The sequence below is a fragment of the Mauremys mutica genome, chromosome 6 (genome assembly GCF_020497125.1).
Source record: "Mauremys mutica isolate MM-2020 ecotype Southern chromosome 6, ASM2049712v1, whole genome shotgun sequence".
Lineage (NCBI taxonomy): Eukaryota > Metazoa > Chordata > Testudines > Geoemydidae > Mauremys > Mauremys mutica.
This window is the reverse complement of record NC_059077.1, coordinates 71,400,162-71,669,482: the sequence shown is the minus strand read 5'-3', so window position 1 is coordinate 71,669,482 and position 269,321 is coordinate 71,400,162. Positions and strand designations below refer to the sequence as shown.

At 42.2% G+C, this 269,321-nt stretch overlaps 2 protein-coding genes and 1 long non-coding RNA gene across 9 annotated transcripts; 1 reads left to right on the top strand and 2 right to left on the bottom strand.

The window, feature by feature from the left end:
- Positions 1 to 30,527: 30,527 nt before the first annotated feature.
- TNFAIP8 (TNF alpha induced protein 8) lies at positions 30,528 to 110,238 on the bottom strand. Of its 5 annotated transcripts, XM_045021750.1 has the most exons (3): positions 109,411 to 109,468; positions 48,390 to 48,454; positions 30,528 to 32,372 (listed from the first exon to the last, which is right to left on the bottom strand). In XM_045021750.1, exon 3 carries the CDS (start codon positions 32,305 to 32,307, stop codon positions 31,807 to 31,809), a length of 501 nt encoding a protein of 166 aa, XP_044877685.1. In that variant the 5' UTR covers positions 32,308 to 32,372; positions 48,390 to 48,454; positions 109,411 to 109,468; the 3' UTR covers positions 30,528 to 31,806. The 5 variants fall into 5 exon arrangements, with proteins under 5 accessions (XP_044877685.1, XP_044877683.1, XP_044877682.1 ...); XM_045021748.1 differs by lacking the exons at positions 48,390 to 48,454; positions 109,411 to 109,468 and adding an exon at positions 110,013 to 110,238; XM_045021747.1 differs by lacking the exon at positions 48,390 to 48,454 and having other exon boundaries at positions 109,411 to 109,612.
- Positions 110,230 to 120,491, top strand: LOC123373014. Of its 2 annotated transcripts, none has more exons than XR_006580518.1 (3): positions 110,230 to 110,520; positions 112,988 to 113,054; positions 120,363 to 120,491. It is a non-coding gene; the product is annotated as an uncharacterized LOC123373014 (long non-coding RNA). The 2 variants fall into 2 exon arrangements; XR_006580517.1 differs by lacking the exon at positions 110,230 to 110,520 and adding an exon at positions 112,680 to 112,730.
- DMXL1 (Dmx like 1) lies at positions 117,864 to 264,202 on the bottom strand. Of its 2 annotated transcripts, XM_045021744.1 has the most exons (45): positions 263,907 to 264,202; positions 246,697 to 246,822; positions 239,730 to 239,807; positions 238,174 to 238,252; positions 237,187 to 237,319; positions 231,241 to 231,307; positions 222,646 to 222,821; positions 218,252 to 218,441; positions 212,682 to 212,850; positions 209,548 to 209,760; positions 205,159 to 205,412; positions 204,373 to 205,057; positions 203,602 to 203,723; positions 202,749 to 202,838; positions 202,325 to 202,427; positions 200,617 to 200,733; positions 198,014 to 198,241; positions 195,373 to 197,073; positions 194,154 to 194,264; positions 192,057 to 192,226; positions 188,678 to 188,775; positions 179,545 to 179,710; positions 178,228 to 178,480; positions 174,971 to 176,067; positions 174,474 to 174,665; positions 168,455 to 168,531; positions 168,149 to 168,276; positions 166,990 to 167,238; positions 166,429 to 166,542; positions 152,655 to 152,833; positions 148,665 to 148,792; positions 147,801 to 147,886; positions 143,656 to 143,857; positions 139,494 to 139,611; positions 137,085 to 137,147; positions 134,221 to 134,307; positions 130,553 to 130,674; positions 130,276 to 130,417; positions 128,288 to 128,348; positions 127,704 to 127,831; positions 126,462 to 126,554; positions 125,925 to 126,016; positions 124,764 to 124,816; positions 120,878 to 121,095; positions 117,864 to 120,498 (listed from the first exon to the last, which is right to left on the bottom strand). In XM_045021744.1, the coding sequence occupies exons 1-45, from the start codon at positions 263,991 to 263,993 to the stop codon at positions 120,274 to 120,276; spliced, it is 9,270 nt and encodes a 3,089-aa protein (XP_044877679.1). In that variant the 5' UTR covers positions 263,994 to 264,202; the 3' UTR covers positions 117,864 to 120,273. The 2 variants fall into 2 exon arrangements, with proteins under 2 accessions (XP_044877679.1, XP_044877680.1); XM_045021745.1 differs by lacking the exon at positions 166,429 to 166,542.
- Positions 264,203 to 269,321: the final 5,119 nt, after the last annotated feature.

Here is a 269,321-nt window from a genome sequence, read left to right as displayed (position 1 = left end):
GTTCCAGTTACTGAACAGGTGTCACTGGCAATGCACTGGAGGAGGCGGAGAGGAGCGGGGCGGGGGCACCTCGGCGGAAGAGGCGGAGTGGGGACACGGGTGGGGCTTTAGGGGGAGGAGGCTCAGCAGGGGCTGGGGTCGGAGGGATTTGGAACTACGGTCTGGGTGCTGGTGCCCCCCCCGCCGCCCCCTTCTAGGGAGCTTCCAGCGCTCCAGCCCAGGGCTGCCCTAAACACAAGAGTCATGCGCCATCTATGACTGGCTTACGGGTGTGGAGCACCCCCCTCCCCCGCTTTTTTTTTTATTCAGTGGGTGCTTGAGCTCCAGCACAGCCTTTCTGGTTACAGTATCAATGTGTCTAGGGGTCACAGGACTCAGACACCTTTATCAGCTGTGGCAGAGTTTTGGGCATTACTCCTAGCACCAGTGTCTCACTCATTACTCATCCTTTTCTTCCTTGGTAAGATGGTAAAATAGCTTTATCTTCATTTTCTCATCTTTATACACTAGCTCAGCTGTATTTACAGATACAGTTCTTTTTTCCACTGCTTCCATCCTGTGCAGTGGGCCACGGACCACCTCCCGTCCCTGGGCGGTGGCAGCAGGGCCCCCGGCCTCCCTCCGCCTGGAGCAGCAGCAGTGGTGGTGGCGGGACCCTGGGATGTCCCCCGCCCAGGAGCAGCAGCAGCGCCTCAGGCTGCCCCCCACCCCCAGGAACCGCAGCAGCAGCAGCATCCTCTGGAGCACACACACCCGCCCTCATCACCTAAGATTTAGTTAGGAGTATTTTTAGTAAAAGTCACGGACGAGTCACTGGCCATGACTTTTAGGTTATTGCCCGTGACCCATCCATGACTTTTACTAAAAATACCCGTGACTAAATCATAGCCTTACTTCTAATATACTGGTCATTAATATCAATGTGAAATGTATGTATCAACACAATAAGAGGAATTAGGAATACTTACTGATCTTATGCTTTAAGATCAGTAACCGGTTTTTCTCTCTGTTTGGTTTTTCTCCAGACAGGACAGGAGGTACTTATCTCCATGTCTGCTACTATAAATTAAGCGGGGTTTGCCAAAGACAATAGGGACTATCTTTGTGTAGTGAGGCAACAGGAAAAGCAAATTAACAGAGTATCAACATGGACCACATGGTATCTGCACCCAGAAGAACACACAACAGGGGAGTGGAACTTTGTCAGGTGTGTGCTTCGAAGAGTATATTGCAAAGGAATGTACTGGACTGTAAGAAAGATGGGGAAAAGAGATGATTATCTATTTACGGAGGAACCCTCTTCTGGGGCATAGGGGAAACATGAACATGTGAATCCTGGTATAACTGAATACTAGTAAGGACTACAGAAAAGTTATAGATAATATTATGATAGAGTTAAGTTTTAGTCTTGTAGAAGTGCTTTTTGTTGTTTTTCATTTGTAACTATGTCTGTTTCTATTATCTTTGCTTAGTGTCACTTTAATCTGCTCTTTATTAATAAACTTATTCTTGGTTTTATTATTAATTCTTCCCTCAACTGAGCTAGCAGGGTAGTCTGTATACTGTCTCCTTGGAGACAGCAGACTTGGTATTTTCTGTGAGTGTCCAGTGACAGGAGGTGGGATACTGCAGAGGAATGCTCTTCCAGGGGAGCTTGGGGTCTAGGGTGGATAAAATGTTACCTGCAAGGCAAAGTAAAAGCTGGCAGAGCTTCTGAGGAGATTGGTTGGCTAACAGACTGGGGTGATAGGGAGCTGTTACCTAGTTTAGCTCAAGCAATGGAGAGGAGTAACAAAGTCACCCATAGTCTGGGCTCCTGAGAAAGCATTAGAGGACCATTGGACTCTATATATTTTGTTGAACTCTTACCTTGGAAGAGAGCAATTGGTGACCCAGCTTGAGGTTTGCATCACTACCTACTGAAAGATGGACTGTCATAGTGCTGGAGTGATTGACAGAGAGGGACCCAAAGAAGGAGGACTAATAATTTTGTTGCCCTTTTCTTAACCTTTTCCAAGTCCAATATATTTTTTTGAGATGGGGCGACCACATCTGCACACAGTATTCAAGATGTGAGCGTACCATGGGTTTATATAAAGGCAACATGATATTTTCTGTCCTGTTATCTATCCCTTTCTTAATTATTCCCAGCATTCTGTTTGCTTTTTTGACTGCCACTGCACATTGAGTGGATGTTTTCAGAGAACTATCCACAATGACTCCAAGATCTCTTTCTTGAGTGGTAACAGCCAAGTTAGACCCCGTCATTTTATATGTATAGTTGGGATTATGTTTTCCAATGTGCATTACTTTGCATTTATCAACATTAAATTTCATCTGCCATTTTGTTGCCCAGTCACCCAGTCCTGAGAGATCCTTTTGTAGCTCTTCGCAGTCTGCCTGGGTCTTAACTATCTTCAGTAATTTTGTATCATCTGCAAATTTTGCCATCTCACTGTTTACCTCGTTTTCCAGATCATTTTTGAATACGTTGAATAGGACTGGTCCCAGAACCGACCCCTGGGGACACCACTATTTACCTCTCTCCATTCTGAAAACTGACCATTTATACCTACCTTTTGTTTCCTATCTTTCCTATCCGTTACCAATCCATGAGAGCACCTTTCCATTTTACCCCTTCTCAGGTGTTGTCAGTTTCATCCAGAACAATTTACTAACTGGGAACCTAATCCTCTAAACCCTTAATCATTTGATCAATTCCATTGAAGACAATGGGACTATTTGCATGACTAGGGACCCCTTTTGTGGACTGGTGAGAGTTTCAGGAGTCTGTTCCTATAAAGGAAGTTGAATCCCCCGTTGAAATGCAGTGTTTGGGTATAATACCATAATGCAATTTAGGATACAGTTCTACTTAAAAATTGTCTTTTAATAAGTCCTACATATGCTGAAATGGCTCCTCACCCAACTCCCATATTCCATATAAACAGACTGAATATTACATATTTGGGAGGAAAGTGAGTAGTTAAGCATGTTGATGTTTGTATATACAAAGGGCGGTGTCGGAGGGAGGAGGCCCCAGGTTTGGGGTGGGGCAGGAAGAAGTCACATGGAGGCAGGGGTGAGCTGGAGCCGGTTCGCACCGGTTCGCGCGAACCCGTTGTTAAATTTAGAAGCGGTTTTAGAACCGCTTGTTAACTAGCTTCCCTGCGAGGGAAGCTTTGATGGGCTCTGCCTGGGAAGCCTGTAATTCCTCCTCCCGGCCGCCGGGGGCGCTGTGCTGTGCTGCGAGAGCCATGTGAGCTGCCTCCTGGCCCTGTTGCTGCTGCTGCTCTTTGGACCTCTGGCCCTGGGGCTCCGGCTGTTGCCTGGTGAGTCCCCGGCTGCGTCCGGCTGCTCCCAGCCCCCCCCCCCCGTGTGAGTATCTGCGCCCCTCCCCCGCCTTCCCTGCCTGCAGCCAGCCCCAGCCCCTGCCCCCCCCTGCCCCCAGCCAGCCCCCTGCCTGCAGCCGCCCCCTGCCAGCCCCTGCCTCCTGCCAGCCCCTGCCCACAGCCGCCCCCTGCCCGCAGCCAGCCCCTGCCCCCAGCCAGCCCCTGCCCCCAGCCACCCTCTGCCCGCAGCCAGCCTCTGCCTGCAGCCCCTGCCACAGCCACCCCCTGCCTGCAGCCAGCCTCTGCCCACAGCCGCCCGCAGCCACCCCCTGCCCACAGCCACCCGCTGCCCACAGCCACCCGCAGCCCGCCCGTCTGCATCACCTGCCCACAGCCAGCCCGTGTCACTCCCTGCCTCCAGCTAGCCCTGCCCCACGCCCCTATCTGCAGCCAGCCCCACATCCACTGGTGCCCTGCAGTTCCCAGGGCAGTAACCCTGCACACCTGCTTTAATGGGGGGGGGGGGCAGGGAGCAGCTGGGACCCACACATGTGCACACCCTAGAGTGACCAGACAGCAAGTGTGAAAAATCGGGACGGGGGTGAGGGGTAATAGGAGCCTATATAAGAAAAAGACCCAAAAATTGAGACTGTCCCTGATCACCACCCACACATTTGAAACGGAGCTCATTTCTAGTTCAGCCCCATCTTTTTAAAAAAGAACTTTAGGTAGGGTTAAAATACATCTGTATTTCCCTGGACATGTCAGGCTTTTCGGTTCTTAATCACCTCCTGGGAAAATATGGACGTATGGTAACCCTATTGGTACAAAAAATACATGCTGTCGCACATCCCTTAAATCAGAACTTTTTATAGGGAACCCGTTGTTAAATCAGAACTTTTTATAGGGAACCCGTTGTTAAGATTTTGGCAGCTCATCACTGCATGGAGGGTCACGTGAACCCCCTTGTGTCCCTCCCATGAGTGCATTACCGGCAAGAAAGGATTTCTGTTGGCATCACTGTGCACAGCCACCAACAACGTGTGGCCCAGCAGCAGAACTAGCAGTGCCAACAAATGGCCAGCCAGCAACAACAGCAAGCAGTGCATTTGAGAGTTGGCAGTGCAGCAGCAAGAACAGCAACAGTGCCTGGTCCAGCAAATGGTAACCCTCTCTACAATCCCAGGTGGCAAACACAAACCCTGCAGCAGGGCTTCTCAGTGCCACTCCAGGCCCAATTCTTCTGATAAAACTCAAAGTTGAGGCCTGAAGCTGACCCGGAAGCATCATCTTTGAGCAGACGACTACTACAGCTTGGCTAGCCAAGCACTGGGCTATTTTGTTGGCACCCTCCCTGACTGGGCCGGCTCAAGCTGCATATCAGGGCCTTTATGCCATGGCCATACAAGATTATGCTATGAATCTTGTCAGAATGCTTGGTACTGGAGGTCCAGAGGCCTGAGGTGAAAGCACAGTGAGTGGTTTTTGGCTGTGATGTAGAAGACCCATGCATAGCCTTGAGCAGCTATGGCATCAAGGCTCAGATACACAGCTTCAGCCAAGCCCACTCTGATAGGATGCCATCAAAATAGCCCAGTACTCAGGTGGCCACCATGCTGCAGTGGTGATCCACTCAAAGCTGATGAGGAAGATCCGGGTCATCTTCAAGCCCAATCATGGCCAAAATCCATTGAGAGAGATGCTGGACCTTGAGCAGTGGCCCAGAGCCTTAAGGAACATTGTTGGCAATGGCTCCAACCCAAAAGTGAACTGGGGAGCAGCTGGCTGAGCAGATAATACCGGAACAGTTTATGCAGATCTACCTGGCTGGAGGACAGGAGTGGGTGTTGCGACATAAATCAGAGATGTTGGTTGATGACATGAACCTGACAGAGAATTATATGGCAGCATCAGGCCCAGCCTTTAGAACTCTGAGGCATGAAGCCACTCGTCCCAGGGGACTGCTGCCTATGGATCTACAAGCCAGATGAGGACAGTGGCCTCTTGGAAACTATATACCTAGCTCAGCTCTGCAGATGACCAGTAGCTATGGCAAGACCACAGAGACCTGGCCTCACATGGCCAGGGAAAAGCCCAGTTCCAAAGGTGAGCTCTCCTCAGATGCACAACAGCCCCCTGGGAAGCTGTTCTGCATATGGAGAATGGGGTCATTTCCACTGCGACTTCACCTTCATGGATTGCAAATATGGGCAGGCTTAAACATCTGACACTAGGGCATGGGCAGCAGGTATCAAAGGCTGGGGGAGACAGTGCCCCCCGTCCGTCCCCCCCCCGCTTCCTCTTGCCGTGGCTCCAGGCTCCCGGGCTTGGGCTGTGCCGCATGCTCTCCCCGCACTAGGAGGGCCTGCACCGCCCACTCTGGGCCTGCACTGCCCTCTCTGGGCCTGGCGGGGGGAGGCTGGGGGCATTAGCCTAGGGCGGAGGGCCGGCCTCTCTGGTGGGGAGGGCCTCTGGGCTCCAGCAGCAGTGCAGAAGGGGTAGGGTTGGAGGCTAGCCTCCCCCAGCTGGTGGTTCATACGCTGCCCATGCACTAGGGCTCAGAAAAGAGGCCCAGTAAAGATGTTAGTCTGAGTATGAATTAACAGGGTAGAATTGCCAGGTCAAGTAGACTCAGACTGCGGCCAAATGTTGATTAGAGAACAGCTATCAGGCCTTCAGGACATTCATGGGGACATCATCTATCTTCGATGCATACCCAGGGATATACCCCTGTATCCCACAAGGGAGACAGCTAAGAGTGGGAAATTGCACAGAAATGATGATAGAAGGTTTGGCTCCCACTTTACCTTACCTAGTAATTCTGGGCTGTTATTGGAAGTATTTCAGGGATGTCATAAAAGCATGGGGTGATGGCCCCCTTGAAGGACCTTCCCTTCTGCCAGTGGGCCCAGTGCTATGATGCCATTGTAAACCTGGTACTGGAAAGTATCCTTTATGATCCTCTAGCTTGTCCTCCTGCATAGAATTTCATCCAGTAATTCCCACAAAACGTGACTGAATTGAGTCTGACATACTGTGCTATGAAAGGAGATATAGATTTAGATGGAGACAGTTTTCAGCAGAAGTTTGTCCATTAATATTGGCTGTCATACCACACTTTTTTTTTTTACTAAATATTGTCAGCTTAGCAGCTATATTGCTCTATTACAAAACAGTGAAATAAAATTATTAAAATCCCCTGTTGAAATTCAAAGAGCTCAAGGGTGCACAGGATACTTTATAGTAGAAAAACAGTATTGTACAGGACTGTGATGCATTTCTTTCAATAACAGTTTAGTGAGAAATACAGTGTGGTCATTGCATCATTGTTTCATTACATACACCACTGTAAATTGCCTCTGATGATGCTACTTTGTGTGTCAAGTCTGTGTAGGTGGCAGCACCTCTGACTTATTTTTAATATAGTATTACAAAAAACAGTGACCCTGGGTTGTTAGTCCTGCACTAAGGAGAGGCTAGACAATTGTACATGTCAGATGCATTCCACTATACTTTGACAAGTAACCATTTTGATATAATCTTTAAAGTTTATTTGGGCCGTGTTTTTAAAAATCCTATTTCTACTAGACAAGTTGACCACCAGCTTATACAGGTCCTTCAGTGGCTTTTGTAGAGAGGTTTCACTGTTTTTCTATGCCATTAGGTTTGTATTAAAAAAATACCACCACAATTTTGGTTAACGGGCATTTACATATCCATTTAACAATGTGTGTCTGTCTATACAAGCATGCCCCCAAACCGTCTCATCCCAACTCCTGCGTGTGGTAATTGCATGTATAAAGTGGAAACAATTGGTTTTGACTTTTTAAAAATCTGCCCCAAATTTATTCCCATCTTATTTGATCAGTCTATAAGCACCACCATGGGGAACAAAAATTTAATACAGTAGATGGTCTGACATATGCAATATCTTAGATAAACCTGACTTAATTAAGTTTAATACTGCGGGGTCCATTCTATTAAAATGCAAGTGTTTGTTTTATGAGATTGTATGTAACTTCTCCTGAAGGAGGGGTTATGCTAATGTAATTCTTCAGGTTATCAACCCTTTGAAACTTTGCCCTGGAGAGGGGACCTACTCTCTGACTGATCACCTTTTCTTCAGAGATTCAGACTGGATTTGCTAGAAACCATCAGACAAAGAAAGGATGTTGAGATAAATAGCCTGGTGGTGAGCTGACTTAGGGTGGGCACCAATCCTTAGGAAAGAATTGAAAGGACTTTGATCTACCCAGCTCCCTGAAAGACGGGGTTCTCATTCTGAGCAAAGGGTGTGATGAACTCAAGACCACAAGAAAATGCTGGTTGGGGTTTTGAAGGACTATTTCTGCCAGAGACTATGGAGGAGATGGATCTCTGGTAAGTTTATTGGTATTCATGTAGGTTTTTAAAGTTGTTTTCTCTGTAATCCGTCTCCTATTATTTAGGAATAAAATAGGCTTGCTTAGAACAAACTGCAGGGTGACCTATAACTGGGGCAATTATACAGTGCTCTGAGGACAGAAGCAAAGCAGGCCTGCTTAGGCAGACTGTGCTTTCTGGGGAATAACACAGTGAAGGCAGGGAACTGTTTTGATAGCAGCCTTCAACTACCTGAAGTGGGGCTCCTAAGAGGATGGAGCTCGGCTGTTCTCAGTGGTGGCAGATGACAGAACAAGAAGCAGTGGTCTCAAGTTGCCGTGGGGGAGGTCTAGGTTGGATATTAGGAAACTCTATTTCACTTGGAGGGTGGTGAAGCACTGGAATGGGTTACCTAGGCAGGTGGTGGAATCTCCACCCTTAAAGGTTTTTACGGCCTGGCTTGACAAAGCACTAGCTGGGATGATTTAGTTGGGGTTTGTCCTGCTTTGAGCAAGGGATTGGACTAGATGACTGCCTGAGGTCTCTTCCAACCTGGCAATGCCCTGGTCAGAAGGGAGAGAGAGATGAGTCTTCACCCAAGAGAGGTGACAGCTGGGGAGCTGGAAGCTTGACAGTTGGTGCCGTTGCTGGACCACTGAGGGGAAAGAAAGGTGCAATTATCCTGAACTGTAACAAATAGCTCTTCAATCTAGGAGAAAACAGAACATTATCCAATCGCTGGAAGTTAAATCTAAGAGAATGCAGTCTAGAAATAGTGAATTTTTTTAAAGTGAGTAATTAATCACTAGAACAATTTATCAAGGACTGTGGTGGATTCTCCATTGCTGGACATTTTAAAATCAAGATTGGATGCTTTTCTAAAAGATATGTTGTAAGTCAGCCACAGCTATTGGACTTGAAAGAGGAATCAATTCAGGGATATCTTATGGCCTGTGTTCTGCAGGAGGTCAAAGGTCCTTTTGGTCAGTCTATTAATTTATGAGTCTGCTTCACAACAGATATTGTCTATTTTGGTCTTTTTCAAGATAAAAATCAAAACTGATATTTTCCCCATTCCAACACAAAAACTGATACATAATCATGATTATTTTTATTGACTTGCCAATGCCTCTTCAACATACACACACATCCTCCTCCTCCTCCTCTATTTCCTTTATAGTGCTCTCCCGGGTTTTTTTTCTAGAATGGATGCCGCACAAAAGTAGAAAGGCGATACTATATTTGCAAGAAATCCAGTCCTTGTCTATTAGTGCTTTACTGTCTACAGCTAGCAAAGTGATGTTTTACATGAGAGTCAGAATCTTCAAAACTGGCACTTATCGGGACTATACCATGTAGTCTGGCTGAAAGGCTCCTTTAGAAGGTGCAAACTGTGCTGTATCACCTTATTTATTAGCAGTAGGATTTTATCTTAAAGGATTACTGTATTTTAAATATTGTAAATGCAACATGCCATTTTGCCAGTAGAGGGAGCACTGGCTTATGGAAAAAGTGCCAGTTAACATTTCTGGGATACAAAGCAGCCTCGATTAAAATTCATTCTGCGCCTATGCACTGGTTAAGTAAAAGGGACACTTGTTTTAAGACCTGCTGCATTTTTTTAGGTTTTATACTGTGGCATTCCTGTAGCTACATAGACATGTTATATGCATTTACTGGAAGCTGTAGCGAAGTGTGCCCTTGAGCACATATAATAGTAAGGCAGGAGAACGTTGAGTAATAGATCTATTTAAAGTGTCATGAATATAAGCCTAAAGGTCAATATCTGAATCTGTAAAGAAAGAACACACCATATTATATATCATGTGAAAGTGTATTTAGATTAGTCAGTATGTTTTAAGAAATGGTGCTTTCAAGTTGTAGTAAAATGAGGCCCTGAAACAAACTTTTGTGTCAGAGGCCTGGCCTGAGGCCTGAAGCCTGAACCAAAGTACTTCCAGGCATTGCTAAGCAAAAGCTGGGCTGTGAGACAGAGGCAGACCCCACTCACAGAAGTAGTGAGAAGAGGAACTTGTGCCAAGATGACATCAGGACACTCCACAGACATAACAAGGAATAGGCAGATGCATCTTAAAGACAGGACAGCATGATGGATAGAACTGTTTGTTTGGAACAACATAATCAAAGGGGAGACAGCACCCTAATGAGCCAAGGGGCTGTACCTCAATATGTCATTAGGGATGAATAATCTGTCCTGTAACTGTATAAAAGTAAGTTCTGGAGTGCACATCTTTGTCCAGCCTAGGGGGCAGTGGAAAGTCCCACCACTGACTGAGTTGTGTCCATTGCCAGGGGGCACACATTCGTAGTATGTCCTGTAGCGTCTATAGAAAACTATTACTGTGCTTCATTTGACAATAAACCTGGCTCGGCTTCCTTCGTACCTTACTAGAGTCTGTGGTCTTTGGGGGTTCTCTCGGGCTTTGCTGTGTCAGCTATCTGCGCAGAGCCAAGGCAGCACACAGAGGGAACACGCACACAGCCGACTGTCATCATCATCGAACAAGAGCAGAGCACCATACCTGTAGCTACTGACAACACAAGTATAGGCCATTTCAGGTGACAGACAACTCAACAAAAGAGAGAAACTTCCTAAAAGGCAAGGGACAGTTAAGTAGTTGTATATAAAGGGGAAATGTTTCTGGCTCTGCTCTGTTCTGTTCATACTGCATCTTAAAATATAAAGAGTCTACTTCCTGCTTGTTGAGGGGCAGAGCTGTGAGTCAGTTCACAATGGCCGGTACTGAGAAATTAACAGACTGCGTTCTCAGTATTACATGTGTAATCTCTGGTGCTGTTTGTACCATCCCATCCTGGACACTAGTTATTTTCTTTATTATTTGTGTCCTCAAGAAGTAAAACACACACTACTCTGTCAGGGTGATTGAAAGAAGGCTCCATGTATGCTATTCATTCTGGAAAAAGGGGCCTGACTTGACTGACAGCCCTCCCCCACAGCAAACAGGCACATCTAAAGGTACAGCCTCCAGAAAAGAGAATCATACCATAGACCCAGTGATGAGCTGCCAAAATATTAACAACCGGTTCCCTCCTCCCCCCCCGGGGGGGGGGTCGTGCCCGCCCCCCCTAGGGGGGGTCGTGCCCCATCCAACCCCTCATGTTCCTTGACACACACACCCGGGGACCCCTGACCCATCCCCCCCTTCCAGGGGCGGCTCTACAAATTTGGCCGCCCCAAGCAGTCATGCCCGGGAGGCGCCCCCGAGCCGCGGGAGCAGCGGACCTCCCGCGGGCATGACTGCGGAGGGTCCACTGGTCGCGCGGCTCGGCTGGACCTCCCGCAGCTGCGGGCGGTTCGCTGGTCCGGCAGCTCCGGTTGAGCTGCCGCAGGCATGCCTGCGGGAGGTCCACTGGAGCCGCTGGCCGAGCGTCCCCTCCGCAGTCATGCCTGCGGCAGGTCCGCTGCTCCCGGGGCTCCGGTGGACCTCCCGCAGGCAAGGCTGCGGCAGGTCCGCCGGCCCAGCCTGCCGCCCCCCCGGGAAAGGGCCGCCCCAGGCGGGTGCTTGCCCCGCTGGGCTCTGGAGCCGGCCCTGCCCCCTTCCCTGTCCCCTGACTGCCCCTTGCCGCCCCACCCAACCCCTCCTCTCATTCTCGATGGCCCCCCAGGACCCCTACCCCATCCAACCACCCCCTTCTCTCTGTCCCTGAGTGCCCCCACCACCTCATCCAACCCTGCTCTTTTCTGAGTGCTCCCCGGGACCCTTGCCTCCATTCATTCACCCTGTTCCCTGCCCTCTGACCGCCCTGACCCCTATCCAACCCCCCACAACCCACCCCCTCCCTGCCCCCTTACCACACTGCCTGGGGCCGGGACCGGGTCCACTCCGCCAGGACCACGACCGGCGCCGCAGGGCCCAACTCCCTGAGGCCGGCCGGACCAGAGCAGGCGCCACTCGGCCGGAACCGCAGGGCCCGACTCCCCGGGCCGGCACCGGGGCTGAGCCGCTCAGCTGGAACCGTGGGGCCCGACTCCCTGGGCCGGCACCGGGGCTGAGCCGCTCGGCCGGAACCGCGGGGCCCGACTCCCCGGGCCGGCACCGGGGCGGGCTGGGCTGGAGCTGCTCGGCTGGCACCGGGGCCGGAGACGCGGGGCCCGACTCCCCAGGCCAGGCTGGGTCGGGCTGGAGCCGCTCGGCCGGCACCGGGGCCGGAGCCGTGGGGCCCGACTCCCCGGGCCGGGTCGAGCTGGGGCCGCTCAGCCGGCACCGGAGCCGCGGGGCCCGACTCCCCGGGCCGGGCCGGAGCTGCGAGTCCCAAGCTGGGCCGGGTCCAAGCCGCTCAGCCGAGACCAGCCCGAGCTGGTGGTGCTTGGCTGGGGCGCTCGGCCGGAGCCAGGGGGAGCCGGACTGGGCCAGGCACACACCACACCACACCGTCCCATCCCGCCCCCCGGCGCGCCCGGCTTATCTGGCTGCTGCATTTTTCAGGCTTCCCGCGTACATTTGATTCGCGGGAAGCAGGGGAAGGGGAGGAGAAGGAGGGTGGAGCATTCAGGGGAGAGGTGGAGGTGAGCTGGGGCCGGGGCCGGGCAGACAGCTGCCGGAGCCTGTTAAATTTAAAAGCTTTTTAGAACCGGTTGTCCTGGAACAACCGGTTCTAAAAAGGCTTCTAAATTTAACAACCGGTTCGCGCGAACTGCTGCGAACCGGCTGCAGCTCACCACTGCATAGACCCTGTGTTTACATACCTACATTTGCCAAATGGGTAGGTAAGTGCTATGTAGGTTCTTTCATTCTTTTATCTCACACCGCCTTGTCCTCTGGTTTTGTTTTGTTTGCCGACTGTGTCTGTAACGTCTGGTAAGTATTTAGGATATACACCGTTTGGAGAGAAGGCACAAATGTTATTAATTGCATAAACACTCAGTGTAGTCAGACCTGCATAGGCTTCTGGAAACACTTAGTTCATGCTAGAAATACTAGTATAGTCATCCCTACAATAACATTACATAAATTTATTTGCATAATCCCTCCCATATTCATAACATGGTATGTATAATTGAGACAGCGCAGTCCACTGGATGTGGCAGTGGGCTAGGACTCAGGATACCTGGGTTCTGTTCTTGGCTCTGTCACAGATCTTGTAAGCTAACTAGGGCATGCTTCACCTCTCTGTTCCTCCCCCCTCACCCAAACATACTCCTTTGTTGGTCCTGTCTATTTGGACTGTAAATTCTCTGGAGCAGGGACCTTCTCTCACTATGTGTTTATAGAGTGCCCAGCACCATGGGGCCCTGATCTTGGTTGGAGACTCCACATGCTTCTCTAATATGTAGAGTATTTCACCTAATAATTGAATACACCACTCAAAATATCTTATACCTTCACCATTTTGGCATACACTATTTCAAGATTAGCAGGGAGGATAACTCACATCTTTTTGCCCATTCCTCAGTGAGGTCAGAGATTCCTGGATGTTTCTCTAGGAAACATAGGAGAAAAAATGCTCAGGTGGAAGTGTGCCACTTCATATTTTATGCCTGGCTCTGTTAAAAAAAAGTGCACGCTTAAAGCACCATTCAAAGAAATAGACCACAGTGGGATCTGTTAACAGAGTTAAAAACTATTAATCTCAAAGGTCATAGAACCAGTGGAAAGTAACTTCATTGATCTGAAACTGGCTAGTGAGGAAAAAACAAACATTAACCACAATAGAGATGATGTGAACTGGAAAATTGGATGGGAGAGATGTCAAGCCACAGATCAGCAGCAGGTGCCAAAGTGACCTTTCCATAAATGATTCATACAGGAAGAATAATGGCAGGATTTCCAGGTTCGGCACTCAATTAAAAAAAAGCATAAGGAATTATAAATGGCTGAAGCAGATAATGAAATGAACTGTGTCAAAAAGAGTATCAGAGGGGTAGCCGTGTTTGTTACTTTTTACAGATCCAAACTAAGAGTCCAGTGGCACCTTATAGACTAACAGAAGTATTGGAGCATAAGCTTTCATGGGTGAATACCCACTTCGTCAGTCTGAAGTAGGTGTTTGCCCACGAAAGCTTATGCTCCAATACTTCTGTTAGTCTATAAGGTGCCACAGGACTCTTTGTCGCTTGTGTCAAAGAGGGAGATTGAGTACCTCTTACTGAGCTTCACCAGCTCTTGGAGAGGCCTGAAAGCATTGTTTGTCAGAATGAGTCTGTGTGCATCCATCATTAAGCCCTTTGTTAGTATAATACTCTCTTTTGTCTAGAAAAAACTTTGCACACAAACAGATATCCAAACCCTGCCCCTAGAAAGTAGAAAAACAATTTTTGGAAGTTGTGCATCCAAGTAATTTCATTCAGTGCCTAGGCACAGGTGATAGACACCTTAGAAATACCCAAAATAGCATAGCTTTTAGAAAAAATAGTTTTCATATTGTGCTCCAAAGGAAGCATACCTTGGCATGCCTTCTAAAATCAATATATCAATAAGGAAACATATTAATTACAAAATTATGTTTTTATTAAGGGTGAGTTACATCACGCTGAAAATCCTACAATCTCTCTCAAAGTATCTCTTAACCCTATCCAAAATGTCTTCAAGTGTCCTCAAGCTCCCATAAGCTCCTAAACATTTCTTTATACTAGGGAAAATGAGTGGATTTACTTGCTTTTCCTCAGGAATTTTTAAAATGCTACTAAAATGTTTGTTTTGGTCATAGGGCCTAGCCTCATGAATGTTCAATTTTCTTTAGTTAAAATAATTTAAACTATTAAATTATTCTTGTCAGAGAGGTCAATTGTAAGAGTCATTAGACAGTAACTTAACTGTGTTTTTCTAGCATCAGGAGGAAAAGGGACATCCACATTTTGCCCAAGCAAGGGTAAGTTGCCCATATGGCCAGGAACCTGAAGATTTAATCCAGTCTGGATACAGTAAAGATTATACCACTCTTACTTTTAATAGTACAAAGGTGTGACCTATGCAGAGAGCATGTGATGATCTATCTTGATCTGTGACACAGCATTATAGAACTCTGTGGCTTGTATTGTGGCTACCTGTAGCAGGCCCATCATCTGCCTCAGTTTCTCCTCTCAGTAGTCATCCACCGCTCTAAAGCCTAGTTAGACTGCTGAGGTGACTTAGCCCTCCAGTTAAGTCTCAAAGTCTACCCCCTTCCAGAGTTAATCAAAGGCCAAAAGTAAACACAACCCAATCTTCTGCCTCAGATTCTTGCTGGGCGTAGCCACCTCCGTGGGTCTGTCCTCTACCATGAGGGTCTTTAGCCCTTCTCTGGGATCAGCTCCCAGCCCTCCAATACTGATTCATCCCCCCTGTTGTGAGCAGGCATACCATCTCAACAGGTGGCAGCACAGGGAGAACCCACACTCACCTGCTACCAGGGTTTCCAACCCTGGGGCCTTAACAATTGAACTATCTGTTCCATAATGGAAATTGTCCAGTCTTTCCTTCCTGGAGCTTCTTTCAATGTACAGAGCCTATCCTCCTCATCGATCCTTTACTGCTCCTCAATGGAACATCCTCTCTCAGGTCCATTTTAACTAGAGTTTTTCCCTTTACTGAGCATAGGCTGCTTTGATATCTCCCAGCTGGCCTCTTCTATAGTCACAAGCTACCCTTGTAACATGACCCCAACACTCATTCCCTTTACCTGGAGAAGTGTTAAATAGCCCAAGTGTGCTGAGTCCCACCTCCCACTCCCCCTTTAATGAGCCAGCTCTACCCTGACACTATCCCAGGAAGAGAAAGTTATTTACCTTATAGTAACTGGAGTTTCTTTGAGATATGTGGTCCCTATCTGTATTCCACTGTGGGTGAGCATGTGCTCCATGTGCCCAGAGTGAGAGAATTTTGAAAGCAATATCTGCTGGTCCAAATGTATGCCCTGGCTCACCTCGTGCCTCTGATCAAGGAGATAAAGTGCAGGGAGGTCTGACTGCCTCTCCAGTGCGAATCCTTCTCCAGTTCCTTCTCCAGTGCAAATCAAAGAAGAACTGAAGCAGAGGGGAAAGATGGCAGGTAGTGGAATGACATCTCAAAGAACCTTCAGTTACTACAAGTTAAGTAACTGTCTTCAAATACTGGTTCCTATGTGTATTCCACTATGGATGATTGACCAGCAGAACTCAAATAGGAGGAGGGTGCAAAGTCGTAGATGGCAGAGCTGAATGAAGGATGATTGTTCCAAAAGATGCATCAGCAGAGGAATCCTATACCAAGGCATGATGTCTAGCCAATGTGTGGACTGAGCTCCATGTAGTTACCTTAAAAATTGCAAGTAGAGGAACCTCTTGAAGTGATGCCATAGATGTTACTTGCACTCTTGTGGAATGAGCTTTTACTCTATGAGGAGGGAGAAGATTAGCCAGCTGACAGCAGAGCAAAATACAGCCGGAGATCCATTTAGAGATTCTTTGAGATAATATAGCCTGACCCCTGACCTTTTCTACTGTGGCGACAAATAGTCTAGGGAATTTCCAGGTTGTTTTTATTCTCTGCAGGTAAAAGGTTGTGGCTCTCTAGAACCTTTTTTCTTTTACTGGGGTATTGGTTTTCATAATCATTCATCCCCATAAGGAGTGGCGCTGATGGTGATACTGGAAAACTGGAGTGTCTGAATGAATTGCTTGTATGACTTCTGGTTAGCCAGTGGGGCGAGACCGAAGTCCTCTCTGTTTGGCTGGTTTGGTGTTAGTAAAGGAAACCCACCTTGGGCTGTAACTGCCCTGCTCTAAGCAATTTGTCCTGAATTGATACTCTCAGTTGTGTCCCACCAGAGGCCACATCGTTACAACAGGTAAGTGGATAAACTGTTTCAGGTAAAACTCTGAGACTACTTTGAGGGTGAATTACAGTGTAAACTTAATGAAGCCTTATGGAATATAGTGTAAGGAGGCTCCACCATCCATGCCCCAAACTCACTAACCCTTCTGGCTGAGGTGATGGTTACCAGGAAAGTGACCTTCATGGATACAAAAGACATGGAGCAAGAAGCTAATGGTTCAAAAGGAGGTGTATTGAGTACAGAGAGAACAAGAGTCAAGTCCCATTGAGGAGTAGGCCTTTTTTTTTTTTTTTTTTTTTTTTTAAACACACACACGGGTGGGAAGGTTCTAATCAGGCCTTTCCAGAATCTGCTAATCAGAGGGTGAGGGAAGATTGAGTAGCCCTGTGAAGGCAGAGAGTATGAACTGATTGCTGCCAAGCAGATCCTTAAGAAACTGACAGATAAAGCTGCTGTCTTCAAGGAAAAAATATAGTCCAGAATGAGAGGAATATCTGTAGCCTTTGGAGAAATAAGTCTTTGGTTCTCCTTGTTAGAAAAATGCTTTCCCTTGGCTAGGTTACTCTTTCTATTAGAACAGTGGTTCCCAAACTGGGGTTTGTGAACCCCTGGGGGTTTGTAAAATGTTACCGGGGGTTCTCGGGAAAAGATTCCCTAATGGTGGACAGAGCTGTCCTTAGGGACCCCGGGCAGCATGGGACCAGCAGCCCGGAGCCCCTGGACTTCCAAGAGCTAAGCAGATCAAAGCACGCATATCTATCACACTGAGGAGATTTAAACTTCAAGACTCCTTATAAGAAATGGAAAGGGAGGTGGGTATTTTTTGCTGTTTTTAAAATTAAATAGGCATCTTGTATTGTTTTTGAAATTATTATGAAGAACAAGTTTAAACTTTGTTGTGACGTGTGTTTGCTTGAACTGCTCAAGACCTGAATGCTTGTATAAGAGGAACTTCATGCTGTTTCACATCTGATACTTCTTGATGAAACAGGAGCCTTGTCTTATAACAAGCTTATTCAAAGTGATACAAGCTATGAAAGTGAGATCTTGGAAGAGTGTTGCCATTTTCATAATGTAATAAAAATACTGTAATGATAAATAATAATTAATCATGTGTAATAAGCATGTCATAAAAACAAATTTTATATTTCCAAGATCACTGCTTTTATAATTTATACTCAGGTAAAGGAGAAAATCCCTGGAAATATATTTTTTTAGGAGGTGGTTCGCGAGACTTGACATTTAGGTGAAAGGGGTTCACAGGTTGTTAAAGTTTTGGAACCACTGTATTAGAAGGATGTTCTGTACAGCTTCAGAACATGATTGCTCTAAGGATGATACCCATGCAAAAACCAGGCTCTGAGTTGAAGCCACTGTTGGTTGGGATGCCTGATCTTGCTGTTTTCATGAGTCAGGAGATTGGAAAACATAGGACTAATGATTTGTGCCCAAGATAACATGCGTAGGTGGTTCAGGAACCAAAACTGTCTGGGCCAGTTGGGGGTAATGAGAATAACTTATGCCCTGTCCTGCCAAATCTTGCACAAAACTTGAGGCAAGAGTGGTAGTGGAGGAAGGCATAATTCAGATGATCTGAATATGGAAGGAGTAGAGCATCTCATTGTGAGTGGCAATCCAGAGAGTCCTTGGGACAACACATGTACTTCCTGTTTGTTTGGGAGGCAAACAGGTCCCTGGTGAGGGTCTTCTGTAGAGCAAAAATACTGTTTACCACACAGTTGTGAAGCTTCCACACGTGATTGACTGCAAAGTGTCTGCAGAGAGAGCCTGTTAGCAAATTCTGGTTTCCTGGGAGGCAGACTGCCAACAGGGTGATCTGATTGACAATGCACCAGATCCACATACTGATTGTTTCTGTACACAGAGGGGTGGATCTTGCTCCTTCCTGTTTGTTGATGTAAAAGACAGTTGTGATGTTGTCTGACATTACAAGGGCATGGTGACCTTGAATTAACAGGAGAAAGGTTTTACAAGCCCTTCAAACTGCACGCAGCTAAAGAGCATTGAGGTGCATTCTGGACTCTTGAGATGTGCCTTGCACTGTAGGGATGCCCATGTGAGTCCCCAGCCCAATAGGGACATACAGTGATGAGCTGCCAAAATATTAACAACAGGTTCCCTCCTCCTCACCCCATGAGGGGGTTGTGACCGCCCCCCCCGGGCCTCCTACCCTATCCAACTCCCCGTGTTCTTTGATGCCCCCCTGGGACCTCTGCCCCATCCACCTCCCTTCCCTGACCCCTGACTACCCCCTGCTGCCCCATCCAACCCCTCCTCTCATTCCTGATTGCCCCCCGAGACCCCTGCCCCATCCAACCACCCCTTCTCCCTGTCCCTGACTGCCCCCCTGCCACCCTATCCAACCCCTGCTCCTTCCTGACTGCCTCCCCAGGACCCTTGCCCCCATTCAATCCCCCTGTTCCCTGCCCTCTGACACCCCACCCCTATCCACCCCCCCACGACCCTCTAAACTCCCCTGCCCTCTTCCAACACCCCCTCCCTGCTCTCTTACAGCGCTGCGTGGGGCCCGGGCTGGGCTTGAGCTGCGGTGCCAGGACCAGCACTGGCACTGGTGCTGCGGGGCCCGAGCCGGGCCGGAGTCGCAATCGTGGGGGCTGGCCGAGACCGGCCGGGCCGGAGCCAGCACCGGTGTCAGCGCCGCGGGGGCCAGGCTGGAGCTGCAACCGCGGGGGCTGGGCTGGAGCCGCGGGGCACAGGCCCAGCACCAGCACCCGGGACCGGCCGGAGCCAGCACCGGTGCCCGGGACCGGCCGGAGCCCCAGGACCAGCGCCGGTGCCACGGGGCCCGAGCCGGGCTGGAGCCACAACCATGGGGGCCGGAACCAGCACCGGCACCGCGAGGGCCGGGCTGGAGCTGTGGAGCCGAAGCTGGGGGCGCTCGGTGGGGGCCGGGACCGGGCTGGGGGCGCTCGGCCGGGGGGTGCCAGGCTGGAGGGAGCCGCTGAGCCAGCTGCACCTCCCCTCCCCAGCTTACCTGCCTGCCTGCTGCTTGTTCAGGCTTCCTGCAAACATCTGATTCGCGGGAAGCAGGGGAGGGGGAGGAGAAGGGGGGCGGAGCAGGAGAGAAGGGGGAAGTGAGCTTGGGCCGGAGCTTTTGTTAAATAAAGCCCTTATAGAACTGGGTGTCCTGGAACAACCAGTTCTAAAAGGGCTGCTAAATTTAACAACCGGTTCGTGTGAACTGGCGCGAACCAGCTCAAGCTCACCACTGGGGACATACTGGTAATGATCATCCTATCTGGTACAGAGATGAGGAGGGGAACGCCAATGAAAACCTGATGGGTATTCTTCCACCATGAGAGGGACGATATCGCTTTGGTGGGAACAGTCTCTATTGTGTTTATTGACTGTTGATTTGGCGAGTGCACAGTTTGAAGCCATGCTTGTAGGCAACAAAGGTAGAGTCTTGCAAAAGGCATGATGTAAGTGCATCAGGTCTTATAGTTTAGGAGAGAGAGATTGGTCTTGACAGGCACTCTGGGGTTGGTTTTGATCTGGTCTATAATATCATAGCCTGAAACCTGTCTCTTGGCAAGTAAGCCCTTGCTATAATGGAATTTAAGAACACCCTAACAAAGTCTGAAGTCCGTGCAGGGGTAAGAACAGATTTTTCAGCATTTACGCTGACCCTGGAGAGGAATTGTAGCATTGTCAAAGTCAACACCTGGGCCTCTTGGTGTGACTTAGTGACAAGGTGCTAATCAGTGAGGTAGGGGAAGACTGTGAAATTATGGATGCTAACGTGACCATAGGAAACTTAAGTTTGCAAATAAAGCTGTTGATATGGCAGAGGTTGAGAATGGGTGTCCAATGACCTTTGGGGGGGGGCACCTAGGAAATATATCAAGTAAAACCGCCTCCTTTGATACCAAAGAGGAATCCACCTTATCGTTCCTCGCTGTAGGAGATTTTTCTTGTTTGATAATGTTCTCATGAGAGTGGCCACCAAGAGGGATGGGGAAGAGGGTTTGGAAGGGGCAGGGATGCAGAGTCTATAGTGTAGTCAGAATGGATGATGCTGAGCATTGCATCCATTTGTCCATTGTAATTGCACTCCAGTGTTGAAAAAAAGAGTGCCAGACAACCCCCAAAGGACCCGTGGGAGTCAAGAGGTGTTGGACACAGTGGTTTGCAGCTCTTCAGCTCTGGCCAAAAATAATGTTTGGAACAGGGCTGGCATTGGAATGAGGAACCCACAGCAGATGATGTGGGGAAGTGGGTCTTTTGAGCTCTCTGCCTTTTCTGGGGTGGCACATAAGGTCTCTGGTGGAAGAACTGTTGAGCCATCGGTCTAGGTTAGTGTTTTCCGTAGAATTTTCTTTTGGGGGCAGGCGTATATATTCCCATGGAGAGAGGGTGGCCCTAGAGTCCTTTAAAATGTGTAAGGTTATCCATCTTCTGATTAAACAGATGAGTCTCATCAAAGAAAAGGTCCTCAATGGTATTCTAGACCTCCCTGGGAAATCCAGAAGCATGGAGTCACAACTTCTGGCTCATCATGATGGCAGTAGCCATTACCCTGGAAGATGCATCAGCTGCATCCATTGCTGATTGGAGATGGTCCTGGCAACCATTTTGCCTTCCTATATGAGAGCCTGGAAACAAGCTCTGTCCTGCTATGGGAGACTGTCAAAGTCCGCAAATTTCAAATAGTTCAGGAAGTCATACTTAGCCATTAGCGGTTGGTAATTGGCTATCCTGAACCGGAGGCTAGAAGAAGAAAAAACTTTCTTTCACAATAAGTTGAGACCATTGCCCTCCTTTATCAGTTAAGGTAAACTGGGGTTGTTGCTGCTTAGACCTCTCTGTAGCAACTTGGATCACTAAATAATTAGGAGCAGGGTGAAAGAACAGAAATTCCGCCCCATTGGCTGTGACATAGTACCATTCCTCTGCCCTCTTAAGGGCAGTGGCACAGGTAGCTGGGGTAAGCCAGGCCACTCTAGCTGGCTCCAGAATGGCTTTGTTAACAGGGAGTGCCATTCTACTGGAGCTGGAGGACTGAAGAATGTCCAGGAGCTTGTATCGAGGATCCTGTACCTCCCCAAGAGGAATCTGCAGCTTCCTTGCAATTCTGCAACCAAGTTCCTGGAGTTGCTTATAGTCATCAGGGGGATGGAGACATCAGAGTCACTGCCTGATCTGGTGATGAAGACGGCAGTCTCACTGGATCCAGTGGAACGACTGGATCTGGCATGTACTCATCCTCAGTCAGATGCAGGGCAGCTCCAATTGTCCCCTCAAAGGGAAGGGAAAAGGTGACTCCTTAACAGACTGGACAGACTCTGTGGGATGGAACTGGTCCCATGGCCCCCAGTATGGCCAGTGGGATGGGTCAAATGGGGGGTTGTCCCCAAAGCATGAGGTATAAGTGTTTCACAGTGGATGATGAGGTGGAAGTTGGTCCCAGGCTGGCCCAGGTCTTCTGATCAGGAAGGTGTCTCCTGAAGGAGAAGGGCATAATGGTTCATTGGGTAGTTCAGAATCTCCCCATAAGAAAACTGCTTCTGCTTCCTACAGTGTACCAACAGTGCTGCTGGGGGCAAATCTAGCCTGAAGATGGAATGGGAGACAAACTCCTTCCAAAAGCCAGCTCTCTTGGTGGAGTCATGACCTCCCTCAAAAGGAAAGGACCTGAAGGAGTGGAGACTCAGGGTCTGTGAGAGTGAATATGTCCTCAGGAAGAGCATAGGTCTTGGCCCTTCCTGGTGCAAGAGGGGTCCTGGCTACCCAAACCACCAGAGACAGTCTGTGCCACAATCTATGTCTGTGAAACTGCAGGTGACTGATTCTCTTGGCAAGTGGTCTTCATCAGTGCTGGCAGATCCCAGGATTAGTGCTTGGGAGGTCCCAGAGGCACTGTGGCTGCCAGGTCGCAACTGGTGCCGATGGAGCCCTAGACTTGTGAGCTTTCTTATCATGCCTCTGAGACTTAGGATCTATTAAGTGCTCTTGGGCTAAGCTATTTCTTGGTTTAGGCCAGGCTGGATCTAACTTCTTTTAAGTGGATTTAGAGGAAGACAGCCTCAGGCTTATGACAATGCTCCCTGCACTCCCAACAAGACTCTGCTGAGGGATATGTGGGGATAGATTCCCTCACTCCTGATTTGGACCTCATGGCAGGAGGTGTACTTCTTGCTGAGTCAGGCTGATGTATGGGGGGTTCCCCAGCCTGGGTCCAATTGTGGCCTCGTGGCTTTGTCATTAGGTGCTGCCTAAGGTGAAGTTCCCACCCTTTCCGGGTTCGACTGGGGAACAAATGGAAGATACTGCATCTTGCCACAATGTGGGCTTCCCCAAGGATGTACAAGCAGCGTTGGTGGTCGTTGTTGACCGAAAAGGATCACAGGCAGGAAGCACAAATTTTCAATTTGTGCTTCCTGGGCATAAGCTGGTACATGTGTGCAGCAGGGAGATGCTCCCCAGGTCAGGGAGACTAACTATAAAACACAAAGTATCAGATAAAAACTTCTAAACTCTAGAATATAGAACTATTTACAGATATCTAAATATATATTCACAGATGAAGAAAGCTGAAGCTTTCGAAGTTGGAGGTTCTGACCTGAGCCATGCAGCGATCAGAAGGAATTGGAGAGGCAGTTGGGTGTGCTAACATTGGTTAAATTATCACCACCAGAGAATCTCTCAAATATATAATGCAATGTCCTTGGTGATGTCAAGGAAATACCTTTCCTTCAGACAGGTGAGAATAGAGAATCATTTCAGTATTACTGTCCCTGCTTTTATTTTTAAACCTACGAGCCTATTGTGGTCACTGAGCAGGACTTTTGTCAGCTCTTGAATCCTCAGTTTGTCACCAAGAGAACCTGAAAACAGCTTCCTGAATGTAATAGTAAGGGACAGCATATTGTGCAACACACAATGTGTACACTGTTCTAACCAATTGCAAAAGCAAACACTTAAAAAACATTTAGCGCCAATCCACATTCATAGGTGGTCTCTCTAATCTCCTCCGTTTGGCAAGAAACATATTTGGCATTAGTTGCACATACCACTCAATTAACTGAAAAAGTCACGCTGAGGGAATCAGCAGAGCCGTGAGGTAGCACACAATTCCATTACGTGGGAGACCCACCTTTTACAGTAGACTCAAGCGTAGGGTCACATCTGGGGCTTAGAGAATGGCTGAGCTGGCATGTTACAATGAATTAGTAGAACAAATCTATTAAGCAGAAACTCTGTGTGTGGTTCTCCTTTTCAATTCTGAAAATATACCCCATGGAGAAAAGATAGGAAAGTGGGAAGAAAGGATAGCTCTTCTGCTCTCAGAACACAGCTATTCCACTCCATCCATGGAAGATGTTGGTTTTTCTCCTACACATTCCCTTCATAATAAAATAAAGAGGTAAAAAGATTAGAAAATAAGCACTAAACTGATTTCCATAGAATACAGTATGTATTGGCATTGACACCAAGCTATGGCAAATAAAAACTCCACACAATTTGTGGTTTAAACTAACAGCTGCAACCTTAATAAATACATGGAAAATTAAAAATCCCAACAACTCCTGGCTGTCAGTGCTAGTTCAGTGCAATTACCGCCTCAAAACTATGGCCACAAGCAACTCCAAAACCAACAAGAGCCCTGGCTGGGTACAGCCAAACAGCTGCCTCCTTAAGATAGCCATGAAATACTGGTACTTTTAATCTGTGAATAATATAAACACCCTCCACCCATTCTACCACTCATTACATCCCAGTGCCCTCTCACTCCTGGCCCTGTACTAGAGTTTGGCATAAGCCTCAATATGATCAATTACTGCAAAGAATTCCTGTGTACACAACATAGTACTGTACACACAATTACCCCCAAAATGCATGGCAGACCTCTGACTGTTTCTCAGGAACCCCCTATATGCCAATTACTTACCACATGTTCAAGGAAAGGCAAAAACTCCAAGCTGCAGCAAGTCAATTCTGTACTGCAGGAAAAATTCCTTCCCAACCCCAAATGGTGATCAGCTGCAGCCCAGAGTACATAGGGAAACAGACTGTACCGCTGTCCTGGTGGTGGCCCATATATTCCTCTAACTGGGAAGGGAGGAAAGAAAGAGAGGAACAGCCACTTAACTAATCTGCACAAGGTAACCTCCCCATCCCCAACCAGAAAGTATTCTCCCACTTCCCCACACCAGGCCAATGAAGGGCATGCAGTGGGCAAAAAGAACTGCCTTTCATTGGTATTTGGTGTAAAGAACTATCCCTTCATTGTCACTGTGTGTTTATCTCAGTCTCAACCCAATACTGTGTTTGGGATCAGCTGTGGTCCCGATATGCAGAGGATTCCTCCCACAGAGAATGAGCACCACAAGCTTGAACATGCCCCTCACCTAGCCATGTAATTAAAAACTGTTCCATCTGAAGTCTCACATCAGTAAGAAACACGTCAGTCCTTATAGCCAACAGATCAGCTCAGTCACCCTGCACGTCAGAGCACCCTTATGAAATACCCGGGTCTGATCAAAGCACCTGCTCTTTCTCCCTGAAATGTACTAGTCTCTCCCTATTTGCTCCTCCTCTTATCTACTCAGTCTCAGGTTGCCTTGTGGTACTGCAACATACCTGCCTTCAGGGCAAATTCAGACAACTGAGAGCAAGATAAAATGCTGTGCTGCAGAGATGGCTTTTGACTTGAACAAAGAGACCCATTCTAGTCCCACCAGTGAGATCATCTTTCCTCAGGTGAACGTTTATCAATATCTTTGGGTGAGCCAACCATTCTTCCTTAGAGCTGAGTACAGATCAAGACTCTTGGTGTTGGGCCGCTGCAATTGTTCGTGCTCCATCTGGAAGTCCAGTTGCAATCCACTCACCTGTTGCAAGCTGGTACGGGCACTCTGGATAACACATGACTGTAGATCTGGATTTTCCACAGAAGAACAGTGTCTCACAATCTTACCAGTAAAGTAAACAGAAGATATTGGAAGCACAGAACAAAGCATCAGTAAAACACCATGCCAGTGCCACACTGGGGGAAGGCAGTGTAGAAGAGTTCATACAGCTGAGATTAGCAGTTGAATCAGCAACAGCCAATGGATTCCTTCTACTTAGGATCCAAGTCTAGCACAACCAGTGAAATAGCATCTCCAAATGAAGGTAGACCAAATTCTCCAGAAGACCCCCAACCCATTTTTCAACACCATTCCAAACTGAAACATGAGCAGTACACTGCCATCCCCAGGCAGGAACAGAAGGCCTGGTGCAGCTGGTCAGAAAGGGAGATAAAAGATTGTTGAGCATACACATACATCATGTTCCCTGAGTACTCTGGAAAAGGCCCTATGTGCTTGATCTATTTTGGAAAAATGCTATCTGAACACAACAGCACCCCACATCCACTGGGAGTTGTCCAGCCTTGTGCCTAGCCAGAGTAATCACATGACAAATGAGGCATTAGATTGCCAATTCAAAATGTTCCACAAAGGCTACTACCATCGAAGTATAAGAACCACTGAGGTGGATGTTCTGAAGAGCTACCAGCAGAGATCAGATCTTCTGAGTGGTGACAGACTGATATAATTCCTCTCCTCAGAAGTTCAGTTAATTCAAAGCCTCTAAGATTATGCACACCAAGAAACTTCTTCACACCTAAGCAAAGTCTGCTGAATGAAGGAAAATACCCAAGAGATGATATGGTAGACTGGGCCAGCCCTAGCTAGTTTTAAGCTCTCCGCAGTTCACTCCTTCCCCTCATTTCTGTATTCCCTCCTTTGTAACCCCCATCTCCACACTCTGTATCCTGTCCTCATTGTTTCATGCCCTCCTCCCTTTGGACTCCCCTTCTCTTTTCCAAGTTCTAGCCCATACTTGTTTCCATTCATGCCATCTACACTCATTCTAATCTCTCTTCCCCCTCTTAATTTCAGAGTCCCACCTTAACCTCACAGCCACCCATGCCTTTTCCCTCCAACCTCCATGATATCTGCTCCTTCCATTCTCAAGTACCCCATTAAAAGACAAAATGATCGGAACTTAACCACTTTCTTCCAAAAATGTTTGTGCACAGAGAGCCACCTCTGAATGAGTTCCTTAAGGTTTTCCTCTTAGTGAATAGATGTTTATTTGGAAACCTGTATTAACTAATAATTTTGCTTCAGATATCTATCATCATTTTGTTCCACATGACTTATCAATTTCATACTTGCAAGTGAGGTAAATCTGAATGCATAATATGAAAAATAATCAGTATAGTAGCATCATATACAGCTGACCTTGATTCTGAATGTTCTACCAATAAATATTGGTTTTAAAAATAGAAAGCAGAAGCTCTAATTATTAAAACTTGAAGTACTAAGAGTGGAGAGATCACCTTGGCACTTTGTGGTCATTAGATATTAGGAAATTTTGCCTTGTGGTATGAACATATTGATATAGTAATGGATTTAGCTCCTACTATCATCATATGATTTATAAGGAGATACTATTCCTATATTCTACTTTGGAGGAAAATAAACCACATAAGAGTGATTTGTATGATTTTTTGGTTACTCTGGATATTTATGTTGAGGCTGCAATAGAATTTCTTCTGTTGTGTACATACATTAGATGTATTAGAATATAATTTATTATAGCTTAGTACATTAGGGAAAAGAGGAGATTCTTAAAGGAAGCAATGCAACACAGACAATTTTTCCTCAAGCAATTGTACATATCAACTGTTCTGTAGCCACAACGAACTCTCCAGGTAATGGCTATAGTATATATAATTTATTATAGAAATTTATTTCTCCCCTCCCACAAGGGACCAAAAAGGAGTTGTGTCTACTTGTAAAGCATGCAAATGAGATCACATGAAAACTTTGTGGTTAAAACAGTGTAATCCTTTTTCATAGTTAAGACCATTTTATCCAACACACAAATGTTTTCCTCTTAACTGTGAAAGTTGGCTGACCTGTCAAAATGTTCCTATGAAAATTTATACAAGTATTACATGTTCTTTGTAAAAGGGTCGCAGATATACAGATTAAGTTCATGGTAAATGCCAAATATACTGATATGTGGATATAGATTATATATAAAACTATTAGGAGCTATATCAAGATGTAGGTCATCCCATCTGATTTCTAATTACATAGACACAAACAGGAAACAGATATTTGAGGTTGTTTCTTTTACAGTGAGTGAAGATAGTAATGTGTTCCTCCTAATTCTGTTACTCTCTCCATAACTCAAAATGGCTATTTTCTCTCTTACACAGGTTTGTCAATGTGGCTCTGATATAATTGGTTCCTATACCCTTTAGGCAGTTTAGCTACTGTCATATAGAAATCACCCTAGTAATTCCATGTGGAATTCCAGTATATCTTTAGACAGCATTGTTATGTAAGCTGGTTTCAGCAAAATGCTGGAAGACAACTAAGGGCTGACTGGAGCCAAAAATTTTTATCTTTTCCCTCAGGTTGGTGATTAAACTCCGAAGGATTTTTATTGGAGTCAGGTAAGGGAGGCAAATGGCAATCTGCTCATTCCCATATTTCCCTGTCATCTTAGTTTTAGAAGAGAGGAGGAATACTCCCTGCAGAAGACCTGATTTGGTTGTCTGCTGATAGAGGTGATAGCAGCCACAGGAAACAACAGGGTTGTCATCCATCTTTATACCTTTTAAGTGTAGGACAATCTGAAGGGAGTTTAAGTTGGTTAAAGAAGGCAGTGATAGGGGTAAAAATGCTTGCTGATTATTTGATTTTGTTTTCTCTGTGACTATATATCTACACACATACACCCACACACTTGATGGGGATAGCTAAGATCATCAAATAAATATTGACGAGTAGGATACAAGCTGATCCAATACAAGCAGAAACTGCACCACCTGTCTGTACCTTTGTGCAACTAAGATGAATAATGTTTGATAAATATTTCATTACATTATATACAAGGCCTCATTTATCACTTGTCAACTTCTCCAAAAGCCAATATAGCACATCACAGGTTACACGAGTTTTGATGACACCAAGTGTTATGGTCAATCAACTAAACAATAGTAAATAGATTATGCATCCAGATGATTGAGCACTCAAGTGTACAAAACAAACATAAAATACCATGGATTTAACAGAGACACAGGTTTTATGTCTCATTACAAAATTTGTATCACACCCTGCTGCCTAACACTTGGTTGCCCACTTAATTTCAAGTGGTCTCCTACAGCCCGTATGAGCCCCTTATGCTTAATCTGTTCCACCTTGTATTTAGCTGGGCACTCTGGTTACCTTCTCCAGACCTGAGAAGGAGCTCTGTGTAGCCTGAAAGCTTGTCCTTTCTACCAACAGAAGTTGGTCCAATAAAAGATACTCTCTCATCTACCTTGTCTTTCTCATAAAATACTGAAGGTTTTTTTTTTTTAATTCCACAGTAAAATCCACCAATTTTGTTAACTGAGAAGCTGAATTTTACTGTACCAGCAATTTGTTCTCTGTTTCTCCTATTAAAATCATAATGTGTCAGGGTTCAGTGCATAATGTGTCAGGTTCAGTGGATCCTCAGTGAATAATGAACATTATATTTTATCAGTAATTTAGGACAACTATACAGCTTCAACTTACTTTAATTTTCAAACTGAGATAGGCACAGAACGCTAATTTGAGATAACACTTAAATATTTAATATATTATATATTGATATTTTTATTATGTTTAATGGCTATGAATAAAAAAAATCACAGGCAAAAGCCATTCTCTTGACATGGCAGAGGAATTAAAAGCCAATTTAATTTCAAACTTATGATGATTAAAAGGCACTGAATTAGATTTTATACAGTGAAAAATGACACTGTAGAATTATATAGCTCACTTTAACTACCATTTCACTTTACCGATAAAACTACATCTTTGAAAATCTATAATCGAAGTGTCTTCCATCACTGTCATAAAATTGACTTCTTTGTAGTCAAACAAGAATGCTGGGTGACAGCTATTCATACTACGCTCTAGAAGAGTGTGTCAAAGTTACAGACTAGAGAGGATTTCTGATATCTGGCAAGTTTCTAGTGGTTAGTTTTATAATCAGTTTAACCTATTTTAAGATGCAAGTATATGGCTAGATGATTCAATGGGTTACTGGACTTCACCTCTGGAAATTTGGTTAATAAATTTTGAGTATATTATAGTTGCCTAGATAGTGGACATTTGTCCACAGTGTAATACTACATTTTTAAGCACAATTGCCAATTCATGGTCAGGGGAAACCTAGAATTTGACTAGCCAAAATGTTTCAGGTCTTGACTGAAGCGCAGATGTGGAAGCTTATGCAGCAAATGTACAGACTATAGGCTTGGTTCTAAACAGTGCTATATCACATCTTCCTTTCAAAAAGAGTTCAAATTCACTCACTGATGCTGTTTTATACAGGAAGAGTGGATGACTCAGTGGATTAGTAGTGCAATATGGAGTCCATCTGTGATATTGAACCATATTTCTAGCCCTCAGGAACCTTCCCTCTCTCATCAGTTAGAGAGAAAGTGGAGGGAAAGAGAAGAAATATCCTTCCCTTCCCACCCGAGCAGTCTGATGTGGAGAAATTAAAAAGATGGAGCTGCAAAGTCACAAAATAATCAGGGTTTCCTCATGACATTCCATCACCAATAAGCCACTGATTATGGACAAAATGCAATATGAAGATGGTTATTTTTTGGCTTTCTGAGACACTATCTGATGACAAAGTAGTTCTCCAGCTCTTAGAAACTGAGAATTATTAATGTATCAGTTTCTAATTGCCCCAAGCTGGTACTGACCTTAACCCTTCACCATCTGCTGGATGTTGGTGGCCTGTATAAAATAATTTGGTATTCTTACCTATGCGTCCCTGTCACAAAGTCACATTGGGCACCCTTCTTGGCATACTGTGAGTGAATGGGCATGAAGACTGAACTATCCTTCCATTTTAGAAAGGAAATAATTAAATCGTAATGGTGAGGCACATACCAGAGATTGCATTCCGCTTCCCTAGTTTACTTTTTCTAATTTAATAGGAAAACAGAAAAAAAAATGCAAAGTGTGGAGTGCAAACATTCTTTGGTTTACTCATAAAATAGACATATCAAAACAGCAAAAAAACTTGGCAAGTAAATACATTGCAAAGTTCTTTATAAGCTTCCGCACAAAAATTCCTCAGGTGTTTGAAATGTTTTAGCACATTACAGTGTTTGAAGAGTCACATTTTTTGTACCAGTGAAAAAAACTAGATAACATTTTCTGATTTAATCTGTGGTATTGTAAATGCCTGTTCTTTATTTGTTAAATAGTTGTTACTATATGTAACCCAACAACATAAGCTCACTATATACAAAGCAAACTGCTGTGGAATTTATTTAGCCTTCAGATGCTTATGTTATTTAAATTCACATATACGTTATCTTAATGTGCAGAAATACATCGACCCTTACATTTTCAGAAGAGGATGGATATAATAGCAGGACTCCCATGTTAATTAATGAGTGTTCTTGGCTCACTCACTGCATTTTATCTTTTAATTGCACATGGGAGTTTTAAAATTCTGAAACAGAATTCTATATCACAGGTGCTTTCCTCTACCACACACTATTCAGCCTGTAGTATGCATTTTCCAAGCCAGGCTGAATTATTGTAGTTTACTGTTCCTGAAATAATCAAACTTAACAGGCATCAGAGTTGATCTGCAAGGGTCCCTGGGTAGGTTTTCAAACATAACTGATTTTCATTACTGGACTGCAGATTAACAATGCAGTTCAAATGCTGCACAAAAGTATCAGGGATATGACAACTGTAAAACTGAACTGTTCATAAAGGCAGCACAAGGAAGCTGTTATCTGCACATATACAGAGAGCACATGTGAATATAAATGCATCAAATATATATTCTTTCTTTTTAACATGTGAGTTAAAGAAATTACAGAATGTACCATCACCATGTTAGTCTGATACAAAAAATAGCTTTTTGATGATTTATAAATATTACTCTAAATGTAGAATTACATGGCTGGATTGTTTGACTACATATAATTTCATTTTATCATCTACTTCACAAGAGTCTTCCTCTACTTGAGCAGCTTCATTTCACAACCTTTATCTAGCCGTTTCCTTGGGCAAAGCACACTAAAGCAGTATTGTTCGAAGTCTTTGTTCCAGGTGGACTGGGAATAGCAATAGATGGCTCATAATACTCAGTTTGGTAAAGATTTTTCTGAAGCATCTGTTATATTCAAAAAAACTACTTTTGTATGGTCCCTTATTCCTTCATAAATCAGCAATGTTCCTTCTACAAATTATACACGAGCAGTCAACCTTAAAGCAAGTTCTTATATGTTTCCCTCATCTAGCATTTTGTTGACACCATCACAGAGTTTCTGCAAGTGGGGCTTATAAGGTCCGAAGGGATTGTATAAGGCAGCCAAAAATTCACAATCAGAGAAATGATCAAACACGTTGTTGACACGTCCATGTGATTTTGCAGTTAGGTGGCGTTGGATGATTTGATGAAGTATCTCTCTACAATCATTCAACAATTTGGACAAAAAAATCCTGTCAAAGGTATAATCCACCTGATGGAAACTGACCACGGTTTTAGCCAGCTGATGAACCTTCTTCTTAAACTTCTCCATCAGTGCTATTTCTTCCTGATTAAACTGGTTATTCCTGTAAAGGATTGCCAATTTGATGACGGTTTTGATGAGATTTTTAATGATCTTTTCTGCTTCTTTCTTGTTTTGAGTGAATTCTCTTGTCACTCTGTAGAGCTCATCTAAAACATCACTGCTGGTGTCGTCTATCAAGGTAGTCGCTATTGATTTGGATACCATTTTGCCAAGGATTTTCTTCTGGGCCTGAATGGCCAAGTTTTTGGAATTGAAGATATCCGTGGCCACTGGAAAAAAACAGAATACAATCACTAGATCATTACAGGCACATTACTGACAGCGTGTTAAATAATATTTTCCTGCCCATATCCATTTATTTTACATTTGGCATACCATATTCCTTCAAAAGTAATGGAATTAATTATCAATAATGTGTGAAAACTGCAGTTTTGGTTCACAGACTTGCTGTGGCTCTTGGTATGATGTGTGTAGGTTTGCATTTACTGAGTTTGTTTTGGGTTTGAATGAACACAAAAAACTAAGTGAAACTCAACCAAAATGGATGAACATAAAGGCCTAGATAAAGCAAATAAACACGTGTGAACACAACAATACAGATTTTGCTGGGACACAAATTGGCTTCTGGCTGCACCCCCCAGTAGTTTTAGGCTGTCTGAAAGGAAACGCTTCATCTGTTTACATTCATTTCACATATGGAAGGTTTTCTTTGCAAACACAGGACTAGATTTTTTTTTTTTAATAAGATGAAAGCATATTCTGCAGATGCCCATGGGCCAAGCTCTGCATTTGGAAGAGAAAGTTTCCTACTAGCCACGTGTATATGTTCAGATACTCAGTTGCCAGCACATATAAAGGGTATTTGTTCAAAGGGGCAGTTGTTAAACTATAAAACTATATTTCCTCCTTCATGGCATCTTTGAAAAACCTCACAACAGAATCCCATTCTAGGATTTGGAAAGCTTCCAGCCCACTTAATGAAAAAGTAACCACATTCTGCACAGTTAATTAATTAAAAATCTTAGATCATTTGAGTATATCTTTTTAAAGAGCTAGTTCTTAACAGATGAGGATACTGAAGTACCAAAGAACTCATTGTTAGCTATTTTGGGAGCAGTAATCAAGCTCAGAAGAGAAGCAGGCTTTTCTAAACCATGTGGGTCTGAGAAGCAGCTAAGGATCATAACTAGCCAATCAGAAAAGTGAAAAATACTTGTCTCAACAGTTTTTGTATTTTTAAAATTTAATAATAAATCTGTGTTACTATTTAAATAAAAACAATCAACAGATTTTAAAAATCATCAAGTATGAAAAGCCATTAACCAGTGCTTAGGATAGAAGAGATCTATTTTTATCAAGTAAAGATGAGCTTCCTTTGAATTATGATTGCCACTTTACTATAACAAAAATAATTAAAACCACATCCCCTATGTTTCCTAAATGCTCCTTGATCTCCTTCTCACCAAACCAGGAATATTGTCCTACCTTGGCTTTATTTGTTAAGGCCACAGATCTCAATGATTTCTGATGTTCCACAAATTTATACAGATTTCTTCTGCTTTGATAGGAGCACTATGATGGCTTACAAAGTACCTTTCCAACTCTTCAGGAATGCAAAAGCAAAACCAAAAATGTATTTCATTATTTACCTCTTTGGATTTATACAAATGCTAAAAAGGGCATTTATCCAGATGCTATAGCCACCCTTGCCTTAACTTCAAACTACATCACAACTAATACCTCAATATAACTTACAGAACTTGCTACTAGCAAGCACCCCTCCTCAAATCAGCCTCTAACTATTTCCTACCCTACAAACCCAGCCATAATGGTTTTGACACTCCAAAACCCCACAAAGAGAGCTTTTCTAAAACAAAGTCATCAGTCATAATTGAACATTTGACTTTTTCTTAAAAAACAAAAAGACCCAGACTTAAACATATGATTATGGTGGTGTTAGCAAATAAAGAGTTCTCGCCTGCATATGAATGTCAGATTCTGAATGGTTGCCCTATATGTTATTAAAATGCTGGGGCTATGTCACTTGTACTACTTTCTGTACATCTACGTTAGTGCTGTTAGAGCACAAGTCAACTTTCATTTCTTTAATTTGTCATCATTCCACAAGTTTTGATCCGGCTGTCAAATATAAACTCTGTATCTTAAAAAAAAAAAAAGTTATTCTAAAACCCAGTTGGACTATATTATGAACATTTATTTCTGTTTCTCTCTTCTGTTATCAATACCAGAAAAAGAACTGAAGAATTAAAATGCAATTTATTTACAAAGCAAGAACTTAAATAAAACTGAATTTAAGCACTGAGAGGAATCAGTCTTCAAAGTAAAGAAAAAATTTCCCTTGAGAAAGTTAAAATTTTACTTACTGTTCATCAACAAGTAGAATTACAGCTTTTACTGAGATGGTGATGCCAAAGTCACGTTTCAGGTATATGTGTATGAGGTGAAGACTGGACTTGTGGCTTGTTAATTAAATTTAACACCAATACTTTATTACAGTAACCTAATATATTCCCCTCAAATAGCATCAGAATCTGATACAGATTTAAAGTTTTTTCATCCTCTCTCTGTGACAAGCTCATAAAAGCATTTTCTTCTGAACTACCTTTCTTTTCAGCATGAATTGCTCCATTTCACTTTGGCAACTCAAAGTGCAAAAATTACAGTGAAGTAGTTTCACTTCCTTGAAAGGAAAGCTTAAAGGAAATTGCATTGCTGAGCAAGCAATGTAACATTAATAGCCGTTATTGGTAACTGACATCTGGGACAATGAACAAAAATATAGAAAGAACAAAGGTAAAGTAACTTAGAAAGAGCATGCTTGGTTCTTTGGAAGGGACCCCTTTCTCCTGTAGTTAAGTTCTTATTTCCTGATTTCCTATATATGAGCTATCCATTCAAACTAAAAATGAACTTATTTGAAGAAAATATGTTTTAAACTAATAAGGCCCAAACTAAAATCAGAATTTTGATTCCAAAACTAGGCCTCCAATATATTAACAGAGAAGTTATTAAGTATTTTTCCTATAGGTTTGCATTAACGATGCATAGGAAGCAAACCTCTAGATCTCAACCTCTGAACTTTCTGGGGAAGATTTGAAATCTGAAGTTTAACTTTTTTAGCTGGGGCCACATCTCTAGTTAATGCATATTCTAATACACTGGTTTAATTATCTTTTGCCCTCGGCTATAAAACGTATTTGACCTTCAATCCATTAGCAAAAGATGGCTTCCAAAACATTCAATCATTAGGAATCCAATAAGATAATAACACGGAATTTTTTTTTTATTGTAGTAAATATATTTGTAGAGGGAATACAGGATATGTCCATTAGCACCTCAAGACCATTCATGAAACTTTTCAAAAAGCCAGATTCCAAAAGCAAATAGGTTTTCCACTCTACCCTGCAGAGTATAAAAGATTAACAAAAAAAAGAGTAATCGCTGGCTGAACATTGCATGCTGAAAGAACACATTTCGAGAAATGTGGCAACCGATTTCCTGCCTGTCTTCCTGCATGGACAAGTGCATTTGCCGCAGTATTGCTGTAGGTTTGAATCATGTTACAATCTTTGCACAAGATTAGGATCTTACATTCTTAGTAAGACAGACTCCTAGAGTGAGGGGCACTGTCTTACACCTGAGGGGCGTCTACTTGAAAACAAGTGGGAGGAGCAGTACTGTTAGTGCCAAGTGTTCAAATATCACAAGTGGCTTGAATTCATGAAACTTAAAACCAATAACTTTTTTATTTATTATTTTCTTACTTATTATCTGCTGGCTTTTGAGCCTTTAAGGTTTATGTTTTCAAGCAATAATAAGTGCTAGAAATTAAAAAAAAATACTGAGGTCATCATCTTATCACATGACTCCAGCAAAATAAAAACCACCAAATATATTCAACTTGTGATAAAATTGCAGAAGTTGACAACACTGCAGGAGCAGCTTCTGACAGATGAGTGGATAAAATCTGCAGCAGGCAAAAGTAGACAATCCTGTGTGTATTCCCATCTCTGCCAGATATTTTACTGTGCACTGATCATAAAAATAAAAATATAAAAAAGAAGCAACCTGATGTTTTGAACTCTGCCATCATAAGGTATTGCTTCCTCCTAATTAGTGTCACATTTTCTAAGGCTTCTGACGTTATCTTTGTAACGAAAGACTTGATGCTTAGATTCTAATGTGCAATAAATACTACAGATTATATCTTGGGTGAAAGCATATTAAATTTAGCTTTTAAAAAAAAAAAAAGCTCAAAACATTCCTTAATGTACTGCAGCAGTTCCCAGACTGTGGTTCTCAGAACACATGCCAGTGTTCTGCAGCAAGCTGGCTGGCACTAGTGCTCCTTGATTTCAGGTGCTTCTATGGGTGTTCAAAAGTAACTGAAAACAAGAAGCCACCCTAGCTGCTTTTACAAAGAACTGATACTACAGAGGAGAGGAAACAGGAGTCAGCCGCATGGAACAGAGCCAGCAATGGGACTGGAGCTGCCAAACAACAGTAGGAGTGGAGAAAAAACGGCCGAACAGACTATCCAGTGGAACAGAGGGAGGAGAGGACCAGATAGCTTGGACAGTCAGTCCAGGGGAGAAGGAAACTAAAGAACAGAAGTAATAGCAAGGAGAGAGAAAGGAATACAATAGATATGAGGGGACTATCAAATGAAGAGCAAAAAAGAGCAACTAACATTTAAAAAAATGATAAAGCAACACACTTCATTAAATGCCTTCCAAATATCAAATGTCTCCATATAGGGAATTATTATGGTAGGCACAAGGAAGTTACATGATAGTTATAAGAGATGAGGCAGATCCACAAGGTAATCACTCTGAAAAGATGATTTATACTTAGAATATATTTTAAGGTGAGAAGGCACCAGCGTGACTACCTAATCTGATCTCCTGTAAGTGTTAAAACAACCCACAGGATTACTGGCCAGTGGATGGGGAGAAGCAGTCCACGTAATACATCTTGATTGTAGTAAAGATTCTGACAGAGTCCAAACATGACAATTTCTGAGGAAACGAGCAAAATGTAGTCTAGGTGGAATTACTAGAAAGTGGGTAAACCACTGTTAGAAAGATTGTACTCAGAGTAGTTATCAATGGTTCACTGGCAAACTGGGAGGGCATATCTAGTGGGGTCCTGCAGGTCTTGGGTCAAGTACTAGTCAATATTTCCACTTATGGCTTTGATAATGGAGTGAAGCGTATGCTTATAAAATTTGCGGATGACATCAACCTGGGAGGCACTGCAAGTACTTTGGAGAACAAGATTATAATTCTAAATGACCTTAATAAATCGGAGAATTGGTCCAAAAATCAACAAGATGAAATTCAGTAAAGACAAGTGCAGATTGTTACACGTAGGAAGGAAAAATCAAATGCACAAATACAAAATGGAGCCTAACTGGTTGGCCAGTAGTACTGCTAAAAGGATCTAGGTGTTATATGATTCTATGATAGTGAATCACAAACTGATATGAGCCAACAATGCGATGCAGCTGCAAAAAAGGCTAATATTACTCTGGGGTGTATTAAAAACAGTATTATGTGTAAGACATATGAGGAAATTTTTCCACTCTACTTGGCACTGGGGAGGTCTCAGTTGGAGAACTGTGTCCAATTCTGGGTGCCACATTTTAGGAAACACGTGGACAAATTGGAGAGAGTCCAGAGAAGAACAACAGAAATAATAAAAGATTTAGAAAATCTAACCTATGAGGAAAAGTTAAAAACCGGGCACATTTAGTGTTGAGACAAGAACTGAGGGGGAAACTTACTAACAGTCTTCAAATAGGGAAAGGGCTTTTATAAAGAGAATGGTGATCAAATCTCCATATCCACTGAAAGGACAAGGAGCAATGGGCTTAATCTGCAGCAAGGGAGATTTAGGTTACATATTAAGGAAAACTTTCTAAATAGAACGATAGCTAAGTAAATATAATGATAGCTAAGTTATTCCAGAAGACTGGAAAAGGGCAAATATAGTGCCCATCTATAAAAAAAGAGAAATAAGGACAACCCAGGGAATTGCAGACCAGTCAGCTTAACTTCTGTACCCGGAAAGATAATGGAGCAAATAATTAAGCAATCAATTTGCAAACACCTAGAAGATAATAAGGTGATAAATAACAGCATGGATTTGTCAAGAATAAATCATGTCAAACCAATCTGATAGTTTTCTTAGACAAAGTAACAAGCCTTGTGGATGGGGGGGGGGGGGAAGCGGTAGATGTGGTATATCTTGACTTTAGGAAGGTTTTTTATACAGTCTCACATGACCTTCTCATAAACAAACTAGGGAAATCCAACCTAGAGGGAGGTAATTTAAGTTGGGTGCATAACTGGTTGAAAAATCATTCCCAGAGAGTAGTTATCAGTGGTTCACAGTCATGCTGGAAGGGCAGAACGAGTGGGGTCCTGCAGGGATTGGTTCCGGATCCAGTTCTATTCAATATCTTAATCAATTATTTAGATAATGGCACAGAGAGTGCACTTAATAAGTCCCATCCTCCTACCTCCAACTTCGCTGGGACTAGCAGTTGATCCCAGCTCAGGGTAGGAGCCACTGGCTGGGGTGTCCCCAGCCCTGTGGTGATTTACCTCTCTGCTGACTGCCTGAAACAATGTACCTGTGCAGCTAGGGAGTGGTGCATGACTGCTCTTGCAGCTTCCCTTTGCTTCCCTGTAAGAAAGTCATTTTTCTGTGGAGAAGCAAAGAAATCTGCGCAGGTGCAGTGGTGCAGAATTCCCACAGGAGTAACAGAGTTCATGTTCAGTTGATTATCTACTGTGATCCTAAGTCTTTTTCAAAGTCACTGCTTTCCAGAATACTGTTCTCAATCCTGTAAAGATAGCCTACCTCTTTATTCCTACATGTATAAACTTACATTTTGTCCTATTGAAATGCATAGTTTGATTGAGCTCCATTTACAAAGTGATCCCCATCGCTTGGTATCTGACATGTCCTCTTTGTTATTTACCACTCCCACAATCTGTGTGTCATCTGCAAGTCTCATCAGTAACGATTTTATATTTTCTTCTATGTCACTGAAAATGTATTAAGTACTGTAGGGCCAAGAACTGATCCCAGCGGGACCCCACTAGAAAAACAACCATTCAATGATGATTACCCATTTCCAATTACATTTTGAGACTAAGTTAGCCAGTTTTTAATCCATTTAACATGTACCGTGCTGATTTTGTATTGTTCTAGTTTCTTAATCAAGACGTTGTGTGGTATCAAGTCAAATGCTTTATAGACGTCTATGTATATTACAGGGGTCGGCAACCTCTGGCACGCGGCTCACCAGGGTAAGCCCCCTGGCGGGCTGGGCCAGTTTGTTTATCTGCTGCGTCAGCAGGTTCGGCCGATTGCGGCTCCCACTGGCCGCGGTTCGCTGTCCCAGGCCAATGGGGGTGGCGGGAAGCCGCGGCCAGCACATCCCTCGCCGCTTTCCACCGCCCCATTGGCCTGGGACGGTGAACCGCCTCCATTGGCCTGGGACGCTGGGACGGCCAGCGGGAGCCGTGATCGTCTGAACCTACCGACGTGGCAGATAAACAAACTGGCCCGGCCCGCCAGGGTGCTTATCCTGGCAAGCCGTGTGCTGCAGGTTGCCCACCCCTGGTATATTACATCAACATCAGCAGCTGAAAGCCTATGCTATCACACCAGTGTGATTCATAAATCTGAAAATGGCTGAGAATTCGAAAACTGGGTGGTAACAGATCACACATCCAGTGATGACTGAACTTAGTGATATTCTAAACAAAAATAACTCTCCACCATGCTTGTAGCTGTTTCCATCACTTCGAACTGATTCCACAGACATTATAAGCTTCAGAGTGACGCACAAATCAAGTCACAATCTTGGAATCTTCATTTCTGTCCCAAAGAGGACACAGTTCTCACTCGCAATGGACCAGATTAATTGAGGAGCTGGTACATACCCTTATGAGACCCCCAGAGATGGAAGGTCTACTGGGAGAAGTGGTTGCAGCTGTGCAAATCTTCCACAACTCCAGCTGCACTGGAGAGGTTGTCTTACAGTATTAGCACAACCCAAAAAATGGGCAGAGTTGGCTGGAAAAGTTATGACACCACGGATACACTGAATCAAAAGTCTCAAACTCCTGCTGTAAACTAGAGCTTCCCTTCTCCCCAACATCAACCCTGAGAGAGGGCACTGGCAGTTAACACCTCTTCCCTTCCCCAAGGTTTAATCCATTCTGAGTTACACTTCAATTTCTAGGCCCTCTGTAACTCACAACTCTCCAAGCCAGCACCTTGGGCCCAAGTCCCTAAAAATAAAGAGCTGTAGATCAAACTCATCTCTATAGAAAAATTTTCAATTCCACTCATCTCTCTCCTATGCACCTTGCCACTCACACCTTTATTAAGAGGAAGGGTTTTACTTAGGACTTTTTTCCTAGGAAAATATTCACATTTCTATGTGAATGTCAGTTTTAGTTAGAAAAAAATGTTTAAACCAAGTTTTTTAAATGCATGAAATGTGCATGTTTCTGGCCCCTGACCTGGAGTTTATCATTATGTACCTTAGACAAGTCTTAAAAGATTCTTGCTACAACTTTTCCCCATCTAATGCTATAAAAATGCTGATTAGTCAAGCAATTTATAATCATTTTAATATTTAAACTGAAAGACCTGGAACAAGAAACTAATCTGAGGCCCTAAAGCCTAGGATAAATAGTAAACAATAGGTGTTGCATGGACATAGTTTGCAGAGTATAGAAGTGGGTTATCCCACTCGTGGAGCATACAGGCTGCTAGCTAATTCATGGCTGGAGTGGTTCCAACAGTGCTGCCTCAGGAGGATTATCAGGATCAGCTGGGAAGACCGACGCACTAACATCAGCGCTCGCTCTGCAGCCAACATCAGCAGTACAGAAGCGCAGGTCATGAAACACCAACTCCGCTGGGCTGGGCACTGTGTACATATGCCTGACACTCGCCTCCTGAAGCAAGTACTCTTTTCTCAGTTAAGTCAGGGAAGAAGGGCTTGCGGAGGGCTGCGGAAGCACTTCAAAGACATACTGAAAGTACACTTTAAAAAGGGAGGCATCAACCCAACAAACCGGAAGGACTCGGCACGGAACAGAACACAGTGGCGCCACACCATACACTGAGGCACAGCTCACTTTGAGGAAAACAGACGTGCTCATGAGACAGAAGCGACAAAGAAGGAAAGAAAGGGCACAACAGTCCAGCCAACAACTATGTCTCCTCCAAGATTACACCTGTCACTTCTGTGGGAAAATCTGCAGGGCATGAATTGGGCTCCTCAGCCACTTAAAAACCCATCAATGAACCCCTTTGGCAGACATCATCCTCGCATTGAGGGATAGCCGAAGAAGACTGGATAAGGCCATGAAGTCAGCTATGTCAGCTGCAGGAGGGGAACAAAAGAAAGTAAGTCTGGCAGAGTCCCGTCAGAACAGAGAGTTGTGGAGGGATAGAAACAAAAAGTCTCCAGAACCATGATAGTGTTTCTCAAATGCGACCACCATGGCTGCATCGCTTGTGGCCACCATGGGCTTTTCTTGCGGCCACAGCCTCCTGGTCTGTGATTGGGAGGCCGGGGGAGGGAAAAGCAGCAGTCCCTCCCACTCTCTGTTGCTCCTGGATGCACTGCCTTGGTGTTTGCTGTTAGGGCTGCAAGCAGGGATTGGGCCCTGCCCCCTCTGGAGACAGCTGGGACAAAATGCTGGAGCAGCCACCTGGTGAGTTCCCCACCTTCCCAGGAGCGGTGGGGCTCAGGGTTTGGGCTTCAGCCCTGAGGTGGTGGGTCAACAGGCTCTGGCTACAGGGCTTCAGACTCTGGCCCCTGACTGTCTCCTCCAAACCCCTATCCAGGGCTTACTTTGTCCCCAGTTTGCCGGGGCTGAGTAAGTATGCTGTGAAAAGTGATATTTGTATGTTTGTTAATACCACTTTTAACAACAAACTTTCTAGCTAGCAATAAATAAATTACAATGATTTGGACGTGTATATGTGCAGATTTATTGTTTTGGGGAAAAGTGTGAGAGTGACCGCACTCTGAGGCCACCAAAAAATTTGTCCTGCGAACCTCTGCCCTATATTCTCTTTTTCATAGGATGCTAGAAGGGAAAGTGTATCTCTTTGCCAATGGGTTCACAAAGTCATATGCAACTAGGGTGACCAGATAGCAAGTGTGAAAAATCGGGACGGGGTGGGGGGTAATAGGTATCTATGTAAGAAAAAGCCCCGAATATCGGGACTGTCCCTATAAAATCGGGACATCTGGTCACCCTATATGCAACATATGGTTGTTGCAACAGAAAATGCCTTGGCTTGGCTAAGCTAGCTGGACACAAATGATCTCTGACTAAAAGGTGGGAGGAGTCAGTTGCCAGGCAAACAAAAAGCTCCAAGACGAGTATGTGTGGTGAGGAGGAGTGGACAGGGTGAATGATGCTATTCCGAACAAGAATGTGTGTATAGGGTTTTGCTGCCCCATGAGAGCAATCTGTACCAACAAGTTATTCTGGTTTTACATGCCTGAGTTTTCCACAGCCACCCCCTGTATCACATGATATATACTATAGCTAGTTAGGAGATTCACAAAGCTTTTTTAAAAGGCTTGCCCCCTCTTCCCACTAGATGCCATGGATGTTTTTATTTACACTGCCTTGACAAGAAGAAAAAACAGTTCAGATGTAGCACTTTTTATATACATAGGGTTGCTGTTATAGAGCCACATTCTAAAATATACGGTGTACTTGAAAAACAAAGAAGGCCGACCCAGTCACACAGAATAGGGTGACGAACGTAGTCTGGCATTTTACTCCTTAGCCACCATTTGTCTCCTTTCTTGGAATGCAGCAACAGGTGCTGTGACATTAAATATAGATCCAATATATTTCAGCTGTTGGATTGGTCTAAGTAGGCAAACGACAGGTGCTTCTCTGCACCTATATCTGCATGTGCAGATCTGTGTTTGCCAGGTGCACACAAGTATGCCACAGTCCACAATGACACTACAAAGATGTTTGGAAAGATAAAAATGTGTATCAGTCATTTCTGTAGAACAAACAGAATACAATCGAGATACTGTAATCATTTATGCAGCCTCTTAAATGCATACCAAACTATAATAGGTCACCGCTGTCAGAGTAAAGGGTCCCTACCTCGAAGGGCATAATAAACAAGCAAACAGGACAGGACAAGATAGAACATACTCCAAGTGGAGTTTGGCCATTACAGCTAGAATGCTTGATCGAATGGAGTTATTTAAAGAATATTTAAGGAGGAGAGGTCTTGTTATATATTAATAGGAAGGTAGTCATGGTGTACGGACTTTCATGCACAAAAGGGAACTAGGTATGGGGATAGGAGAAAAGGCGATGACAAGAGACAAGGTTGAGCAGAGCATAAGGAGCAAGTGAGTTCAGGAGTCTTGGACAGAGATGGAGACAAGCAGTGCGAAGGAGAAACTTACACTTGATACAGAAAATAAGTTGGAGGCAAGGGAAAGGCCAAACTCTTATCAGATACAAGGCCCCTGTGGCAAGAATATAAATCAACTGACAGCTAAAATTTGAACCGACTGGAGATAGTGGGGATAAAGATGACATGAGGCACAACAGAGAGAAGGTGGCTGCAGTAATCTATTACAAGAACAGACTAGTAAATTGGAAATCAGAAAGGAGAAGGGAGATATTTTGGAAATAATGTAGAGATAGCTGCAGCAGGATCTGACAAATGGATGTAAGGAAAGTGGGAAAGAGGAGTTAACAAATGACAACAAGATTGTGAGACTAGAAAACAGCTGTTAAATCAACAAGAACATTTGATCTTAAGGCAAATTTTAAAATGTCTAATTTTATTTTCCCTCAGTTGCCTTCTTGTTTCTGTGACTTCCTCCATGTCAGACTGTACAATTGCAAGAGTTTGTTTCTCTATTACTGTACCAACCTCACTTCCTTCATTCTCCTCCTCCTTCAAAAAACCCCACACTTATTTCGTAAAGCACTCAAGCTGTAGTCACCATGCCTTGCCCAGTGTGTTCTGTCTTGTCCTCTGCATTGCAACTGCCAAGAAATTAGTCCAAATTCCCAATCATCTCTTCAGTGACTGCAACCATTTCCTCTCCCCAATTCCCTCACTCCCATCTGTCAATACAAAAACATACACCACTGCACAGTCCACCTCTCCCATCTCACTCACCCTCTGCATTGCTGCTCACCTTCTCCTTTGGCTTGGCTTATCCCTTAGACCATTGATTCAAAGCCAATGGTCAAAACAGCTGTTTAATTGACCAAAACATTTAAAATATTGTAATTTTTTAAACACCGTTTTAAGTGTTTGATTCCGAGTAGTTTAAAATGAAAGTTGAATTTTCTCAGTCCTAATGGCTGTTAAGACGGTCAAACTAGTGATTTCCTCTGTTTTTTAACATTATATTTTACTTCCTTAGGGTTTGATTTTGCTCCTCCTAATTTACACTAGCATAAATGAGAGATCTAACAAAAGTTAGAAACTTGGGTAAAAGGAAAATTAGGCTCTTAATATTTTTAGAGACTCATGCTTCTGTGAAATTAGATTCTGTGGTTGAATATCTTTTATGTTATAGTCAAAAAGCAGTATTACAACAGAATCTTTATTGAATAGTAATAGCACTAAAATATCCTATTTAAATTGTAAGCTTAGCAAATGTGTTTACTATTTAAAATTTGGACCTGCCCTATGGTTAAGTACTTTGTGCTGATGCCTGAGAGATCAACTCTCATTACATAGGCTGGTATCGATGGTGAGCACTGTAGAGGTCAAATGTCTAGCCCTTGTGCTTTGCATTGTTCCATAGTAATACATATGGCCAAGCCGTATTGATGAACTATGAAGGGAGTCCCATACAGCCTTTAGTCAAGGATGGTTGCGGCAGCTTGTGATCCTGGGGGTTATGATGCAAAAAGGTGACTTAGAAGAAAACACTTGAACACTGGAGAAGGATAAGTCCTCTACTGATGACAAAAAAACCCTATTGATCTAAAACTTAAATTAGTGAAATTACATTTTTGCAGTGACTAATCAAACCATATAAATTAACCCCCCCAACCAAACAAACCTGGCAGAGAGCCATCCTACGTAAAATAATGTCTAGGAGAAGAGATACAACTTTTAGATAAACTACTCAAATAACACAATCATATTGTGTCTAATTGATTGTGATCCTAAGAGCTGCTGCCAATCAACAGTTCATGTTTATTCCACTGGGACCTCGGGCATCTTGCTAACAGTCACATATGCATCATTTCTCATCACACAGTTTACTCCATCCAACAGACAGTGTTAAAATGTTTCCATCACAGAAAGTTACAGAAACCCCAAAGCTGTACCCTCTTTAAAAAAGCCCAACAATTTGCATAAGCAAAAGAGAAATAGATCTAAATCTTCCGCATTAAAAGATCTGAATAAAATACAACTCTGTCATGTGTCATTTGAGTTGATGTAAAAATTTTCCTTCTATTTTCACAAATGGAAAACAGTCATATCAAACACTGAAATTTCATATACAGCCATACATGGCAACGACTGCTACTATAGTTTTGTAGGTGACTGGCTTTGTGAAACGATTAGTCTCAGTTCCATCATCCATAAAACAGCAAAGACGAACAAATGAACAATGCATCTTGGAAAAAGAAACTAGACTTAAATATAACCTATTTCATAACCGTTTAACCTTCACATTTCTCCCTCTGAGACTGATGTAGGCTAAGAGAAGAAAGAAAGCCGCTTAATAAAGAGCTGTATACAAAAACAACTGAATTTTCTCATATTACAACACAACTATAAACTTACACTTAATAGATGGAACTTTATATCTATTTACTTTCATAATCCATGACATGCCATTCACTACAGTAATCACCTTCTTTTTCAAATAATGTATAGGTGGATTGTCAAAATTAAATTTGACATTAAACTTGGAATATGTCTTTTTAAAATTATTTATTACTATACTGATTTAAAGGTTCTGGGCCTTTTGTGGTTATAGCACTGGAAAAGAAACGATGACAAACATCACTACAGTACATAAGTGAATTTGTCAGAACAGTATTGACACTCTGATTAAAAGACTTACACAGGCCTTTGCATCATAACCTTAACTGATTGTTAGCTTCCCAGTCTTACCTTCTACATACTTTGCTCCAGCCAGGCCTCACACAATAGTCATGAATTTTATGAGGCCATTGCTTTTATCTGCTTAGATTGTGAGCAGGCTGAGAGCAGACACCATCTTTGAGGGTCTGAAAAAGGGCGTAGGACACGGTGAGCAATCCCGTAAATAAAACAAAATAGTAGTAAGAAGAATAAAGAAAACCTAAGCCACTAATATAAAGTGTTGCCCTAAATGGAAAGTTTGACATAAATCAAAATACTGTAGTGTCATCATGTTGTTATGCATGGGCCAACATCCAAGCAGTTAGCAATGTATAGTTTCGCATGTGGTGCAATACCTGGGTACAGTGCAGTGAGTTAAGGGGTTGGATCCTGCTCATAATTAATGACAGAGTTCTGTCACTTCTTCTTGGGGGAGGACTGAGCCCAAAAAGGTTTCAACCTCAATTATAAGTTGTTTTGCCGCATGGATTGAAGTCAGACCCTGAGGAGCAGATTGTGAAACATGGGCACAATATGTCATCTTCTGTCCTGATTTGCATCCTGCGCTCCCCATAGACTTCAGTTGTGTAGGACAGTGCATAAAACAGGGCAGAGTGGATTAACTCACCCAAAGCCATGCATGCTCCCCTTTGGTGCCCACCAAACCACACATTTGAATGCACAAATGAGCCCATAGACACAAAAATGCCCATTCGTGAACACAAATATAGGTGTTTGCAAGCACATTCTTTGCATCCAAAGTTAAAAAGCTACTTTTATTAAACAACAAAAGAGGAACATTTGTGTAACAAGTATTTTGTTTTAAAACAATATGTATACACTAAAAGAGTGAAAAATAATACAGGCTAAAGGTAAAAAGTGTCAACATGATGATGTGGAAGGAGGATGGAGAGTTTGCTTGACTCTCCTGATTGTCAATCCCAAAACATGATTTCAGAATCACAACAAATTACAGACTATGGAATGGTTTAGGCAGAAAGGATGCATGAGACTGAAAGATGCATGATAAGATGCCTTACACATACACCCCAGCATTTTCAAGTACATGTGGTTGGACACTAATTCATGTTTGGAGTTTGAAAACTGGGCATAAAAAGATTCTTCACTTTTATTCAAAAGAAAATCAATTAGTGCAAGTTATGTTGTTGTTAATCCACATTAACAACAACATAAATTGATTCAAGTCTGAAATTATACTAATGTAAAGTTGATTCTATGATTAGAGTTCTAATCATTCTGTCAACCTAGGGAAACCAAAGGCTACAGTCACCTGTCTTTGCAATGCTCTCTCTGTGACCTCAGACAATTCACTTGACCTCTGGCTTCATTTACTTCAACTGTACAAGGATCTTACCTAACTAAATAAGGGGTGGCATGAAGACTAGCGCTTGCAAATGGCTCAGTAGTACTTCACAGGAATGGTATATGGCTAAGATCTCTGATTCAACACAGCATTATCCTTTGCTTTCCAGAATAGCCAACTCCTGGAAAATCAGATATACTAGCTCTGTGACATCCAGTGTGTTAATGGAAAAAGTTCTCCCAGGGCAGAAGACAAGATAAGGAAAAATATAAATTAAAACTGTCATTCTTCCCTTGCTGCTCTGGACTGAGATACAGAACTACTTGGGAAAGTGGATTCCCAGCCTCGTGTGGTTTTCTAGCCTTGATTCTCAGGAGAAAATATCATCTCAAGGAGATGAAAAAGGCCTATGGGAGTTAAATTAGTACTACCACCTGAATCATGCCATGTTCTCTAGTCACATCATTCCGCTCAAATCCCTTCACTGATTTCGGGCATTTTACCACATCAGATTTATGCTCCTTCAACTCATTTTCAAGACCGTAATAATTTTGCCTTGTCTAGATCTCTCATCTTATTTCCTCCAACTTCCCCAGAGCACCTTCCACATTACTGTACTCTTTCCTCCTTTCACACTCTTCTGCAACTTCTATCATGTTCCCCTTGGGCCTCCTTTATTGGCCTACAAAAGCCTCCTATTAATGACCTCTTCCATCTCCTTCATACCCACTTCTTTTCCATCTTCTAGCTCTCTTTCTGCAACCTTCCCTTTCTTGAACTAGTGCCCCACCTCTTGCCTTCAGTGTGTCCTATGTAGCTTGGACTGTAGCATCTTCAGGGCAGGACTGCAGCAATCTGTTTGTGTAAAAACAATATAAACATATGGCATGACGTAAATGATATCAAAGTAATAAAACCCACACCATGTCATCATTCTTTTCCTCTGCAGTCTGAAGTAGGGAGAGTTATCTGTGAAAAAACACCCCCTGAGCAATGCAAGTATCAGCGCTGTAAAGTGGCAGTGTAGATAGTGCTACAGTGCTGGTAGCTATTCCCCTCACAGAGGTGGTTTTATTTCAGTGCATGGAGAGCTCTCTCCCAGCGCTGGAGCAGTGACTACACAGCCAGCAGCACTTTAACGTTGGTTGTGTAGACATACCCTAAATCATGAGCACATTTGGGGCTAGTGGGTCTTTCCTACTCCTAATAATTAAAATTGGCTAGAAAATATTCAGTGGCACGAGACATGCTGAAATACGGTGTTTCGTCAATGCAAAAAAGTTTCAGGGAGATGTATCTATTTCAAAGTTTTGTCAGGAAAAGGGGAGAGACACAATCTACAGCCTGGTGGCTAGGAAAGAGACCTGGGGAGACCCAGGTTCAAGTCCCTGTTCTGCATGAATCGAGTAATTGGTGAAGAAAATCTTTGCTCTGAATCAGGAAGAGCAGAGACTACGGGCTTGTCTATATTACCCGCTGAATCGACGGGCAGCGATCGATCCAGCGGGGGTCGATTTATCGCGTCTAGTGTAGACGCGATAAATCAACCGCCGAGTGCTCTCCTGTCGACTCCAGTACTCCACCAGAATGAGAAGCTCAAGTGGAGTCAATGGGAGACATCAGCCGTCGACTTACCGCAGTGAAGACACTGTGGTAAGTAGATCTTAGTACACTGACTTTAGCTACATTATTCACGTAGCAAAAATTGCGTAACTTAGATTGATTCCTTCCCCCTAGGGTAGACCAGGCCTGGAACCTGGGTCTTCTGACTCCTCAGGCCTGTGCCCTAATCACCATGTTACCTACACCAGCATCCACAATCGCCTTGAAATGCTCACACGTCATTCCAAAAAAATGGATATTTTGGCATAATTCAATTTTTGCTAAAATGTTAGAAAGGTTTTGTTTTCACTCAAATGAAGAATGAAAAATTATGAAACCTTAAAAGCTGCTGGTAAACAGAATTATTGTCCTTTGTTCAGCTCTATACCTAATAGCTCAAATACTAAGGAAGCTTCTACCTCCATCACTTGTACACTATGAATGTCCTTCCTCACTTTGATGAAGAGTCCAGCAGTAAAGAGTTCCATCACAAAGGCCAGTATGGGAGGTAGCAAGAGGAAGAATCTTCTGCAGATACACCCTAGATTGTCCTTGGTGGTGGATGCTTGGGATTGAACAAACTGTGAGAGCCCAATAGCAGCTCCTTAAAAATGCTTTCCCAGTTGATAACATTGGTCAAATAGGGAACATTCCACTGCAGTATTAGGATGCCGGGGGACTCCCTGACTATTCACAAGAGCTCATCTGCCTGCTTAGGAAAAAGGTAGTTGCAAAATGTCAAAATATGATCCATAATCATGAGAGGGGGTGAGTATTTACCTCTCAAAATAGGGAGTACCATGGGACCTCACAAACTCTACATAGAGCAGCTAATTTTGCTTATCCTGAGACCTAAAAGGAATAAAACATGTGAGTTCATTCCTCCATAATCTCATTTACATTTTAAAAATGCTAGCATGGCTACTCAAAACTCTCGATGTTTTTCAGGAATGCACAGATTTCACACTGATGAACTGCAGAACTTAGAACTGACTGTAATAAAGATACAGTAGACACTCTGGTTTTAAATGATTTTACTTGTGAATTCTACTAAACAACGGATGATGTAGTGCATTTCAAAATCTTTCATAGCAAATATCATTCCATTGTACTTTAGGGGCAGCAGAGTTTATCTCATGCTATGTTTGGAGTCGAAAGTTCTATTAGAAAACAAGATTATGCATTTGGTAAATATACAACAGAAAACCTCTAGAATGAATATCTCCGCTACAGTATTCTAAAGTTTTACACATATTAACATTTTATCCTAGCAGAGAGATGTGCAAAAATAATTTATACAGTGACAACTTATACTGTGTTATCTCCTTTTTAATTTTACTGCACTAAAAGCATTTAGCCTCAGGTCACTGCAAGCAATGAAGTCAGAACCTAAACCAGTGCAATTTTTATAGCACTTACAGCTTTTTTGTTGTTGTTGCTCTGTGTGCCTAAAATAGGACACGACTAGACCAGAAGTAGTAGTACATTACAGGATTTTTTTCCTTAATTTTACCATGCTGTATGTTTTGGCCTGTACAAAGGTATCTATATATAGATGTTTGTGGGTTTTTTTATATCAGAGTTAGACTCTAAAAAGATAAATACACTAATGGAAAAATGTATGAAACAATGTTAGTATAGACCAGAGAGTAATGACACCTTGGCTTCAAGATCAATCAACAAATACCTGTGTAACTGTTACTTAGCAATATTAACAACACAGCATATTTTGGCATAAGTGAACAGAAAGTTCACTGTTTCCCTTTAAGAATTCTCCTCTGGACCATGTAGTAAACAGTGATCAAGGACAGAAGCTGCAAAGCCACACAAGAGTTACTGCATAACCCAAATCCTCAATTTACTCTAGAACTAGTACATTATTCAAGAAGGAGGGAGTCTCTCTCTTACTCCTGATTGACATGGGCACAAATTAGATCAAACTCATGCCCAAAGACAATAATGTATTTGTTAGATTAATTTTTGCTACCCAGAATTAACAATTAATTTACCTTACTGTTAAAAAACGGCATCTTATTTCCAGTTTGAATTTGTCAAGCTTACACAGAAAGCATTTTCACTCTTTTTAATAAAACAGGAATTCACGTGGTCAGCTATCCAACAGAATCCGAATGCTTGAATTCTGCCACAAATACACTGATACATAAATACATTATTAAGCAATTAATTAAGCAATTAATTTGTAAACACCTAGAAGATAAGGTGATAAGAAACAGCATGGTTTTCTCAAGAACAAATCATGTCAAACCAACCTAACAGCTTTTTTGTTTTTTTACAGGGTAACAAGGCTTGTGGATAGGGGGAAGCAGTAGTTGTGGCATATCTTGACTTTAGTAAGGCTGTGATACTGTCTCTCATGACCTTGTTACAAACAAACTAGGGAAATACAACCTAGATCAGTGGAGCTCAACCTTTCTAGACTGCTGACTAAAGTCTGCTGTAAGGAGTCTGATTTGTCTTGTGTACCCCAAGTTACACCTCACTTAAAAACTACTTGTTTATAAAATGACACATACAAATACAAAAGTGTTTAGCACACTATTACTGAAAAATTGCTCACTTTCTAATTTTTACCATACAATTATAAAATAAATCAATTGGAATAGAAATACTGTACTTACATTTCAGCATATAATACATAGAGCAGTATAAACAAGTCATCATCTGTATGAAATTTTAGTTTATACTGACTTAGCTAGTGCTTTTTACATACAGACAAGTCTTATCTTACGCGGGGGTTCCGTTCGGCGGTTAGCGAGTAAAGCGAAAACTGCCTATACTCAAAATTACATCCCCAAGCCCTTTAAATCCCGCCCGCAGCTCCAGCGGCCAGGCCGGGGCGGCATGTAAAGGGCTCCTCCGGACTCCCCGCCTTGGCGGGGAGCCCTTTAAATGCCAGGCCTGGCTGCCGGAGCTGCAGGTGGGATTCAAAGGGCTCCACCGGGCTTCCCGCCGCGGCGGGGAGCCCGGAGGAGCCCTTTAAATCCCGCCTGCAGCTTTGGCAGCCAGGCTGAGACCGGCATTTAAAGGGCCCAGAGCTCCACGGTGGCTGGAGCCTCGGGCCCTTTAGTTCACCCCAGGGGCTACCAGCCACCTCTGCAGCTGGGAGCCCCCTGGGTGATTTAAAGGCCCTGGGACTCCAAGCCACAGCTGGTGCCCCAGGACCTTTAAATCTTGAGGCCACGCCTCTTCCGCTTGAGGCCACGCTCCCGGACTCCGGCCCTACAGCGTAAAGCTGAAATCGCGCATGTTAAATGCACGTAAGTTGCAACAGACCTGTAGCATGTTGTAAAACTAGGCAAATATCGAGATGAGTTGATGTACCCCCTAGAAGACCTCTGCGTACCCCCAAGGTAGGCGTACTCCTGGTTGAGAACCACTGACTTAGATGGAACTTCTCTTAGGTGGGTGCATAACTGGTTGAAAACCATTCCCAGACAGTAATCATCAGTGATTCACAGTCAAGCTGGAAGGGCATATCAAGTGGGGTCCTGTTCTGTTCAATATCTTCATCAATGATTTTAGATAACGGCATAGAGAGTACATTTATAGTTTGCGGACGATACCAAGCTAGGAGGGGTTCCAAGTGCTTTGGAGGATAAGGATTAAAATTCAAAATTATCTGGACAAACGGGAGAAATGGACTGAAATAAACAGAATGAAATTCAATAAGGACAAATGCAAAAAACGCAAAGTACTCCACTTAGGAAGGAACAATCAGTTGCACAAATACAAAATGGGAAATTACTGTCTAGGAAGGAGTACTGTGGAAAGGAATCTGGGGGTCATAGTGGATCACAAGCTAAATATGAGTCTGTGTAACACAGTTGCAAAAAAAGCAAACATTTGGAAATGTATTAGGAGGAGTGTTGTAAGCAAGACATGAGAAGTAATTTTTCCCACTCTACTCCGCACTGATGGTGGTCAAACTGTGGTTCGCATGCCCCCTATGTCTCCCATTCTCTGTCTACCAGACTGGGGGGGAGGGGGAGGACGGGGAACGGCGCAGGGGGAGAGCTCAGGACCTCTACCTTGCAGTGAAGTGGTGCGAGCTTCTGTCAAGTGGGGAGGAGGGTCTCGGGGCTTCAGCAGGAGTGGGGCTGAAGCCCTGAACCCCGGCTGCTGTGCTCCAGCTCTCAAACTTCTGAAGATTCTTGTATGCGGCTCAGAGGGCCAGTAAGTTTGACCACCCTGGATTAGGCCTCAAGTGGAGTAATATGTCCAGTTCTGGGCGCCACATTTCAAGAAAGATGTGGACAAATTGGAGAAAGTCCAGAGAAGGGCAACAAAAATGATTAAAGGTCTAGAAAACATGATTTATGAGGGAAGATTGAAAAAATCGGGTTTGTTTAGTCTGGAAAAGAGAAGACTGGGATGGGACATGACAACAGTTTTCAAGTACATAAAAGGCAGTTAACAAGGAGGAGGGAGAAAAATTGTTGTTCATAACCTCTGAGGACAGGATAAGAAGCAATGGGCTTATATTGCAGCAAGGGAGATTTAGGTTGGAAATTAGCAAAAACTTACTGTCAGGGTAGTTAAGCACGGGAATAAATTCCCTAGGGAGACTGTGGAATCTCAGTCATTGTAGATTTTTAAGAACAGGTTAGACAAACACCAGTTAGGGATGGTCTAAATAATATTTAGTCTTGCCCTGAGTGCCCCTCCAGGTCCCTTCCAGTTCTATGATTATGCATCTTTGGTGTTTTGATTATGTTTTCAGTGTTAGGGTAAGTCTACAATGCAATCAGAAGTGTGACTGCAGCACATGCAGACTGCTGCTTTGCTCTAGCTAGCTTGAACTGCAGCAGTGAAGCTGGAATAGCATGTGCTAGCTCCTCCCATACATATCCAGGGTCCTGGGTGGGGTTGTGCAGCCTGTGCTGCAGCACCTTCACTACTATTGTTATTCAAACTACCTAGATCAATGCTAGCTTGGATAAGTCTACACATGCCACAGTCACACCTTGCACTGCAGCATAGACATGCCTTCAGTGTTGTGCCTGGGGCCAAGGAGCTACCTGGCAATGTTAAATTGGATGAGATATGGCGGTTTAACATAGCTGCAGACTCACTCAATTTATAATTTTGTTGACTGAAATCTAGCCTTTATCTAGTCATTTTCTCCCTTGCCCTTATTTGTAGGTCATGACAACTAAAAACAGTGTTACTGTATTCTCATCTCAAGCCATAAGACATTACACACACAAAAATCCCATGCAGCACAAATCATTTCTGTACAATACTATCAACAATATAAAACTAATTTATTTGTGGAGTTTCCAGTGATCAATTAAAAAAAAATAATCTCTGCCTACTGATACTCACACCTGCTCTTTCTACAGTTTGTCACTGCTTCTGTTTTCCACTGAATGCTTATTCAGGTCAAAGCAAAACAAAATCCAGTGTTTTATTAAAGCAACTGATTCAAAGTAATCTCTTCTCTTCAGAAACCAACCCCTTATCTTTGTCACCATGAAGACATTGGCACCTCACATTATGTCAAGAGAAATTAAACAATCTGTATAAAAACCAAAGTCATCTTCCCAAAGAACTTTAAGAATCTAAATCAGACAGGATATAAGAGCTTTGCCTTAAAAAAATGAATTTAACTTTTGAAATAAAGTACACTTTACAAAACTGTCTGACGTTTCCTGTGTGTAAACCAGAGAACATTTCATGCCATGGCATGCATGCTACTTGCTCTCCTACTGTACAAATGGGGTGGAATGTGCATGTTGCCATAGGAATGTACATTCTCTCTTTTTCACAACAGTTGCTACAGGAAAGTATTTCAATTCTACAAGAATTTCTTGAATATTGTCTTTGTAAAAAAAGTGTATGCTTTTTAGGGTATTTGTTCATTTGGGGAGAAAGGGAGGGAGAGCGTACGTGTAATTTCTGAGTACTACAAGAATGCCAAAGATCATGCACAGTCATTAAATACATAGATTATGTTGTTGTCTGTATCATTAAATTTCATTCGATCCAGTCCTATTTTTCTGAAGATCAGCTAACTATCCTTGTCTTTCACATCATGTACAAGAGTAAATCTAGGCCTACAGTAATTTTAACATTCAAGTGGTGGCTTGGGATAGAGAAAGGTGGGATGGGGAGGGGGAAACCACCTGAAATATTCTGAAGAGCTTTCTGATTGTTTTGTTACCAAATGGGAAACACTTGAGTTTCCTCGTTCCTAACCTGGTTTGAGAGAGTCATACTGTTTCGCTCTTTGAGTTTGGAGTCTCCACAGAGACTACTTATGAAGATCATGAAATCAAATTCTTTTCAGAGAAAGCCAGTTTTTTATCCCAGTCTTGACTTTTTCTCCCTTCTGTACAAATGCTCTTTTGTATACATTCTGAGTTTCAGGAAATTACTCCCCCTCTCCACCACCCTCCTCTGCAACTTGCACAAAACAACCCCCCCTAAAAATCAACATGAGAGAATAATTGTGTTTTTGTTGAAATGTTTCCAGCTCTTCCACACGTTCATGCTACAAGGAGTAAATGAAACCCTTTGCTTTGGCAACATTAGTTCCAGGCACACTCCTCTCAGTTTAACACCCCCCCCCCCCCACACCAAAAAAGTATGCACTTCTACTGAAAAGGAAGTCAGCAGCAGCAGCAAGCTCATTCCCAAATTAATGATCTTTCACTTCTCCCCTACACAACTTCCTCTTCTATTACAAATATACAGCATTTCCAATTTCAACAGCCTTTTACTATACATTGTTTCTTTCATTTACCAGTACTTTATGTACTCTTAGATCACCCTTGTACAAATAAGCAGACGTCTTTGGAATCAAGACTGTGGTTGTTTTGATTCCAGTAAAATCTAAAAAGCAGTCTTTAGATGATTCTGCCAAAGTATTTTTCCCCTCCCTTATGAATGGTTCAACGCTAAAATGAGCAAAATGCTTATTCATTTTCTGTTGTGGCTGCTGAAAGCAGCCCTGAAGTCACTAACTGCACTATATTTTTAAATGAAGGCCTTTGAAAAAGTTAAAATCATACCTTCCTTGGATTCATCAGCTTCTGAGCTCATGGTGTCAGTGTAACTCACTGGAGGCCAGATTACAGCTGACGTGCTCTTTGAGAAGCAGCAAGTCAACTTCTCAAAAAAAGGATGGGTGGGATTATGAGGGGAAAAATTCTGTGAATTCAACAAATCAGCACTCAGCTATGTGCAAAGGATTCCGCCCCTTTCTGAACTGCACACAAGCAACTGTCTGGAAAACAGCACCTTGCAGAAACCCATTTCCCAGCAGTTAGTTGTAGTTTATGCATTTTACTCCATCCATCCATCCCCACCCCCCATGTCTTTTAGTCTTCAGAAAGGGTGGAGTTTTACTTGTTGCAGCATGCGGAATGTGTAGGAGAGAGAGCTGAAGTGAGGTGAAAATCATTAAGCCAAAAGCAGCACTGAGTGGTAACTTGAACATTTTATGACAGTGATTGACAAGCAGAAGGGGCCTCAGGCAACTTGCTACAAGCTCCAAATGAAAATATTTTTTAAAACCTAAATTGCACTTTTCACCACTAACTTACTTGGAATTAGTTCTGAGAGATCTGAAATTCGACTGGTTAACACTGGAAGACAGTAAGATTTAAAGTACTGCCAGGAGGAAAAATGGCAGCTTTACTTGTTTGTTTAAGCTAAAGTTTCATAACAGATTATTTTACGTTTTTCCCTCCTCCATGTTGAAAATGTGGTATTGTAGATCCTCAAAGAAGCAATTCAGCTGCGATTTTTCATGGGGGAGTTTGTTTCCTATTATTATTTCCATTATTCTTTGTACTACAACATGTCCCCCATATACATCCACATATAACTTTTAAAGGCCCACTCACAAAATTTTCTGCAGGATAGTAATAGAATGTAATAATGTACATCTTTTACAATATCCCTAGACTGCTCATACACAGTAGATGTTTCAGAGTGGTGCTGAGGCCTGAGGGCTTGGCTACACTTGAGAGTTACAGCGCTGGTGGTGGCTTTACAGCGCTGTAACTCACTCCCCATCCACACTGGCAAGGCACATACAGCGCTGTATCTCCCTCGGCCTGGGGAATAACGACTATAGTGCTGCTCTTACAGTGCTGGGGTGCCAGTGTAAACAGTGATTAATCTTACTACGCTGTAACTGACCTCCGGAACCTTCCCATAATGCTTTTTAAGAAAAGATAACACTCTTGGTTTTGTTGTGATGCCTCTCTTTGTTTTGTTGTGAACTTAAGGCTCCCGGAGCTGCTTATCTAAAAAACCAAACACAGCTACTGTTTGCTCCAGCAGAGGCAGGGCAAGGGGATGAATGTCCACAGCTAGTGTTTGCTTGAGGAGAGAAGCAGCCTGGAGGGGGGAGGGAGGGTCCGTTTTGGAGCAGCTGCTTATCTGGTCTGAAGGCTATTTGCATTTAGTGAATGAGAGAAGGGTGGGGGAAGGGGTCGAAACTTTTAAAATGATTGAAGGTTGGTGCTGTGTATCTTCAAGTCCTTAGAACCTGCAAGGCAGGGAGCTGACACAGTGTCAGCTCCAAAAATCCACTCTCTCTCTCTCCCCCACGCTCCGTCACACTCCACTCCACCCCCCTCTTTTGAAAAGCACGTTGCAGCCACTTGAACGCTGGGATAGCTGTCCATAATGCACCACTCCCAACACCGCTGCAAATGCGACCACATTGCAGCACTGGTAGCTGTCAGTGTGGCCACACTGCAGCGCTTTCCCTACACAGCTGTATGAAGACAGCTTTAACTCCCAGCGCTGTACAGCTGCAAGTGTAGCCAAACCCTTAGTCTGTATCAGCAAAAAGAACAAGAAGTACTTGTGGCACCTTAGGCCTGGGCTACACTAGGGGTGGGGGGTTCAAACTAAGATACACAACTTCAGCTACGCTATTCGCTATTCGCGTAGCTGAAGTCAAAGTATCTTAGTTCGACTTACCTGGCCGTCCTCACGGCAGTGAGTCAACCGCCGCGGCTCCCCCGTCAACTCCCCCGTCAACTCTACTTACTCCTCCTGCCAAGGTGGAGTACAGGCATCCATCCCCGAAACATCGAACACTACCCGCCAATCCGGCAAGTAATACAGACGTACCTTTAGAGACTAACAAATTTATTTGGGCATAAGCTTTCATGGGCTAAAACCCACTTCATCAGATACATGCAGTGGAAAATACAGTAGGAAGATACATATACATACACAGAGAACATGAAAAAAAAATGGGTGCTGCCATACCAATTCTAACGAGACTAATCAGTTAAGGTGGGCTATTATCAGCAGGAGGGAAAAAAAACTTTATACTCAAACTTTATAAACAATAGGTGCTCAGGTCATTGAAGTCTGGCTAAATAAAGTATCTTTCAAGCTGCAGTCAGGAAGCCCCCAAAGTTGGAGACCCAAGTCACTGATTTGGTGGTCTCCATTTAAAAGGGTGCTTTCAGAACAAAAACATGGCACACCATATAATCTAATACTCCATAACGTCCATTCAAACTTATGGGAACACATTCAGGAGAAAGGATGGTCTTATAGATAATGGACTGGAAATTGAAATCTAAATTTAACTCATGGCTGTGACTCAGACTGTGTGTATCACCTTGGGCAAATCATTTAATATCTCAGTGCCTCAGTTTCCCATCTGAACTATTTTGAACGTAAGATCTTCAGAGCAGAGCTTGTCTCTTACTATGTTTTTGTACAGTGACTAGCACAATGGGGCCAATGTCTTCACAGGGGCTTCTAAGTGCTACTGAAATATAATTATTTATCTGTGACAACCACAACTCCATAGTGGCCTCTGCTAGTGGAGCTCCTATGTCGCTCCCTAAGGAAACTAGGAAACATTCTATGGTCTTCACTGCTGGCACAGTTCAGTGGCGAAAAGGAGAAGTCTCACCAAATGATTTCAGAGGCCATCCTAGAGAAAAAGTTACAGCACAGCACTGACTAAAGAAGCCACATTTTCAAGTGAGAAGTTACTCTTTCTGCACTCCCCTGCTCCCTATGCAGTAGTCTGGAATGACTGGACAGTAATCAACAATCCACTAAAAAATGCATAGACTATAGAAGAGGCAGGAATAACTGAAGTGTTAGACAAGAGCAACAGCCATAGCCCTTCAGGCCCTTTAACTAAAGGCAGAATTTCTAGGAGGATCAACATCCAGCCCATAATTTGAGAGGGTATGCAAGGACTTTTCATGAGTAAATTTACACAACAGGAGCCTACCAGTCCCCTCCTCCTCTCAGACCAACGGAATAATTCTTGTAGTTAAACTTCAGAGAATTCTAGATTTCTGAAATATAGAAGCCGCTTCTCTAAAGTGGTTTTAGAGGCCTTCAGAACTATTCTGGGGCATTCAAGACAAACAAAAAATTGACAGATTTATTACATTTAGCATTTTTAACAGAAAAGCCAAAAGGAGTTTGAAGAACAGCTGGACAAAAACTCAAAAGGTAGTAAAATGTTTTTTTAAAGTACACCTCTACCCAGATATAATGCTGTCCTTGGAAGCCAAAAAATCTTACTGCTTTATAGGTGAAACCCTTATATCGAACTTGCTTTGATCCACTGGAGCATAGGCGGCAGGTTTGTATAATTTTTGGTGGTGCCCAAAATGGTGGTGCCCGACCCCTCCCCCCCGCCCCGCTCTGTAAGCCGATATAAAATGAAGCTACAACGCGTCAGCACCATAAGATTACAAGGGTCAATTAAAAGTGGAAAGTCAGAAGCAGCACTTGCCTGCTTCAATATACGGCAGGGGTCCCCAACCTTTTTAGGTCCAGGGACCGGTTTCGTTTGCCGGACCCTCCGCAGGCGTGCCTGCGGGAGGTCCAGCTGAGCCGCGGGACAAGCGCTCCCTCCGCAGTCGTGCCTGCGGGAGGTCCGCTGCTCCCGGGGCTCAGCTGGAGCTTCCGCAGGCATGCCTGCGGAAGCTCCACTGGAGCCGGTGGACCTCCCGCAGGCGTGCCTGCGGAAGCTCCAGCTGAGCCCCGGGAGCAGCGGACCTCCCGCAGGCACGACTGCGGAGGGAGCGCTCGTCCCGCGGCTCAGCTGGACCTCCCGCAGGCATGCCTGCGGAAGCTCCACTGGGTCGGTTCGCGGCCCGGTTTCTAAGAGGCCGCGGACCGGTACCGGGCCGCGGACCGGGGGTTGGGGACCCCTGATATACGGTATTATATTTTGTTGCACCTGTTGTGACAAAGTGGGAATGTTCTTAATGTTTTCTCTGAATACTGTGTGGGTGCCTCAGTTTCCCCTGCAAGGTGCCAACTGAAGGTGTTGGGGACAAAGAGATTAGGTGGCCTCCTTGTCCGGAAGAGACACAAAGGCCAGATGAGGGAGTGTCAGTTTGGAGCTGGCTGGGGAAATGGGGAGAGGCCCAGATCTTGGGTCTAGGCTCCCCACCCTCCAAGATGGACCTGACTGAGGGGTCCTGTTTTCTGTACCTACAAGCTCTGTTTTAGACTCTAATCCTGTCGTCTAATAAACCTTATGTTTTACCGGCTGGCTGAGTCACGTCTGACTGCAGAGTTGGGGTGCAGGGACCTCAAGTTGCCCCAGGACCTGCCTGGGCAGACTCGCTGCAGAAAGCACACGGTGTGGAAGGGCAAGTCGAATGCTCCGACGTCAGACCCAGGAAGGTGTAAGCTTCTTGCCCTGGAGACAGTACACTCAGAGAGAGGAGGCTCCCCCAGAGTCCTGACTGGCTTTGTATGGAGTAGTTCCAAAGCATCCCAGCATCCCCTTCCACACCATGCGCTTCCCGGAAGTCCGCACAGGCACTGACACTCTCTCCTCTGGCCTTTGTCTCTTTTCCAGGCATTAGGAGGCCACTTGATCTCTTTGTTCTCCAACACCTTCAGTTGGCACCTTGCAGGAGAGCGGCCCAGGCCATCAGTTGCCCGGAGACAGAGTTTCGGCCATTTTCTGTGCAGATGGCATCACACTGGCACTCTAGGGCTCTACAACAATCACACCCCCTTATCCCACCATCTAGATCCTTGAGAAATGCATAGGGGAAACTGAGGCACCCACACAGTATTCAGAGAAAACATTAAGAACATTCCCACTTTGTAACAGCTGTATATTTTAAAGGGTATAAAATAATCAAGTATTGTGCTAAACACAATGATACTCCAAACTGACCACCAAATTTAAGTTGCACGTTTTTCCCCTCAAGTGAGGGCTCTGGGGTGGGGCTGGGGATGAGGGGTTCACAGTGCAGGAGGGTGCTCAGGGTTGGGGTGCTGGAGGCGCAGGCTCTGGGGTGGGGCAGGGCTGGGGATAAGGAACTTGGGATGCAGACAGGCTGCCCCAGGGCCAGGACCAGAGAGGACTCTCCCCTCCTTACTGGCAGCAGCAAGCTCCAGAGGAGGGACTCCTCCTCTCCCCCCTCCTCTCCCCCACAGCACACTCACTCTGCACCACAGTCAGTGTACATGCTCCTAGGGACTCTCTCAGATCCAGAAAGCCCACTCGCCTCCCCTATGGTGGGTACCGGGGCAGGGGGTTGCCGTCACGTGTGGCCTCCCCTGCTGCTGCCCGTGGGGGGCGGGGGAGAGAGCTCCCAAGCACGTGTGTGCCTCCTTCCCCCTCCTCTCTCCCTCTTCCCCTCCCCCGGTGCTCCAAGAGGCTGCCTGCCGCTGATCTCTATAGCCTTAGGCCTTGGCTACACTTGCAAATTTGCAGCGCTGCAGCAGGGTGTGAAAAAACACCCTCTCCAGCGCTGCAAATTGCGGCGCTACAAAGCGCCAGTGTAGTCAAAGCCCCAGCGCTGGGAGCGCGGCTCCCAGCGCTGTACGTTAATCCCCACAGGGAGGTGGAGTACGGACAGCGCTGGGAGAGCTCTCTCCCAGCGCTGGCGCTTTGACTACACTTAGCGCTTCAAAGCGCTGCCGCGGGAGCGCTTTGAAGTGCTAATGTAGCCAGGGGCGGCTCTAGACCCCAGCGCGCCAAGCAGGCGCGTGGGGCGGCCTTTCCCGGGGGGGGGCGGCATTTGGCTCCGGTGGACCTGCCGCAGTCATGCCTGCGGCAGGTCCACTGGAGCCCGGGACGAACGGACCTGCCGCAGGCATGACTGCGGTGGGTCCCCTCTTCCCGCGGCTCCAATTGAGCTCCCGCCGGCATGCCTGCGGCAGGTCCGCTCCTCCCGGGCTCCGGTGGACCTGCCGCAGGCATGCCGGCGGGAGCTCAACCGGAGCCGCGGGAAAAGGGGACCCGCCGCGGGACCGGGGAAGGGTGGCGCAGCGCACCGCGCTGCTTGGGGCAGCCTACTTTCTAGAGCCGCCCCTGAATGTAGCCATAGCCTTAGGCAGAAGCATCACAAACAAGGAAGAGACTCACTGGCTGTTTTCTTTCAGGCAGGGAAGCTCCGAGGCAGGGGCAGGGCCAGCTCCAGGCACAGGGCCAGCTCCAGGCACGGCCAGGGGAGAAACACAGCTCCAAATATTGGTGGAGCACAGCCCTCAGCCTTGAATATTCCTGGTGCTTGTGCAACAAAACGGCAAATGAAATTTAATGTGGATAAATGTAAAGTAATGCACGTTTGAAAAAATAACCCCAACTATACATACAATATGATGGGGGCTAATTTAGCTACAACTAATCAGGAAAGACATCTTGGAGTCATCGTGGATAGTTCTCTGAAGACATCCACGCAGTGTGCAGCGGCAGTCAAAAAAGCAAACAGGATGTTAGGGAATCATTAAAAAAGGAATAGAGAATAAGATGGAGAATATCTTACTGCCCTGTATAAATCCCCTCCTGCCTGGCCCGGGAGGCTAGCCCCCAGTCCTTCCCCCGCAGCCTCAGCTCACCCCACCGCCGGCGCAATGCTTTGGGCGGTGGGACTGCGAGCTCCTGGGGCAGCACCGCTGCAGAGTCTGGCCTGACCCAGTGCTCTGTGCTGCGTGGTGTGTGGCTGTAGCGCTGCCAGCCACCAGTGCTCCAGGCAGCGCGGTAAGGGGGCAGGGAGCGGGGGTGAGTTGGATAGAGGGCAGGGGAGTTCGGGGTGGTGGTCGGGGGGTGTGTGGATAGGGGTCAGGGCAGTCACAGGGCAGGAAACAGGGGGGTTGAATGGAGGCAGAGATCAAGGGGGGGCAGTCAGGAAAGAGGGAGAGTTGAATGGGGCGGCACGGGCGAAGCAGGGGTTCCGGGGGCGGTCAGGGGATGGGGTGGATGGGGCAGAGGTCCCGGGGGGTGGGCCGTCAGGGGCGAGAAGCACGGGGGGCAGATATGGGGTGGGGGCCAGGCCACATCCCCCTCCTCTAACCTGCCCTCCATACAATTTCCAAAACTCGATGCAGCCCTCAGGCCAAAAAGTTTGCCTGCCTGTAGTGAGGTGGACGGGCCCTCCCACCTCTGGGGTGACTGAGGGAGCGTTACCCACCCCTGGGAGGGTGGAGTCTAAGCCTCCCCACCCCCCTTGCCGGAAGGAGAAGGGCAAGGCTGGAAGTATAAAAGACTAGACCCGCAGCCCATTCGGGGAGAAACCTGCAGAGGGGAAGAACGTCCTGCTGGTTCTGGAGCAGCTCGCAGGGCCGCCCAGAAGGGCGGGGCAAATGGGGCAATTAGCCCCAGGCCCCGGGCCCTGCAGGGGCCCCCACGAGAATAAAGTATTCTATAGTATAGCAACTCTTTTTTAGGGAAAGGGCCCCCGAAATTGCTTTGCCCCAGGCCCCCTGAATCCTCTGGGCAGCCCTGGCAGCTTGAGGAAGATCCCCCACCTAGCATGGTCCACACCCCAGACGCGGATGACGACTGGCCTGGAGTGCCCGCCGCTGTTTACCCGGAGGAGCCGGACGACGCCTGGATGCCGGAGGTCCCCACCCCTAGGGAGGCAGGAAGTGACCCAGGGGCAGCTGCCGTAGGGCTGGCTGCAAAGCCCAGACCCTCAGCGTGTTGTGGCTGGGTCCCCGCTGACCCCGGGGCAGCTGACTCTGCCCCTGCCAGGGCCCTGGGCTGGGACGCGGTGGAGTAGGGAGGGCCCACGTCCCCTTGTCCCTCCCCCTGGGTGGCTGACCCTTGTTCCTCTGCAAGGGGCTCTCACTCTGAAGAGAAGTGGCCCCAGCCCCCTTAAGACTGTGTTGTTTGCTCGCTGCCGGAGCCCCGCCCAGGCTATAGCCGGCCCCTTAAGACTGTCGGGGGATGGGCTGCTTGAGCCCAGTACACAGGTAAACAGAGACAAGCCTGGAGACAGGCTATCGCAGCCCTCCAGGGACCTCCCACCTCCGGGGTGAGTGAGGGAGTGTTGAACCGCCCCAGGCCTAAAGGGACACATCTCACTCCACACCATTCCAAGAATGCTGGAAACAACAGCTGTTGGGACCCAAGAGTCCAAGTTTACCCAAGCTACAGATGAGCCATTTTTGGTGAAGGATACACAGCTGCAGAAATCTCTTCTGCAAAAAAATCAGATTTTACTCAGATTTTGCCTCTTAAAGCACAGTTTAAGACTCCTCTGTTTACATAAGTATTTCCTCATTAGCTACTCTAGTGTCTAACCCCGTTCTCCCCATATAGCTCAAATGAATGGAAATCAAGCCCACCAAGAGAAGAGCAGTGAATTCAGCCAAGATGATGCTGAAGATGATGTCTAGATACCCAGTTGGTTGGCAATTGATCAATGGCTTACCAAGGAGAAGCAGCACTGCTGTGGGAGGGGTATTAGGAGAAAGCTTGCAAGAGGTGGCAACTAACTGTGCAGTAGGAACAGAGCATCTAAAATGGAAAACAAAAACAAAACAAAAAACCAACAAAAACCAAAACCCAAAACATTTTCTGGGCAGGAGGTGGTAGTGGAGGAAACTTTCAAGCTTTATAAGTATATTCTCAGCAAAAACAGAACACAACCCCATTCAAAAAAAAAAAAAAAGTCCTTTCAGGCCACCTTTGATTATGCTCCTTAAATCAGATAGATATAATCACTGGGCAATGCGTCTCACCACCCTAAGGGCTTGTCTACACTGGCAATTTACAGCGCTGCAACTTTCTCGCTCAGGGGGGTGAAAAAAACCACACATGCCGAGCGCAGCAAGTTTCAGCGCTGTAAAGCGCCAGTGTAGACAGTGCCCCAGCACTGGGAGCCGTACCCCTTGTTGAGGTGGGGTTTTTTTTAAGAGCACTGGAGCTCTCTCTCAGCGCTGCGCCGCAGCCACAATAGGCATGTTAAAGCACTGCTGCAGCAGCGCTTTAGCATTGTCACTGCAGACTCGCCCTTTAGTCAACTGTGCTGCTGCCTTCAGGGCTGAGTGTTTGTCTTACTGTGGCTGTCAACAGAAGACTAGAGTAATCCTTTTGATTGTATGTTATAGAAACATGCTTACCTCTAAAAATGCTTATTTCTGTCTGGACCTAGATTACAACGCTTACTCCCACAAGAGAGTGTTCTATGGTTAATCCTATCTACTTTGAAAATTAAATACAAAACTTATTTTAATTTAGTTCTCTTTCTTTCTCTGTCTCTCACACCCACACCCCTGTTTCTCCTACAGAATGGGAAGGAAGAAAGAGGTTGTATATTGATATTTCTATTTAAATACTGTAGGCACTCAGCTACTACCTTGATAAGAACCATGTAAGTAACTAAACAGATAAGTTAGTTCCATTTTTACGTGTTACTAATGAACAGCTCGCCACCTGCTGAAATGTGCTTGTGCAGTTAATTGACTTGGACTAGAAAACGAAAGCCTCCTAAGAAAACATTTATATTTGTGAAACAGCTACCATGTAAGAAACACCAGTGGCAGCAGATGTAGCTAGACTTCCTTTTACTTCCCACTAACTGAAATCTTACCAAATCTCTGTGAGCAAGATGAGGTTTTTTTGATTTTTAAAATAAACCCTTAGATAATAATTGGGGATTGGTCCTGCTTTGAGCAGGGGGTTGGACCGCCTGAGGTCCCTTCCAACCCTGATATTCTATGATAATATTTTCCACTTTGTTCTATGTAGGACACCAATTCTGCTGTTTCTCTCACTCACATGTCTTGCTTCATAAACTTTCTCTGTTATGTATGCACTTGTTGCCCTAGATTTTCTATGATGGACCTCAGATTTTTCTCAGGTACCATACCTTACTTAAAGCAGCCAGCATGCATTTATGTTCCTAGATTATTACATTCAATTCTGGGCACCATATTTCCAGAAAGATTTTCATTAACTGGAAGCAGTTCAGAAAAGCAACAAAGACTTAGGAGAGGAATGGAGGAATTAACTTACAAGAAAAGAGGTAAGGAAATAAATGTAGTTGCCCCCTTCCATGGGTGGCAGGTTATCATAGGCTGGGGGAGGCTGTGCCTCCCCAAACAGCCAGGCGTCGCCCTGCCCACACTCCACCCCCAGATCTCCTCCTGCCAGTTCCCCTGTCCCTTTGCCATGGCCCCAAGTAGGCCTCGGGCTGGGGCTGGCACTGCGCCATCCGCCCTCCCTCCCAGCGCGCCAGGGCTGGGGGCGCTAGCCTGAGGCAGTGGGGAAACTCTGGCGGGGGGGAAAAGAGGTGGGGCAGAAGGGGCGGGGCTGGGGGGCTAGCCTCCCCCAGCTGGCGATTCAAGTGCCGCCCAGGCCCTCTTCTTTTGACTAGTGTCACCCCTCTGCTGAGTAATTGTAAATGTACAGGGCTTTGCAGGTCAGCTTCCCAGTGGAGGAGAAATCAGTGAAAGAGTCTCGATAATACTATAAGTATAACTTGCTTTATTTGTACATATACCAGTCCTGAAAGGAGACGGTCAAACAGCATACAGGCAATCCATTCTTTTCAGAATCACAGCTCAACACCAAGGCTCAATTCCCAGGGAGCAATTCTGCCTCAAAAAGGGACTCTTATCAGACCCCAAGAAACAGGGCAAACTCTCCTGCCACTCACATACCACCTTGTCTCCCAAAGCTTGTTCTATACTAAAACATAACAATCCAAAACTAACACTACAGCATGTCTTCTGGAATAGTGGTCAAACCATGAAGGGGGTTACAAATGTTTAGCATATCTGGCACGTAAGTACCTTGCAACCTGGTTACAACTATGCCATGCAAATGCCTGATCTCACTTTCTGCTGACATTGTAAATAAGAAGTGGGCAGCATTATCTCCTATAAATGTAAACAAACTTGTTTGTCTTAGTGATTGCCTGAACAAGAAGTAGGATTGACTGGACTTGTAGGCTCTAAAGTCTTACATTGTTTTGTTTTTGATGCAGTTATATAAAAAAGTAATATTTCTACATTTTTAAGTTGCACTTTCACAATAAAGAGATTACACTACGATACTTGTATGAGGTGAATTGAAAAATACTATTTCTTTCATTTTTTTGCAGCACAAATATTTGTAATAAAAATATAAACTGAGCACTGTACCCTTTCTATTCTGTGTTGTAATATAAATCAATATATTTGAAAATGTAGAAAACATCCAAAATATTTAAATAAACAATATTCTGTTATTAACAGGGTAATTAAAACTGCGATTAATCATGATTTTTCAAATCACGGTTACTTTTTTTGAAGTCATTTGACAGTCCTAGAAGCTATTTTAATATTTCTTCCTAACCCAGGGGTAGAGGAACACAACATGTAACTATATTACTGTATTTTTGTTGTTGTTGCTGCTGCAAAAGATTACTGCTGTCCTACAGACATGAGTGCAATGAAAAAAATATCAGCTTTTGTTCAGCCTTTAGGCAGTTTTGCTGTTTTGGGTGTCAATTTTTTATGCTATCAAAAAGGAATTTTGACTAGTTGTGCAATTGTGTTAGAACGGTTTAAATAGGTCTGCAGCCAGAAAGCCTCTGGACACAGTAACCCATCTGCTCCTGCTCCTGACAAATTCTATCCTGATTTCTATTTGCTATTATTATCTTTTAATGGAAAATTTATGTTTGAAAGTTTACCAAGCTAATCCAGACACTGCTCAGGTTTGCCTGTTGTCAGGAATATTAGCGTTTCCAGTGCAGACTATGACTAGAATCATCTTACCAGGAAAAGGATGATTCTTTACATAACTTCAGTTTTTACAGCACATTATCTATTAAGAACAACCTTGGAACAAGTTGCAATCTGCACTATCAGTCTTAAACATAAACCAACAAGCTGTTTTCAGCTTATCAAGGTTTGCTCGACAAACAGACTGTACCAGAGGATAAGCAGGGTTAAAGCAACACACCAAGACTGACAGATGAAAGGTGAAAGACTAGTCATAGTCCCTGGGCTTCACTGCATGCTAACCTCGGGTACGTCTACACTACGGGACTATTCCGAATTTGCATAAACCGGTTTTGTAAAACAGATTTTATAAAATCGAGTGTGCGCGGCCACACTAAACACATTAAATCGGTGGTGTGCGTCCATGGTCCGAGGCTAGCGTCGATTTCTGGAGCGTTGCACTGTGGGTAGCTATCCCGTAGCTATCCCATAGTTCCCGCAGCCTCCCCCGCCCCTTGGCATTTCCGGGTTGAGATCCCAGTGCCTGATGGGGCAAAAATCATTTTCGCGGGTGGTTCTGGGTACAGCCTCACCCCTCCCTCCCTGACAGCGGCAGACAACCGTTTCGCGCCTTTTTTGCTTGGTGAACCGTGCAGACGCCATAGCACAGCAAGCATGGACCCTGCTCAGCTCCATACCGCAATCGTGGATGTTTTAAACACCTCGCGCACTCTCGTGCAGTATATGCTGAACCAGGACCTTCGAACCGAGGCGAGTAAGAGGCGGATACGGCAGCGCGGCGATGACAGTGATGAGGACGTGGACACAGAATTATCTCAAACCGCGGGCCCCGGCGCTTTGGAGATCCTGATGGTAATGGGGCAGATTCTATCCATTGAACGCCGATTTTGGGCCCGGGAAACAAGCACTGACTGGTGGGACCGCATTGTATTGCAGGTGTGGGACGATTCCCAGTGGCTGCGAAACTTTCGCATGCGTAAGGGCACTTTCATGGAACTTTGTGACTTGCTTGCCCCTGCCCTGAAACGCCATAATACCAAGATGAGAGCAGCCCTCACAGTAGAGAAGCGAGTGGCGATAGCCCTGTGGAAGCTTGCAACGCCAGACAGCTACCGGTCAGTCGGGAATCAATTTGGAGTTGGAAAATCTACTGTGGGGGCTGCTGTGATGCAAGTAGCCAAAGCAATCACTAAGCTGCTGCTACGAAAGGTTGTGACTCTGGGAAACGTGCAGGCCATAGTGGATGGCTTTGCTGCAATGGGATTCCCTAACTGTGGGGGGGCGATAGATGGAACCCATATCCCTATCTTGGCACCGCAGCACCAGGGCACCCAGTACGTAAACCGGAAGGGGTACTTTTCAATGGTGCTGCAAGCACTGGTGGATCACAAGGGACGTTTCACAAACATCCACGCGGGATGGCCAGGGAGGGTTCATGACGCTCGCGTATTCAGAAGCACTACTCTGTTTAAACGGCTGCAGCAAGGGACTTACTTCCCAGACCAGAAAATAACAGTTGGGGATGTTGAAATGCCTGTCGTTATCCTGGGGGACCCAGCCTACCCCTTGATGCCATGGCTCATGAAGCCATACACAGGCAGCCTGGACAGTGGTCAGGATCTGTTCAATTACAGGCTGAGCAAGTGCAGAATGGTGGTGGAATGTGCATTTGGCCGTTTAAAGGCGCGCTGGCGCACATTACTGACTCGCTCAGACCTCAGCCAAACCAATGTCCCCTATGTTATTGCTGCTTGCTGTATTCTCCACAATCTCTGTGAGAGTAAGGGGGAGACCTTTATGGCGGGGTGGGAGGCTGAGGCAAATCACCTGGCCGCTGATTACGCGCAGCCAGACACCAGGGAGATTAGAAGAGCACACCAGGAAGCGGTGCGCATCAGAGAAGCTTTGAAAACGAGCTTCATCAATGGCCAGGGTACAGTGTGACTGCTGTGTTTGTTGATGAACACCCAACCCCCTTGATTGACTCAGTCCCTGTAAGCAACTCCCCCTCCCCCTTCGAGTACAGCTTACTTATGCAAATAAAGTCACTCATTTAAAAAGCATGAATTCTTTATTGATTCATTATAAAAAGAGGGAGAGAAGTAAGGGTGTGCTTTGGGAGGAGGAAAGGAGGGATGGAGAAGGCCATTAAAAAAATAAAATTCAGAGTAACGACATCCTTCTGGTTGGGCTGTCCACGGGGGTGGAGTGGGCGGGTGCACGGAGCCTCCCCCCACGCGTTCTTACACGTCTGGGTGAGGAGGCTAAGGAACATGGTGAGGGGGGAGGGTGGTTATACAGGGGCTGCAGCGGCACTCTGTGATCCTGCTGCCGTTCCTGAAGCTCCACAAGACGCCGGAGCATGTCAGTTTGATCACGCAGCAGCCCCAGAGTTGCATCCCGCCACCGCTGATCTTCCTGCCGCCACCGCTGATTTTCCTGCCGGTCTTCCTGCCGCCACCTCTCATCTCGGTTGTCCCTCCTGTCCTCACGTTCATCCCTCCTGTCCTCACGTTCACTGGCCTCTTTCCTGTAATTTGAAACCACGTCCTTCCACTCATTCAGATGAGCTCTTTCATTGCGTGTAACTTCCATAATATCCGAGAACATCTCATCTCGCGTCTTCTTTTTCCTCCGCCTTATCTGTGCTAGCCTTTGGGATGGAGGAGGGACGCTTGAAATATTTGCAGCTGCATGAGGGAGATAAATATTTAGAAAGATACATTTTACAGAACAATGGTTATACTCTTTCACAGTGAAAAGCACTATTCACCTTACATAGCACATGTGATTTCCCTACAAGGTCGCATTTTTCATCTTAATAGTGCCTGCTTGCAACTCTTGGGTTACAGATCTCAGACACAGGTCCAGGCATCAGGATTCAGCTTGCATGCGGCCATGGTAAGCCACTGTCTCAGTGATTTACCCCTCCCCCCCCAACGCATGGCTAATACCACGCTAGCTCCCTGCTAATCAACAACCTTCCCCCTCCCCCGCACCCACTGCTTGTCCGGTAGCTTGGGGAAGATCGCCTCGCCGGTGACCAAACAGAAAAGATCATCGGCATTTCACTCCTCCCCTCCCCCCGCTTCGCTACGTGCAGGAAAGTGTTTTTTTTAAGCTGCTGCATTCCACGAACCCAGTAGAAAAATGGCCACCCCCCTTACTTAAATTCCTGATTTCTAACCAGGTTATCCTGAACGATATCACTTTGCTGAGGATAACAGAACAAGATAAAGAGCGCATGCTTCTTGAATGCCAGCAGTCACCGGGACCATACGCCGCTATGCTTTGCCACGCAATGATACCTGATTACTTGCTACATGCATGGCATGGTAAAGTGTCCTACCATGGTGGGCGGAACAAGGATGCCTTGCCCAGAAACCTTCTGCAAAGGCTTCTGGAGTACCTACAGGAGCGCTTCATCGAGATGTCCCTGGAGGATTTCCTCTCAATCCCCGGACATGTTAACAAACTTTTCTAAGTAACTATACTGTCTGCGAATGCGTCCCAAGTCCTCAGGGCAAATCAATCATTAAAAAAGGCTTGCTTAAAAAACACTGTTTGCTATTTGCAAAGGTACACTCACCAGAGCTCCCTTCCATGGCGTCATTCTCTGGAATAGTTGCTTGTGAGGGCTGGGAGCAGGGTAATTCCGTCAGGGTGATAAAAAGCTCCTGGCTGCTGGGGGTCACGGAGTGCTGTGTGCTCTCTGCGAGGTCTTCCTCCTCTTCTTCATCTTCATCTTCCCCGTCTGACATGGCAGAGATTACAACCCCCACCTCGGAATCCACGGTCAGGGGTGGGGTACTTGTGGCGCAGCCCCCTAAAATTGCATGCAGGTCATCATAGAAGCGGCATGTTTTTCGACCTGCCCCGGACCTTCCGTTTGCTTCTTTGGTTTTCTGGTAGGCTTGTCTGAGCTCCTTAACTTTCACTCTGCACTGCACGGAGTCCCTGCTGTGGCCTTTATCCGTCATAGACTTAGAAATTCTTTCAAATACTTTTTCATTTCGTCTTTTGGAACGCAGTTCTGTTAGCACTGAATCCTCTCCCCATATAGCGATCAGATCCATTACCTCCCGAGCGGTCCATGCTGGGGCTCTTTTTCGATTCTCAGGAGACTGCATTGTTAACTGTGCTGATGAGCTGTGCGTGGTCACCTGTGATGATGAGCTCTCCACGCTGTCGAAGCAGGAAATGAATTTCAAAAGTTCGCGGGGCTTTTCCTGTCTACCTGGCCAGTGCATCCGAGTTGAGAATGCTGTCCAGAGCGGTCAGTGGTGCACTGTGGGATAGCTCCCGGAGGCCAATACCGTCGATTGCGGCCACACTAACCCTATTCCGATATGTTAATACCGATATTAGCGCTACTCCTCTCGTCGGGCAGGAGTACAGAAACCGATTTAAAGAGCCATTAAAATCGATATAAGGTGCCTCCTAGTGTGGACGGTTGTGGCGTTAAATCGGTTTTAGGCTCCTAAAACCGATTTAAACGCCTAGTGTAGACCAGGCTCAGTGCTCAACTCTGTTCCCCCCCCCCCCTTAACATGGTATGTGTTCTCACACACACACACACCATTGGCTCTCAGTGCCATGTGGCATAGCAGGCACTATATTCTGAGCTATAAGTCAACTTGTGAAGTAGCTTCTGATGTGTGTTGCTACCACAAGGTTAATGCAGTGAAAACGTGCAGCCAAGGCCACCCATAATCCCATTCCTATGTACTATCTTGTAATCTACTCCCTGGTTAGAAGCGGTCTCCCTTCACAGTCCTCTGCTCAGGATCCACAATCACACACTGTTTGGAATTTCTCTAAGCTTCCTCATCTCCTGTGTTTGAAATAACAATGGCCCCAAGATGCCTGTGTTTCAGCATGCACCTATGTGGTTATATGAACTAACACCTGAAAATTCCGGTGCAGCTTTGAGCCAAAATGAGGAAAACCTATGACTTCAGCAGTGCAAAGAAGCACTCTGAATTGTACAAAGGCCAACCACAGGATTAAACAGACTCAACATCAATGCAAAATAAAGATATGGTGTCTCAAGCTGAGCTACCAGAACGTCAGGGATAAGAGTAAGAACTCCGGTGCTGCCAAACAAGTCAATTTTACCTGAACTGGACTGCGTCCTGAGCACCCACAAGAGCAGAGAGCCCCATGTCAGCATGGACTCATCCAAGGAATTGAAATGAGTGTAGGTTCGGAACTTGGATGTCTGCGAAGACAAGACCCACCCAGCACCCTGGACAGCCAACAGTAAGAGAGAGGAGGACCCACTGAATAGATAGAAGCTGGGTGAGGAGTACTTGATAAGATGATGGGAACATCTTTGTTATAATGAAGGATATTACAAAATGAGTGGATTCTTAATCTATTCTAGCTTTGGCTTCAGCTGAGGGTGCATGCAAGGCCATCAAGTTCACCTATCTCCCTGTCCCTGCATTCATCTTACAGCAGCTGAACGCAGTAGTGTGGTGGTGTTTTTTTTTTTTAATAAAATGAAAAAGTTATTCATATAAAAGATCCAAAAGGTTTGTGGCCATATCCCAGCCAAAATGTAAATTGCCATTAAGCTACGTTTAAAGCCAATCACTGCCATCTCAAACCAGCTGCACATTAAAATACCCTGCTACTAGTGCAGAAACTGGTTTATTACTGATCTGATTTTGATCCGTCCCTAAGGAGTAATAAAATATAAATGTTTCACTCATTAGAAATTCCAGGTGGTCTCCAAGATTCCTTGGTAATGCAAGACTCCCTCTGCTGCCACTGTAATTTGCAATGCCTATCCAAGAACTAATCAGCTGCTCTCTCACAAGTCACAGAAAGATTTCCTTGGCGACTCAACCTGGAATAATTTATTGGTCTTTCTTCCCTTCTGGTATCTGAAGCAGCACATCATCTTGTAGGGTGGCAGCAGCCTGAAAAGTGTGCAATATAATCACTAGAGCTGCTATGTCTTCCAGTAAATGGCTCCAGACATCTCTCCCTTCCCCTCAAAAAATGTTTTGGGTAATTGGAAGTTAAAATTAACGCACCATTTCTTCTCTTGGGATAGCTCCTTTAGAAAAGGGATGTTTGATGGCAGAATGAAAATACAAAGGGAATAGAATTCTTTTGAGATAAAAATTGTTCCTTTTACTTGCTGCTGCATAGACAGAATAGAATTACATGAATTCAAGTGCAGTCACCAACATTTATTCCTTTGCCTGTCAGGAACAGGTGCAAAGGTCATAGACTTGTCAAGGGATGCCCTGACTAGGAGACCTGTCAGTGTCAGTAAAAGAATCCTGAATTTGATGGCAATGTGACAGGAGCAGAGACGGCTTGATAATAGAGATTCATAAGGAATGTTCCAGACTGTCAGAAAAGTTGGAGCTGGAGAAGAACCTGCTGTAGAGTAGCTCTGCCATGACTGTGAAATAAAGAAGTGAGACCTGGAATTTCACAGGAACATGGTTCATAGACTACTCAGGGCCATGCATCATGGGGATGAAACCCCAGGAAGCAGGAGCCCCATGGAGTCAAATTCACATTACTATTATCAAAATAGAACATAGAACAATTCCCAGGGGAGCCAGTCAATTAAGCATGGATCACTATAGCATCAGCAGTAACAGCTTCACTCTATACTGAATCCAGTGTGCCAGAAAGAGATGGATAAATTAATGATTTGCATTGTTTATGAACTGTGTGTGTCTTATGCTTCCACATACTTTCAACAAGTTGCAGCAGCTGATATGCTTACTCTTTTAGCATCAATAAATTTCAATACAGTTTAAAAGGAATTGTTAATGCTTGCCTAAGCTCTATATTTGAATACAAGGCAACAGACTCAATACACCATACACAACACTCCAAATGTTCTATGCAATCCAATTAACACGCAGCGTACTCACTGTACAGCTCAAATACGCAAGATTCATATGTTGGTCATCTGTAAGTACACACTGATTCAAAATTGTCACCAACTCAGTCGTACCCAGAGTATTCTCCCATAAGATAACATATATTGTGAAACATATAACATGGTTCAATCACATGTATGATATTAAAGACACTATAACCCATATGAATTTGCAAGTAGCACCACCTCACCTTTATTAGGCCAAAGGGACATTCTATCACCATCCTGCAACTTGCTAACATGGAGCAAAATTGCCTATTGTCATGTTGATGCACATCAGGATAAGGTTTCATCAACCACATTAGCAGAGGGAACACTGGCTCTCCTAAAAAATCACAGTTGGTATGAACACTCCATTGATGACTGTGTATTGCTGTGGGCAATGTACAAGCTTGCCCATGCTTAAAACAGGCCAGACTTATGAAATACCCTGGCATCATGCACCTTTCCCATTAATCTGATTTAGGTGTCAATAAATATGCCAAGGTGATTCACAAGGGCCTATATAACAATGGAGTAGTATCCTTTCCTCTTAATATATTTGGTGACCAGACAGGCTGAAGTGTTCTCCTACTGGTTTTTGAATGTCATGATTCCTGATGTCAGATTTCTGTCCATTTATTCTTTTGCATAGAGACTGTCTGGTTTGGCCAATGTACATGGCAGAGGGGCATTGCTGGCACATGATGGCATATATCACATTGGTAGATGTGCAGGTGAACGAGCCCCGATGGCGTGGCTGATATGATTAGGTCCTATGATGATGTCACTTGAATAGATATGTGGACAGTTCACCTCTCTGGTAACAGACTTAAAGGCAGCAATCTTGCAACAGAAAAGCTTCAAAAACAGACTCCAAGGAAAAACTGCTGAACTTGAATTAATATGCAAACTAGATACCACCAATTCAGGCTTGAATAGACTGGGAATGGCTGAGCCATTACACACACTGAATCTATTTCCCCATGTTAAGTATCCTCACACCTTTTTGTTAAACTATCTGAAATGGGCCATCTTGATTATCACTACAAATTTTTTTTTCCTCCTGCTGCTAACAGCTCATCTTAATTAATTAGCCTCTTAGAGTTGGTAGGGCAACTCCCACCTTTTCATGTTCTCTGTATATATATCTCCTTACTGAGATGTTCCATTCTATGCATCCGATGAAGTGGGCTGTAGCCCACAAAAGCTTATGTACAAATAAATTTGCTAGTCTCTAAGGTGCCACAAGTACTCCTGTTCTTTTTGCGGATACAGACTAACATGGCAGCTACTCTGAAACACAACATTTAAGTGTCTTTGGCCATTCAGAATCACCTGGGGAACTCTGAGGTGCAATCAGAGAAACTTCCAATTGCCAGGAAAAGTTAAGGTTCACAGAAGCAGAAGTGGCTGAATCAACCAGTCACTGAACTGCTGAATATGTAGATAGGGGTAGGAAACAAAAGTTGGAAATGCTACATAGCCTCTGCTCTCACTAATGATGATTTGTGGGGAGTGGGTGAGCAGGAAAGAGTATTTAAGTTGCATGCAAAGATGTGTACATGCACGTCTGCATTTTATAGCATTTTTCATCCATGGGTTTCAAAATACTTTACAGATGTTTAGACTCAACTCCTACAAAACAAGTAGTTATTCTCATCTTGGAAAAAGGAGAAACGATAGAGATTAATGACTTGCATGCAAAAGTTTGGGAGCAGACTTGGCAACAGAACTCATTTCCCTGCACTTTGAGTCCTGTGTTTAAAGCATACTGTGCAAACCCACCCCCTGCCTGTGCCTGCTGAAACTCTGGGTAAAATGGAACAGAAGATGAGAGGTGACAGCCCACATTTTCACTTCTGACTTCTATCTGTGACTAATATAGGTGCTGTAGCTATATTAATTTTATACAGTACCACTAGGTGGCAACAGTTCCATGATAATGGCTGGGAAATATCTGAGCATAAAAATCCATTTTTTTCCCTTTTGAAATTTATTTTACACTAGTTCTTTGTTTAAAGAAACTTAACTGAAGCTCAACAGGGCATGTAAAGCCAAAATGGGGATTAAAAAGTCAATCTGTTGCAGTTTAACTTCAACAAACCTTTCTGTTAAATTAAATTTTTATACAGCCATACAAAGAGATTACTGAAAGCTCTTTGGGCTATAAATCAATCTTCTTTAACACAACAGTCTTCGCTCTAAAACAGATAGGACATTCACAGCACTGGACTATATTTGAAAAAATTTCAATTTCCACTCCGTGTCATACAAGATTTAGGACCTAGCATATATTCCATACCAAAAAATCCTATATAAAGAAATGTTAAAGTTGCAAAGGTAGCATATGCCACAGTCAAAGGCTGCACATACAGCCTTAACTATTTTGGCTCCCACATATTCATAATGCACAGTCCCTTTTTACTTGAGCATATGCATTTTCCCAATATTTATATATACACATAATTACATACATCCATCCCTATTTCCATTCCTTTATACTACATTTGTTTCATCATCATAAGGTCCAGTATCTCTAACAGAAAACTTTTCAGAAGACAAGTTCTCTTCTGTCACAGGTATGTATTAATTTTTGCTCAAACCTAGGTTCTCTTTTCAATCAGCATCACAGCTCTCCTTCAAGGCATTTCAGGGGCACAGCAAATAGATTACAAAGCTAACCTACTCTGCATACACATGAATAGCAAAACCATATTATTTGCAGTTCAAGAGCTAAGAAAGCTAATTTAACTGTCAACCTAGGTGGCCCACACATGTTGCAATGTAGTTTATTACTACTCTACATTGTACATATTAAAGTATAATCTATTATGTACACAGGCGCACTGTGTAGTTTTCATAAAAATAATCCATGGTCTGTCTTGCATGTACAGTTTACTACACGTGTATCTAAAGTTGTAGAAAGAATTGTACATATTATTTACAGTAAAAGCAAGTGGTTACATGATTAAACTCCCAAATTCAGTACAAAATTTAAGATTATGATACATATCATTCACTGTTAGGCTTTATGAGTAGGTTGCACATGACAGGAAACGAGTTCATGCTGGGGTACAGAAAATGCACATTTAAGGTATTTCAGTGTGTCTTTAAAAGTTAAGCCTTAATATTTTCTGGCTTTCCATTTCATGGGGTTCTTTTGTTTTTGTTTTTTAAAGTTAACTTTAATTGTTTTCTTCCTTGATTTGTTGATCTTCCCCACTGACAAAGCTTCTGATGTTCATCAGAGACCTCTTTGTTCATGACATAAATTGCACTCTCTAATGAAAAATGTATGGCAGGTGTGGAAGGTTACAAAGGTAAGTTAGCAATGTGTATGTGGCAGCACACAAACATTTTAGCATACAATTTTCAAAGGTCATAACTAAGACGAAGACTGTCACGGATATTTTTAGTAAAAGTCACAGACAGGTCATGAGCAAAAAGAAAAATTCATGGAAGCCCTAACTTATCCCTGAATTTTACTAAAAATATCCATGACGAAATGGGGAGCCCCTCTGAGCCACACCACCCATGGGGGCTCTAAACAGCAGGGTCCCCCTCTCCTCCTCCTACGGCTCAGAGCTGCAGGGTCCCCTGCCAGCAGGCATACCAGAAGACCAGGGAGGCCAACAGTAGATTTAGTGGAGAGCCGCAGACCTGCAGCTTTTACAACAAACTGCATGCCATACTTGGTGGAGACCCCACCAGTGCCCCACAGAGTGCTGTGTATACCTTTGAGGAGCCCAAAACACAGAGTCTTGCCATGAACAGCAAGGAGGAGGATGGGAAACATGTGACCAGGAGTTCCCACTATGCTGCAAACCCAGGATCCATTTGAGACTTTGCAGTCTAGTCACTCTAAAACAGCCAAACGTGGGAGAGCCCAACGCAGGGGAAGGAACCTCGGCTAAGCGTGTGAATGTATTTCCCATTACAATGTTTCAATGTACAGACAGCACCCAAACCCAGCATAGAACAACACAGGTATTGATTTTCTTTAATTTACTTGTACTAGAAGAGGTAGCGGTACAACAAAGAGAGGTAGAGTTATCTGCTTTTCATTTCTCTGTAGAGTTAGCCAGGTGGAGCCATACAGAGCAGTTAGTTTCTGTACACAGGGATGCCCACTGATTCCTCCAGAGAGATCTAGCTGAAGCTTTCATGGAGGACCTCTGAAATTCTCTCTCAAATGTTTCTAGGGATGGCAGCCTTACTTCTTCCTCCATGGTAAGACACTTTCCCACACCACTTGAGCAGGCACCATTGCAGCAAACAGACTAGCAGCATACAAGCCTGGCCGGCCCACCTTAGGACGCAAGTAGCAACTGTGTTCTCTGAGGGCTGGTCTACACTACGGGGGGAAATCGATCTAAGATACGCAACTTCAGCTACGTGAATAACGTAGCTGAAGTCGAAGTATCTTAGATCGAATTACCTACCGTCCTCATGGCACGGGATCGACGTCCGCGGCTCCCCATGTCGACTCCGCTACCGCCATTCGGGTTGGTGGAGTTCCAGAGTCGACAGGAGCTCATTCGGGGATTGATATATCGCGTCTAGATGAGATGCGATATATTGATCCCCGAGAAATCGATTGCTACCCGCCGATACAGCGGATAGTGAAGACGTAGCCTGAGCCTTTGTTACTCTCAAGGGCAAGATATCAGCTAAAATCACCACGGTCTGTGGAAAATAGTGCCAGTGCCCTGCACTCATACCCATGGAAACAGGTCAAAATTGTATTGTTTCATGCAGCTGAACAATTCCCTCCTTTAATTCAAACCTTGAACTTCTTTTTGCTATGTCCCATAGCAACCTGTGCTCCACAAAATCACCACATCCCCCACTGTTGTGGGTTTTCCTGCAGCTCTCCAAATATCAGAGGATTGTTCGTCCAGTGTTTACAACAGTCATGACAACAGTCCAGAGCTGTGCAGGCTCCATGCTTCTGTCAGAGATGGTGGACAGCAAGAGGTGCCAAGCGGGTTTGTGGGATTTTTTAAAAAAGGAGTGAAAGTTATTGGATCTGGATGGAGAAAGTTGTGTGATTGGAACTTAACCTCTTGCTCCTAGTCACTCACTGCATGACTTGTTTCTGCCTCACTGTGCATTGCCTAAATTTTGCACAAGACAGGGCACCAGATGATGGCAAGTTACGCACTGGGATTCCGTGTCAAGGTGCATCACACTGTGCTTTGTCACAAGCATTCCTGGTGCGTACGTGCAGTGCCAACACAAGGAGCCAAGTATGCACACACACAAGCAATGAACTAACTGCAGCGGCTTTATGCTGACGTAGCTTGCATTGACCAAAGTTTGTAGAATAGACATGACCTAAGTTACTTCCAGACAGAGTAAAAGCCTGAAAATTTCCACCCAAAATGTGAACATTTTCAGAAAATTATGAGCAACTGAAAAGAAGAGGTTAGAAAGGAAGCCATTATGCAAACCCGACTGACAGCAGTCACCGTTGCACTTATTATTATAGTGATAAATACAATATTTAAATAATAAACCTAACTAATATCCTTTAACATATAATCCTTGAGTGTGATAGTCGCATAGGTTTAAAATGCAATGCCAATTAACAATTATTTGAAAAACACATTTAGTTTGTAGATGCATATGGATCCACATAATACTAACAACAAAGATGTTAAAGGGAAAATGTGTAAGATTTTAGTTTTAATTTATCTGGGGCTCCATTAGAGATGTCCATCATACTCTGAAAAAAATGTTTAAATGTCTACCCACAGTTTTAAAGTATGACACCTGAACTGCAGAACAAAATCTCCTCTTCCTGTCCCCAAGAAAAAAAATCAAGCAGAAATTATTTTATCAGTCATCACACATATGATACATTAAAAGAAGTCATTAAGTGTATGAGATCCTCTTTACAAGTTCTGTTTTGTTCTTAGAGCTAAGGAACAAGAACATTTATTTTTCTCCCCTCCAGACTAAAATCACAAAGATGATGTTTAAAGTCAAATGATAATGGCCAATTATATCCTTTACCTCTATCCTGCTCTGTAACAGTAGTTCCAAAAGAGCAACATTTAAGAAACACATATTAGCTGAAAGCAGTAGAATACCATCTCTTTTCAGTACAAGGAAAAACCTAATCCTCATAATCACAAATCCACTACGTTCAATTTGTATTTTTTTTCCCAATAAACTTACCTAATCTCAGCATCAATCTTGGATAAAAAACTTTTGTCTTAAATAATAGCAAGTGTAGTGTATGAGCTGAAAAGCAGAGGTAAGACCCAGCATCTCTCTGTCAAGCTACTTTGCTAACATTTATGTTTGACTCGAGGGTTCCACTATGTTTTCTTAAACCAGGTAACAAAGATTATCCACACTACAAAAAAATCAACAGAACTTTACCTAAACTGCAAACAGTGAACATGTTTGGTCAACAAACGAATAAAGCTGTCATTCTTGTTGTTCTGGGAATTTGGTTTTATAATCCACTATGGTATTTACAACATAGTACTCATTGTAAATGTGGTCCAACCTTCAGCTTTGTAATGGAATCAAGATGGTTGCTCAACATTCATTACACAAATAACTTAATCCTTAGTCAAATACCCTGCAGAATTATAGCCAGCACTCCACATGGGCTAGGATATTTGAAAGCTAGCAGAAGTAGGAAACCTGGAGTTTTAATGTGTCAGATAAAACAAAATAAGATCTATAACTGGGAGAGGCTCGGTCATAAGATCACACATGTAAGAAGCACATTCAAGGATACTTGTCTGACCACTAATGACAGGATTCTCTATTTACAGTCAGCACTGGAAAAAAGTTAGAAGTTTTTATTGGTCATAGGTGATTTCAGTATATTAGGCATCAATAAATACAGTAATAAAACAATTTTACTACCATCTTTTGTATTCATCCCTATAACTATACACTGGAGAAAGATGAAATGCGTACACTTCATAATGAAGTCAAATGCAAAAGGCAAAAAATGGTTACAGCATCATTAGAGCTGTATGTATATCAAAAACTCAAGGGACAAAATATTGTTGTATGCAGTGTTGTTGTAGCCACATCGGTCCCAGGATGTTCGAGAGACAAGGTGGGTGAGGTAATATCTTTTATTGGAACAACTTCTGTTGGTGAGAGAGTGCGAAATCTTGTCTCTCACCAACAGACGTTGGTCCAATAAAAGAGGTTACCTCACGCACCTTATCTCTTTAAAACATTGTTGACGTGAAAAAGAAATCTGTTGGAAAAAGCTAAGAAATTGTAGTGTAAAACTTTAAATGAAACATTGAGAAATATGGAAATACACAGTTAAGGTGCCCAAACAACATTAATTTTCGTCCTCCCCACTAGTGTTTCTGCCACCAAATGCAGACTCTGTGTTATACAGCAGTAGTATTTACCTTGCCCTAGTCCAACAATCTGTTTATTGAAAAAGAGTGTCTATAGCACTTTGGAGGCCTATAGTGTAAGTGTATGAAAGGTAAAATTAAATTAGAAACTGGTAAGTGGATACAGGTGAATTGCGCATTTCCATACTCAAAACAATCCGTTTTGAAAGTTTTACCTTAATATTTTTTAGCTTTCCAACTTTTGTTTTCAAAAATTAAAATAATTTAAGTTCTCCCACTTTAAAATATCTCGTCAGATCTTCTTTGCTTTTGAAACAGACCAGGGAAGGAGGAGTCTTTTGGAAGGCCATTTTATGACTATGGTTAGCTGCCTATAACATATACTTCATAAAGTGCTCAGCAGGGTTCCTGGTTCAAGGGCCCCCCTCTCCTTTAAATTGTCCTGCACAATTTACAAGCTATCATGCCTCACTGGTCCATCCTGATATGTTTATGCACATTAGAGAGGGTTCCTGGCATTCCAAGGCAATCTACTGTACTTCCTCTCCTATAGCGAGCCTGCTGAGTTTAGGAGCTCCACTGTGTCCTTGCCTCCCTAGCTTCAACTGAACTGTAAAACTGTGGTGACAAGGCATGGATCCTCTGGGGTTCCTAAACTCCATGGGCCCAACTGAAGGTGAGGAGGAGCTGGGAGAGAAGAAACCCTCAATCTAAAGCTCCAAAGAGTTGGCACCTGACCCGCCCCCGACCAAAGGAGCCAATGGGAAGGTAGAACTTTTTAAAATTGGGAAAGAAACTTTCCCTTTGTCTGTTGTTCTCTGGGCTGCAGGGAGGGAGCAGCAATGCTGTAAGAAGCTTAAGTCAGGTATGATTATAGATTATCAGTTCATACCTCGAACTTACTTATCTGAAGGCTCGGATATATAGGTAAAATTAGGGAATGTCTAAAAAGATGTGATTAGGTTTATTTCATTTCTTATTGGCTTGTGGACTCTTCTGTGCTAACCCCATATGCTTTTGTTTGCTTGTAACCTTTAAGCTGAACCCCTCCAAGAAAGCTATTTTGGGTGCTTGGTTTTTGGAATTGCTCTTTTAACATCTAGCAAAAGCCTAAATTCCAGATGTATTTTCTTTCTGTTTTTAATAAAATTTACCTTTTTTAAGAACACGATTGGATTTTTGGTGTCCTCAGAGATTTGTGCATATGCTTCTTTGACTAGCTGGTGGCAAGAGCTAATTTCCTTTGTTTTCTTTCTCAGCTCTTCCCCGGGGGGCAGGGGGGTGAAAGGGTTTGAGGGTACCCCACAGGGAGGCATTCCCAAGTGCTCCTTCCTGGGTCCAAGCATTTTTTTTGCATTTGGGTGGTGGCAGCATCAACCCATCCAAGGTCAGAGAGAAGCTGTAACCTTGGGAGTTTAATACCAGCCTGGAGTGGCCAGCATTAATTTTTAGAATCCATTGTGGGCCCCCGCCTTCTGCACTCGAAGTGCCAGAGTGGGGAATCAGCCTTGACACCACGCCAAAAAAGAATTGTGCATGCACTTCTCTTCACCCCCTTTAGCATATATTTATCTTTAAAATATTTTGATAGATCCCTGAGAGCCTATTTTGAAAGCACAACATAAGCCTATTTGACCACCGAAATAAGCATGCTGTCATCTGAAAGTAACTATCCATTACCCATGTAACCTAGATTGTTGTAATACTTGTTTCAAGTGAAAAAAATCCCATTTTACATTAAAACTATCTTTTTGATAACAAGTACACTGTGTGACAGAATTGTATTGCCTATTGCCTATTTATATAGTAAAATTCTGATTATTAATATAAATACATATTTAAAGCTATGTTAGCAACAGGAAGAAAGTCAAGGAAAGTGTGGGCCCCTTGCTGAATGAGGGAGGGAACCTAGTGACAGAGGATGTGGAGAAAGCTAGTGTACTCAATGCTTTTTTTGCCTCTGTTTCACAGACAAGGTCAGCTCCCAGACAGCTGCACTCTGCAGCACGGTATGGGGAGGAAGTGACCAGCTCTCTGTGGAGAAAGAAGTAGTTCGGGGCAATTTAGGAAAGCTGGACGAGCACAAGTCCATGGGGCCGGATGCGCTGCATCCGAGGGTGCTAAAGGAGTTGGCCGATGAGATTGCAGAGCCATTGGCCATTATCTTTGAAAAATCATGGCGATCGGGGGAGGTCCCGGATGACTGGAAAAAAGCTAATGTAGTGCCCATCTTTAAAAAAGGGAAGAAGGAAGATCCAGGGAACTACAGGCCAGTCAGTCTCACCTCAGTCCCTGGAAAAACATGGAACAGGTCCTCAAGGAATCAATCCTGAACCACTTAAAGGAGGGGAAAGTGATCAGGAACAGTCAGCATGGATTCACCAAGGGCAAGTCATGCCTGACTAACCTAATTGCCTTCTATGACGAGATAACCGGCTCTGTGGATGAGGGGAAAGCAGTGGATGTACTATTTCTGGACTTTAGCAAAGCTTTTGATACAGTCTCCCACAGTATTCTTGCCAGCAAGTTAAAGAAGTATGGGCTGGATGAATGGACGGTAAGGTGGATAGAAAACTGGCTAGATGGTCGGGCTCAACGGGTAGTGATCAATGGTTCCATGTCTAGTTGGCAGCCGGTATCAAGTGGAGTGCCCCAAGGGTCGGTTCTGGGGCCGGTTTTATTCAATATCTTCATTAACGATCTGGAGGATGGTGTGGACTGCACCCTTAGCAAGTTTGCAGATGACACTAAACTGGGAGGAGTGGTTGATATGCTGGAGGGTAGGGCTAGGATACAGAGGGACCTAGACAAATTAGAGGATTGGGCCAAAAGAAATATGATGAGGTTCAACAAGGACAAGTGCAGAGTCCTGCACTTAGGACGGAAGAATCCCATGTACTGCTACAGACTAGGGACCGAATGGCTGGGCAGCAGTTCTGCAGAAAAGGACCTAGGGGTTACGGTGGACGAAAAGCTGAATATGAGTCAACAGTGTGCCCTTGTTGCCAAAAGGCTAATGGCATTTTGGGTTGTATAAGTAGGGGCATTTCCAGCAGATCGAGGGACATGATCATTCCGCTCTACTCAGCACTGGTGAGGCCTCATTTGGAGTACTGTGTCCAGTTTTGGGCCCCACGCTACAAGAAGGATGTGGATAAATTGGAGAGAGTCCAGCGGAGGGCAACAAAAATGATTAGGGGGCTGGAGCACATGATTTATGAGGAGAGGCTGAGGGAACTGGGATTGTTTAGTCTGCAGAAGAGAAGAATGAGGGGGGATTTGATAGCTGCTTTCAACTACCTGAAAGGGGGTTCCAAAGAGGATGGATCTAGCCTGTTCTCAGTGGTAGAAGATGACAGAACAAGGAGTAATGGTCTCAAGTTGCAGAGGGGGAGGTTTAGGTTAGATATTAGGAAAAACTTTTTCACTAGTAGGGTGGTGAAGAACTGGAATGGGTTACCTAGGGAGGTAGTGGAATCTCCTTCCTTAGAGGTTTTTAAGGTCAGGCTTGACAAAGCCCTGGCTGGGATGATTTAGTTGGGTTTGGTCCTGCTTTGAGCAGGGGGTTGGACTAGATGACCTCCTGAGGTCCCTTCCAACCCTGAGATTCTATGATTCTATGATTAAATTAGTTATATAGTACTGAAAATGCAGTGTTGTGTGGTGCATATTTACTTCACAAAACTTAAATGAGACAACCCTATCCCCAAATCACTTACAGACTAACTAAGACAAACCAAACAAAACCATGTCTTCTCTTTTCTGTATGGAGCTGAGCACACTGTCAGCACTGAATAAATAAAGAATAACCTGCCTGCGCTGAAGTTATCTGTGATCAAAGTAGCCAAAAACCCCTCTTCAAAACCAAGGCCGGTGACTGTACAAAAGCTACAGACTAATGCCTCTGAAAAATCAGCCACTAGTATTCATGGTGGTCAGACAGGGCCACTAGTGCTTACAAGGCTCATCAACAAATGTGAGTGTTTTTCAACACCTGGCATGGTATATGCATTTCTATTTTTAAAACACATATGCACACAGGTAATAAAATTATCCAGTGACCTTTAGTTTAGTTGTGGAAGCCAAATAAAATTATTTTCAAAGTTTTGTTTTGAACCTTGACTTTGGTGGAATTTAAAGGTTGACATTCACTGAATATGTTCAGCATTTTAGCCCAATGACCACCATTCCAGTCCACCCTTATAACCTGTTGCACAGCTATTCACAAGTCCATGCTAACCCAGGTAGTTCTAAAACCAGGTCAAAGAAGATTATATAATTGTCTGTCTAACATAGATCTAGTAAGTGCTTCTGTCACAAGCACACCCCCTCCATAATCAATAATGCGAGTTGTGAAATCACAACAGCATGATAAAAATCTGAAGTTATTTGCCTAAATACATACCTGCTTATAAAAAAACTTAAGTTCTATTCTGTTTATGTATAAAGTTAGTTACAATTCTTTTTACTCCTTTGAAAATTTGACTACTTACTCTTTAACAGTGATAAATTAACATGAATAATTAATTTTTTGGTAGCTAAGATAAAAAAGCCAGGGGTTCTTGGCTCCTTTGATCACAGATAACTCTAGAGTGATGTGCGCAAACCATTCTGCAAGTCTAGTCACATGTGAAAGAATGGGAAATGCTCATAGTTTTAGGGTTATATTCTCCTTTAATTAGGTTTTTCCCTATGTGAGCAGAAAAAGGAGTTTTAACTGTTAAGATTCTGTGAAATCATACTGTCTGGACAAGTGGTGGAGTTGCCCCATCCCACAGAGTGGGTAGTGGGTTCAATTTCCAAATTGGGGGCTTTCTGCCATGCTATTTTCTGGCACCCATGTTAATCCGTGCTTCAAAGGAGGCCTTTTTGACACTGAAGGGAAAAGCCTGTACAAGACAGACAACGGGTCACCGGTATCTTAAACGGGTAATCTCCCCTGGGTTTCTGGTGGGAAGATGTCATGGACAGTGGGCATCTGCGTGGCCCTGACCATACTAATCTGAAAAGTTCAAACTCCACTGAGCACCTTCTATGGAATTGGGGAAAGGCCGTTGTTGCCACAGATCTAACACCCTCGGTTGCTACTTCCCTGAGCTCACACTGTCAGCAAGGAAACAACTGGGACTCTGGTTATTATGTATTTGGGTTAAAATTTCTAGTCTATCTTTCTTCTTAAACAGCCATCTTAATGTGTAGCAAATCTTTGTTTCTACCCTCTAGTTAGTCTTTTTAACAACAACAAAGGGATACATTCCCTCCCTCCTTTCCCCCTCCCCCTCCCCCATCATCAATTGCTGAACTTGGGAACAATCCAAGTATAACGTGAACTGGTTTTAGAGAATTAGCACATCTGAACATCTACTATACCCTTTAAATTATTCCAATGATATTAACTTGGGGAAACATAGAAGCTATTCATAAATATCTGATCATCTCCCCAGCAATTTGTTGATAATGAGGTGTGCTTCTCCCATGAAAGTTTTGCTCAGACTAAAAAGGGATGATAAATATTTCTGAAACATGAAGCTCTTTGGTTCAGTTGTTACCTCAATGTCAGAATAGCCACGGTACTGGGTGTTAATCTGGTCTGAAGTGTATTGCTATTACTTTCCTGGCAGCTGACACTGCATCAGTCCTTAAAGCAGCAATTCACTGTCTCACTCTGAAGTGCTACTTGTCACTAGATTCTGTGTGTTCCTCCAAAATAAGTTGCAAAAATATATATTTTTAGGCCTTACTTACTTTAAAGATTGGGCATGGTTGGGAAGTATAACAGTTATATTGTACATGGTCACAATATACACATAGCAGAAGTACAGATCATGCAAGAAGTAACACCCGTAGCTACATACAGAATAAGAAAATACACACATTATGCAGACATATCATCAGATCAGAGGTTCAGAAACTGAGAAAAGCTAGGAAATACTGAGTCAAGGCTGAAACATTCTTACTGAACAAGATGAACATGGTAGTTGAAGGTCACTCACAATTCAGAGAATCCTGCTAAAGACCACATCAGATGCAATACCTGGCTACAGAATTAGTTAGGATTGAGTTTCATCCTCAAAGCTAAAGTTTTTGTCAGTTTAAGCCATCCCATAATATAATTTCATTTGACTGTGTGAATTTTTCTATATATTAAAAGGGAAGGTGAAAGGGCCAGGAAAGAGTACAATCCGAAAGGTTAATAGAATCAAGAAGGTTCAAGCATAAATACAAAAATTCATAAATCCAGAATTTTAGAAAAATCTTTTATAAAGATCACAGACTGTAAAGTAAAGCTGCCTATATCTGATTATATCTTCCATAGCCAGTATGTAAATGGCAGATAAATCAAAGTCATGCTGATTCCACTAAAGTTATGACAGCCTTTACATAAAGGATTATGTATTTCTGAGCAGTTCTTCCAGTGTATTCTGCAGACAGCATTTTCTTAAACACCAGGCATGCCTGTTTTTTCATTTCACTCTCAAAGATATTTATTGTCAACACCACAAAGAATCTCATTATCTGTTGATATTTCACTAACTTTTTCCCCATAGTCCAAGGGTGTCACAGTTCAGGGCAACTACACCTGTATTCCCCTTTCCATGCTTCAGCAAGGGCACCCACACTCAAGGCTTCAAGCTCTCCAGCCACTGCCTGTCTTGGATGGAGAGACTCAAGTCTCTCTCCCTTTCCTGACTGGGCTATTTCCAGGCTGAAAGGTTCATTGCTTTCACTGTGTTATTCCCAGCAAGACAGTCTGCCTAAGCAGCCCTGCGTCATTTCTCTCCTCAGAGAGGGTTAACAGTGTAATTGCTATAAGTTATCACACAGCACTTTCTAAGCAAGCATATTTTATTCTTAAGGTAAAAACAATAAAGAGAAAACATCAAAAAACAATAAAGAAACCTCAACATGCATGCTAATAAGCTTACCAGAAATCACCGCCCTCCAACATGGGCTCTGGCAGGAGCAGTCCTTCGAAACCCTTCCCAGGGCGTTTCATGTGGATTTAAGTTAATCACACTCTTTTCTCAGAATAAGAACACTCATCAAAAGTTTAGTCCATCCCTTATACAGTTTGGAGGTCTTTAAACTGTCCTCATGTAACAGGTTATTAGTAGACAAAAGTCCATTCCACCCACCCCCGGGCAATGCTTCAAAGGCTAAGTACATAAGGTGGGGGGGTTGCAGTCTCCTTCTCCCCAGTACTTGCTAGGAATTTCACTTTAGATGCATTGTCCCAAGAGATCAGTCATGTCTGCTACATTGTTCAACGGTCTTTTGAAGTACGCAATATTTTCCACCAATGGCATTAATCCTGTCTTTCTCCTAAATAAATTCCACACAATTCCACGTACCTAAACATATGAATTTTTACAGTGGGCTCCTAAAATATTTAAACTTAATCCAATAAGGTTCATCCGAGATATTGCAGAAAATTGCCACCTATTACAGAAAGATCTTGTTTCAATCTTATGTTCATTTTAGGAAAGCTTCCTCCATGGGGGGAAAAAAACAAAACACACACAAGCCTGTTCACATTTGAAGTATATTTTATAGGACACTGATTTATGCAACACAATCCGTGAGCTCTCAGCCTGGCAAACCCCTTGAACACAAGTATAATTTTGAGCACACAAGTAGTCCCCTTTAAGTTAGTGGGACAACTCACATATTTAAAATTACACATGCTTTACATGTGCTTAAGTGCTTTGCTGGATCTGGGCCTAACATCTACCTACCCAAACATCCTCATTTCCTAAATATCTTCTTCTCATTAACCATATCTTAACTTATACAGATGTATGTATTATAATAGAGAGAAACGGTGGGTGAAAATATCTTTTGTTGGACCAACTTCTCTCGGTGAAAGCCATAAGCTGAGAAGCTGGCCCAATAAAAGATATTACCTCACCCATCTTGTGTCTCTAATATCCTGGGACCAACATGGCTACATCAGCTAATGAGTTTGTTCTGATGAGATAACATTTCAAAATTGGTTAAGAGTCCAGTGCATCCCTGGGGAGGCTTTAAAGGAAGGTATTAAACTGCCTTGAACTAGTTAGTTCCATTTTTAATGACACTACTAAAGCAGTATTTTTCTAATTTACCTCAGCCCTTCCAAACTGTAGTCACCTCTGAGCATTTAAATAATCGTACTCCTAACAACAACTTGGCAGAAAGGATGAGGTGGTGGTATTTTATAACAAAAAAGCCACAAGTTACTGAAAGCAGCAAACGAAAATGGCCTGTTTCAGCAATCAGTTTGAATGTGCTTGGATTATGCTGCAGAGATTTGGCATATCCGTAGAATAGCTAAGGACCGAAAGAAATGAACAATACAAATTTTAAGGGAGATATTGCTATCAGTGCTTGTACCAAAAATACTCTGCTGAAGAACTTTAGGCACAACAGAAACAATCTGGAAAAACGGAAATGATCCTGAAATGAAGAGTTTTTTTCTCATTAAGAAACACAGTTTAGCTGAAAGGTATGGCTTCTGACAGCACAGACCAAACTTGGATAAAAAAGTGGTAATTTTTTGGCAAGTTTGAAGACTTGCTTCCACATGCATATTTGACAACTGGTATATTTAATCAGCATCAGAGAAAAGTCCATCAGTTGAGTGAAGTTTATGCCCAAGACAAGAACTCTGGGCATTGTCACTAATTTGTAAAGCACTGCAGCAGACTGAAGTTATTTGACTCATCCTCAGCTTCAACAGATAAACCAGATGGGCACATCCTATTCCAGCCACAAAGAACAGTCATGTACAAAACCTTGAAAGGGCCAGTTTCCAGTGCTACCGAGAAAAAACATAGTGCTCTTCTGCCAATTATAGCCCACTGGGAAAAAATACTTCCTGATCACAAAACAGGCACTTGGTCAGACCTGCAGTATCCTAAAAACTCAGCTCCAATCCTATGACTTACGGGGGGGAGGGGGGCAGTTAGCAAAGGAAACAAAGCTGCCCCAGATAACCAGGAAGAGGTTTAATTGGGGGGAGGGGAAGGGGCATGGTGGCAAGAGAAGTGCAGGTCCAATCAGCATGCAACTCTCCCCTGCCCCGGTTGTCCAATGAAAGGGGGCGAGCACATGGAGGAGGAAGGGCCCGGGGGGGAGGGATAGCTCAGTGGTTTGAGCATTGGCCTGCTAAACCCAGGGTTGTGAGTTCAATCCCTGTGGGGGCCATTTAGGGATCTGGTGCAAAAATCTGTCAGGGACGGTACTTGGTCCTGCTGTGAAGGCAGGGGACTGGACTCAATGAGATAGGTATAGCTCCATATTATGTGCTCTGCCTTCACACCCCTTCTTTCTGGGCTGTTTATCCCATTGCCAGTTCAATCAGTACCCACCTCCAGAGAAACCAGGCTGGTGGGAGGAAGAACTCTTAAAAGCCAGGATTTGTTTTTAAATTAGCAACAGGAAAGAAGATCTTACAGATTGATTTGCACATCCTAGAAGGATGTCGTGACTTCCAACTTTGTCTGCATCAGCCTTCAGGTAGAGCAGGCTGCAACACTGGCAGGATACCATACTCTCTGGAAATGGGTGATCCAAAGTGAGCACTCTACGCTCCAAGGGCAAGAGAATGAATGAATGAATGAATGAATGAAGACGAAAGCTTGAGAGCTGACCATAAATACTTAATACAGTCAAGTAAAGAAAGGCCAAAAAATTTCTCTTTCAGCTGCCACCAATAATATCTTAGTCATTTAAAACTGAAGTCAATTTTCAAATCATATTTGGTTTTGCAGATTGTTTCCTTTCTTATGCTAACTTCTATGTCAACGACTATTTGTTTACACTTACTAAGCAATTGCTCATGCACTTCAAATGTTCAACGGGAAACACAGGAGGCTAGGCATTTAACAGACTGACAATATCTAATTGAAAGTTTCAATCTTTTCCCATGCTACAAATGAAAATGTGTTATTGGAGGAAAAAAGCTACCATTATATTGGATCCTGGACTACAGATATGAGAGCAAAAGTGTTAACCAGATTTTCGCATAAGGAAGCATCATGACAGGCTAAATCTGTGAGGGTTTATTATTGGTTGTTTAATGAAACAGGTTTCCGAGAAATGAGGAGGAGCAATTTCTATGTAACAAACAAAATGATTCAACCAGCTCTGAGAAGTTGATAATTCCCTCAGGGTCACTGAGATGCCTATTAGAGTTCTCTAAAATAATATGCTTAATCTGTGTGCAACCCCCAAGGACCTTACTTGGTTCCTGGAGTTCTGTGTGCTTGTAACTCAGAGAGAGGCGCACTTTGTCTAGGAAGAAGGGGTGTGTGTGTCAAGGGCAGACTCAGTCTGCTAGGAAACCAAGAGGGAGACAGGAGAGACACTTTTGAGCAATAGGGGCCCATGTCAGTCAGAGGAGGATAGTAGGGTGCCTGGCTGGCCAGCTGACACCTGCTCACTTACATTTCTGAAGTCTCTTCTATAATACTGTAGTACAAACTAATGAGCAAAATGATAGAAAAGCCAAACAGCCTAATTGATAGGAAGCCAATTCAAAATCTTCATGCATAGCAGCTTCCATTGTTTTAATCTAATGAGTCCTCAGAAGGAAGAGTTAAGTGCATGGGAATTAAAGAATAATTAACTATAAAACAACAGACTGGTCCACTTTTGGAGGAGAAAACTGGCATTCATTTTTTAATCGTTCCTTGCCTGCTCCTAGAATCTGGAGATTATTTTTTCCCCACCAGAATTCTATCAACTGAATGATTTCTTAGAGAATGTATTAAGAAATATCTTTCTTGTTTTTTCCTGGGAAATAGGGTGGGGTGAAGGGAGGAGGAGAAGGGAGGTGCCCTGCATTCCTCCCTATTAAGTATTTATTTTATCACAATTAGCAATGTCTGTTTCAGTAGATAAAAATCTCAATCTAGAGAGCAATTTCTAGAGGTTTCTTATGCCAAACTGGAATGATATGCAGATGATGAGACACGAACTGAATCAAACAGATGACATGTTTCTGCAGTTTCTCATTTTTGGAACATTTGTTTTGGCATAATATTTAGTAAATGCATGGGGAATCAGATTTCATGTAAACAAAATAGCATAACTTACAAATTCAATGAATACCCATGACCTTATGAACATACACAACAATTGATGTCCTGAATTACTAGAACATAAAGACACGGCAACAGGTGCAGCATGGAACAAGTTTTAAGAATACAGGAATTGTTATGCTCTTAGATATCTTTGGAGTCTCCCCGCATTTATGTCCAAGTAAATCTGGCAGCAACTTGAGACACTGACCCTGGTGGCTCCTTGTCCTAAACTGATGGAGGGCTGGGGCTGGATTGCTTGCCACTGGTACTGGCTGCTCCTTGCCCCAGACTGGGAGGGGGATCTCACTGCTTCTTGTGATCAGTAAGAAGGTACGCTCTGTTTGAGCTGCTGGCCCTAGTTGGTTGCCTTGTCCCTGGCTGAGGGAACCCTGACTCTGTTCTGACTGCAGGCCACAGGGCCCTGTGGTGAGGGGGAAATGGCTAAAGTACCACACTATGGTGCTTTAGTCATAGCTCCAAAGGCCACGGATAAGTTGTTGGACTTTGTTCTATAATAGGATGAAATTTAATAGTGAGAAGTGCAAGGTCATGCATTTAGGGATTAATAACAAGAATTTTTGTTATAAACTGGGGACGCATCAGTTGGAAGAGGAGGAGAAGGACCTCAGATTATTGGTTGAGCCGCCAATGTGATATGGCTGCGAAAAAAGCTAATGCGGTCTTGGGATGCATCAGGTTAGGAGGTGTTAGTACCATTATACAAGGCACTGGTGAGACCTCATCTGGAATACTGTGTGCAGTTCTGGTCTCCCATGTTTAAGAAGGATGAATTCAAACTGGAACAGGTACAGAGAAGGGCTACTAGGATGATCCGAGGAATGGAAAACCTGTCTTATGAAAGGAGACTCAAAGAGTTTGGCGTATTTAGCCTAACCAAAAGAAGACTGAGCGGAGATATGATTGCTCTCTACAAATATATCAGAGGGATAAATACGAGGGAGGGAGAGGAATTAGTTAAGATAAGGGCCAGTGTTGGCAGAAGAAGAAATGGATATAAACTGGCCATCAGGAAGTTTAGACTTGAAATTAGACAAAGGTTTCTAACCATCAGAGGAGTGAAATTCTGAAACAGCCTTCCAAGGGGAGTAGTGGGGGCAAAAGACATATCTGGCTTCAAGACTAAGCTTGATAAGTTTATGGAGGGGATGGTATGACGGGTTAGCCTAATTTTGGCAATTAACTGATCTTTGACTATTAACAGTAAATATGCCCAATGGCCTGTGATGGGATGTTAGATGGGGTGGGATCTGAGTTACTACAGAGAATTCTTTCCTGGGTGTCTGCCTGGTGAGTCTTACCCATATGCTCAGGGTTTAGCTGATCACCATATTTGGGGTCGGGAAGGAATTTTCCTCCAGAGCAGACTGGCAGAGGCCCTGGGTTTTTTTCCCTTCCTCTGCAGCATGGGGCACGGATCATTTGCTGGAGGATTCTCTGCACCTTGAAGTCTTTAAAACATGATTTGAGGACTTCAATAGCTCAGACATAGGTTAGGGGTTTGATACAGGAGTGGGTGGGTGAGATTCTGTGGCCTGCACTGTGCAGAAGCTCAGACTAGACTATCATAATCGTCCCCTCTGACCTTAAAGTCTATGATCTATGAATACATCTCTAGCCCTTCAGGATAGCGCTTTGATTAAAGGCCTGGAGGACTTTTAACCATTGAGATACCATCTAGTGTGACACAGATGACAGCAATGCAGCCTAGAGTATCTCCCCCACTCTCTCTGACCCTGATTCAACAAAGTATTTCATGTGCTTAAATCCCATTGAAAGTTGGACACATGCTTAAGTGCTTTCTTGAACTGGGGTCCAAAATCAGGAGATTCCTAGGAAGGAGCAGCTCAGAAAGCAGCTAACACAAACTTCCTCACCAAATGAGAAGACTTTACCATACAAATGAAAACTGGTAATCAACCTCCCTCTTGAGCTGCCAGTGGACAGGCGGATATTACAGACTTTAAAAACATTGAAAAATATGCAGCCAAGATTACTGATTTGCTGAATAAATGTTTCCTAACCCTTGTGCTCCTTAACAAGCCTAGAGTCTTGAGCTTTATGTTCTACAAGGCCTTGAAAAATATATTTCAACTCTGTGCTTGTGCACACACACAGAGTCACTAGCATAAGATCCCTGTTGTTTCTTCTGATTTTACTTGCCAAGATCAGGCAGCAAAAAGTCATCACACTTTTGCTACCAAGGGACTCTGTTATATTAGTATTCACTAAACAAAGAAATGATAAGCATGTTCTATAATAAATAATTTTGCATTTAAACAGAATTACATATGTGCATGTTTGCTTATATAAAAAGTCCTTCTGTTGGTAATCCAACAGATATCCATTTGCAAATATTGAAGTTGTCTACCATTTTTACTATAAAATCTGTGCATTTCTATTGAGATAGAACAAAATCAGTTCTATGCGTGCATACAGTACCTTATTCATAGTGTCTGAAGTTACAGATTGCAACTTTTCATATCTGAAGTCAGGTCTACACTAAAAAGTTAGGTCAACCAAGCTACTTTGCTCAGCAGTGTGAAAAATTTACACACCTGAGCAATGCAATTAAGCTGAGCCAAACCCCAGTGTAGATAGTGCTAGACTGAGGAGAAATTCTTCTGTTGATCTAGCTACCGCCTCTCAGCAATGCAGATTAACTACAGGGATGGGAGACCTCCTCCCCATCACTGTTCTGATTGTCTATGCTGAAGCATTACAGCAACACAGTTGCAGTGTTTCTAGCGAAGACAGACTGAGCTTCTAACCCTTTTTTGGAGGTTAGGACCTTTAACCATGGAGGCTATTTATCCCACACCCACATGTACTATAACTCCGAGTTTCTTTTGCTGTGTAGCAGTTTCTGCTGTGCCCATCCCAGCCTGTACGGGAGCCAGGAAGAACAGGACTGTTCTCTCTCCTCCACCCTCTCACTCACACACCTACTCACCCCATTCCTTGGAAAACCAATTATTGTGTATTACCCCTGTTATATGCCTGGCATCCAGGAGCACAAGGAGCTGAAATACAAGTCACTCCCAAACTTTATTTCCTCCATGATGAGGCAACATGGCATTGATCTATCTACAGCAGTGTTTCCCAAACTTGGGATGCTGCTTGTGTAGGGAAAGCCCCCTGGCAGGCTGGGCCGGTTTGTGTACCTGCTACGTCCACAGGTTCAGCCGATCGTGGCTCCCACTGGCCATGGTTCGCTGCTCCAGGCCAATGGGAGCTGCTGAAAGCAGCGGCCAATACGTCCCTCGGCCCGCACAAGCTGAAATGTATTTTTTCCAAGGCCTTGTAGAACATAAAGCTCAAGCGGTGTCCCAAATTTGGGAAACACTGATCTACAGGAAAAACAAAACATTGCCCCCTCTCACAAGACAGTCTATAAACATCTGCATGACAGTTTTTAGGAATGCAGGTAAGGTAACAGATCATACAGACAAAATCTGCCTTAGGTTTTATACGGTGTGTCACAGTTCAGGGCAAATACACTCGTATTTCCCCTCAGTGGTTCAGTAAAGGCACCAACTCTCAGGCTTCTGACTCTCTAGCTGTTGCCTTTCTGGGTGGAGACCTGTGTGCCTCTCCCTCCTGATCAGAGTATTTCTATGCTGAACAGTTGCCTGTCTTGTGTTATTTGCAGCAAGATGGCTTGCTTTCTGTTCAAAGACTAGTAACAGTCTAATTTCCCCAGTTATAAATTACCACACAGTGCTTTATACACCTCTACCCTGATATAACGCGATCTGATATAACATGAATTCGGATATAACGCAATAAAGCAGTGCTCCGGGGGGGCGTGGCTGCGCACTCTGGCAGTCAAAGCAAGTTTGCTATAAGGCGGTTTCACCTACAACGCGGTAAAAATTTTTGGCTCCCGAGGACAGCGTTATATCGGGGTAGAGGTGTAATTTCTGCTGTGTATTGCAAGTTTATTTTGACACAGTGGAAGAAAGTTTGATTTAAGAATTAAGACACTGAAGAGCTCTTGAACTCTGTTACACAAAATGAACATAACCACATATTACAATGTTAAGAGCCTTTGCCCTCTGGTTCCAGCAGCCATTTTCAGCTTGCTTTAGACTTGCTCAAAGTACACTTTTACCACCACTCTTTCTAAAATAGATCTAAACACATTTTTCCTGGTTAAATCATTCTCAGCACCAGCTCTGCTGTACCCATTGCTGACACCTTTTGTCAACAAAAGATAATTCTCAGTGTAGACAAGTCCTAATCCATTTTTATTATAGGCAGATATTTCATATTGGGCCATTGCAGGTTGCTTACATCTTCCTCTGAAGCATCTTGTGCCGGCTACTATCAAAGACCAGATACTCAACTAGACAGTATCCTGTGATTTGTTGTGAAAATTTCTGTTTTCACTACATTAGAAAAGTCTGCTTTTTAAGAAACTGTTCTCAAACACAAACGGGTCACCCAGCTCAGTAGGAGTCAGAAGGGCTATTTAATGCCACTGTTAGGGACACACGAGACTGATTAAGCAGCCTCAATGACAAGCACTAAAAAGCCAATTCTGCAAGTCTTATAGGATCTCCTTTTTAATTTTTTTTTAAACTGAAATTGCTATGACCTGCTGCTAATTATTCAATACCATCTCAGATTCTAGGTAATTATTTGGGATGTTGTAAACCTATTGTTTATGTCTGTGCATGCTTAAATCCAATAAATAGCAATTTAGATAAGAGCACGCTTACTTGTATCAATTTTTCATCAGCCAGAAGTGCTGTGTTCCCTTGATTTCTTTGTGACACTGCCTGGAGGGAAACAGTTAAGTTACCACTGCTTTGGGTTCTCAAAACCCCAGGTAACATATGCCAATACAGCAACTTGAAGTGATTCCTCTTTGAAAATGCAAAAGGATTTGTTTGTTTTTAAAACAGTTGACCATGCTATTTATAACTTCTTAAAGACAAGCATAGATTTCAAATCTCATTTTGAGATTTGATAAGAGGACAGTAATAATGAGAACATTAATATGAGCCAAGTTAAATCGAGAAGTGCTTGTCTCTCTACATATGATGTTTGCCTACTTACAAGGAAAGTGGATATTTTGCTATACTCCACCACCAAATTTATTTCCTCTTATAGGAAAGGCCCTACCAAATTCACGGTCCATTTTGGTCAATTTTACGGTCCTTGGATTTTAAAAATCATAAATTTAATGATTTCAGCTATTTAAATCTGAAATTTCACGATGTTATAAGTGTAGGGATCCTGACCCAAAAAGGAGTTGTGGAGTGATCACAAGGTTATTGTAGGGCAGGTTGCAGTATTGCTACCTTACTTCTGCGCTGCTGCTGGCAACGGCGCTGCCTTCAGAGCTGGGCAGATGGAGAGCAGTGGCTGTTGGCCAGGAGCCCACCTTTGAAGGCAGAGCCACTGCCAGCAGCAGCGCAGAAATAAGGACATCATGGTATGATACTGTCACCCATAGGCACTGATTCCATGGATGCTCCGGGGCTGGAGCACCCACGGGGAAAAACTTGGTGGGTGCTCTGCTCCCACCAGCAGCCCCCCCCCCCACCCCAGCTCACCTCCTCCCCTGAGCATGCTGCGTCCCCATCTCCCCTCTTCCTCCCAGCGCTTGCCGCTGCGAAACAACTGTTTTGTGGTGGAAAGCGCTGGGAGGAAGGGGGGAGGCGGGGAAACGCAGCACGCTTAGGGAAGAGGCAGGGCTGGGGGGGGGGATTTGGGGAAGGAGTCCAATGGGGCAGGGAGGAGGCAAAGTTGGGGCAGGGACTTTCGGGAAGGGGTTGGAATGGGGGCGGGGCAGGGGTGGAGTCGGTGCGGGACTAGATTCACATCCATAGTTTTAAAATTTCAGTGAGACTTAAACACATTTAAAATTAAGCACATTTAAATACCATTCCTGAATATGAGTCTTTTCCTATGTATTAGCACCTTTTACTCAAACATACTCTGCCCCTTTCTGTAAGAAGCATTCACAGCAGTGGCTGGGCGAGGATAATCTGGCCCACTGTTAAGACTTTTTTTCTGTTCAGCAAGTGAAGAAAAAGGCCACGCAAGATATGTTTGACCTAAAACTATTTCTTAATATGGCTATTGTTTGGAGTACAAATACCACCTAGGAAGTGGCTATACAAATATTTAAACAAAATCACAACGTGAATCTCCAACAGCAAATATCAGACGAAGATGCTAAATGATGATATCTAAGTAGGGTAGTAAAAAAATTTCAACTACCGTTTTAAAAAAAACCAATACCTTAACAAAAGCCACTTAAATTTTAGCATGCAAAGTTTATCAGCAGTTCAGTTTTCTCTTCCGTTTCCTGAACCTCTCATTTAAGACCACTTCCTTAAAATGAGCACAGCATTTAGTTGTGCTTCTCATACAGCTGTCACACTTGAGCAAAAACGAAGTGAGTTACTGCTGGATTCTTTTCCCTTAAAAGCTAGTTAAAGTGATCATGGAAGAAATAAGATTGGTGTTCAAAGCCATGCTATGACCATCATGACAAACACAAGAGCAGATACTATTTCAGTATCTAGTCATCCTTTTTCACATTTTTCTTTTCAGTTGAAGTAAGGGTTTTTTTTGGGGGGGGGTATCTTTTATGCTGTTCAGCTCTTAGTAAGTCTGTTCTTTTTTCTACTATAGTGTATCATGAAGCATCAAGATCTCTATCAGTCTCGACCTTTTTAGCAGAAAATATTTAAAATGAGGCATGAGAGTTTTTTGACTGATCAGAATGCAGGATTTTCTGGATTAATATTGAACCTAACATCTCATAGGGATCTTGCTATATAAACGGTAATGTTGAACTACAATAAAAACAAAATTAGAGCAACTGCGAGTGAGAGTGAACATTCCAATACACTGCAGAAATGTACCGACTACTCTTTCCCTACATTGAAAGGCACCAAGGATTGATATAGTCTATTTCCTACACCTTCAATATATTGTGCCAAGCTGCTAGTCAATCTGTATTAAACTTAACTTTAGACTGCTAGACCTGTGAGGGTGGCTAGACTGCTAGACTAAACTGCTAGAAAGTTCTGGACTGAGCCCAGCTCATCTCACATATGCAATCAAACCACCGCCAGACTGTTAACAACCGTCACTCTCAATCAAGGCTGGATTTGAAAAGCGTTAAAAAAGTCATCAGAGGCTACCATGCCTGTGTACTTTTTGTACAACATCACAAATGGATTTTTATCTTTTTCTGAATACTTGTCTAATGAATACCTTACCAGAAGGGGAAAAAACTGTGAACTTTATCACACATCCAAAACAACATGAACATGACCAGATGTCATCCATGTTCAGTACATTCAGGCATTCATGAGTTATCTCAAGTTTGAAGCTTTGTTGACTTTACAATGCAAGTTGAACTTCTTAATTAACATTCAGAAGATATCAAACTTTTTAAAAAAACAAAAAAAAACTAACAATGTTAGGTACAGGCTTGAGATTTTAAACTGGGTACATAAGACAGTCACATAGCTAAAGAGTAGAGTTTATACATTAAGGGATTGTCTCTCAATTAATGAGAATTTAGTGCTCATTAAAGACTACTGGGAGTGATGCATATGGTACTGGGAAGGAAATACACATACTCTCTATGCTTTCTAGGCTGAAATTACCCACTCAAAACCAAATTTTCAATTAATATTTAATGTATTACCAATATCTCATCTAGCAACCAGGTAACAAAAATTTTCAACTGAGATTTACTGTAGGATCCATTTGCATCTGACACTTCTTTTTAGCACCACAACAATAAGGAGAACAATTTAGTTGCTTAAGTTTATAGACAGAAAAACACCAAACCATCTTCACACTGAACTGTGAAGTGTTATCTTTAGAACACATCATTTACTTTTTAATAATTATATATAAACATATATACAATTTAGTTTTATATTCCCATCAGCTTGCATGTCCCCTTGAACCTAGGACCTATTTTACTTAGTTGAAGAAATACTGGCCAGGATGCTGTGGCCATCCCCTAAATTTAAGCACCTGGATAGCCATCAAAGAACAGCAGAAGGGACCTTGGTTTAATGCCTCATTTGAGAGATAGCACACCTCAGGTGCTAACTGAATCAGACTTTGAGTGTTATCCTTACCTTTGATTCCTGCTGTTGGTTGTTTTTTCTCATCACCATGGGGTTTAAATGTATACTTGCTTCTTTTCTTTTTTTAAGCTTTTAGAAAACGTTACAAATGCATAAATTATGTAAGTATGTTCTGTGTAGTGTGTAAATGCATAGTCCAATCCTATAGTAATACAGCTAATATTAATGAAGTTTGCGAGTGAGATTAGTGCTTAGTAAAGCTAGAGACAAATGAAATACTGACTCAGCTAAACATAGGGAGCGTAGCTTCCCTACATAACTGAAAAACTCTGTGTAAGCTCATAAGCTTGTCTCTCTCACCGACAGAAGTTGGTCCAATAAAAGATATTACCTCACCCACCTTGTCTCTCTAATATCCTGGGACCAACACTTTTACAACACAGCATAGTACATTTAAATGACTTGCAGGGGCCTGTCTAAACTTCTTGACCAGACAACATTTTTTTCTATTGTTTTGTGATTTGAACAAACTGGAGGCAGCAAACCAGACCGAGGCCGAACTCATTTTTCACTTGTAACTAAACTAGAATTTTAACCCAGAGGAAGAAGGCAAGGGGAATAATCCATTGTACCATCACATCCGTAAAATGTCAAAACTTCTATAGTTTACCACAAAGGCAATATGGCTGCTTATCAGCAATGGTCTATTTTGTATAAATAATATAAAAAAAAATACGTAACAAGTTGAAAACTTTTTAAATGATTAAAGTTGATTTGGCTTTTGAATCATTCATTGTTGCAGCAAAACTTTCTATTTCTATTGATGAATTTCACATCAAACCACATCTTATAACTTTGTTTTGGGTTGCCTAATTTGCGATATATGTATCTTATTCTAGGAGTTTCTCCAAGCTTGTTCAGATCTCTTATCTTGTGCGGCCCCCTATTTGTCAGAGTAGTAATGTGGTTTCCCCATAAACACACTCCTGTCAAGCAGTTAAAGTCTAAAGAAATCAAACGATTGATGGCTCTTTCCGTATCAGCATGTCTTTTTAAATATATTGTGTACAGATATTTCTAATCTGTGGCTAACACAGGATGCTCATTGCGTAATATCCTGCAGAAGGACCGTTATACAGTTATTTGCATCCAGACCCATTGGTTTATATAAACACACTTAGGCAAGGACTAGCTGGTAAAGTTTACACAAGTTCTGCAGTACCATCAAAAACAATACTGAGTTTTTGAGAGCAGTCACTAATTATGCAAGGGCTTGCTTAGAGTTCCATAGTTAAGGTTCATCTCAGCTTTAAATTTATGAAAAATACCAAATGTCCTCTCTGAAATAATGAAATTGCAATTATCTCAAAACTAGATATTTTCTTCAGGAAATTCAGAGATAAGGTGACTCAGTAAAGGAAAAGAAAAATGAAAAAAAAATTGGTGTCCTTAAACATCAATTTAATCTAACCAGGCACCACAAACATGATGATGAAGGCACATACACTTGCAGTATGGTGTCACTATAGAATAGAGTGAAGGTTGGTTGGGTGCCTTAATTGTGCATTTTCCATACCTTAACATGTTGGCATTTCTTTTAAATTTAATCTTAACTGAATATCCTGAAGAAAACAAGTGGTCTGGGGATAATGGCAACATCCCTGTAATGTATTTTGCCTAAATTACTGATCCATAATCATAAATCTAAACTCCAATTTAACATATAAAGTGGGTGCCTAACTGGTTGGAAAATTGTTCCCAGAGAGTCACTATCAGTGGTTCACAGTCATGCTGGAAGGGCATAACAAGTGGGGTCCCACAGGGATCAGTTCTGGGTTCAGTTCCGTTCAATATCTTTATCAATGATTTAGATAAAGGCATAGAGAGTGCACTTATAAAGTTTGCAGACAATACCAAGCTGGGAGGGGTTGCAAGTGCTTTGGAGGACAGGATTAAAATTCAAAATGATCTGGACAAACTGGAGAAATGGTCTGAAGTAAATAGGATGAAATTCAATAAGGACAAATGCAAAGTACTCCATCCACTTAGGAAGGAACAATCAGTTGCACACATACAAAATGGGAAATGACTGCCTAGGAAAGAGTACTGTGGAAAGGGATCTGGGAATCATAGTGGATCACAAGATAAATATGAGTCAACAGTGTAACGCTGTTGCAAAAAAAGCAAACATCATTCTGGGATGTATTAGCAGGAGTATGGTAAACAAGACACGAGAAACAATTCTTCTGTCTACTCTGCACTAATTAGGCCTCAACCGAAAGTATTTTGTCCAGTTCTGGGTGCCACATTTCAGAAAAGATGTGGACAAATTGGAGAAAGTCCAGAGAAGAGCAACAAAAATGACTAAAAGTCTAGAAAACATGACCTATGAGAGAAGATGGAAAAAACTGGGTTTGTTTAATCTGGAGAAGAGAAGACTGAGAGGGGACATAACAGTTTTCAAGTACATAAAAAGTTGTTACAAGAAGGACAGCAAAAAATTGTTGTTCTTAACCTCTGAGGATAGGACAAGAAGCAATGGGCTTAAATTGCAGGAAGGGCGGGTTAGGTTGGAGATTAGGAAAAAATTCCTAATTGTCAGAGTGGTTAAGCACTGGAATAAATTGCTTAGGGAGGTTGTGGAATCTCCATCATTGGGGATTTTTAAGAGTAGGTTGGACAAACACCTGTCAAGGATGGTCTAGATAATATTTAGTCCTGTCTTGAATGCAAGGGACTGGACTAGGTGATCTCTCGAGGTCCCTTCCAGTTCTATGATTCTATAGCAGTGGTAGGCAACCTATGGCACGAGTGGCAAAGGCAGTATGTGAGCTGATTTTCAGTAGCACTCATACTGCCCGGGTCCTGGCCACCGGTCCGGGGGGCTCTGCATTTTAATTTAATTTTAAATGAAGCTTCTTAAGCATTTTAAAAACCGTATTTACTTTACATACAACAATAGTTTTGTTATATATTAAAGACTTATAGAAAGAGACCTTCTAAAAACGTTAAAATGAATTGCTGGCACGCAAAACCTTAAATTAGAGTGAATAAATGACTATTCGGCACACCACTTCTGAAAGGTTGCTGACCCCTGTTCTATAGTTTTTGTCTGGGAAATTAATATTAGCACTTGAACTCACAAAATTAATGTCAATTTCACCAACAACTAAAGTTTATATTAAAAAGTTTCTTTTTTAAAGCTCTTTTGTTGGTTTCCATTCTAAAACCAATGCAGATTATGGTGTGAACGCTTGTCATTCTTTATTACTCATCGAACGCATGGCACTTAATTTTGTTTATCCTCCATGCGATATATACCAGTTTTAACAACTTCTTTAGGCATGTTGACAATTGGCCTTTTTGAGGGCAAAAAAAGTCCGTCAATGGAGCTGCCAGGTGCTCTACACTTGCAAAAAAAAAAAAAAATCTCACTAATTATTTAGGTGTCCAAATATGAACAAAAAGCCAAACTTTAGAAGTTTTTTAATTTTTTTGGTCAAGTATGTATCTAGAAATTCCCCTTTAGTTCTAACTAATATATGAAGCTCTAAAAGATTTGTAAACAAATGGACCATGGGAGATGATTTAAGACCGTGTTTTTCAAACTGTGGGTCGTGACCCAGTACTGGGTCGCAGCATGTCAGGCACTGGGTTGCTTTTCTCTGGTCAGCACTGCTGACCGGGACGTTAAAAGTCCTGTTGGCAGTGCTGCCCAGCTAAGGCAGGCTAGTGCCTACCTTTTTCGGCACTGCGCTGTGCCTCGGAAGTGGCCAGCAGCAGGTCCAGCTTCTAAGCAGGGGGGCCATGGGTCTCCGCACGCTGCCCCCACCTCAAGCACCGGCTCTGCACTCCCTTTGGCTGGAAATTGGCCAATGGGAGCTGCAGGGGGACAGTGCCTGAGGGTGAGAGTTGAGCGCAGCTGCTTGTGCACCTCCGCTTAGGAGCGAGCCCTGTTGTTGGCCACTTCCAGGGCACAGCGCGGTCTGCAGTGCTAGGACAGGCAGGAAGCCTACCTCTGAACCTTGGCTGTGCAGCTGACCAGGAGCCGCTGGAGCTAAGTCCACGCCCCAACCCTGTGCCCCAGCCCTGAGCCCCCCCAAACCTGGAGCCCTTCCTGTACCCCAAACCCCTCATTCCCCACCCCACCCCAGAGCCTGCACTCCCAGCCCAGAGCTCTGACCTCCTCCTGCACCCCAATCCCCTCCCCCAGCCTAGAGCCCCGTCCCACACTCTGAACCCCTCACCCCCAGTTTCGTTGGGTCATGGGCATCAACAATTTTCTTCAACTGGGTCCCCAGGAAAAAAGTTTGAAAACCACTGGTTTAAGATACTCACCTGATATGTTACTCAGTATTTTTGGTATGTACAGTGTTTTGTTTTGCTGGCCCAGAATATTTTCACTACAGATTCTCAGGCATTTTACTGCTCTCAGATTCGCACATAATTTAATAGATTGAGATAACACATTGGACAAAGTTAACATTTCTAACCATTGGTCATTTAAAACAAGAACTATTTCCCACTGTGTAGCAGTACAAATTTAAGAAGAACTTACCCCTAACTGACACATTTACCGTACTTACTATGTTCACTATGGCTCAAGTTTAATCAGTTGATGTCAACTACAGAAGGGGAGTATATAGCTTTCTGTCATCTGTGCAAACCATAGGTGGCTTCTGTTTGAAATCTGAGCAGTATGTGCTTCTGCTTAGATCTCTAGAACAGAGTTTCACATGAAATTTGACTTCAGAGTTGAAAAAAAAAAAAAAGAGAAGAAATGCTCTAGCATAGCACAATTTATTCACCATCACAAACCTCCCAAATCCTCTAAGCTTAGCCAATCCTCCAAATATAAATTCTGATCCCCTCGCCCCCGTTACAGCCAATACCTTTTTCTGGCTTCTTTGGATCTTATCTCCAATTCCCCTTTAGGCCCTCTTACTTTGACAGAGGAGGGAGGCTCCACAGGAGAGTTGCAACTAAGCATGCATGAACAATTTTCCAGCAACACATTTGACCTGTTAACAATCTCAAGAATGTTTTTTCTCATCTTCAATACAACTTTTAAACATTGTTTTAAACACAAAAAAGTACTCAATACGCGTAACGTGCATGATGTTGTGTTAGCTTGTTTGTTTAAAAGATGAACAGTTCAATTTTGAAATCTGCAACATCTGGTAGTGTCTTTTTTCATAACACATGGCAACAAGATACTTCCAGACCATGCTCTGAGGACCAGACTGTGTCCCACCTGACTTGAAACCATAGTGACTCAAAACTATATCGTCTCTCTAGCATCATATTATTTAATGAGCCCTTCCTTAATTACTGGAAGAGTTAAATATATCAACATGAAACTTAAGCCACAAACAGTTAAAGTTCTTCACAAGAATGCATAATATAAAAAAGTTAAAACTACGAACAATGGTGGATTTAATGCTTGTGCGAGTAAGGGAAGAGCAGCAGGGGATAGAACCAGGCACAAAACATGTAGGCTTAGTGAAAGTCTTCTAACATGGAGTTAATGCACTTCAGCCTGATCTGCAACACGCTTGCTACTAGTGCCCTGGGCCTCCTGAACAGATACGGTCAGTTTGCTGTTTTGGTGATGTCCACAAGGGATTAGGTTGAGACCACAAAAGTTCTTTTCATATAAAACCTAAACAGGATTTCAATCCAGATCTCTAGAGGCTAAAAAGCTAATCCCCCAGTCAAACAGTTGTAAGCACGCCACCATGCTTTTGACTGTCTTTCAAATGGAATTTGCTATTTAAAGCTGACAACAGATAAATGATTCTTTAACAGTTAATTCAACCAATGAACACAACAACCAGATAGCTAACGGACATTTTTCTTTCTATATACCAGATGAGTCAGTTTTTTTTCACTGAGCAAACAATTTGTATGCAGTTTCTGTAGGCTGTTGAGTACAGTATTTCAGAAAGTCATGCAACATTAGGTAAAGCAAAACTTTTATACAGACTAAAATACCACATAGGGGTTTTCGGTTTCTTTTGACTATTCGTATGCTTCTATATAATTTCCATCATATACACATAGGCTGTTGGAATTTATGTAAACTTTCACAGTAAAAAATCTGATCATGCAACTGTCTAGATAAAGGTCTAAGTTTCCAAATAGAAAAAGCTCCTTGCACTGAATTCTGAAGTGCTCTCCTTAACTCACAATAAGTCAATTATACACTATATATTTTACAAATAGCTGTTTCTACCTCATCTCCCAGGTCGTGTTACTTTCAAAGACAGATACATGACAACTCAAGGAGAAGTTATGGGCTGGATATAGGTTTTTTGTTTTGTTTTTGGGGGGGAGGGGCTGTGTTATGCAGGAGGTCAACCTAGTCAGAATGGTCCCTTCTGGCCTTAAAATCTACAAAAAAGGCAAGTTACATATGTTAATGGGTGTATTAGGTGTTCTTTTGCCAGACAAAATAATTTATTTTCTTTAGAGGAGAGGAAGGGGAGGAGAGAGGTAGGCAATTTAATTACTTTTCATTGCAAATTTATTTATAACATTTAAAGTTTTATCCCAAGATAATTCTGGCATAATAAAAATCCTCCCAAGCTAAAACCATTAAATTTAAAGTAAACTTTAAACAGTTTTTATAAACTTCAATAAGCAAGATTTTATAGCTTTAAAACAATTAAAATACCCACAACTTGTATATGCTGAATAACACAACTGGTAATTGTATTTTGCTCTAGATTTTTCTAATTCCACCAAAGCTGCTACAGGTGAAAAATTTCAGAACCTAAACAATAGCACCACTTATTTACTTCATGTTGGCACCTCAGTAAGGAAATATTTTTATGGTTAAGAAAACAGCCAAGTGTTTCCAGGTATAAACATGTCAGACTAGAAATTAGCTAAAAAAAAATAATAGGAACAATTTATTTTGAACCATCATTGCTCCCCAGGGACACATGGATAACTCCAGTGTTAGTCCAGCTCAGACTGGGCATGATATTAGCTCTCTTTTCGGGGCACTTCTCTGTTAGTAACTTTAAGTCATTCTACATACATATTCTGCCACCTGTTGCTAGCAACCAGTGGGGCAACTTGTTTGAAAAACTGTCTTCTGTCAAAGCACACTTATGTTCAAATATAGGAAACATACATGCATGTTTAGCTCTTACATCCTGCGCATAATTTTTATGCCAAGTTGGCTGGTTACAACAATATTTGGTCTTTAAGGGGGTTTCTTCCTCAGACCCTAACTTCTCCCTTTCTAAAGTCAGAACTGATTCGAGTGACAGGCAATTCGATGTACAGTAACCAGCAAGATAAAGAGAGGGCTTAGTCTACCTCATGGAAGGAGCCAACAAATAGAGGGGGACAGAGTCCGAAGGGATCCCCCCAGAGGAAGGAGAAGAAGCCACAGGTTGTAGGGCCCCAATCTAACAAGATACTTAGGCACGAGTCGCCCCATTGACTTTAACAGGCTGACTCGCATGATTATCTAGGTTCCTGAAGCAAGATCTAGAAGAGGAAGACTTGACGGCTGTGTTTGCTTATCTGCAAATAATCAGATGCCGACCAAGTGACAACAGTTCAGTTTCCTGGGGAGGGAAGCGTGCACAGCGTGTGCTATAAACTGCTCCCAGACTCGTCACTAGATTTTAGACAAAGGAGCCAGCCCAGGCAGGGCAGAAAAGGCGAAATCACCCGGAGAGCGGCTGTATGCCGGCTCGGGCAGCTCTGATCACACACGGGGCTCTAGGCGGGCAGAGCCAGCTCGCCGCGTGTCCCGCACACGCACACGCCCGGCCGCGGGGCAAGGCTCGAGCCCCTCGGCACCGCTCCCTCCCGCAGCCCGGGCGGGGGCAGCACTTACTGTGTGCGGGGGAAGGCGCGGCAGCACCGAACCCCGCGGAGGCGGCAGGTCCCTGTGCAGCGCGTGCGGCGACTCGAGTCCCGGCTGGGATCTGCTGCAGCTGCCAGGACCTGGGGGAAACTCCCTCAACCGCCCCGGTCCCCACGCACGGGGGCATGGGCGGGGCCAGAGCTCCGGGGGCGGGTTCAGCAGCGAGGGGCCGGACCAGCGGAGCGCGGGCGCTTCCCCTCTCCCCGGATCTGCGGCGCTGGCGGCAGCCGGGGCTCGCTGAGGCTCCGGGTGCGGACGGGGCCGGGTCTGGGCGGCCCGGCCCGGCCCCCGGGTGTTCTCCCCGCGGTCGCTGCCGGGAGGCCTGGGAGCGGAGTGCGCGCGAGGGAGACACCAGCCCCCACCTCTGAACACGGGCCGGGCAATGACAGGGCGGGCCGCGGTGGGAGCCATTGACGTTGTCCAAGAGTCTCCGGTTTGGAGTGAAAGGCAGGAGCGCGGACTGTGCTGGACTGTAGCGCGGGGGGCAGGGAAGGTCTTGGCGTCCCGGAAACTCCCCCCCTCCCCTCCCCTCCCCTCCCCTCCCAGCGAGCTGCCCCGCGAGCTCTCCTTGCCTGGGAGCTGCTCTGCCTGCCCCAGTCTGCTCGGTACTTTCCCGTCCGTAGCGCTCCCCAGTGCAGGTGCGAAGCCGTAGCGGCGCTCAGCCCCGGCAGCGTGCATCGTTACGGCGGTGCGCTCTCTAGTTTGGGAATGTAATTGTGTCATGGAATTACATTCACTAAAAGTTACAGTTCAGCTGAAGTCTGGCCTGTGCTTCAGCTCTTCACTTCTCCTCTCCTTGCAAGAATTCCAAATGACCCTACCAGGACCAGTAAGAAAACAGGCTATTATAAGAATAGCAGGTGATACTGGTTTGTGGCGCAGTTAAACTCTGGTCACAGCTCAGCGTTCCTCCTCGTTTCAATGATGCTCCTGGCGTCCCTCAAAGATCGTTGTAATATTACCAATAAAAAGAACTGTATTCACATCTTCATTGCACACCTTTTGTCCCGCATTCAATAGAGAATTACACAAGCAAAAACAAAAAAATAACTCTGGGAGTGACACTGAATACAGCATCAGGTACAAAAGCTAACAGATTTTGAAATTTTACAAATATTGAACGATTTTTTAAAAAAATTCTTTTTTCCTCTCCACCTGTGCACATGCTCATAGCTGTCAGGTTTGAATGATCTGACTGCTGTATAGGTTCCCATTCCTTTAATTTGGAACTGCTTTAACAAAAACACTTTCCCTACTAAAGATAGGGGGTGAAACTGAGTCCACGGGATATGAGTTTATGAAGAGTGTCAGTTAACAAGCAGAGCTACTAACTTGAGAAACAGGTTCTAAAGGTGTTCAGAGTAAATACATATTAAATTTCTGAAAATGAACATGAATTACATTTATCCTTATATATTAAATGGAGGGGAAAATACAAGGCATGTTTTCTAGTGTTTCTAGAGCTATATGTGATATCCTCAAGGTCATGAGTTATAGGTTAAACTTGTGATTTGGTTGTAAGTCTATGGGAAATTCCCTTTAGAATTGGATATGAAATCACCTCAGTACATAAGTAAGTAAATAAGTCCATTGTCCAAATTATACTAATAAGACCACTCTTCATTGACATGGTTCAGTCATTAAGACCAGGATACAGTCCACCCAACAGAGCAGATGTCACAGGCAAATTGCTGGATAAAGTGTATGAAAGAGAAATTGAGCAGTGTGCAAAAGGTCTAGAGTGTAAAATTGTTAACCAGAGTCTTGATGGGTGGAGCAATGTCCTCAATGATCCTGTTGTATGTACTTATGTGACAACAGAAGAAGGGAATGTCTTCCTTACAGAAACAATTGATACATCAGGAAATGCACATACAGCAGAATACTTACTAGAAGTAGCAGTACAAGCTAGAACAAACTGAATTTTTTTTTCAAATGTCTAGTATGCAGCTTGGTCACAAACAATGCTGCAAATGTATCCAAGATAAGAAGAAATTATTTAGAAGAGAGTGAAGAGTCTCCCAGGCTAATAACACACGGTTGCAGTGCTCATTTGCTGCACCTCCTCGCCAAAGACTTCAGTGTTCCAGAAATAAAGGCTAATGTAGCTGAAATTGCAAAATACTTCCGTAACAACCACTTTGCAGCAGCTGCTCTGAAAAAAAGAGGGAGGAACCAAGCTAACTCTCCCACAAGATGTGCAATGGAACTCAGTAGTGGACTGTTTTGAGCACTGTATCAAGAACTGGCCTAATCTGATGACAGTTTGTGAACAAAATCGTGAAAAAATAGATGGCACTGTCACAGCCAAAGTTCTCAACATTGGGATTAAGAGAAATGTTGAATACATGCTGAGTACCCTGAAGCCTATTTCTGGAGCCTTGAACAAAATGCAGATAAATAGCTGTTTTATTGCTGATGCTGTTGAAATTTGGAAGGAACTGAGTGAGATCTTAAAAGTTAAATTACAAGCATTAAAAAAACGAATAGGACAAGCTCTATCTCCAGCTCATTTTCTTGCAAATGGTCTCAATACTCAGTACCAGGGTCAAACCTTACCTACTGAAGAAGAGGAGTTGGCTATGGCATGGACGTCCAGCAATCATCCCTCCATAATGCCAACTATAATAAACTTTAGAGCTAAGAAATATATGTTTGCTGATGATGTTTTAAAGAAAGTCACACCAGGGAACTGGAAGTCACTTCAACACTTGGAATCAGAGACTGTTGAAGTGGTAATCTCACTTTTAACAACAGTAGCTGCTTCTGCTGGAATAGAAAGAATATTTTCTTCCTTTGGACTAATTCATTCCAAATTGAGAGATCGTTTGGGACCTGAAAAAAACAGGAAAGCTTATTTTTCTTTTCCAGATTATGGACAAACAGGAAAATGAAGGTGAAGACAACTGAGTTAGCTGCAGAAGCCAATATTTTAAGTTTCTCATATTGACCTGACTGATAGTCGTTTTAATTTTTGTTTTTTTAAAATAAAATCATTTCATTTAATGATTTTAGTTAAAAACATATTTAACAAAAACTTGAATGTTTATATTCAAAAATTCATATGCTTGTTTTGTTAAAATATTCTGTGTTTGCTGTTTAAGAAAAAAATCCAGAATACATAACGTTGTTGTTTTAGTTAAATAAAACAATTTAAATGTCTGTCTGGCGATGTTCTCCTCCTAATACAGCATGGCAAGAAAATCCTCCAAATATTAGTGATTAACCTGTTGAATTGGAGACAGTTCACCTCCCAGTGACTTCATAAAGATCTGCTTCAATTACCTTTGGTAAATGAAATAACCAATCATTCTTTTTCTGATATAGCTGTAAAAGTAATCTGAAAAGTTTTCAAAATAAATCATTTAAAATGTATAGTATATACCTTCTAAAAATGAAACCTACATCTATGAAGAATATGTATTAAGGTTATAACAACCAACAAGAATACACTTTTATGTAGAAATCCATGATTAAATTGAGTCTTCCTGACTAGTGATTTAAATCAAATCCTCCCTGCAAGCTGTTCTTTTATTTTGTCTTGCAGCTGAACTGTGGCAATGCCTGGCGCCTTCTGACAGAACCTTCTTAGTTCCATGCTCAGAGAAGGCAAGGTGAGTCTTTCACCATGGCCCTTTCTCCTTCAGGTTTCCCATCCCCTGTGGTTGCTGGAGTACAGACTTTCCCCTACTGCGTTTTGCCTCACGTATGAGCAGTTGCCCAAGCAAAGCCCATGGTTCTTCCCTGATGGTCAAGTGGTGAGCGTTTGGTGCTCTCAGCACCATGGCCATGGGCTCAGTTCATGGTCAAGGGCCCTGCTTTGGTGCCTTTGCCAAGACTGATCTTTGGAGGCTGCTTTCATCCTCAGACAGGTGTTTTGAATGCAGCAAGTTCTAGTGTCTTGTCATAGAACCATGGGGTTAGATGGGATCACATCTAGTCTAACCCCCTGCCAAGATGTAGAATTTGTTGGGCCAAAACTATCCAAGACAGAAAACTTCCAGCTTCCACAACCTCTTGTTTTTCCCTTTCAGGTCTCCTCCCCCGCCTCTTTTTTTTTTCTTTCCTTTTTCTTCTTCTGTTCCATATTCTTTGCATCCTCTTTCAAACTCCAATCTCCAGGGCCTGGTCTTGATGGGCTTCTGACCTGTCCTGTGGCCAGTCCCTGTCTTGCCATCTCACTTATATGGTACTCCAGCTTGTGCCAACATTGTGCAGACAGGGAGTTTCTTGCCCCTTTTCCCTGGTCAGAATTTGGTGCTCTCACTGCCATGGAAGGCTTTCACATTGTCCCTCCTCCGCAGGGATGGTAGGGTTGGTTATATGCAGCAAGCATAGTGGGGAGTGGCCAGCTGCAGGGTAGCCAGGAGGGATGTGTCTGCATACAGGACAGTAATGACGCAAGCTGTCCTTGTGTTTTGCCCTGTAGCTGAATTGTGCTGTGCTGTCAGGTGCCAGTGACCCTCAAGATGGCAGGCAGTACCTAGTGACTTCCAGCAGAGCCTCCTTAGCGCAGTCGGCAGTCAGTTTCATAATTTGAAGATCCTGAGTTTGATCCTCAGAGATGGCATAGTCAGTCTTTTGCTATGGCCCTTGCATATTTTGTCACCCCTCTCCCATGGTTGCTGGAGTGCAGGCTTTCCCCTACTGCATTTCGCTTAATGGGGGCCCAGCAGTATGAGCAGCTGCCGTACTGATGCACGTGGGTTCTCCCTGATAGTCTAGGCCAACGTTCTCAAATTTTATTGCACTGCATCCCCATTCTGACCAGAAAAATTACTACATGACCCCAGTGCCCTGTGTTACTCAGAATAGTTAGTATTTTAAATAAAATATGCATTACAAGGCTGTATCTACAAAAAGTAGCCATGAAATATTTTAATTTACAATATAACAACAAGACAATCTTTCTATCCAACAGTAAAAAATAAAAATAAATATGCACCTAATGGGAGGGGTGAGCTTGTATTGATGAACACAAATCCTTGAAGTAGGGCTCTGTGTGGCTGAAGTAAAGATGGAGGTCATCTTCAACAGTGAGGTAGAACCTGTATTTGTTTTTCAGTCAAGTCAGTGCTGAAAAGCCAGCTTCACACTGGTTGGTGGATGAAAATGGCATGAGTGCTTTCAAAGCCGCAGATGACGGATCTGGATAGTCTCCTTGTACAGAAATCCAGAAGTTAGCAATAGATTGCTTAGAAAATCTCAGCAGTGATGTCTTTTCTCAGGAAAAGTCCATTAATGTTTCTTTCACTGTAAGTGACATAACAGCACTTGCAGTCATTTCTGCATTAAAGGGATTTATAATCCATGCCTCTGTTTTCCGATCCTTTTCATGGTAGTACTCCCGAAACTGCTGTTTAAAGCTTTCCAGGAGGCTAATAATAATGGGTTGATTGTGCAAGTCGTGCCTTGGCAAGACCGTTTTCATCCCATGTTCTGCTGCAACATGGGTGGCTTAATAGTTGGCATCTGAAGGTAGGGGAGAGCCTTAATAGTACACCTCTGGAGGGTAAGTGGTAGACCATGAGGCTAGAGCAAATTTTCCCATCCACGGGTCAGAAGCCAAGAATGGAGCACCTAGATCAGCCAGAAAGCAACAGCAGGAATGCTCTTCCACAGAATTAGTTGCACTTATTTAAAAAAAAAAAAAGTCTCCCTGTTGGGGCACAGAAAAGCAGATGTGTCCAATTTTACTTCTATTGGCCTAGAATGCCAGATCAGGGCACTCTGCCTCCTGACTGGCTCAGAACTGGGTGTGTGGCTCTGCTTCCACCAATCAGAAGCCAGGCAAGCTTGTCAGCGCACAATGGCAGGAGCCCTGTTTGAATTGCAGATTTGTACTGATGGAACTCTGAATTTCTCCCAAGCAACAGGAAGCCCAAGAAACCTACAGAGGGCTCACTAGGATTGCCCCATGGGAGCTTGACTCTACCCGGGGCCTTACCTGCACTTGACCCCACAATCAGCTAGCCATCTGCACTGATGGAGATGAGGTCATAAGCAATCATAGCATTTTATTAACCCCAGTTGGCCATAGTGATGTGGTTAGTGATCAGGCTTTGTTGCTTTCTCCAACACAACTTAGGTTTGATTCTTGGTCATGGAAACCTCTTACCTTGTTGCCTCTGGCAGTGCTACTTCTTGGAGGCTGTTTTGAACTTAGCATACTCTAGTTTCTTGTTTTTTCCCTGTAATTTTCTTTGTTCCCATGCTCCCTTCCAACTTCCAGGGGTTCATCTCGCTGGGTCTTTGATTTGTCCTCTGGCCTACCCCACCCCCACACATATGTTCCTTCACCTCATGTTGTGCAGAGATGGTGACTCATGCCTTTTCTCCCTGCTGGTCCAGTGAGCCGGCAATAACATTGGTATGACATGTTAGATTTCATAACAGAATGAAGTGGAAGTTTTTTTTTTTTTTTGTTCAGGATGCATATGCTAGCAGATAATCAGCGGGGAGTGGAAGAAAGGGTAAGAAAGTTGAGAATGAATTTTTGGAAATCCATGCTTGCCCCCACACATGTGAAATAGGAGGAATAATTTATTCTGTGCTTCTGTATTGTCTGTTAGTCATGGTTCTCAAACTGTTCTACAAATAAAACCTTTATAGAAGTGGAATCTATTGCTGAGAGGTTGAGCATACCTCAAGTGTACTAAATTTTGGAGGAAAGGCCGTTGCTGTTAAGCAGGGGTTCTTAAACTGGGGGTCTGGGCCCCTCAGGGGGTCACAAGTTAGTATGGGGGGGCATCGTGAACTGTCAGCCTCCACCCCAAACCCTGCTTTGCCTCCAGCATTTATAATGGTGTTAAATATATTAACTGTTTTTAATTTTTAAGGGAGTCAACACTCAAGCTTGCTATGTGAAAGGCATCACTAGTACAAAAGTTTGAGAATCACTGCTGTAAAGTTACCTACACTGCCAACAAACTTGGTGTCTCTATTTATTGGGTAATTACCTCAGAATTAAATAACTTTAATAGTTATTTACACTTCAGGAATGAATCTCACATCAGTTGAAGTCTCCTGCATCAATGTTATGTCATTTTGGGAATCTTCTGATGATCTACATTTGGACTGTTGCAGGTTGAAAGGCATGACTGTGGGGGAGGAGGAGAGTGGATAGTAGAAAGAAGTCAGTGCAGTAATAGACCAAGCGCGTGAAAAAGTGGGAGAGAAAAAAAGACAGATATACAGAATAGGGACAGATGGTGAGACGCATTGTGGCAATGTACAAGGAAAATAAAAATTATAAAAAAACCCAAATATTTTTATAGAGTTAATATGAGCAAAAGAGAAAATCAGTATCAAGTTACAAACAAAAATGGATTTTAGAGCAAGAAGAAGAAAGGGAGGAAGAAGGTGTTTTTTATTTTTTAGAAAGTTATTTGTTCAATGTGCTGAACCTGTGATTTAGCAGTGGCCTGGCTATTTCTAGTAAAAATTAAATATTTAGTCTCCTACCCTTTGACCATGCTCCAGGTTTGACCCTGTGCCCTTTGAACACTGTTACCCTCTTTTTATAAGGATTGCCAGGTACAGTATAATTTGCAGTTTCCTTTATACGTAGAATAAGATGAAGGTGGTACATAACTTTTAAAATTCAAGGGCACCCCAATATTTGCTGAATATTGTTTTAAGTATTAATTTCCTATAATTAGCAGCTAAGTTTCCTAAAATGCAGAACAAGAAAATCTCTTGCATGCCACGTTAATGTATAATAAATACAAATGTCCTTCAGACAGCATCTTTTGCTCTATAGGTATGCAGCTTCAGCTAATGGTTTTCTATTTTACATGTGACCTCATCTGAGGATGTGGGTAGATAATCAAGAGGGTTTTGGCTTCCAAATCAATTAGAAAGGCAGTAGTGCCAAACTACTTGGGATCATGAAACTGAGAACTGGCTTGGCTAGCAACATGAGGATGTGATCCCGTTAAGTACTGCAATTCACACCCTAACTTTAAAAAATTGATCCCACACTTCTGACTTAAAATTGACTGACTTTAAAATGACACCTATATTAACTAAATACAGAAACATGACTTTTTTGCTTCATTTGTGCAGGTGACAGTGCTTAAGTTTCCTGTTGATTAGGTTCCTTACAAAGCCACAAGAGAAAAATTGAAAAAGTGATTGTAAAAGCACAAAAATTAGCAAATGTGTGTGTGTGTCTCTCTCTCTCTCTCTCTCTCAAGGCCAAAAGTAGTAGCCAAAACTGCTTTTAACTCAATTTTTCATAGTGACTAGATTTTAAGTTGACAGTGTCCCTTTTAAAAAGGCACAAATACAACAAAAGACAACTCACTTTGATTGTTACTAACACACACACACAAAAAAATTACTTATTGAAATCGTCAGATATCAAGAAACATACAAGAGTAAAAATGTATGATTTATAAAAAGTAGCAGCAACAATGGCATTCTAAAAGGTTGAATCTCTGCATGGTCTTTTATTTTAAAGATTATGCATCTGTGGTAAATACATCATATTTTTACATAATTTAATTTTATTATGTTATGATAATTATAAACTTCATTGAAAAGACTCATTTGTTCCCAGACATTGCTTTTCCGGTATAAGCACATAGGTTTGCCTAGTAAACTGAAGGAAAAAAGTGCAGTTCTGCTCAGAAAGATGACTAAAATGATAGTGAAGTTCAACATCTGAATGACTTCCATATCAAATCTGCTCAGTTTACAAATGAAAGGATGGCTTTCCCAAATTGCCAGTGCACTAAACTGAGCTGGGAATCTGAAAAGTTAAATTACATTATCCTGGTTTGCAATTAACTAAAGTTCTGAAAATGAAATTTAGGCCCGAATGGTGCAAATACTTAATTATGAACAGTTGAGTAAAATTATTCACATGACTAAGCATTTACAAGATCGGGTTTTAATTGTGTTAATGCATGAGCCACTGATAGCTATGTGGGCTTTGTGATGCTAACAGGAATAAGTATTACCAATATATTGGTCAGTAAGCAGATACAATAATGCACATAGATCTACAGAGTAAAATGGTGCCATTTTAAGTCAGCCACTTCTCTGTTCTGTCACTGTACTGTAAACTCAGTGTCAGTCCATGAACAAAATGTTAGTGAAACTTTAATTATTCTTCCTCATATTAAACAGCTGTAGCAATTCTTTGAAATGCTGCCACAGGTTTCTCCTTAGCACAAAAAAAAAATCACTGTATTGCACAATTTGTAAGTGCAGGTTATGTACATAAAAACCATCTTAGTGTTCACATGGCAATTTGCTAAACATACATTTAAAACTATAATACAATTTACAAAATCTTTTTAAACAATTCTACTCTTAAAAGTATCCTGAGAATATTACAAAGCTTATTTTACAAGCCCTTCATTTCTGTGCTTTGTTTATTTCCTCAGTTGGACAAGTTTATTTGACATGAAATATTGTTGCTGTATTTTACAATGTATCTTTTAACAAAACAGTATACCATTTTCATTTGAGTAACTGATCAGCCTGGTATCTAGCCTAATTATAAATCAAGCTTTCTACGTTTTTGAAATAGGTCAGGAAAAGTAACGTAAAATAATGTCAGAAACAGTTTTAGCTTGTTAAAAAAGATTCAAAGGCTTTGTGCATTTTTAATATTTTGGTCAGATATTTAGGTTATGCTGTTTTACATTTTGGCAAAAAAGAAAAAGCTCCAAACACCTTCAATACATTTTTCTTTGATTTTTTATATAATTTGTAATTCTACAATATATTTTATACAACTAAGGTCATAAAGTACTTACTTCACTCTTGTATTTTTATTTGCTTTCTTCTTTTTAAAGGTGCTTAGAAAGATAGACACAAGTACTGGAAACAAATTCAGCATATTTTGGCTAAATACAAAAGTCTCACTGGAAAAAATGTAAAATATTTCAGTTGCTTCCTCTCTTTACAGTTACTTAAATAAATACCCTTTATCTAAAGATAAATTCTAATTCCTTATCCTATGCAACACCTGTCTGTAGTTTGTCTTGTCAAGATTAAAGCTTCACACATTCTTTTTACACAGTTTTATTAGGAAGATATCCATGTATTTGCATATTTTGAAAAGGGGGAGTTCAGGGTTTAAAATATAGGCTTTTTTAAAGGTAAGTGCCATTCTGCTGACAAGGTTTCAAGCTACAGCATAGAAAACCCAAGTTATGGAATATCCTTCAGTTTCTTATACCATAGGTGAGTGAAAAAGGGCTTAGGTGAGTTGTGGAGGTAACCAGCTTGGATTCCACAAATGGGAGGGTGGTTCATCATATCAGTGTCCCATGGGCCAGTTCCTTCTGTGGGATAAGCACCTGCTTCAGAGGCAGAGGTTTGCTTATTTTCTAGACAGGGGCAAACACTTATTCATGGCTGCCAACGAGTAAAATTTTGTAGAAACACAGTTGTGGTTGTCAGAGTAAAGGGGAATCATGATATAAGGTTTCCATCTAGATCTGGCTTAGGAGAAGGCCAGGTGTTCAGTGTGAGAAAAGCCTATGCTCTGAACAGAGGAGAGGTTACCACAAAAGGGGGGGGGAGGTGGGGAACCATTTCAGCAACATATTGTGTGTGTATACACATTATAAATATATATAATATATATTTTACAGCGTCAGCTATGATTCCTACATTAGGCAATATAATCCAAATCTGAAGGACCTTGTTAATCTTTAAGGCATCATGGATTTAAACTCCAGGAAATAAATATGAACACAGAAAAGCAAAAATCTTTGTGGCACCAATTGTAAAACTATCATTGGTACATGACATTTGTTGGCATTTCGATGAAAAATATCATCAGAAAAGTTACACACAGTATTGACAAAAATATCAGAGCATAAATTTCACTTCATTTTTCAACACTTCATTTACTGGGCTAAATTGATCAGGCAAGATTCTCATTTTTACTGTTCCATCAGCTCCACAGGAGAATATGTGATTTGCTGGTCCTGTCTCAATCTGCATGACCCCTGTCCCAATGTTTCTGAAGATTGACTGTCGAGCATGCTCATTGATGAAAGTGTGAAGAAGATTAAAGGTAGATAAACTCCATACCTGAAAATTATTAAAACAAATAATCAGTAATGTTTATGCTTTCTCAACTCACTGAAAATTATTAATGAAAACTCAGGCCACCTAGCTTGATCAGATGTTTCATACTTGGTCTTTATTTTCAATCACTAATATTATCATAAAAAATACTTAACTATAAAAAAGCCATTAAGGTAACATCAAGGTTCACAGATAAACACTGAAGTCAGGAAGTACAAAAGTTAAGGCTCATCACAGTATTTTAGAAGTTAAGACCTACTGAATGATCCATTTCCCTGGCAATGCAAAATTCTAGTTTAGTATTTTTAAAAGGCATTAGAATTTTGCAAACACTTAGTATGAAAACATTATACAATGCCTTGTCCCACCAAATTAAAGTTACCTTTATATTGCCTTCTGCCGATCCTGTTACAAAGTATTCTTCTGCAGGATCCACAGCAATTGCTTTAACAGGAGAATCATGACTCTGGAATAGCTGTCGTTGTTGCTTTTGGCGAAGATCAAGTATACAAGTAAAGCCTTTTCTGCCTCCTGATATTAAAAGCTGATGTTTTGGAGCATATGCTAGCACAGTTGCCCCACTATCATGACAGATAAAAGCTAAAATACAAAATAAAGGATGTTAGAGAATGTAAGACGTCAGCTTTAGCCTCCTCTTCAGCGCTAACGGTTTAACACAGTACCAACAGGAATACAGGCTACTGAATTAGATGGAGCAATGATCTGATCCAGCATAACAATTCCTATCTATGATAGTGGCCAGTTCCAGATACTTCTGAGAAAGGCACAAGAAACCCTGCAGTACACAGTTAAGAAATAACCTGCCCACAGGGAACATCTCTCTCTTATCTTGTCTAAAAAAGCAGCAAAGAATCCTGTGGCACCTTATAGACTAACAGACGTTTTGCAGCATGAGCTTTCGTGGGTGAATACCCACTTCTTCAGATGCAAGTGAAGAAGTGCATCTGAAGAAGTGGGTATTCACCCACGAAAGCTCATGCTGCAAAACGTCTGTTAGTCTATAAGGTGCCACAGGATTCTTTGCTGCTTTTACAGAACCAGACTAACACGGCTACCCCTCTGATACTTATCTTGTCTAGTTATAGATTGTCTCATGTCCTGAAGCATGAGGGTTTCCTCTCTCCCCAAAAAATCTTTTTAATCCTTGCTAGTGTAATGCTAGATGTTATCGATATAAATGTCTAATCTTTCTTTCAATTCTGTTAAACTCAGTCTCAGTGATATCTTGTGACAATGAGTTCTACAGACTACTTGTGCATTGTGTTAAAGGTATTTCCTTTAATTATTTTACATCTGCTGCCTTTCAGTTTCCTTGAATGTTGTTCCTGTTCTTTAGTAACTAGAATCAGCAAACAGAGGTGCTTGAACCTTATCAGGACTGCAGTAGGAGAAGAAAAATGACAGTAATCAGTAGAGCTGGCCAAAACTCTGAATGTCTGTTTCATGGAGCAAAAACCAGTTTTCTGAAATTTCCAGCAGACCAGAGATTCTGAACAATTTCATTTCAGAAACACCAAAAGATGCTGTTTCTGAAATAACATATGCTCCCCAGGTTCCCTGGCAGCTGCTGAAAGAAACTGAGGTAATTCTTGTCAGCCCATCATTGAATAGCGTTCATGAAACTGACCAATGAAAATGTTACCAAAAAAAAGTTCTTTATCTGTACAGCAACTACCTGGAATTCTTCGAGATTGTGTAGTTCCTTTATGTCGTCACCCCCTATAGGGGTGATAGAGGGAGACCTCCGTCCATCCCTAAAACTATCCTAACTAAAACTTCCTAAAAAGAAGTTTAAAAAAAAAACACCACTATTTACCATTATTTACAGGCAACATGTTAAGGACCACAGCAAATGCTATGGACATTGAAGGGTTCCCTCTCAATAGAAGGATGGCTCAATTTCCTCGGGGAGAGGCTGGCTAGCATAGCAAAGAAACGGGTAAACTAACAGAAAAATGGGAGGGTAAAAAGAAGGAAGATACAAGCACTCAGCACAAAACTGATGTTGAGAACAAAGCTAATCAAGGAAGCAAAGGATATGAAGAGGAACTCCTGAATTGCCTATACACCAATGCTAGGAACCTGGGTAAAAGAAACAAAAGGAATTAGAATTGCTCATTTATGAGACAAATTTCATCTAATTGTTATTACTGAAACCTGGTGGGCTGATTTGCACTATTGGAGTGTTAAATAGGTTATAATGTTCTCTTTAAGAGGAATTGAGTGGGAATGGCACTCTCTCAAAATGTCATTACCTGTTTAAGTCACTGATAACTCAGAAGAAAATTATTTTGAATGCTAATAGATCAATGTCCTAACAGAAAACATACAAGGTGGGGTATTAGTGTCTGCTACAGACCACCAAATCACACTAGGGAACAGGATGACCGCCTTCTTACACACCTATCTATATAGGAGATAAATAAATTAGATATGGGGAAAAATATATGATCACAGAAGGCTTCAATTTGATTGACATATGTTGGAGGTCTCACGCTGCCAGTACTAAAACATCCTTGGAACGTCTAAATATCATAGTTGACACATTCCTACTTCAAAAAATATTACAACCAACAATACATAGTTGGAGACCTCTGGGCTTCTCTATATTGGGAAGTTACATAACATTAATTAACAGATTCTAACATAATAAAACACTCTGTACACATTGTCATGTCATGTCAGTTGGTGACAATTTATCTATGCCGAGTGTTAGGTTAAGTTGGACAGAGTGTTAGTTAGAATGTAGATGTAGTTTTCCTGTATAGAGTAGGCCTAAAGAATTGATCAGATCTCAAGGTCCAGGTACTCAGGTGTTTGTACTGACATCCACAGTAGCAGGTTTTTCAACTCTTACAATCTCTTAAGGAAACTCATAGCGATTTACATTGAAACATTCAAACTTGTCTTAAGCTACTACTTCAGGGACCGACAAGAAACTGGTTATTCAAAGAAGGTAATTTTCTAACAGATGGAGATAATTGTAGTCCATAAGATGATCTCAAAAGCGATGTGGTTCCTACTAAGTGTGACAATAACGCACAGTGTTCACTGTGCACTGACTAGTAGTAGCAATCATCTTGATATTCCATGCACAATAAGTAAGGCTGCAAATCTGTCATGGAGGTCATGGATTCCGTGACTTTCCAGGACCTTTGTGACGTCTGCAGCAGCTGATGCAGCTGACCCAAGGGCCGCCTGAGGAGCTCGGGCAGACCCTGGGCCAGCCGCACCCACCGCTGCAGGGGCAGTCTCGGGCTACTGCGACCCCCTCTCCTCCCGTAGCAGCAGGAGTTTGGGTGTGGGAGGGGGCTCAGGCCTGGGGCAGGGGCTGAGGGATCTGGGCAGCACTTACCTTGGGGGGGGAGGAGAGGGGGCAAGGGCTCCCTGGAAGCAGCAACATGTCCCTCATCTCCTAGGCGGAGGCATGGCCAGGCAGCTCTGTGCACTGCCTCTGCCTGCAGATGCCGCCCCCACAGCTCTCATTGGCTGCGGTTCCCGGCCAATGGGAGCTGTGGAGCCAGTGCTGGGGTGGGGGCAGTGCACGGAGCTCCATGGCTGTGCCTCTGCCTCAGAGACGAGGGACCTGTAGCTGCTTCTGGGGAGCCTGCCAGCCCTCCTCCCAAGGAGCAGCGTGGGTCCCAGGCTGTGTGTGCTGCCCCCTGCCCCAGTGCACCCAAGTTTAAGTTAGGGGTATATAGTACAAGTCATGGACAGGTCACGGGCCATAATTTTTTGTTTACTGCCTGTGACCAGTCCATAACTGTTACTAAAAATACCCATGACTAAAACATAGCCTTAATAAGTAGGGAGTTGCCGAATCCATCTTGAAGAAAAAAACAAAGCAAGGGAATTGCGTACTGATACCTTCTACTGTCAAGTCACTAAGAGACCTTGCCACACAGGGAGGCAAATCCTTAGGTGGTATAAACTGAAATAGGTCCTATGACTTCAATGATAATTGAAGCTATGGTAATTTATAACAGCTGAGGACCTGCCCCAGTACATAAATATTTTTTAAATCACCATTCATAATTTATTTAGACACTATGGAGAAAGACACTATGATGAAAGACTGTTTATAAACATATTTTGCAACTAATGAAGATATAGGTAATAGTTATGGCTATGGACCATCAAAATTAAGTAAAAACAGTAATTTAAAAATCTTAAAAGAAAACTCCAGAATTATTTATAAATTTAAAACTATTAACTTGAAGTACATTTGTTGTTGTGTTTTTACTTACCATGCATTAAACTATTTGCAGGTGTAACTAAGGTATCCCACAAACATATATTTCTGTAAAAGAAAAAGATATGTTGACCTTTTTAATTTAACTGATTTAACTACTAATGCAGTTTGAAGAGAAAAAGGTAGGTACTTTATATATTTGAAATAGTGCAGCCAAGATCTGAACATTTCACACAACACACTTTTATGCTCAAATACATTAGTAGAATTAAAATGAAAGTTCAGATTGACAAACCCAAAATTACTCACTCATTCAACATTACTTGCATTTGTTTACTGTGTTCTATTATAAAGAACTCCGCTACCATCCTTCCAAAGCCTTATTCTTATCCTAAAAAAATGTGACTAATTAACCACCAGTTAAGATTTTTATTAAATTACAGCAGTGGTTCTCAACTTATTTATCATTGTGGGCTGCATATGCAGCCCACAATGTGTTACCTGGGCTGCAGGGGTCCGGGAGGCAGGGCAGCAGCAGCAGCCCTGACCCCAGATCTGTGTGCGGGCGGCTGCCTGCCCCTGCCCCTGCGGGGGTGGCCGGCAGCCTTGATCTCAGACACCGGCCATGCAGGGCTGGCTGGCAGCCCCAACTCCACCACGCTAGGCAGACCGGACCCCACCACACTGGGCAGCCGGGAACCTGGATCCCACCACACAGGCTGGTCTTTAGCACACAGCTGAGCTGGGCTGCAGCTGTGTGCTAATTTGGCCACATGCAGCCCATGGGCCACTGGTTGAGAACTGCTGAATTATAGATATACATATAACATGAGCACATGAATATTGTACAGTCAACCCACTCATCTTTGTTCTTGCACAGGATTCACATTAATTGAATTTCTCTTGTGGTTGGAGTCTCCTACATGCTGGGTTTGTTTTCTCTATCAGGGTCATGTTTAAAAAAAGTTAAGCTCAAGTTTTGAGCTAGTCCAAGCCTGGACAATCTCTCAAATCTATAAAAATGGTAACACTTACTAAAACATTTGTAAAGAGGGATGAAAGGGCTTCTGTTCTATTTGATGCGACCACATCACAAGTTGGTAGGTGACAATCTTAACTGCCCAAACCCCAAACTACATAGTAGCAAGAAACATTAAAAAACAGTATTATTCATGAATACTTAGCCTCCAACTATGATCTTGGATCAAGTTTTTACCTGTTATCAGTAGCCTGTCCAGCTGTGGCTATCAAAGAGGAGGAACTGATGAAAACAAAATCATTGGCTGTTTTGTTATGACACTGCCACGTCTGGAAAATGACAGTACACAGTTAGGAAGTAGTCATGTAACAAAGCTAGCTTTTATGCTAGCACGAAAGCTTATTTAAAGATAAAAAGTACATTAAAGGTTGTTCTTCAATCAACTAAAAGTGGAGGAATTCATAGTTCAGACTAACTCTATACTTAGTCTACCGATAGTCTTAAATTTTTAACAAAAGTGTTTGACACCTCCAGTGGTATTTGCTTTGCAACCAAAGATAACCAAATCATTTTAGATCTTATTTTGCATTCTCTCTCTTCAAATTAAGAAATATGGTCATGAATTGAGAACCTGTCTGCTAAATTTCAACCAAACAGAAACAAGACAAGGTTAGCTGAAAAAAATCCTAGTGGATTCTTAACTTTTCTGGTGCTGCCAGGAGACCACCTAGTACAAAACAAATGTATGCACTGCAAGTTTACATTTTAGCTTACCAGATATGGTTTGGGTGTGCTTCCAGTAAGTGGGCAACACTTCCAGTTTGTTTGATATAAACATATATATCCATCAGCATCAACAATCCCGAACTGAAGAGAGAAAATGTGTATGTATATTTTTAATACACAATATAATACATGTGCATGCATACTTTGCTAGGCATATTTAAGATAGAGAAATTATATTGCCACCACTTCAGTCCAGTAGATAATAAACAGAAACTTTATCTTCCCAGAAACACTTGTATTGTGTGCCTGGTCTAACTCTGAAAAGCAACTGCACCAGAACCAAACCCAAATCCAACTCTCCCTTGACGCAACACACCAACTAACTTGGATTACAGCATTTTCAAGGCACATGCTATTTCTATTGTCTGTTGTTGTTGTTGTTGTTGTTATGGAAAAGGAGCAGCAGCTGCTAAAGCAGAAAGGATATTTTTAAAATTGATGACTTCTGTTAATAGACATAAAGGCTTGTCTACACTGCCCTGCAGTTTGGAGCTGTCAATAGCAGTGCACACCAACATGCTGCGCTGTAACTCCCCCACCTGGACTCTGCAGGTACAACGGAAAAGGTTCCTAGTTTGCATTAATGTAATCTTCTTGAAGATACTATGTTAATGCAAACTGGGTATCTTAGTTTGCGCCTGCAGAATCCAAATGGGAGAGTTACAGTGCAGCATTTTGGTGCACACTGCTATTCACACTTCAGTAGTCTGAAAATGCAGGGCAGTGTAGATGTAACTGTCTCTTAGAAGTTTTTTTTAACTTAAAAAGTCTTACTGAAGCAGCAGTCCTCAGAACAGTGCTGGAACAATCGTGTTTATACTACAGCTTTTTAAAACAAATGATCAGATATACTCAAGTCCTGTGTACCTGTATCCTAATATACCTTGGTATGTATAATTTATGTTTAGCTTTGCAAATTTAAAAGACACACTGTTCTCAAAGTGTTCTAATTCTGCAATTACGAAGGGGGTTCCAGGGTATATATTCTGGTTCATACTTCAAGCAGATATGCTGTCTGGCCCTCCCTTCCCCCTTTAAAAAGATGTTTGAAAAGTAAATAGCGGAAAAGCAAGGCTTTTGAGAGTCATGCTCTCCAAGGAGTCCAGTATTTTAATGCATTATGTTTGAATACAGTGTTATTTATTGACATAGTGAACCAACAAAGAAGAGCTGTTTATACTGTTTTGCAAAAAAACCAGGAAGTGGGTAGAGAGGATTTCTGTATAATACCTTATTTCCTTGGTGATTGAATCTCATTCGTGTTATCCTTGAGTTGCCACCAGAGCGGAAACATGTGATTTGTTGTGAATGGCCCCATTCAAACATTCTCACACTACCATCTTGAGCACCCGTCAAGTCTGTAATAGAATAATATATCTGAATAACTCTTTCCACATATGTTCTACTATTTGAATAGAAAATCCAAGCTTCATCTAAGGGAAAAAAGATTCTGACAAATAAGGTAAAGTTAAAGTTTCCTATGGTCTTTCAGCAGTATTATAGCAACGACTAGAGGTCTTAAACAGACTAGGGCCCCAGTCTGTCTGCTCTTTTTTTGTTTTACTGCATATTGTAGGTGAAACAGGAATAAATTCCCAATTTGGATCAAGTAAAATAGCATTTGAAGGCCCGTCCTTCCCCAACTTTTTAAAAAGAGCGATAGTTTCATTATATAGAAGGTTCACACAATGTGTGTGTTTTCTAAAATCTTTAATATACTTTTGCTGTTATAAATTAGTAATACATATTGAGAAACAAGGAGAGTTATGAAAGTACTGTAAAAACAATAATATCTGTTAAAACAATGAACTTACAATAAGGTAGAGTTGGATGGGAAGCCATTCTTCTGACATTATTAATAGCCTTCTTGATCAGCTGTTCAATATAAAAGATAATCAAAAAGCGTTCAACTACACAACTAATTAAAAACCTATTGGATTAAATTAGTTATGGGAAATGACTGGTTTCCTTTTGTAAATTCCCACTGAAAACAAAGGCAATACCACTTTTAAAAATGTGTGTGAAAGTGAATGGAAGCTGAAGTTTCTCCCAACACTAATGCTTTAGTTTCTACTTAGTCATTTTATAATTATAGGTTGAAAAAGAATTGGATAGTGTAATTTGTGGCCCTCTGCTGAAGAACAAGTAATATAGTTAGCTCAGATTAAAAAAAAAGGGAGATTTTCAAAAAGACACCTGATGGATTTAGAAGCATAAGCCCATTGACTTGTTCTCCTAAATACACTACCATGCCATTTCAGTCCTTTGCCTCTCTGCCAAGTGATGTGCTGATGGGAGATCTTGCAGACTCCCGGGAGTCCCTTGCTATACATTCTGCCATGAAAACGAAGGAAACGTTCACATTATTTCCCTGCCTCTGATGGAATACACACCTCTCTGCTGTCTTCTCTGGGGTTCATAAAATACTTCTGCAAGAGCACTTTTTGGCATTTGGAATGGACCAAATATCAAATTGCCAGAGTTCTGTATTTTAAAAAGGTGTCCTGAAAAAGGGTACTCAAGATTACCTCTCCGAACACACAAACTCCTCGTGCACAGGATTGTGTCATATAGTGGAAATGAATGCTTGTTGGAGTTCAGCATTAAACTATTAGTAAGACATAATTGCTACCCTGTGTGATGGTGGATATCTGAATGTTTTAACTAGGTGCACTGGCATCAATGTATTTCAGAAAAGCCAAATGGAAGTCACATTTTATTGTTACTACCTATGGGACAGATCTCAACCAGTGAGCTTGGAGGTGAAAGACTCCATGTCTTATCATTCTCGTAAGCCTGAAAGAGGTTATTAAACTAAACTTTCTGTAGAGAATGCATAACGTTGCAGAATTTACTAAAAAGTAGATAACTATGACTATTGATACAGAATTAGGCTGCCTGGCAATTTACAAGATAAAACATTGCCAGTTTATACCAAATTTGATACATAGTTGTAAATACATGTGTTATCTGGTAATTTTTCAGTTGGCCTATGCATTTTCCCCATAAATCCTAGAATCTCTATTCCCCCTCACCCCCAAGTTTAATCCATGCACCCATCCCTCACAGCCTGCCATCCTGCAAAGTGAGATGGGCTAGACAGAACTATTTTTAAAGCTTAGTGATACCACTCCTATATAGACTGAAGGGATCGCTGTAGAATATCACACACACACACACAAAATACGTTCCTTTAAAGTACTGTATGAGTTAGTAAAGTATCTTGCTTGTTTTAAACTAAGGTCAGCCTGGAATAAAGAGGGCCTAAATCAAAACTCCAATATCTACTCTGAACTCCAGATCCAGACATTAACAGGCTACCTTAAAATCTTGGATCAAAACACTCCTGAATGTAGGTGTTAAAAATCTTGATCCATATCCAAATTTATCCACATTTTAGAATGTTCAGGTTCAGTGTTGAGTTTCAGCTCATTAGAGAGAAATTTAAGCTGCAGACTTTTATTTGAACCTGGATGTAGAGTTTTTGTTCAGGTCTCCTATTTCACTCTGAATATATGCTTCTTTCATCATTTGCATAGTTAAGCCATTTAACTATATGTGACCTAAGACAATTTTTTGCCTAGTTAGTTCATCTGAAATCAGTACAGTATCATTAACCCATGAGCATTCGGAGGAAGTGGATGAGGGAGATGCAGCAGTATGCATTCTGTGCTGCCCTGAGCTGTAGAGCATTTTCTGCTCCTCCTTCACTCTGTGCAAGCGTAATCCAGTAACGATGAAAGGCACACAAACCTTAAAGCACTAGAGATATTAAAATGTTATTCTCCGACAAGTGACTTACCACAGATGCACCTCTCCCAGTCTGTGTACTACCAAGCCAAGGCATGTTGATAGGGGTGCCAGGATTGCTGTGTGTATAAGGTGTAGTACCCTGAACATTTGCCAGCTCATCACGAGCATGTATAACCAAGAAGTCATCAGACCTATAAATGCAACATTAGTTACCAGAGTGCTGATTAGACAGATTTTTTAAATAAAGCATTGAATTACTATGGATTAGTTAGTATAACCATAACCGAATTGCAAGAGCTAATCGAATAAAAATGGAATAAATATACCCTTTAGCCTCCACTTCTGTGTCATCATCAACCCAGGTGTAGATTTGTGTAGCTAGAATCCCAGAAACATCTAGTTCTTGAATGTCATGGCTGGAAGCTATTGCAATGCAGTTCCTGTTTGCCTGAAAAAACAGTTACAAAAGAATGAATTTAAAAACAGTTCCCCAGAATGGATCTTTAATTTGACTGTTGTCCTTTTGCTGGTACGATCATTTGTAGACAAACAGAAGACAAACATCTAGCTAGCCAATTTGCAGGTGCACACATTTGTGTGTGCATATCATACAGGTGTCTACATTCTACTGGGTCTACAACTGTGTACAAAAAGTTGCAGTGATGGAGCCGAAATCTCTTCCAAAGTTTGTCCCCTTATGCTTGCCAGGCAAAATTACACATTCATGTTACTGTATTTATAAGCCCCTTCCTCCCAGGAAGCTTGAGTTCCTTCTTACCTGTCTCCTTGTGGGAAGGCTAAACAGGTTACTGTTTAAGTTCTTATACAACAACATTTATAAAACTGCATGCCTTGCAGATGTATCTGAGTGAACACAAAAGTGCTCTCACATTCTCTCTTCCTCCCACCCCCTTCTCTCTATACAGTAGAGCTCTATTCTTCAATTGGCAGCCTGTGGCCCAGATCCAGCCCATGAGGACATTCCATTTTACCCATCACCGAGCATCAGCTGTCCCTTCATGCCTCCTGGGAAGCAACAGCCAGAGATGCTCAGGAAGCAGCAGAGGTCTCCCCGTTTCCCCTCAGAAACTGAGCAGGTTGCAGCCTATTCTTACTGGGAAAGCGGGAGGAGCAGAAAGAGCTCTACAGCTCAGGGCAGCTCCATTTTCCTTCCCCCCACCTCTGCTGTGAGCAGAGATGGCACATCCGCTCCTCCCACTTCCCTCCCTGTAAAACCCAATCTGGCAAGGGGGAGGAGAGTGAAGAACTCTTGGAATTGGCACCCCTGCCTTGATGGGGGAGATGGACCCCACTGCAGTCCCCCTGGCCTGGGAAAGGAGAGGTGAAGAACCCCAGTAGAAGCAGAAGTGACGCTGTAGAAGCCAGAGTTTATCAGTGGTTGGGAGCTTGTTGGGCTAGGCAGATGAGGACTGGGGGCTGAATTGATGGGAGCTGTGACGATGCACTTCAATTTACTTTTCCGCTGTTTACTGTCATGCCATGTATTTAATTTAGAAACTTTTCATTTATATTTAAACATATTGGAACTAGACCGTTGATACATTTCCACTTGCAGAAGTACACTTCTAATGAGGCACTTAATCAGAAGCTTATGCAACATAAAAGCACATCAATTATTCATTGCTTCATTAGTTTATGCACATCACGCAGTCAAGTTTTTTTTGGGGAGGGAGAAGAGAAGATGGTGCGAGTGTCAAAATTTCAGGCAATAAGAAAGGAAAATTACATGTCCATTTATTTCTTTAACTTCTAATATTAATTTAAAAGTTTTAATAGAATATTAATAGTATGCTGTTTTACTAGCATTACAGTGTATTAGTATAGTTATTTGCAAGATTTCATTGAATCTAGCACACCACACTTGAAAGGTTGTGATCCCTGGCCAGTGGCAGGCTCACTGGAGAGCAAACACCTTGAGAGCCCTTTGGCTTGCCAAAATTTGGACATTACACCTTATTCAACCCCCCAGAAAATGTAGCTGAATACCACTGTAGAAGACAGTTATGTGGTTAGAGCAAGAAAAGACCATCCTTCCTCCATCTTTTCCCCACTATAACTCCTCCCTTCCTCTTGCCTGAGGAGGGATGCTGAGGCTGAGGGTCAGTGGAAAAGTAAAGCACCCATCTCTTCCTCTCTCCAACTGCTGCTCCTTTGTGCTAGCGACCAGGAGCAGCAAAGAGGAGGTTTAGAAAGGGAGTTCTTTGAGTGAACAAGGAGCGTGTAAGATTATCTGTCTTGTGGCCCAGTGGCATATCTGTGCATTCAACGCAAGCAAGTCATGGCCCTCAGAGACCAAGTATGGGCTCCTGAGATTAGAGTGGCTGAACTGAAGGAGCTAAGGGAGACAGAGTTACACAGATGAGATTTTCAGGGACACAGTAGAGCAGTCCCATCCCTAAGGAAAGGGATAGATAATAAAACAGAAAATATCATAATGCCACTATATAAATGCATAGTAGGTCCACACCTTGAATAGTGTGTGCAGTTCTGGTCGCCTCATCTCAAAAAAGATATATTAATATTGGAAAAAATACAGAGAAGGGCAACAAAAATGATTAAGGGTATGGAAAAGCTTCCATATGAAGAGAGGTTAGAAAGAGACTGTTCGGCTTGGAAAAAGATGACTGAGGGGTGAGTCTATAACAGGTGTGGGCAAACTTTTTGCCCCGAGGGCCACAACTGGGTATGGAAATTGTATGGTGGGCCACGAACGCTCACGAAATTGGGGGTTAGGGTGCGGGAGGGGGTGAGGGCTTCGACTGGGAGTGCGGGCTCTGGGGCGGGGCCAGAAATGAGGAGTTTAGGGTGTGGGAGGGGGCTCAGAGCTGGGGGGGCAGGCTCTGGGGTGCAGGAGGGTGGGACTGAGGAGTTCAGAGGGCAGAAGGGTGGTCAGGGCTGGGGCAGAGGGTTGGAGTGCTGGAGGGATATGCAGGCTCCGGGCAGCACTTACCTCAAGCAGCTCCCAGAAGCAGTGGCATGTCTCCGCTTTGCAGAGGCATGGCCAGGCAGCTCTGCACGCTGCCCTGTCTGCAGTTACCACCCCTGCAGCTCTCATTGGTCTTGTTTGCCGACCAATGGGAGCTGCGGAGGCGGCACTTGGGGTGTGGGCAGCGTGCAGAGCCCCCTGGCTGCCCCTACACATAGAAACCGGAGGGGGGACATGCTGCTGCTTCTGGGAGCTGTGCGGAGCCATGGCACCTGTGGAGCGGGGAAAGCCCCAGACCCCGCTCCCCGGCAGGAGCTCTAGGACCACATAAAAACATCTAAAGGGCCGGATGCAGCCCCTAGGCCGTAGTTTGTCCACCCCTGGTCTACAACATCCTGAATAGTGTGGAGAAAGTGAACAACGAAGTGTTATTTACACCTTCACACAACACATGAATGAAATTAATAGGCAGCAAGTTTAAAACAACCAAAAGTAAGTACTTCTTCACACAGTCACCTGTGGAACTCATTGCTAGAGGGTGTTGTGGAAGCCAAAAGTGTAAGTGGCCAATCCCAGGTGCTTCAGATGGAATAAAAAGAACAGATAATCATGAAGTGATCCATCCCCTGTCGCCCATTCCCAGCTTCTGGCAAAGAGGCTAGCAACACCAAATTGCCCTGTTCTGTGAATTCCCTCAGAAGCATCTGGCACCAACTAAGGTCGGAAGACAGAGTACTGGGCTAGATGGACCACTGGTCTGACCCAGTATGGCTGTTCTTATGTTCTGTTCAGTAAGACACGAAGAACCAGGAGTGGGAGCACTAAGTGCAGCCAGGAAGGGAGCTGCTGCAAGTTTAATCTCTAGTGACAGGGGAGGAGGGCAGAGGAAGGAACATGGTGACAGTGCAAGCCATATTCGGACTGCTGGCAAGTGTGATATATTCTTTCACAGTAAGAATACTATCTATAAGAATAGTCTCAAGTATTATGTAATGAAATATGTCCAGTCTATTTTAAAATACAAAGTTACCTTTTCATCATACTCACTTTATTGACTGCAAAAGCAGTAATGATGTCAGATTCTTTATGAATAATCCTTGCTTTACCTCCTGGATATCCCAGATCTGCTTCTATCTGTATTTAGGAAATAAAACCCATATTTCTGTAAGTACAAGCCTGTGTTCAACTTTTAATTCATACTGCAAGCATAAAGGCCAAATACTAGACCATATATGATTATTACATAAATGTCTCACTAGCAAACATAATATGGTATATGCTAAGTAGGATCCTTAATTGAGTCTACTGGGAAAACTAAAATGTTCAAAGTATTAATAGGTTTGGCTTCTTTTTATTGTATCAAGATCGCCATTTGGGGGGATTCTACAAGTTCTCATCTCAATTATCTTCCTTGAAATGCTGGAGAAGGATATGGACTGCACATGCACATGCACATGTTGATAAAAAGCCATCAGGCACTTCATTATGTTTACACTTGATCCATAAGGGCCTTGTGAATATTTGATGCAACTTACTTCTTTGTATTTCAGCACTGAAGTAGATGAGATTGGCCAAGGGACTGCACGTGCAAGATCTAGTGCAGAGGAATAATTTGAAATTTCTGTCTTATTTTGCCCACCTGCTGTCCATTCAACTATACAAATCTACTGGGCTGTCTTGCACTTTTTCACATTGCAAAAATACACAAATTGAAGCAGCTGATAGAAAAAACTTCATTCCAAAGCTAAATCTTTGTTATCTAAGGTAGTATTTGACTCTTTTGACTGATCTGCGTTCAATTCTAAAGCAGAAATCACTTTACGAAGTATTTTAGCTATTTGTCAGGGTACTGCAAGATTCCAAAGAGAATCCTGTGACGGCACTGATAAAATTGAGACATTCCTATGGGAACAAAACCATTACCATTATAATGAGATCATGAAGTGCTTCAAAGCATCAATGAGGACACAGAAATTAGGACCTGTATTTCAAACTTGAATTGGGTAAGTGCTCCAAAATATAACAAGTGCAAGGTTCCAGAACTGCTATTTTCTGGGTTCTTTATTTCAGTTTATCGAATCTGAAGTCTTTACCAGTCTCAAAGGCCTAGAGGCCTCATTCTGCATTGGGACTCCATTGTACTAGTCCCTGTTAAACAAATGCAGAGATGTGGTCGCTAATACCATGTGGTATCCAACTCCTTGGAACAGTGTATATAGAAGCTTCCCTTCTCCTTTTACTTTCATTAATCCTAAGCTTTCAAGAAAGTACCGGTATTTTATTGTTTTAATTAGCTGTTTTTTCCAGAGTCTGTGCTTATCTTTGCTTCTCCTCTACCTCCACTGTTACTGTAAGTGTGACACAGATAACCAGATACTAAGTTTAGGATTTTCATATGCACTGCAGTAAAAACAGTCTGCATTTTCCTTTCCTACTGTTTACTAAGAAAACACTTGCATTGCTTATGCTACACCTGTAGTTATATTTTAAATATCTGGTACAGTATATGTTTGGAAGACAAAAGATGCCACCTTGAGTTTTGTCATTTTGCAGAGGTCACCTTCTAAATAAATCTAAAACAGCCTTGAAGGTATGGGAAAAAAAAGTCTATTCTTCAACTCTTACTGAAATATACAAAACAGAGTTCTCTTAATTAGAAAAAATCCACATGAAAGGTTTATTCTTGATGTGCTCCCAATCATGAATTTAAAGGCATGATGAAAGGGTTGGTAAAACACAGCACTACTATAGTGCACTAGAGATGAGAATCTAACCTCATTTGCTGGTCCATGCAGAAGTTAGGTAATATTTTGGCAGAAAGTGTACTTCATGGTGTTACCAGGGTGCATTCCACTGATTCATTTGAGTGATAAATAGCACACTTTCCGTAGATCCATATATTTTTAAGGCCACAGATCTTTCTGAATGAAGTCCAAAATTTCTGGTTGAGTGACAATATATCCTTTAAATACAGTCACCCAATTTTAATTTAAGGAGAATGCTGCCACAGCAGGAGCTCAATGCTACAAAAGAGGCAGAGATTCCACCGAAAGGCCTTTAATCTTGGTAAGGAAGGAGTAATCCTAGGGAACATGAAATACTGCTTTTAAGGGTGAAACAGTACACTTCAATGTCTTGAAGTGACCAAGTCTTCTATCTCGATTTCTGAATCTTAGGCATGCTATGTTATCATAAGCAAATTATTGAAGAATTGTGTGCGGTTGGGTAGCTTTTAGTGAAATGCTGCTCACCTGTGAAAATATATAAAAATGACTAAAACAGGCCTTTTTAATGGCGGGAGACAAAGTTTTATTGCTAATAATCTGGAACTAAGCATCAGTTAAATGGAATTCTTATCTGTATCAACAATCAAAAAATTCATAAATGTCAATCCTCAAATCCACATTGTGAAGTATTAAAGTGATTAAGTGCAAAAATTGTGCTAAGTTACTGTTTCATGAGGGACTGAGGCACAAAATAGCATATTCTGCTTTTTTGGGACAATATACTAATGCAATACTTACCTCTCTCACATGCCTCTTCAGTCAACTGTTTTTGAAGTGCTTACAAACAATTTTAAGTGTCATGCAAGTGCAAAATATTAGCACAGAATTAGTATTGAGCAAATTATTAATCCATATACTAATTCTGTTATGTATTCTAACTCAAGTTTCAATGCAGCTATAACGACATGGAGAATTTATTTTAGAAATCAGTCTTCATTTGCAGAACTACATCCTATACAATATTACTGATGTAACCACTGGACTTCTTGCAAAGTTGAGCTCGCCACACTGTGCACAGTTGTAAACAGGTTAACAAAGGTGAATATCAGTTTAATGGTTGAGGCCAGTAGGTATTTCCTAGTGAAAGAATACGTCTAATTTCATGTGAAAATTATCATTTTGTACCTTATTGAAGAAGGGCTCCTCCATCATAGTATTTTTGATGGTTTCACTGTGGTCCTCTAATGACTTCACCACGAAAGAACAATCACATGACAAAGAGTAAAGATGAGATGTAACATGCAAGGTACTGAGGAAATCCTTACTCCTATGTTAATCTTTCCAACGCACAACAAAATTAAGACACTCCACACTGAATTGCGCAGATACTTACATAAAAATATTTTGTTCAGCATTTACAGTCTAATTCTCAAATTTTCTTCCTAAACTACACATTTGATGCAAAAAATAACTTAAGGTTATATTCTGTAGTGTATCAGTGTTTCATCTACTTTAGCAGTCAATTTTCTGTGTAAAACTTAGAATTTACCAATATGACACATTGATGTTGAATGTACTAGCAATGACAGCAGGAAATCCCAGAGTAGTCAAAGTAAAATCATTTTAAAGTAAAGACACAACTAGCAATTCTAAACTAGTGAAATTGCTTCACCAGCACTTAAGGCACACAGCAGGTGCAGCATACCAGCAGAGCTGCATTAATTAAATTAATTTTTTTGGTCAGGAATTAGATGTCTATCCCTCCTCCATCTCCTTCTGTTCCTACACTGCCATTATCCTCCTCACAGCTGAGGCGAACAGGTTAGGGCTTCCTCAGGAATGTGACAACACTGCACCATGTATTAGTCATAGTGGATAACTCAAAATATTACAACAGAGAGTTTCAGCTCATCAGGAAGAAACAAGCTTGTAGTCAAAGTCTGGATCTACCATGCTGCCTCAAAACTATTTTATACCAGTAAGAATACTCAAATAGTGCCAACATCCTGTACATAAATGACTACTCTCTTTCACATAAACACACATACGTGTTATTTAAACGTTATCTTTTATGGAATATTGAGGAACGCAATCACTCCACATTTAGTGCAAATTCATGTATACTAGAATTCCTGTTCACCTGACAACTATCTTGATTGTCCTACAGGTGTTCCATTGCTCTAATCAAATCCTCCTGTCTGATTCTCTGAGACAGCAGTATCTCTCTGACACTAGGAATTTCTGGCACCATTGCGTCATTCAATAACTGACATGAAGTATACATCCCAGAGATTCAGCCCAAATGGAGCCATAATTAAGCAGAAGCAGAATATAAAACCTGAGGATTAAGTGGAGGCAACCTAGAAAAACAAAACCATCTTTCAGCAACACTGGATTAGTTTTTAAAACTCTGCTGTTTTTAATTCTCGGAAAGAGAATTAAAAGGAAAATGGGGAAAGGTAATAGAAAGAGAAACAGGAAAAGGAAAAAAAAACACGTGGAAGAGGAACAAAAGCAGCACATTAAAAAAAACTGCACTGAATTACTGAGAAGTGTAACAAATGGTAACTTAAAAAAAAAAAGATTAATACCCTGTCCTCTGCTTAAAGTATTGATGGTTTTCAAACAACATTAATTCAGGGGGCAGCTCCTTCTAAACCAATACAAACATTTCCTATAGTACTGTGCTGTTCTGAGTTCTAGTGGCTGGTGCTTGGCGCACATAGTAGTTTAAGCTATTGATTACATGCGAGTTCTCTCTGTTAGAGTGTTGCCACGTTCAATTAAAATCTCAAATGACCCTACGGTCATTTACCATTTACTTTTGGCAGGGTTGCCTTATGGAGTTCCATAGCAGGGGATAAATGATAAGTTTATGGGGTAGGGGCTAGACAGCAGATAGTGAGTGCTATCACAAATAAAACAGTACAGTAAATAACTATAAGCAAGGAGCAATGATGGAGCACCCAAGGAAAAAAGGAGAAAGAGCTACAACTTTTTAGAAGTGTGTTTTAAGAGCATGTGGCCTAGAAAGCCAAGGTGTGGATAGAGAACCTTATTCAAGTACTATCACTGGCACTGTAAATGGGTGCTGAATTTATTTTGATGTTTTTCCAGAACTATAAGGCAAGGAGGTAGGATTCAGCGGGCAATTGTGGGATGCACAAGATAAACTGGTAGGGACAGACTCAATTTTGAAAGTTATGACTGACTAGGTTGTAAATTGGAATCTTGTGGGTGTATAATTTTTTATTTTTATTTATTTATTTTACAAACTGTCAGCCTTTTGAGGTAACTCTTATTACCATCTTAGGCCAAAATTTCCAGCAATGCAAGGCTTTTCATACTATTCAAAAGGTAGCAATTTACTTTTTGTTTTGAGTGGAGCTGTGGGACTTAAACCAAGGTAACACCCAAAATGCAGCAAAATTTTTCAACCCACGAAGTTTGGTATCTAGGGACAGCCCCCAAACACCAAGCCTGTTGTCCACAAATTTGTGCTCTAGAAAACAAGTAAGCCAGCTTACATATGTTTTACCTTAAATCCAGGCTCTTAATTAACATAGTTTTATATACTTTGTGTACTATACAGACCTCATTTAGGCATCTTTTCTTTGTAAATATATTTCTGATGAAGGTTTCCTGGACTTCCTCTTGTTTAACTAAGTACTGCCAAAGCCTCTTCACAGACAGTGCAACATGACTGTTAGATCTATAGATAAAAGTTAAAATAAGTGTGTGTTTATGTGGTAATCACAAGAGATTCAAAATATTCAAAACTCATACCAAATAAAATGCTGTAAAGGAAATGTTCAGGTTGTTACAAATTGAAAATGTGGAAATCCAGAGTTGAGTCAGCCACAGATATCACTTCCTGTGTCAATTAGCGAAGTACAATAATTATATATTTAATTAACAGAATGCCCAAGATTACAGTATAAATGGCACAGTATATTATGATATACAATATACTTTTCTGAGACCTCTGAAAACATCTAGCCACAGTTAGACTCCAACTTCAAATTAACAGCTTACATTTTGAAGTTTCCTTAATGCTTTGCTGAGTTCCTTGCCCTGATGGGGGAGGAAATTTAAGTTATTGACCAATATGCTATGAGCAGAGAAACATAGATAATACCAACAAATACTGAAAGTGAAAACGTAGCTGTATGGGTATAATGAAGCATAGGAATTACTCATCTCAGTGGAGGCTTAGAATAATGGTTTCCCCCCAAGAAACTAAACTATGTTTAAGGTAAACAGTGAAGAAAAAAAAACAATAAAATACCCTCCAAATTTTATCCCCTCCAATTTTTAAAAAAAATTACTATTTAACCTTAAGAACATCAAGGGTATCAGAAATTGGTTTCCCTGTTTGTACTTGAGGATCATCTAGAAGATTGACCAACTAAAGTGCAAAAGTAACATCAAAACAGACAAACCTGAGCTCACCCCTCACTCGAAAGGGAGGACTTCTTGTATCTTTCATGAAGCCCTTTTCTCCCAATAGTGAGTCAAGGGCCTGGTCTACACTAGGCGTTTAAATCGGTTTTAGGAGCATAAAACCGATTTAACGCCAAAACCGTCCACACTAGGAGGCACCTTATATCGATTTTAATGGCTCTTTAAACCGGTTTCTGTACTCCTCCCTAACGAGAGGAGTAACGCTAGTATCGGTATTAACATATCGGATTAGGGTTAGTGTGGACGCTGATCGACGGTATTGGCCTCCGGGAGCTATCCCACAGTGCACCAGTGACCGCTCTGGACCGCAATCTGAACTCGGATGCAGTGGTCAGGTAAACAGGAAAAGCCCCGCGAACTTTTGAATATTTCCTGTTTGCCCAGCGTGGAGCTCCGATCAGCACGGGTGGCGATGCAGTCCGAAATCAAAATAAAAAAAAGAGCTCCCGCATGGACCATGCGGATGTGATCGCTGTAAGGGCAGGCAAATCCGTTCTATCCGTTCTATCAGCGCTCCGTTACAGAAGATGAAATTCAGAATCCTTTTTTAAAAATCTCCAGACAGACGCCATAGCAGGGACTCAGCGCACTGCAGCGTGACAAGCGTAACGGAAAGCCAAAGAATCAAATGGATGCGCATGGACTGGAGGACTGAAGCTATCCCACAGTTCCTGCAGCCTCCTAAAATTATTTGCATTCTTGGCTGAGCTCCAAATGCTTCTAGGGTCAAACACAGTGTCTGCGGGTCAGGGCATAGCTCGGCAATCTACTCACCCACCCCCCACCCACCCCCAGAAGCGAAAGGTAAAACAATCCTCTGACTCTTTTACATGTCACCCTATCTTTACTGAATGCTGCAGATAGACGCGATAGTGCAGCACTCAACACCAACATCCTTGCTCCCCCCCCGTCATGGGCGGCTGATGGTACAATACGATGGAAATCCATCCTCATCATCAGCATAAGCTGATCGTGCAAAAAGATGGAAATCCATCCTCATCATCAGCCTCAGCTGATGGTACAAAAGGACTGGTAACCGTCCTCGTCATCAGCCTATTGGCCCTAATTTTTTCTGGTGGATGGATGGTGCAATATGGCTGGTAACCATCCTCATCATAGCAACAGGGGGCTGAGCTCCATCAGCCCCCACCCTTCATGTGTAAAGAAAAGATTCAGTTGCCCCTGGACTAGCAGTGGGATGCTGGGCTTCTCTCCTACACACTGCTTAATGTCCTGTCTGGACTATCATAGCAGCTGGAGGCTGCCTTCCACTCATTTCTCACTAACAAGTCAGTGTGTCTTATTCCTGCATTCTTTATTAATTCATCACACAAGTGGGGGGACAATGCTACGGTAGCCAAGAAAGGCTGGGGGAAGAACGGAATCAACAGGTGGGGTTGTTACAGGAGCACCCCCTGTGAATAGCATACAGATAATTTCTGCGGGCTCTGACACAGAGCAGGTGGTTCTCTAGCACACTTGCCTATATTAGGCAGCACTGATTCTATTTTTTTATACCAAAAAGGAGGGATTGACTCAGGGAGTCATTCCCAATTTTTGCTTTTGCGCCCCTGGCTGATTGGCCAGGGGCACTTATGACAGCAGCCAATGGTACAAAACGATGGAAGGTACAATATGGCTAGTAACCACTCTTGGCTTTGGCGCCCCTGGCTGATTGACCAGGGGCACTAGCAGCAAATGGTACAAAAGGACTGGTAGCCATGATCATCCTCAGTTCCAATTTATGGAAGGGTTTGGATGGTGCAATATGGCTAGTAACCATCTCTGCTGTCATGCAAAAGCAAAAGCATGCTTCTGTGTAGCGCTGCTGAATCGCCTCTGTGAGCGGCATCTAGTACACATACGGTGAGAGTCACAAACGGCAAAAAAAGCTCCATGATTGCCATGCTATGGCATCTGCCAGGGCAATCCAGGGGAAAAAGGCGCGAAATGCTTGTCTGCCGTTGCTTTCCCAGACGAAGGAGTGACTGACGACATTTACCCAGAACCACCCGCGACAATGATTTTTGCCCCATCAGGCACTGGGATCTCAACCCGGAAGTTCCAAGGGGCGGGGGAGGCTGCGGGAACTATGGGATAGCTAGGGAATAGCTACCCACAGTGCAACGCTCCAGAAATCGACGCTAGCCTCGGACCATGGACGCACACCACCGATTTAATGTGTTTAGTGTGGCCGCGCGCACTCGATTTTATAAAATCTGTTTTACAAAACCGGTTTATGCAAATTCGGAATAGTCCCGTAGTGTAGACGTACCCAAGATTTTGACTTAAAACAGGTTTAAAGATACAGAATAGTACTGGACCTCAGATGAATATGCTGTAAGTACCCCAACAACTGTGGAAATCTTTGGAAAGTGGCTAGGTTCAAAACCATAATGGAGTCAAGCGGAGTATCTACTGGATACTCAACGGTGGGGGCAGGGGGAACAGAGATGTGTGTATAGTATATCATTTACAATATTTTTTTTTTAAATGAAGTCAAGAAGACAACTAAGATTACAGTTGTTAGGAACTACCAGTTTCCAATGGAAAAGAAGTGCACTTCACTGCTGGCTGTAGAGCTCACGCAGATGCCATTGGGAGAAAAGGAACATATGGTTACATAAATGTGTGGTGTTGATATCCAATTTTAAAAATGGAGTTACAAATCACTTGCTGATACCACAGTGTTTTCAGTTGCAAGATGCAATATTATGAGCCCATAGTCAATGCAGAGAAGAAAGTTACTGTTTCTTTTGTTATAACTAGGAGAGAAGGGAACTTTTTACAACTATGTTCTTCTAGACCTTGCCCTGGTCTCCTCCACAATGCTAACTCAGAAGGTAGATCAAAGACCTGTCACACACTTTTTTTTTTTTAAATAAAAAGGTCAGCTACTGAGATGAATAAGGCTCCTTACTCTGATTTTGGCCAAATATAGGTCCGTCCGCCCCCCAAACAGTAAATTGACTTTTGGCATTGGGCTTTGAAAACTTCAAAAATGTGATTGCTTTCTCCACATCTGAATATCTTCATTGCTTAGGGCCAAAGTTTCACAAGTCTACACATGCATGCTAACTTGCACACATTTGAGCATACAGTTATAACTAAGAGCGAATCAGTATGGCACATGCACACATGCCAGGCATGCCTCTACCTGGACACCTGCACTAAATCTGGGTACTTGCATATGCAAGCATGCATTTCTGAAACAATGGCCTTACCAAGGAAAACTAATTAAATGTTCAGAAGATATACATTAAACACTTTTTTTTAAAAGTCACATGCTCACTTGAAAGGAGTGTTTGTAGGTTCAAGCAAAGCTTTATGACGAAGGAGCGCAGGACCTGCTGATGATGCATCCTCAGAAGCATGAGCAGAAATTAAATTCTGAGGTGGGCCACCATGTATCTCAAGTCGCCGGAGAAGAACTTGCTCCCAGCGCTGAAATGTCTTCAGAATGGCATGGCACAGCGGGGAGCTAACTGGAAGCTCTACAAGGACAAACCAAACAAAATAAACTATTTTATTTCTGCTACTTGATGAGAATCACTTCACTGTCAAGTGTTTCAAATACTTTAATCTAACATACGTAGGTTTATTATGCACATGCACACTTTAAAAAAAAATCATTTATGAACAAGTGGTCTGGGTGTAGAGAGCTGTATTGCCTTTTGCTGGCAGAAGAGATAGATATGGGAGGAGGGCCATAGCATCTAGGCCACTATATGTATTTTAACCAAAGATGTACTTTGAGCTACAAAAGGAAAGCACATGGTTCATTTACTAACTTAAGTCAAAGTTGCAGAAACTATCAGAAGCCTGCATCCCAAGAAAGGGGGAAAAATTCATAGGCAGGAGTTGTAGACCAAGTTGGATGAGCAAGCATCTCAGAGAGGTAATTAAGAAAACGCAAAAAGCCTACAAAGAGTGGAAGATAGGAGGGATTAGCAAAGAAAGCTACCTTATTGAGGTCAGAACATGTAGAGATAAAGTGAGAAAGGCCAAACGCCATGTAGAGCTGGACCTTGCAAAGAGAATTAAAACCAATAGTAAAAGGTTCTATAGACATAAATAAGAAGAAAACAAAGAAAGAAGAAGTGGGACCACTAAACATGGAGGATGGAGTGGCGGTTAAGGATAATCTAGGCATGGCCCAATATCTAAACAAATACTTTGCCTCAGTCTTTAATGAGGCCAATGAGGAGCTTAGGGATAATGGTAGGATGACAACTGGGAATGAGGATATGGAGGTAGATATTACCACATCCGAGGTAGAAGCCAAACTTGAACAGCTTAATGGGACTAAATCAGGGGGCCCAGATCATCTTCATCAAATAATATTAAAGTAACTGGCACGTGAAATTGTAAGCCCATTAGCAAGAATTTTTAATGAATCAGTAAACTCAGGGGTTGTACCGTACAACTGGAAATTGCTAACATAGTTCCTATTTTTAAGAAAGGAAAAAAAGTGATCAGAGTAATTATAGGCCTGTTAGTTTGACATCTGTAGTATGCAAGGTCTTGGAAAATTTTTTGAAGGAGAAAGTAGTTAAGGACATTGAGGTCAATGGTAATTAGGACAAAATATAACGTGGTTTTACAAAAGGTAGATTGTGCCAAACCAACTTGATCTCCTTCTTTGAGAAGGTAACAGATTTTTTAGACAAAGGAAACACAGTGGATCTAATTTACCTCAATTTCAGTAAGGCATTTGATACGGTTCCACATGGGGAATTATTAGTTAAATTGGAAAAATCGTGATCAATATGAAAATTGAAAGGTGGATAAGGAACTAGTTAAAGGGGAGATTACAACGGGTCGTACTGAAAGGTGAACTGTCAGGCTGGAAGGAGGTTACTAGTGGAGTTCCTCAGGGATCGGTTTGGGGACCAATCTTATTTAATCTTTTTATTACTGACCTTGGCACAAAAAGTGGGAATGTGCTAATCAAGTTTGCGGATGATACAAAGCTGGGAGGTATTGCTAACACAGAGAAGGATCGGGATATCATACAGGAAGATCTAGAGGACCTTGTAAACTGGAGTCAGTAGCATAGCTAGCGGGGTTCAGTGGAAGCAGCCGCTTCCCCTCAGGACGGCAGGCGCAGAAGCGGTGCCTGCTGGCCAGCACTGCCAGCAGCACGGCCGGAGGAGCCGTGGGGCGGCAGCGGCAGTCCAGTGCAGAAGTGGCGCCTGCCAGCCGGCGCTGCCAGCAGTTCCTGCTGGCCCAGGAGAGCCCTGCCAGCGCAGCCGCAAAGCAGAGGCAGCGGCAGAGCCCGTGCATGCATGGCAGCCACACTGGGCAGACCCGCGGCCAGTCACTCCCAGCAGGAGCCTCGGCGCCGCCCGCAGCTCACCGGAATAAAACTCCCCCAAGGAGGGGAGAGCGCTTCCCCCTCTCCCACCATGGCCTGTCAGTGTGACCCGCCCACAGCCAGGCTCCGCCAGCAGCCCTGGGCAGGGCAGCGCCCCCCGGGCTGAGCGGGCGAGCCGGGCTGCGGCTCACTCGGACCGCGCCTGGTGGGGCTTGCTGCCTTCTTCCCCCACCCCCCCAAGGGATAGGGCCAGTGCTGCACCTGGGCTGGTGCTGCACGCAGCAAGCCCCTCCCAGGCTCTCCTGGTCCCGGGGGCAGCTCCAGCCCCCTCTGCACAGAGAGCCCCAGGGACCCCAGCCCACTCCCATCCCCGGTAACCCCTCCCCAAACTCCATACCCCGTGTATCCCTGCCTTTCCCTCCCCTTGTACCTCCGTCCTATGTCAGCCTCCCTGTACAGATGTGGGGGGGGGCAGCATGGCTGGGGGGCGCAGCATGGCCGCAGTGTGGCCTTAGGAGCAAGCCAAGGGGGGGAGGGGGCACAGCGTGGCCGGAGGAGCTGGGGGGCGTGGCCGGAGGAGGAGCCAAGGGGGGTGCCTTTTTCATGTTTGCTTGCTCCCCCTGCTGTTAGAACCTGGCTACGCCATTGACTGGAGTAATAGTAATAGGATGAAATTTAATAGTGAAAAGTGCAAGGTCATACATTTAGGGATTAACAACAAGAATTTTGGTTATAAATTGGGGACACATCAGTTGGAAGTAACAGAGGAGGAGAAGGATCTCGGAGTATTGGTTGATCACAGGATGACTATGAGCCACCAACGTGATACGTCCGTTAAAAAAGCTAATGCGGTCTTGGGAGGCATCAGGTTAGGTATTTTCAGTAACGATAAGGAGGTGTTAGTACCATTATACAAGGCACTGGTGAGACCTCATCTGTGTACAGTTCTGGTCACCCATGTTTAAGAGGGATGAATTCAAACTGGAACAGGTACAGAGAAGGGCTACTAGGATGATCGGAGGAATGGAAAACCTGTCTTATGAAGGGAGACTCAAAGACCTTGGCTTGTTTAGCCTAACCAAAAGAAGGCTGAGGGGAGATATGATTGCTCTTTATAAATATATCAGGGGGATAAATATCAGGGAGGGAGAGGAATTATTTAAGCTTAGTACCAATGTGGACATAAGAACAAATGGATATAAACTGGACACTAGGAAGTTTAGACTTGAAATTAGATGAAGGTTTCTAACCATTAGAGGAGTGAAGCCTTCCAAGGGGAGTAGTGGGGGCAAAAGACATATCTGGCTTCAAGACTAAGCTTGATAAGTTTATGGAGGGAATGGTATGACAGGTTAGCCTAATTTTGGCAATTAATTGATCTTTGATTATTAGCAGGTAAATATGCCCAGTGGTCTGTGATGGGATGTTAGATGGAATGGGATCTGAGTTACTACAGAGAATTCTTTCCTGGGTGCTGGCTGGTGAGTCTTGCCCACATGCTCAGGGTTTAACTGATCACCATATTTGGGGTCGGGAAGGAATTTTCCTCCAGGGCAGATTGGCAGAGGCCCTGGAGGTTTTTTGCTTTCCTCTGCAGCATGGGGCACGGGTCCCTTGCTGGAGGATTCTCTGCACCTTGAGGTCTTCAAACCACGATTTGAGGACTTCAATAACTCAGACATAGGTTAGGGGTTTGATACAGGAGTGGGTGGGTGAGATTCTGTGTCCTGCGTTGTGCAGGAGGTCAGACTAGATGATCATAATGGTCCCTTCTAACCTTAAAGTCTATGAGTCTATGAGGTAGTGAAAAACAATTAAGAAAGTTGTCAATGGTTGTATATAAATGATTAAGAGGTAAACAAAACTGATAGAAATTGGGACCAAAATATATAGGTACTAATACTTCATGGAAAAACCCTCAGAATTTAAAGTGTACCAATGTTACTATATTAACTGTGTCAGGATAAATAAATCCAAAATTACTGAACAAGTTATTTACAACACTCTGCTGAATGCAGAAGCAGCTAAAAGGCTGATTCGTTTCTATTATGCAATTAGGTTCTTGAATTCATTGTCAGATTATTAAATATGGAAAGACATCTCCATTACTACACCATTACCTGACAGATCATGCCCAGCCAAGGGGTAGAAATTCTTCAACCTATGAAGCACCAACTGAACCATAGCCAATCGCATCAGTGACCAACTAACAACAAGAAAATACTCATTAGTCATTGACTGACCTCTTACAACTTTAAGAAAGTGTCACTTAAAAATAAAACTAACTTCTCTACTGTAGGAATATTTTAAAGCTTTTATTAACCAAAATATTATAAACAGTTAATAAACGATTAATATATTTAAAACCTTAAGGATACCTTGTATGCCAAAACAACTATTGTACATAATAAAAAGACATTAAAGTATTATACTCATGAGTTATTTACAACAGAAAGAAGTTAATGCATTCCTAGAAACAGGGCCGGCTCCAGACCCCAGCGCGCCAAGCAGGCGCATGGGGCGGCATTGTCCCGGCAGGGCGGCATTTGGCTCCGGCGGACCTTCCGCAGTTATGCCTGCGGGAGGTCCACCGGAGCCCGGGACGAGCGGACCTGCCGCAGGCATGACTGCGGCGGGTCCCCTCTTCCCGCGGCTCCGCTTGAGCTCCCGCAGGCATGACTGCGGCGGGTGCGCTGGTCCCACGGCTCGGACGGAGCTCCCGCAGGCATACCTGCGGATGCTCCACCGGAGCCGCGAACCAGCACACCCGCCGCAGACACTTCTGCCCCGGCCGCGGGACTGGGGAAGGGCGGTGAGCGCGCCGCCCTGCTTGGGGCGGTGTAATTTCTAGAGCCACCCCTGCCTAGAAAATATATGCATTTCTTGAATGGCTGCCATATTATCGCTCACACTTCTGCAGTAAGTTCCCAGAAATGCACTATCAATGGTATCAGAAAAAGTATGAGAATCTAAGTGATTCATACCTGTACGAATTTGAATTAGAGTGCTCCTGAAGGTGTAAATCTGATGTAAAATCATCATCCTCATCATCACTTCCCTGACTCTCCTCTGAATCGTATTCCACTCTACTTTGTGAGGTTGGAAGAAAAGGCTAAAAAAGCATAGAAAAAATATTTTAGTTCAGGAAAACTATCTGCCAAAACTGTGTTTCAAATACTGTTAACATGTATGGTAATATTTAAAATAAAGTTGTTGTTCGTTAATTCTAATAATTTCAACCCTAATGGAGAAAACCAGTTTTTAAGAACCTCATACTTCAGCACAATTGACTTCAAAACTAGACAAGTTACTCTATTTACATAAAATATTTTACATTTTCTAAAGCTTAATTATTTTTCACTACTTGTGTTTCAGTAACACCTAAAAGCTCCAATCAGGACCAGGACCCCTTTGCTAGTATCGGAGAAGGACAAGAAGAGCATTTCTGCCCCAAAGATCTTGCAGTCAGATTCAGCACTAGACATGACATGCGAGGATAATGAACAATAGGAGAGAAGGGGTTTGGCAGAGGTGGCATGATGGAGGGTAGATGAGGTGAGCAATAAGATTACAGTTACTTAAACTAGATGCAGTACTCTCACAACTTGATGGTTTTAAATCAATTGAAGCCGTTTTTATAGAAGTACCAACTATTCCCAGCCATCTCTTGACATAGTTATCATTAGCTGGCTGATTTCCTGCAGGCATAATACAGGTGAGTTCTGAGGAGGGATTTGCAGAAAGGATAGCAGCCTTACAGTTATTCCATGATGCGTATTGCATTCAGAGACAGCAACATGGAAGAAGATACAGAGAGTTTCTGGAATAAGATCATACATCATGGAATGGGTGGATGTAGTAAAAGATGAGGGCAAGTAAGTAAGGACAGTCAGAGTTACGAAGGGTCTGGAAGGTGGTGATGAAGATTGAATTCTATGAGATTGAGATAGAAAAGCAGTGGAGTCATTCAGAGAATGGTTGAAGTGGTTATGTCAGCAAGCTAAGACGTTGATTGAGGCCAGCGATACACAGACCTCAGTGGTTCAGGTGCCAAATTATCAATTAACATTACCCAAAAGAGCCACAGTAGCATGAATTCATTGTTTCATTTACTCTCTCTACATATACACATATATAGCCAGGTGTGGGTCAGCCCCAGGCAGCCCGGGGCTTGGGGGGGGGGAGTTAGCCCCAGCCCCAGCTGTGGGTGGCACAAGGCTGTGGGGAGAGACCCTGGTGCAGGCAGTAGAGCGCTCGGGGGGCGCGGGCTCAGCCCCAGATGCAGGCAGCCGGGGGTGGGGCATTGGTCAGCCCCAGTCCCGGGACGCATGGGGAGGGCGGCTGGAGCGAGCCTGCAAGGGGTTGGGGGGGCCACAGCTTGGGTGAGCCTCTGGCCGTCCTGTTTTTACTTAAAAAAACACCAACCACTTCTCCGCTGGAGCCATCACGAGTAACACATCTTTCTGTAGCCTCTTCTCTTTCCGCCTGCCCCCAGTGGCAGCTTGCATTACTGTGCCTGACCTGATGTAGGTTCTTCGGAGCAGCTGATGCTACCCCGCTGCCATTAATGCGTGTTAAAAACATTAACACGTTAATTGTGTTGTGTATTAATTGCACACATTAATGGCAGTTAATTGACAGCCTATGTAACATTACACACACACACGAATGAATGAACGAACAAGAATTCTACATCTCTTAACAGCATTCTGATTGGTTAATAATTAAAATCACACGGTGTTTTCATATCATGCAAAGAGCTGCAGGAGACACATTAAAGAACCACTTGTGGCTCCAAAGCCTCAGTTGAGTATCACTGATCTAGGCAGTTTTTAATGGCCTAGAAGGGGGCGATGAGTGTGCCAGGAAAGCAGAGGTTACAGTAATCAAAACTGAAAATGAGGAGGGCCTGGTAAGCAAGTTTTTGCTGTTTGGACAGACGAAGGATCTGATTTTAAGAAATCTAGCAGATGAAGAAACAGCATCATTAGCTCAGCTCACCTTTGAAACAGGTAACTATTATTCCAACCTTTGTGATAAGGAAACAGGCAAAATAACTGCACAGGAAGTCTGCCAGACCAGGATTAGAACTCAGGACTTCCTAACTCCCTACTCCACCTCCGTTCCCCATGTTATGCTGCCTTTCATATATTTCCTTGATTAGGAGGGTTTGACAGGAATTTTTACAATTTTCCATCTGGAGAGAAAATAAGGGTTCCTTTATCTACATTAAATTCAGCCCCCATTGGTTGGTGAGGTCTCACACCACATTCTTACTATGAGTCTTCCTGAGTAGACCATGTAAGTGTAACCCATCTATTGAACTGGTATCAATTTTGGCAATTATTTTTTGAATTGTGCACTGCAGAGTTCACATCAGGCAGTTTCTCATTTCTATTAAGCGTACAAGCCTCTTTGCTTAATATTTCATCTCAGAACAGAAGTTAAGCCTCTAACTCCCCACCCCTGCCCACTTGCAGAAAACAGACAGACAGACACAGACAAACCATGCATCTGCAATCTCAATGAGCAACATTTTAGAACAATCTCTTCATGCTTCACGAAGTCAAATCAATTCAAGGTAACCATTTTGCAAACAAGCTTTTTCCAAAAAGCTGCAGCAAGCACTGTTTTATGACTACTTGGGATGTTATGAATAAGAGGAAGATAAAACTTATACTGAATCATAGACTTTAAGGTCAGAAGGGACCATTATGATCATCTAGTCTGACCTCCTGCACAACACAGGACACAGAATCTCACCAACCCACTCCTTATCAAACCTGTGTCTGAGCCATTTAAGTCCTAAAATCATGGATTGAAGACTTCAAGATGCAGAGAATCTTCCTGCAAGTGACCCATGCCCCACGCTGCAGAGGAAGGTGAAAACCCACCAGGGCCTCTGCCAATCTGCCCTGGAGGAAAATTTCTTCCTGACCCCAAATATGGCAATCAGCTAAACCCTGAGCATGTGGGCAAGACTCACCAGCCAGGCACCCAGGAAAGAATTCTCTGTAGTCACTCAGATCCCACTCCATCTCACATCTCATCACAAGCCACTGGGCATATTTACCGCTAATAGTCAAAGACCAATTAATTGTCAAAATTAGGCTATCCCATTATACCATTCCCTCCATAATCTTATCAAGCTTAGTCTTGAAGCCAGATATGTCTTTTGCCCCCACTACTACCCTTGGAAGGCTGTTCCAGAACTTCACTCCTCTGATGGTTAGAAACCTTTGTCTAATTTCAAGTCTAGACTTCCTGATGGTCAGTTTATATCCATTTGCTCTTGTGTCCACATTGGTACTGAGCTTAAATAATTCCTCTCCCTGCTTGGTATTTATTCCTCTGATATATTTAGAGGGCAATCATATCTCCCCTCAGCCTTCTTTTGGTTAGGCTAAAGAAGCCAAGCTCTTTGAGTCTCCTTTCATAAGACAGGTTTTCCATTCCTCCGATCATCCTAGTAGCCCTTTTCTGTACCTGTTCATTTGAATTCATCCTTCTTAAACATGGGAGACCAGAACTGCACACAGTATTCCAGATGAGGTCTCACCGGTGCCTTGTATAACGGTATTAACACCACCTTATCTCTACTGGAAATACCTCTCCTGATGCATCCCAAGACCGCATTCGCTTTTTTCATGGCCATATCACATTGGCGGCTCAGTCATCCTGTGATCAACCAATACTCTGAGGTCCATCTCCTCCTCCGTTACTTCCAACTGATGTGTCCCCAGCTTATAACAATAATTCTTGTTATTAATCCCTAAATGCATGACCTTGCCCTTTTCACTATTAAATTCATCCTATTACTATTACTCCAGTTTACAAGGTCATCCAGATCTTCCTGTATGATATCTCGGTCCTTATCATGCTATAAACAAATTTTAAATGAGGAAAGGCTAATTTCTGCTTAAAGTATTACTAATGCAAGAAGGAGAAATGAGTTTTGTAATTGTAAACATTACCTTTGCTATGAAATAATCCCAGATACTAAGCTCAGGAGGGATAAACTTTTCCCTGTAAGATGGAGATTCTTGCTCTACCAAAGATGATGAAGCAGACTGTGAACTTTCTTTCGGGGAGATGTTTGATGAAAGCGTAAAACTTTTTTGTTGCTTCTTACCATTATCTACAGAAGAAGAAACTAAAATGACAAAAAATATGAAAAGGAGAAATGAATATTCATGGTAAAAGGATAAAACACCCCTCTCTGTTATATAATTTTCAAGATTTTCTTTTACCATCTCTTTAAAAAGTATTTCCTTTTACTGTATTAATACTCAAACAGCATTTGAAACAAACCTCCCAAGTTTTCATTTAGTGTTCTGTGTTAAAGGGGAAAACCACTAGTCTTCAAGCTTAAAAAATCTCTAGTTAATTGAATCCTTCAATAAATAAGTTACTATTTATTAGGTTAATATCTTTAACTTCATGGTCAGAGATCATCAAAATGTACACATAAAAGATGACAGTGTTACAGCTTTAAAATTCTTCTGATACAAGTGCTTAACCATGCAACTTTAATGTTGCATTGAACACTTATTTGGGGGGTGTTCACAGCTGCAGAACTAACAAGCACCAGTCAGCAAAGGCAATATTATTCATTGATGTCTTTAGCTAGCTACACACATGTAGGCTAAACAGACACTAGCTGACCAAATGCAGCTTATTTTTATAGGCTACTGGTTTTAGCCTCAATAGATGTTTGGAAGAGGGAGGGTCCTAACAGAGCAAACGATCTCTCAAAACTCACAATGGTGCTCCAAATAATTAAGTAGTTTAAAAATCACATCCAATAGGAAAGATTCTGGAGCTGAAGCAGGACAAATTTAATGCTCTAAATATAGCTACAGCAGGTCTGAAAATCACCGATTGCAGCTAAACAGGAGTTTTTCCAGAGATGAGGAGCTATGGCCTTACTCTGACAGGTCTGACCATACCTTCTGTGCAACAAAGGAAAGAGGAAACCATCAGAAGAATAAGAGAACCCAGATGAAAGAAAACGGTTCCTCATCTTCTTATAACTGTTTATTGAGATGTGTTGCACGTGCTCATTATACTAGATGTGTGTGCATGTCTCGTGTACAATGCCAAATGGTTTTCCATAATGGTACCCCAGCAGCAGCCACACCTGCTCTCTGGTATTACTTGTGCTTTGAACAGAGGGTATAATGGTGGAGCCACCTCACTCACCTTTCAGTTCCTTTGAACTGGACTCAGGAAATAGACTGATGCACTGGGGCAGGAGGGTGGGTTGTGTAATGGACATATGCAACATATTTCCAGGAAAAAAACAGTTATAAAAAGGTGAATAACCATTTTTTCTTTTTCAACTGGTTGCACGTATCCATTATGTTAGCTGACTTCTAAGCAGTTTGCAATGGCGGTGGGGAGCTAGGAGTCTCACCAGAAGAGGGACAGCAGAACTGCTTTCCCCATATTTGCATCTTCTCTCAATGTGGTAGTAATCGCATAATGTCTAGCAAAGGTGTGGACTGAAGACCACATTACCACTCTACAGATGTCCACAACAGGAGTATTTCCCATAAACGCCATAGAGGCTGAGCATGCTTCAGCTGAAAGTGAAAAGAGTTTTTCTGGTGTCACAATGCCCTGTAGCACATGACAATACAGCTAGTGACAGTTGTTCCGTTGCAGGATGTCTTTCATTCCACAAAGGAGACGGACAGCTGAGTAGGGACCCAAAAAGGTTTTGCTCATTCCAGATAAAGAACGAGTGCTCAGTGTATATCCAGAGTGCATGGCTTTGGAAAGAAGACTGGTAAATATATTTTGATTGGCTGAGGTGGAAATCAGATACTACTTTTGTTTAGGCTATGGCCTATGCTGTATCTTGTCCTTGTTAAAAAAAGCATATCGAGGATCTGTCATTAGAGCATGTAGCTTCCTTACTCTTGTTGCTGAAGTGATGTCAAACTAAGTGTAAGAAGTAGTCAAAAATATTTGACTTGTAGACTGTGTATGACTCCCCCAGACCCACGTTTCCACTTATTAAGTTAAGTAGCCCTTTTGGATGCGTTTTCTACTATTATGTAGGACGTTCTGGACTGCCTCGAAACAGAGTGCCCTCCTGGGTTTACTCACAGAGGAACCGGGCTGTGAGGTGTAGTGACTGAAGGTTCAGATGCAATACCTGCCTGTGACTCCGGGATGTAAGGTCTTTGACTAAAAACAGAGGTAAGATTTGATTGATGGACAATGTGAGCAGGTCTGAGAACCAAGACTACCTTGCCCAGCCTACAACCGTTATTCTGCCTCATTCTGGCTTCAGCTTGAAAATGACTTGGAAATCAGTAGCACTGGAGGGAAAGCAAAGAGCAAGTTCTTGTCCCAGGGAAGAGAAATTTATCTGATATGAACCCGGAGCTGTGATTTACTCTTGAACAGAGATGGGACATTTCCTGTTCTGACTGGTTGCAAGTAAGTACTCCTATTTGAAATACTGACTTTAGTACAGTCATATTGAGAGACCCTTCATAATCCCAGAGGAATGACCTGTTCAGGGAGTCTACTAATCCATTCTGAACCCATGGTAGATGTGATGCTCGGAGTCAGAGAATTTCTGTATGCAGAAGTTCCAAAGCCTGATTGCCTCCTGGCACAGACTGTTCAATTTGGCACCCCACCGATTGTTGAAGTGTAACACCACTATGGTGGTGCTGGTAAGTATTTGGATAGCCCTGCCCTGTACATATGAAGTAGAAAATGGTGGCAAACTCTGGCAATGCCCCAAACTCTGAAATGTTTATGTGCAGCCTGGCCTCCTGAGTGGACCACAAACCCTGAGCATGTTGGTCTCCCAGACACACTCCCCACCCAATGGCTAAAGCATCCGTTACCAAAGTCATACAGAGAAGAGACTGGGAGAACAAGGCACCCCTACAAACGTTGCCTTGGTTCATCCACCAATCCAGGGATGAATGGAATGCATTCTAGTGTGTGCAGGGGATACATTGATTTGAGCCTCTGTAATCCTCTGATATGTAGCCAGGCATGGTGAGGGAAGGGGTCATATACATGTACTTGCCATATGCTCCAGGCACCTGCAGCAATTCATCGCTGAGGTCAAGCATGGCCCTTGGAGAACACACAAGTGTCTTGTAAAGCTACAAGACTTGGTATTGGCAGAAGAGTCTTCTCTAGAATCGAACCCAGGACTGCCCCAATAAATTTTATTCTCTTCAGGGGTTTGATAGATTTCTCTTTGTTCACTTCCAAGGCTAAGAGCATGAAAATAAATAGAATGTTTGATTAATACTTTTCTCTACCTGTTGACAGGAGCGATCCCAAACCAGCCAATCGTCCCAGTACAAACATCTGTGGTGGTGGCAGGCTGCTACCACTGCCATGCATCTGGTAAAAACCCTTTTTGTGTGGAAGACAGGCTGAAGGGTATGAACTGAAAGTGGTCTCCTCCTCCCACGGACCTTCGAAATTTCCTGTGGTCGGGTGGACTGCCACATGGAAATATGCAGCCATTGAGTTGAGGGTCTTCTGGCTCTAGCAAAGAGATAATAGTTGCAACAGGGTCTTCTGGGTCTAGCAAAGAGATAATAGTTGCAAAGGAAACCATATAGTACTATAGCTTCTCTATGTACTTGTTTAAATTCCGAAGATCCAAAATGGGCCTCAGACTACCTTCTTGCTCTGGGTATTAGGAGGCAACGGAAGCAGAATCCCGTACCAGTACTGAGCAGGCGCTTCTTCTATGGCTCCCAAGGAATGTAGATTCTGCACTTCCCACCCTATTACAGACTTGGGAGATGGTTCCCTGATAAGTGAAGACAGGAACTATAGAGTACATCCTGATTCCCCCGTGCTTAGCAGCCACTTTTCTGAGGTGATGTATTGCCACACATGGAAATAAGATAACTTGTTTCCAAAAAGGGGAAGATTTTCACTAAGATCGGGTATACTGACCAGAGGAGGAGTCAGGGGCGGCTCTACAAATTTGGCCGCCCCAAGCAGTCATGCCCGGGAGGCGCCCCCGAGCCGCGGGAGCAGCGGACCTCCCGCGGGCATGACTGCGGAGGGTCCGCTCGTCGCTCGGCTGGACCTCCCGCAGCTGCGGGCAGTTCGCTGGTCCGGCGGCTCCGGTTGAGCTGCCGCAGGCATGCCTGCGGGAGGTCCAGCCGAGCCGCGGGACCAGCGAACCGCCCGCAGTCATGCCTGCGGGAGGTCCACTGGAGCCGCCGGCTGAGCGTCCCCTCCGCAGTCATGCCTGCGGCAGGTCCGCTGCTCCCGGGGCTCCGGTGGACCTCCCGCAGGCATGACTGCGGCAGGTCCGCCGGCCCAGCCTGCCGCCCTCCCGGGAAAGGGCCGCCCCAGGCGGGTGCTTGTCCCGCTGGGCTCTGGAGCCGGCCCTGGAAGGAGTCCAATGGACTGCTTTGAGGTGTGGGGCTTCTTAGCAGAAGCACTCCAGGCAGATAGCTGGGGCCTTCTCCTTTGCTGTTTGTGCTTTTGGCTGTACCCATCAGTCTCTCTACTGCCATGGTACAAACACAAGTTGAAACTTGATTATCTTGGGGGCCAGCATATACAGACCTAGGAATTTCAACACTGCCCTAGAGTCTTAATATATTAGTGCTCTTCTTCAAGGAGATGACGGGATTTGCCATAAAGCTTTACTAAGTTGCATGACTGCCTCATTTATAGGGAGAGCAACTTTCCCTGTTGTAGCAGGGTGTAAAATGTCTGAATTTGTGGGAATTCTCCTCCTCAAACTCTGAGTTCCCAGAGACAGAGCCCCCTCCTTTTCAGAAGCTCCTGATAGGACTAAAAATCATCAATTAATGGAGAAGATGCTGCTGGTGCCAGGGTCTCATCCAGTGATGAGGATGAGGTGTTCAGAGGAAGCAGGTTTGAACCTTCTTGAAGCTGGTCTTGAACTGCCAGTGTAGAAGGTCTTTCCAAAGCAAGGAATCGGTGGTCCCAATCCTCAGTACCCCAGGAGCTCTGTAGGAACAGTGAGTCGCCTGTCAGTACTGCGTGAAGAAACTTTCCCCCTCGGCAATATGTTTCCATGATGTAGTGGTTGCCTGGTAACAACTCTTTGGTATTTCCCCTCTCAAGGACTAATGGAGATGAGGACCTAGACACTGTAGATATCCCACCACGATAACCAGTAGGGTCAATGATGGGGCTGGTATGGTATCGGAGACCAACTGTGCCTAGACCAGGTAGTCAATTCCTTCGATCCACTTACCAGGATGACTTCTATGACAGCAGGAACAATGCCTCGGGATGCAATCAATTTCTGAAGTGGGGTTTCCACTTCAGATTCTGAGGAAGAGTATAAATACTCTTAAGGCCAGGGGGAAGCAGTACCAGATGTCCTTGCAGGAGATCAAGAATGTGATCTATGACAGGCCTGTGGCATGGGACTGCAACATCAGGGGCTTCTGAGCTATTGTTACTGTGCATTGAGAGAGAACTGTTACCATTGCTGTCTGAGCCAAGATCTAGATTGCCTGGAATGTTATCAGACCTGAAATCCCAGCTGCCAAACCAGATCCCAACATGGAAACCACCACAGACATCACATGCAATAGGCTTGGACAGGTACTGTCAGTCTGAGTAATTGGCAAGGGTGGTACTGAGAGCCTTAGCAGATCTTTTACAGCTACATATGCCTCCAGAGAGGTCAGTACTGAAATAGGCCTTTGCGCCGCATAAGTGGACAGCTCCAGCGTCGGCACCAAGAAAGTAGTTGGCCTCAACAGTCCCGGAATGGAAAGCCGAGTCAAAGGTTCTGGCTTGACCAAGTCACTAGGATGGAGCCCCGTGGAGTGGCAGGTCTAAGGGTGCGCTCTGTCTTCAGTACCAGAGTGGCTAGCCTCTGCAGCTGAGGAGTCCCACACAGAGGACTATGACAATATGGAAGTCATCCTCCTCTTTGGCTTTGGAGGCAGAGAGCTCTCTAAGCACCTGTACCTCTGAGGAATGTCCTGGCAAGGTTATCACCTCGTCTCTTTACCCAGTTAAGGCCAAGGGAGCACTCCCTATAGTCAACTGAAGCAGTAGCAATGCCAGGTGAGTAGTGGCCTCTATGAGGATGGACCTGAGGTATTTTTCTTTCTGCTTTCTAGTTCTAGTTTTGAAGCTCTGGCAAGTTGTTCACTCGTCTCTTATGTGACATTTTCACAACCATTTAAAATAGAGAGCGAGGGATGCTCATGGGCATGAACTTTTGACACCTGGAGCAGGACTTCATGCCAGGGGCCCTGGCACAGGCTCCCCCAGTACCAGGCAGAGCCCAATGTCCACTAACAATCAGATTAAACTATATAGAAGAAAAGACAACAAGACAGAAAGGAGGCCCAAAGGACCCAAAATGAGTATCACAATCTAACAGCTATAAATGGCAAGTTCTCAGAGGAAATGAGCCAACAAGTAGTTCTGGCCACCGACAGTAAGAAGAAACTGAAGAATGGGCAGGGCCCTCATCCTTTGTACAGCTGGCTAGAGGTACAAGGGACATGAGGGCGCAGGTATAACTGTATGGGAACTACTAGGGAAAACTCTGGCACCAGTGCATGAGACACACATACACCTAGTACAAAGGACATATGCAATCACTTGAAGAAAAAATGTTAAATGAGCTCTGTTCATAATTATAAAGGACAAGGAATTTTCTACTATGCATTTTAATTTAATTTTATTCTACATTTTCAAATGTTCGTAACACTGGTTAATGAAAACTAGATGTTTTCCAAGCCAATCAAAAGGCACTAAGCCCTCCAAGGAGTACTATCTGTCTTAAGTTTCAAGCTTAAGCTACTTTCTGCTACAGTCCTGTCTTAACAGTGGTTTAGTTTTGTTTTTTTTAAAAAGGAGAAAAATTTTTAACTCTTACAAAATTCAAAGTGGCTGAAGGGATTTTTTTTACTCCCACTTCCAAAAAAGGAAATTTAACTTCAGGCAAAAAACAAAGCATGGAAAGTTCCCACTGAAAACCATCAGAATCTAATGATCATGTGAAAACAGGAAGGGGTTGTTTCTATTGTGAAAAGCTTTACAAACTAAACTGTAATGTATGCTTAAGCCAGCATCTACTACAAGCAGACGACTAGACTTCATGTTGAACCTAAGATAGCTACTTTTGAACTGTGCATATTCTGTCACCACATTGCTACAATAGAATAGTGTGGCTAAGTAGAAACATATTTCCTCTTACAGATGCTATTTAGAATTCACTTACCTGCATTAAGGATGCAAATATATATGCTGTAATACGTTTCCTATTTTGTTGTTTAAAGATTATCAGCCAACTCAAAGAGCATGCACGTGCATCATTAAATATGTAATTTTAGCTTCAGCACAAAAAATGAAACTTACTCCAATGTTTAAATGATGCAGAAAAAGAAAACTTTTATGATACAGAAATAAATATCAATTTGTAAGTTTTTTTTTAAAGTATTTCAAAAAGCAATTGCTGTATTATCAGTTGCTATTTCTGATAATCTGTGGTGGTATTTTCCTCAGTCATTCTCTAGCACTTTGCCAGCTAACCCTTGGTCACTCATTTGATACTTTAGAAAGTTGAATTTAGAATGATTTTGAACTAAATATAGGTGACTTGAGACATACACCATGTGTGACCTATTTTTGTACATTCTCAAACATTCATAATTTATTTTTTTTTAAAAATCCTTATGTGGTAGGCTATGAAAGCTTGTCTCTCTCACCAATAGAAGTTGGTCCAATAAAAGATAATACATCATCCATCTTCTCTCTCGATTACATATCATTTAGGATCTTAAATAATTAGCTACTTTTAATAGTGAACTCAAATTTAGTGTGTATAGATAGCTACAGGACAAAGTATGTCAATTTAAAAGAAATTTGCGATTGTGGTTTTGAACTTCATTTTATTATACTCAGAATGTGAGAAAATGCATCTTCATTCCCAATAAATTAAATTGACAACACTGAGACAAGTTAGCAAATGGCACTCTTAAGGAGGTAAAAAAAAATTACAATATTTTTTAAAAGCAAATTTAAAATAGGAAGCAGATATAAAAAAACAAAAACAAAAAACAGTCTGTGAATCCAGATGTCCTACTTTAGATTACAGTACAGAAGTTACACTGAAATGTAACAATGGAGTACCATGAATTGGTACAGGGACGGTTTCCAGTTTGGCAACATGCTGCCCAGTGTAAAAAAATCAATGGTGACTCAGAATACTTGTCTGGCTGAACACCAACCATCGAAAATTACAACTATTTCTGGAAAAAAGAAGGATTTTGCTCTTAACTTGTAAATTTACCTCTCCAACAGCTGATTTGGACCTTTGTTCCTCTTTTTTCTGACTCAAGAAGTCCCATTCCCTATCTGTCACTAAGCAACTCCCTGTAGTACTTCCCTTTCTTGCTAGAGTCTGCTTTTTAGCCAAAGACTCCATTCCCTCAAAACAATCAAGACGACTATAAAATTGAACAGCACCTGGCTGGGACCCTTAGACTGATTATCTTTTTTGTAAAAAGTGAATTTACAAATTAAAACCAAAATTCTCCTTTCCTCAGCAGCTCCCACGGAGTCCCTCTCCACCCCACCCCCATCGGGAATCTGGGCTATGCCTGGCAACACCCAGCACAAACGAGAGTGGGAATAATTTACATGGGAATTTAGAGGACATTGTCTGGTATGTGGTGTCATCGGTCCCATAATAAATAGAAAAAATGTTCATTGATTACCAGTTTGCTATCCAGAAGACAACCCATCTGCCCAAGACACAGAGACTTACAGAATAAGGTATGACTTTCAGAAGGCAGCCTCTTGTCCCCACCACTCACAGTCCTTCTGCAAAGTATATTTACATGAAGGAAGTACATAGCCACTTGAGTATGACAGAAGATATCTTTCCCCACCCTCTCCCCAAACTCTTGGTTTCTGTGCACGTAGGACATAATGGCCACAATGTCCAAGAAGTGCTTGAGGGACTTAGAAGAGGAAACATGAGGAAAAATGAATAGACTGATCCTTATGAAATCTCAAGTTCACCTCAAGGAGGAAGCTGGGAACCATACACATACATAATGTTCATCTTATTATGAGGATCAGTTTTACTAACACTGTGTAGACAATCAACGTGGGTTTGCTATCATGGTCAAACCTTGAGCAGTCTATCTCAAACCCAGCCTCGTGGTATTACAGGTCATTTATGCAGTACTCGCCAAGTTCTGGTAACTGACTTCAGTTACTGCCAGACACTCCTCCCCATTTAGTTCCTACTCTTCTCTATTCTTCCACTCTCCTCCCACCCAACTCCACCAATATGGTTGGTCTCAACAAAATTAAAGTTGCTAAAAATCCCAGTATTTAAAGTGGTCTGGGAGCTTTAGATACTAGGATCTTAAACACTTTAGACTTGGGGATGGGGGTGAACCACAGGGCTCAATTAAAATAATTTATGAGAAATTTGGATAGTGTTTCATGATGGTGGTTTTGGTACTGCTGGTGCACATGGGCACTTGCTTCATACACATGCATTATGTCTGAAAGGATGGCAAATCTGGCACTACAGTGTGGACTCCTCAGAGTTGCAACAGCTTGGTGAGGGACCCGGTTCTCTGAAGTCTTGTGGTTGTGGAGGCAAAGAGTCACAACAAAGGATGACGACTTTTTTCATTTTCCTCATAGATGGGCAAAGGAGGTACTCACATTCCTTTCCAACCCCTTAACTTTCCAAACAGTTTCTTGAAAAGTTTTCTGAGAACAATGTTTTGTGGTTCTGTGATAAACTAATGGAATCATTTTAATGTTCAAAATGTTTTCTGGTTTTGAAGTTTGTTAGTTCATTTTCTAGCACATCACAACATTTGAGAACTGATGGCAAAAATAAACCCTGATGAATAATAGTGAAGTGGCTCCATTTAATCTACAAGTCAAGATGGACAGGTATCTGGGATCACAGAACTGTTTTAAAAATGTTCAATAAAAGAAAGAATTATGAACCAAGCGTATTTCAAGCTACTCAGGATTTCACTAGCACTCAATGTTCAATCCAAATTGTATCATGCTGACAGCAAACAACAAAATTTTCATTATCATTCCTTAGTTTGTGGAGACAAATTAATCGCAACAAGCAATTTTACTTGTTATCTGAAGTCCAAAATGAATATTTGAATTATTGTTAAATATCATTCTGACAAAAGGCTTGATTTTTGAGAAAATTCTTTGTTTTTCAGTTACAGTAGTACTCTATAGCAACTGAGCACATGAAATGAAGTATGGATTTCTAACTGTTATAAAACAAAAGCAAGTATCAAAATTATTCTGCAGAACTTTTATTATGGAGAAATTATTATTTCTCTATGTAAGTTGCATATAATTCAATCAGAAATTATTCAGGAAACTAGACTGAAGCTCTCCAAATGGTCCTGGAAACATATCATATTTTTTCACCTACCCTTTTATAATGAAGGATAACTGAAAGACTAATGCTTTATATACACAAAACAACAATTCCCAGGGGAGGGAAACATGCCAAGATATGTAAACTTAAATTAAATGCGTCTCAAAAAATAATATTTGAAAAATATGTTCTATCTTTACTTAATGGAATTAAGGAGTCTATTTCCTTTGTGAGACGTGATACTCAAAACACCTAAAGTAGTGTGAGGATGCTGCTTTATGTGCTTGGAGTGTAAACTATTTCAAGGCAATCTGAATTTTGAACTATTATTCTTGGAAAATGAACAAAAACTTTAAAATTTGTTTTAAAATGTAACTGATATTTAAAACTACACATTTATTTCTGTCACTAGCTCTGAGATCTTAAAGAACACTTGAAAAAACTTTTCCCACATCAGCTTAAGTATATTCCATAAAAATACATGTTTTGGACATGGAAAATATTGAACTCAAGTTATGGGGAGCTCAGTATCCACATTCAGACAAATGCTCAAAGTCAGACAAACTTTTGAACAAATATCAAAGGAAAAATGCATACTCCACATTTCTCAGAGGATCAGAAGTCTTCTTGGAAGTCTGATTTCTTTATGAACTCTGGACGACACAGAGGAACCAAGATGAAGCTTAAAGTTTAGATGAACCCTAAACTGGAGTATTAGTAACAGGATGAAATTCAATAGTGAGAAGTGTAAGGTTATGCATTTAGGGATGACTAACAAGAATTTTAGTTATAAGCTAGGGACGCACCAGTTGGAAGTAACGGAGGAGGAGAAGGACCTGGGAGTCCTGGTTGATCGTAGGATGACTATGAGTAGGCAATGTGATGTGGCCGTTAAAAAAGCTAATGCGGTCTTGGGTTGCATTAGGCGGGGTATTTCTAGTAGGGATAAGGAAGTGCTAGTCCCGTTATATAAGGCGTTGGTGAGACCTCATTTGGAGTATTGTGTGCAGTTTTGGTCTCCCATGTTTAAGAAGGATGAGTTAAAACTGGAACGGGTACAAAGAAGGGCCACTAGAATGATCCGAGGAATGGAAGGCCTGTCGTATGACAGGAGACTTGAGGAGCTCGGTTTGTTTTCCTTAACCAAAAGAAGGATAAGGGGAGATATGATTGCACTCTTTAAATATATCAGAGGGATAAATACCAGGGAAGGAGAGGAATTATTTCAGCTCAGTGCTAATGTAGACACGAGGACAAACGGATATAAATTGTCAGTCAGGAAATTTAGGCTTGAAATTAGACGAAGGTTTCTAACCATCAGGGGAGTGCAATACTGGAACAGCCTACCGAGGGAAACAGTAGGGGCGAAGGACCTCCATGACTTTAAGATCAAGCTAGATAAGTTTATGGAGGAGATGGTATAATAGGATAATGGGCTTAGTCAATAGGTCAATTAAGTGCCAAACTGGTACTTAATTGGGTCAAAATGGGTCAATGATATGATATTCTTAACCTCTTTCAGAGGGTATGGCTGGAGAGTCTTGCCCGCATGCTCGGGGTTCAGCTGACCGCCATATTTGGGGTCGGGAAGGAATTTTCCTCCAGGGCAGATTGGCAGTGTCCCTGGAGGTTTTTCGCCTTCCTCCGAAGCATGGGGCAGGGGTCGCTTGCTAAAAGAGTGGGTAGATCGGCTAATGTGGCCTGCATCTTGCAGGAGGTCAGACTAGATGATCATAATGGTCCCTTCTGATCTTGAATTCTATGATTCTATGATTCTATGAAAGTTTGATTATGAGTGATGCTCATGTGGACACCATCTAACCTTAAAGAATGAGTTCTCCCATTACTGCAACTCTCCCCATGAGATAAGCAACTATCTTTTGACATCCTTAATTTGTGGGAAGGAAAATGCTGACAGGGTTCTCAAAAAGAACACTTTCAGAAAAATAACCCAAGTGTTTATCAGGTATTTCATTTGTTGAACTAGTATGCCATTACGAAGTGTTTATATGCATACCTAAAAAGTTTTTTTTTTTAAATACTAGAAACAGTCTTTAATTTCAATCTGTGAGTGAAAGCTTAACATAAAATGTAAAAAGGGAAGTGATGAGAAAAAAAGATAGGCATAATTACTGGACAATATACTTGAAAGTTACCGAACAATCCAGAAGCAAAGCTGAATGGGAGTCAGTGCTGACTGGATAAAGTGGTCTGACTAACATGTCACTGGATGCTGGAGAGGTCAGATGATGGAGATAGCTAGTATTCACCACTCAGACATTGCTTCCCCCTAAATCTCCCTTTTGGCTCCCCCCCCCATTTTAGCAGTACTTTGTGCTTGATTTCTTTGTTTTCTTCTTCCCCTACACACAACTGTTATTTAATCATGTTGTATTTCAGTCATCTGCAAAGGATTTTTAGAAATTGGACTTGTGCCTTTTTTTTGTATTATCACTATGTACAAGAAATGCCTTTTTTCAGAACAGTTTCTGAATTTTTTGCTTTTGCAACTTGAGAGTCAGGAGTATCTACTTTGTTGCAAGACTTTTTCAGGATTTCAGAGTAACTGACCTCTCAGATCTTAGTCAAAGTGACAGTATGTTAGGCTCAACGTGCTTTCTCCAAAATGTCAGTCAGTCACTGGAGTTAAAGACAATCAAAATGCCTTTCCCTCCAAGTGCTACACTTTTAACCTCGTAACTTCTGCAATATAACTTTTCCAAATCACTAGACAAGAGCCTTTGCAGTAGTAAGTCACTAAAATATGTATATTTACATTTAGATAAATCTCTCTCTATAAGGCATTTACATGAATATCATGTTTACAATTATCCTAAGCTCTGTATCAATAAACTAACAATTTTTAAAAAAGAAATCAATCGATCTCAGGACAATTTAGAATTCTTTTATTTACAATGTTCATTATTTGTTTGCTAGTCTAAAGGATTCTCTATAGTTATTAAAATATTTTAAGTATACCAAAAAGTGAGAAAATATCACATTTGGTGTCTTGGATGAACACTTAGAAATCCACACTCATCATAACCCATATATCCATTTGATGCAAAACAAGCAGCCTCCATAAACAAAGATTTGAAACACTTCTGATGATGCCAAACCATGGTCTGAGCAATTTGTTATTTTTGTATTTAAAACTGGTTTAAGTTAAAGCATAGCAAAAATGCTACAAATGTGTCAATTTTTTTGAAGTGTAATCCAATTGCGGATTAAACCAAAAAAATGTATCAGTTTTAAATTCAAGCTCATGGCTTGCTATCAGAAATTTTTCTTTACCGATTTTATATTTCTATATATGCAAACTGGTTTTAGAGACCTAAATACTAAAGGTAATATCTTGCCTGCATGTTTGGTAGGACTATGAGTACTGATGGCAGTAAGGGATTTGGAAAACCCCACGCATTCCATAGAGAACACTACTACCTGGTGTGGGCTAGGCATAGAGAAGTGCCTACCTGCCAAAGAGAGAAAACATACACTGTACTTGCAGTAAAGGAACACAGATATGGCTATTGTGTCAGGAGAGAGTCAAAAGTTGAGCTCTGCAAGAACCATTTTTAATATTCTATATTCTACACTCTGGCATAACTGAAAAAGCAGTATAGAAGATTAACTCTAAATCTGTTTTTATAGGATTAAAAATTCACAGAAGTGCATTTCATTACCATTCACTTCCCTCTCGTATTCTATTCTACAAAACAACTGCTCCACTAAGTGTTAGAGCAATTTACTGTATTGTCTTTTGAATACATTGCTTTGCATATGAACTAGAGTAAGGTACACAATGAATTTCTACTCAACACAAGCTATTTTGTGTGGTAATCAAGAAGTTTTTTCCAGAAATATTTAAAAAAAACAAACCTAAAAGAGGTAGATAAAAAGAAAAAAAAGTGTAAGCTAACCAGCTTTTGTTGTCTGTTGCATCTCTCCTCTGCTAGGAATATGAGCTCCTCCACCGAAGACAGCAGACCACATTTTGTCGTTAAAAGGATGGGCCATAATTCTATACAATTCACTGCTGGAATGAGTTGCTAGACCATGAATGAAGAGACTAAGATAGACTGCTGTTAGAATTTCACAAAGTAAAACGGTGAGTCCTGGCTGGGCTTCCTCACCAGCGGAATTCAAAAGACGTATCAGAGCTGTTATTCCTAAAATATAAAAATAGAGGTAAATACTATCTGGTTTATAATCAAAGATGCATGATATAATCAAATGTATGAATCCTTTATTTGGAGGACAAAACGTAGACATTAAAGAATAATGAAAGTTACCTATATTAAAAGACTCCAGAAGGAAATAAAATTTACTTAGCTTTTGCATTTTAGTACCCTTGTACAGGTTTGTGTACATGTCATTAATCAGTAGTCCAATAATCTACTCAAACATAAGCAAAAAGCTACGTTAAAAGAACTTTATAACTTTCGAGTCAAGCATTCAAAAGTTATGAAATGACAAAATTCAGGTTGCCCGTGCAACCTTTATTCAGCCCTCTTGTACAGTATGTTAAAATCTTTAGTTACATAATTGCATGCTTCCTCCCTCCCTCCCCCCCAAAAAGACCCTTCCCTACCTCATTCAGTGAAGGGTTAGCTATGGAATATTTGTAGGAAATTTCTAAATTATAACTATCTCCCCCCCCTCCAAAAAAATCAGCATGAGAAGGACATCCAGCACGGCAAGTTTCAGCCTGAATGGTTGAAGTTTGGCTAAGTTATAAGCAACTGAAAACAGGGTCTTATAATAGGAACTGTTGAGCAGTCTCATCTTCAAGTGAGGCTATCAGCTTCACCTATAATGTAAATATATATCCCTATAGACATGCACAATTTTTAGTGCAAGAAATCAATATATAATTCCGTTTATATCTTAATTTCAATGTTGAAGAATGTTTAATCTGTTAAAAAACAAGTGATTAGTATGCAGTATGTTATCTGATATGCAAATTTTTTTTTAAAAACAATTTCCTAGTATTTGTTTAAAAGCTCAAACTGTAGTTAAATATCTGCAAGTAAAAGAGGATGAAAGTGGGGGTGGGGGGAGAAATTCACTACTAGGTACCTGGCCATTGAGCTGGAGATGTATTGGGAGTTACAGTTTCATCTAAGCTTGTTGTTCTTAGAGTATGTCGCTGGGTAAGCAGCAGTGTCTGATATACTGTTCCAGTGAACTGGTTTGCTTGTAATGAACTGTGGAAAAGAAACAGCAAGCTATGTTTACATAAACACTGCAATTTGTTTACATTGGGCTAATGCACAATACCCCCAATATGACAGATCTACACAGACAGTTTTTAGGTGCACTGTCTATATATTAAATTGTTAGTATATTGAGATAGTGCCCTGGCTATGTTCCATAGTTCTTTACCTGTAGCTGTGGCCACCACAAAGGCACTGGTAGATGCAGGCAGAAAGTGATGCTGCTAAAGTATGCATTACATGTATCTGGAAGACAAAGTATTTACAGTACAGATTACACTACAAATTGAACATTTGTATATATTACTGTAGAACTCTCAAAAACAACAAGGACTCTGAACCCATGCATCTGAAAAAGTGGGTTTTTTACCCAAGAAAGCTTATGCCCAAATAAATCTGTTAGTCTTTAAGGTGCCACTGGACTCGTTTTTGTGGATACAGACTAACATGGCTACTCCCTGATATGTAAAACTCTCATTCATTAAAATACTTCAGCAGGACAAAGCCACCAAGAATGTGACAAAAATTGTATGCCTAGTCCCAAATGGAAGTCTCTGATACTGCGTTTATGTCACCTTCTATGCCAAGAAAGTGACCAATAATTAAGTTATATCTGGCAGCAACTATTAATATAATACATTTAAACAGAAACAGGTGATATATTTCTAACAGTTCAGAAAGCAATTTAGCTATGCCATTACAACTGAATTTTGCTAATTCACAATACTGACTAGGGGGATCCACAGTGAATTAGAGAGAAAGTCCAATCCTGAAAACACAAGATTTGAAAGCAACGAGGCTACACAGATGAGCAAGTTTCAGAGTAGCAGCCGTGTTAGTCTGTATCCGCAAAAAGAATAAGAGTACTTGCGGCACCTTAGAGACTAACAAATTTATTTGAGCATAAGCTTTCGTGGGCTACAGCCCACTTCATCAGGTGCATGACATGAAGTGGGCCCTGGAGCGGAAGTACCCCCCACCACTGAAGACCCGGAGTGGAAGAAGCTCCGGGGACCCAGGCCCCGTGAGAGTTTTCCGGGGCCTCCGGAGTGAGTTAAGGACCCCGCTCCAGGGGCCCCGAAAACCTCTCCTGGGGGCCCCTGTGGGGCCCGGGGCAAATTGCCCCACTTGCCCCCCCTCTGGGCGGCCCTGGTTCTAAATTAAAAAAGCAAGAACACTGCATTGCCAAATGCATTATTAGCCAAGAGTAGTTTCAGTTTCTAATATTTATGGTACTTCACAATGTAGATTCTACAAAAATCATGTATGTAAACACAGAACCAAGTTTTAAGAAGAACCAGCTTGGAAAGCATTTTACAATTAAGCATATTGCACAATCAGCTAGAAAGAATTACAATCAAGCTTGTTAGTATGCTGCCTCTTGACAGTTGCCTCAGGCTGAAGCTCTTGAATAAAGAGCTGTAGTGACATTTAGGTTTTTTGGACTGATCTTTGCTGCAGTTCTAAGCCACATACACACAGTTTATTATGAATTGCATTGAACAGGCTCATTTGTTGTCCTAGTACACACACATTTTATATTCTGTCTCAAAGTAAATTAATTATAGCGATAGGAGAAGAAAAAAAGGGTTTCCTTTTAATGTATTGTTTCATAAAACCATCAATTAATTAAGTTACACAAATACTATCCTTCATATAAACTTCTTGTACATTATCCCATAGGATAAGAATTTTAAGATATGAGGCTGGGATTTTCCAAAGGTGCCCAGGAGGTTTAAGTGCCTAGTTCCCATTTAAAGTAAATGGGAGTTGGTGCTTAACACTCATAAGCTTCTTAGATAATCACTGCCCAATACCCTGGAAAGTATTAAGTTTAGTTCTTACTCAAAAGCAACTAAGGAGGGAATCTTGCAAAGAAAAAGAAAATGTTTTCTGGGAAATATTTTATCGCTGCATAAAGATATACTGCTTCATGTCATAGATGTTCTTTGAGGTGTGTTGCTCATGTCCAGTCCATTCTAGGTGTGCGCGCCCACATGCACAGTCGGAGATTTTTGCCTTAGCGGTCTTGGTATGGTCGGCTGTGGCACCCCCTTGAGGGCCGCGCCTATGCACTGATATATAAGCACTGCCAGCCCTATGCCCCCTCAGTTCCTTCTTACTGGCAACTCCGACAGAGGGGTTGGAGGGGGGGGTAATGAAGTGGACATAAGCAACACACCTCGAAAAACAACACAGTTAAAGAAAAAAAAACAGTTTCCTACCTTTTGTGAGTGCTTGGCTCATGTCGATTCCATTCTAGGTGACTCACAAGCAGTTTCAATGGAGGTGCGCTTGGAGTTCACCGTCTAGTGGCTTGCAGTATTGCTCTACCGAAGCCAGCATCGTCCAGGGCCTGCTGGGTAATTGCATAATGGCACGTGAATGTGTGGCCAGACTATCAGGTGGCCGCCCTACAGATGTCCTGGATACGCACTTGGGCTAGGAAAGCTGCGAAAGATGCTTCCGCCCTGGTTGAGTGGGCGGTCACAAATCGCCTGAGGTGGCACCTGTGCCCGATTGTAGCAGCAGCGAATGCAGGCAGTACAAGATTATCTGCATCGAGGCCTACTCGGGCCAAATGCCTTTATCCGAGATCCAACAAGTGAACCACTTCCATTTGGCCAGGTAGGTTGCTCTAGTGGAGGGCTTTCTGCTGCCAAACAGGACCCTCTGGCCCTCTGGACACTGGCCAAGCATTCCTGTACCTCTGCATTTAATCATGCAGCAGCCAAGCTGCCAGGTGCAGCAGCGCCAGTTCGGATGCAGAAGATTGCCATGGTTTTGTGACATCAGGACCAGACTGAGCGGTAGCTGTAACGGAGCAGCCACCGAGAGGTCCAGCAGCGTGCTGAACTAGTGCTGGCATGGCCAAGCCGGTACTATGAGGATCACCTTCGCCCTGTCCTGCTTGATCTTCATGAGGGCTCTGTGAATTAACAGCAGTGGAGGGAAGGTGTACAACAGAGCAGAGTGTAACTTGAGGATATTACTTCGAGCACCCAACAGTCTGAGGTCAGCCAAGACCAGGCTGACCGGAAGGGGCGAAGATGGTTGAGGAAAGAGTGGAAGGGTGGATCCTATGAGGTGACTGGGATGTCGTCCTCAAGTGCACCCTCAAAATGACGGCTTCTGGCCTCCTTGGTGTCTGGAAGGGCCAGGGTGAGCAGATTAACGGGAAGACCCCTTGTCTCTATTCTTTTTCCATTAGGTGCCCAGCCGGGGAGTCCCCCAGGACCTAGAATGTGGAGGTGGAGGAAGCAGAGGGCGGAATGGCTTCCTGGCCTGCTAAGGAATATGGAGGCCCAAGGAGCGGAGAGTGGCATGGGAATCTTTAATGCCACCGAGTCTCGAGTCCGTGAGCTTGGAGAAGAACCCCGTCCCCTAAAATGGGAGATCCTGTATAGTGGCCTGCATCTCCTGGGATAACCCAGAGGACTGCAACCAGGAGCTGTGCCTCAAGGCCACCGCAGAGGCGACCACCCTGGCTGTTGAGTCAGTTGCGTCCCAGGCCATCTGAAGGGCCCTCCTTGCCACCGCTGTGCCTTCGTCCACCAAAGCGGTGAACTCCTGGGCTCAGTCCTGTGGGAGGGCCTCCTTGAATTTGCCAAGGAAGTTCCACAGGTTAAAATTGTACCAGCCTAACAGAGCCTCGTGGTTAGATACCCAAAATTGCAGGCTGGCTGTTGAATAAATCTTTCTGCCAAATAAGTCCAGTCTCTTGGCGTCTTTGTTTTTCGGCATGCCACTGATTGGCCATGCCTCTCCCTTTCATTAACAGCAGACATGACCAGTGACGCCACTGGAGGGTGTGCATACAAATATTTGAACCCTTTTGCAGGGACGTAGTACTTCTTTTCCGCCTTCTTAGAAGTAGGTGGTATTGAAGAGGGGGTATGCCACAGCAATTTAGCAATCTTAAAGACTCCTGGGTGGACGAGCAGCATGACCCGGGCCGGGGTGGAGGAGGATATACATTAAAGAGGTCACTAGATTCCTCCACATCCTCCTCAACTTGTAAGTTCAAGTTGGTAGCCACCCTCTTAAGGAGGGCCTGGCGCTCCCAGAATTTGTTGGGGGGGGGGAAAAAGGGGGGCCGCCCATTTGGGAAGGACTCACCACCGCTTTGTCTGGAGATGACGACAACAAGTGCACTGCCGGAGGAGGGGCGGGTTCTCCTTCCTTCTCCAGGGACTGCTTCTTAGGAGCTGGAGTCCAATGCACTCCACCATGTCGGATTTGGTACTGTATTCCGACCTTGGTGCTGACAGTGCCAGGGACAGTTTGTCCAAGGCTGCCAGGGAAGACTGATGGGAATACAGGACCGGCATTACAGGAACCCCCCCACAGGTTCTAGTACGGCCATTGAGCAGGGCACCGTCTCTGCTGCTATGCCGTCGCTGCAGGTACCGTGCCAGCTTCGTGGGTTGGTGGCAAATCACCCCTCTTTGGTGAAGGGCTGAACTCCTGGTCTGAGTTCAACCACTGCCCTTCCGGTGACCAGGGTGGGGCCTTCGAGGTCTGAGTCTGCCAACTGACCCTGGTCAGCAACTGGCGAGATGAGGGTGAGGATCAGTGCCTGCCCAATGAGCAGTACGGGGGGCAGAGACCAATCCCGTGACTGCGAGCGATCCCGTCCCAGTGGGGACCGACATCTGGGAGACCATCTGGGCGAGGGTGACTTGCGCCGTGGCGATCTTTGATGGGAAGCTTGTCGGTACTGGTAGTACGGGGACCGGAGCCTTGAATCCAGTGTCCCATGTGTCATAGGGGGAGGGCGCAGCATCGGGGACCTGGGCCTTCTGGCCGGAGATGGGAATACTGTGCCAGGGTTCTAGGCCATGGAGACAGGGATCTACGCCTGTGGTCTGGGAACCAAGGGTGCTCCACTGCCCTATGGGGTTGTCCTATGATCAGCTTGCCCTTAGGTGTTGGGGCCTTAGCTGGGTCCAGCACCTGGCCGGCCTGTTTGTTCCTTAGCCGCCAGGGCTGCATCAGGCAACGAGGGCCCTAGGAGAAGCTGGGGCCCCTGCTACGCCTGGGAGTAGGAGATGGATCCCTGGCTGACCTGGGGGGGGTCCAATCTCAGTAGTACCCCCGTGAAACCCCGGGGCAGGCACATGGCCTGACATGGGTCCTTTGCCCAAGGCCCCTTTCCTTTCCAGTGCTGGGGGGCTTTTCTTTTTGTGCTGCTTCTTCAGCACCAGTAAGGGGGAACAGTGGTGGGCGGAGCCCGGTGCTGGCGGTGCGCTCCACACCAATGCTGAGGTGATCGGTGTAGGATCTGAGTGGAAGGGCTCTGACACAGGACAAAGCATAGCCTCCATGAGGAGGGCCCTCAGGCCGCTCCTTTTGGGTTCTAGGGCAAAAGTTATTACATATTCTGCACTTGTCCTTTCTATGGGACTCCCCCAAGCACTTCAGAGATGTGTCATGGGGGTCAGTAACAGGCATTGGCCTGTTGCCTAATGAGCATGGTTTGAAGCCGTAGAAATGGAGCATGCCCTGCTCCGGGGCAAAGTCCCTGTGGGGACTCTAACTACCCAACAGTAAAGGTTAACTAAGTACAAAGAAGACAGATAATGGGCTGCTCAAGAACTGCTAATGCTCCTGCGATTGCAAGACAAGCTGCTCTGACCAAAACTTCACGGGCCTTAATAAGGAACTGAGAGGGCGTAGGATCGGCAGTGCCTATACACCAGCACATAGGTGCTGTAAACGGGGCGCCACAGCCCACCCTATGGATTCCACTAAGGCAAAAATCTCTGAAGACTGTGCATGTGGGCACGCGCACACCTAGAATGGAATCTACATGAGCAAGTACTCTAAGAAGAACTGCATATTGTACAACACTTTCAAAAAGTCATACTCTTTTGCAGACATCACGAGGGCCCAATCCTGAGATGTGCTGATCTACCTCAACTCCCATGTAAGTGAGGCGCTCAGTACGTCACAGTAGCTGCCCACTATCAATAAAATGAAATATTTTATTTCCAGTGATTTAGCAATTTTAATTCAAAAGGTACAGAGCATAGGCAACATATCTATGGACTGCATTTATTTATTTATAATTTTAGTTATAGACATAAAATGTTTCCAAGCTGTCAAAGAATCTGCTAGTTAGCTTTAAGCAAACTGTATAAATGTGCAAAATGTACAAGCTTACCTTATTATAATTAAATGCTTACCTTATTGTTCTGGATATCTGGGTGAGGTGGCGAATCAAGGTTTATTACTGAATGTAATATATCATGAGTCAGGTTGCTGAGATGCAGTAATGGACTGGCCACCACTGTTTTGGCACTGGCTGTGCAGGCAAATAGGAGAGGTATAGAGTTCTGTTCTGGCAGAGGACTAGGAAGTGTTTGTTTTGACTGTTCCTTTAAAAAAAAAAATTATAGTTGAGCAGCTGTAACTTCTTACTTCTAGGTTAACATGGTCTAGTTAAGAACTTTAAATCCAATTGATAGGATAAATTATTTAGAAAGAGTAAATTATATTTGCATGAACTCCTACATAATTTATGTTACAAAATTACTGTGATATAAGAGGTAATAGCACAGTTATCCATGCTTTAAAATTAAAAATGAAAGAGAAAAAAGTTTAACATTGTGCATGTTTTTAGACAATTAATATCTTAACATGGTATTTAACATACCCTGTGGAACAGGATGTAGGCACATACCTGCTGAGATTCTTGTAAAAGCAAAATCAGTTCCATCCGCACGGATGCCAACCCCCCACCATGAGATCCATGAAGTATACAGTAACTAAGAAACATCCTCAGGAGTGACTGGTATTTTAGAAGCCATTGTCGCCTTTTCTGAAAATTCTCTCTCTGCAGCATGGCTTTTGATTGGTCAGATAATTCTTCAGTGTTTTCACTTAATGCAATTTCATCAACAGTCGCGCTAATTCTAGGTTGAACCTCCTCTACTTCTGCACTGTAGTCACAGGTTTTTTGAAGAGCTACAACTTCTCTTTCAAGCCAATGGTAAAGCTGGTACCGCAGCTTCCCACCATCTACCTCATAACCAGTGGATAGTGTACGAAGCTCTACTGTGAGAATCTTCAAGCATGCTCTAAACTTCAACTGTGCTGAGATCACATCTTCTGATGGACTTAAAAGATAATTTTCATCAACTGCACTGAAAGACTCTGAGTAGTTAGAACTAGTTTCATCTAGCTTTTCACTTGTCATCTTCTGCAAAGGTTTCAGCTCTTTCATTACAAGAGAAGAATCTTCACTGTCTTCATCTTTGTCACTTTCCCACTTTAGCTCCAACGGTTCATCTTGGAGTACTAGACTTGGTTGACTCCAATCAAAAGAAAGAGCAGAGCTTGACTGTTTGTCTGATGAACAATCTGAAGATGATCCCAAACCATTTAGTACTGGTTGTGCCCAATCAACAATGGAAACTTTATCTTCCTTCGTCTCTAACCTTATTGGTGAAGAAGGTGAAAAATCTTTATTAGTGTCCATTAAACTAGAATTTGAACAAAAAGGCTTTGACTTCTTGACCACTTTTGGCATTTTTGATAACACTTCTAGAGCCAACATGGGACAGCCAGCTTTTAAATGTGCATGTGCTGTAGTGAAAAACAATCTTCTTTCACTTAAATTTATTTTGTCTGCCAGTCCATTTTCTACAGTTAGGCAAATGCGTGTTGAAGATGTTTCAGAAGAGCCAAAATGACGTCTCAGCAGGAGAGGATGTGTCCTTAGATAATTATAAAAGTTGAACACTGAAGGGTCACAACTTGGGGAAGCACCATTTTCATCTGTAAGGAAATGAGAAAAATCACAACACAGAAGAATAATTCATATTGAATTTTAATCTTTACCTTCCACCAGTTCATAAGCTAATTAGAAATCTATATGACCAATATAATTAATATAGGACAGATATGTATTTTTAATTTTGCTGTTTCTCCCTTTTCACCATCACTTCAATTTTTAGCAGTAAAGAGCAATAACTGGTTTTAGACAAAGTACAGCAACACATATTTATTGCCAGAGCTGTCTGCTGTTGAAGTGAATGGTAGAGCAGTGCTAGTTTGAATGAGAGCAGAATTTGGCCCATAGTTTGGAGAGAATATAACTCATTTTTTCATACAGTGAGATCAGTTTGGCTGCAGTAATTAGAACTCTGAATCCTAGACTTTTGTACCATCTATAAGAGCATACAGCATCCTCCACTGCCCACTGTCAGTCTGAGCTGTGTAATCTTTGTACTGTGAGAACAAACAATTTAAACGATAACCTTTAATTTCAAGTATGTCTTACCAAAGATCATGTTAACATCTAAAATGAAAAAATAAAGTAGATGTGGTTTTTCATCCATCCTGTCCCTCACAGGAAAGACAACTCCAAAAAGCACATCTTAAAACAAGTTGTTAAACAGTCTTATGACAACTATAGTACACAAAGAAGCAATTACATTGATAATGTTTACATTTTTATATTTATATATCTCTCTATATAAATATGTATAAAATATAAAAGTACAAATATATAAAAATTATACAAAATTATATATATTAATAGCAGTATTACACTAAAAGAAATTAAATTTGCACTGGTATATCAGTTCTGTGTTTAGTCCAATGCTAAAGTAATTTCAGAGACCAGTGACCATTTTTACTCTGTTATTTTATGAGCCATAGGGTCTAAACATGAATGCAATACCACTGGAATACTGGGAACATAGCATGTGCAAGGCATCCCCTAGCTTAGAACAGAGTTGATGCTGGCCAGCGAAGCCTTACTGTCTTGGATAGCAGAAGCCATGACATGACCTAACCACAGATCTGTCAGACTACAACATTACAAAATACATTCAACTAGACATTTAGACCTGCCCTCTTAGAGGCAGCTGAATGTATTGAGAGTCAAACAAAATGGCAAAAGAACTTCCAAAGTCTACAACAAGTAGAAACACATGCTCTTTTAACACTACAGAGAAGGACCTAAGAAGAAGGATATTGGCAAATGATAGAATAACTGCCTCATTAAGGTGGATTTACATCAGCAATTTAGGAAGAAACTAGGAAACCACTTTGTAAAACTTGGTATGCAGTTTTCTCAGCCACTACAGCCTGAAATACAGTACTTTATGAAATGAAATCATCATTCGTTCAAAAGGTGCTTTCAACAGCATAGTTGAGATCAAGACATTGTCCTGTGACCATTAGGGTGTTGGTGCATTTGAAATTCCTTACACTAAAGCCTTGTGACTTGGGCTGTAATCTAACCTTGAGCTGGTTCATGGTGGACTTAAAAGGCCACAAATTTAACAGGTATGAAGTTAGTTTGAACCATCTTTTAAACCAATGAATGCTAGCACACAGTGTACGTGGGACACTCAGAGGAGTCCATATGAGTCCACCACACCAAACAATAACTTCCCAATTTTCGTGTCCCTCTGGTAGACATTTCCTGAAAAGACAAGACTACCCACACAATCTAGAGCTCCAGAGACAAGATGATTCTTACTCTGCAGCAATCAGGAAAATGGTTCCTGGGTCACAAAGAAGTGGGCAATTAAGTTTGATTATTTTCATTTTATAATTGCCGTTACAAAAAATAGCTGAACAAGACGACTTTGGTGCGTCTTTAAAACTCAAGAGTAGTTTGTCACAGGACTAATTCCAGTTACACTGATTTGAGCTGACATGTTCACAACGTAAATAAATTCATTCTTTCCCCATTCATGCACATCATTATGGTTACAGTATATAGTTGTCAACAATACATCAACATATTTTTACAAACATTTAAACTGCCAAGGCCTTTTTTCCACCCCACTTATTAAGGTAAGCAATAAAATAGGCATCAAGTGGTCTTTTTGGCTTTACAGGCGTCGACTAAAGTCAAAACAGACCTTAAACTGTGGACTAAATTTAAGTGCAGAAATACTAGCAACTAATTTCGACTCTTACCTTCTTCATTTCCAGCAGGTTGCTTAATTAGAGTATCAAGAGCCCTGCTATAATCTTCCAAAATCCAAAAAGCCATACTTCGTAGAAAAGGGTCACAATGCATGTTTGATGAGCTCTCTTTACCAGGAAAGGCACTTCCCAAAATCCTCTTCTTCAGTATGGATTTATACATACTAGACACTTCAAATTCTGACTCATAAAGCCTTGATATTACAAGAGCCAGCTGAATGTCACCCAATTTTTCAAGGCAGACCTAATTGAAAAAACAAAACCACAACATACCACATTTTTTAAGAGACTAAATATTCATTTCTCCTTAGGTTAAAAGGCCACCAGCAAGAATACACGATTTTATGACAGGACAAAAATGTGAAATGAGCCTGCTGAAATATGGTTTCACTGAAAGTGTCAATTTTTGCTCAGTTCTGCAAACACACTGACAGCAATTGCAAATATGTGATAATAGCTAAGTGTCACCCAGCAATGTATGCAGGGTTTAGAGTTCCTGCATATCATGTACCCTCCATACATTCACTCCATACAATCTTCCAGCATGATGCTGGATGGACAAACTGTTTTTGACACGATGTTGTCATAACAGCATTTACAGAATTTTGACATGACATTGTACCTTTGATTCACAGGAGACTGAATTCAGCTAGCCAGTGAGATGTGCACACAACAATTCATCAAGTTGTCCATGCTGTCCACTAACCTATACTAGACAAACTAGATATATCCTCACTTTCCACCAACCTCCCTCCTAACTATTCAGCCAGATAGCTTTTTTCCTGGTAAAGGGATCTCTCTGTTCTGGTACCAGACTACAGCAGCACCCAAGGACCCTCCCAGATCCCTCATCTCCTGGGTTTCCTTATGATAGATCACTGGAAGCTTAAAAGCAACAGTAATTGGGCAGATTGTCTACCAGTACTATTACTGAGAAATCAATTGTAGCTTGAACTTAGTATTAGGTGAGAAATGATAAAAACAAAACATTTTTATATCCAAGTGCAAAGATCAGAAATAGTTGTGCATCAAAGCTTCATTAATGACATGAAAAAGTAAAAAACAAAAAAAACAAGTTTACACTGTGTAACAAGCTTTTCAATAATGACCCAAAGGTGCAGTAATCACAAGGTACAGATAGAGAATTTCCAACAGTTGTGTCACACTAGATGACAAATTTCAGATGCACTGTAAACCTATTTAAGAAGATATCTGTAAATTTAGGAGACAAAAAATATTAGAAATGACTTAAAAACATCATAAAATCAGAACTATTTAAACAAACAGAAGAATCTACTATTTCATTACCTCAACTGCATCCTTCAAGTGACCAGCCAACAAGAAAAATGCTGCAGAATGTTCAAAGCGCTGTTTGCCTAATAAAGAAAAAGCATTCTTTAATGCTGCTTTACGCCATCTATCTTCAGTAAAATTGTTCCCAAAGAACTGTGTCATCTTAGTTTCTTTTTGGGACCTGCAGATTTAACAAGATAGATTAGGAAAAAAAACTTGTTTAAATATTAACATTTTATTAGATTAATTCTAGATATCTGACTCAAGATTTGATTTAGATAGCTGTCCAAATGTGTATGCATAAAACAATTACATTTCTGAAGTATGTGTTTATTATTTAAAAAGTGCCAACATAATTTTATCTTTTTAAAATTGAAGTGGTGAGTGTTTAAGATAAATAAATGTTCAGTCTTTAAATTTTCAAATATCAACAGAACTGATAAGCACCTTCCCATGTACCCTGGAACTGTCTCATACTTCTTATTTGATAGTTATATTTTCAAGTTATTGGTGGGTTTTATAGACTAGTACAAACTTATTCTTAGGACATCTGAACTGAGAGGATGTGCCTCATTTTCCAGTTCCACAGAGAATATATCCACTTCTGATGAAAATTGGGAAACCAGCAACAATAGCTTTCAAAGGAAAATACTAGTGCTGTATGAGGACATGCTTTTAAGAAATAGTGAAATAGAATTTCTTGAAGATAATGTTATATTTCAAATGTTAAGGCAACCACTGAATAAAACAGTTATCTACCTTTCGTAACTGTTGTTCTGCAAGATGTGTTGCTCATGTGCATTCCATTCTAGGTGTGTGAGTGCCCGTCAGAGATTTTTGCCTTAGTAGTACCCATAGGGTCAGCTGTAGCACCCTTATGCCACGGTATATCAGGCGCTGTTGGCCCACGCCCTCTCATTTCCTTCTTGCCGACAACTCCGACAGAGGGGCAGGAGGGCAGGTAATGGAATGGACATGAGCAACACATCTCGAAGAACAGTTACGAAAGGTAGCTAACTGTTTTCTTCTTCAAGTGCTTGCTCATGGCGATTCCATTCTAGGTGATTCAAGTAGTATCAACGGAGGTGGGCTTGGAGTTCACTATCGTGCAGCTTGTAGTACAGCTCTGCCAAAGCCAGTATCATCTTGCACCTGCTGAGTCAGTGCATAGTGCGATGCGAATGTATGGATGAACAACCAGTTGGTGGCCTGACAAATCTCTTGAATCGGCACCTGTGCCAGGAGAGCCGCTGAAGACGCCTGCACTCTAGTAGAATGATCAATCATAATCGCTGGCGGGAGCACTTTCGCCAGCTGTAGCAGTAACAGATATACGCCGTGATCCAAGACGAAATTCTCTGGGCAGCCCTTTATCCTGTCTGCAACAGCAACAAACAATTGCGTTGACTTACGGAATGGCCGTGTTCTATCACTATAAAAGGCCAGTGCCTGTCTGATGCCACCTGTGCTTCTCATCTGATGCACGAGGCTTCGGACAGAGGACCGTTAAGTAAATGTCCTGGCCCATGTGGAACTGGGAAACAAGCTTGGGCAGAAAAGTTGGATGCGGGCGCAGCTGGACCTTGTCCTCGTAGAAGACTGTATAGGGTGGCTCTGACATGAGTGCCCTGATCTCGAACACCCGCCGTGCCGATGTTATACTGACCAAGGAGGACACCTTCTAGGAAAGGAGTAGAAATCTAGGGTGTTGAAAAGGAGGGCCTGTGAGCTTCGAGAGCACCAGATTCATGTCCCATGGCGTACCCGGGTCTCAGACGTGTGGGTACAGGTGCTCTAGACCTTTCAGGAATTGTGCTGTTATGGGATGGGCGAAGACAGAGCTGCCATGAAGTGGAGGGTGGAATGCAAAAAAGGCCGCCAAGGGCGCCTTGACCGAAGACAGCAACAAGCCCTGGAGCTTTAAATGCAGCTAATAGACCTGCAACGAGACCTCCTTGGGACGAATGTTCTTGTCCAATGTCCAACATATGAAGCGGTTCCACCTGGCCACATAGGTAGCCCTGGTGAAAGGCTTCCTGCTACCCAGCAGGACCTGGTGCGGGACTCTCTCCTGCCCAACAGGACTCTCACTCATCCGTGTTTAGCCACGGAGCAGCCATGCCGTCAGGTGCAGCCATGCCAGGTTGAGGTGCAGCAGTTTGCCGTGGTTCTGGGAGAGCAGATCTGGATGGAGAGGTAAATGCAATGGGTTGGCCAATGAAAGACTCAGCAGCATGCTGAACCAGGGCTGGCGAGGCCAGGCAGGAGCAGTAAGAATGACCCACACTCTGTCTTGCTTCACCTTTAAACAGGACTCTGTGGATAAGCGGCACTGGCAGAAAGGCATACATCAACACTCCCAACCACAATACCAGGAAGACACCTGAAAGGGAACCCTTGTTCCCACTGTATAGGGAGCAAAACATGGCACACCCTGTTCTGCCTGGATGCAAACAGGTCCACCTGGGGAGTCCCCCACCGTCGGAAGATCAAGTTGACCACCTTTGGATGGAGGGACCACTTGTGGCAAGAGTAGAAGGTCCTGCTGAGGCAATCTGCCAGGACGTTCCTGGTGAGTGAGTGGCTACAAGGGGGATGGCGTTCTGCACACAAAGGACCCAGAAGCTGAGCGCCTCTTGGCACAGAGCTGAGGACCTGGTGCCTCCCTGTCTGTTGATGTAATACATCGCAGCCATGTGGTCAGTGAGGACCTGGACCACCTTGCCTTTCAGGTGGGGTAAGAATGCCTGACAGGCCAGATGCACCGCCTTAAGCTCCCTGATGTTGATATGAAGAATCGTGCTGCATCCAGTGACCTTGGGTGCTGAGCTCACCTAGGTGGGCTCCTCAGCTCAGATCGGACGCCTCCAAGACTAAGGTGAGCAACGGTGATGGGGACACAAAGGGAACTCCCCATAGCACTGACTTGGGGGTCTAGCCACCAGTTCAAGGAGAAGAGGACGTGGTCCGGCACTCTGACTGCTCGGTCTAAGGGATGCTTGCTGGGAATGTAGGCCTTTGCTGGTCATGTTTGCAGGGGTCGCAGCTGAAGCTGGGTGTGCCTGACCACATATGTGCATGCTGCCACGTGGCCGGTCAGCCGCAGGCAAGTGTGGGCCGTGGTGATTGGATGTGTCGTTACATGGGCAATGAGATCCATCATAGCCTGAAAGAGCGCTTCCAGAAGGAAGGCCTTGGCTCGCATGGAAGCAAGAACTGCTCCAATAAACTCTATGCTTGACTTCACTTCTTTGGTCTTGGGGGGTAGAAGTGGTGGGAACCTTCTCATTGGAGAAGGAAACCTTCTCGTTGGCCGCCGACACACCAGCGAGCCCAGGGGAGGGTGGGTACTCAAGTACTCAAAATCTTTGGCCGGCACAAAGTACTTTTTCCTCAGCCCATTTTGAGGTGGGTGGGTGTCACGTGGCAGAGACTCACCCCTGTGGCGCCCAAGTCCCTCCTGGACCCCAGTGCCCCTTTCAGGCCAGGATGCTGCCCCCGGCAGTACCTCCACAGATCTGGGTCTCCCCTCCCCGGGGAGCCCCCATTCTCTATCCCCACCTCGCCTCAGACTATGGCTACTGCCAGTCTCGATCTAGCCCCCGTTCACTGGGACAGACTGCAGTGTCAATGCCACTCATCACCGGCAAGGGGGGTTTGGACCTGCTGCCTGTGCCTACCCTTGGGCTGCCCTCTGCAACCCCAGTAACCTTTACAATTTGTAACAAGGCCTGCAGCCTGGGGAGTTTCCGGCTAGAGCTCCCCCAGCTCCTCTAGCCTTTGCCCAGCCCCGCTCCACTTTAGGTACTCCTCCTCAGCTCCCAGGCAGCCAGGCCCTTCTCCCTCAAGAGCTAGATGGAGAGTCCTCTCAGCTCCTGGCTTCACTGGCTTTTATAGGGCCAGCTGCAGTCTGATTGGGGCATGGCCCAGCTGCGGGCCATGTAAAAGAAGCAGTGAGAGATAAAAAGATTTCCTTTAAAAAGTGGAAGTCAAATCCTAGTGAGGCAAATAGAAAGGAGCACAAACACTGCCAACTTAAGTGCAAGAGTGTAATAAGAAAAGCCAAAGAGGAGTTTGAAGAACGGCTAGCCAAAAACTCCAAAGGTAATAACAAAATGTTTTTAAGTACATCAGAAGCAGGAAGCCTGCTAAACAATCAGTGGGGCCCCTTGATGATCAAAATACAAAAGGAGCGCTTAAAGATGATAAAGTCATTGCGGAGAAACTAAATGGATTCTTTGCTTCAGTCTTCACGGCTGAGGATGTTAGGGAAATTCCCAAACCTGAGCCGGCTTTTGTAGGTGACAAATCTGAGGAACTGTCACAGATTGAAGTGTCACTAGAGGAGGTTTTGGAATTAATTGATAAACTCAACATTAACAAGTCACCGGGACCAGATGGCATTCACCCAAGAGTTCTAAAAGAACTCAAATGTGAAGTTGCGGAACTATTAACTAAGGTTTGTAACCTGTCCTTTAAATCGGCTTCGGTACCCAATGACTGGAAGTTAGCTAATGTAACGCCAATATTTAAAAAGGGCTCTAGGGGTGATCCCGGCAATTACAGACCGGTAAGTCTAACGTCGGTACCGGGCAAATTAGTTGAAACAATAGTAAAGAATAAAATTGTCAGACACATAGAAAAACAAACTCTTGAGCAATAGTCAACATGGTTTCTGTAAAGGGAAATCGTGTCTTACTAATCTATTAGAGTTCTTTGAAGGGGTCAACAAACATGTGGACAACGGGGATCCGGTGGACATAGTGTACTTAGATTTCCAGAAAGCCTTTGACAAGGTCCCTCACCAAAGGCTCTTACGTAAATTAAGCTGTCATGGGATAAAAGGAAAGGTCCTTTCATGGATTGAGAACTGGTTAAAGGACAGGGAACAAAGGGTAGGAATTAATGGTAAATTCTCAGAATGGAGAGGGGTAACTAGTGGTGTTCCCCAAGGGTCAGTCCTAGGACCAATCCTATTCAATTTATTCATAAATGATCTGGAGAAAGGGGTAAACAGTGAGGTGGCAAAGTTTGCAGATGATACTAAACTACTCAAGATAGTTAAGACCAAAGCAGATTGTGAAGAACTTCAAAAAGATCTCACAAAACTAAGTGATTGGGCAACAAAATGGCAAATGAAATTTAATGTGGATAAATGTAAAGTAATGCACATTGGAAAAAATAACCCCAACTATACATACAACATGATGGGGGCTAATTTAGCTACAACGAGTCAGGAAAAAGATCTTGGAGTTATCGTGGATAGTTCTCTAAAGATGTCCACGCAGTGTGCAGAGGCGGTCAAAAAAGCAAACAGGATGTTGGGAATCATTAAAAAGGGGATAGAGAATAAGACTGAGAATATATTATTGCCCTTATATAAATCCATGGTACGCCCACATCTCGAATACTGTGTACAGATGTGGTCTCCTCACCTCAAGAAAGATATTCTAGCACTAGAAAAGGTTCAGAAAAGAGCAACTAAAATGATTAGGGGTTTAGAGAGGGTCCCATATGAAGAAAGATTAAAGAGGCTAGGACTCTTCAGTTTGGAAAAGAGAAGACTAAGGGGGGACATGATAGAGGTATATAAAATCATGAGTGATGTTGAGAAAGTGGATAAGGAAAAGTTATTTACTTATTCCCATAATACAAGAACTAGGGGTCACCAAATGAAATTAATAGGCAGCAGGTTTAAAACAAATAAAAGGAAGTTCTTCTTCACACAGCGCACAGTCAACTTGTGGAACTCCTTACCTGAGGAGGTTGTGAAGGCTAGGACTATAACAATGTTTAAAAGGGGACTGGATAAATTCATGGTGGCTAAGTCCATAAATGGCTATTAGCCAGGATGGGTAAGAATGGTGTCCCTAGCCTCTGTTCGTCAGAGGATGGAGATGGATGGCAGGAGAGAGATCACTTGATCACTGCCTGTTAGGTTCACTCCCTCAGGGGCACCTGGCATTGGCCACTGTCGGTAGACAGATACTGGGCTAGATGGACCTTTGGTCTGACCCGGTACGGCCTTTCTTATGTTCTTATGCGGCTGCTTCCTCAATCAGTGAGCCTTTAGTTCACAGCCTCAGCCCTCTCCCAAGGCTGGCTTTCAGGGCAGGAGCAGGTGACTATCCTGCTACAGTGGGATAGAGAAAGGGGTCTACCACAGAGACTTAGCAATCTTGAGAACCCCATCGTGTACAGGTAGGGTGATCCGGGCAAGCGTGGAGGCTGAGAGGACATTGAAAAGAGTCCTCTGCCATCTGCTGAATTTCCAGCCCAAGTTCTCCTCAATCTGCCTGAGAAGGGCTTGGTGTTGTTTAAAGTCATCCAGGGGGCCGGCCCTGGAAGATCCTGCGACCACCTCGTCCAGGGAAGAGGAGGCAGCCCTGAGGGCTCGGCAGCCACTGGAGAGAGAGGTTCCTCCACCCCAACCTCGGAGTGAGCTTCCGGTACCTGGCCCGGTACCAGTGGGGTCATCGATTTTCACTCCAATGCAGCCACTGAAGCGCGCTCCAAAAGGGGCATGGTCATCAATGGAACGCCCCATGCTTCCAAATACAGCCACTGTGTTGGCCACTGGCCTTGCTGCCACTGCAGTGCTGTGAATGGTAAAGCAGTTTCCGGTGCCCAATCCCATCGCAGAGACCGGGGAAATGGGCTGACCTGGGCCTCCGCAGCAGAGGAACCACTCTCCAGCGACCAGGGAGGAGCTGTCAATGCCTGGGTCTGCTTGCTGGTTGTGGCTACTGGTGAGCGCTGAGCAGGAGGAATGGTCCTGGTGCTGGGGAGATTGGCATCATGGGAACAGTGCTGCAGAGACCAGTAACGTCCAAAGGAGCAACGTCTAGACATGGATCGGCAAGAGGGCAAATGGCATTGGTCTTAATATGCGGAGCATCATTCCCACACTGGGAAATAACGTCTTGGCGTCCAGAGGGAGAGTTTAGGCAACCAGCGGCACAGTTGCAACTTGCCATGGGATTGCTTGTCCGGCAAGAGACAGAACTCCCCTGCCCCCGGAGGGTCTTAACAGCTGGCTTGCCCTCTCAGGGAGACTTAAGCCTGGTCCTGCGGCACCGGAGATGTCATAGGAGCAGGTGGAGACCTGCGCTCTCTCTGCACCTGGGCTTGGGATGACGACAGTGCAGGCAGGGTGGTGGGTCCCATATCGCTCACCAGAGTCAGTGATGGAGCTTTAAGAGGGCTAAGAGCCCCAGCCACGGAAGCATGCTTGCACTGCTCCAGAGAAGGCTGGCTGACAGGCCTGGTCCCTCTACCAGATGACCCCGGGGCCTTCTTGCTTGGTGCCGGTGAGCGCTTCTTTGCTTTCTTCTTCAACGCTGGTGATGGCAAACGGTGCTGAGAGAAGTGGGCACCGGAAGTGTACTGCACACGGAAGCCGAAGTTCTGTGTGGCCTGCGTAGAGGGCTCAGAAGCTGGGCGGAGAGTGGACTCCATCAGGAGGGCCCTGAGGCCAATGTCCCTCTCCTTCTGGGTGTGAGGCTGAAAGTTCTTACAGAACCGGCAATGCTCCTTGTTGTATGATTCCCCCAAGGACTTAAGGCAGCTGTCGTGGGGGTCACTCACAGGCATAAGCCTGCCACAGATTGAGCAAGGCTTAAACCCGGAAGCTCGGGGGGGAAGTCCTGCTGGACCTTAACTATCAGCTAACTATGCACTTAACTACTTAACACTAACTACAATTGAACAAAGGCACGAAGGCATGAAGTCCAATGGAAGAAACCGCTAGCTCTTAACAAGCAAGGGAGGAGAACCAAGTGATCACCCTGGCGGTAAGAAGGAACTGAGAGGGCATGGACTGGCAGCACCTGATATACTGTGCATGAGCGTGGCACTCTAGAAGGCGCTACCGCTGGCCTTACTGGTACCACTAAGGCAAAAATCTCCAACAGTTGTGCACACCTAAAATGGAATCGACATGAGCAAGCACTTGAAGAAGAATACAACATGCTTTGGAAGCTTTACTGCTCTGTTGCAATACTACTTACCAAAAATATCCTCACATAGTACCAGTCATTTGCTTGAAAGCCTCTATTATTGGTTTCCTCATGTGACATCAAGTGCAATAATCTTTCCAGTGGTAAACAGAGACTCTTGTCTTATGGTTTTGATAACTTCCTAAGAGATTTGGTATTTTAAAAAAAGTGACAGGCAATACCGGAAGCTACTGACAATTTAAATCAGTCTGATCAATTTGAACAATGAACATGGAAAAGTTCATTTGTCCCAAGACAGTGCTTAAAAATAAAGTATATTACATCAAAAACCTACATTAAAAGAACATCAAGGTTGCAAAGTTGAGCACTCAAACATTAGAAAGTGACAGAATTAAGGATGCCATGTGACTTCAATTCAGCCCCCTTGTGCACAAGCATTATGGTACAGTCTTTATTTATATAATCACATGCTATTTTTTCCTCAGGACCCCTGAGCCTCAATTCAGTACACTCACAGAATAGTGCTCTGGAATGACTCAGGGTTGTGTAGTGGTGGATGAGGCTACTACAAGTTTAAGAGACTAAACTTTAGCCATTCACTTTTGGAAATCTTTACAAATATGTAATCTAACATGTAAGTTAGTCACTGCACATGTGCAGTACAGTTTTAGAATTTGTATCACACTTCTTAAGGCCCCAAATGTACAATTTAAAAAATATATTCTGGATTAAAATTTATATCCTGTACTTATTTTAAGATTAATCAAAATAATTTCAAACACACATTTTTAAATACCACAATATATGAATTATGAATACATCCTGTTGAAAATGAAGTTTTAAAAGAAAGAATGAATTCTGAATTATAGGAATGAAAGAACATGAACTAGGCAGTCTTTTTAAACATATAGTGATTTAAAAACTGAAGAGCATCAAAACATTTTTGGCTAAAATACTTGTGTGGCAAGATCCAGTAAAAAACAAAAATGAATAGACTTCAGAACACATTATGATTACTAAAGTACATGTATCAGTAAAAGGAATTTTTGGAACTTTTTTACTGCTTTTGAATAAAAGAGGAGACAAATTATTTTTATCAAATGGACTGGATAATACGGAATTGTACTTAAGAGCAAATATTTACAAATCTTAGAATTTATAAAAGAACTGATTTCTTGTATGTTTCCTACCTGTATAATCCCCAAATCACAGCCTTCTTTTTCATTGCAAGGTAAAAAACAGCTGCATCAAGTGGATCGTTGTTTCGTTGAAAAGCTGCTTTGGCTACCTGTGAATATATGGGGTTTTGTTAAATTTGTGACAAATTTAAAAGTCATCTGAAAGCACTATCCCTAAACTGATTTAGTCATTGTTAAATAATTTCATTTTAAGTAGTTCTGGCAAAGATCAATTAGGTATGTTTTTTGCTTACAATTAACAAAAAACAGTTCCTCATCAAATCAAAGTTACACTGATTTCAGGTTTTTATGATAAAAGTCAGTTATGTAAATAAATAAAGAAAATTTGTTTACTTAGTCTACATTAACTCTTTTGCACTGAACATTTGGGCAGAAACTCTGATAGATACGAGAAATAGTTCTAAGTCATCAGGAAAGGAAAAGCAGAATGGACTGATTTAAAACATAATGATTTAACTCATTTTAACTGACATAAACCAGCAAACAGGAAACCTTGATTTAAATCAATTTTAATTGTGTTTTTTTGCATTTGCACTTTTGTCATTTTCCAGTGAAAGGTGTTTCTTATTGGTTGGTAACATTTAAAAACATGTTGATTTTGCAGCTGATTAGCTTCCTTTTGCTAATCAGAAGAATACATTTCTTTCTCTGTCTCACACACACTCACTCACTCAAGCAATTACATGATTTAACATACATTTAGTCAGATTCTTGGGGGGAGGGATAGCTCAGTGGTTTGAGCATTGGCCTGCTAAACCCAGGGTTGTGAGTTCAATCCTTGAGGAGGCCACTTAGGGATCTGGGGCAAAAATTGGTCCTGCTAGCAAAGGCAGGGGGCTGGACTCGATGACCTTTCAAGGTCCCTTCCAGTTCTAGGAGATAGGTAATAATTGGAGATATACCAATTACCTTAATTTTTGGATTTTGTATTTCAGAAAAATGGTGAATGATCCATTACTTCTTTATCAGATGGTGATTATTTGCATGAAAATGCAAATTCAATTAAAATGCACAAAACCAGCATTGTAACAGTTTTTAATTAAATAAATGAATGTGCTGGATACATTAAAAAAAGTTTACTAAATCATGTTTTGCACGTTTCACTAACTGATTTATTAAGCAAAGGAAATATTATCTGTAGTTAGTGAATTGAACTGATTTCTGATACTATATCCTTCAAGATTTTAAAACCAATAGATCTCATCCTCTCATACCTGGTTTTTATGTGCAGATCGGAAGAGGAAGGCAAGTTTCAAATATTTAGCCAATGACTTCCACCAGTTAAGTGGTCTGACTTTCTTTAAAACTTGGTGGCAAATATATACTAAATATTATTTCTTGTCTTTAATTTACTTTTTTTTTTTTTTTTTTTTACACAAAAAGGTAAGTTCAGGTCTTAACAGCTTGTCAATTTCAAACTTAAAAATGTAAATAGGTTATTTTTTTTTAAGTAAATTTGCATTTAATTTAAATTTAAAAAAATCCAATTTAAATTAAAAAACCCTTTTTAAAAATCATTAATTTTGTCCACCCAGAGGACAAGTAAATCATAGAGGGCCAAATTTCCAAGACACCTGTCATAGTCATCCCACAAAATATGCTTGTACAAAGCAGATTTGTGAAGGTCCATTTTAGAAACTCTCAAAGTTTGGCTCATGTTGTATAGTAGCGGTTTGCATCTCCTAAACTTCCCTTGTTACTATAATGTTTGGTCTCCATAGATTTTAACGGAATCCCCTCAATATTGGTTACCAGTTTGTCCTAGATCAAGCAGGCTAAACTGACTCACTAGATAGCATCATTCAAAAGATGGGAGGGAACATGCATGCAAAGTTGTAGTTATCAGTTTTTCTATTAAATGCAAATAATTTCAACTGGCTTCTGAGGGAAATGGTTTCACTTACTAAAATTTGAGGTCAGTAGAAAGGGTTCAAGTGTGTGCTGAAGCAAATCAGTCAGGTCAAATTAAGCTGGATTATAGTGCAACAAAAGCCATTCATTTTCTTAGATGACTACATCTTGTGTGCCATAATTTAAGCTTTCATTAAAGCAATAATCAAGGACCTGGCCCTCATGTAGTGCAAATCACCATAGCTCCATTGGCTCCAATGAAGCTATGCCCTTCTATACAAACTGAGTATCTTGCCTCATATCTAGCCATATGGTAAACCAAATATAAACTGATGCACTGTTGTCTGCCTCAGTCTCCAGACAGCCTGAAACAGGTGTGGAACACTACAGTTAATGTAAACAGAATGTTAAATAAGCGCAGTAGGCTTAGACGTAAGTGTCAATATCTTCCATTTCATTGATACATAAAGCTTGCAAGGTATAGGAGCCATTATGAAAATTATGGGCACAGAATGTTAGGAAATGTGATACCAGGGTCTAAACCAATTTTCCTCTTAGACAGTTCCATAGGATCCATGCTGCCCCTAGCTTCCAGTGTCCTGTAGAGCATCTGACTTCATTAGTATTTTTCACCTACAATCCTCAGGAAGCAGAGACTGTAGAAAAATATCTTCACCACTTTGGTGCCCTGAACATACTATTTATAGATGTTAAACTCACAAAAAAAAAACAAGAATATAATATGCACAGGCATGCAAGTGAAAGAAAAAACATGTTTCCTAAATAACCGAACATACAAGCAGATTTACACTCCATTTGTTAAAATAATAAATAATGTGCAAGTTGAGCCTTCATCTCATTAATACATGTTCTCATGGTAGATATAAAGTAACTTAACAGTGCCTTTTTGTCATTGCCACAATGACAAATCACTTCCATACTAGGCTCCATCTCCTAACAGTCATTGAGTGTGCCAAAGTCAAGCAAGGCTCTTGTGCTAAAAATTACTTGACTGGTTGACTCCAAATACTGAATGTTCAATAATGAGACTTTGCAGAGTTTATCAGGACATTTATACTCCCTCACAGTGCAGAATTAATTAAAACCAAATATTTCTACAAGATGAAGATAAGCCTAAAAGTCACAGAATCATAGAAATGTAGCGCTGGAAGAGACCTTGAGAAGTCATCAAGTCCAATCCTCAGCGCTAAGACAGAATCAAGTAAAATCAGTAAAGTGACAAGAAATGAAGCCAACCCCCGTCCATTCCCTCTCTATGGTAAAAAAATTCACATCCTTTAGGAAGCACTGACAATTCTTCTCCATCCCACTGCTGTTAAATTCTTGACCCTTAAGGCCCTCTAATCATAACTCTTGTTCAGTTACAGGAATGCTAACAGGACGCTAGTGTACTTCAACAATTTTCGTATACGGAAACTGGGTAGCATAATTATTCTAGGATATATGAATAACTGGTAACATGCTGTAAGCTAATTTGTTTTCAGTAAACTATATTTACCTTTTCTATGCATCTGCGCAAACTATGGATATTCCGAACCCACCATCCTACACCCATAGCTCTGAGTTCTGACCAAGTCGGATCCCCTTTCTGCACAGCAGGTAGCATGTTCAGTAGTTCTTCTTCTGCTACTGAATGAAATGCCCACGCAAAGTGACGAGTAGACAAGCCTATACAATAATCCACAAAGGAAAAAGTGCTCGTTCAGTAACAACAAAACCTGAAAAACAAACTGCAAGTTCAGAAGGTTTTGGTTTTGATTTTTAACTGTGAAAGTACAAGACCAGAACTTGATAGGCATTAAAACAACTGCAGGCCTTGCATTCCTAGGTTACACATATGTGAAAGCTCATTACTGTTTTACAAATGGACAACCTGTTTATTATTCACTTATAAACTGGCCATTTCTAGTTCACGGACAATAGATGTAATGACCAAAATATAAATAACTACTAAACAAATGTCTGCAGAGAAATGTCCTTACAGATAGCTAGTGGCGATGTCATACCTATCTGAAATTTTGTATATTAAGTGAAATTTACCAAAAATTTCAGAAAGTTTAGCTTAATTTTGATTAACTGCTAAATTCCAAGGAAAACTAACAATACTGACATGTTCAGTGAAAAGTTTCTTTTCCCCCCACCTTTCCTCTTTTTTTTTTTTAAATCATGCCAAGTTTTAATGTCTAAATTGTAAACATTCTGGGGTTTTATTTCTTTTGAAAAAATCATCTTCTCAGCACTTCATCAACTTCCAATATAAGAAGTCAAATTTGGAAACGGCTTTCAGGAAACAAGCTTTTGTAATCTTTTGGCACCAAGTATTATTTACCCAAAGCAAAAAGGAAACATGGAAAATTCTGTCCTAATTGAGCATTTTACAGATAAAAAGGACTGTAGCTACAATATGTTCACAGTTGGTTTTTTTTAAAAAGTTCTAGCAGTATCAAGCAAATATTTCCATCATTAAAGCATCTGGATTCATGAAATGGCTAAATACTCTTTCACTTCCATGAAATACACTGTCATTTTTATTTTAAGACAGAACTACACCAAACAGACCCATCAGCAATATTTAGTATGGCATAGTACAGGGGCTCTCAACCTTTTTCTTTCTGAGGGCCCCCAAACATGCTATAAAAACTCCACAGCCCACCTGTGCCACAATAACTGGTTTTCTGCATATAAAAGCCAGGGTCTATGTTAAGGGGCAGCAAGCAGGGCAATTGCCAGGACCCCATGCCACAGGGCTCACTGAAAGCTAAGTTGCTCAGGGCCCCAAACTTCAGCCCCACACAGTGGGACTTTGGTTTCTGCCCTGGGCAAGTCTAACACTGGTCCTGCTTAGCGGATGCCCTGAAACCTGCTTGTGGCCCCCTAGGGGACCCCGGACTCCTGGTTCAAAACCACTGACATAGTACTCCTTTACGTACTATGTTCTGGTGTGGTTTGAACAAAGTGAGTTTGAATGCCTGTACAGTCAATTCAGCATGCACTTTCTAAAACTACTTTGCTTCATTTTAACATTCAGAATAATCTATTGTGTAAGTTTACTTCTGAATTTGCTTATTTTCTTTTAAGTATCATCAGGACCTACAAACTTACATCACATTTAGGAAAAAATCAGTATCGTTATTTTTAAGTTACAGGTAATCTTCAGCATGTTAAGCTATTGGATCAGCCATATCTGTATACAGCTTTGAGCTGTGCTCAACTTGGAAATTTACAGATGAATAACTCATTAACCCAAACATTACTGAAAAACAGAAATTATGTTCAATCTTGGTTTGTTTTACAGAGCTCATCAAGAGGCAGAACCTAAACCAAGGCTGTTGAAGACATTAAAAATAAAGAGCCTTTGCATTTGGCCAGTCCTTAGCAAACAGGTCTTGTCTCTTTAACGCTGACAGAAATATTTTACTTCAAGTACAAAGCCAAACATTTGTTTTTGTTTTATTAAAAAGTTCAGCACCCAACAGCCTTGCAAAGTTGCAATTTTCAAGGAGGTAGTACCAACAACAGTCCTGAGTTATTGGTGCCCCCCCACAAACAAACTAAACAAAACAAAAAAAAACAAAAAACCAATCTGTAGAGTTACCTTGGTGAAGTAGCTGGGCTCGATGGACAGGAGGAAGTGAAGTTGTCAGAAATGTGTGAAGCTGAACAGCCAGAAGGAATTTTAAGCCGCATTCATCAAGCGTTTCTCCACCTATAAATAAAAATTGTGTCATATTTTCACTGAAAGAAAATACATATGAAAGGAACTTGAAAAAATGGAAAATGACTATAAATACCTCTCTGATTTCTCTTTGCTAGACCACTATCTATGATGTCACATTTAAAAAAGAGCTCATGAATTCAGTGATTTATTCAACTCTTAAACCCCAAACTAAGATACTAGTGACATAAAGAAAAAGGCAATCTAGTGGCAAAAAAGGATGCATGCCCTGAGCAAGTTATGCTTTTCAGAGTAATCTAGAACTCTAAGAAAAATTATACTTTCCCTATTCTTTCAATCAGCAACTAAAAACAATATGCTGCTTATTGTATCAAAGTATTATACAACTATTATGTTGGATAAAGGGAAAAAGCTTGGCTGAGAAAGGAAAGTGCATTCATATGACGGTGAGAGTTAAATTCTCAGGAAGAAACACTTCTGATTGTTTCTTTAGATTTAAACAATAGCAGCCACACAAAAAGCTCTTTGGATCTTAACAACTGGATTTATAATTTAACTACAGCCACCCAACAGTAAACCAACCCCCATCTCATCCCCACCTAACCCACAAAAAACAACCATACAAATAATGAATTAATTCAGCTAGTCATTACATCAAAGCTGCAAAATAACCTTAGTGCCCCAGGAACATACCCTCAAACCTTCCCAAAAGGCCTGTTAATTTTTCCCCCTTTTCCCAGCATGCGTGCAAGGTCATGTTTGGGTTATTTCTGACCAAGGGCAAAGCAAGCCTCAGTCTTGGCCCCTTCACAGTGAACACACATGGTTCATGATTATATCAGTCAACAATGACAAATGAAAATACTTCTGAAGTTCATAACTTAATTTCTGTAAAAAAAGTGTTATGAAGAAGTTTGCAATTTTAAAAAAAGGACCATTTACCTAAACAGCAGATGGTAAAATCTTGTTCGATAGTACATAGAATCATAGACTTTAAGGTCAGAAGAGACCATCATACTAGTACAACTGAATATTTAATACACTTATCTGGAAAGACATTTGCAAAACAACAAAAATCCTCACAAAAAGGCTTGTGAATTACAAGAGTATTGGCCACCACTTAAAATATATAGCTTACCCTGATTTCTGTCTCTGCTTTCTCCAATATCAGTACTGGTAGTAGCAATTGTATCTGCCAAGGCCATCAATGACATTTGCTCCATCCTGGTGAGACCTGGTAAGCTAGAATGCAGCAAGTGACGAGAAAGAACTTGGGCATGCTCTGGTCCAAAGTAAGTTGGGCTGTACTGAGAAAGATCAATGATCTTTGGTTTTGTATTATCTTCCTCTGCTTCAAACACGGTAAGATCATCTGTATTTAGGCTGGAGTTTTGAAAAAGATCTTCATAATTTTCATCTGGTAAACCATTTTGTTTATTTAAGTTATTTTGATTGTTGGATTTCTCTAAACAAAAATGTGAGCAGTCATCATCTGCAGCAAGCAATGCATACAAAGGAAGTGGTGGAACAGAGTCTATTTCTGTATAGTCGGTATTCTCAGTTTTGTTGAATGTCTTGGGGTCTCTTGCAGTGCTTCCACTAGCACTAATTGTGAGAGATCTAAGTCGCCGATCATGATTAGGTTCAGATTCATTTATAGCAACAACTTCCCCAGCAATACATTTCACCAAATGAGACAGGATGGCTTTTGCTCTACGTACTTTACCAAGGTCCATAAGCTCTAGAAGCTGGAAAGGGTGGTACTGAGGTAAAGTTGGACATAATGCATGAGCTGCTTCAAAAAGACCAGAATCTTCCATTTCCACAGACAGATCAAATGCAGTTCTCTTTCCACTAAGTTTCTGTGCAAGACTTGTCATGGATCTGGTTAAGGTTCGCTTTGGTGGATGCAGGCCAGAACCAGCCGACTGGCTTTGTTTCATTAAGCTAGTGATAGATGGTGTGCTTCCACTGTAAGAATCACTCGTAACTGACTCTTGTTTTGAAGGGGATTGCCACTGAGAATAAACATGCATTTCACAATCCATCCCAACTACAAGGATGCCATCACGTACCCAAGATAAAGACACTGGCAAAGGAGGTGATCCTTCTACCGAAGAAACTAAGTCCACGCACCGTAGCAGTACAAACCTACAAAGGGATGTAACTTTTGCATTTTCCCACAGTGGCAATGCAGACATCTCCTTACTACTTTGGTCATGCATGTTCCCAACCAGCTGGCCAAACATATAAAGCTTTGATCCAATTCCTACTGTTAGAATATGTGATCCATCTTCCTTAGACATCCAGTCTAAGTGAACCAAGTGCTTTGTGCTGGGCAAAATCCTCTCATTATTAGATAAATAAACTTCTTGTTTATTGTATGCCATTAAATTACTGTCAATACTAATGGCAGAGTCCAACATTATGCTTATTTCATCTAAATGAAGAGTCTGTTCCAGAATCCAACATGATCCTCCTGTAGATTCACATTCAAAAATACTAACATGCATCATGAAATCTTGAGAACATCGACTATTTTTAGATGTCATCTGCTTGTATGCTACAGCTAATCTATTTGTATGTGCACAACTAACTTCTATTGGCCTGCCCGGAACATTCACAGTACTACTACTAAGAAGTCCATCCTCAACAAGTAGTGGCCATTCTTCCCATATATACGTAAGATTACTATTTACAGTATATTCTGGCATAGAAGAAACCACTGCCTCCGGAGTCACTCTGCATCTCCAGAACCTAACTTTTCCATCTGAACAAGAAGTTGCCAGTAGATAAGGGGCATGACAAACTGGATATACGGAAGAGGAACTCAGGTGTCCTAAAATTGAAACAGAACAAAAAACAAAACAACCTATGGAAACAGGCCCAGTTAAGTTTTAAATTTTTTTCACATCTCTGAAATTTTAAAAACTCAATCCAATATGAATGGAAGGAAAGAAGCATTATATAAACAGTAACTTGTGGCTCCAGATATGTTAAGCAATAAAAACAAATTTTAATATCGACAACACGGATAATCAGTGTTGGAACCTGATAACACAAAATATGGATCATTTGAATTATAAGCTCCAAAATAAATTGTGTATTAGCGACAAGCCATGACATGGATTTATAGCCCTTTAATTAAAAATGGATTTCTCTGTCCATGTATATACACATGGATCCATACCCCTCTTCCCCAATGGCCACAAGAGAAGCTCAGACACGCCGCAGCTGCTGAATCTTTGAACATAGCTGGAGCTTTCATGCTGGTGTATTTTCATAATCCATGTATGTGAAGTCACACAATTATGAAGTGCATGCACTTCACATTGCAATCCAGGTACTATATGCTAGCTAGCTCAGAACACATGCTCCCAATAAAGGGTCTGAATATTCTAAGTAGTCTTCATAGGAGATGTATGTTGATGGACTTATTATATTAAAAAATAAAGTCAATTTTCCAGACAAACCACATTTCACTACTCAGGACTGCATATTGCCTTTTACTTACAGAAATCCTTGGTCTAGAGCAACATTTGTCACTGACTAGCTTCGGCAGGAGCTCTGTTGCAGCATTTGGGCCCCAGGAGTAAAACACAAAATTTTAAAGGACGATGTATTTTAGTATTCCTTTCAAATCTTGTTTCCATGTATTCTTGAGTTCACTAGGTATTTGTTAATTTGTTGTTGTTTTAAAGTCTAATAACCCAGGAAACTCATAGAATACAGTATACTAAGATATGTACTAGTTCTTTATTTCTTTTAAAATTACAGACCTGCTGATGGTTTAACACTTATTATTTCCACTCCTTCTGGTAAATTCAACTCTTGACTATAAACCATTTCCGAAGAGAGAGTCAGACGACTGGTACTTTGAAGGTTTGCTCTACAGGCCCGATATTTCTGCGTGAAGGGAGATTGGATTTTCTCTGGATCCGGAGAGGAAGAATATAGCTCTTCATGATGTGACACTGCTTCATCTATATTCGAGTCTATTTTTTCATCTAAAAAAAGGTTTGCATTGTTAAGTGAAAGTTATCAGAACATATGGCAATTGTTCTATGAAAAACACAGCTGTCACTGAACCAACAAGAGGGGATACAATTTTAAACTCGGTTTTGGTAAGAAGTGAGGACATCATAAAACAGCTGGTTATAGGACATCACTCAATCAAAGGTTATCGTGAGTTGATTCAGTTTAAATGTAATGGCAGGTAATCAAAAACAGGTCACCAACTTTGGTTTTTTTACTTCAAAAGGGAAGTCTTTGGGAAATTAAGGGAATTAGCTGAAGAAGTCAACTGGACTGAACAGCTCAAGGACTTAAATGTGGAGAAGGCTTGGAATTTCGTCAAATCAACCATACAAAAACTATTTGCAATTTGCATCCCAAGCAAGGGGGGGGGGGGAATTGTAGGAAGAAACATGGCTGGATGAATAACCACTTCAGAAAGATTATTAGGAATAATCAGAGAACATATAGGGAAAGGAAAAAGGGATTGATTTGCAAAGAAAGCTGTATCTTGGTGGATAGAAAATACAGGAATAAAGAGAATTGCTAAAAGTCAAGCTGAATAAGCTCTTGCCAAGAAAATTAAAAAAATAAGAGGAAAATATTTTGGTAATTATATAAATAAAAAGAATAAACAAGGATGAGATTAGGCCGCTATGCAGTGCCAATGGGAAGCATATTAAAAATAATCGAGGTACGGCCCAAAAACTGAGTGAATATTTTCCCCCATCTTTCAAAAAGGATCATATTGAACATATGCATAAAGACTGGTAGGGTAGGGATGGATTTGCAGAGTAGGGATGGATCAACCCTTACTGGACAAGCAACAAGTCCTACATGTCAAGTCCCTCTCAAATTTCTGAAGAGGTTGGAACGGCAAGCTTCAAAGCCTGTATAATATAAAGCAAAGAAACTATACTGATCCAAAAGAAATTAAATCTGTCAAAGAGGACATGTGTACATTAGTTTTCTCACAATAAGTTAATTCTACATGTATTTTCAGATAGAGTGTTAAATGCATACCATAAGATGTTTATTTTATATATATTATTATTATTAATATTTTATTATATATATATAATATATAAAATAAAATATATATATATATATATAATGCCATTTTGCGTGTGTGTGTGTGTGTGTGTGTGTGTATGTGTGTATGTATGTATGTAAAATATAAATATATATATATATATATATATATACACACACACACACGCAAAATGGCATTAGTTTACTATGAACATTTTAGAATTTGTAACTTTAAAGTTGCATGAATGATGTTATTTCCTTAAAAAGAAAAAAAAATAAGTGTATGAATCAATAGAAAGTAGAAACTAAGAAATCTTGCCTCTGCCACACCACCACCTTTGTTACTGCCCAAGTCTGACTGTGTGGTCAGGAACATTCACAGTTATCCTCAGTTAAATAACAGCAGTCACAGAGGGCAGAGAACCTGGTTTTAGGCTTTGCTAATTTTTAAGTGTTAACAGACACCCAGCCAGACATGCCAAACCCATGGGGGGAGGAGGGGGGGGGAGAAGAGAGAACAAAACAGAAACTGGGCTTGCTTTGGCTTAATTGGCTTGTGAGTTGCTTGTTGGCTAGTTTTTGGCTCGTAGCTTTTTGGTCTTGTAGCAGCTTGTTGGTCTTGTAGCAGCTTGTCCCCCCCCCCGCCCTTTTTTTTTTTGATCGGCTCCTGGCAAGCAGGGGCAAGGAGGGGGAGAGAGTCAGGGGTGCACAGCAGGCCCATCAAAGTCTCAGACTGCACGCTGGGGGCGATCTAGTCACAGAGTGTTGGAGTTCTTAGGGACTGGCTTGTTTTGGCCTTGTTTTAAAATGGGATTAGCTTGATTTTTGGCTTACTGTAAAAGTCACAGTGCTTATTTACCACGTGAAAGTTGGCAACTGTGCAACTCAGCAGTGCATTTTAATTCACTTAAAACTTATCTTTAAACCCTCAGCATTAATGCAGTCTACCATTCATGACTGAGAACTAAAGACATAGAAAATCTGAAGAAATTTTGTTCTACCATTTCTGAACTGAGGAGAAAAAGTAGTCTGAATCCCCACCACTAACAACTTAAAACAGCTGGATAGATTTTTCTCTAACAAAAAACAAACAGTTTGGGCTAAGACTAAGCATAAAAAACTCCAGAGCAAAAAGAATATGAGAGACTATTGAGCAAGAAAGAATAAGTTGTGATGGAAACCCAAAAGTAGCCTTCAGTGTAGCAATTGCTGATTGCTTTTTAGACAGTAGCTTCTTAAATATCTGAACAGCAAATACAGTTAAAAATAGGAGTATCAGACAGTTACAAATAATTGATGTTTAACCATATTTTTACATCATAACAAAAGGACTTACCCACTGAAACTGGAACGGACTTCAAGTGTAAGTTCCACATGTGTAATAATGAGCGGTTTTGAGTGTATTCAATTACTATTAAGTAAAATTTTTCAGAGAATCCATTTTTCAGGTTTCCTGTTGAAATTTAAAGTAACAAATTTTTTAGTGCAACATCTAGCATAGCAATAGTTAGCTAATATTTTTCCCTCTCCCACTATATAACTATAGGCACTAGTGCCTTTACAATTAAAAGAGTATAAAGATTCCAAGTAGTCAGCATCTTATACAGAAAATGTTTCTTCTGTTTATTTGGTTGGGTGTTATTTTTTTTTGTTCCTCCTCTGAACCTGTTATTGAAAAGTTAAATGAAAATACTATCACTGATACAATACAACAAATTCAAGGGAAGACCACCACCAGCTATATTTAAAATCTTAAATCTATGCAACAACAGCTTTTATTTTATACTGTAGCATACAAAGTGCTGATGAGCAGCATTATATTTTCATTTTTCAGGTTGAAAGCATTGTGAATGATACAACTTTATGCTCAGTTTTTAGTCAAATATTATGGATGAAGAAGTGTTAAATGTAGGAACAGTCACTGATTTCTGAGGCACTAGAAAAGAACGGCAGATTAAATTTTATACAAATTATTTACATCTAGTTTACAATTTACTTTTGCTGTAGTAAAGCCAGCAGTCTGCAGACATACCATATCTTACACCTTAGCCCTTTTGGTCTTATTTCTGTAGGCATGCAGTGGAGCGGTATTTAATTACTTAATATTATATAGATATAGATACAGATACAAGTTTAAAAAGGAAGCTGTCAGACTTTTTTTTTTAGAACCCTGTGTCCAAAGGAAGGGTTTAGCTGGTTGTAAGAATTGATTGCTCATCAGAAAGGAGTGTTGGAAAGACTTACAGCCACTCCACTTTCTAATGTCCTCTGGCACCATTTCCCTACCTTAACATTAAAGATAGGACTCAGCTATCTATTTGCCTTTCATAATACCACAAAATAGTATGCGAAGCTACACATCCTGCATCTCCCAGGACCTGAAAGAGGGCCTACTGTACAAAAGACTACTGTTTTCAACAAGTGCCTCTCTCTGTACTAAAAGCCATCAGTCTTATACAACATTTCCTACAGTATATAAAGGGTACCTTTTGGTAAAATGCTTCCTTGCCTTAGACCAGGGGTTGGCAACCTTTCAAGAGTGGTGTGCCTAGTCTTCATTTATTCATTCTAATTTAAGGTTTCGCATGCCAGTAATACATTTTAATGTTTTTAGAAGGTCTCTTTCTAGATGTCTATAATATATAACTAAACTATTGTTATATGTAAAGTAAATAAGGTTTTTAAAATGTTTAAGAAGCTTCATTTAAAATTAAAATACAACCAGAGCCCTCCGGACTGATGGCCAGGACCTGGGCAGTGTGAGTGCCACTGAAAATCAGCTCACGTGCCGCCTTTGGCACGCATGCCAGAGGTTGCCTACTCCTGCCTTAAACCCTTAGTCTCTTTCCTCAAGGAAGAGGAAAGTAGTTTGTGTTCTATTTGTAATTTTGTTCCATTCATTTGAACTTATATTCCAATAAAATCAAGCAGATCTTTGGCCTCAAAATATAACTGAAGTGCAAAAAATCATATCCAAACAAATCAATAACCCTTTGATACATTCTTCACCATCTTACTGAATTAAACAGTTAATACTGCTTTACCAGAGTCTGATAAACAGTTGTTCTTTTCAGGTATTTTCTCCTCATTGTTATTCAAAATGAAGTCTTCTTGAAAAACATGAAGTAACTGTGTTTTTCTGCCATGCTAAATTAAAAGACAAACAGTAAATAAATGAAGAGAGACATGGAATTTCTTATTTCTAAGTTGATATCATTAAAAAATTGACAGGACCAAGCAAAATAATGAATTTTGAATAAAATGTATCTGCGATACCTACAATGCTCTCTGCATATGGGCAAAGGTCAGGTAGTTGGGGGTAGTTTGTACATTTCAAACAGTACTGGTTTCATCATCAGTGAACATGGAAAGTTACAGATGTAATGCTCAATTTTAATGCCTTTTTAAATCAAGTAAATGAATGTTCTTCTCCACCATAAAATGTGTGCAGAAAAAACTCTTACTTACAAGCTCTGTAATAGCATCCAACTCTACAATGCACCCTGGCCTTGCAGTAGACTGTTGACTTATGATGTTAAAAACTTCACCAACATATTTCTGTAAAAATACAGTAATACAAGCAATATTGAAGTATTTTTTTTAGTTCAACTACTAAAGTTGATTAAAATATTACCTGATGTCTGACATTTTCATTTTGGCATAGTGTTATTTATTTGTGGTTCGCTTATTCAAAGTCAGGGTTGAAAGAAGTTCAGTTTAATAAAGTGAGATTTATTAAAGCCAAAGAGATTTGTTTACATTCTATGGAAGTCTCCAGAGACTCAGAACTTTTACAGAACTCTTACTGCTAGGCACTTGGTTTTAATTCTGTACCAACAGTACACACAATTAAGATTATAACTAATTTACAATGTTATGGGAATTAAGTAAAGCAGTTCCATGAGGACACAATAGGAGTTAATATGTTAACACCACTAAAGTGCCACAGAATCTTTAAAGGCCTCACATGAAAGATGCCTCCTTGCACTAGGCTGACACACCAGTTCAGTACTGACTCAGAGGAAAATACCACTTATTGAATCATCAAAACTACTTCTTACAGCATTAGGTGTTTCTTGGAGATTTTCCAGCCAAGTAGTAGTGACTTGGCTCAACAATGCTGAGCTTTGGAGATCTGACATCACAATGGAGTATGGCTGCAATGTTGTAGGATTCTATTATACTTGCAGATTGACTTTACAACAGAGATATACTTTGCAGAGTTCTTAGTGTTCTTCAGTTACCAAGTCTGACAAACCGATTTATGAGTTATAATGATGATGTAATTTACATGTTTAAGTAAAGTTAAGTTTTTACTTACAGAAATTTCAGGATTGGATAGCTCACACAAAAGCTTTTTAGCATCTATTACAGCCTGATATAATCTCAGATACTGTCCATCACTTGCCACAAAGCAAGCACTTGGAGAATTGCAGTATGCACCTGAAAAGTATTTATGAACAATCAGTTCAATATTTAAGTGAATACATACTAGCTCCTTCCCTATTTTTGGCAAGAAGCAAATTACAATAATTTATTATTAAAGACTTAAACAAAACAGAAGAAAGCAGAACTTACTTCTCATTGATCTAATTTGTACTTAGATATTTATTAATAAACATGTTCATATTCAAGAAATATAGACTCCAATCTGCCTATTGAAGGAGACACTACCCTCAAGAATAGTACTCTCCTTTGTCTGTATTAATATTTTTCAACCCCAACCCACTAACATTAACATTTTAATGCATTTTTAAAAAAAATGTTATTTAGACCTAAGATTTTAAAATGAAGGGCAGTGACCTTCTCCTGAATTTGTAAAACATATCTATAGTGCCTTATAAATAAGAGGGCAGAAAATATCCAGTGGCTTTTTTTAAGCTTACCAAAATTAAGGGGACATTTTTCTTAAATTTTAGTCTAGGTTACCTTTCAGAAAATCCACACTTTGGAAACGAACCAGAGATAATTTTAATAAGTTCCATCATTCAGCATATTTAGATTCTCCATACTAGTAGCATAATTTTTTTTCTATTCTAGTTGTTTTAAAAACTGAAGATTTTAAGTATTCTAATTAACTCAGAAAACTTACCAAGACAGTAACTGGGTATAAGTGTAGGCAGCCATGCCACATTAGAAAAAGCTGAAACATGGAGAGAATTAATTCGTGCAAGTTCAGAAACTCCTCCAGAAAAGGATAATGGACCAACTGGATCAACTCGCCAAAGAATAAGCTCACTATAAACTGCATTGGGATCCTGGGACGTTACACTTGTAGTGCCTCTATTCTGAGATCTTAAAGGCGACTCTCCAGAATTTGAAGTATCATTTGTCTGTTTTGTGCTGTCAACATCTGGTGATCTCAAAGCATTATGATGAGAAGTTGTCAGCAGCAAAGGTAACACTGAATGACAAGCCAAGTCATTAAGATGAAAACGGTGACCACAATATCGAGATTTATGTGAAATACTGAGCACAGTAGAAAAAGCAGATTCCTCTGCAAAACTAACTAGCCACTGGTTTAAAGATCCATCTGCATGTTTTGAAATCATCATAACATTGGGGGTGAAGATACTTAATTTTAAACTGTTAGTTGATTTATTGTGGGCAGAAGAGATAAGCATAGATGAGGAACGAGTAAGACCAAGGGGCTTCTGTTTGCCTTGTTGAATAGCGAGATCAACGTTCTTGGTGCAGGCATACATCACTATACTTCTGCAAAGAGAATTTGCATCACCTGTTGGAAATGCTACTGGAATTCTTGAAACAAAAGACACCTAGAGTTAAAGGGGGAAAATAATATGTATTAGAACAAATAAAGAGGATATTAATGTTCTCATTGAATAATATATATTTGAATCCAGAAAAGCCATAATACCTGCACCTGGCGAAACATACCAGGCTGATATTCATCTAGCCAGTCCACATGCCATACCAGCAACGAACCATCCATGGGATGAATACTGAATAGCATGTCCGCATTTTTGCTCCACTCAGACAATAGTATTTCAATCTCATGATCAATAATAGCAGAAGATAAAGGAACAAAGCCAGAATTTGGAACAGTTTTCTCACTACCCAGTTCTTTCTTCTCTTGATTTCCTTTTTGCTCTTCTCCACTATCATCAGCTTCTGGCAGAAGAACACACATATAAAGTAAAGAAACCCATGAATGAAAGCTACATTTGGAAATTAAAAAATTGTATAGGCAACGTTGCTTGGTTATTCAAAACTTCCTTTTAAGCCTCTTCTAAACCATTCATACAAACATGGATTTAAAAAATTGAAAGGATAATGATTTAATCTCTAAACCAAGTTAATGCTACATAATTGAATATATTTCTGTATCTGACTGAGAAAAGTGTAATAAGTTATATTATGTACATCAAGCTATTTTACAACACCTTCTTGCACATCTACCAAAAAAGGTACGATTAAACATGGATTGGTAATTATACCAAATGGAACTAAGCTGACCTTAACTCTCTGATAGCATTTTAAAAAACAAGTTTTATTAGATTATTCATGAAAGTACAGAAAATGATTTTTTTTTTAAACCCAGAATCTGGAAATTCAGAGGGGTTCAGGAATAAATGCACCAAATTTCTTCCAACTGGCTTCACGTATCCCCAAAACTTGCCATTTAAATAAAAGTGACCAAGTTATGAACACAGATAATCAAAGTAGCAATTTTAGAAGCATAAAAACTGTACAGTTCTTAATATTTTTTAAGACCAGGCTTCAGGCTTTGTGAATACTACAAAAATTAAGGTCAACACATTGTCCCGAGTTTTCAAAATGGCAATGAAAAGAGTTTTTTAAAACACTCTATTGCAGAGATTACTAAAACACTCGCTGCATTTTGCTAGCACAAGAGCCAGAAAATAAAAGACCCATTTTTTAAGGCAAATAATGAAAACAATCATGAAAGTACATTTTTAAATGTTCAGTTTAAAAAAAGTTATGTTGACAGAAGTGTCTCTTGAAAAGCTTCATTTTTAAGTTTTGCCTGCAGCAATCTGCTGCGTAAAGAGGAATATAGATGGAATAATGCACAGCTTTTATGTAACCTTGACTCCAAATATTTGGTGCCAGAACAACTACTTGAAAGAATAAAGTTCCAACATTCTGCAGTGTTCAGGCTTGCATCCCATAAGTGGAAGTGTGCAGAAGTCTCCTGAAGGTGTCTGAAATTTCAAACAGCCTCGTAGCTTGAAAAAACCCAACAACCTCAAAACTAAAGACCTATGCTTCTAGAAACAGTCAGATGAATTCCCCATATTCCCGGATGGATTCAGTCACAACAGTGAGTACTGGCCACTTTACACATTAAACCACACTTCACTTATCACACCTACCCTATTTCTAGCTGGCAGGCGTCTATAGCACAAAAGCACCATACACCGTTGCCATTAGATGACTATAATTGGCAGTATCAGCAAAAAGGCAAAGAATGAAAAAGCACAAAGCTTGAACTACCCTCTCCCCACTACAGGTGATCCGTTCAAAACAGCATAAATATAGTAGAGTACAGAAACCTGTATTAGCACTAGATCACATCTGTTCTGTGGTTAGAGAGATTGGCAGGCCTGGCAACGGAACCTATCAGCTTCTTATTCAGGGTGAGAGAGAAACAGGCCCATGTGAATAAAGCTTGGGGCACAAACTTCAATTTTCTTTAGTAGGTATAAGATTTAATCCTTCTTAGCTTAAGTAGAACTTTATATTAACGCAATCTAAACTGGCTCTAGGTCTAGGCCCTGTCGCTAAGAGCAAGGTGACCCTTCACCCAGTTAAGCCTTAAACTCCTGGCTCCCCAATTCCTTGACGGTAAAACAAAAACCTAAAAGGGCAGATACAGAGGTGCTCCAAAGTGTATTTTAAGAAACATGTGGTCCTCATCAGACCATAAATCACATCTTGTAATGTGTAATGGCCTAATGAACCCAAAGCAGTGCACCACCAACTATTACCCCAAAAGGGATTGGGGGGGTAGGGGGAAGAGGCGGTCAGGACACTGAGATACTTCCACTAAGTTATGTCCCACTTATCCCTGTGCTTTTATGATTTTGGAGTACACATGCTTGTGGTCTAATGATAGATATTGCAACAGAACTACCACTATTTCCAAACTGACCAACAATTGGATTACGTTAATCGGGTTGCAGGACCTGCGATGCACTGATCTGCTCAGAAGTCTTCTGGAGAATTGTCATGAGGTACTGCGAGCTAGAATTAAGAACACAAGGACAGCCACACTGGGTCAGACCAATGGTTCATCTAGCCCAGTCATCTATCTTCGGACAATAGTTGGTGCCAGATGCTTCAGATGGAACAAACAGAACAAGTGATCCATCTTGTTGTCGTGTCCCAGCTTCTAACAGTCAGAGGTTTAGGGACACCCAGAGCTTGGGGTTGCATTCCTGACCATCTTGGCTAACAGCCATTGATGGACCTATCCTCCATGAACTTATCTAATGTTTTTTTGAACCCATTTATACTTTTGGGCTTCTCAACACCCCCTGGCAAGGAGTCCCACAAGTGGATTGTGCACTGTGTGAAGAAGTACTTCCTTTTATTGGCTTTAAACCTGCTGCCTATCAATTTCATAGGATAACTCCTGATTCTCATGTTACGTGAAGGGGTAACTAAAAATTCCTTATTCACTTTCTCCACACCATTCATGATTTTTAGCACTATCATATCCCTCCCAAAGTCGTTTCTTTTCTATGCGGAACAGTCTGAAGCCTTTTTAATCTCCCCTCATAGGGAGGTTGCTCCATACCCCTCATCATTTCTATTGCCCTTCTCCTCCCTTTTCCATTTCTACTATATCTTTTATAAGATGTAGCCACCAAAACTGCATGCAATATTCAAGGTATGGACATATCAGATTTATGTAATGGCATTATGAGGTTTTCAGTCTTATTTATCCCTTTCCTAATGGTTCCTAACATTGTTAGCTTTTTTTTGATGGCCACTGCACATTGAGCAGATGTTTTCAGAGAACTATTCACAGTGACTCCAAGATCTCTTTCTGGAGTGGTAATAGGTAATTTAGACACCATCATTGTGGATGTATAGTTGGTATAATATTTTCCCATGTGCATTATTGCGTACTTATGAACATGGAATTTCATCTGCCATTTTCTTGCCCAGTCACACAGTTTTGTGAGATCCCTTTAACTTTTCACAGTCAACTTTGAACTTAACTATTTTCAGTAATTTTGTATTATCTGCAAACATTGCCACCTTGCTGTTTACCCCCTTTTCCAGATCGGTTATGATGATGTTGAGCAGCACTGGTCCCAGTACAAATCCTTAGAAGACCTCACTATTTACCTCTCTCCTCTGTAAAAACTGACCATTTATTCCTACCCTTTGTTTCCTGTCTTTTAACCAGTTACTGATCCATGCCAGGATCTTCCCTCTTATCCCATGACTGCTTAGTTTCCTTAAGAGCCTTTGGTGTGGGGGTCCTTTGCTTTCTGAAAGTCCAAGACGACTATATACACTGGTGACCCTTGTCCAGATCTTTGACACACACCAAAGCTGGGTTTACCAGCCTATAATTGCCAGGATGGCCTCTGGAACCATTTAAAAACTGGCGTTACATTAGCTATCCTCCAGTCATCTGGTACAGAGATTGATTTAAGTGATAGGTCACCTTGCAACCTTAAAGGTCAAGGTAAGTGTGGAAGAAGGTCTTATTCTTGGGCCACCAGAACACCAAGAAAGTATGCTGCCCTTGCTTTCCCTAGGTTGGTTCTAAGGAAAGAGGAGCCCAAGATTACGCCAGGCTATGTCAGCCTGACCAGCCAAGTGGCCAGAAGAAGCCCGCAGGCCAGTGTGACGTACTAACCAGAGACATCACATGGTCCCCTGAACTGCACTCCTGACTCAGAAGACCACTCAAGCTGAAGAGTCACTCCTTTTATTCTTGTTAACCAACTTTTTTTCTAATTTGTTACTGGATTAATGATAGCATTCAAATCATGCCTGGAAAGCAACCAAGTGATAGCAAGAGTGCAAGATCAGTTCGTAAGCGAAAGAAGATTGATTTAGAGCAGAAAATGTTGTAATTTGTTTTTTATGCTTGCACAAAAACATAAAATTACATAAAATTCGGGTTACGCAAGGCTTTCCGGAATGGAATGATTGCATAAGTCGAGGCGCGTCTGTATTAATTAATTTAAACATTTGGTTTACCCAAAAAAATTACAGCACATTATAAAGAATAGAAACATATCCAAGATATGCATTTTACCTTCATCCGATTTGCCATCCAACTGATTTGACTCTTCAGTGCTGGTCTCTGAAGAATGCTGCTCAAAGCTCTTTTTAAGATGCTGCAAAAATACTTCCATGGAGAGGGTAAAATGTAGTTCTTTATTGTTCAGCCAGTGCACTACAAATGGCCCACTTTTCTCTTCATTCTCACTGAGACTCAGAGACGTGATAGAAGGGAGTAGAGGAATGTCTGCAATGCCAAGAAGTTAATGTGATTTCCAAAAGAGGAAAAGGTAGTAGTAATGTGTTTTTTCCCGTACCAGTGAAAAAGGCAAAAAAGTTATACAGCCACGTGCAAGCCTAGCCCTGCTTCACCTGAGGGATTCTACCACCATCCCCTCTGCCAGATATTCTGCTCCCAAAGGCCCTATATGTCATGGTTTACACCAATGGAAGCCACCAGAGATCTCAGGTGATTTTAGCCCACTGTACACTGTGTTTTGTAGAGATTTCACAAATATTTACCCATCTCCAATCCTTTACACTATTTGCCAGGGTACCACTATTACACATGCAACAAACACAAGTAAATGATACAAACAAGTTTCAGATGGGTATATAATTTTGTACCATCTGAAATATAGGATGCAAGAGTGCAGCCACTTGTGATGTGCTGAGAATTCTAAATGGTGCACCTGGCAGCAGCAGGCTCTTCTTATATGTAACCCACACCTACAAGTTCTCCCATACTCCCATTTTATGCAGCAGTACAATGTGCTGAGGCAGCTATAAATTCAACATCCTGTCAGACAAAGCATTTTTGAGTGCAAATATGTTCTTTCTCCATGGAAATTGGTACTGCCTTTAAACTGCTCAAGCAGGTAGTTATGCCAGGACCACAACAAGGAAATGGAGAACAAAGAAATATAGGAAGAATGAGGGATATGGAGGAGAGCACACAGGGAATAAAATTATGAAAAGAGAAATACGGAAGCAGACACAAGAAATCTCAGTTCTTCCAGAATAAGCTTCTCTTGTTAGTTAACCACAGAGGGCCAGCTCTCAAGATGATCAATCTGGCATTAAGATGAGTTACAAGGGAGAATTAAAATTAGTTTAAGAAAGGAACATACCAAACAAGAACATGATGTGCAGGCTGACTTTTGACATTCGTATACATTTACTGAACTTTCAATATTTTTTACAGTATTTTTAAAGGAACCCTCTTTCCCCACCTTTGCACGCTAAAATGTATTATTAAAAAGTCTGGCAAATGGAGTATTGTCTCTTCTTTCACTCTAGCTTTTATTCTGAATCAGCTGTAATGCTGCTTCTTGTGAGTTTTAACAGTACGTACTAGGACTTTACTAATGATTTCTAAGGAGCCTTCAAATCCTCCCTTCCTTCCTCCAGTTAAATACTATCATTTCTAGCCACCTTAATTTGTAATCACAGCATGCGCCACAATTACACTTACCCTCCTTTGTAAATGATTTTAAGATCTATGAGTGAAGAGGGCTATGTAACAGCTACATATCATTAGTAAGCCTTATGTGGTTTCATGATAAAAATGCTTATATAAGTGTACACACCCTATATTACACACATGAAAAATTATTAAAAGAATATTAAAATTGTAATGCTAAGCACTGAAAAATGAAGAAGTACAATAACTCCTCACTTAACATTGTAGTTATGTTCCTGAAAAATGCGACTTCAAGTGAAACCATGTTAAGCGAATCCAATTTCCCCATAAGAATGAATGTAAAGGGGGGGGTTAGGTTCCAGGGAATTTTTTTTTGCCATACAGTACAGTACTATAGTGGGGAGGTGCCCCTGCCTTACCCCATACAGGCACAGCCCACTGGCACAGGAGACAATGTGGCAATCAAGGAGGCTGAAGGTGCTGTAGGCTAGGAGAAGCACGTTGTGCAGCAGCAGCTCCCTCTACTCTGCAAGCACCAGGGGCGGGGGCTCAACCCTCGGCCCGCCCACACCCCCTCTTCCCCCAAGCCCCCACCCTTAACCCACCTCTTCTTTCTCCCCTCTCTTCCCCCTCTACTCTGCACACCACATCCTTGCTCCTCCCCCCTCCCTCCTGCCAACAGCAATCAGCTGACTTGCAGCGTTCAGGAGGGAGGAGAGAGGACACAATGTGCAGGCTCCCCCCTTCCTCATGAACGCCGCAGGCCAGCTGATTGCCGCAGGCAGAAGGTGGGGGAGGAGGGAGAAGGCGCTGATCTGTGGGATCTGCTGGCGGGCAGGAGATGCTGGGAGGGGTAGGGGAGCTGATAGGGGGCTGCCAGCTGCGGACAAAGCAGGCAGCCAAACAACGTTATAGCGAAGCATTGCACAACTTTAAACGGAGCATGTTCTGTAATGGAGCAGGGACGTAAGATTGAAACAACGTTAAGCGAGAGAACGTTAAGTAGGGAGTTACTGTACCAGAATTAAGGTTTCCTCTTCAACCTTTATTTGGGCCCACTGTACACATGCATTGTAATACTGTAACATGATCACATACCACTATTTTTTCCCCTGCACACACACACCTGCATTATTCAGGACACAAGATGGAACTGCTCTGGGATAGCCATTAATTGTAGGTTGCTCATTTTCTGGGTGTCTGACTTGAGACATGAGGGTCTGATTTGCAGAAGTGCTGAGAACTCACAGCTAATATCAAAGCTGTGCTTTGAACATATAAAAGGCCATATAATGCTAAGTACTATGAAAAAACCAAGTCCTAGAGTCTCAAATTGGGCACCTAAAAATGAGTGGATACTTTTGACCTTAATCTGTCAGTTCCCCACCTGTAAAATGGAGATGATACACCCTCACCTCACAGCGTTGTTGTGAAGTACTCCAATAGTATGGCAATGAGCACCAAAGAAAGCCATGAGGAATTGGTAATTCTGTCTTCAGAGCAGGATTTCACTAGTGTGCAATGAATACACACAGGATCACATATTAAACCATGAGCAGAAAACAGAATATTGAATAGTTGTTCTTTAAATCAGCACCATCCATCCTGTGCACTGAATGAGGCAGAGGTCCTGTGCTCAGATAAATGAAGTCCATCAGAATGTATACAGGGAGGCAAATTAAGGTTACACAGAGAAAAGTCTGTATTGCATTCTTGTATCATATATCGTAACTGCTCATCATTACCTGTGGCTGGGTTGATGCTGGCAGCAATATGAAAGTGACAGAGTGCATTTGCATGTAAAGGAGTGTTCCTATGAACTTCATGAGGATCTTGCTGATGTGGGGAATATCCAGTATGTGCTATGAGAGCAAGTGACCTTCTCCTTCCTCGTCGAAAGGGCCTTAGATTTAACTGTGTGGAGAAGAAGTCATTTTTATTTTGTTTCCAAAGGAAAAAAGGAGGATTTAATCTATACATTATTTTCTAGAAAAGAAAGCATGTGAAATTCTAACCTAAAGGAAGTAGCTTTTACAGTTTAAAAAGTACACTGGTGAATTTACCAACTGTATTGTTCATAATGTATCTTCCATAGAAAAGGGACTACATAGTAAAGGATGTTAATGTCTTTAGAATCCCGTAGAAAGCTTGTATGTACACAGTGTTGCCTTGAATAGGCGTAGTAAAATTCAGAAAGCATAGTAAAATTCAGTACAGCCTTTATGCTCAGACCAAATCAAATGCTGTGTCCTATAGCATTTTTTCAAGTGGAACACAAACCATGAACATTCAAGTTATTAAAAAAATACTGAATTGGCTACTATCACCAAGTCTCCATGGTTGGATCAATACTTCATTTTCGACCCCATAAGCACAATCTCAGACTCAGACTTTAAAGCCAAGGAAGGACCGCCATGATCAACTAGTCTGACCTCCTGCACACTGCAGATCACAGAAGCTTGCCAACCCACTCCTGTAATAAGCCCATAACCACTAGCTGAGTTACGGAGGTCCTCAAATCTTGATTTAAAAGACTTCAAGTTACAGAGAATCCACCATTTATTCTAACTCAAATCAGCAAACGACCCGTGTCCCATGCAGCAGAGGAAGGCAAAACAAAAAATGAAAAACAGGGTCTCTGCCAATCTGACCTGGGGAAAAATTCCTTCCTGACCCCAAATATGACCATCAGTTAGCATGCAAGACCAACCAGCTAGACACCTGGGAAAGAATTCTCTGTAGTAACTCAGAGCTCTGCCCATCTAGTGTCCCATCTCCAGCTGTTCGAGATACTTGCTAATAGCAGTCAAGGATGGGCCATGTGTCGTTGTAGGCAACCTCATCCATAGCTTATCAAGATCAGTCTTGAAACAAGTTAGGTTTTTTGCCCCTACTACTCCCCTTGGAAGGCTGCTCCAGAATTTCACTCCTGATGGTTAGAAACGAGCGTCTAATTTCAAGCCTAAAAATGTTGGTGGCCAGTTCATATCCATTTCTTCTTGTGCCAACACTGGCCCTTATCTTAAATAATTCCTCTTCCTCCCTGGTATTTATCCCTCTGATGTATTTATAGAGAGCAATCATATCTCCCGTCAGCCTTCTTTTGGTCAAGATAAACAAACTCTTTGAGTCTCCTCTCATAAGGTAGATTCCTTATTCCTTAGATCATTCTAGTAACCCTTCTCTGAACCTATTCCAGTTTGAATTTATTTCCTTTAAACATGCAAGACCAGAACTGCACACAGTATTCCAGATGAGGTCTCACCAGTGCATTTTATAATGATAACAACTCTTCCCTAACTCTACAGGAAATACCTCACCTGATGCATTCTTCAATTGCATCAGCCTTTTTTTTTTTTTAAACAAAAAAAACAAACAGCTACATCATATTGGTGGCTCAGTCATCCTGTGATTGACCAACATACCCAGGTCTCTCTCTTCCTCTGTGGCTTCCAACTGGTAACTCCCCAGCTTATAGCAAAAATTCTTGTTGATAGTCCCTAAGTACCTGGCCTTGCACTTTGCACTATTTCATTCCATTTCTATTAAACGAGTTTTCAAGGTCATCCAGATGTTCTTGTATAATATTTCAGTCCTCTTCTATATTGGCAATACCTCCCAACTGTGTGTCATCTGCAAATGTTATTAGCACACTCCAATTTTTTATGCCAAGGTCATTAATGAAAATGTTAAATAAGATTGGTCCCAAAACCCATCCCTGAGGAACTTCACTAGTAGCCTCCCCTCCAGCCTGACAGTTCATTTTCCGCACGACTCAGTCTTCATTTTAAGCAGTTCCTTATCCACCTTTCAATTCTCATATTAACCTCCATCTCTCCAATTTAACTAATAAATTCCCATGTGGAACTGTATAGAATGCCTTTGTGAAATACAGATAGATTGCATTTACTGGATTTCCTTTGCATGGAAAATCTGTTATCACAAAGGAAGATCAAGTTGGTCTGGCACAATCTACCTTTTGTAAAACCATGTTCTATTTTATCCCAATTATCATTTACTGCTATGCCCATAATTACGCTCTTTCAAAATTTATTTTAAGTCCTTGTGCACAACTGAGGTCAAACTAACAGGCCTGTAGTTTCCTGGATCACTTTTTTTCTCCCCTTTATTAAACATAGGTGCTATATTTGCAATTCTCCAGTCACAGGATATGATCCCAAGTTTACCAAATACTTAAAAATCCTTGTTATTGGGCTATTTCATGTGCCAGTTCCTTTACTATTCTAGAATGGAAATCATCCAACCCTCCTCCTGTCTCCCCCCCCCCCCCGCAGGTGCCACTGAGTTTGGCTTCCACCTTGGAAGTGGTCATTTCTTCTTCTATATCTTCGTTTCCATTAGCCATGCTAACACGGTCACCAAGTTCCTCATTAAAAATGGAGGCAAAATATTTGCTTAAAGTGTTGTAATTATTTCCTTACTCCCCACCCCCAGCGCCCCGAAAAAAATCTAGTCAAGTAAGAGTCACATTTTCATGAGGGACATGGTCACCTATATGATATTGCTGAAGTCAAACTTTCCTATGTACTAGTCACCTTAGTGTTGTTACAATTTAATATTCCATTGGCATGAAAAACTGTACAAGCATTGACAGTGTAAAAGTGTAAAGAAACAAACCTCAGATATCTGTCAGTTCAGATCAAACTAACCAGATTCTGACTACCTTGTATGTTCAGGTTTTATCCTTTCTCAATTTGTCATTCTTGCTCATTCCTAACTTTGTGGTAGATAGGCTGTTATGTAACATTCTCCCAGTTTTCTCCCTTTTTTTAAAATGAGAAAAAGTCTGGTCTCTCGCACTCCCTTTGACTTAGAACATATAAGTAGATGGTTTCTCCCCATTTCAAGGTCTCCTTTGGTTACACTGATTACCAACACTGGTTGAATAGCTTTTCTTCTCTGGGCTTGCACTGTGCTGTCTTCTAGTTTCCAATTCTACGTTATAGTCACCAATTCCAGATTTGGTAAAACTGCTGCTTTAGCATGTGGTAATACCTTGTTTTAGTAAGTTTCTTCTCTGTTGGGGTTATACAGATCCTGCAAAGCTCGTCTTCAGGCACTGGACCAACCCCCTAGAGTTTCATTATAAGATCTACAGATCTTGAAACTTCAAACTTTCAGACTATCACCCACACCATATCCTCTACTTTACACTCTTCATCTGAGAGACAAAGACCATCCATCAAATCCTACCACTAATTTTGTGTAGGAGCTGTCTGTCATTAACTTCTCTTCACAAGTATTCAAAGGTACCTCAGGACATCATTTTTACTTAGCACTTTTTCATCTGAGGGAGGCAGGCAGGCAAGGACCACTCTCCACAAATACATAAGGCCTTACAGAAAACAGTCTTCTCTAAACCTCAGGCAAGGTAGCAAGAGAGGGAAAAATATAACCTTCTTCCACAATATCACCACTGCTTTATCAAAGAGGCAAGAGAACATCCCACAACTCCTGTGATAACCAGATAACCCCGATCACAGGTTCTTCTCAAAGCACCATCCTAACTGGGGTTCCATAGCATCTACACCCTAAACATAAAGCTACTCTATCATACACCATATTTTCCACATTAAACTAAAAATTATGGAGTACTCTACCTCAGTCCTCAGAACATGAGCACTGGTAGATGAGAGAATGAGGAGACTATTTCAAACTTTTTCTTGCTGCCATATATAGGTGTAAGGAGGGATACTATTTTACTTTGTATCTCTCCGCTCCAATGACTTATGGATTTAGTGCAACAATAGCCTTTATCTTCCCAATCATTCATCCTGGTGACTTCTCATGACCTCAAGGAGAGGGTTTTGGCCTTAAGACAAGAGGCAGTGAAACTATCAAGCCACTGTCATTCCTGTAGTGAGGCGGCCTGGCTCCCAGCCGCCCCAGAGAGGGACGAGCCCCTTTGCATGCCAAAGTGGGTGGAGCCACTGGAGCCTGCGCCCGCCCCCCAGAGGTCAAGGTGCAGGACAGGAAGTATAAAAGCCCAGCCCCACGGCTCAGAAGCTGCATGGCCGCTGGAGAGGCCGGATGCTGGTGACCTAGTTCCTGCTGGGGAGATTCCTGCCACCTGTGACCGCCCTGATGGCTAGCCCTACCCGTTGAGGCTGGATGCCGACCAGACGCCGGAGAAGCCAGTAAGCCTACCGGTGAGAAGGGACCCAGAGGAGCCGCCCAGCTTACCGCTCGTGGAGTACCCTGAGGAGCCCATGGTACTTGATGCCGTGGAGGACGCTGATCAAACGCAGGTACTGCTAGAGGGGGCAGTTGGAAGTAGCCCGGGGGCAGCCGACCCTGGTCTGGCTGTGGCACACCCAGAGCCGATGTCAGTGTGTTGCAGCCAGGATCCCCACTGACAACGCAGTGGGTCGTCTGCCACTGCTAGGGCCCCGGGCTGGGATGCAGCGGAGTGGGCGGGCCTGCGTCCCCCCTGCCACCCCACTCACGGGTGGCAGACTCCCCCTCACCCCGACGCTCAGGACCAGGAGCCTGGGCTTTGCTCTTGAACTGTTTGTTTGCTGCCCCATCCTGACACAGGGCCTGGGCTTATTACTGGACTCTCTGCTCAGCCCCTGCCTGAAGGTCTGAGCCCTGAACTGGTTGTTTGCTGCCCGCCCTGACCCAGGGCCAGGGCTTGTTACTGAACTATTTGCTCAGCCCCTGCCGGAAGACCTGAGCCCTTGACTCTTTTCTGCCCTACCAGGCTAAATCGCCAACTCACCGGACTTGTTTAGTGAGGCGGCCTGGCTCCCAGACGCCCCAGAGAGGGGCGACCCCAAAAACAAACCCCTACAGTCCCCTTTGCCCAAAGATGTCCAAGGTGGGCTGTTGTCAATCCCAGTCACAATTCCTTGCACATGTTCTAGCACAACTGACAGATTTCAAGAGAACTCAAACTTCTTCTGTATTTTAAATGTCTTTACTCAATATATTGTCTCTCTATTTATGTGACTAATACCCTCAGAGATGCCAAACTTCATCTGCAACTATTGGCTTTTTCTTTAAATAGCTCATTTTCAAAGCTAACATGCATACTGGAAGGCATATTAGCTGAAACAATTAACTTTAAGAGAATACTGCAGCTTGTTCAAGAAAACAAGTTTTACTTCATTTTAAACATTCACATCAGAAACGTAACTCTAAAAGTTACTCAAACCTGTTTTTTAAAAGACTCTTTCCAAAGAAATTATAAAAACATGAATTAGTCTCAGAATATATTCAGCAAATAATTTTTTAATAAATACAAAAAAGATGTGGTTTGTAAGCAGACAAAGTACTATCCAACAGTTCTCACCTCTAAAGCATTTTGCATTCGTTCTTTACTAGAAGCATTTCTTTTGAAGTTATTGGTTAAGTTCACTGGTTCAGTCCAATGGTTGTATCCGCCAGCACATGATAAACTATCATTGGGTAACAAAGTCTCTGCCCAGAGACGGCATACATTATCCTTGCAGCAAGTCAGCAGTACATTGCATACAGCACCACTGAAAGAAAGTTTTAGCCAGATTGAAAAAAAGTTATATTCTGAGCATCCAAATACCCACATAAAACAATGAAAGGTAAGAACTTAAGTATAAATTTCCAGAATTATGCATGACACTATGCCTTAGGTAGCATATAAAAAAATTACAAAACAAAGTTCTTTAATTAACCTGATAAATACCCCCAGAAAAATAGGTGAAACTTTGGAACCTGAAATTGACTTAATGGTGCAACTATTTTAAATATTAGAAGTTTAGTGAACAATCATGAATACAGCACTGGTATGTGCTTTCCACCACCTCAAACTTGCAGTTATGTAACTATGCAATACTGGATCTTTGGTTCCAGCATACAAAACTAGCCATTTGGATGGAAAAAGTGAACTGTATTTTATCATTTTTTGTTCTTTGAAGCATTCTACAAATATTAATAATAATAAGCATTCCCTTGTAAGCTAGGTATCCTCATTTTACAGATATGGAAATTTGGACATAGGTAAGTTTGTTCAAAAGTATGGCCAAAGTCATACAGCATGATTATACAATAGACAGGACTATATAATAAGTTCTTTGTGACCACTTCTATGCTTATTTCTCTAAACATTATTTGCATTATAATAGCATCAAGAAATCCCAATCAAGATCAGAACTCCATTGTGCTAGGCACTATAAAAATTAGACAGAGATTCAAGTTCCCTTCCTAGACAAGCTTACAATTTCGTTTAAGACAAGACACTACAAGGGGATGTAACAAATGATGGTTATATATCTAGTCTGTGGGCATAATTTTGTGATTCCATGCAAGAGTTGCTAGGGAAATGGTAATAGGTATTGTTTTGTGTACACTCTCTCTCTCTCTCCCCCTCACACACACACACACACACACACCTTAAAAATTATCAGACCAAATTCCTGTTGGTATGATAGTAAAGATGAATTTGACAAGGTAGTAGCTTTGTGGAGGACATTCAGCATATAAGATGTGGTACACTATGTATGTGGAATTCAAGTGGGCAGTCAAGGCTGGCATTCTTGGAGCACAGGAAGTGGAGGGCAACATAATACAGAATAAGTAAGAAGCACACAGTTGTGAAGGGCCTTAAGCTGCTGCAGTTGCACTCACTGATAACTGACTTAGAGAAATGGGATTCAAAGAAAGCCAATTAGCAGATGACAGCAAAGATTGTTAATGTAATAAATGCTTTGTATGACAAGTCTGTGTGCTGTATCTGGACAGACACTAGAGAGACAGAATGGTTTAAGATTGTTCCTGGCGTAAGGCAGGGCCACTTACCATCCCCACATCTTTTCTGCATTCTCACAGATTTTATGATGAGAAGGGCAGTAACTGCTGCTAAAGACACTAGTATTGTTTGGGCAGGAGAAGCTGTAAGACTTATATTTTGCACATAATAGTCATATTGGAGACCAGCTTGGATTGAATGAAAAGATTATTTGTCAACATAAAAGCATAAGGTGCTAAAGTGGGACTTTATATCAGTATGCAGAATACCAAGCCCATAGTGATAGAAGAAAACGATGTCAACACTGGTGGACGTGTGATTGATGAGCAAGAGTACAACAGAGTCAATGACTTTGTTTACCTTGGAAGTACAGTATCGGTTAATAACCAGCTCACTGAAGTAGTAAAGGCAAGAACTGGAAAGCCTGTAGATCATTTCCCCATTTGCCAAACATCAAGAAGAGTAAGAAGATAAATCTACATGCTAAACTGAGATTATACAACTTGGAAACATGTTAGATGGTAGAAATACACAACAGGACACTGAAAGCATCCCACCAGTGTTGTTTAAAAAGCATCCCAGGAATGCTTTGGAGAGATCACGTAACCAAGGTGGAAGTGCTGCTCCACACAGGTCAGTAAGAAATCTGCTCACTCAGTAGATAGACAGACAGACATATCTTACAACACAGGCCACAGGATATCTCCCAAATAATTCCTAGAGCATATGTTTTAGAAAAACAACCGCTCTTGATTTAAAAATTGACAGTGATGGACAATCCACCATAAACCTGGGTAAATTGTTCCAATAATTAATTACTCTCACCATTAAAAATGTACACCTTATTTCCAGTCTCAATTTATTTAGTTTCAGCTTCCAGCCACTGGATTGTGTTGTACCTTTCTTTACTTAAAAAGAAGAGCTTATTATTAACGACTTGTTCCAAACTGTAATCAACTCATCCCTTACTGTTTCTTCATTGAGCTCATCGAGTCTAAGGCATGTTTTCTAACACTTTAATAATTTGCGTGGCTCTTCTCTGCACCCTCTCCAATTTATCAACATCCTTCTTCAATTGTGGACACCAGAACTGGACAAAATATTCTAGCAATGATCACACGTGACCAATATAGATGTAAAATAACCTCTAATCCTATGCGAGATTACCCCCTTTATGCATCCCAGGATTGCATTAGCGCTTTCAGTCATACTGTCACACTGAGAGCTCATGTTCATCTGATTATCTAGGGCTCTATGAAATCTGTGTTAATGAGAGCATGGACAGAATCGAAACATTAATGCAGAATCCTGCTCTCCCCAGCACTAAGACAGCAGCAGGCAGGCAGGGCAGGCTGCATGGCTGTGCGACGTGGAGCCGCACATAAGAGAGTCAAGCTGCTCTGGATCAGGAGCCTCCTGATCTGCTGTCCAGAGCCGAGGGAAGGTGGGCTGATGTCACGGTGTCCCTCCTTCCCCTGCCAGTGTACCCAGTCTCTGCTGAGCTGGGGTGGAGGACAGGGGAGTGCCTGTCTGTGCACCAGCCTCTGGTTCAGGCGGGGTTGCTGCCAGCTGAACAAGTATTCAGGCTGGTGAGTGTGTTGCTTAGAGACACAGCATGCCGACACACACTCCCTGCCTCCCTCCCCCCATCTCTATGGACTTCGTGTTACTGTTCATCCATGTCAGTTTTGTCATATTACAGAGTGCTACTTTAAAAAGTGATTTAAAATGTGTTACTTTAACCGTATACTGAATATCTGCAGGATATTCTGTTTAAATTGTATGGGTTTTTTTTTGTAAAAACAGTTTTTCCCATTGCAATCCAATTCTGAACTTTTTTTATGCATTTATAGTAAGGCTACTTAATTGTTGTTAATGAATCAAATGATTTTTTATTAAAAACCATAAAAATGGAATTCATTTTTTTTTAAATGGAAAAAAATGAAATCAGAAAATAAATCAGAAAATGCAAAATTAAACATATTTCATAGGGCCCTAATTATCCACCACAGCCCTCAAATCTTTGTCATAGTCACTCCTAACCAGGATAATTTCCCAACCTGTAATTCTAAATTCTTTGTTCCTAAATGTATCCATTTACATTTAGGTATATTAAAATGCATACTGTTTGATACAGACAGAAGGAAACTGGGGTTCAGTGTGAATGACCATTTTATTTAGGTCCTAACATGTCTGTCACCATGATATGTTGGGTCTTCGGGACAGGATTTTGATTTTGTACTGGATACTCAAGTAAATGGAGAACCAGTGGAGATCGTTCACACCACAATGAGATAACAGCATTTGCATATATGAGCAAGAAGCCATGCACAAATGTGAGTTTTGTTATAATCAGATTCTGGAAGACCATAAAGAGAGGAGGTGCAATAATAAAATGCACAAATGGCTATTTAGATAGAGTGCTTAATTACTGTTGGATACAAACTGTACTGCAGAAGTCAGAACATTCTCCAGGTCTGCTTGTTAAGACCGAAGTAGGGATATAATTTTGTTAGCCTCTGGACCAAAAGATGAGATTCCCGTCCAGAGCTAAATGCAAAACCTCTCTCTCTTCACTCGGGGCTTTCCCACCCTTACATCTTAAAAAATAAAATAAAATAAAATAAAAATACAAGTCTGCCTTTTGCTGGCAGGGTAATAGGAAATAACTTTTTACTCATAGGAAGTGCTCAAACTGTGGTAAACAGAACATAAAAGAACCTTGACAGAATGTACAGTATAAACATGAGGTGTGTGAGGGAGCTCATAGTACATACAGAAGTAGCAGAGCAGCCACAATTTAGTATTGTTGAATTAGCACAGTAGGAAACTGGATTTAAACCAAGGTCTCCAGAGAAGAGCAGCTAGGGTAGTTTTAAAAAAAGCCTATTACAAACGTTGGAAGGAAAGTTTATCAGGTAATGAACAACAATTTACAGATATCAAGCAATTAAGCTACTGACCGTGGCATGTATTTGCTTGTCTTCCTCCATGAAAATCCATTTACAGATCGAGGATGGGCCAAGTAAACAAATGAAAAATCAACCTCTTGTGCTTGTTTTTGTGGACTTGAACTTTGAGGTGTTACTGCTGATCGCCAACTATCGGTATTATACCACACTTTTACAAGACAGTCATCCTGAGCAGAAAGTAGGAAAACAAAAGAAAGTTTATCCTAATAGAAATTCCAAGGTAAAGTCAAATTCCAGAATAAAAGTGGGTTTTTTTATTTAAATAGGAATATTTATATTAAATCCCGTTAAACTTATTTAAATTAAATTTTAAATGACATTAAAATAATTTGAATTAAATAAAATATAATATTCAAACAGTATATTTGCTGCTGAAGTTTCAAAGGAAGTCCAACCACTGAGCTGGTAGAAGTCACTGGCTAAGCACCTGGAACCAGAGTCTGTTGAAGTGCTAAACAAGCTTTTGACAGCAGTAAAGTCTTATGCAGGTGTAGACAGTATTTTCTTCCTTTCAGTTTATTCCACTAGTTTAGTTCAATTACATGTTGATAAAAAGTTTAAAAACCAGTTGGGAGTTGAAAAAGCAGAAAAAAAAAAGTTTCTCTCTTTTAATGTACAAATAAAAATGAAGGGGGAGGATCAGATCTACTAGTTCTAAAGTCTGGAGGAAATGGTAACCAGTTCAAGTCACTAACTACAAATAGTGCTTCTTATGTTTATTAAATCAGTTTCAAACATAACATTTTGATAACTTTTTTTCTTGTATATCCAGCACATTTAAGGTTTATTTAACTAATAAACAAAGGATTTTTAATATTGTGCGTTTTTAATTGAATTGCAAATCTCCAAATGCAGCCTGACACTCATTACAAATAAAAAGTTGATCTAGTAAATAAGTGCATCATTCACCATTTTCTAACACAATAAAATAAAAATACAGAGTATAAATAAATGTAAATTTTACATAACCATTAAAAAATGTATAGGCATAGTATATTCTCCTAGCTGTCAAGTACTCAGTTATACCAACCATTAAAAGTCAACTTTGTTGGTAAATAAAAAGTCTAAATGTAAAACCAGATTAAAATTGATGTAAAAATCAATAGTTATCACTCACTAATTCAAATACATGATTTACATCACCACACACTTTGGGAAATTTCAGCTGAAAATTTTCAATTAGTTCCCACAGATTCTAGATGATATTAAGTTGGTGCATTTGAAAGCCCCAAATATCGCCTGACAATGCTTTTTACATAGAGTATCATTTGTCTGGTGGCAGTGAATTCAAGTCACTCAGTAAGCTTTAGGCCTTCCTTATCTGCCCAATATAAAAAAATTTTCAAAGACCAAATGGTGCTATAGAAATCCTAGATTCTGTCCTAGATGGTGAGAGAATTCCCTTTTAGGGCTACTCTACACTAGATGCGCTAAATCAGTGCAGCTGCACTGCTATAGTACATCTAGTGAAGATACTCTATGCTGACAGGAAAGAGCTCTCCCATAGGCATAATAAATCCACCTCCGCAAGAGGTGGTAGCTATGTCAGTGGGAGAAGTTCTCCCACCAACATAGCACAGTTCACACTGGTGCTTAGGGTGGTATAATTTACATCACTCAAGAGGGTGGCTTAGTCACACCCCATAGTGACCTAAGTTATACCAAAGTCATAGTCAGTCTTGCTCGTGTCAAATCCCTACCTCCTTTTGGTTGTCTGAACATCCTAATGGCAGGGAGTTCCTGGAGGAGCTGCTGAGATATTCTATCATGGTTTCAACTTGTGCAATTCCATCAATTTCAGCGGAGTTAATTCTGACTTACACCTGTGTAAACAGGAGAATCCAGGCTACCTTGAGAAAACTACATAAACACCTATGACATTCAGGATAATGAAGAGGTTTAGGCACATCTACTGTTCAGTTCTCCAGATTCTCTCTAACTATGCCTATGGAGTAGGGTATTCCCCTAGACAGGATCTTCGGCCTAGTCACAAAGGGCTCAAGAACTGTACCATATCTTGGTCAGACAGCCCCTTCCATACAGGGAAGACTCAAGAGCTCAGTTTATCTTGGGAACATCCCAATGAAAAAAACCAACCCAGCCAAAACGTCAATGTTCTAGGTTTCTAACAAGCAAGTCCATTATGATCACACTGACATGGTGGCAGTAAAGAACCCTCTCCTTATCCCTAAAGATCACTTATTCTCAGATGATCTATGAAAGAAAAGCCAAAGCAAGAGAAAGGAAATGCTGGTGATGGAAAAACCTCAAGAGACTCAAACAAAGCTAGAGTACATGGACCATTATGTCCATAAAAGACAAGATCCTTCTCCGCTCTAACAGACAGAGTCACACTCACCAGAACTACCCCAGATTTGGAGCCACATCATTGCAGTGACTAAGTGGTCGCATATTTATCAGCTTTATTTCACAGACAAAGTGACCAAAAGGACATCTATTTTGAACACCAGGAATATAAGGCAAAGGTAAATTAATGACATGATAATATACTCAGAATTAAGCCCACAGTGCGGGGGAAGATACCTGCCTCCAGAACCTGTGCCACCAAAAGGACATTTCATTTTATGAATGAGAACACACACATGTGGGATTACAATGTGAGATGCTGAACTGATTATGCTGGGTTGTGTGTGAAGGACTGGCCTTGGGCTTGTTCTCATTGGCCAGCTAATTGTAAATAGGATACAGGTGTGTAGGATGATAATTACCCTATGGGGTTACAGCTGTGGGTGTGTGTGTATAATTAATCAATTAGCAATTGATTGTTGACTATATTGTATATAAGAGCATGCTGGGAATGAATAAATGGATATGCATACACACACACGCTCTCTCTCTCTGCTTGGGCTCTGTTCCTGCGCGAGTGCGATGCAACAAATGGCGGAGAAGCTGCGGGCATTAGTGTTGGTGGCCTGAAAAGAAAAGGAGACGCACCAGAGTTCAGTGTTGCGCGGCTAGGAGCCGAGGATGCCCGAAAAGAAAGGAAGCGCACCTGAGCTCAGTGTTGAGCGGCAAGCTGCAGGGCGTCTGAAAAGGGAGGCACACCTGAGCCCAGAGGAGAGCGGCTATAAGTCGCGGAGATAAGCGGCGGCTATAAGTCGCGGAGAAGAAGGGCGGCTATAAGTCGCGGCGGAGAAGGGCAGAGCAGCTACCATGGAAACCGCTGTATTAGTGGAAGATATGCATCGCGGAGCGGGGCAGGCTGCAGGAGGGAGACCAGGTCTTGGCAGTTAATGATGTTGATTTTCAGGACATTGAGTACAGCAAGGCTGTCGAGATCCTCAAGACTGCCCGGGAGATCATCCTGTGAGTGCGTTACTTCTCCTACAATTACCAGAGTCCTCTAGACTCCATGCTGTGAGACAAGGAGGAGCTTGGAACTTTGAAATCAAGCTGGAGGCGGGGGTGGAGAGGATCAAGGTCTCTTATGCAGCTGCAGAACTTCAGTAGTATTGTATGCAGGACGCCTGCTAATAGGTGTTCCTGCTGGGAGCAATCTTTTCCGGGAGCTGAAGTTAGACAACGTCGGAGGAGAGTTCTCTTCAAGCATGAAATGAATAACAGCTGCCTTTCCTTTTTAAGAAAACACTATCTCTGTGCCATTGAGTGCATGTTAAAATATATAAGAACCCAGTTTTAATAAGAGAACAGTGTTGCTAAATGGAGTGTTGCTAAATGGAAAGGTTTTTTGTTTTGTTTTTAAATTTTTAAGACTTGGGAGTTAACTCAGACTGCTTTGCAACTGCCTTTAAATCAGTATGTGATGTCTTTTATAGAAATTGCCTCACAGATTTGATTCTTATGACACATTCACTACAGAATGTCCAACTTGTTTATTGTCTTTATTTGTGCTTCTCAAGATATTGCTTTGAAAATTGTGTTAGAGAAGCTATATTGGAGAGTCAAAGCTATAACTGCTTTTTAGTTTTTACAATTCTATCACTTGCTCAAGAAATTTTGTGTTGATTGTATAATATTTAGTGTACCATGCAATTATTAAGATGTTTTGTGTTTTTTGTTTTGTTTTGTGATGTCTTCTGGCCAGAATTGTTGTTGTGTTGTTAAGATTTTTTATGTGGTTTATGTATTTTCTCTAGGACCCCCCCTCCCTCAGTGTCAGTTTGATCGCCTGACATCTGAGGGATGTTTTGGTATTAGGAAGGGGGGAATCCTGTAGAGTTTGCACTATTTATTTGTTATGTTTTGTTTTTGTTTGGTGTTGTTGGGTTATATGTTAATGATTGCATAGTTATATAGGTTGGTTTTATAAAGTTTTAATTTTGGCTTGTGAACAGATTACTCAGTGGTTGTGTATTGTGATCTTATTTGAAGGCTCTGAGGCAGATCCTCAGCTGGTGTTATTTTACACCAGCTGAGGACCTGCACTTATCTGTTTTAAACACTATTGTTCTTTAGTTTTCCACCATAATATTTATTATGATAATCTAAACTTTTTGGATAAGACTAAGATAGACTGTGGTATTATGTTGTTATAAGTTGGAAATGTTTTGTGAATGTTTTTTATCCTTTTTCCTTTCCCTCTTCTTTTGATTTTGAATAGAGGGGGGAGATGTGGGATTACAATGTGAGATGCTGAACTGATTATGCTGGGTTGTGTGTGAAGGACTGGCCTTGGGCTTGTTCTCATTGGCCAGCTAATTGTAAATAGGATACAGGTGTGTAGGATGATAATTACCCTATGGGGTTACAGCTGTGGGTGTGTGTGTATAATTAATCAATTAGCAATTGATTGTTGACTATATTGTATATAAGAGCATGCTGGGAATGAATAAATGGATATGCATACACACACACGCTCTCTCTCTCTGCTTGGGCTCTGTTCCTGCGCGAGTGCGATGCAACACACACACACATTTAACGTTGTGTGCTGATCTAAAATAAACTAAAATAATCCCAAAACTGAATATGAAAGTCATAAGTAAGCAGTTCCTTAAGGATTCAGCTGAGTGAATTTACTACCAACCATACACAATTTTACTGGCTACCAAATACTGTGCAGGTACACTGAGATATTTTCTTTTTGGTGATGCTGGGAATTGGTGTAATGTATCTTGAAGTTTTAAGAACACTTACTACAACTACAATTACTTGAACCATACTTATCAGCAAGTTATCCCCAACCAGATTGGAATCTTATTCTTAGAACCAATAGAGGTCTGTAGGCATCACAGGGTGAGGGGGTGGGAGGGAAGAAGAGACACCAAGACAAAAAAAAAAAATTTACCCTCTGAGTTTGACCAAAGCCTTAGCGTCCTCTCACCCCCATCAAAGGTTAATAAAGGTGAAAAGCTCAAACACTAACTCCTTCCTTCCTCAGACCTGAAGAGCTTGGTGTAGCTCAAAAAGTTTGTACCCTCAGAGTTGGGCCAATATAAAGAAATACCTCATCTACCTTGCCTCTCTCAAAGGTGAACAAAACATTTATACATGATTGCTTCATCCAACAGGAAGTCAAGACATCATTCACTAGTACTTTGTTCAAATATGTTGCAAATAGGTTGTCTCCCTAATCTAGGGACCATCTATAAGATCCCACTATCAACTGGTTTAACCCACATGCTGTAGTGTTTTCCTTTCCTAAAGAGTAAGTGGAAAATGTCTTGCAGGACACTGCTGCAGGGTGGACTGATTTTAAATCAAGATGATTTTAATCACCAATGGAAATCCTTGATTTAAGTCACTGATTTTAATCTAATTTTCCATTTGTACTTCAGTTATTTTCAAAAGAAAGGTACATTCTCATTGGCACAAATAACCATTAAAACACACTGATTTACAACTAAACAGAACCTTTACTCTAGATTTGGTTCATCTTTTTGATACTGAGGGTATACTATACCTACATACATTTGTTTAAAAAATTATACAGCTTAATATTTTCACATTCTTATTATACATTTTAGCATGTTAGTAAATGATGAATGATATATTATTTATTAGATAACATTTTGCTCATGATGTGTGTCAAGCTGCATTAAGATGGTAACAAATTTAAACAAACACAAAATAGCATATAAAATATATTTTTATTAAAAACAACCTTAAATATTTTGGATACATAAAACTTCTCTTATCAAAAGATGTTTCACATTTACAATTAAATCACCTCACACATAGGAATTAACTGCAGTCAGTGATTTAAACTCATCATTTCAGGTCAGCCTGGGAAAATTTACAAATATTCCTAAGTGAAAGTTACTGATGCTTAAGTTCCTACTTGCCTAGGTCTCTTCAAAAGGTGTCTCCTAAATTACTTTGCCAGTCTCTTACACCCAGGAGCACAGTCCTTGGGTCCCCCACAGGATCAAGCCCTTAATACAGTATATAACCTATTTTGCCACATTTATAAAGATTGACCTCAGAAGTTAAAATCAGGGGGAAAACATCTTTCTTTATATAGAAAAGCATCTTTTAACACAAAGGTTAAAGCCTTTTGATAGAGGCTCATGGATTCAGTATAATTTCTTTTTTGTTTAAATGTTTTAAGAGATTACAATAAATTTAGACCTTAACATATTTTGTATTAAGTTCATATTTCATTTTAAACAAGTATATTGTTGAAAAGAAAAAAGTACTGTATTCTATTTTAAACAGAAATTTAAAAACCGATTTTAAATAAAAAAATCTGATTTGTTTTTTTTTTTTAAGTTATTTTTTATTCATTCTGTACTGTTCCATTCCATGCCTCCAGGGTTTCTTCAAAGAGTATGAGCATGTTCCTCTCTGCTTGTGTATGGAGAACAGTGGTCTGACTAGATGAATCAGAGCCATTCTTAGAGCAAGTTTCTGCCTCCAGTATACTTGTTTATAGCTATTTATTCCGTAGCAGATCATGTGCTTGTAGCATACACTCATGGTTAGTACAGTTGATGACAATTTTTTAATCCCTTTCCAAAATGCACAGCTATGCCAGGATTGCAACCTAGCCAAAAAACACACTCAGATCAATCCTCACAGGGATGTAACATCAGTCTGTCACTCAACACCAAGACTTCCAGATCTTCAGAGGTTGGCACACATGGAGATGTGCCATCCGTTTTTATAGACACTAGGGTGAGAATCAGCCTAAAGAGAGAGAGCACAATCCTTACTGATGCTTCCTAAGTCTGAAAAACCCTCTTTGTCAGTCCCATATTTGTCCTGGATCCTTTCAGGCTCGGATTTAGAGAAGTTTATCATTAACCTAAACAACTCCATCAACCCAATGATCTTTATATCTGTCACTCTATTCTCTTTGATCAACCAGTAGTTACATAGATGCACACAGGTTGTTCCTGCCTTAAATGTACCTATTGCTAGCACTCTATCCATGGTACAGGGCATACACAACATAACAGATTACTATTATGGGAGCCTTGTTTCATTTCCTGACTTCAGAAACTTTTTAGCCATAACCTTAATGTTATATGATCTTCATTATAAGATATGTTGAGCAACCAATTTCCAAAATTATCAAATTCTCAGAATATGGCTCTGGACATTGTTCAAGAACATTCTGACAGGACTTTCTTGTGATGTCATGTCAGTATTTAAATCCCCTTCGAACAAGAATGATAGGCTATCTATTGATGCTATTAATGCTATGTACACACTCTCCACAGACACTGCAGGCTCCAACATGGACAAACAATACTGTTTTTCAGTGCACCCATCATACCACCTTGAGTTCCCATCTCCCTGATTCCACAGCATTAAGTTCTGTATACTCTTTTGAGAGCTGAGTAAGGAGAATTAAATAGCTTTTCTAGAAGTAGAAGTTGGCAGATCATCTGGTTAACGCTGTTAGAGATGGGACAACATGGTGATGGTTTCACCTTGAATACCATTCCCAAGCTGCTGCAACAATCAGTGCTTTAGTAGCTGGAACTTGTTCACTACCAAGTTTTCAAAGCTAAATTTGTAAGCTGCCACAGACATTTGACACTAACATGGGTACCTATTAGAAGACACTGACCATGGAGGCATAAGTTTCCATGCAGGCTTATTTAAAAACCTGAAGATTTAATGCTTGCATGTCAAACACTCAAAAGTTTCAGACAGTCTGATTGCTCAGCCAACTTTCAGAGAGTCTATATTTTAATGAGATAAAGAGATTGCCTAACAGGTGGTGTCACTCATGTTGGCACATCAGCTTCTCATCAAAAATGTATTTTTAAACATTAAGAAAAACTCCAATATTTCCCTTTACTTTTTAGTAAGTAATCACATCCAATTTTCATTTCATGGGCCTACTCCTCTGGTACAGACCGTTCACTTCCTAATGTCTTATGTTTTGGCACTGACCTATTATCTACTCATAACAGAAACAAAGGCAGTACTACTAGAACTAAATCTGTAGCGTTTCCTGTCTGAATTTTAGCCCTCCCAATTACTCAAAGTAGTCACTAAACAGCATTAGGAGATGATTTTTTGGAAGCTACTGACATTCTGAATTATAAAAAAAAGAAAAAAACAAGTATTACTTTTCCTGTTTTTCAAAAAATGGATGCATTATTTCATAACCTTTCTAAAGAAACGTAAATCTGTCATACCAAAGTTATTTACCTTTCCTGCAGTAGCAAAGAATTCCCCATCTGGTGAAAATTTCATTAGATAAACTTGGGAAGCAGTTCTGTAAAATAAAGAATTAAAAAAACATTAATTTGATAATTAAAAAATGTAGCAACATAAATAAGGTAAAAAAGGTCAGAAGCATAGAATACATAGTTATTTCTTTGATATTTTATGAAAAATTCTTTATATTTCAAGTTTAATTTCATATACTGCAGTTGGTATCATCAGACTCAAGCGCTAGCAAGCTATGGGGGCGCTGTGAGGAGACCCTTCTACAGCTCAAGAGTCAAAGGAAGGCTGTGGTTAGCAGAGACATCAGGTTCAGATGACCTGCTGACTCCTGCCAGAGACAATGTGATTGTGATGAGGTGAGTCCTGATGGTTTGGTCTTAAACTGCTTCTCCCAGATGCGCTCAATCCCCACCTCACGCATTCTTCAAATTCAATTCCACTCAACTCTTTCCATGAACAAACCATAAGAACACTTCTCTTCCTGCACCATATATTCCAAAGAACTACATTAATGCAGTACTGATTTTTTGTTTTGTTTTTAAATCTAACACACCACTTGAAGTAGTCCTCATTACTGTTTCTGTTAGCTTGATAATTTATCTAGATTTAAAAAAAAAAAAAATCTTTGTTTTATTAGGTTGTGCTCTCACTGCACTGCATTTCCATTGAAAAATATGTAGGCTTTCACTGTTTGTGCACTCAGCTACTGCATGGATGTAAATATTGTAAATATTGAGGTTTTAAAAATCAGTGATTAAAATTTCCATTAGCCTTGGATTTTTATAAAAATGAAAAATCTGAAATGTAAGGCTTAACCCATGACAAATCTATAAGTGACAAGTTGGTCATCAATTCACCTATATTGTGATGAATACCTACCAGAGCATAATCATAAAACAAAACTCAGTGATGCAAATCAGAAAGCTTTATAACAACAAAGCCACAATTTAAGTAGCTCAGTGTCCAACAGTATTCAGTTTAGGGTGGGCTCCAATAGGGGTGGACACCATTACAATTTATGTGATGTCTCCATCAGATTGGAGTTGATTTAGCCAAAAGTACATATCCATGTTCTAGATATATTAAACCCCACAAATCCTCTTGCGCACTCTTAATTACAGAAAGTTTATGATTTTACCCAACAGGAGTGTATACACATTATTGAAGACTGACTCCTGATTGTGAAATCTGAAAAGTTTTCTGAGGGGATTGTGATGAAATAAGATACTGAAAAAAAGGGATGCTTCCATAATGTACCCGTCACCATCTTTATACTGTGGTCAGCAATGCAGATGTTCTGTCTAGATTTATTTCCCAAACCATTTTGGTTATTTGAAGAAACTGCGTAATACACACATTGATACAAGCACACAAGGCATAAAGATGACATCCCTCTTCCACTGTCATGATGCAACTATCTGAGCTGACTATTGGAAAAAGAAGAAGAAGAAGAAAAAAAGTTGTTTTTTCAGAAGTTTAAAACCAGGAAAATCATCACTTGGTAAGTCTTAAAAATGAGCTCAAAGGATAGGCAAACTCCAGAGATGGTATTTTTGTTTTAGGTTTTGAATCAATTTAAGACAGACCTAAGTACCCTCTTTCTTGATGTGATCTTAATACCCTACATAATCTTAGACACCATTATACATTAAATTCCAAATAAAATTAAAATTAATAGCAGGAAGTGAGAACTACTGTGACCAGATCTCACATTTTTGAGATTTATGAAACAAACAAGGTAAAAATTAAGCCATTTCTTGAAAGAATGAGAGTATTTTCTATGTTTTATCTTTTTTCTGTTACACACTGAAATAGAACAGAATGCACTTGTTTTCACAGGAACTATAAACAACCTGAAAAAAAAAAAAGGATCTGGATGATGTAGTGAGGACGTGCTGATGTTAGAACTTATATTTGAAAATAAATCTGTGCAAATGCAAGTTCATTGCCATAGTAGAAAGGAGGGGGGAAAAGAGGGACTTCCTTGAAACTCTACAGAGTACTACGTTTTGAAGAATGTAGAATGCTTCTACAATTGAACTGGTCCAAAAGTATAAAGGAAAACATTTCATTATATTCTTAGTCTGAAAGAGTCGTAAACCTTCTGTTTACCTTTTATTTTCAGTTGCTGGAGTACCTGGGTTGACCTCTATCCTGGTAAGTTGGAAATAATACCTCCTGGAGCCAGGAGAAGAAAATGGCCAGAAAGATTACCTATTATGTTGAGAGTTCTTGCTGAGTACCTTGACTGGGAAAGCAGGTTGATCCATTTTGAACTAATCCTTCAGATTTTTCTAATGGATTCTCCAAGATTATCAAAGACATGGGCATGAATGAAGCCATTATTATAAAGATCTTTGCGTAACATCTCAAATTCTGATTCCCCTCATTTTGCTTTGAACAAAAATAAGATTGGCAGTTACAAATTGCTATGTTCTGCATAACCTCAGCTAATTTAGCTATAAAATTTATAAAAAGGAGCAATGCTGCAGTGTTTTCCCAAAGACAGAGTACCTGCTCCATACGCTACAATTAAAAATCTTTGGGACCCGACTGCGTTATGTGCTGAGGAACTCTCAATTCTGAGAAAAGAAAAATTTCCATAACGAACTAGTTCATACTAAAATCCATTATTTTTATGTCCATGAAACATTTCAAGATGTGACGTTGAAAATAATCTAGCAGCAAAAATACTAAGAAATATTTAACAGATCCCTTCCCCTTAAAGAAGAGATCTTCAGGTTTTAGTGTAAGACTTCTAAACTCCGCATCTGGGAGGCATGAAAACCTGGGGAGAAACTTCCATCTGCAGCAGAACAAGTAGATGAGTCTCTAAGTTAGAATTGGTAATTCTCTGGGACCCTAACTCTAAATTTCAAATGAAGTATTACCTGAGAACAAAGAAGGCCTTATAAATGATCTACTAGTATAGGCTAGACCACTGCTGTGTTGATGAGAAAAGCCTGTGAAAAATGGGTTGAAATGGCAGCTGGGCTGAGTAGCACTGAATAGAGCGAGGGAGCCATAAGAAATTCAGATTTAATACACAAGCTTCTAGAAGGAAGGTTAAATACGTTCCCATTTCTGAAAATCAAAGTCACTTTAAGTGCTCAGCAGACAGAGGGGAAATTCTCACATTCTAAAGTGCTCTACTGTAAGCCTCAAGTTTTTCTCCCAGAAAAGCAATGTCAACTATTGATCAAGTTCTGTGCTGCAGCAGTCCAGTAAAGGGAATTTGACCTCAAAGGAACAAGGAAGGGAAACAACATTTTTAAATTCCTTTTTTTGCGCTGGAATAAGCAGTTTTGTCAGGATCTAGACTCTGGAAGCAAACATGCTACCAGGCAAAAGATGCAGATTGTGCAGCGGTGGAAGAAGAGCTGGAGGGATGTCAGTGGGACACCTCTGCTTCTCTCTCTCCAATAGACCTGGGTAAGGGGATGCTGCCTGAAGCAATCCTGTGGTATTACTTGCTTCTTAATTAGTGATGACCTAATATACAGACCTAAACAAAGCACTGCAGTCTTTCAACAAGTGGAAGGACTCCTCTGTTTTAGAAGTAAGTAAGTTACCCTCAAAGGGAAGGTCTTAAATTGTGGTTGTACCTCCACTCTTCTGATCTCCACAGATGTGACCATGGCTTATGCTGCAGAATTGGATGCATCCAGCTCTGGAGGGAAGTGAAGGCTCTCAGTGGTCCTTAGTCAGGATGGCTTTTAGTTTCTCAAGGCAGGGGGTTAGGGGGCTGAGGGCAGCGGGTTGGGGTGCAGAGTGTGGGAGGGGGCTCAGGGCAGGGGGTAAAGAGGTGCATGGCAGGGGGTTAGGAGGCGTTCAGGTGTGTCTGGTGGAGGCTCGGGGGGGGGGGGGAGGAGGAGGATCCGCTGCGCACTGCCATCACTTGCGGGTACCACTCCCCGAAGCGCCCATTGGCCACGGTTCCTGGCCAATGGGAGCTGCGGGAGGTGATGCCTGCAGGCAAGGGCAGCGCACAGAGCCCTCTGCCTACCCTCTCCTCCAGGGGCTGCAGGGACATCGTGCCAGCCACTTCCAGGAGCAGCACGGGGCCAAGGCAAGCAGGGATCCTGCCTTAGCCCCACTACACTACAGGGCTGGCAATCCTACGGGCTGGACTGAAAGCCCTGATGGGCCAGATCCAGCCTACAACTTGCCCTCCCCTGCACTAGAGGGACATTTGTCAGGACGTTGGCTGCCGAGCCTTAGACAAAAGCAGCACCTGTGGTATCCGTTGTTAAAACTACATTAAGTTTCACAGGGGGGACAGGTTTTGAATCTCTGAGATTTAGCTACTGACATATTCCTAGATCCCCAGCTGGAGAGAGGTATCATCTAGCCTATAAACTAAATATATGACTTAGTCTTTTCATCCATTGGCACACAAAAAAACTTAACACCTAATTAACAATACTAACACCACACTAATGCTAGCAGAGTGTGCACAGAGAACAGGTGTACATTGCAGGGAAAAATAACGCCAACTATACATACAATATGACGGGGGCTAATTTAGCTACAACGACTCAGGAAAAAGATCTTGGAGTAATCGTGGATAGTTCTCTGAATATGTCCACGCAGTGTGCAGAGGCGGTCAAAAAAAGCTAACAGGATGTTAGGAATCATTAAAAAGGGGATAGAGAATAAGACTGAGAATATATTATTGCCCTTATATAAATCGATGGTACGCCAACATCTGGAATACTGCGTACAGATGTGGTCTCCTCATCTCAAAAAAAATACACTGGCAGTAGAAAAGGTTCAGAAAAGGGCAACTAAAATGATTAGGGGTTTGGAGAGGATCCCATATGAGGAAAGATTAAAGAGGCTAGGACTCTTCAGCTTAGAAAAGAGGAGACTAAGGGGGGATTTGATAGAGGTATATAAAATCATGAGTGATGGGGAGAAAGTGGATAAGGAAAAGTTATTTACTTATTCCCATAATACAAGAACTAGGGGTCATCAAATGAAATTAATAGGCAGCAGGTTTAAAACAAATAAAAGGAAGTTCTTCCTCACGCAGCGCACAGTCAACTTGTGGAACTCCTTACCTGAGGAGGTTGTGAAGGCTAGGACCATAACAGCGCTTAAGAGAGAACTGGATAAATTCATGGTGGTTAAGTCCATAAATGGCTATTAGCCAGGATGGGTAAGGAATGGTGTCCCTAGCCTCTGTTTGTCAGAGGATGGAGATGGATGGCAGGAGAGAGATCGCTTATGTTCTTATGGATTCCATCTCACTGCCATGAACAGTAAGAAGGAACTCAGAGGCAGCTGGGTCTGCTCAGCCCTTCATGCTGTTAGATGGGAGGACAAAAGACGGTGTAGCCTTAATGCACATTACTGGTCTAAAGAATCCAATATCATGGCGACATGAACCAGGAGAGGAATCCATGTGGACAATCATTTGAAGAATCTTACTTATAAAGGATCTAGATAGGGAGCCAAGTTTCACTTAATTCCCTTAATTATAGTAAGCCAGTAGTCTCAAAATAGTAGTAAGTTACCTAAGATTTCTGTTCTTCTAGCCCTTATGATCTCACACATTAGTACTACTTCTACTTGAATTCACCGCTTCCCACATTTTCCTTGCTTTTTGCACGAAGTGAGAGATATATTGATAAAACCAGTTATACCAGGTATTTCAGTAGGATCTTCTCACAAAAAACACACACCTTTCAAGCAGCTAAACTAATCTGGGAAGCAGAATGAAATGTGTTTAGTACCACCCACCTATAATAATTCGAAGGATTGAACAGATTCATGTCTTCAGTAATATTTCAGAAATTTCATACATAGCAGGATGATCACCACTGTAATTCATTAAGAGTTTCATGCGGAAAAAATGGACTACAACAAAAGTCAATTTTGCTTTTATTGAGGTTTCATATTTTTTGTAAATTCGCTTCTTACTTGCATTGCCACATACACCTCCAGTCCCCAAAGCTAACATCTGTTCTTTCAGGATTGCCATCTTCAGATTGGTTTTCCAAATTAACATTGGACCAAAGCCGCAGACAGTTGGAACCAGTCAAGAGACGAGTGCCTACATCAAAAAGTTTAAAATTATAACATGTACAAATCAAATTATGAGGCATAGCTTTTTATACTGAAGAAAAAGCCAATTAATCTGTACCACAAACACTGGCAAGAGCCATAACATACTACAAATAAGGTCTCTTTTTCTATACACAAACCAAACCAATGCAATGGGCATAATCCTACAAAGTGCCATATGCAGCAAAACTTGTTAGACTGGATAAACCTTACAAAAAAAAGACAGCATTTATTTTTTACATATTAAGTCATGTTTTACGTTTAATTTGGACATCTATGGTCCAAATACATAAAAGCAAATTCTACAACTTTTTCCAAAGTAGGTTGCATTTGTTCAACAAAAGACATTAGGCACTTCTGTAATAATACATCTAATTATACTCCTTTCAAAATATTAGAGTATATGCAATAATGAGGATCTAATTACAAGAGCTATCAATCCTGGCACCTTGTTATCACTACCCCCAATTGTGGTCAGGAATGAAGTGTTCAAATGTCCCTCTTTCATATAATTTTTTTTAAGCCACTCTCCCACTTTTTTTTTAAAGCAGCCAGCACTGGACACTGCAAAGACTAGGACAACATTATAGACCATTGGTTTGTTGAGATATAACTGAGATGCAGGCACTTTTTTTTTTTTGAAATAAAAACGTCTCGCATTGAAAATACATAAGCGTCTCAGAATGCAGGTGACAAGTGGCATTTCACAACACTTTCCTCATATTCTCTGGACATATCGTGTTTTGCTATAACAAAATGAAATCATCTCTTCTCCCTAAAGAAGAATTCAAACGTAACATGTGATATTAAGCAATTTGAAGTTTTAGTTAATTCCATTCTTACCTGTGGGATCCCATGTTATATTATGTGCTATAGAGTCCAGTAAAATTTGACCACTTTTCTGCCACTGGTAATACACCCCCTACAATCAAAAGTATTAGCACACTTCATTAGCTTAAGTGAGATATTTACAACACAACACATTTAATGATTACCCATTTAATACATAATTACTGAAACACTATGCCTGTATGGCATTCAAAGTTTTACTAGGCAACAGACATTTGGCACTTGTCTGAATGGATAAGTAAAGGCCATACAAATCACAGCTGTGATCTCATGTTTCAAGAAATATGAAGAGATACGAAGGGTCTAAAAACTGAGAGACTCACTTGCATCTTGATTTGTTAAAAATTTAGATTTCAGACAAATTAGAAGGATCAATAGCTTTATCTAGAACATTAAATCTTATTTTAATCTAGTCTTAGTGAAAACTAGCATCCTCAGCTAATTTTGAAGAGCATTTGGAGGATGGAGTAATTAAATGGAATGTCTACAAATGTAAAACCTTCCAGACTATTTAAAGCATGCAGATCTTTTACAAAGTGTAGGAAATATGTATCAGCAGGAAAAGAGCTTCCTGAATTACCCATAGGTACTATGTATGTCTTAGGAACTTCATAAAGTAAGCATAGTTCAGGAAGTAGATTTCTTAAATCCCCTAGGCGATAGGAAATTGTGTTGCAACCTCTAAAAGCCACATGGATGTGATGGAATATACACAAGATGGAAGCTAAATCCGCTGTGTTGTATTTGTACCCTTGTATCATCTTAATACTTCTCACTTACTTGAGTCTATGCAAAATGCCATGTAAGACTCAATACTCTTGTAAAGTATGCTAAGAAAAGTGGACTCAGATTAAGTAACCTGCTCTAAATCACATAAATCAGCACCTAAAAGAATCAAGATTAGGATCCATGTCAAACTGATAAACACAAGGCTATTCCACAAATTTGCGCACACCAAAGGAAGTCACACTATGTGGAACATGAGAGTACAGTTTTTACCAACCGTTATAAAACCCTCTGAAATCTACAGATAAATATATTCTAAAAAATGCTTTGCAAAATGATTAGTAGAATTTTTGAAAATACTTGAGATGCACATGAGCAAGAACAAGCAGAGCTGCATTACAAAAGGATAAAACAAGCATTATAAAACCATATGCAGCAGGATGTAAGCATATCATTTACTAGCTAGCTTAAAAGCAAACTTCCCTGTGCACAGGTTACAGTACTCCATTTGGAGCTTTTTGCACCTTCTACTGGTATTGGCCAGGGTCAGAGAGAGCGAATCACAGATTTGCACAGATGAATCACTACAAATGAAACAATTACTACGTATGTTTATTATGGATTGGTCCAATGTATCCCCTTCTGAAGTGTTATGAAGAGGTATAATAAAGTGGCATTTTAACTAGCATGTGCCCCACCCCTTTTTCACACAATAAACATCCTATGTCCCAATTTTAAATTGGTATCTCATCTTGTATCTCAGAAAAGGCAACTCCCAAGTAATAAAAGTAAACCATAGCAATTAAGACAGTTCATTCACTTACAGCAGGATGATTGCTCTTCTGTTTCAGGACAGTAACTGGTTCAAAAATACAAATCATGTTTCCATAAGAAGCTGCAATCTAAAATAAAAAGTTATATAAAACAAAAATATTAATTTAAAAATTAATTTGAGATGTGGATTGATTCTACTTTCTTTCATTCTTTGTACAAATATTTCCCTCTATATTCTTGAGCTTGTCTCTCTATTTCCTTCTGAATCAAGGATCAGAACTTGAAGAACATACCAGAATAAGAAAATCTTTAAAACATATTGCAAAGTTTGAAACTTGAAGTACTAGAAAAAACTGTTTGCCTACAACTATATTACTGAGTAAGACCTGAGGATCAACCACCATAAGAGTAAGTGTATTGGATACCAATTTTAATATGAATCTTCAATCTGGTATCAAGAGTTTTTCCACACGCAATTTAGGTAGCCACTTTAAGAAAAGTTATTGGATTCTATTTTTAATATGCTGTGGAAAGGATGAAAAGCACTTCATTGATCCGTCTTTTCACTGTTAACATAACACATTGTGCCACTGAGTGTCTGAAAGCATGAGAGCACTTAAATCACCAGACAGTCATATAGAGCTACAAAATATAGTACAATAATAAATAAAACAATAGTTAATATTTTTATCAAGAGTACTAAATAAAGCTTACAAGACAGCCTTATTTGGGGACCAATGAAAGTCTTGGTGCTAACCGCACGTATAAACATATTATTTGCTCACGTTTTCAACCATTATTTTCCAGGGTGGATAAAAGTCAAGGGGGGAGAGGGGAATAAAAATTGTGTTTATTTAAATCAGATTTTTTAAAATTTTAATTCAATACAGATTCTTAAATAAATAACCCTATTTGAAATTATTCCAACCTATACTAAGACCTGAATTTATTCTAATCTAGTAAAACCATTTAAATTAAGTTTAAAAAAAGTTAAGCAGCATCTATTTACTGCCAAGTTTTAAAGAAAGTCAAACCACTTGTTAAGCCCCTGGAACCGAAGTGCTAAATCAGCTTTTGACAACAGTAGCCTCTTCTGGTGTAGGTGCACAGAGAATATTTTCTTCATTTCAGTGTGACTAGTTCAGTTCAATGAAAAATCAAAACAAAATAAATAAATAAAAAGTTGAAAGAGCAAGAAAGCTTGTTTTCCTCTTCCAATCTATGAATAAAAACTAGGTATGAGAGAATGAGATCTGCTAGTTGTAAAAACTTGAAGAAACAAATAATCAGTTCATAATTCACTAACTTCCTTTGTTTAAACAATTAGTTTTATTCAAAACTAGTTCTGAAAAACTTATGTATCAAGCACATTTAAGGTAGTTTTATGTAATTAATTAAAAACTTTAAAATGCCTTTTTGTTTTTTTGCATTTACAGTCGAACCCATTTATGTCGACCTCGGTTACCTTGCCAATCCTATTAAGTCGACGGTTTACAAGTGGAACCGCCAAACTCCCTCTTTGTCTTATGGGTTTCTCATCCGTTATGTCGATTCGCCGAACCCTAATATCTCGAGCCCGTCCCCGACCCACCGTGTCCCCAGCCGCCCGCTCCCCGGCTCTCCAGCCGCGCGGTTCCCCAGCCGCCCGGCTTCCCGCGTCCCCGACCCACCGTGTCCCCAGCCGCCCGCTCCCCGGCTCCCCAGCCCCGCGGTTCCCCGCGTACCCGCCTGCCCGCCGGCTCCGCTTCGCCGCCCGCCCGTCTGCCCGGCTCCGCTTCGCCGCCCGCCCCCGCATACCCGGTCCCTGCCTATCCCCGCCCGCCCGGCCCCGCATACCTGGTCCCTGCCCGTCCCCGCCCCACATACCTGGTCCCGGCTTCTCCTGCCGCCCGCCCGCCGGCTCCGCTTCGCCGCCCGCCCGGCTCTGCTTCCCCGCCCGCCCCCGCATACCCGGTCCCTGCCTGTCCCCGCCCGCCCACCCCCGCATACCTGGTCCCTGCCCGTCCCCGCCCCACATACCTGGTCCCGGCTTCGCCTGCCGCCCGCCCGCCGGCTCCGCTTCGCCGCCCGCCCGGCTCCGCTTCCCCGCCCGCCCCCGCATACCTGGTCCCTGCCTGTCCCCGCCCGCCCGGCCCCGCATACCTGGTCCCTGCCCGTCCCCGCCCCACATACCTGGTCCCTGCCCGTCCCCGCCTGCCCGCCGGCTCCGCTTCCCCGCCCGCCCGTCCCCGCTTCCCCGCCCCCGCATACCCGGTCCCTGCCTGTCCCCGCCCCCCCGCCCAGCCCCGCATACCTGGTCCCTGCCTGTCCCCGCCCCACATACCTGGTCCCGGCTTCGCCTGCCGCCCGCCCGGCTCCGCTTCGCCGCCCGCCCGGCTCCGCTTTGCCGGATCCAGCCACGTGCAGGCAGCGCGGTAAGGGGGCAGGGAGGGGGTGGGGGGGTGGATAGGGGTTTATCTCGATCATTGGTTATCTCGACGGCTTTTGGCAAACCCCTAGGCCGTCGAGATAACAGGGTTCAACTGTAATTGCATTCAAATTTCCATCTAAGCAGTTTGACGCAAATCACAAGTACAAAAATCTAGTAAATAAGAAATGCATAATTCACCATTTTCCAATTTAAATAAAAAATTAATTAAGGATCTGTCTAAATATGAGTTAAGCTATAGAATTGCTTAAACATGTGAACAGATATAGAGTAATTGTCCTCAGGTGCAAAAGGCAGCACTAAAATTAATATAAAGGCTATATTTAAATTGCAAATCAGCATGTTTTAATGGTTATCAACCAATTATCATCAAACTTTCTTTAGCAAACTAAATAAAAGACAAACGCAAAATACAAAATAAATTTACATCAAGATTCCCTGGTTAATGATTTAAATCCATCCACCCTATTATCTTCTCCCAGGACAAGTTATCAGAATATAGGAAAAGTTACATGCTGACCTATGAACACTTAAATGCCCCTTAAAAGCCTCAGGCTGAGAGTCATCACACTACCTAGAGCTAGAACAAGAACTACTAACTACAAATATGAATATGAGAGACACCCTACCACTGACTCTAATTCTGACCTCTTATTAGACTATATAGACAGTATAATTGTCCAGGTCCATAAAATTATGGCTCAAGTTATTTCTGTAAAATCATCATAAGAATGTGGATTACAAATAAACCATTTGTAATCTCATAACGTTATATGAGATCTTTTCATTTCTAGTATAAAAAGCAGTTGAAGTACCATTTTACAGAATGATTTTGCCATACCGAAGTTGCAAGTACAAACAAAAGCTAGAGGTTCGAGTTCTGAGAGGAAAAACCTCCACATTTAAAAAAAACACAAAAACAAACAAAAAAAAAGTCAGACTCTTCAAGCAACTTATATGTCAGCATGACTCAAATATGCCAACTATAATTCTGTCAAAGCTGCAAAAAGCCTAAAGAAGCCATGTTTTTAAAACACATCTCTAGCTTATATTTTCTACTTAATCTTTATCATTGCCATATTTTTGTGATTCTGCAAATACATCTACTATTCTGAGAATAATTAGAATAGTTTCTTCTACAGGAACTCAAAGTAGAATACTGAGATGGAGATGTAAACTTAAGAATTGTAATTCTTAAGCCAACACTGGTATAACCAATATTGTGGTTTAGGATAACATTATAGCATCTTGCTGTAAGTGGCTGCCCCATGCATGGTGCGGGGGAGGGTGGGGGAAATAGGCAGTCTAGATGTGCCTACCTTTAAAGATGCAGTACAGCATCTGCTTTTTTGTTTGTGTCTGCTGCTGCCTGATTGGTTACTTCTGATTTCACACGGTGTCTGGTTGACTGGTCAGTCCGTAACTCTGGTGTTCGTATCTTTGAGGTTCTACTGTAAGGACTACTACTACTACTGTATGACCATCAGAAAAGTTATGTATGTTCACTGCACCCCTGGCATCATAATAGTGAGGATACTTTGGGTAGGGAGGCACAGATGAATTTTAAAGAAGGCCCATGTAGCTCTACTAGGTCATTTCAGTAGCTCACCCAGAAAGAAGAGGCTGCCCTCAGGCAAAGGCTTTGCTCTCCCTTACAGTTTTGGTTTGGGGAAAGTGGCAACAGGGAATGTAAGGGGCTCCCTAACATACTGAAGTTAACAAATCATGACTTAGAACAATCAATGCAACCTGCATTATTTCTTTTGGTTGTACCTCTACATAAACCTTAATCCTCTGAAGTTCACAGGAGCCATCCATATTGCACTCACTCAACAATGGGGTCTATGCCCTCTTCCTGGGTTGTATTGTTGTCCACAACCAGATAAGAAGCAAAGGTGAAAATGCAACAAAAGCCATCACATTTCTTCTGGAGACAAAGGGAATCACTGAAAAGGCCATATATTTGCTGTTAAATGCTATTTAGCACACCAGGACAGAACTGACCTTCCATATGTTTACTGTATTCAAAAAGTATGTTAAAGGAATTAAGGTTCCGAAGAGATGAATTCAAAAGTCAGAAAAGTTAAGTAAGGCTGCATATGTATTATGACAATGTAATTACCATTTCATGGTCACATTTTTTAATCCATTAGGAAAAAAATACACTTCTCACCTCCATCCTGATTTTACATACAAACACCTCTGTTCTTTCGAAAAAGTGATGTCTCAATATTCTATTGCCATTGTTCTTGTGCATGTGCATGAACTGAGTGGAATTCTGTGCTTAGCTATTTTTACCATTAAAAACTGTTCCTAATACATATCTAAATCATCCTTGCTGCACTCTAAGATGATAACTTCTTGTCCAATCCCTTGGAGGACATAGAAAACTATTGATCCATGTCCTCTTTATAAACAATCTTTTACATAACTGAAGACTCAGGTCCTGTCCAAGGCTGCCCCTTCAGCTTTCTCCTCTCATGACTAAATATGCCCAACTCTTTCAGCCTTTCCCCATAGGTCATGTTTTCTAAATTTCCTGTTTTTGGACAATCTACAGGGAAGCAACAATTTGGTCACATCTTTGTCTTGTTCAACTTGAAAAACCCCCAATTTTTTCAATTTGTTGAAACTTGTGAATTTTTTTATTCCGTTCAACCCAACCATTTCCCCCTAGCTTTCTGGAACTGAAAGTGAACCGAAGAGTCAATTATTTGCCCCATTCTACTTGCAGCACACCAACTTCATTGCTGGAGATCAACTGGACTCAGAATCAGGTATGGTGTAATTTGTTCATTTACGTAACACCTGTTATTCTTAAATCAAGACAGACCTGGCCACATAGAAGTAACTCAGGAAACCCCCAACTCAGTTGCACTAGAAGCTTCTCACTGCTTCTCACCCTTATCAAGAGCCATCCTCCCACAGATCTTTCTGAGGCTGCCCTATTAGCTTCCAATCAAAAGGCAGCACCAGATTAGTCACCTGCTGTATCATGGCCTATCATTGCTTAGCAGATTCATCACTTGACATAGTATCACATAAGTGAGCAGTTAAGCCACATTAGAACTTTCCAGTTGTGCACATTATTTGCTTGGAAACAGTAGTGTTCAACAGCTATCTAGTTATAACTTTCTAGGTTGGACTGGTTAATTTTTAAATATTTTGATTAAAATGACTGTTGGTGTCACCAGGCATGGCCCAGTGTTGACAGAGGGGTGGAAAACAACAGTGCCAACGAAGGCTCCCTGTATCAGGCCTCTGCTTGCCTGAACCGCTTCCATGTTACTTTAATTAACCCCACAGGCCAGATGGAAAGAATGGAATGTGTGGCAACTAGTTATCAGTACCAGGAGGCAATTATACAGCCTGCTTGCACCTGGCTGAAGGAAGTGAAACAGAATGACCGGTCAAGAAAAGTTACTAACGAGATAATATGTTTGCTGCCAAGTCTTTATAATGTGCTTGCTGTATGGGAACGCGAGGGGGAGGAGGGGGGGTGAGTAGAGGGAGGGGTAGGTAGTGGGGGGTAATAAAGATGCTTAGCTAAAATCATGTATAAAGAGAGAGAGCTGTTTGTATCTGTGTGCAGGATTTGAGATTGCTATGTCTCCCTTGCACCACCTTATTTGGGCTCAAATAAACCTTGGTTTTGCTTCTCCACCTTGGTGTGTTTATTGGAAGCGAAGCACACCGGGCAACGAACCACTGTTGCTGTCGCCTCGGACCTCTGTGCCGGCAACATGACTAACATATGCAGAACATTTGAGCCAAATGAACTTAAGTTATTTTGCATAGCAAGACGTCAAGACCATTCATGAACGACAATTTCAAGAATGTAATCTGTTTCTTTTTCATACAAATATCTTGTTACTGTGGTAGTATTCAAAAGCTCTAGATAAGATCAGGGCCTTCTGGTGCTAAGTGCTGTTCAAGCACAGAAGACATGGCCTCTGCCCGAAATAGCTCTTTAGGAACAGAGGTAAAATGCAGCAGGTGAAAAGAAAAGGAAGAGAGGACAAGGGTAACAATAGTAAGATCATCCAATTATACAGACTACTCGGTTCAGAATAGGTTTTCTTCTATTTAATGTGAGTAAATAACGAACAGTCTCCTTCTACCAGCCTATCAACGCTCTGCTGGTAATACAAATCTCTGTGTTGCTTATGCACCATAGCATCATATTCACATACTTACTAACATGAAGTTAGTACATGTATATCTAGATCTATAGATTGGTTCTGTCATATCTCTCTTTGCCAATACTCACAACCTCAACTTGTTTGCCAGATTTTCACAATCCCTCTGTGCCCTCTTCCATGCAGCTACTTATGCATTGTACGATCTTCCTGAGCTCATTTGCAAGGTCCCTCTCCCCGAATGCTATTAATTCTTTATTTGAGAGGCCCTTCTGTTATGCTGCCTACAGTGAATTCAGTAAATTAAGTTTTGCCTATTGTTATTCCCTTGACCTCTGTCTCTTCATTTGTGCTTAAACTGTGAGCTTTGTAACTAACTGGAAAGCACTGTTATGTGGTGATCCCTCCCATAAATTAACACTGAGCATTATTAGTAACATTACTACATACCTTCCCTTGCTGCATTGAGCAGTCCACACATCCCACTTGAATATTGCCATGTTTTGCTCCAGGGATTATTTGTAATCTTTCAAAATCAGTCCCCAATATAACGATATCACATCCTGATGCATAAGCCTGTAAAAAGAAACAAAACAAGAGTTACAGCAAATCTACAACTACTTAATACCACCACCTCTAGATACTATATAAAGATAAATCAGTAAGTACAGTTATCCCTTTTGATACACTTCTTTATAGAAGCTATCCTTGGTTCATCATCATTCACGTAGACCAGTGGTCACCAACCAGTAAATCGCAATCAACTGGTCGACCCTGGAGCCTCTGCCAGTCGATTGTGGTCTCCGGCTGCTAAAAGTCTGGCAGCGCAGTGGGTCTAAGGCAGGCTCCCTGCCTGCCCTCGCCCCAGAAGCGACTGGCAGCATGTCTCCGTGGCTCACGTGGGAGAGGAGGGCAGGCTGCTCCATGCGCTGCCCTCACCCCACAGTGCTGACTCCGCATCAACCCCGTGGTGGTGGTGCTTGCGTGTGCGGGCAGCACATGAAGACCTGCTGCCCCCTGCTCCGAGCCGCAAGCACTGCCCCTGCAGCTCCCGATGGGTTGGTGCTGGGGGGCAGGGGCAGCAGCTGGCATGTCTTTGTGACCCCCCCCACTCAGGGGCCGCAGAGACATGCCAGCTGCTTCCAGGAGTGGTGTGGGGGCAGAGCAGGAAGGGAGACTGCCTTAGCCCCACTGCACTGCCAACCAGGAGCCGCCTGTGGTAAGCGCCTCTTGGATGGAGCCTTCACCTTGCACCCCCTCCTGCACTCCAATCTTCTGCCCCAGCCCTGAGCCCACACCCAAGCTGCCTCCCAGAGCTTGCACCCTTCGCCCCCTCCCGCCCCCCAACCCCCTGCCCCAGCCTGGAGCTCCCTCCCACACTCCGAACCCCTCAGCCCCAGCCCAGAGCCTGCACCCCCTCCCACACCAAGCCCCTGCCTAGTGAAAGTGTGTGTGGGGGGGAAGCGAGTGATGGAGGGAGGGGGGAAATGGAGTGAGCGGGCGGAGCCTTGGGGAAGTATGAGGCTGCAGTGCTGTCTAGCGGCCACAAGACAGACTGCCTGCTTCCGGACATGTGTGCGCTGGTTGTTCAGTTAATGCGGAGAGTAAGATTATATAATGGCAAGTCGGATATACAGGGTTCTACCTTACTGCTTTATAGATACAGCTTTACAAAGCTCCTCCTCTTAGTCCCATATTATAGCTACTCTCACGAACAATGACCTTTCTCCACTTCAACTGCATATGACACTAAGCAACACTGTGATAGCCTTTCTGTGAATTGTAGATGCACCAGTCTTACCACTACGCTCATACATTCGTTAACTCCATTGTTAAGATTATTAGGGCTGTTGATTAATCGCAGTTTAATCACACTGTTAAACAATAGAATACCGACTGAAATTTAGTATTTTGGATGTTTTTCTACCTTTTCATATTATATTGTATTCTGTGTTGTAATTGAAATCAAAGTATACATTATTTTTTGTTACAAATATTTGCACTGTAAAAATTATAAAAAATAGTATTTTTCAATTCACCTCATACAGGTGAATGTTACAAGTACAGTAACTCCTCACTTAACATTGTAGTTATGTTCCTGAAAAATGTGAGTTTAAGTGAAACGATGTTAAGCGAATCCAATTTCCCCGTAAGAATGAATGTAAATGGGGGGGAGTGTTAGGTTCCAGGGAAATTTGTTTTTGCCATACAGTACAGTACTATAGCGGGGAGGTGCCCCCGCCGTACCCTACGCAGGTACAGCCCACTGGCACGAGAGACAATGAGGCAGGCAAGGATGCTGAAGGTGCTGTAGGCTAGGAGAAGCATGTTGCACAGCAGCAGCTCCCCCTACTCTGCAAGCACCAGGGGCAGAGGGCTCAACCCTCGGCCCCGCCCACTCCACCCCTTCCCCCAAGTCTCCACCCTTAACCCACCTCTTCTCCCCCCACTTTACTCTGTACACTGCATTCTTGCTCCCCCTCCCCAAGGCAATCAGTTGGCTTGCAGCGTTCAGGAGGGAGGGGGGAGGAGCAAGGACACAGCGCACAGGCTTCCCCTCCCTCCTGAACACCGCAAGCCAGCTGAGTGCCATGGGCAGGAGGTGGGGGGGGGGGGAAGAGGTGCACTGAGTCCTCCCCGCTCCCCCTTCCCTCCTGCCTGCAGCAATCAGCTGGCTTGCAATGTTCAGGGGGCAGGAGGAAGTGGGGAGGAGCGAGGACTCCGCACGCAGGCTCCCCCTTCCCTCCCCTGCCTCCTGCTCACAGCAGTCAACTGGCTTGTGGCATTTGGGAGACAGGGGGAGCCCGCGCACCAAGTCCTCGCTCCTTCCCCACCCCTGAACGCCGCAAGCCAGCTGATTGCCGCGGGCAGGAAGCGAGGGGAGGAGGGGGAAGGCACTGATCCGTAAGGTCTGCCAGCAGGTGGGAGGTGTGTGTGTGTGGGGGGGGGAGCTGATATGGGAGGGATAACAACTGTGGACAAAGCAGGCAGCCAAACGACGTTATAGTGAAGCATTGCACAACTTTAAATGGAGCATGTTCTGTAACTGAGCAGGGACATATGATCGAAATAACGTTAAGTGACAGGACGTTAAGTGTGGAGTTACTGTACTGTAGTGCAATCTCTTTGTCGTGTAAGTGCAACTTACAAATGTAGATTTTTTTTTTAACATAACTGCACACAAAAACAAAATGTAAAACTTCAAAGCCTGCAAGTACACTCAGTCCTACTTCTTGTTCAACCAATCACTAAGACAAACAAGTTTGTTTACATGTACAGGAGATAATGCTGTCCTCTTATTTACAATGTCACCATAAAGTGAGAACAGGCATTTGCATGGCACTTTTGTAGCTGGCATTGCAAGGTATTTACGTGCCAGATATGCTAAACATTTGTATGCCCCTTCATGCTTCGGCCACCATTCCAGAGGACATGCTTCCATGCTGATGACACTCGTTTAAAAAAAATGCATTAATTAAACCTGCGACTGAACTCTTCGGGGGAGAATTGTATGACCCCTGCTCTGTTTTACCCGCATTCTGCCATATTTTTCATGTTATAGCAGTCTTGGATGATGACCCAGCACATTATTCATTTTAAGAACACTTTTCTGCAGATTTGACAAAACACAAGGAAGGTACCAACGTGAGATTTCTAAAGAAAGCTACAGCACTAGACCCAAGGTTTAAGAATCTGAAGTGCATTCCAAAATCTGAGAGGAGTGAGGTGTGGCGCATGCTTTCAGAAGTCTTGAAAGAGCAACACTCCGATGCGGAAACTACAGAACACAAACCCCCCAAAAAGAAAAATCAACCTTTTGCTGATGGCATCTGACTCAGATAATGAAAATGAACATGCGTCAGTCCAAACTGCTTTGGATTGTTATCAAGCAGAACCCGTCATCAGCAGGGACATATGTCCCCTGGAATGGTGATTGAAGTATGAAGGGATAGATGAATCTTTAGCGCATCTGGCACATAAATATCTTGCGATGCTGGCTACAGCAGTGCCATGCGAACGCCTGTTCTCACTTTCAAGTGACATTGTAAACAAGAAGCGGGCAGCATTATTTCCTGCAAATGTAAACAGACTTGTTTGAATGACTGGCTGAACAAGAAGAAGGACTGAGTGGACTTGCAGGCTCTAAAATTTTACCTTGTTTTATTTTTGAATGCAGTTTTTTTTGTACATAATTCTACATTTGTAAGTTCAACTTTCATGATACATAGATTGCACTACAGTACTTGTACTAGGTGAATTAAAAAATACTATTTTTTTTACAGTGCAAATACTTGTAATAAAAAATATAAAGTGAGCAGTGTACACTTTGTATTCTGTGTTGCAACTGAAATCGATATTTTTGAAAATGTAGAAAACATCCAAAATATTTAAATAAATGATATTTATTATTAACAGTGTGATTACTCATGTTTTTTTTAATGGTGATTCTTTTTTTAATCACTTGACAGCCATAATTATTATTATTGAGAATCAAATATAATGTTGAAGTGAATCTTTATAAAAGCTTTCAATGTAAGACCTAGGTCAATGTACTTTCTCTACCATTCAAAATTTACATTGATTGGCACATAGCACACATTTGAAACCTTCTGCTAGCCTCTCAGTAGGAGTAAGCCCTATATTGGCATGATTGCGCCTAGCCAAAGATGGATGGTCCCAAAGAACCAGTGGCTGACGAGGCCTTGAGAAAGCTGTTGCCAATTACCATAAAGAGAAAAGTCTTCAGCTTCTCAGCTCTTGGAAGACCCTACTATTTGGCTGTTGTACGGTGAAGCTGATGGGGCAGTATTCATACTCAAAAGTCTGACTAACCACAAAGCTGACGGTGCCAAATGTGCAGGTAAGAGTAACTCTGTTCTTTGGCCCCTTGACTAACAGACACATACAGGGGAGCTCTGCTGGTGACAGGTCTCTGACGTTCCTTTACTATTGCTGTCTCAGTTTGACAAGACCTGTTTGGAAGAGCTACGGTTATGCCTTAACCTACCTTAATTAACAGTACATTATAGTCCTATCTATGAGACTCTCTAGGGTGGCTGACACCATAGCGTCTAGCCACAGAATAGTAATTTTCCAAGTAGTAACAAGCCATAATCAGAGATCATCTAATTTAACAGCACCAAAGCTAGATTTGTGACAGTCTGTTCTATTGGCAGGAACACTCACCTAGGAGTGATTTTGTTCAGATCTCTATCTTTGAGAGATCACAGATATGAAAAATAACTAAAGTAGTTAAATGCCTGGGGTGACTGTGGGGATGGGAAGCGGAAGGGGGATGACTGTGTAAAAAAGTGAGTGTGTGAATTAGGACGGTAATGGAAATTGTTGTACAAGTGGAACTGCAACAGGAATCAGCAGTCTGAAATTGGAGCTGAGGGTCAGAGCTAGGTTACCTGGAGTGGGGGATTCCAGGGGCCAAGGCTATCGTGACCTTGGATGAATGCTTTCAGCAGTCAGCACTCTGCTACTTTGCTGGTCTTAAGAGCAGGTCTGCTGATCCACTGAGCCAACTGGGCAGTTTAGCCAATCAGGTGGCCTGACTGGGGCTTGTTAGATTGCTTCGGGGTGGGAGGGGTGTTAAGCTAGCAGGCAAGCAGGCTAGCTGCAGGACCTTACTCCTGACACTAGCACAGGGGTCTCAAACTCAAAATCCGCATGAGGACTAGTGCATTGGCCCGAGGGCCGCATCACTGACACGCCCCCTTGCTGCCCCTGGCCCCACCCCCAATCCACCCCTTCCATGAGGCCCCGCCCCTGCCCTGTCTCTTCTCCACCTCCTCCCCTAAGCGCGCGGCTCCCCGCTCCTCCCCCCTCCCTCCTGGAAAGTGCTAAGCGCCACCAACAGCTGTTTGGTGGCTTGGCGGCGGGGCACTTAGGCGGCGGGTCCCGGAACAGAAGGGGCCCCCCACCGCGGAAGACCGGGCTGCGCTTCGGCGGCGGCGGGTCCCTCTTTTCCCCACCCCGGCCGGTCCCGCTTCCCACCCCAACGGGTCTCGCTTCCCTCCCCCACCCCCCCCGGCCCGGCCCCGGCGGGTCCCGCTTCCCTTCCCCCCCCCCCGGCCGGGCCCCGGCGGGTCCCGCTTCCCTCCCCCACCCCCCGGCCCGGCCCGGCGGGTCTCGCTTCCCTTCCCCCCCCCTCACGGCCCGGCCCCGGCCCCGGCGGGTCCCGCTTCCCACCCAGGCCCCGGCCCGGCCCCGGCGGCTCCCGCTTCCCCCCCCACCCCTTACCCGAGCTCGTCTCCGGCGAGGGCTGAGCTTCGTCCCGCTCAGAGCCGCGTGGTGAGGGGGCGGGGCTGGGAGCTCCACGCCGAGCGCAGCGCTCAGCCCAGAGCTCCCAGCCCCGCCCCCTCCCCACGCGGCTCGGATCGGGGAGGGGCTCAGGCGCTCGGACGGAGACGCGCTCGGGTAAGGGGGGTAAGGGGGGGGGAAGGCTCCAGGAGAGGGGCGGAGGCGGGAGCCTCCGCTTTTCTCTTGGGGGCCCCTGCGGAGCCCGGGGCCCATTGCCCCCTTTGCCCCCCCCTCTGGGCGGCCCTGGGGAGCTCCGCGGGCCGCAGGGAAGAGCTCCGCGGGCCGCATGTTTGAGACCCCTGCACTAGCAGATGGCCCGCAGAGACTTTAGTATCTCTAGTCTACTTATAATTTACAAATAGATCTGTAAAAAGTATGCATCACGTCATATTTCTTTTATTTCAACTTTTCTCCCTTTCCTTCTCTTCTACACCCACCACTCAACTCAGTCTTGATATAAGCTCTTAATGGCAGGACTGTATATCTGTATAACACCCACCACAAAGCCTCAATCCTGATTGCGTTATGCTAGCACACAAAGGTCCCCAAATAACAACTAGCTTACAATTTGAGGACTCCAAGTTACAGAGAATCTATCATTTATTCTAGTCTAAACCGGCAAGTGATCCATACCCCATGCTACAGAGGAGGGTGAAAAACACCCAGGGTCTCTGCCAATCTGATCTGAGGGAAAATTCCTTTCTAACCCCAAATGATGATGATAAATTAGACCATGAACATGTCAGCAAGACCCACCCGCCACACACCTGGGAAAGAATTCCCTGTAGTAATTCAGAGCTCTCTCCATCTAGTGTTCCATCTCCGGCCATTGGGGATATTCGTTACTAGCAGTTGTAGATTGGACACGTCCCATTGTAGTCAGTCTCATCCTACCATCCCCTCCATAAACTTATCAAGTTCAGTCTTGAAGCCAGATAGGTTTTTTGCCCCCACTGGTCACTTGGAAGGCTATTCCAGAACTTCACTCCTCTGATGATTAGAAACATTGATCTAATTACAAGCCTAAGCTTGTTGATGGACAATTTATACCACTTGTTCTTGCGTCAACATTATCTTTTAAGAAACAACTCTCCATCCCTGGTATTTATCCCTCTGATGTATTTATAGATGCAATCATATTGTTATGCTCATACAAAGTACACCGCATCTTTATAGAGGAAGGTAAATACACAGCATTTATTGAGAATACAACAGTTAGCATATGCTTTTCAGCCTCTCTCTCTCTCACACACACACACACAGTCCTGCCAGTGATGTTCATAGTTACCTGTCTGTTGTAGCTCGAGTCAATCTAATGGCCAGTTAGATTGAGCACGAGTGTGGAGCTGGGCTCTTGTCGATCACGATCCGATGCTCCTGGAGTGTGGCAAGACGAACCCAAAGCCTCATGGCAGAGCACCCTGATTCTTATAGGTTTTTTTTTTCCTTTGTTGAAGTCTATGGATTTTGCTGTGTCAGTCTGTGATCCGTTACTTCTTAATTGGTGTAAACATTCCAATACACCTTTGAGAGGGTCATCCTGTCCTTTGTTTTGATTTAATTAATTGTCCTCGGGGTGCCAGCCTTTACCTCAGGGTCGTCAATCTGCCCTTCATTATGGATGCACGTTGATGATTCTTTGATGTCTCTTTACTACTTCTTCCTTGACTCTGGCTATAACAATGGTTTTTACACCTTATCTTTTCCTGATGCATACATCCTCATTTACACAAACAGATTGAGAATACAAACAGTAGTATTTTATATTGAGCAGAAAGGTATTGCAAATTAAACCTTGCCTTGTTAGTCTCTAAGCTGCCACAAGTACTCCTGTTCTTCTTGCCTTCAATGTTTCTCTAATCTACTTAACATAGACAATACAGAATCCTGTCTTTTACTTACTAAACCTTAAAACAAAGAAATGGATATTTAACTAGAGTGCCTAATTTGTAATACATATAGAAAACCATAGTAGACGTTATAATTTATCCTAAAACAAAAGGTGACCATAATCAGTCAGAAGGATTGTTCTGGTCTGTCATTCCTCTCTGCTATTCAAAAAGGGTGGCTGACAGGATGAACTCAAATCATACATTAATTCTCATAGTACATTATAAAATCCAGCTCCTACAATATCTCCCCTCAGCCTTCATTTTGTTAGGCTAAACAAACCAAGCTCTTTAAGTCTCCTCTCATAATGTAGGTTTTCTGCACATATTCCAGTTTGAATTCATTGTCCAACATGTGAGACCAGAACTGCACACAGCATTCCACACGAGGTCTCACCAGTGCCTTGTATAATGGTACTAACACTGCCCTCTCTCTACTGGAAATACCTCACTTGATGCATGCTAGGATTCCATTAGCTTTTTTCACAGCCATATCCCATTCTCAGCTCAATCCTCTTACAACTGACCGATACAGCCAGGTCTTTCTCCTCCTGTCACTTCCAACTGATAAGTCCTTAGCTTATAGCAAAACTTCTTGTTGTTAGTCCCTTGCACTTTGCACTATTAAATTTCATCCCATTTCTATTACTACAGTTTTCAAGGTTGTCCAGAAATTCTTGTATAATATTTCAGTCCTCCATATTGGCAATATCTCCCAACTTTTTCATCCACGCATTTTATTAGTACACTTCCACTTTTTGTATCAAGGTCATTAATGAAAATGTTAACTAAGATTTGTCCCAAGATCCATCCCTGAGGAACTTCACTAGCAACCTCTGTCCAGACTGACAGATCACCTTTTAGTATGACCAAGTGTAGCCTAACTTTAACCAATTCCTTATCTACCTTTCAATTCTCATATTAATCCTAATCATCTCCAATTTAATTAATAATTTCTCATAGGGAATAGTATCAAATGCCTTTCTGAAATCCACATAGATTGGATCTACTGTATTTCCTTTGTCTAAAATAAATAAATAAATAACATCAGTTATCTTCTCAAAGAAGATCACGTTGGTCTGGCACAATCTCTCTTTTGTAAAACTATGTTCTATTTTATCCTGATTACCATTCAGCTCTTTATTCTTAACTACTTTCTCTTTCAAATTTTGTTCCAAAAGCTTGCATACAATTGAGGTCAAACTATCTGGCCTGTAGTTTCACAGATCACTTTTTTCCCTTTCTTAAAAGGAACTATAGTAGCAATTCTCCAGTCATAGGGTATGACTCTCGAGTTTACAGATCACTGAAAATCCCTACTGTTGGGCTTGCAATTTCATGTGCCATTTCCTTTAATATTCTTGGATGGTGATTATCCAAGCCCCTGAATTTGATCCCATTAAGCTGTTTCAGTTTAGCTTCCACATCCTTATTTTCGTTAGCCCCCCTGCCACCACCCCAAAGCTCAGCACCCTCATTAAAAACTGACCCAAAGTATTTGTTTAGGTGTTCAGACATGCCTAGATTATCCTTTATCCTTCCCACCCTCAGTGCTTAGCAGTCCCATTTCTTCTTTCCTTGTTTTCTTTTTATTTATATGGCTATAGAACCTTTTAGTATTGATTTTAACTTCCTTTGCAAGGTCCAACTCTGCTTGGGTTTTGGCAGTTCTCCTTTTCTGACTTCCAAGAGGTAACTTTCCTTGCTGATCTATTCCATTTTTCATTCCCTGTAGGCGCTCTCTTAATGACCTGTCTGAGATGCTTGGTCATCCGTTGTGGTCCTCAAATTTTATCCACTTGCTCGGGATGCAGGCTTCACATAGCTTCTGCATCTTTGATTTAAAGCCTCCTCCACATTCAGATCCTTGAGTTCTGTCCTGTCCACTTCCCTAATTCCCTTAATTTTTTTTTAAAGTTTGCTCTTTTGAAATCAAGGAACCTAATTGCAGACCTATTTTTGTTTATCCTTCCATTTAGTTGAAACTGAATTAGTTCAGGATCACTCAAATCAAGGTTGTCCCTTGGGATCCTCTTCAGCCTCAGGTCCACCTCCCGTATCTTAGCGCCTAGCAGAAAGCACACCCTTCTGTTCTACAGATCAGCTCTGGTGATAGGTCTGTCTGTCGGTAGTCAATCACGTAGCCCTGCTTCTTCCGGATGTTGGTGTGATTCTCTGGCCTTCCTTCTGTTCTCTATATTCCTGAGCCTTCCTTTAGTATTCTCGTAAATACAACAACCTCCCAAACACTCACTTTGTGTGCACCCTTTAAAAAAATGCAGGTAATTAGTGCCTCACCTGGATCATTCTGTTCATACCTTGTTACGTTTTTGTACTTATGGGTCTGCAACTGATTTTGTTTTCATAAAAGGTAACTTTTGTATCCAAGAACAGGAGTAAATGGTTATTGATATTTTCTCCTTGACTTGCATGCCAAGAACGGAGTTCAGGCTCACCATTTCACAGACCATAGCCAATAACTTCATAAACACCTGAAATACTATATAGAACGCAGCTCTGTACAATCTTTTGCCAGTATAAGATGTGTCTGAACAAGCAGGCCTATCCCAGTAAGGTTCTTCCGGTACAAACTAGGTCTAAGTGTTAGTGGCGTCTCTGTAGTGGAAAGAGAACTTTTAACTCCAGTTTTGGCAGGTAAAAAGCCCTTCAATTCACCTTTAAGAATTAAAATGTCCTAGGTTATTTGTGGAGTAGTCTGTGCAATGAAACAAGCAGATACTGTTGACATTATCATGCTCTTGGTATGTACGTTAAACAATGTTTTTAAAACCAGTGAACAAAAGCAAACAGGGTAAAACCAGTTACAACTACGGAAACAAGATTTTAATAGCTGATGTCTTGCCACCACATATCTGGATTTAGAAAATTAAACATCTTTCTGTGCACCTAAGACTGAGAAAAGTTTATTTGCATGTGGTATTGGATTTTCACCTGCTTTCTATTTGCTTATTATCCAGCTTTCAGCTATTTTATCCCTGCATCCTAAAATTCTTGAGAGAGGATTAGCAAATGTTTTCCTTTGAAGATAACACTAAGGCAATTTTACAGAACTGTTAACAGAAGATATTACAGCCAATAACTTAACTGCTACAAAATTCTTATTGTTTTAGGTAAAGTTTTCACTTTATAAGTAACTCTTTAAACATAAAAAAATAAATCTATCGGTACAATCCAGTATCTGTAAGAGTTAGGAATTATGTGCAGGAAATTTTTTTTTTAAATTATAACCCAGAACTTGCACATAAAAAAAATTTAATCTACTAAAGCAACTAAATTCTGTATGCTAAATCAGGAAATATGGTGCACAAAATAAAAGGCTCCTTTCCTGCACATGTATGGGACCGACGAGTAACTTTGCGTGACAAGCAACAAGTCAGTAAGGCAGGTTATTCCCAGGAGAATCTCAACAGAATCTTTATGCCAAACCACGCATTGTGTCTATGCTATCTTTTTAAAAAAGAGTTTTTACAAGTATTGCTACCAATTTTTACATGCATGTAAAACAAAACTGCCTTAATTACCAGACAACAACTATACATATCTTTAAGGAGGATTCTTCTCCTCACCCCCTTTTTTTAAATGGAACCTTGAACTGAACTGAAAAGGTATTGCAAGTAAAAGTGTAAAGATTTTAAAATATAATGTACTTGAACTGGGAACAAAGCTTTATACCAGAATTCCCCTATCTATTGTGCTTTCAAATAGCATGAAGTACCTATTTTTGTTGGGCTGAACAAAGTGAACCTTAAAACTGTTGTTTGTCCTGCACCAGAGATGAGTCCAAGTGTAGCAGAAAGTTTAAAAATCTCTCTGTTCCACAAAACCACAAAGAATCTAGCATTAAAGTTCCAAAGCTCAGTCATGATGAAGAACTACTGGACAGAATTCAGGCAAGGCTATTTATTAAATGGTTCTCCTCAACCATATAGTAATTACATATACATTTTTTATTTCATGTTTTTCTCCTCATACCCAAAGTCAGGAAAGAAAGTAAACATTTTTCATTTTTAGTGATAAAAAAATATTTCATGAGCTTGTATTATCACTGCAGCATACTCTTTCCTCCAAAATGTATTACATTTTAAACCTGACATCTTAACATTAATAAATTAACAAGTTTGTAAAAATTTATCTTTGAAAGAAATAACTAAGTAAATGGAGCCATACCAACACTGTTTTCTTTAAGTAACCATTCCAATAATTAAGAGAAAACATAATGGAACAGAAGTTTCTTCTCCAGTAAAGTACCAGCATTAGATTAGAGAAATACATAATATGCATATACCCAAGTCATTTGCTTTTTTATACTTCCCCGAAATTTTGTAATGACTATTAGAACTTCCAAGTTCCTCCAAACTCTAGTTTAAACTATTTTTATACACTGTAGCATAACAACTGTAAACTCACAACACAAAAGTACGAGTTAGCACAGTATAAAGATTTTTTTAAAAGGACTGTAAGAGTCACTAGAGACAAAATAAATAAGTAAACATCTGTAAAGCCATTCAACAAAGACTGTGGTGACAGTATTGATTACACAAAACAAAACACTCTGAACAATGCTTCAGATATTAAAGTAGCATCCATGATGAGTGTGGGAGGTAATACTTAAACTTACAGGTCAAGTTACTTTAAACTCAAATACTGCAGATGTGCGAAAAAGCCAAATAGGTAGCATTTTGGTGAAGTTTCAGTGAAGTGCCTTATTTGTTGGCTTACATACTTGTGGTCTCTAAAACAGAGAATTAGTAGCAATAATGGTAGTATATACTCCCTGTATTTTAGCTTCATCTGAAGTGTAGTGAAGCTAAAAATAGCAAATATACATTAGGCTTCACAAGTTGTCTTCTTTCTTGCCACTTCCCTATTTTAGGTCAGTAACTTTTATAGCCTTCTTCCAAAATTCATGATAGAATGCTAGGCCGTAATGCAGACTTGTCTCTCCAGTGTCCACCGATATCCAGTCCACATACCAAGACTTTGGTCGTTGATAGAAGACAACCAGGGGAAGATTATTGCAAGAGACATCTTACCAACATAGCTCTCAGGTCTCCGCTGGATATGCCCATATCCACGTAGCACAGCCTCCCTCAACTTGTCTTAATTGGAGCAACCTTTATTAGATCCCTTACAACACCACTTATTTCCTATTATCTCAGCAGCTTCATTTAGACAACATACCCATTTCTTTTCCAGTGGCTGGCCAAGTCCCTGTTCTGTACATTAGGATTGTATAAAACTGTGATTTGACCACCCTTAACTTTATTGGCATCTTTTTTTAATCACAAAGAACTTGGGTCAGCTACTACCATTTGCACTGAGCAACTTTACTACAATGCCAGGCATCACTCAGGAGGGCACCATTGTCAGCAACCACTAATTCTAGATATTTAAATTCTCTTTCTCCCTCTAAGCTTTCTTCCCATGACAGGGATCAGCAACCTTTGGCCCGTGGCCCGCCAGGGTAAGCATCCTGGTGGGCCGGGCTGGTTTGTTTACCTACCGCGTCCGCCGGCCAATTGCGGCTCCCACTGGCCGCGGTTGGCTGTTCCAGGCCAATGGGGGCTGCTGGAAGCGGCGTGGGTCGAGGGATATCCTTTATGCTGAGTCCTCCTTCAGTTCTCATAGAGTGAATGTTGGTAAGACCAAAGTGAAGTCCAGCCTGCTCAAAACTATGTTGCCACTGTTCAAAGTTGGCTTACATCGTCTTAATCTTCTGCATATATCACTAAGTCATCAGCAAACAGCATGTTCCAAGGTGCATATATTCTCACTTATCACATGCAAGACAACTGCAAATAAAGAAGTGCTCAGAACTTTATGTTCAGTAGGTTTTGAATCACTAACACTAGAAGCATACAAGTCAATGAAAACTTGTATTGAGAACCCATGAACTAGAGTATAATCCATCAGGGGGGTCCTGGTGTTTGAGTCACAACTACCATATCATTTCCGTATTGCTAGTATGAGGGAGGTCCAAACTTGAGGCTGACTAGAACTTATGCTTCTGTATTATCACCAAGGATATTTTCCTGAAATCTCTTCTAAACAACATGGGTAGTCTTCTTGTTCTATTTTGACAGTTAAAGATTTATTGGGGTAGAGTGGAAGGGTTAGAAGAACACTGTCTATGGATTAAACACAAGTTGTACAAAAAAAACCCACAGCATTTGTGAGCTACTTCTATTTGCAGCTATTTTCATTTTGTTTTGCATGATATTTTAAAAACTTCCAATGTTTAACTAAAAATTCAAATAAAGTTTCATACTTCTCATACATTTAACTCTTCATTTCTAAGTGATCATGGTATAAGCACTAACTGGTAGTGACATAATTAAGGAGAGAAGAATGCTTACATTCCAACCCTTGTACATCAATTGAAAGATCAGCCATTTCTTTGTATAAAAGTAACTAGTGGGATCACTCAACTTATTTACAGTACCTTTTTTGTACTCATTCAAATAGGTGTGGAGAAATCTGAGTAAGTTGTACATCATGAGAACCACCACCACACCCCAAAAAAAGGGCAATGAAGGACATTTTTGATCTTCGGTTTTGAGACTACTGGCTAAAAATTCCCCTTAATACTCCTCTACCTCAATATAACGTGATCCGATATAACACGGTAAAGCAGCGCTGTGTGTGTGTGTGTCTCTCTCTCTCTCTCTCTCTCTCTCTGGCGGATCAATGCAAGTTCAATATAACATGGTTTCACCTATAACGCGGTAAGATTTTTTGGCTCCCGAGGACAGCATTATATCGGGGTAGAGGTGTAATATGCTTTCCTGCATACCACAAATATATAAAAGATTTAATACACATATAGAAATTCCTATGATTATATTTGTGTCAAAACTGCTCTTGAAAACAAAGGTCTCTCAAGGTAGTATTACTCAAAACAGTACAGTTTGGCATATTCCTCCCTCCCAACAGAAAGCTACCACTTCCAGGTCATTACAGAGTTCTAAACACTCTTCTAATCAGACAGGCTGCAATACTGGACAGAGTTGCTCAGCAGTCATTCTATGGAAGTGATCCTGATAACCTGAAGTTTTAAAAAAGGAACCTAATGTCATTAGAAGACAGATCTAAACTTGAGTATAAGTAAAAGATAAGAGAATTCTCTATTTGTCTCGCTTCTTTACTTTGCACAATTAAAGGCATTTTGCTGTAAAGGAAATTACATTGTTTTTCACGTACAGTTTCATGCTGCTTAGGAGTCACCACACTACAATAGGTAAACATTTAAACAAATGGGAAAATCTGAAAGATGGATCCAAAAGCAGGTGTAGTACTGTAAGCTATTTTTAATTTTTTTTTCCTTCCAAACTGATTGAGCTGACTGTCTATAACAAAGCTTTATTCGGATTACTTCCTCTTTTGAGCAGCAACTTGCAGGTTCTGAATCTGCAACTACTCAGGAAAATTCCTGTGATGACACAGAGCCTCCATTACTACAGAGGTCGCCCAGATGGAACTCCTTGCAGGATGATCAAAGTGTCAGATAGCGAACAAGTAGTTTGTCTTCCAATGTTGTAGTTGTTAACAAACTCAGCAGGGGAGCACAGAAGTATGCCTACTACGCACAAAAACTAAAAATAGGTCTAGCAGTCACTCTCCAACCGATTAGGCAGTGAGTTAAACTGGGTGCAAGACTGAAGATATCCCACAGTTTATAGCATTATCTTGGGTGCTGCTGCTCCAGAGTGAAACTGACAGAAATCTGCTAAGTTCTGCTTTGGGCCCCTTCTGATATACTGTGTACCAAGCAAAACTGACTAGGTTCCGGACAGTTTCATCCAGCCAAAGACTTAAGCACAGCAACAATACCACGAGCATCATTTAATGGGAAAAGATAGGAAAAGAATGAGGATAAGATACTCAGATGATGAAGCACCCTAAGAAAGAGGGAGCCAAACCAGGGAAAGAAGAGAAATAGAAGATAATAGTTTAAAATTCAGACTCAGGATTGAGTCTTTTGAACTCCATAGTCTATTATGATGAGGATACTTCTTCAAGTTTATAGACAAACGAAACTCAAATAAAACTAGTCACTCCATTAAATAAAGGCAGGGTGGAATAGTGGGCTTTGGAGAGTGAAAGGATAAGGAGAAAAATCCTCCTTATTAACAAAAATTAAAAACTGTATAGAAGCCTAATTTGTACTTAAAGTGCCGTGCACAGTTACTTTCCAGCAGCAGGGTGCATGCAAACAGGAAGTTCAGAAATACTAGATTTTACTTCAAGATTTTAGAACATAATACAGAGTTACTACATGGCAAAAAAAGTGTGCTAAAAATAGCTCTACCTTTAAGGATTTTTTTTTGTGCCACTTTCAAGGACCTCTTACATATCTCTTACAGCAAGTCTACACTATTGCTTGAGTCAATCTAACTTACTCGGTCAGGGATGTGAAAAAGCCTCACTCCCACACCCCAACCAACACAAATTTCACACTGTCCACACCAGCTCTATCTCAAATGCTTTCCCAAACAACATAGCTTCTGCTTCTAGCCAAGATAGAGTAATTATGCCAACGGGAGAGGGCTCTCCTGTCAGCATAACAAGTCTTCACCAGATGCAATACAGATGTGCAACTGTCATCTACTCAAAATGCAATAAAACTCAAGTGTTAGCTTATGCCAGTGTAAGGACTTGTCAACTTGAAAACATGAGTAAAATATTTTCATTTATGAAATCTGACATGTAGATTCACTTTCTTAAGGAACCAAATACTTACACTTGCAAATCTCTGAAAGACACTATATGACATGTATTTTAACATAACATTGCGCATATACACATATATATATAAACAAACTATGGCTTATTGTTTATAGCTTTTTCATCACAACCATCATTAATCATGATCTTAAAAAAGGTGTGAATAGTTCTCCTCCAATAGGAGTTCTGAACAGGTGTACTATAGGCCTTAAATTATGTATTGTGTCATCCTGCGTGTGTACGTGGACAGTGCCTAGCACACACCGTGGCTGTGCGCTATTGTAGTGTACGATAACATTATCAGCAGCAACAGAAGCGCAGGAAATGAAGCGTCCCTACTCATCACACTTTGATCTCATCAGCTGCGTTGTGCTGCTCCCCCGCCTCTCGGGTCATGTGTCCCCAGTGCACCTGAACCAGCCCATGCCAATCCCACCCCTCCCGGACGCATCCAGTTAGCGACCTGGCTCCCGGCGAGCTCAGGCCAGCCCGTGCCTGGTGCAGGGCGGACGAGGCCGGGAGAAGAGTCGCCGCGTCCCCAGCGGGAGGGCAGGACGGAGCGAGGGGGCAGCGGGGGCCCACGGGCCCGAAGGGGGGAGGGGATCAGCACCCGGGAGTAGCCCTGGGGACGCTGCGGGGCTGCCCCGCAGGCTGCAGAGGCCCCGCCAGGGGGTGACTCGGGGCGCGCACGTCGGGGCAGCCCGGCCCGGGACTCACCGTCAGCGGCTGGTCGTGGAGGCTCCCCACGGAGAAGCAGTTGTCCCCGGGGTTCACGGCGCCCGTCAGCACCTGGTGCAGATTCATGGCGCAGAGAACGCGGGGCCCGGCTGGCCTCACTGCAGGCGCCCGGGCGCCAGGCTCATGCTCCGGCCCCCGGGGCGGCAGTGAAGGGTCCGCAGCTGCTCGGCCGCTCTAGGTCCCGCAAGCGGCCAAGGCGGCAGCACATAGCTCGGGGCGTGGCCTCATAACCCCGCCTCCCCGCGGGGCGGGCCATAGACGTAGCCCCCCCAGCCCCTTGCTCGCCGGTAACAGCGAAACGGGACGAAAACGAAATATCGCGAGCCTCCGTTCCGTGTGACGTCATAGTTTCCCCTCTGTAATGGCGCATGCGCCAACCCTACCCTGGGACTGAATGTGCGGCGAAGGGTGTTTTCTGCGCGTGCGCGGAAGTAAATTTAGCTAGGAAGGAAGGTCAGGAAAAGCTGGTTGCGCAGGGAAGTACGTATGGGGGTGTAACGGCACAAAGAGCTCCCGCTCCCAATCCCCTACGTTGGGTGCACTGAGCATGCCCAGTAACCTTCGCTGTTCCCATTGCCCTCACTTCTAGTTACGATGCGCTGCCTCCTCTTTGGCGGGGGTTTGAAAGGATTAAGGGGGGCAAATCGCAGCGGGAGGGGGGGGGGCTGTCAGCGTCTGAGCAGGGGCAGAAATTTACTAGCGGGGGGATCAAACTACTGTAGGTAGCGGCAGAAGAGGGGCTGAAGGGGAAAAATCGGGGGTGGGGGGTGGTAGGCTGGGTTAAGCCCTCATGATTCGCAACCCCTGGGCTTGGCGGTAGCAAGTCCTGAGCAGTAGCCACGATGGGTCACGTTTGCTTGGTGGAAACTGCACCTAGTTGCAAAAAGGGAGGGTTGCTATTTGTGTCGTCACAGGAGCCCTGGAACTATTGGAGGGATGTAAATGGAAAAAAATGTTTTCTGTTGTGGCCCTGTTTAGACCAGATTATTGATTTTTGCTACTAATCAGGCTGGGGAGCTTCCACTTCTGAGAGTAGTAATTTGAATATTCAGTGTGTGTAACTTCAGTCCAGCTCAGACCCATATTCTTAATAAAGGCTGTGTAGCAGAGGTACTCGAACTTTGCCTACTTAGCCAAATCACTGGTAATTTGCCAAGAGCCTGGTAGGCTGTAACAGAGTGGGCTGCAATCCAGACCAGTGAGAAGCTGCATCACCTCTGTCCTGCAACATTGTGTGCCTCACAATACCTTGCTGCAGTAGCACCTACCTACGCTGCTCACAAACAACCTTCCAGCACGCAAGTCACATTCTGAGTTTCTGTGGCCTGCCAGTCACACTTGGGTTGCACTTTGGCACACCCCAGCCTTGGTTATATTGCAGGGGAACCCCAACACAAGCCCAGTCTGAGATTTTCCCCCAGAAATGCATATCTTATACTGCCCAGCCCTCTTCTGAACAGTCCAAATATATTAAGTCTGTTATTCCTTTAAGGGACTAGTATACACTAATTTAGCGCCTTCCATGGAGTTGCCCACACACTTTAACTTAAACACAGTGGATTATTCAAAATACAAGTTTTGTTACTACGAAGAGGTAGATTTTAAGGGAGTACAAGCACTGAGGCATAAAAGTAAGAAATGGTTACAAGAAAATAAAGATAACAATGCCTTCTAGTGACTAATTTAACAAATTATATTAGATTTAAAGCTAAGTTTCTCACCACATGCTTCCAACATCATTACTGACCATACTTTAAGGTCAGGATCCTTCCCTGAGAAACCCCCAGCTATCATCTTTGTCTTCTCAGATGCAGAGAAAGAGATGGGCAGGGAGAGAGAGAGGGGTGTCTTAGGGTGTTTGCCCCTCCTTTTTATACTTTCAGTCCCTCTTTGAAAAAGTATTTCCAGTTGAGAACCAACAGACAGGATTTGGTGGAGGAAGGAGACATGCTGCTTCTTTCCTAAGATGCAGAGCTCTTTGCCACTTCCTCTTTCTTGATAAAGAATGGCCACTTGATAGGTGATGGCCCATCAGCTTTGTTGACACCTGGCTGGAGCATCTGTTTTGCCCTTTATCTTTGAGAAACTGGTTTAGGTTATGTCTACACTCCAGACCTTAAAATGGCACAGATGAACCACTACAGCTGTGATGCTGTAAGGTCTCCCATGTAGCCACTCTTTGCCAGCAGGACAGAGCTCTCCTGCCAACAATCAGTGTTAGCTATGTTGGTAGGAGAGCCTTTCCTGCTGATATAGAGCTGTACACACTAGTAGTTTTGCTGGTGAAACTTATGTCAGTCAGACTTATCTGGGAAACACTTCAGTCATGATTTCAATTTATGTTCATAAGTTTACACATCATGTTGCTACATGCATTTTACCATAATATTATTGATCAGCAAATTATGAGTTTTCAAATGATACATCACAAGGCATGTCTTGTACAAAAATTATTACAAAAATGTGTAGGGTGTGAATACAGGGGTACATTCTGTCACAGCGCACCTGTCTATACCAACCAATAGAAGACAATAAGACAATAAAAACACTAGAGCACATGTAAAGTTTGCCTGGTTTGACGTAAGTGCTGTAAGTAATGGTGTTCATGTACACCAATCTCACTTCCCCAATACAAGTAAACAGTATTGACTACACTAAATGTTCAAAAATCATGAATCAGGCTCATAAAAAATCATAAGATTTAAAATCACGAGATTATGTAAAGATAATAGATTTTTTTCTCCTGCTTTTTGAGCCTTTGGAGTGTACAAGGGTCACATTTTGAAGCTTTATCCACAGCTCTGAAGGCTAGAAACTTACTTTTTCTTAGGGCTGTCAAGCAATTAAAAATTTGCGATGAATTGCAGTTTTAATCACACTGTTAATAATAGAATACCATTTAAATATTTTTGAATGTTTTCTACATTTTCAAATATATCAATTTCAATTACAACACAGCATACAAAGTGTACACTGCTCACTTTATATTATTTTTTATTACAAATATTTGCTCTGTAAAAAAATAAACAAAATAACAGTATTTCAATTTACCTCACACAAGTAATGTAGTGAAACCTCTTTATCATGAAAGTTGAACTTACAAATGTAGAACTATTTTCTTATATAACGTCACTCAAAAATAAAACAATGTAAAACTTTAGAGCCTACAAATACACTCAGTCCTACTTCTTGTTCCTTCTTTAGAGGAGTCTTGGCTTATTGAAGGGGAAAGATTTTTTTATCTCAGAAAGTCAGTATTCTGGAGATGGGAGGGGTGTGAGTTGTGCAGGAGAAGGGTGAATTCTTGACAATGCTCCTGTTGGGTTGGGTTTCTAAGCTTGCCAGACTTCCCTACTTTCCAAAGAGGAAGAGAGTTGCATCTTAGAAATCTGCATTCAGTGTTCGTGGGGGGGGGGGGTGATGGGGGGGGAGGAGGAAGCAAGCAATGAAAGGATGATGGTGAGGGAGGAATCTTGCCTCCATGTGGCTGGGGAGGAGAGGCTGGTGCAGGGAGGCTGAGCTCACCAGGCCCGTTTTTTACAGAGTACCCCCCGGAGTAGGGCCTGGGCAGGGGCAATGGGTCATAGTGCTGGTGTGTGTGTGGGGGGGGAGGGGCGTTGATCCTCAGAGCAAGAAGCCAACTAGGGGCAATGAGGGATGGCATGGGGAGATCAGTTCCTGGAACGAGGGGCTGGGTGGGAACAATGAGGCATAGTGTGGCCAGGTCCCTATTTCTCACAGGAGCTGGGATGGGGGCCACTTCCTCTTCTTTGCTCTCCTCTTCTCACCCTCTAGGGGTGGATTGGGTTACTGCGCCTGACTGGACATTGTCAGGTCCCTCCACAGCTGATGCCTCCCTTCCTACCCAGAAGTATGCAATTAACGCTGTTAAAAAAATTAACGTGTTAATTTTGTTTTCAGTTAATCACAGGCCTTAACTGCAATTAATTGAAAACCCTACTTTTTCTTTAAGAATGAATGCTGAAATCATCACATATCCACTTGACTCCAGGAGTTCGGGCTTTAGGGGCCACAATAATTATCATGAGATTCAGGACAAAATCATGAGAATTGGCAACACTGAGTAAATATTATAATAGGTTGGGGGAGGCCACCTACTTATTGTGAATTTATAATCACTACCAATCTCAACACTTCCATTTGTTTTAGGAAGACACAACATCAGTATAACCCATTTAAACTTTCTCGGTTAAATTATATGCTGTTTTTGCACTTCTTTCAACAGGTTTTTTTATTCAGCGCAAGACAGAGGATAAACATTAAGAAACAGCCAATTAGCATTAACTACTTGTGTTTTAGTATTATTATACCTTTCACTAAAACCTTGTCTGTATTAAAAAAGAAACAACCAAACAGCCAGATTTCTGTTTTTCTTCTAATTTTGACACAAAATTTGTTATGTAATGCATGGCTCTTCAGTTTCTGTCAATTAGTAAAGGAATCTTTTTCTCTGTACAGTTAGTGGCAATGGCAAACATACGCTTTCGTACTTGATTACCTACAGGTATCCTTATACCATTATCTTCCCTTGATAAGTTTTTGAACATACCATCCTTTCTACTACTGTTACGTTAGCAATGTTTGTATGTGTTCTTCAGATACTGCAGCTCCTCTATCAGTTTCCATTCTCATGTTCAAATTATTTCTGTTCTGTTTAATCTAATATGGAGTATTTCAGTCTTGTTCTTCACAACAAAGAGTTCTGGGGAGTGGTTTAAGTAACAAGCATCTTACTATGGACAGGCGCAGTTTGTATAACAGATCCTTCCCTATTCACATAGCTGGGCAAAAATGCTGCTGGGGGGGGGGGGGGGGGGGAAATTACTTCCTTTTGTTGTCCCCTGTGTGGCACAACAAGCCCAACTTACATATCATCTCTTCTTACCCAACTCCTGCACTTCACCTCATTTAAACACAAGGAAAACAAAGCCTTTGCAGAGAAGCTAAATTAATTCTGTGCATCCGTCTTCATTGCAGAGAATGAGGGAGATCCCCATGCATAAGCCATTCTTTTTAGGCAATCCTGGTAATTACAGGATTGGAAGCCTGACTTCAGTACCAGACAAATTGGTTGAAACTATAGTAAACAGAATTATCAGACACATAGATGAACAAGATATGTTGGGGAAGAGTCAACACAACTTTTATACAGGGAAATCATGCCTCACCAATCTATTAGGATTCATTGAGGGTGTCAGGAAACACGTGGACAAGGGTGTTCCAGTGGATATAGTGTATTTGGACTTTCAGAAAACTTTTGAGAAAGTCCCTCACCAAAGGCTTTTAAGCAAAGCAAAGAGTCCTGGGATAAGAGGAAAGGTCAACTCATGGATCAGTAACTGGTTAAAAGATAGGAAACAAAGGTTAGGAATA

What these genes read in the sequence shown, in the direction of transcription:
- TNFAIP8 (XM_045021747.1), bottom strand. Translation starts at nt 109,567, where the DNA reads ATGCCCCCGTGCGTGGGGACCGGGGCGGTTGAGGGAGTTTCCCCCAGG. An exon ending in CGCGCCTTCCCCCGCACACA is followed by an intron (nt 32,373 to 109,410) that starts GTAAGTGCTGCC and finishes GTTTTTTTCCAG; the next exon opens with TGGCCACGGATATCTTCAAT.
- DMXL1 (XM_045021744.1), bottom strand. Translation starts at nt 263,993, where the DNA reads ATGAATCTGCACCAGGTGCTGACGGGCGCCGTGAACCCCGGGGACAAC. An exon ending in AAGCAGAGACAGAAATCAGG is followed by an intron (nt 194,265 to 195,372) that starts GTAAGCTATATA and finishes TTTTATTTATAG; the next exon opens with GTGGAGAAACGCTTGATGAA. An exon ending in GGACAGGCTACTGATAACAG is followed by an intron (nt 124,817 to 125,924) that starts GTAAAAACTTGA and finishes TTTCTTTTACAG; the next exon opens with AAATATATGTTTGTGGGATA.